At 46.6% G+C, this 252,495-nt stretch overlaps 1 protein-coding gene across 1 annotated transcript; it reads left to right on the top strand.

Moving 5' to 3' along the window:
* The first annotated feature begins 122,370 nt into the window (after positions 1–122,370).
* On the top strand, positions 122,371–246,825 carry DUSP15 (dual specificity phosphatase 15). Its single transcript, XM_078650443.1, has 7 exons — positions 122,371–122,509; positions 136,853–136,886; positions 157,828–157,910; positions 158,030–158,079; positions 164,796–164,870; positions 170,643–170,814; positions 246,183–246,825. Exons 1-7 carry the CDS (start codon positions 122,489–122,491, stop codon positions 246,807–246,809), a joined length of 1,062 nt encoding a protein of 353 aa, XP_078506569.1. The 5' UTR covers positions 122,371–122,488; the 3' UTR covers positions 246,810–246,825.
* Positions 246,826–252,495: the final 5,670 nt, after the last annotated feature.

The following is a 252,495-nucleotide window of genomic DNA, read 5'->3' as shown; positions in this document are numbered from 1 at the left end:
TGCCGCCAATCTCGCGCCAGGAGGCGAGATAAAACACCCATAGAGCCTCCGCGTCGCGGGACGCGCGCGGGCATCGCCGGGCTGAGCCCGGGCAGAGGGCGGGCCGTCTGTGGCCGTCAGTGGACTACAGTGGTCTGGCGGGCCACCCCTCCAACACTGTGACTGCGGTGAGTGACTTAAATACCTTGTAGCCATGGAATCATTTGATAAAACTGTTGGCCAGGACGACTTTCCATTTCCCCCTCCCACGTTTGAGACTTTACTGGAGAATGCCCTTAACTTGGTTGCTAATGAAATTGCCGACACGGACAGAAGAATGTCATTGAGCTGTATTAATATAACCACACAGTCTATATCCCCGGAAGTAAATCCTATAATCCCGCTATCGCCAACAGTTGTAATTTCCAAACCCGCGTCAGTATCTATATTTCCTGAGCCTTTGTCGGCGGATGCGGAACCCATCATAACAATCAGTTCACAGGCTGATGTTACTGTCAAAAGAACCAACCCACGCCTCAGAGCTTATGGAATAAACAAAAATCTTCTGGGGCAGAAACAATTCATATTGATGGTAAAGACGTAGTGGACCTGGATGGCACTCCTACTGTAACCATTGGCAACCAGACGGGGAATTCTAAAACGATATGGACACAGACTACCTTAATTCTTTTTTTTTTTATTAAGACCAACGGTCCCAAACTTTATTTAATTTCACAGATAAGCCAGTAGGTATTCATACAGTGTCATAACAACGGATTAATGCCACAAACAGTACCCAGCAGATAGCACATGTCGACATAGCAGTTATACATGAGTGAAAATAAACAGTTGCTGGTGGAAATGCATTAGTTCATAAGTGACGGTGCCAGGAAATGACTCATGGTGCAGTGCCCGCAGTTCGCAGCACTGCAGAAAGGGACCAACGTGTTCAAAAAGAAAAGTCAACAGTCATTGTGTGAAATGGAGTTCCCTAAGCAATGTAGCAGAGGATAGAGGCAACAGCATACCCTCCGATGTCACAAGGATCGCTGGGTGCCCGCTTCCTAGTCCTGGGCGCATCGAAGCAGCTTTATGTGAGATGCAGACGAGGAAGTGTGGTCGGGCATGATCAAGGGCACAGTATGAACGGCCTCTGTGTCAACCAAAAGAGTTAACTGGGTAATCCAATACAGGGGGGAGGGAGAAACATTTCAATAACTGTTGGACTAGCATTCGTACGTGTGGCAGTGCACCTAGGACCCTAACCGTGTGTGGCGCATCCAATGTGGGTCATGCAAGGGCGGGGACAAGTGAGGAGGCGGCGTCGCCGTGGCTGTAAGGCAAGGGAGGGGGGGGGCGAGCGGCAGGGAGGCGAAAGTGGCAGGGGACGCCTCCGTCGTGTTAGGCCTCAGTCCTCGGGGGGAGGAGGGGGGGATGGGGAGGGGGGGGCGCGGAGCGGGGGGAGGACAGCAGGGGGGGGAGGGGGGGGGAGGGGGGGGGGAAAGGGGGGGGGGAAAGGGGGGGGCAAGGGGGGGGGGAGAGGGGCGGCAGAGTCCATGCCAGGTGCGGACAGCTATCAAGTGGGCCCCCTCTGTGCCGTGTCGAGACGGTACTCTATGCCGGCTTGTGTGCATGCGCGGTGAAATGCAATCAGGGCAGCGTCCCAGTCCTGGGCGATCGGGTATTTTCGGAGGCCAGCGGTTTCCTCCCTGTGGAGTGACACACTCTCCGCACAGGCCCAGTTGGCAAAAGAGCGACGCCAGTCTGCAGGGCGCGGCGGGTCGGCGCTTTTCCAACGTCGTGTGATAAGACGCTTGGCCGTAATGAGGCCTAAATCCCAAAAGCGCGCCCGTAGCTTGGTCTGCTTGGTTCTCCTGTAGAGTCCCAGTAGGCATACTTCCCACGTCTTGGGAAGGGTTTCGCCTGTGGCCGCTGTCAACATGTCCGCGACCGCAGACCAGTACGAGGTAAGATGAGCGCAGCTCCAGAGTGCATGCAGGAAGCCCGAGTCCCGAAGGCCGCATCTGGGACACGCTGTTGAAGTGAGTCCGAAGTAGCGATTCAGTTTGTCCGGAGACAGATATGCACGGTGGATGATGTAGTATTGGATAATCTTGAATCGTGCGTTGCGGGGGATGACTCTGGCGCCCGCTAAAATAGCGTTCCATTGGTTGTCCGTCCAGTCTGTGCCACGGTCGGTCATCCACTTTTCCCTCAGTCTCTGAGAGGAAAATTGCGTGTGACTGTGTAAGGCTTGTGCAAGCCAATGCACAAGGTGGGACCCATCTCCCATCACATGCAGATATTGGATGAGTAGATGAGTGGACGGCTTGCGGCTGAGGTCACCCCACGCCTTTGTCAACTCATGGAGGAGCCTGGCGTGTGTCAGAAATTGACCCACCGGCAGCTCTGTGTCCGCGGTCAAGGCCTCGAAGGGCAACAGCTCCCCGTCGCTGTACAGGCCGCCCAGGTCGTCCAAGTCTGCCGCAGTCCAGCTGCGCAGCTCAGTCGAGGACAGTGTGCCTGCGCCCAGGGGTGTCCCCAGCAGAGGTAGGTTCGGGGCATAGGGCACCGAATGTTTGGTGAGCCGGAGGCTCCGCACGAGGCACCGCTTTGCCACCGCTACATGGACCTGCGTGGGGGGCCGGCCCTGTGTCAGTGGGTGGAAGAGTGTGAGCGCCTGTACGGGAGAGAGGATGGTATCGGCTGTGGCCGTGTCCACTAGGTTCTTACCGCTCAGCCAGTAGGCAACCCACTGTAGCTGCGCTGCCAAGTAATAGAGCTCCTGATTGGGAACCGCCAGGCCTCCAGCGTCTGTGGGTGCATACAGGGTCTTCAGTGCTACCCGGGGTCTCCCCTTATTCCAGATGAGGCGTCTGGTGAGGGTGTCCAGTCCTCTAAATATGCGTGCCGGCACATACACTGGCAGATTGGTATAATAATAGAGAAGCCGAGGGAGCATTATCATCTTGGTTAGTGCCACTCTGGCTGGTACATTCAGCGGGAGGGAGTTCCAGAACGTGACCTGGGCCGTGAGCGAGGAAATGGCTCTCACCAAATTTCCCTCCAGGAGGTCTATAGGGTCTCGGTATATTAAGATCCCTAGGTACTTAAATACCGTCGGGTGCCATCGGAGCGTCTCCCCCATCATGCGCACCTCACACTGTGGCGTCTCGCTATCGAACGCATATGCCCCTGATTTGGCCCAGTTGACGTGGAGCCCCGACATGTCTCCAAACATCCGAAAGATGTCCGAGATCGCCGCTGGTATGCGCGTGAGGTCTCTGACATATAATAACAAATCGTCGGCATACAGAGACACCGAGTGAATGCCATCCGCCAGCGGGATGCCCCAGGTGCCTCCGGAGGTGCGGAGCATCTCCGCCAATGGCTCCATCGCCAAGGCGAATAAGATGGGGGAGAGGGGGCAGCCCTGTCTGGTACCTCTCCCGATGCGAATCCTGTCCGAGAACAACCGTCCAGTCCGGACCCGGACCTCGGGTGCCTGATAGAGAAGTCCCACCATCTGGACGTAAGCATCCCCCAGCTCGTACTTTCCGAGGACTCGGAGGAGATATGGCCACTCCACCGAGTCGAACGCCTTTTCCAAATCAAGTACAATGCATCCCGAGCGTGGCCAGGTTAGGGTCGCATAACGTTGGACCCTGAAGAAACGGCGTAGATTGTAGGACGTGCTCCGTGTGGGTACGAAGCCATTCTGATCAGAGTGTACCAGAGTGGGGACCAGTGGTGCAAGCCGCCGGGCTAAGGCCGCTGCAAGAATTTTATAATCGGTATTGAGGAGCGCCAACGGCCTGTATGAGCCGAGGTCGCTCGCTTCTCTACCTGGTTTCAGCAGGGAGACCACGTTAGCTTTGTTCAGGGACGCCGGGAGTTCAGCGTCTTCCAGCGCCGCCTTGTACACCTTCAGCAGTTCCGGTATTAACACCAGGGAGTAGGCCTTGTAAAACTCCGCCGGGAGCCCGTCGGGGCCCGGCGCCTTGCAATTGGAGAGGGAGAAAATCACCTCACGTAGCTCCTCAGCAGTGAGCGTGGCTCCCAGTTCTGCCTGTTGGGCAGCGGTAGCGGTCGGGAGTCGCAATGTCGCCAGATAGTCTGTGATCTCCACCACCGTGGCTCGCAGTCGTGAGCTGTACAGGGATCTGTAATGCGATGTGAACGCATCATGGATCTGTTTCTGGGTATAGACCTCAACACCCTGGGCAGTGCGGATAGATAGGATCGATGCGGATTGCGTATCCTGCCGTACCAACCATGACAGTAGCCTGCCAGGCTTGTCGCCTGCGTTGTGGGTGCGTGCGGAATGTGCTGCGAAGTTGATATTCTTTAGGCGCTCCAGCAAAGCAGCGTGATCTGCTCTGGCCGAGACGAGTTGGGCATCATCGCCCCCCGTTGTCCCCTGTTCTTTATCCAGTAGTGTCTCCTCCGCCCGAATCAGATCTCTCTCCACTTGCCTACGCAAGCCCGCTTGGACACCGAGGCAGCTACCCCGGGTCACCGCCTTAAAGGCGTCCCACTCGGTTCTCGGGGAGGAAGTCGAGTCAATATTGTCTTCGAAGTACTGTAAGATCTTCCCGGAGATTACCTCTCGGAATGGGGTGTCAAGCAGGAGATCCGGTTGCAGGCGCCACGTTGGTACGGGCGGGCGCGGGCGTTTCCATCCATATACCAGCGTGTGCGGGTTATGGTCCGAGTGCGTCCGGCCTAGGTAGTCAGTGTCAGACACGGAGGGGAGCAGGTCACGGAACATCATGAATCTGTCCAACCTGACATGTAGTGAGTGGGCTCCCGAGTAGTAAGAATACACCCGGGCGGTGGGGTTTCTGACGCGCCAGGCGTCCTGTAAGTTCCACTGTGTCGCCCAGTCAAGGAGGGCCCTGGAGGTCGCCTGTACCGGGGCGGTCGCTGCTGGGAGGGACGAGCGATCAAGGGAGGCGTCTAACACGCAGTTGTAATCCCCGCCCATCATCAAGGGTACGTCCGGCCATGACGCTATCACAGCCGACAGCCGCGTGAACAATGTTCCCTGTTCTACATTAGGTGCGTAGATGGAGGCTATGACGATCTGCTGCCCGTCAAGCCTGCCCTGTATGAAGACGTAGCGTCCCTCAGTGTCAACATTGCTGTGTGTTAGTGCAAACGGGACCCCGGGTCGGACCCAGATCAAGGTCCCTCTCGCAAAAGCTGAGAAGGTTGTGGCAAATATCTGTCCCCTCCACTTACGGCGAAGTGTGGCCACCTCAGTGGCAACTAGGTGTGTCTCCTGTAGCAGTGCAATCTGGAACTGATGCCTTTTAAGGTAGGAATATACCTGGTATCTACGTGAGGGTGTGTGCATGCCCCTGACATTCCAGGTACAACATTTAAACGTAGCCATCACAGTGTTGATTGCGGCCAAGCACCCAACCCCCCCCCAGCCCCCCGCCCGCCCCACCCGCACCCGCACAGCAGCAGCGAACAATGAGCATTGTCACCCCACGCCCCTTCCCACAGACCCAAGGATGCACGCAATAGCAGGTCAGTACCAACACTAGTCTCAAAAGGTAGAACTTGAACATAAACATAATACCAAAAGGGCAACAACAAAACAAGTCGTCGCCCAAAAGCTCTATCGAGCTCAATCAATCCGTAAGTTCAATGGGGGGATGACGAAATACAGCACTTGAATTAAACAAGGTAGTTCGGTACGCCCAAAGAGCTGTAGTGGCCCCCCTCCACGGGCAGTGGGCCAAAAGGGCGCTAGGAGGCAGTTATAGCGTCTGTAGCCAGGACCGGTTCCCAGTGTCACTTGACCCGGACAGTTGGTCCCATGGCGGGATCACATCTTGTATACCCCCGGGGGAGGGGCACTCACCTCTAGGGGTCCTTCCACCCCTCCAAAGTTATGATCCCGGTGGTGCTCCAGTGGGATAGCCCCGGCCCCTCACCCGGTGCCACGGCGGCTCCGCGGCAGTCCGGTGGGCGGGGGGGGGGTGTTCGGTAGCAGAGCACAGACCCCGGAGAAGGTGACATTCATGACTGCCAGGGCCTCCAGTAGTGCCAATGTGGGCCCCTGATCGGGTCATCCGTGGGGGTGTGCTGACTGGTCCATTATGCGAGACATGTCGGTCCAGCCAGGGCTGTGTTGGGGAGGATTGCTTATGATATCAGATCTGACGTTTGGGGCGTGACGTCAGGTAGGCCCTCTGGGTTCGAGTCATCTGGCAGACCGAACATGTAGTCGTCGTTTTCGCTCCCGCGTGAGTGTGGGCTGGTGTTGGAGAGCAGGATAGGTGATTGTGACCCGCTGATCGCAGCAGTTATGCGGACGGCTTCCAGTTGTTCATTCTGAATCTGCTCCGGGGTTGGGACGATTTCCGGTGCCATGGTCGGTGACACGGCCCTCGAGGTGTGTCGTTGCCTCCGCCTGCGAGTGCCACGATTCCGGCGCTGTTCCCTCGGCACGGGCCCAGGGTTCGTGTCTATTCCCGAATCCAGCCATGCCATTGCCGCCTCCGGGGTGTCGAAGAAGTGGGTCTTGTCCAGTGCCACCACTCTGAGGCGTGCCGGAAACAACAGCGAGTATTTGAGAGCCAAGCGTCTAAGTCGTTGCTTCACCGCGAGGAAGGATTGACGTCTTCGTTGAACTTGTATGGTATAATCGGGGAAGAACATCACCTTGGCGTTGTCCACTTGTATATTTGACAGTCTCCGCGTTTCACGAAGGATGGCATCTCGGTCGCGGTAGTTCAACACCCGCATGAGCATCGGCCTCGGGTTGGAGCCTTCCGGGGGTGGGCGGGATGGCACTCTGTGTGCCCGTTCCACTACAAAGTGCGGCGACAGCGTGCCTTCTGGCAGGAGCTCTCTGAGCCAGGTCTCCATGTGTTCCGCCGTCTCTCTCCGTTCCCATCGTTCCGGCAGGCCCACTATGCGCACGTTGTTCCTTCTGGCCCGTCCTTCCGCGTCTTCTGCCCTATCCTCAAGGAACTCCACCCGGTTGAGCAGGTCCTGGACGTGTCTGTCCGTCTGCGCCAGTTTAGGTGTGGTCTCCGCCATCGTGTGCTCCAGGGTCGTGGTGCGGTCGGTCAATTTCTTGTGGTCTGCCCGGAGAAGTGTCAGATCCACGGCCACCCTGTCGATCCTGTTCTCCAGCGACGTACGGGTCAGCTGCATGGATTCCTCCAGGCGTTCCATGGCTGCCAGCATAGTGTCCAGCTTGGATGCAGTTTGGTCCGCCTCTACGGGTTTCACCATTTTCCCTTTGCCAAGTGTCCCTCCTGTGCCAGTCTTTGCCCTGGTCCCCCCTGACATGTGGGAGGTCTTTGCGGCTGGTCAGTCGGGTGGGTATGTTCTCGTAATGCGTGGTGGAGGGACCGGTGCGTGCGAGTCTCCCGGTCAGGTCCTCTGTCGCACTTGTGGCGAATGTCATGCGGCCTCAGGCGGGGGGGGGGGAAAGGCCGCCCCACCGCAGGGCTCCAGGGTTCCGTGTTATGCAGCCGATTGGGGAGGACGAGGTGGTAGTGCAGTAACTGTCATGAGCACTCCCAGGTGTGGCGGTCAGCGCCGTGTCAGACCTGATTGCTGGTCGCCTCCTGACTGCGCCACGTGGCGGCCCGGCGGGCCGGAACAGTAGGCCTCTCCTGGTGAGTCCGTCCACTGGGCCCGGGAAGACGCACCCCGCCGGCCGATGCCAGGCGCCACCTAGCGTCGCCTGGGGGTCTACGTTGTCTGGCACAAGCCCGGTAGGGGTGGGGGGTGCGAGTTGTAAAATCTCCGTGTCTGTACCGGGCCGGGAGAGTCTCCCAGGGCCGGGCCGACTATCAGTGAGGGCCGATTCGAAGTGGCCTCAGTGTGCGTGTGACGCGGTCCAGGCCCCTCGTTGCCAGGTGGGTCCGGTGATGATCCGTGCCGTCTTCTGTGAGGTGGACATGTGCAGAGGCCCGGGAGATAGGGCCGTGCGGTCTCCGGCGGTGGTCTGCCGGGCCCAGGGGTGACGGTGTCTGTGTGGGCCTCGTGGCGGCTCAGCTCGGTGATCCACCGGCGTCTGTCCAGCCGGGGTGGGCGGTTCCGGTGCCAGTAGGTAGGATGGGGCGGTGAGACAGACCGCCACGGGCTGTCTCGGTGTGGGTGTTCGCAGCGCCTGGGGCCCTCGTGTGGTTGGACCGCTGGAGGTGTTCGGTATCGTGCCGCAGGTTCCTTTCCTGGGCCGGGCCTATGTCAGGGCGGCAGGCGGGCCAGGGGGGGTCCTGCGGACTGTGCTGGGCAGCGTATGTTTTAGGCCGGTAGGGCCTTGGGTCGAGTGCGCCAATGTGGGTCTCTAGTCAGTCTCGCGCACTCACCCCCAGGTATTCACGGAGCTCGGCGGGGTATCCCCAGTGTTGGCAGGCGGGGCGGGCTGATCTCGTGGCCCTCCGTGAGCCCAGGCGGCGAACCTCTCGCTGGTGTCCGAGGCCCCTGAAGAGGTTAGTCGTTGTGGAGTTTCCGATTCATTGGACGCGGTCCGGGTCCCTCGCTGGATTGCGCACTGCAGGCCACTCGCTGTGCGGCCTACTCCGCAAGGCCGGATCCCCGGCCTCAGGTAATTGGGGTCGCCGGCCGGAAGTGCGCCGTGGGCGGCCAGCCGTCAGGGTCACTGCCGGTCGGAGGGTCAGGTGCTCCGATTCGCCTGGAATTCACACTGGCGGTGGGCCGGGTACCCGGGTACACTCGGTCCGAGTTTGGGCCCGGTTCCGCCAGAAAATGCAGGATAAATGGCCCGTGGTAGGGGAGCTTCACTTGGAGCTCAGCCCGAGCACGTCCTCTCACATCGCGTGCTTGGCCACTCCCCCCATGGACACAGACTACCTTAATGGGAGAATATAATACCATGTCGAAACAAAGTAGCAATCTCATAGAGACCATAGTTGACACTATTTTTAATCGTCTAGAGAAGCAAATGATCAAACAATATAATAACGTTTTTAAAAGATTGGACAGACTAGAAAACCTGGTAAAAAATGCAGAGGCAAAAAGAAAAGGGTCTGTTACCCTGGATCAGATCAGAGCAGATCGCCTGTTGAAAGAGCTTGGGACAGTTAGTAACACTTTAGTGCAAGGAAAGAATGATATTTGTCTTAAACCAGCCGGGGGTCTTAGTATCCCAGGGCCCATACCACCCATTGTACCACCTACTACTATACCTAGCCGCATTGATGGCGCAAATAATAAGGGATTAGCCAACTTACCATCTAAACCCCGCCCACTGCCCATACCCACAAATCCGCCTCTACCAGCCACTACTAACTCTAGTTTTAATAACCGGAACAGTGGCACTATCCAGCCAACTATGGTAGTAGGGTCCACCTCTGACAACAATAGGGGAGTGGGGCAACCTGGGCAGACTAGGCCATTTAAACATCAAGGGCCCGCCCTGCACCTACCACCTGATGCCTGCCCCTTTGTTCTAGTTTTAGCAGGTGTGCCACCATTGAGGGAGGGTCAGGGGGAATCATGGGTCCAACTGCACAATAAAAGCATTGATTGGCTAGTTAAGCATAAAGGGGTTGGATATGATATCTCTAGAGAGATTTTATCAGCCCGCAGGGTGTCTTGGGTGGGGCCGCTATTCAAAGATATAGAAGGCGACTGTATAGTGCTTAATTTCAAAAATTCTGGCACTGTAAGATTCTTGCTCAACAGAAACAACAACTGCTCCAGTATTTCTACCGTTGTAACTTTATTGCCCCTAAGCTTTTTCTATAGACCACCAACAAGGCAATTCCAACCAGCCCCTTTCCCCCTCAAGATGTATAATAGGTTTGCACCTCTATCGGATTTGGACTTGTTAGACTGACCATCAGTGATCGACTCGGTCATTACGAACATGGATGACCTACCTTTGGCACCCAATCTTGAATCTTCACTGGACATTTTACCATCTTCTCCGCTAACAGTAATTAGTCAACAATTCTCCAACCAAAGAACTATCGTACAGGGCTCTGAACTATCACTTGTGAATTGGAATATAGCGGGTCTTAGTTCAAAACTACGAATCAAAGAGTGGTCAGATTGGGTCTACACAAATTGTGATATACTGATGTTACAGGAGACTTGGTGCATGACCATGTCTACATTAGAGGGTTTTAGTTGCCATAACCTAATGGCATCTGCCTCATCTATGGGTCGCCCAAGTGGGGGTCTCTCCACTTGGGTCAAAATAAAAACAGGTGTACAGACTAGTCTGATCCAGACCCAGGGTAAATGTTTTATGGAGTGTGGAGAAGTGTGGCTCAGTGGTTAGAGGCGGCAGACCCGGAAGCTGAGATCAGCTGTGGACCAGGGTTCGATTCCCCGCCTCGGCGGGTCTCGGGCTCAAAAATTCCACAGACTCGACAATTCTCGCTCCGGTGCCTACTCGACTTACGGGGTCACACTCTGCGACTCTGGGCAATAGCTTGCTTAATCTCCACTATGGCCCTTCGCGGCGGGATGCCTGGCTTTCACCTTGTGAATACCCTGCCGGGGTATCTCTCACAGGGGAATACCAGGACGGGTTCCCTAAGCAAGCGCCTTGAGACCCCTGGGTGAAACGTGCGCTATATAAATCGAAATACATTTACATTTACATGGCTGTAAAATACACCAACAGGTTGAAATTATGTTTAATCAACTTTTATAATAATGATTTTGTGACCCACCCTAATAACAATTTTTTGACTTTATTTAATTTTATTGATGAAATTGTAGTGGGGCAGAAACATGGAACCTTTGACGGAATCTGTATTGGAGGAGATTTCAACGCCATATGTATCGTAATAATCCCCCTTGTAGAAATGGTATGGAACTGAGAGATTATTTAGCATCCAGAGACTTAGTGAATGCCATGGAAATCGCCGGGTCAGGAGAGAATAACATGTTAACACCCACTTACATTGGCCAGGGATGTGCATCTACAATAGACTACATGTTTATTTCTCCCTCACTGAGCGACATAACTTTAAAAGCGGAAGTCATTTGTTCTGCCTACAGTGATCACTACCCAATTAGAGTGCATATAAAAAATTCAGGGAATATAGAGGATGTGATGAGTATCGAAACTGGGGTACAAAATTTAGTGGTATCCACTGACAGACTAAGACTGGTATGGAAAGGGGTTGATAATAAAGACATTTTAGCAAGGGTCATCAATAAACACCCATCAGTAATTGAGAATTGTCTGTCCTATGATAGATCGGCCCAAGTTGTGGTTGCTTCCTTTAGTAATCTCTGTTTGGCTATTAAAAGTGAATCTCTGAAACCTGCCCGGGCTAGAAAAGACTGTGGCCCCCGATGGTTCGACTCTTCATGCTCTAGGGCAAATAGAGAACTGAGGGAGGCCCTAAAAACCAAACCAAGGGACCCGCAACTTGTAAGCAAAATGAGATCTAATTATAAAACCATGCTACGCATTCGATTTGAGGCCTTAGTGATTGACCATTGGGAATCTTTAGCCCGTACCGTAGCACTGAAAGACACTACGGGTTTTTGGAGAGAGGTGAAGTCTTTGAGATCTTTTGGTTCTAATATCAAACCAATTACTTGTAACATAACTGGAGAGTCTTGGGTGGAGCACTTTTCCAAAATATATGCTATATCAAGATCTCCCCCAACTACTGTCTCTCTCGTCATGACTGCTAGACCCTTAAATATTGCACTAACCGAGGTTGAGGATGCCATACTCGAAAGTGCGAGTAACAAAGCTCCCGGACCAGATGGTCTTTCAATAGATCAAATCAAATCCGAAATCAACTTTTGGGCCCCTCTATTGTGTAACCTATTTAATAATCTATCCGACAGTTCAATCCCCGAATCATGGTCAAATAGTGTTATCGTACCTATATTCAAAAAGGGCGATAGGCAGGATCCTGCCTGTTACCGCCCGATATCACTGATTGACAACACACTAAAGGTTCTCGGGAGGGTCATTTTTAATAGGATCAGGAGTTGGGCAGAGGACAATAATGTCTTACACTGCTGCCAACTGGGTTTTAGAAGCCATGTGGGCACTGTTGAACAATGTTTGAACTTGAATTTGATAATGGGCAAGTACAATATTGTAAAAAAATCTCCGTTTTATCTTGGATTCATGGATTTAAGTTCAGCTTTTGATTTCGTTAATCGTTCTAGGCTGTGGTCACTTTTACTTAGTTATGGGTTGGATGATTCTTTGGTGTATTTTCTTTCTTATTTACATAGGGACTTAAACGCATCAATAATGAGGGTGAAGTCTCAAACGATATTTTAATTGGCAGGGGTGTCAGACAGGGCTGCGTACTCGCCCCACTGCTTTTTATTTTATACATTAATGGGTTGAGTAGCAGCCTGAGTAAAGGTAACTAAGGATGTTCCAATGATAAATGGCAAACCTATTACTGCTCTGCTGTATGCGGACGACGCAGTGCTAATAGGGCGTACTCCCAATGCACTGCGTATTTTAATTTCTGGGTTTGTCGATTTTATGTCAGATTTGGGCCTCAATACTAACTTTAAAAAATCATTTATTATGAATTGCGGACCCAAAAAATATAATATCACCTCAATTAAGTCAGGTGAAAACATCCTTAAATGTACAAGCACTTTCCCTTATTTAGGACTGCTATTTGCTAATACAGGTTCATGGCAGCCGCATGTCGGCCACGGAAGAAATAAAATTGGCAAATCTATTAATTCAATTCTATCTCTTCGGCAACCCAAACAGGCGGATGTTATTATTCCTTTGTTAAACATCTACCGTACCCAATGTTAACCTACGGGAACTTACGGAGCTGAAGTGTGGGGCTATACCAACAGTACCCCCATCCAGATAGAGGAAAACAGATTTTGCAGGAAGATTCTGGGGGGCTCTCCCTGTGCCTCCACATTTATTTGCCATAATGAGCTAAAGTTATTGTATGTTGAGGACTTTATCCTATCAAGGCCTGCTCTTTTTTGGCTAAAAATATGGCTAAACCCAGCAGCACATCTAACCCGTAATATAATATCTGACTGCCTACAAAGTGAAAGATCACACCTTGTACCATGGTTGAAAGCCGTCAAGAACAGCCTATTTAGCGTGGGCATGGGCCTTTTGTTTAGTTCCCCAAGCACTATTGTCCATGCACAAAAGAATATAGTTAAACGGGCCTTGTATGCCCTATATGGGGAGGAACGGATAAGATTAGAATATCTTAAAACCTCAGTTATTAAATACACTTCCTATGCCGAACCTGGAAATGAAACTTCAATCTCACCTCAGAGATATCTGTTAATAACATTAGGAAGATGGAACAGGAGTCTCCTGTTCCGATTTCGGGATGGAAGTGTGGTAAACCTATTAAGCTTCCCCTTAGGCTACAATAAAAATGTGGAACAGATGGCTTGTCCTTGTTCCAAGGGAGGTAAACAAGGCTTGATACACTACTTCTTTTTCTGCGGCTTTTATAGAATGTATACTTTGCAATATTTAATGCCTTATTGCCGCAAATATGACCTAAAGAACTTTAAACAGGCAATGAGAACCTTTCAAATGTTACCCTCGGATGAGGTGATATTTACTGTAAGCTGTTTCCTTAAAGCTAGTGTGCGATCAAGGAGAAGCATGGAATAGGCTTGATGAACATTATCATTCTGCTCTTTTAGGACTTTTGGCTCCTTGTATATTATAGTACGCTTTATCTGTACATAGACACTTGGATGTTCGGTCTGATGTAAATAACTTCTTTCGTGATAAATATAAATCATAAGTAAAATATTCATATACTGTGAATTTTTGTAACACTGTAATTTATATGTTTTCTGCTTCACGTAGGGTCGCTCTAACATTACTTGAAAAGGATATTTTTAATGTAAAAAAAATAAGATGAATGTTTTTATCAATTTTATTATGTTTTAACTTGTATGCACTTTTATGGATGAATCAATTCCGAATAAAGATCATTTGACATTTGACACTCCCAGTGTCTTTTCTAGCTGCTTGTGCACATCTCTTTGACATCTCCGCTTTCTTTACCATGGCCCAAACCTCCTTCAAAGGTGCATCGCCGTTCACCCACAATTTTTCTTGGACGTGCGTGCTCGTCGTGTGCATGATGATTTGATCGCGAATTAGCTCGTCATGGAGGGGACCAAATTTGCATGTGAGGGCCAGTTTCTGAAGAGCCGCAACATATTCATCCACTGTCTCACCTCCTCCTTGCTTCCTGTGGAAGAAACTGTGTCTGTCAATGGCCACGCACACCACGGGTCTGTAGTGCGCATCCAGGTCAGAAATAGCGTGGCTGAAGACGTCATCATCATTGTTATCTCGTAGCTCTTTCACAATGGTGTCGAACACTCGAATGCCTTGCTGCCCCAAGTTGTGTAACAGGATTTTCAACCTTCGCTGGCTTGAAAAAGCTGCGCCGCTTTCCTCTTCTAGCGCTTCCAAGTAGTTCTGGAAATACCTTTTCCATCCTTCCCAGGGCATCGCAGGCTCACCTCTGGATGGAAGAAACGGAACCATCTGCGTCAGCGACGTGGATTGCGCCGCCATTTTCCTGACGAGGTTGGTGTTGGTCGGGGCTGGGGTGTCGCGGTTGGGAGGGCTGCCCGGGGCTTGTCGTGAATCTGCGTCCGCCCTCTCACTTCCTCCGGCGATCGCGCTCCCTGACGCTGCAGTCTCACCTCGCAGAGGACGTTGCCCAACTCCACTCTCTGCCTCCAGCCGTCCTTCCTGGCCCAAGTGCTCCGCCAGCTTGCACGGCGTGCAGTGCCATGTGGTAGCGTGTCCCCTCTGGTGGACTTGCTAGGAGCTGCCCACTCCGCTCCTTCTGATTTCGAGTGCTTTTGGGGGGAGGACAGCGTGGCTCTAAATGGATGGCCAGTACAGTTCAGGTAACCACTGTGTTATTGCTGGCCAGTGTATGTGCCCTTTCTGACTTGTGGGCTGCCTCCTCTCCCTATGGCAGGCACTGAATCCTTTTTCTCCTGCTGCAGTGGGCCCTGCAGTGAGCGAGCACCCTTAGTTGTTGTGCATGCGCTGGAACTGCTTGAGGCTCTCCTCTGCCGCGCTCCGGGTCTGTTGGTGGTCCCCTGCTGGGCGGAAACCGCCGTAGCGTGCTGCTCGATGCGTCCGCCGGATGCGTGGGAGGCCGCTACAGTGCGCCACTCCTCGTCGCCATTGTGAAATGTGTATTTTATTGAAGACACCTCGCCGTAGTTTGTGTAAACTTCTTTATTGACCCGGAGCGCCGGGAAACGCCGCTATACTAAACTGCGGTCGGCGCCTAATGACATGGCTGCCTTCCGCTTCCGCTGGCGTACATCCGGCTCCGGTCCGTGCAAGACTAGACCGTCACCACAGGATACACCAACATCAACATACATGCCAATACTAAACCCGATTCAGGCGGGAGACTGCCGATTTTCCAAGCCAAAAATGGCTTTATGTTAGCTGTCTCCCACTTGAAGTTGCATTTTCTACAATAAAATTTAATGGGGAATTTTCATTCTCCTGATTTTTTATTTTAAATCTCCCACTCCCCCCCCTTTTTTTTTTGCTGCTTCTGTCGGCCAACGGCCATCGCAAGCACTACCTTCGTAGTACTGCGCACGTCCGTTGGGCGACGCGGCCCCGCCCGCATAATAGAACGTTCCGCACCGGCGCGGAATGTTCGAAGCAGCAAACAGGTTAAATGTTGGCATGTATGCATCAAGTGTATAGCTTCCTTTATTCTGAACTGCAGTATTATGGAAGGGCAGCACAGGAACAGCACCTTCTTAGTCCAAGCCTCCTGTTCAACTGCAACCCTCCAGAACCCTCAAGCTCTCCATTCTAACATTCAGAACATATCTGATAATTATAACCTTGCAACCGTATAGAAAGATGGGCAATTCTTACAGACCCCTTCATGAAGAATTCAATTGTAGGCAAAGATACCAAAGGTTTGTTGTCCGTTCTTACATTGAACTCGGTGCTCCACACAAATGCCCAGAGATGCTCCATACCCTACACACAAGCAAATCTCTCTCCCTCTATTACAGAATGCACTTCTTCTATCTGTGAAAGGCTTCTTCTCCATCCTCCTTTTGAGTGAACGCCGCACCCAAACCCTTTCCACTGGCATCCACAGTCCGAATGTTACATAAATCTGGATCAAACTCCTGAATGTGAGCCACATTACAAATGTCATTCTTCATGTTTTGGAGTGCCCTCACACAGTTTTCTCCCCACTCAAATTTACTTCACATCTTCAACAACTGTCTTAGGTCATATGACTTTTCTACAAAATTGTTTACACATTTTGAGTAGAACTCCACAAGTCCAAGAAAAGAGCGCAGTTCCTCTTTATTTCCCAGTTCCGGAGCTTCCCTTGGCACTGCAAGTAACTCTTTTTTGGTGCTATACCTTCTCTTCCAATCACATGTCCCAAATATGTGACTTGATTTTGCACAAACAAACATTTTGGGAACAATTGTCAACCCCTTCAATTTTAACCCCTTCATAACTTCCTTCAATCTCTCATCATGTTCCCTTCTGTTTTTGCCCATCATCAAACCATTGTCCTGAAAATAACTCAACATTTTGGCCCATCAGCCTGTGAAAAAATGAGGGTGTTGACACCAGCCCAAATGGCATCCTCACATATTGAAAACATCCATATGGTGTAAGGAAAGCTGTTATTTTACTCCTTTGCTCATGTAGGGGAACCTGATGGTACACCAATGATAACACCACATTTGAAAACCATTTCATGCTTAGCCCTTTGGCCAATAACTCACTAATTTTAGGTAACATGAATTTGTCCACCGGACTTTGTCAATTTACATCTCTTAAGTCGATACACAATCTATTTTACCATTGGATGTCGACTTTCTTTGGGACTCCGACACACTGTATTCTTTCCCTTCTGCCCCTTTTCCTACAAGTACAAGACAGACATGTCCAGCCGGACAGGGGTCTTCCAGAGATTTTACTCAGTATTTATGTATTGAAATCACATAGAGAATACCTTCCAACAATCAACCAAAGTGGACAACAAGCCTGTGTCCAGTACTGACAGAGCGAGTACAAGTGGTGATGTAGACAGCAAAGAAGGGCTTTGTAAGGCAAAACAGCGTTACTCTATAAATAGTACAGTTGTACAGAGTATAACATAAATGCACTAGACATTTCAGTAGTAATCACATTTCAGTTCAAGTGCATAAATAGTCGACGGCGTTTCGGACCCCTATAAAGTATCAGGGACCATCATCAGGACAAATACAATGAAAAGCCTTAGATTAATTAAGCCTCTAAATGCCTAAAAGGGGGGAAGGGGGGGAGAAAAAGAAGATATTCAAAACATACAATGGATAAAATTCAAAACCTTGGTGACATGAGTGAGAGCAGTGAACAACGACGTATTGGTCGAGCAAGTCACGTGGACTATAGTGCTGGTGATGTGCACTAATAGCTACGGTCCAATCGGTGGAGACTTAATATGGACAGTGAAGGTGTTTCAGTGACTAATGACTGTATTGTTTATAATTGTGGTTAAAATGGTTAAAACCGCGTAGGCGTGGGGTGATATCGGCGCAAGTGGTGTCTTGAGGACGTCATGAGTGAAGGAATTAATAAATGGTGAAAATAGATCCAGATGCGGGCGTGAGGAGATAACGGCGCAAGTGGTTCCTTCGAGGTATAAAAAGTGAAGGGAAAGGTAACCGTAGCGTCGGCCGTGTGGGCGTGGGCGGAATACACGAGGAATTACAGGCTTACCGGGTCGCCTCAAGAAGGAGAGGCTGACTCCTTGGCAACAGTTACAACCGCGAGCCCTGCAAGGGTAAAAAGGGTGGTCAGGACCCGGGAGACGCGGTGCTGGAATTTAACGAGCCGCGAAGGCTCTGTGAAGGCGTGCAGCCACTTACCAGAGTCGGGATGCGGGAGCCGCGGATAAAGTATTACCGTCGGCTGGCCAGGATACCTATCAAGAGGGGGGCGCATCAGTACAGAATCAACTAAATTAAAATAACATCATCACGCAGCCGAAGTGCTAGAGGAGGATCCACTTACCGGATCAGTCGGCTCGAATGTTTTCCTGGCGTCCAGAGCGCAGGGTAGCCAGGGTCTAATATACTTGGTTCGGATTGGACCAGGGAAGGGGCATGGAAATAAAAGACGGATCTGCATAGGTGCCATCTTAGGGTAGTGAGAGGACAGGACAGGGCATAGAAATAGAAGACGGACCCATATGGGGGCCATCTTGAGGCAGTGAACGTGAGGAAGTGAAGGCATGCTTGTGAACAGGCACGTTTAAGGGAATTTAGGTGTAGTGGGGAATTTACACATACATACAATTAAACAATAAAAGGACCCAAGCAGCCAGTACAGTTGAATACTTCAGCAAGGCACATAATTGTAATCGTGCAGGCACAGTAAGGAATTTTGAGCAAGGGTGTCAGATAAGGGCAGTCCATTCATCTTGGACGTTGAGCCCCGAGTTCAGACTATCAGTCTTCAGAATCCATTTCAGTTCCTCTCTGTTTAAGAGGCGTGTCAGATCTCCGCCCCTTGGTGAGATTATGATTTGTGAAATCACAGTCCATTGAATGTCGTTCTCGGAGTGTCCTTTCTCCACAAAATGTTCCACCAAAGGAGCGTTGGGTGTTTTACACCTGATGCGGCTACGGTGCTGGGAAATCCTCAATTTGACCTTCTGCTTAGTTTGTCCCACGTATATCAGGTTGCAAGGGCAGAAGATGGCATATACAACATTATGACTGTTACAATTGGTAAAGGTGTTACGAACATTTCTAGCATTGTTGAACACAAATTCTTTCCCATCCATTGAAAACTCACATACAACGCACGTCCCGCAGCGGGCGTGCCCAAGAAGTGGAGGTAATTGCCAGTTGAGGCGACCCGGTAAGCCTGTAATTCCTCGTGTATTCCGCCCACGCCCACACGGCCGACGCTACGGTTACCTTTCCCTTCACTTTTTATACCTCGAAGGAACCACTTGCGCCGTTATCTCCTCACGCCCGCATCTGGATCTATTTTCACCATTTATTAATTCCTTCACTCATGACGTCCTCAAGACACCACTTGCGCCGATATCACCCCACGCCTACGCGGTTTTAACCATTTTAACCACAATTATAAACAATACAGTCATTAGTCACTGAAACACCTTCACTGTCCATATTAAGTCTCCACCGATTGGACCGTAGCTATTAGTGCACATCACCAGCACTATAGTCCACGTGACTTGCTCGACCAATACGTCGTTGTTCACTGCTCTCACTCATGTCACCAAGGTTTTGAATTTTATCCATTGTATGTTTTGAATATCTTCTTTTTCTCCCCCCCTTCCCCCCTTTTAGGCATTTAGAGGCTTAATTAATCTAAGGCTTTTCATTGTATTTGTCCTGATGATGGTCCCTGATACTTTATAGGGGTCCGAAACGCCGTCGACTATTTATGCACTTGAACTGAAATGTGATTACTACTGAAATGTCTAGTGCATTTATGTTATACTCTGTACAACTGTACTATTTATAGAGTAACGCTGTTTTGCCTTACAAAGCCCTTCTTTGCTGTCTACATCACCACTTGTACTCGCTCTGTCAGTACTGGACACAGGCTTGTTGTCCACTTTGGTTGATTGTTGGAAGGTATTCTCTATGTGATTTCAATACATAAATACTGAGTAAAATCTCTGGAAGACCCCTGTCTGGCTGGACATGTCTGTCTTGTAAATATAGATTGACTCTGTCTATATGTTATTCGTTCATTATTTCTTTTGCTTGGGACCATTGTTGTTTTTCAAAAGTATGCTCCCCATGGTCCCGACAGACTAAACTGGGGTCCCTTGTTGCTATAAAATTCATTTTGCGCAATCGGTTGATTGCAAGGGTTTTCTGTTCCCTCCACTTCTCCTAAGTGGTCCCTGCCCTCCGGCACCTACAGTTGGGTACCTTTTCCCCTCCTCTTGTTATGTCTGACCCAGCTCCCCTATACTCCATTGAATACATAAACAAAATTTGTGCAGGCCCTTCCCTGTTTGACACCCCTGATGCACCATCTCCAACCGGTAATAACAGTTTACCAGATGATTTAGAAAAAAACAAGAAAAAACATGCACGCCTAGAACTGATGATGCTCATGCTGACGCAGTATCTCAAATCTAACACTATACCCCTTGGCTTACAGGTGAGAAACATTCCGGGTGTGTTTACTGACAACCCCAAATATATCACAGGGTTTAGTGGGATCGGCACTACCTGTTCACGCCACTGGTTAGTTCTAGGGATTGACACCGCTATTGAGGAATTGAAAAAACTAGACGATATTATTAAGGATTTGGAGAAACAAATCATAGACGATAAAACCATTGTTGATACAAAGTCTCTCTTGGAGAAAATTGATAAAACAGTTGCCGAATTCCATCGGATAGAACAGAACAAAAAATCCAACAAGGTAAAGAAGGACATCAAATTCTTTTCCTTGGAACGCACCTATCCCTATTTGCAAAAAGATTTCTATCTTAACCGCAACTTCAATCCACACCAGCAGAACCCCAGACCTTGGGGTCGTTTCAATAAAAGGAACACAGTGGTTGGATTCACAGACTCATCAGCTGACTCATCTGACAATTCAGATACAGGTGAAGGAACAAGTGGTAATCAACGCAACCCCTCTCATTTTTTATCCAGAGGCAACCCAGAACCCCCAAAGAGAGGCAAAGTGAAACAACAACAGAGATGGCAGAATCCCCCTGGGGAACGCCAGACGAGGCACAAGTTTTACCAATGGTAACTCCAAACTGTGTCCACAACCTGATACCCATCTTTAATATCTCGAATCACGTACTCACTGAATGTGAGTCGTCACTCCTCCAAAGAGGACTTTCCTTTGTCCCCGCAAAATACCCAAATTTTTTGGACCTTCAGTCTGAATTGATGGTCTTTTTTCGAAAGTTAAGACTACGTTCCTATTTCGAACTCAATCCCTCTGAGCCCAGAACCACTGTCACACCTTTTAGACCACCGTCAACCTTCTCTCCGGCAGCCAGCATGATACCGAGAGAGATTGTTACATTTGAAAAGGTTATCTTGAAGGAGATCTCTGAGCTAGAGAAATCCCACCTCTTCATACCCTTCAATATTACTATTGAAGAAAAGAATGCCATCTCAACCCTGAAAAATAACAACCAGCTCATAGTTAAGCCTGCGGATAAGGGTGGCGGGATTGTCCTACAAGACATTGGGAATTATAAAGATGAACTATTGCGTCAGGTTTCCAACACTGATCATTATTGCAGGTTACCCTGCAATCCTACTAAGGAATTACAGACTCTCATCAGACAGGTGACGACTGATGCGATGTCAAAGGGCATTATCAGCCAACATGAATTCAACTTTCTCAACACCTCCAACCCCAGAATACCGGTGATATATACCTTACCGAAGATCCATAAAAGACTGGATAATCCCCCCGGCAGACCTATCGTCTCGGGATGTGGTTCTGTTCTTGAACCACTGGGCCTCTATGTCAACTATTTCCTACGAGACTTTGTACCAACAACCCAGTGTTATATAAGGGACAGTATGCACATGATAAATATCATAGAAAATCATGCCTTTGATCCCAACACCGAGACCCTCTGTACACTAGACGTCGAGTCTTTGTACACCAACATTCCACAAAGGGACTCCTTGTTGGTGATGGAGAGCATTCTCAACACCCGAGCCAGCCCCCACAGAGTACCAACCATATTTATCATCCAACTTTTAGAAATTTGTCTTACTCAAAATTTCTTCATGTACGACTCACAGTACTACCAACAAGTACGTGGAACATCTATGGGAGCTGTCTTTGCTCCCACGCTGGCCATTCTTTACATGGACTGGCTGGAGACTAATACCATCCTATGTCCTACGAATCCATTTTTTTCAGGTCTAAAGAACTGGAAGAGATACATAGACGACATTTTTTTGATATGGGCAGGCACTATCCCTGAACTAGGTGGGCTCCTACACTGGCTTAACCACAACTGCAATGGCCTCACCTTCACCATGGCTCACAGCCAAAGCAGCATCCCCTTCCTTGACTTGAATATTCAATATCATGAGGGCAACCTGTACACCTCCCTCTTCCGCAAACCAACGGAGAGAAACACCCTGCTAAGATATGACAGCTGTCACCCCAGGGCTCTGAGGGACAGTCTGCCATATTCTCAATTCCTGAGACTGAGGAGAAATTGCTATAGAAAGGAAGATTATTTCTGTGAGGCCAATATACTATCTAGTAAACTGAGGTTTAGAGGGTACCCCAAGCGTCTCATCAAGAATTCGATGAAGAGAGCTTGGTACTGCCCTCGGGAAACCCTCCTGGAACCTAAACCCAAAAAGACCACTGAGAAATTGGTGTGTGTAACAACATATTCCCCGGTGTCAAGCCGGGTCAGACAATGTGTTAAAAAGAACTGGCACATTTTGAACTCAGGCTTATTGAATTGGGACACCCCGTTATTTGCCTTTAAGAAAAACAAAAATCTCAAGGACCAATTGGTTAGGGCTGCCTTACCATCCATTAGAAATGTAACCCTGAATGACCACTGGCAATTACCTCCACTTCTTGGGCACGCCCGCTGCGGGACGTGCGTTGTATGTGAGTTTTCAATGGATGGGAAAGAATTTGTGTTCAACAATGCTAGAAATGTTCGTAACACCTTTACCAATTGTAACAGTCATAATGTTGTATATGCCATCTTCTGCCCTTGCAACCTGATATACGTGGGACAAACTAAGCAGAAGGTCAAATTGAGGATTTCCCAGCACCGTAGCCGCATCAGGTGTAAAACACCCAACGCTCCTTTGGTGGAACATTTTGTGGAGAAAGGACACTCCGAGAACGACATTCAATGGACTGTGATTTCACAAATCATAATCTCACCAAGGGGCGGAGATCTGACACGCCTCTTAAACAGAGAGGAACTGAAATGGATTCTGAAGACTGATAGTCTGAACTCGGGGCTCAACGTCCAAGATGAATGGACTGCCCTTATCTGACACCCTTGCTCAAAATTCCTTACTGTGCCTGCACGATTACAATTATGTGCCTTGCTGAAGTATTCAACTGTACTGGCTGCTTGGGTCCTTTTATTGTTTAATTGTATGTATGTGTAAATTCCCCACTACACCTAAATTCCCTTAAACGTGCCTGTTCACAAGCATGCCTTCACTTCCTCACGTTCACTGCCTCAAGATGGCCCCCATATGGGTCCGTCTTCTATTTCTATGCCCTGTCCTGTCCTCTCACTACCCTAAGATGGCACCTATGCAGATCCGTCTTTTATTTCCATGCCCCTTCCCTGGTCCAATCCGAACCAAGTATATTAGACCCTGGCTACCCTGCGCTCTGGACGCCAGGAAAACATTCGAGCCGACTGATCCGGTAAGTGGATCCTCCTCTAGCACTTCGGCTGCGTGATGATGTTATTTTAATTTAGTTGATTCTGTACTGATGCGCCCCCCTCTTGATAGGTATCCTGGCCAGCCGACGGTAATACTTTATCCGCGGCTCCCGCATCCCGACTCTGGTAAGTGGCTGCACGCCTTCACAGAGCCTTCGCGGCTCGTTAAATTCCAGCACCGCGTCTCCCGGGTCCTGACCACCCTTTTTACCCTTGCAGGGCTCGCGGTTGTAACTGTTGCCAAGGAGTCAGCCTCTCCTTCTTGAGGCGACCCGGTAAGCCTGTAATTCCTCGTGTATTCCGCCCACGCCCACACGGCCGACGCTACGGTTACCTTTCCCTTCACTTTTTATACCTCGAAGGAACCACTTGCGCCGTTATCTCCTCACGCCCGCATCTGGATCTATTTTCACCATTTATTAATTCCTTCACTCATGACGTCCTCAAGACACCACTTGCGCCGATATCACCCCACGCCTACGCGGTTTTAACCATTTTAACCACAATTATAAACAATACAGTCATTAGTCACTGAAACACCTTCACTGTCCATATTAAGTCTCCACCGATTGGACCGTAGCTATTAGTGCACATCACCAGCACTATAGTCCACGTGACTTGCTCGACCAATACGTCGTTGTTCACTGCTCTCACTCATGTCACCAAGGTTTTGAATTTTATCCATTGTATGTTTTGAATATCTTCTTTTTCTCCCCCCCCTTCCCCCCTTTTAGGCATTTAGAGGCTTAATTAATCTAAGGCTTTTCATTGTATTTGTCCTGATGATGGTCCCTGATACTTTATAGGGGTCCGAAACGCCGTCGACTATTTATGCACTTGAACTGAAATGTGATTACTACTGAAATGTCTAGTGCATTTATGTTATACTCTGTACAACTGTACTATTTATAGAGTAACGCTGTTTTGCCTTACAAAGCCCTTCTTTGCTGTCTACATCACCACTTGTACTCGCTCTGTCAGTACTGGACACAGGCTTGTTGTCCACTTTGGTTGATTGTTGGAAGGTATTCTCTATGTGATTTCAATACATAAATACTGAGTAAAATCTCTGGAAGACCCCTGTCCGGCTGGACATGTCTGTCTTGTAAATATAGATTGACTCTGTCTATATGTTATTCGTTCATTATTTCTTTTGCTTGGGACCATTGGTGTTTTTCAAAAGTATGCTCCCCATGGTCCCGACAGACTAAACTGGGGTCCCTTGTTGCTATAAAATCCTTTTCCTACAAGAACATGCATAGTTCCTTATAAATCCACAATCAAGCACTTCTGACCTCTTGCCCTGCATTTCTTACTGTTCACAAAATGCTCATGACTTCCACATCTGAAATAACACAAACCCCCTTGACCTGATGGACCTTACTATAATGTTTTGTAGGCGTGACAAACGTCTTTTGATCCTTCTTTTCTATACCTTTTGCACTTTCCACTGTCTTTTTATATGTTTTAATGCTTTTTTTCCACTCACAACACACTCTTCTTTTGTAATACTCAGTTTGTTCACCGTTACTTCACATAATTACTCCAACACAGTTTCACCAGCAAGTATTTCTTCACCTTCATCCAGGTTAGCCTTGCCCACTGGTTCTTGCAGAATTGAGCCCATCACCAACTTTGTTGTGAAAAGATACACCAACATCAATTGTAAAACATCTTTTATTCTCAACTCTGCAGTATGGTAGGACGAAGGTATGATGTTACAATGCATACATTTACAATGCATGCCTTTACAACACAGTTTTTACATCGCAACATACTGTACAACACATACTTTTACATTGCATGCCATTACATCGCATTTTCAGAAACTACCTTTACAATGCATTCCATTACATTGCATTATACCTTTACAACACATACCATTACAATGCATACCATTACATCGCATTTAAGGTAAGTATTGGATGGTATTGGGGTAATAATTACTATTCTAACTCCAGTGAGTGCAACAGTAGGGTAAGTGTTGGATAGTGTAGTGGTAAAATTTACTATTGTAACTTCAGTGAGTGCAACAGTGGGGTAAGTGTCGGATAGTGTAAGGGTGCTATGCGTTGTAATGGGGGTGCGTTGTAATGACTTGTAATGTAATGCATGCGCTGTAGTGACGTGCATTATAATGACTGTGTAATGCACATTTAAAATAATGACTTACATATTCACATTGCTTTCTGCCACAGACCGGGATCTCGTAACACTAAACATACACAAGTCACTATTCTGGAAGAGGTGTGGCGCGCAGGCAGGGCAAATGACACTGGAAACCGGGGGCTCACGGTTCGATTCCCCGGTGCTGGCAGCATATCAGCCCAGCACCATATGACTCTGGGCAATAGCTTGCTTAATCTTCCCCAGGGCCCCCAGCGCCTTGGCACCTTCGGGTAATTGTTTGTGCTTTACAAATAATGGACATTTACATTCTCCACTGCATCAACCTGGATTCAATTCTGTGGCTTTCTGGTTATAGACATAGACCTCTGCAGTGCATTAACTAATAGAGGTTTCATATTGTACGATTTTGCATTTTCCATTGATTAATTTAACTTGCATTTATTTTTTATTTAAGCTTTGCGTTATTTTATATGTAGTTACATGAAATTGAAAGGCTGAATAGGCTTGCAGAATATTTTGTTTTTTATCCACGTCTTTGACCCTGCACTCACACTGGCTTACCCTTCCCCCATTGGGCACAGCATCACAGTTCCCATACTTTTTTGTACATCGACTGCTGCGCTGCACTTGTAGACATCAGAAGACGTTAATTGAGGTGTCATACTTTACAAAATGTTGAACCTGGTAAGAGGGAGATTTAGAAAAAAAATCAGGAGAATTCATGTTCTCCATTGACTTACATTGAAGAGGAGGACATTTTAAGTGGGTGACAGCTAAAATAAAGCAATTTTGGGGCATAAAAAATAGGGAGTCTCCCTCCTTCCCTCCTGGATCAGATCTGTTGGCATTTATGGAGTACTATCACAGATTACTTTAGAAGCCATCTTAGAGTAATTGGATGATCATCCAACAACCTTAAAAGTCATTCTTACATCATCAGACATCATCAAGCCTTTTAAAGTAAACAGAGTTTAGAAACTGTTTCAGATGATCTCAAGATGGCTTGAAAATGAGTAATTACTTCTGAAATTGTGGTTGTTCTCTAGGACTTAAGGATGACTTGAAAATGAGTCTCTGACCCCTTCAAAGGGTTTGTCTGTTCCTGGTGATTTAAGGATGAGTATTTGAATACTTCACAAGATGAACGTTTTCCTGGTGACTGGATAATTTGAAAATGCTGATTTCCTTTGTTTAGAGAAAGGATAACGGTGGAGGATTCCCAACAGAACAGCACCTAGTCAAATATTCTCCCAAAATTGATTTAGACCCACAATGTAGTACATGGGACAATATGTGTGCACACTTCAAAAAACACCCACCGTTACAATGTTGGTTCAAAACATGAACTATGAAATACTTTAAACAAGGTCAAGGTGCACCACTTCAATATTTACAAAAAATGTTAACTTTGATAAGGTCAACAGAAAAAATCACATCAGTTGTTACTTGTGTTCTTTAAGAGTTCTTTTATTCAATTCAGTTGAAAATGAAAAGCACACACAGGAGCTACAGCCGACGCGTTTCGTCCTCTTGGGACTTCTTCAGGGCAAATGAATCATAAGATGATGTTCTTAGGTCTTCTCCCGTGGTTATTGGGTACGTGGGTATATCCGTGACGTTCTATTATACTGTAGGGGGCATCATATTTGACAAAGAGTTCTCAGCGGAGGAATCTGGTCTGTTAGAGCCGTTCTTCCTGCCGGTACCTGACGGAGGAGGACGTCGTATTGCATGCTGATTTAGGAACCAGGGGATGCTTCAGCTCACTTTATTAGGAGTGCCCAAGCAGGAGGTTTAACATATATTTCCCTTACAACAAGCAAGTAACAATAGACAGAACTTCATTCCTTGTTTACTACTCTGGTTCCAGCACTGTATGGACTACCATCCAAATATTGATGTGAATTGCAAGCATAATATTGAAATACCTCTCAATTTATGAGTGTATTGGCTGAACGTGACTACAAATAGATACACACCGCCTATTAACAAGAACGGCTTGACCTTATCAAAGTTAACATTTTTTGTAAATATTGAAGTGCTGCACCTTGACCTTGTTTAAAGTAAATGCTGATTTCCTTTGCCTGTTTATTGTGGGCCGGAAGGAGGTTAGTGCACAGTTTTAAGCACAGGTCATTCAGTCAATAATATATGAGAACATTTTGGGATGAAGTCCAGGAAAAGCGTCCAATTTGACTTGTCCTTAGCACAATTTGTTTTTAAATTTTTTTTAAACCCTACTCTTCTAAATTGGGACATCAAAAGATATAACTCAGTCAGACTCAACTGAGAGTAAGCATATCGAGTCAGATTACTATTCAATCTTTATTTGAGTTCAGGGGAGGGGGGCGGGGGTTGTATTATCATTGCATTGTTCTTCTTCACTTGTCTGTTTCTCTTATTTCAGAAATTGCATGTGATTTGCGATTGATAATTTGCTTCTGGTGATTGTCTCTGGATGTCAGAGTGTTATTCGATATGTGTTTACTATGCAATCAATAAAATCTGTTTACAAAAAAAAAAAAACTTTATTTGAGTTCAGATCCTGTTACCATCTCCTGGTGAACGCTTTCAGTGCTTGTTATTACAACTTTTGAGAGACACATTTAGAAAATGATAACCTCTGACCGCCTGTTGCCACAAGATATATATCCATTGGGTATGTTTTAGCCATGGAATTACGATACTTGACATCCATTCTCAGCTTTACTCCATCTAAATATGGTGACAATAAACAGTGTAATCCTAAAGCTGTGTAGGGCCCCAACATAGTGAAATGTCACAGGGCAGCTCTTGACCTTGCCATCTGAATCACAGGCACCCCAGATGTGGTCCAGTGTTGCAGGGCCTACGTGGCACTGGGTAAGTGGTGACCTTCGGTGCACCGGAGGGCCCTGCACTTCCTGCCCCACTCACTTTGGTTACTCCGGGTGACTGTTAACACCCCCCTTTGAGGACTCGGGAACCCACCTCCTGTTTCTCTTCATCCTGGCTAGCTCGTAGACTTTCCCGACCTGTAACGTCTGCTGCCACAGGTATTGATGGGTTATCTGTTTTTTCTGGATGATTCAAACCCTGTATAACGCACTATGTGTGGTTATGAGACACTGTCCATCTTATAATATGACTTTATTGAGATGGGATCCTTGGTTAGTATCATTGGTCCAAAAGGAGGATGGTTCTGCACTCTATTGTTGGCTGTGAGATTCTACCTGTCCTTTTCTAATGTACAGTTGTCATGTGGGATGACATGTAATGTATCATACTGTGCAACTTCTCTATAAAAACAAACCACAAAAAAATGGTCCTGTGGACCAGTCAGAACGTGGGACCAGGATAAATAGTTTTCAAACCCGGTTTTCCATTTGGCCAAATTGTGTGCTCTTGGGTAATCAAGTTTTGAATGTATTCCTTTGCTTCCTTTTGTGGCAAGACCTGGGCTATTTGGAGTCAAGGTGCTAGTAAGCACATTGTTAAAAAATGTACTGGGTAGGGAGAAATGTGGCACATGGTATTGTGGAAAACTGGCAGAGATCACTGTTAGCATGAGCTGAAGCCGTTTTGTTTGTGGCATCCATTTTAGTTAGCCATGTGTTTGCCATGTGCTTGCCCATCTTCGCTGTTGCCTGCTTCTCTGTTTCGCCTGAGTCATCATCTATAGTTAACTCTTTTAGCACTGAGCCAGAGCATTGCACATGCTCAGAAAGGCCTGTAGCTGCTAGAATGCACCTGTTACAGATTTAACTGTCAGGCTATTTTAAATGATCTCAGCAGTTTTGTAGCTCCTCCCACTCTGTTGACTAAGTGATTTTCATGTATCCTTATAGGTATGAGTAGTTATTTGTGTGTACACTTGTACTGCCTCTTTTTGAACTTCCATGCTTACTTTACAGTAAAAGATGTATATAAGCACCATGGTTTCTGTACTCCGTGTGCAGCCTCATACATTGCCTCAGGGTTATGTATCGATGTAGTTCCACTCATGAGTCCTAATAAACAATTTCTTTGATATTACAGCTTCCGTGCCAATCTCTACTTTGTCAGTCTAAAAGACCAGTGCGCAAAAGGGCGAACCCCTGCACCGGTGGGCCCATGAAAAGGCTCACCCCTACAAATTGACGCCCGTTACGTGGGGCTCATCGGCGACTTGGATGCCCAAAGGAGTGGTCTCGATGGAGGTTTGGAATCTCACTAAGGATGTACACTGCATGAGGAGGCCCTTGTCTTTGCAGGCCGAAGTTCTTTTCCGACTTTACCGATTTTACCCTCCAGGTGGTGCCGGTCTCCGACTGAGATCCCTTTTGGCGTTCGTCTTCCAGTGACCATTTGGTCAATTCTGAACCTGGCAGTTGGGGGTTGGAGACTTTTGTTTGATAAGGTCAATGGATGCAACACTTCTTGATTTGTTTGGCCAAAGATTCTGGTTTGATTTTGGTATATATAAATTGCAATTTATATAGGCAGGCAGTGTGGAGATTTTTCTCTAATTTTTGAATTCTTGAATGATACAATATTTGCGTTAAGTACTACTTTGTTATAATATTATATATACTATAATATTTTTGACATGCCTGTTTCAAGCATGCTCCGAAGGATGTGTTGCTTTCTTGTAGGTACCAATATGGATTTAGAACAAAATTAGCCAGCTCCCCCGAGGGGACACCTAATAGGGATATGTACATTAAACACAGTATTTCTTCCATAATGTATAGTGCACTATGGAAACAAATATACTAGGAAGGATCCTGATTTACGATGGCCAATACATGGGTCATTTGATATTAGAAAAATTCAGTATGTGGAACAGTGTGTATTTAAGCGCAAAAGTAGACAAGATATGTTTGACTGTGTACGAATGTGGGACAAAGAAGCGCATGAGAGAGTAAAGAGAGAACAAGCACTAGCAGAAAAAGAAGAGCGCAGAAATATTTATGCAAAAACGCTAGAGATGAAAAATAAAGAAATTAAGGAAATAAAGGAGAAAGAGGATAGGGAGCGCTGTCTACAGGTAAATGGCCAATACCCTGTCCGGCGCCCCCTTTATCCTCTACTTAATCAACCTCAGGATGATTCAATTCTATTAGATTGATCCCCGCCTCCATATACTTTTCCCTCTGCCCCCAAGGATGATTCTGATGATGATAAATCTTCCCCAGGTCAGAAAGGGACAGAGTTAGACCCTAAATGACACACTTGTTCAATTTTGACTGCTGACCGTGCGGCCTCTCTTAGATCTGCTGCCCGTAAAGCAGCTCGTGGTGATACCTCTGCTCCAGACATTATAGCAAATGTTCAGCAATGGCCGGATTCAGAACAGTTATATTTTACTGAGTCGTTTACTGGAGAAGTAATTACAAATTTTAGGAAACATTCCACAGACTCAGAGCCTGTTGATTTAAAAACTGATCATAAACAATTGAGTGACAGTCTTTTTCTCCCTTCCCAGGTGGCCGATTTAATTAGACGTGTGATTAAACTACAAACTGATGCATTCCGTTTGCGAGAGGGGAAAAAGGCAGCTGCTGCAGCTGAACAAACAGCCGCAGGAGGAAGTTCCAGGGACAGATAAGGATACTGTAGTTCATAGGAAACCAATGCGTGAAGCTGCGCCTTTATATGTCCCCCCTAGGGGTGCGGGAACAAGTGACAATAAAGATTCCACTGATGAGAAGGGATATTTTGTTTATAATTGGGTTTATACTCCTTGGAGTAGAGCGGATGTCATGGCGCTTAAAGCTGCTTTGCCTGACCCGCGGAAAACTCCGACTGGTTTTTATGAAGAAGTTGAAGGAGCTATTAGTTCTTGCACTATGCCTTTGCCTGATATTGACATGTTTTTTGGGCTTATCTTACACCCTGATATGTGGAGATCTATTCATAAAGTAGATTATTGTGCAGCTTTTGGAGACATTTGGGCAGAAATAGAAAGAAAAGATGTAGAAAGGGAACCTGCACAGAAACCACAACAAGAGATATGTTAGCATCCTGTAAGCAAAAGGCGGATGAGTCGGTTTCTGATTTCTTTACACGTTTTGAGGAGACATTCCATGATTTTAGTGGGCAGTCATTGACAGATAACATGGGCAAGCATCTGTTTGTTGACGAATTTTTCGCGAACATGTTGCCAGGAATAGCTAGTCGCCTAAAGGCCAGCGAGAGTTCATGGACTACGTCTTCCCCCTTTTCTCTTTTGCCTATGGGTCAGTACTATGAACGGCAGGAGTGGGAAGAAAAAGGCAAGGAGGATAAAAAGACTAAGGATTTAAAAACAAAAGTTATGTTTGCTCAGGTTTATGGTCCATCTTATAGAGGTGGTGGAAGAGGCGGACGTGCAATGTTTCGTCCTGGTGCACCCTCTTTCCCTCGAGCTACTTTGTCTTCTGATCAATGTGCTTATGGTAAGGAGATTGGACATTGGTGCGTTGAATGCCCACTTTTGCGAGGTCAGCAGTATCAGCGTGGTAGAGGACAAATGAGAAGCTGCCTGGGGACCTCAGGAAATAGGGGAGGTATGGATAATCGCACGAGGTTTGAGGCAGTAGAGCATACTCAAAATTATTCTAATACTTTTGACAGACGAAATCAGATATCTGATTATTTGTCCAATGATTTGAAGGATTCTAATTATGCATACGAATGCCTAGGATGGGGTAAGGAATCAGTTGAAATCCTAGTAGATCAGAAGGGTCCCTATGTTGACGCAAACGTTTTGGGTTCTACTGATCGGTTTTTGGTTGACACAGGAGCTACTCAATTGTCTAACTAATTGTTTCCTAGGGCTCCTGTGAGAGGGACGGGCGTAAAAAGAAGCTAGGCGGTATTATGCGTGGATCTATTTTGGCGTGTTTATTTAAAGTGTGTTCACAAACAGAGTTAGTAAATCATATTGACGTCTTCTAGGGGTAGGTGTCCGGAATGGTGAGGGATTTCCTCTGGCGATGTCGTCTTCTTCTCCAGGTGGTTGTTGGTGATGTTCCCCCGGGTAGCGTGAAGAGAGAAGAAACAGAGGCGGTAAGTATGGCTGTTAAGTGCCTCTATTAAAGGAGTACCATCACCAAGATGTGTTTAAGGAAATCCCCAGGTGCACCAGGATTGGATGTGTGCAAAGATAGGAGCAAAAAGAGGGCTCAAAGAAAATAGGCGCAGAAGGTTTTAAGCATGCCCTTACTTCAGGACATAAACCTACAGGCGGTTCCCAAAAAGCTTAATTACAGGCTTCTTTTTTTACCCAACAAGCAAAGTAAGGCGACAAATTAGGCTTATGGAGCGAGTAACGCTACACGAGGGTTTAAATAAAGGAAATGGCAGCCCGCGGTCGCAGACACTAGTCGAGACTTCTGTACACATTCAAATAATCAGAACTATGGAGACCAGGTGCGCCTGCTCCCCTCCCCAAAACGGAGAAAAGAAAAGGGAGAGAAAACAAAACGCAACACACAAACACAAATCCCCGTGCCCCAGTCTTCATCTGTACCTCCCTCCCTCCAACCCCTTCGCCCGATTCACGCACCGTGAAAGCCGTAACTCTCCAGAGTTACGGCGGCACTTGGGCGTTCTCCGGGGGTGTCCACCAATCCTCAGAACAGGTCTCGGCCTTGCCGTCGGCAGCGTCATCTTTGTCTCCTTCAGTAAGGTCGTTGTCCTCGGGTTGGTCTTTGTTATAGCTGGTCCTCTTTGTGTTTCGCGCATCGTCCTCCGGATTGCTGGCGTCTTCCGGGTTCTCCCCTTTGTGTGTCAGGTCCGACCTCCTAATGGCCCCGGTCGTGTCCCATTGGTTGTTGCTCTTCCCTGGGCGTTCCTGCAGGGAAGAGGATTCCGGCTTAGTTAACCTTCTATGGTCTGGGCCGTGGGACGGCAGTTCTTCAGTAAAACTCCGGCGGGGCTGATTACTGGGGTAAAGACAGGCTCCTCCTCACATCCCCCTTCCCTAACTTTCTTGCTAGCAAGAAAAGGATCGTGCGGATAACGGGATAGGTAATCAGCATTTGTTTGTTCCTTTCCTTTTCGATGCTCTGTCCAGAATCTATATGGTTGGAGCGCTAAAAACCACCTTAGTATCCTGTCATTTTGTCCTTTGTTTTTAGCCAACCATTCAAGCGGGGCATGATCTGTATAGAGAGTGAATTCCCGACCCTCTAAGTAATACCTGAGGGTGTCTACTGCCCATTTGATGGCGAGGGCCTCTTTTTCAATCACGGCGTACCTCTTTTCTCGTGGAAATAATTTCTGGCTAATGTAGAGTATAGGTCTTTCCTGTCCCTGGGAGTCAATCTGGGACAACACTGCCCCCAAGCCTGTGTCAGAGGCTTCCGTTTGTAACACAAAAGGTTTCGTGTAGTTAGGACTAAGTAGGACTGGTCGGGAAGTGAGAGCCTGTTTTAACTTCCTAAAGGCTTCTTCAAGGGTGGGGGAGGGTTGTCTCAATTCTTGTTCGGTCTTGGTCTCTTTCTTCAATAAAACTGTCAAGGGTGAAGCCAACTTCAAAAACTTTGGTATAAATCTTCTGTAATATCCTAACACCCCAAGGAAAGCTCTTAATTCCCTTTTTCTTTTAGGACAGGGAATAGATGTGATATTTGCTATCTTCTCTTCTTGTGGCTTTACATACCCCTCTCCCAGAAGATATCCTAGATATTTTACTGAGCGAGCGGCTAATTTGCTTTTGGCGGGATTTATGGTTAGCCCACTGTTCTTTAGCTCTTGTATAACTCTTGTAAGGTGGGATAGATGTTCCTCCCATGACGAACTATGGATAACTATGTCGTCGATGTATGCTGCTGCGAATTCTGCACAGGGTCTTAACACATGATTCATTAATCTTTGAAAAGTGGCCGGAGCCCCATGCAAACCGAAAGGCAAGACCGTAAATTGATACAACCCACTAGGAGTGGGAAATGCAGTTTTTCCCCGATCTTGGAATTTCAATGGGACCTGCCGATACCCCTTACATAAATCTAAGGTACTGATGTACCGGGCCGTGCCAAGTCGTTCTACCATTTCATCGACTCTCGGGAGGGGATAGGAATTAAATTGGGAACTCTTGTTAACCTCCCGAAAGTCAAAGCAGAATCTGATGGACCCGTCAGGCTTAGGCACTAGAACTATGGGCGAATTCCACTCGCTGTTAGAGGGTTCTATTATGCCCATATGTAACATGTTTTGCACTTCCTGTTCTACAGCTTGCCTGCGTGATTCAGGGATACGGTATGGACGGAGTTTTACCTTCTTGCCTGTGGGAGTGTTGATGACATGTTCTATAATCATTGTCTTCCCAGGTTCGAGGGAAAAGACCTTTGAGAGGAGTTTTAACCTGGACTCTAGCTCCTGTCTTTCTTTGCTCAGCAAATCACCATCAATGCTTTGGTGGTATAGACGGGGAGAATCTGGAATCCCTAAGAAAACAGGAGTGGCTCCCTCCCATTTTTTAAGCAAACTGATATGAAGTTTTTGTGTATGTGTTTTCTTTTTAGGATCCAACTCTAATCGATATGTTACTGGAGTGACCTTTTCTATGACCTGATAGGGTCCCTGCCACTGTCCTAGTAACTTGTGATCCGATGAAGGCATCATTAATAGAGCAAAATCATTTACCTCTAAGCCTCGGTTTTTAGCCTTTTTATCGTATTGAGTCGCTTGTGCAGCTTGGGCTTGTTCCATGTGGGTAGCAACAATACTACGAATCTGTCCCAAATGGGTTTTTAAGTTTAGGACGTATTCTGGGAGGGGTTTCGCTCCCTCGCAGACTTCTTCCCACTCCTCTTTAAGCATGTCCAGCAAAGTGTGTGGCTGGCGTCCGTACAACAATTCAAAGAGGGAGTACTCTGTGCTTTTCAGGGTTTTACATCTAATGGCAAAAAGGGCCAAAGGAAGCATCTCTTCCCATCTACGAGCCTCAAGATTCAGCAGCTTCTTTAAGGTGGTCTTTAGTGTAGCGTTATATCGTTCCACTAACCCATCAGTCTGGGGGGGGTAGGCTGCGGTTCTGATTTGCTTGATGTTTAACATGAGACAAACTTGTTTTAAGAGGCGAGAAACAAATGGAGTCCCTTGGTCAGTGATAATCTCCCTCAGGAACCCCACCCTAGAGAATATGTTGATCATTGCTTTAGCAATTTGCACAGCATTGGGTTGTCGTAAAGGTAAGGCTTTGGGGAAACGTGTGGCGTAATCCACCAATACTAGATCAAACCGACATCCACTACGGGATGGAAGTAAGGGACCTATTATATCCATACCTACCCTCGAAAAAGGTTCTTGAATAAGGGGCAAGGGATGTAAAGGGGCTTTCGGGGGAAAAGCTCTACTATGTTTTTGGCATATTGGACATTCTTTACAATACTGACGTACCTGTCGGTAAATACCGGGCCAGTAGAATTTCTCTAATATGGTCTTTTCTGTTTTTTCCTCTTCAAAATGTCCCCCAATAGGTGACTATGTGCCAGGAATAACACCTTCTCTCTATACTGTTGGGGTACCAATAATTGGTGCGGCATATCCCGCCCCCCTATCCGATACAGTAGTCCCTTCTTAAAAACAAATTGGGAACCTACTTGGTCTGGGTCTTCCTCGTCCTTGGCTCTATTCCAAGCCTCTCTTAAGGTAGGATCTTCTCTTTGGGCAGAATGGAATCCTTGATCGTATTACTAAATGGATGGTTCGGTTTACCGAGTTAAGGCTACTCTGGTCCAGTCTCTTTTTTCTCGTTTTTTCTGTCTTACATTTTCCTTCTGTTTGCCTTCGGGAAACCCTGGTTCTGAATCTTGGGCAAAGTGAGCAGTGCTCATCCACTCTTCCCCCTCAGCCCATGTCTCTTTTACTAATTTCAACATGTGGGGGGGGGGGGGGTAGTCATTCCCTAATACCAGTACTTCAGGGAGTTTGGGAACAAGACCTACTCGTAGGGGATGTGCAGCTATATCGGAGTAATACTGTATCTGAATCTCAGCCGCGGGATACCTCTGAGTGTCCCCATGAACACATTGTATGTCGACCTGACCTATAGGGGGTGGAATGCCTCCGGGTATAGCTTGAGGTTGTATCACGCTCTGTAGGCAACCGGTGTCCAATAAGGCCTGTCTTCTTTCCCCATTGACTAAAACCTCTCTATGATAGGGGCAATTGGTTCCGGAAGGGCTACAATAGTAGGTTCAAGTGAGTCCAACCTCCATAGGCTCTTCTTTCTGGGGGCAAACCCTAGCTATGTGTCCAAAGGCCCCACAGTTATAACACTGAGGTCCTGGTGAGGTGGTGCCCTGATAGGAGCGGGTATGGGGCTGGGTAAAAGGGTGACTGATTCGGGTTTAACGGAGGGTTGTTTGTTCCGTTTGATAGCGGGATTTCCAGGTCGGAAAGGAGTGTTCCCGGGTCGTTTCCAATTGTTATCTTCTCGACCCTTCTGTACTTCTTGTGCCCTATGAAAGGCACTGGCTACTTCAATAGCTCTTTCTAAAGTCAGACCTGTATGCTGGCATACCCATTTCTGTATATGGGAATACAAGGAACTCAGATACTGCTCTAAATAGATTTTTTCCATGATCTCTTCTTTAGTAGCCGTTTGGGGTTTTAACCATCTATCCGTCATATCTCTAACGCGATAAGCCAGAGCCCTGGGGGTTTCCTGTGGCCCCTCCTTGATTTGTCTTAACTTTATACGGTAAGTGTCCTCATCTATCCCCAGTCTTTCTAGTATTTTTTTCTTCACTTTGTCATATGGGGTAAGACCTTGAGGGTTCACAGCCTGGTAGGCTGCCTGTAAATCTCCTGAGAGAAGGGGACCCAAATATTGCCCCCACTTATCTAGGGACCATCCGGCCGCTCTAGCCATCCTCTCGAAATTGGAAAAGAAGAAATCAGGATCCTCTCCCTCGACATATTTTTGTAACACAACTGAGGGTAAACCTGTTTGTCCTCGAGGTTGACTAAGTGTGTCTGCCAGTTTCTCTATCACATTTTCCTGGGGTTGGCTTTGATTTGCTAAAGTCTTATGGAGTTTCTCTCGATCTTCCTCGGCAACAGCTAAGAATTTCCCCATTATCCTGCCCAGGTTTTCTTGTCCTTCCGCCATTTTTTAAAACACAGCCTCCTTTTTTCCTGATCCCACTTCTGACACCAGATGTGAGAGGTACAGGCGGGAAAAGAAGCTAGGAGGTCTTATGCGTGGATCTATTTTGGGGTGTGTTTATTTAAAGTCTGTGCACAAACAGAGTTAGTAAAGCATATTGACGTCTTCATGGGGTAGGTCTCCGGAATGGTGGGGGATTTCCTCTGGCTATGTCCTCTTCTTCTACAGGTGGTTGTTGGTGATGTTCTCCCGGGTAGCGTGAAGAGAGAAGAAACAGAGGTGGTAAGTATGGCTGTTAAGGGCCTCTATTAAAGGAGTACCATCACCAAGATGTGTTTAAGGAAATCCCCAGGTGCACTAGGATTGGATGTGTGCAAAGATAGGAGCAAAAAGAGGGCTCAAAGAAAATAGGCGCAGAAGGTTTTAAGCATGCCCTTACTTCAGGACATAAACCTACAGGCGGTTCCCAAAAAGCTTAATTACGGGCTTCTTTTTTTACCCGACAAGCAAAGTAAGGTGACAAATTAGGCTTATGGAGCGAGTAACGCTACATGAGGGTTTAAATAAAGGAAATGGCAGCCCGCGGTCGCAGACACTAGTCGAGACCTCTGTACACATTCAAATGGTCAGAACTATGGAGACCAGGTGCGCCCGCTCCCCTCCCCAAAACGGAGAAAAGAAAAGGGAGAGAAAACAAAACGCAACAAACCAACACAAATCCCTGTGCCCCAGCCTTTATCCGTAACGTTACCTCCCTCCCTCCAACCCCTTCGCCCAATTCACCCACCGTGAAAGCCGTAACTCTCCAGAGTTATGGCAGCACTTGGGCGTCCTCCGGGGGTGTCCACCAATCCTCATACCAGGTCTCGGCCTCGCTGTTGGCAGCGTCGTCTTCGTCTGCTTCGGTGGGGTCGTTGTCCTCGGGTTGGTCTTCGTTACAGCTGGTCCTCTTCGTGTTTTGCACGTCGTCCTCTGGATTGCTGGGGTCATCCGGGTTCTCCCCGTCGTGTGTCAGGTCCGCCCTCCTAATGGCACCGGTCGTGACCCATTGGTTGTTGCTCTCCCCTGGGCGTTCCTGCAGGGAAGAGGATTCCGGGTTAGTTAACCCTCTATGGTCTGGGCCGTGGGACGGCAGTTCTTCGGTAAAACTCCGGCGGGGGCTGATTACTGGGGTAAAGACATGCTCCTCCTCACAGCTCCCATGTCTGGCTTAACAATAACATCAATAGGATTCGATGGGACACCTTCCCTTAGCCCACTGTCACAGCCAGTTGCATTTCATGTTGATAAATTCACTGCCGCATGTCCATTCTTGCTTTCCTCAAACACACCGGATAATATTGTGGGTCTCGATATGCTCAAACATTTTCGTGCCACAATACGATGTTCCCCAGAAGGTGTGCGGGTTATTTTGAATGACAATTACCCTATTGTTGAAAGATCTTATCTCCTTAAAGAAGATATTGCTTTGGCATCACTAGCTGGTACCTTGTGGGCTACGTCAGATACTGATGTGGGAAAAATGGTTATCCCACCAGTGCATATTCAAGTAAAGGAAGGTGCTTCATTACCACGACTTCCTCAATATAAAATATCTCAAGAAGGTGAAGAGGCACTAAAACATATTGTTCAAGATCTGATTGGAGTAGGGGTTGTGGAAGAAGTCCCTTAAAACATTTGCAATAGTCCTATCCTTCACATTTTGAAAAAAGATACTGATACTAAAATATACAGGTTTATCATTGACTTGCGTGAGGTTAATAAGATTGTAGTGCCCCAATTTCCAGTACATCACAACACTTCTTACTATGGTTCCTCCAACTGCAACTACATTCAGTCTGATCGACTTGAAGAACACTTTCTTCTCGATACCTATTCATCCTGACAGACGTTATTTGTTCGGCTTCACTTTGAATAATCGGTTATTCAGATTTTGTAGTGCTCCACAGGGGTATACAGAGAGTCTTAGCATTTATAACCAGGCATTGAAAAAACAGCTTGATTCTTTCTCTGTGTCAAAAGGGGTGGCTCTCATACAATATGTCGATGACATCTTGTTGGCTGCAGATACTCCTGAACAGTCTGAAGAAGGAACACTGTCATTGCTTTCCTTTCTTGCATCTCACCATCACAAGGTTTCTAGGAAGAAATAGCAATATTGTAGACAGCAGGTTACCTATTTAGGTCACCTCCTGTCTAAGGAGGGACGTGCACTCACACCAGATCGCATTCAACCTATTTTAGACACGCCTGTGCCCAGTACTCAGAGGAGGTTTGTGCGTTGATTGGCCTTATTTCTTTCTGTAGGTAGTGGATTCCTAGCTTTTGACATATTGTTAAACCTTTATTGGCCCTTTTCACTAAAGACACTCCAATGCCTCTCCCATGCACTACTGAATGCCAGAAAGCTTTCCAGCAGTTGTCTCAAGTTTTATGTTCTGCACCAGTATTAGGCACTCCAAACTACACCAAGGCCTTCACACTCCTATGTACATGAGAGGGATGGTTGTGCTCTCTCGGTTTTAGTACAGACACACGCTGATAAGCAACGTCCTTGTGCATATTTTTCAGCTGTCCTTGATCCAGTCGCTCGTGCGTTGCCTGGTTGTTTTTGCTCTGTCACAGCGGCAGCTGTGTCCATACGTCAGAGTGAGGGAATAGTCTTGTCACATAGATTGCTTGTGTTAGTGCCCCATGCAGTTGATGCCCTCTTGAACCAAACCATAACGCAGCACTTAACTAGTGCTCGCTTGTCATGATACGAATTTACACTTTTGGCCCCTCAAATCACCTTGAAAAGATGTTCGACTCTTAATTCGGCTAATCTATTGCCATTCCTAGCTACTCAGTCCCAGTCACAAGAGTGCCATGACTGTACATTGCTTACTGAGGAATAGACAAACGGTCATGTTGACCTGCAAGATACGCCCCTTTCAAGTGTTGATGGGGAATTGTGGGTTGATGGGTCCTGTTTGAAACTACCAGATGGCACGACATCAGCTGCATATTCAATCACAACACTTCAGACGGTAGTTAAGACAGCTCGCATCCCACAGAAGTCAGCTCAGGCAGCTGAGTTTATAGCATTAACAAGGGTGTGTGAACTTAGTAGTGACTTGTCTGTTAACATCTACACCAATAGCCGATACGCCTTTGGAGTGGCTCATGATTTTGGGCTACTCTGGAAGGAAAGAGACTTTCTTACATCTCATGGGACACAAATAGTGCATGGAGAATTAGTGCATAATCTCCTTTCTGCTTTGACATATCCTAAGAAAATAGCGATTGTTAAATGCAGTGCACACAAGAAAGTGACTGATAAAATAGGACAGGACAATGCTTTCGCAGATCACGCAGCCCATGAGACTGCAATACAGCGGAGCACTACATCTATGTACGTGATTAAATCACAGGCTGAACGTTGGCACGATGCCAGGCAAGAAGTGCTGGACATGCAGCGATCTGCCTCTGCAGATGAACTAGAGCAATGGGCTAAGGAGGGAACATTGGATGATGGGGGCTGTTGGAGAAATAAAGACATGACCAAATGGAGATTGCCCACAGCCTATTTACACCCTATGATTCACATGGCACATGGGCCGGCACATGTTGGAGCATCCTCAATAGCGAAGTTGCTTACTCAAGTTTGGGATCATCCAGAAATTGCCGGCAGAGCTAAAAAGATAGTCCAGACTTGTCTGATTTGTCTCCAGTATAATCCTGGAAAGGGAACACGAACCCCAACAGGAGGGTTTGCCACACCAACCGCACCTTTTGAGGTTCTGCAAATGGATTACATCAAGCTTGAACACTGTAATCACTTAAAGTATGTCCTAGTAGTGGTATGTGCCTTCAGTAAGTGGATAGAGCGTACCCTATGAAAGATAATACAGCTCTTATTACAGCAAAGGTGGTTCTGAAGGAGTTTTCTCCCCGATTCGGCGTTTGCCGACTTTTGTGGAGTGACAACAGACCCCATTTCATTGGGCAAGTTGTTAAGTATGTCATGAAAGGGTTGGGAATCAAGCAGAAGTTTCATGCTGCCTTCCACCCGCAATCAGCTGGGCTAGTGGAACAATTCAATTCCACCCTCAAACTTGAGTTGGCAGAAATACAGGCTTCCACATCTCTGAAATGGCCTGATGTGCTACCCCTTGCCCTGCTTTCCATTAGATCGGTGCCACATACACAATCTGGCCTTACACCGTATGAGTGGTATTTGGAAGGCCCATGAATATTTGGGGGATTCCTAACACACGTCCTCTACATGACGTACCTTGTGTCTTGGTGAGTGACTACCTGTCACAGTTGACTGACAGCTTGCTTTCAATTCATCAACAGGTTCGAGAAGCTCTCCCTGACAGGTCGCAAGGAGATGGCTATGATCTACGGTCCAGCGACCAGGTTAGGGTAAAAGTTTTCCAGAGGTCGAATACCCTGGAACCGAGGTGGCGCAGCCCTGAGCAAGTGCTCCTGGCGACCAGAACTGCAGTCCGAGTGACCAATAGGAAAAATTGGATTCACTCCAACGATTGTAAGAAGGTCCCGACTGCCCTGGTGGAGCCCGCTGTACTCACCAACCATCGAGATATCCTGGACACAGAGAAAGCTCAAGCCATATCACCTGAAGAACCTGAGGAAGTCTTCCCGGGCCACACGATCCCATGTGCATTTTGATATCAGCTGCGACCCCGGAGAGAAACTGCATTGCTGTTAAAGACTGGTTGAGCGTCCGTCCTGGGTTAGTGAAAGACCGAGGGGGGGGGATCTTTTTCCTAGTGACACCCGTCCAAACTCTCAGCGAAGAAGCCAACGGCTGCCCAGGACTTTAGAGCTCCATCTACTTTGTTGTTTCAACGTTGAGATAAACATGCCTATTGAAATGACATCGACTGCTGCGAGAATCTGCAACAAGAAGCCTATGTTAATTGCTAGGTTTACTTTCATCTTGATTATTATGGCAGTAATCGCTTGGGTTGTAGAGGAAGTGGCTCCTGTTCGACAAACGCTGAATGCCACTACTCCAGCCCCCATTGAGCACCATTATTTCTCCCTTCCCTATCATGAGCAGCAGCACAGAATGTCCTACCTCAATAATACGTTCATTCAGATGTTGCACCACACCCACAATGCTACGAACATCACCAACTATTGGGTGTGTGGAATGATGCCAGCTTATCAGAAAGATGGAGGAACACCTTTTATTCCTCTCACATTCTCACACAATGGTTCTTGTCAAGCCTGGTTCTCATTGCTGTGGGCTTCTGAGGTTGCTAATATTACTGATGTTGGTGTAGGGAGACTACATTTTTATCTTAATGAAGTGTGCTATCCTGGTGAAGAAGGAGAGCCACGGGCTAAAGGAACTATATGGGAAATGGAGGAGTATCGCCGAGGAAACTCTTCTATGCGCTATGTTTCCCAAACACTCGAACATCCAAGGGTAATGGACCTCCTGTTAGAGCTGTTACTAGAGCCCGAGCAGACTTGTGTGTGAACAGTGTTGGAAGAATTCCTGTGGGGAAGAGCGACTGTACCCTGGTACTGAACATTTCTGGGGTTAACAACAGTAGTTTTATGTCCTCACACAATACTTACTTCATCTGCGGAAATAAAGGATATCACCATCTACCCATTGGATAGTCAGGAACTTGCTATGTTTCCTTTTTGTTGCCACTTGTGTTTTTGGCTCCTGCATCCTATCATAAAGGCTATAATGGGATTGTTCTTCTTTGTTGCTGCCGCTTTGAACAGCAGGAAAATCAGACGCTTGACACGTGTTGTAGAGGCTGTAACCAACCAGACAGCTATGGTACTTGGAAACATCACAGAAGAAATGCAAATTGCGAGGATTGTGGTGCTCCAAAATCTAATGGTCCTTGATGATGTGTTGGCTGATCGAGGTGGTGCATGTCGCATCATCAGGAGCAGTTGTTGTGTTTACATCCCTGATCACGCCCCTTCTGTTTTTGATGCAATCTCTAAATTGCATAAAATTGCAGCTTAAATTCACCCTGATACTGGGACATGGACTTTAGCCAGTTGGCTGTGGACACTATTTGTTACTTGGGGCTGGAAACTGTTGACAGTACTATGTATATTCTTTGCGATCCTACTATTGTGTTGCTTATGCCTACAATGTGGTCCAATGCTTTGCTCCCTTTGTATCACTGTTTGTATACCTACCAAACGCAACGTTAAGAATGTAAACACCCAATATGTATTAGACCAAGAAGTTAATCAAATTATGAAAATTGATATACAAGATGTTTTCTTTGTTCCTTCTAGATCATAAATGTCTTCAGCTGATGCTAAAAGGGTTGTCTGTGGAAACTTGGCAGAGATCACTGTTAGCATGAGCTGAAGCCATTTTGTTTGTGGCATCCATTTTAGTTAACCATGTGTTTGCCATGTGCTTCCCCGTCTTGGCTGTTGTCTGCTTCTCTGTTTCGCCTGAGTCATCATCTATAGTTAACTCTTTTAGCACTGATCCAGAGCACTGCACATGCTCAGAAAGGCCAGTAGCTGCTAGAATACACCTGTTACAGATTTAACTGTCAGGCTATTTTAAATGATCTCAGCAGTTTTGTAGCTCCTCTTACTCTGTTGACTAAGTGATTTTCATGTATCCTTATATGTGTGGGTAGTTATTTGTGTGTACACTTGTTCTGCCTCTTTTTGAACTTCCATGCTTACTCTGCAGTAAAAGGTATATATAAGCACCATGGTTTCTATACTCCGTGTGCTGCCTCATACATTGCCTCAGGGTTATGTATCAATGCAGTTCCACTCATGAGTCCTAATAAACTATTTCTTTGATATTACAGCTTCCATGCCAAACTCTACTTTGTCACTCTCAAGGACCAGTGCGCAAAAGGGCGAACCCCTGCACCGGTGGGCCCCAGAATAGGCTCACCCCCACAGTATATTGATCAAAATACAATATGGTGGTAAACATGTAGCTTTTGCAGCAAGTTGAAGTGTGCTGCAGTATGGGGTTCATTACATTAACAAACTATTTGATCCTGGCCAAGTCATACTCTCCCTGTTCCTCTGCCCACTGGTCTGACAATATGTCAGCGTTTTGAAACAGGCTTAATGGAAGAAATAAACACCTATTCGTGTTTCCAGGACAGCACCCCAGAAGAGTTTTTTTTGCAAACTTGTTTTTATTAGGTTTTTCGTGACATTAATCAACAAGCATGGTAATACATTTTGTCCTTATACTCGTATTCAGCTATTAGTAATCTATTTCCTTGTGAAGATTCTCTCGGATGATCTGAGTCAAATCCCCTGCAATTGTCTCTTCAGGTATTAAACAGCAACAACCTTCCAGGAGGAAAGAGCACAGTGTCACCTGCCAATGGTAGATGGGAGCGCTCAGCATCCCTAAATAATCAGGGATGGGTCTCTCAGCTGGGGAAAACAAAATCACATGACAAATAACATGGTCAAACATACATATAGGTGCATACAGACAGATGGGAGGCAACCAGTGAGCAAAATATATATATTACTTTATTAGGGGCAAAAAATCTTTTTTATACGTAGGGTCCAATTTCAAAGGGATAGGATTCTCTTTTTTTTTTAGATATAACGTGCAAATGTACAATATCTACAAACATTTATACATATCCAGATCTGGCACAATAATCAAAGAGTGTACATACATATCAATTACAATAAGTAGACAAATCTTCCCCCGTTGGCCAAAGAAAACCACAAAAAACATAAAATAACTTTCATCCAAACACAATCTAAACCATCAGGCTCACTAATATTCAAGCTACTAACTCACTAGCGCAATCATGCAGTTAAAAAGAATCACAGAACAAGAGCGACGGGAAACAGAACTGGGGAAAGATAAGAAATATGTAATTCTTTTTACAAATAGGCACAAAGGGGTGTCGGAATCATTATTTTTGAGCTCAGATCAGAGATCAGGTAACTCAGTATGGCGTAGGGAAGGGTTAAAGGATAGCTGGTAAATCCAACATCTCAATATATTTGCACAGATGGTGTACATATATTGGTAGGTTTGATGGGTAAACAAGTTATAAGGCCTTATTCCACCCTAATGTTATTGTGCCTCGATCTGCCCTCTTGAATGGCTATTTTTGCTGTGAGGATTGCATTGTCTTTTGTGAGGGTCTGGACTTGCTCCTCAAGGCGTTGTCTTGGATTGTAGACTACTGATCTGTGACTCCGCTGCTTTCACTTTGTCTGCTATGATCCTGACATTTGCCCGTAGGAGGTTTACGTCTATCGTCACAGTGTCTAGTTTGGATTCCAGTGTGCCCCCCAGGTCTTGTATAGCCATCATTATCTCGTTTAGGGTGGATTCACCCCGGTCTGCACTGAGGGTCCTGTGTCCCCCTGTGTCGCCATTGGTACTGTATATTTGTCCAGCTTATTCGTTTGGGGTGGTGTTCCTTCCTAATAGCGAGTCACCATCCCATGTACTTTTTTTCTATTCTTTTTTTTTTTAAAATATCTTTATTTGGTTTTACAACAATTAAACCCCCCACCGCTTGGCTGTGATGAGGCCTAGATCCCAGAACCTGGCTTGTGTCTTATTTAGCTTATTTCTTTTATACAATCCTAGAATGCAAGCCTCCCACGTGCATGGCAGCCCTGGGCCAGCACTGCGAGTCAGGAGAGATGTCACCTCCCCCCAATATGAGGCTAAGGAGGGGCAATGCCAGACCATGTGCAATATGTCCGCTCCTAGCAGGTCGCATCTGGGACAGGTAGTGGTGTTGATCATGAAGTATCTGTTGATTCTGTCCGGTGATAAGTACGCCTGGTGCAGTATGTAGAATTGAATAGTTCGGAAGCGGGAATTGCGGGGGATATGCATGGGGCAGGCTAGGATCATGGTCCACCCCTTGTCTGTCCAATCCCTCCCTCGGTGGGCCGCCCATTTGTCCCGTATCGGTTGTGTGGATCGTTGTGTGTGCATGAGGAGGGCCTGCGCCAGCCAGTGGATGATGTGGGAACCGTTGCCCATGACATGTAGGTATTGCATGAGGTGGTTTATCGGCGGTTCTTCCCGAACATCTCCCCAGGATTCCGTGTATGCCCTCAGTATAGACGCATGGAGCAGGAACTGCCCCGCCGGCAGACCCGTGCTGTCCGCCAGGCCTTCAAATGGGAGCATGGCCCCATCTGCATAAAGGTCGCCCATGGTCTCCACCCCAGCCGCAGTCCAGCTCTCTAGAATGCGCGGTGTCACCGTTCCGCTCCTCCTGGGGGTGCCCAACAGGGGAAGCGCGGGGGCATAGGGCCTAACTGCCCGGGTCAGTGTCAGACTGCGGAGGAAACATTTGCGGGCCACAGCTACATGTAGAGGCAGTGGGCGGGGTCCTTTAGTTAAGGGATGAAACAATGCGCATATTTGCGTGTGTGTCCATGCGTAGGCAGCGGTGGCCGTGTCTTCTAGGTGCGTGCCGCTCAGCCAGTGTGTCACCCATTGTAGCTGTGCCACCAGATAATACAGCTCCATGTTAGGGACTGCCAGCCCACCTTCAGCAGTTGGGGAGTAGAGTTTCGTCAGAGCCACTCGGGGGCGCCCAGTATTCCAGATCAGGTTGCGGACCATTGATTCCAGGTCTCGGAATATTTTTGCGGGAACATACAGTGGGATGTTGGCGAAATGATAGAGCAACCTAGGCAATGCTATCATTTTGGATAGTGCAATCCTACTGGGTACGTTTAGAGGCAGTGTCTTCCAGAATGCCATCTGGGCTCGTAAAGAGGATATAGCACGCACCAGGTTACCCTCCAGTATGTTCTCCGCATCTCTATATATGTGCATTCCAAGGTATTTGAAGGTGGTAGGATACCAAGTAAGCCTGACACCTCCGAGGCTCACGTCGCATTCCTGCGTGTCCGGGCCGAACGAATACACTCCGAACTTTGCCCAATTGACCTTAAGGCCTGATACGTTTTCAAATGTCTGGAAAATTTCCGACAGTTCGTCCGGCACGACAGTGAGGTCTCGCACGTACAAAAGCAGGTCGTCTGCGTAGAGCGAGACTATATGTACACCGTCAGCCAGCGGGATTCCCCATCCCGCCCCCCTTGCCCGCAACAGCGCCGCCAGGGGCTCAATAGCCAGAGAGAAAAGAAGGGGTGACAAGGGGCAGCCCTGTCGGGTGCCTCTGCGCACCCGCACTGCCTCCGAGAGTAACCTGCCCGTTCGCACTCTGACACTAGGCCGTTGATAGATTAGTCCTACCATTTCCGCGTACGCGTCACCCAGGCCAAATCTGTCCAGCACCGCCCCCAGATAGGGCCACTCCACTGAGTCAATGGCCTTCTCAAGGTCCAGGACCAGACAGCCCGATCTAGGCCAGTGCAACACGGCGGCTTCTTGTATTCGGAAAAGACGGCGAATGTTGCGGGAGGTGCTCCTTGCCGGCACAAAACCATTTTGGTCAACATGGACCAGGGTTGGGACTTCTATGGCTAAGCGTCGGGCTAGTAGAGAGGTGAAAATTTTGTAGTCGGTGTTCAACATAGCCAAAGGCCTGTAGGAGCCCACGTTTGTCTCGTCCCTGCCGGGTTTCAAAAGTGAAACCAGGTTGGCCTCATCAAGCGTAGCTGGGAGTGCCAAGTCTTCTATCGTGGCATTATACATTTTAAGCAGCTCCGGGATTAGCGTGTCCGAACATGCTTTAAAAAATTTGGCAGGTAGGCCATCTGGACCAGGTGATTTGCCATTGGAGAGGGCGAAAATAGCCTCGCGCATCTCCTCCTGTGTGAAAGGCGCCCCCAGTTCTCCCTGTTGTGCGTCCGTAAGGGAGGGCAGTTGGACATTCGCAAGGTAATCTACTATGGTCGCCGATAAAACCCTCAGCTGCGACCTGTATAGGGCTTGGTAGTGTTGTACAAAGGCTTGATGTATTCCACTCTGAGTATACACTGCCTCTCCCACGGCCGTCCGGATGGCGGACACCGGCTCAGTACGGCACTCCTGTTTGACTAGCCAGGCCAGCAGCCTCCCAGGTTTGTCGCTGTATTGGTGTACGCGCGCCGAGTGGGCCGCATAATTGATGTGACGCAGTCGTTCCAGTAACGTCACATGTTCTGCGCGGGCCTCACCTAGCCAGTCGCCTGTCCCTTCCACTGCTTCCCGCTCCCAGCGGAGCAAGTCAGCTTCCACCCGGCGTAGGTCGGTCTCTAGCTTTTTCTGTATGCCTCCCTGAGTGCCCAAGCAGTGTCCCCGTACCACAACCTTGAAGGCGTCCCACTCGATCTGAGGGGAGGACGCTGTGCCCGAGTTGTCTGTGAAATATTGCGTTACGCAGGCCTGTAGGGAGTCTCGGAAGGGGGCATCTAGCAGTAGGGCCGGTTGTAGGGATGGGCGGGTGTGGGCGTTCCCAAGCTATTTGCAGCGTGTGTGGATTGTGATCCGAGTGTGTTCGGCCCAGGTATTGAGAGTCCGTAATGTGCGGCAACAGCTCTGGTGACACCATGTATCTGTCTAGGCGGACATGGAGCGTGTGTGCCCCCGAGTAGTAAGAGTATATTTTGGTGTTAGGATTGTGAGCGCGCCATGCATCTTTTAAATCCCATTGTGCCGCCCACTGTGTAAGCGCCTTTGTGGCTCCCAGAGATGTTGCATCTGATCTAGGTGGGGCCGAGCGATCTAGTCTGGGGTCCAACACTGTATTGTAATCCCCCCCTAGAACCCAGGGGACTCCGTGCCAGGGCGCCAACTTCTCCGAGATGCGTGCCAGGAAGCTCCCCTGTTCCGTATTTGGAGAGTAAACGGACGCCAGTACTATAGGTTGCCCATCAATGCGGCCTCTCACTAACACATACCTCCCCTCTGGGTCTGTTTGAACATCTGTCATTGTGAAGGGAGTACCCGGCTTCACCCACATCAGCGCCCCACGGGCAAACGAGGAGTACTCAGTGGCATACAGCTGCCCCTTCCACCTGCGGTGCAGTGCAACTACTTCCGCCCTGTTCAAGTGCGTTTCTTGCAGGAGTGCAATGTGTATCTGATGTCTCTTCAAGTAGGAGTATATTTGATAACGGCGTGCTGGTGTGTGCATACCTCTAATATTCCAGGTACATATTTTGATCGTGGTCATCGTATCGACGTACGCACCCCCCCATGTCCAGAAACATCAGCCCGAACCAACGAAACAAATGCCAATGCTGAACTTAGTATGGAATAGCAAAAAGAGAGACCTGTTATGAATGAAACATAGCAGTCAAATTGAACATATCATATTATATTATTTTATTTTTTTTCCAACGAGTTTTCAAAAACTTTTTTTTGGTTTGTATTATTCAAACAGAATTTTTTAGTGCATATTTACAATATAAACAAACTATACAAATAGATACAAAGATCGACAATTATATACAAAACACTCCTATTACTCACTCATACTAATACTTTCACACCTCATTTACACTACTTGTTATCTCTAAATAACAAAATCAACAATACCACTGAGGTATGGATCCGTGTCAATATTCCATTTGGCTCGCGCTGGCTTCAATCCCGCAGCAGACGCCCGACCGCACGACTTACCTTTGTGCCACCCGTCTAAACCGAAAATCGAACACGAAAAAAAACGTCATGGGAAACCCGGGCTAACAACGGCCACGCTCAAACCGGGCATTCTAAACGAGTCACAAAGATAGCGAAGACTTATTTACTCCAGACAGTGACCCCATTAGCAGGAGTATCAAGAAATCACCTTGGTCCTGAGGAGAACCCCGCTAATAGGGGGTTCGAAACGCGTCGACCCCATAGGTCCGTTGTCAGTTTAAAATTGAAAGTAGTGATCCAACGAAAATAAAAAAAAGATTTCTTTTGGTTATAATTGACAAATGTACATTGTATTATACTTTGCAATGGAATATTGACACGGATCCATACCTCAGTGGTATTGTTGATTTTGTTATTTAGAGATAACAAGTAGTGTAAATGAGGTGTGAAAGTATTAGTATGAGTGAGTAATAGGAGTGTTTTGTATATAATTGTCGATCTTTGTATCTATTTGTATAGTTTGTTTATATTGTAAATATGCACTAAAAAATTCTGTTTGAATAATACAAACCCAAAAAAAGTTTTTGAAAACTCGTTGGAAAAAAAATAAAATAATATAATATGATATGTTCAATTTGACTGCTATGTTTCATTCATAACAGGTCTCTCTTTTTGCTATTCCATACTAAGTTCAGCATTGGCATTTGTTTCGTTGGTTCAGTTTAGATTTGACTTAGCCTTGCTGCTGTAAGAGTCAAGACCCAGTTTCGTTTTTCCAGAAACATCAGCCCAGCACAAGTTCACTGCACCTCTTCTCCCGACTCTCCCACGACCACCCTCCCCAATACACTCAGCAAAGTTCAGGAAGACATTAAAGAGGGGAAAACCAAATAACAACAAAAACCAACTGCGGGGTAACCCCATTAGAATACCAACAGGGCAGTAGCGAAACGGGCCATCGTCCATACTCTCAAAAAAAAGGGGGACAACTGTTCAAGTCTGGGGGGGATCGTGTGCTAATCACAGTCCTGACGGTTCAAATAGGTAGACGAGGAAGAAGTCCAGGGCCCTTCCCCAGGCCACATGGGATAGTCAACTGGCAGCCAAAGTCAGTGCGCCGGAGTGCGGCGTCGCCAGCCCCACGGGGGGGGCTCCCCTTTGGCCAGCCACAGCAGGGGGTTGGAATGAGATGGGGTATGGGTCCCTCGCCCTGGCATCGGTAGTTCCCCATTCGCCAGGGCCGATGATCAGAGAGGGCGGGGGGAAGGAGCGCGGGTCACCAGACCACTCCACCCACACCATGTCCTGCTGGTATCCGCCCACTCTCCCTCAGGTCAGTGGGAGGAAGTCTCAAGTTAGGAGGGACCGCCGTGGTTTCCCATTTGAATAGTGGTGCAAGGGGAGCGCAATCAGTTCTCACTCTCCAACACTTCAGCGGGAGAAAGTCTGAGGTTGGGAGGGATTGCAAACGTGGAGGAGAGTAGGGGGGAGAAACAGTGGTGTATTCCCACAACCATCTTACCTTCTCAATGTCCACGCATCTGAGAGGAGTACTCACAGTTTGAAGGACGTTCCAGCTACTGTCGGGGCTGTGGGAGTCGTTCCGCCAGAGGACCAGTACTCAACGTGTCTGACGGTCATCCCGTTCACTGCTCCATCCCCGCCATTCCGACAGGGACCGCGATCCGTGTTCAGTTGTCATCAGTGGAGCAAGTCGCCGTCTGCGGTGTGACGTCTGGCAGTTCCACGGACACCTGGGAGTCCGGTATCCCGTAGATGGCCTCATCATCGCTGGGGATCGTCTGCAGGCCGTTAGCTTCCGATACTGGCGAGTTGCTCAATTGGGAGACTCTCCGGAGCGCGTCCTGTTGTTCCCAAAGCATTTGGTCCGCTGGCGGGGAGTGGCGTGATACATCCTCTGTGCGACGGGTCTGCTGGCCTCTGTTTCCGCGGCGTCTTCGCGGCCCTCGCGGACGCGGCCTTGCCTCATTTCCCTGCGCTTGCCTTGGTGTCGTGTCCGTACCACTGTCCAGCCATTCGCCGACCTCCTCCGGGGTATTGAAAAAGTAGGTCTTGTCCCGCGCCACCACTCTCAGTTTTGCAGGGAAGAGGAGGGAGTACTTCAAGCCTGCCTCGCGGAGTCGCCGTTTTGCCTCCAGGAAATTGTGTCTTTGACGTTGCACTTGCATAGTGTAGTCCGGGAAAAACATTATAGTGGCGTTGTCTATGCGGACTTCTCCGAGTCGTCTGGTTTCCCGCAGCACCGTGTCTCTGTCCCTATAGTTCAGAATCCTGAAGAGGAGCGGTCTCGGGTTTGCGCCAGTGGTGTGGGGCCTCGTTGGAACTCTGTGTGCCCTCTCCACCACGAAATGCGGCGAAAGCGCATCGTCTGGTAGCAGTTCCCTGAGCCATTCTTCCACGCGCTGGGCAGGTCGGTTACCTTCCCATTTTTCCGGGACACCCACAAGTCTAATGTTATTGCGTCTCGCTCTCCCTTCCGCATCCTCAGCACGGTCTTCCAGGAAGTCCACTCTATTAAGGAGGTCCTGCACTTGCTTGTCCGTCTGGGTGACTTTGGGTTCAAGGTCTTTCACCGCCCCCTCCAGGGTCTTGGTCCGATCAGTTAGTTTCCTGTGGTCATCTCGCAGGTGGGTGAGATCGAATGCGACACTATCAATTTTGGACTCCAGAGAGGTCCTGGTCAGTTGAAGCGACTGTTCCATGCGCTCCATGGCGGCTAGCACGCTGTCGAGCCTCGTGGTCACTTGGTCGGCGGCCATCTTGCTCTGTGATTTGCCTGTTTTTCCCTTCGGCGGGGCTCCTCCTGTCCCAGTACGTGTCCTCACTCCACCGGACATGTGCAGAGCCGCCGGGCCAGCAGTACAGATCGTGGAGTTGAGGAGTGCCCCCCTGGCTGATGCGCGTAGCAGGCAATGTCCGTGATGTGTTGCGTGGCCTCCGAGTGACAGACTGGCGCCCCACGCTCCTTGTGTATTAGAGTGTTGAATGGGTTAGAGCAGCGACATCCTCCAGTGGTGTGTCGGTCGAGGGCTTTCAGCCAGGACCCCGTCCCCCTGCACCGCAGGGCCACCATGCCACACCCAGCGCATTTAAGGAACCGGGGCCTGGGCGGTGCGCGGATTCCCCGCGTCCGTGACGGGTAGGGCGAGGAAGCAGAGCAAGCCCTACCGCAGGCCGCACGTGTATGTCCCAGCACCAGGCCCGCCCGTCGCCGTTGGTGGCGTGTCTCGCTGGTCGAGCGGCAGTGAGCCCCGTTTTTAGGTCCGTGCGAGAGTTCTATGTAGAGCGCGCCAGTGTGGGCCCTTGACGCCAGAACCAGCTATTATGCCTGTGATGGCCGCACGTCAGTTAGCACGTGTGGCCGGGTAGCATCACCGTTAGCTGGGGGGAGTGTTCGCAGGGTGCAGGCAGCACCAGCAGCCACTCGGTGGTGTCTTCGTGTGGGCTCCGGGGTCCGTCCCAAGCCCTCCGCGGTACCCGCAACAGCAACGCGAATAGGTGCAGAGGGGCCTCACCGGGCGGTTCCGGTCCTCCAGCAATGGTCGGAAGGTGGTCCGTCGGTTAGTCCCACCAACCCGGTATGTTGCCAGCAGGATCTCCGGAGACGCAGCTCCACCAAGCACGATTTTTTGGGGAGGCCGAGCAGACGCGCCTCACGGCCGGGCCATCAGCAGCGCGCCAGCTGCGGGAGCAGGGCCAGTCGTCCGTTCCGCTCCCAGGTCGGGTCTCTTGCGGGTGTCCGGCAGCGTGGTGGTGAGGGCTCCAAGCCGCCAGGGAGCTTCCGGGGTCCGGTGGCGACCGTCAGGGAGGCCGTGCCCGCAGGGTGGGTGTCACCGGTTGGGGCCCGCACACCAGTCCCGGGCCGCGTGCTCTCGCGGCCCCCTTCTCCGGCTGGGGAAGACTCAGGTCTCGCAGGAGGGCCACAGGCGAGGCCGGTGCAGATCGCGCCTGGTCTCCGGCTGCAACTCCGGAGCTGCGTCACCACCGGGCAGCCAAGTAATTGCGCCTCACGCCCGGGCTCCCAGCAGCAAGGCAGTCGCGGGAGCGGGGCCGGGTGTCCGCTCCGTCTCCGGGCCGGGCCCCCGGCAGGCGGCCAGCAGTGTGGTGGAGAGGGCCCCGGGCAGCTAGGGATCCTCCGCTGCTCGGCTGTTGCCGCCGGGGAGGCCTCGCCCGCTAGGGTGAATGTCGCAGGTTGGGGCCTGTGTGCTAGGCCCAGGCCGCGGCCCCTCGTGTTCTCCTCACCGGTCGGGAAGCCGCAATTCCCGCAGGAGGGCTGCAGGAAAGGCCGGCGCGGACTGCGCCGGGTCTCCGACCTCAAAGTCTGTCAGAGTGCCATGTACCGCTCTGGGGAGGTCCGCTTGTAATTTTGGGCTACTGCTGTTAAGTGTGGCGGAGAATCGGCCCAGGAAAGGGGAGCTCGGCACAGAGCTCTACCCTAGTGCGACCTCCGCCATTGCGTGCTTAGCCACCCCCAATAAAACCACTTCATTGGACAAAACTATCTCCGTTTTTAGAACAGCCAACAAAAATTTATCAATACTTGATTTTAGAGAAGTTTGCACAAGAAGAAAAGATATGTACACAATCAGTATTCGGTAACATACATCTGAAACAGCAAGTCCCCCTACCACTCCCCCATTTAGCTATTCTATCCGGAGTGTAAAACATGAAGAAACAAGTCTTGTAAAACTGAGTTTGAAGTTTAGTTGACATAAGGATAGTTTGAGACATACAGTAAGCATAGTCAAATTCATCCGAAGTAATAGCCATTTTCCCCTGCCATTTTTGGGCCATTTTTCTGAGGTCGTCCGGAAATTGTGTTAATAAAAGAGAGTGGATCCCCCCAATAGTGAATTTTTTGGTGACTTTTAATGTTTCAGCCAAGGCTATTTTACCGAACGGGGCACTTCTCCTCATGCGTTGTAATAAAAAGTCTCTGATTTGTAGATATTTTAAAAAGTCCCTCCATTCCAGTTGATACTTTTCTCTCAGTTCCTCAAAGGAATATAACCCTACAGAGGAAAAGAGACACCCAATATGTGTGATTCCAGCTACACTCCACTTGTTGATACAGACATCTTTAAAGATTTCGGGAAGGGCAGGGTTGTTTCGGAGGGGGTGTAAAATGACAAACGTCCTATACCCAGCAGTTTCCTCACAGCTTTCCAAGCCCTAAATCCCCCCAACAAAGTTTTCAGTCTCACTTTTTTATGTTAGCTATCATAGAGATATCGCCAGAGATAGCCGCTGCTTTTGTTGCCCAGAATTAACTGATGGATAGAGGGCCCGCCATCACCTGATGATGTCTCCCTCCCACCAAGCTGCAATAACTCGTGGCTATATAGCAGCACCGAGGCCCAATAATATGCCTTAAGATTTGGGAGGGCAAGGCCTCCTTTTTCTTTGGGGAGAGTCAAGAATTTATAGGCTCGCTGGGGTTGCGTGTAAGCCCAGATGAAGCTTGAGAAGGTACGTTCCATTGCGTTAAACCATTGATCTGAAATTTCTAAATTTATTGCTCTGAACAGATATAATATTTTAGGAAAGAAAACCATTTTCAATGCATTCGCCCGACCGATTAGGGAGAGATGTAAATTATCCATGCGGCAGAGATCTTTTTGCATTGTATCCAGCATGGGTTTCATGTTTAAATCAACCAAGTTTTCAAGTTTTGAAGTGATACAAATACCCAGATAGGTGGCGTTGCCAGTCACGCGAGGGTCGGTCATCTCACATTTTCTGTTCAGGACCACCTGAGTTTTCCCCTAGTTGAGTGCATACCCTGAAACTATCCCGAAATCCTTGGCCTCCGTTTTAATGATAGACATAGCTATATTGGGATCAGAGGTCACTATGACAATGTCATCGGCATAGGCCAGAGTCTTGGTCAAATACCCTTGAGTCAATATGGGAGCTATACCCCTATTGCTCTCCAGTCTGCGAATAAAGGGATCGATGTAGATTGCGAACAGCAATGGCGAGCATGGACACCCCTGTCGAGTGCCTCTTGATATGGTCAGCTCTTTAGAGAGACTACCATTGACCATAACCATGGCCCAGGGGTTGATGTATAATTTTTGCACAGCCTGGATGAACCCCTGTTTAAATCCCACCGGGACATTGCGAGCCACAGGAATGGCCAGGAGACCCTATCAAAAGCCTTCTCGGAATCAAGAAGAATTAAAGCCATAGGGTCTCCTGCCACTTCAGTACTGTCATATAAGCTGATCACTCTTTGGATGTCATTTGTAGTTGCTCTTCCGGGCACAAAACCGTGTTGAAATTTAGAGATGACCTTATAAATAATAGGGGAGATGCGATTTGCTAATAATTTGCTAATAATTTTGAATATATTTTAGAGTCTACATTTATCAGTGTAATGGGGCGATATGAGCCCAACTGGTCTGGAGGCTTGTGTTTTTTGGGGAAGATGACTATTTTTGCCCTCGACAAAGAGTTTGGGGGCTGACCCCCTCTGAAAATGTGCACGAGTAAATCTAATAAGATATCTTTAAGCTGGTCTAAAAAAGCTACATACAATTCTAGGGGAATAGTATCTAATCCGGTTGCTTTCCCTCTAGGTAGATCTTTCACTGTCTTTAATATTTCTTCTATATTCGGGACCTCCTTCAAGGCTGCCTGATCTTCCTCATTAAGCCTGTCGGAATCGCCTTTATCGAGATATCCGCTAATCCTCTCTAAGTCTCTTTCCCCCTCTTCTGTGTATAAGGTGCTATAAAATCGCCAAAATGCCTCTCTAATCCTTTCTGGGTCCGATACCTGACCTTCTGCTGGATCCTGTATTTTCCCGTATGAGATTATGTGATGATTGTAGCCTCATACATATTGCCAGCTGATGACCAACTAGCTCGCTGACCTCATACACCTTTTCACTGTGGGCTGTAGCTTTTTTAACGGCTTTGGCAATAAAGATATTCATGATAGCGGCCTTGGCAATAGCCACCTGATTCTGAATTTTTGTGATTTCTTCTACCATTAAGGAATCTCGGGTTGCCCTTATAAGTTCTTCTTCAGCCCCCTTCAAGGCTTCCTGTAGTTTTCTATGGGACTCTCTAGCCTGTTTATTAGCCCTCAGTGAATATTGCATCGTTTCTGTCATGAACCGGGCTAGAGTCGCGCCCGTTGTCACGCTAGCTGCGTGAGAGATGGACGGGAAACATGGGAAAGACTACATTTCCCATTTTCCTCGGGTACGTCGCGTAGGACGCAGGCGGCGTGTCACGTAATGCGTCGTTCCGACGTATGCGGATGAACAAAAGACGGCAAGCCAGTGGTAACGCTGCCGATAATTCTCTGAAGTAACACGTTGGACGCTGTTACTGTGTCTCCTGATTTTGGACCTCCGGTTTTCGTCTACTGAGCCTTCATGTTGGTCTGCTCCCCAAGAGACTTCTGTTTCGGGTCCGCCGGGGATCCAGGTCCGAAGCGACCCAACCCCTTGCCGGTGCTTCTGGAGATCGGGTATCGTGAGGGACAGCTGCAGACTCTCCTCTGTTGGCAGAGACGCTACTTTCCTGCGTACTCGTGCAGAGGAGGAGCGCGCACCTAGAGGCGCTTGGGTAGTGCGATCTCCCTGTTGGCTGAGACCGGCCGGTCTCTTGCAGGGAGGTTATACACCCGCGAAACGCTGTCCCCTTGTTACCTTCTACTTTTTCGAGACAATTTTTTTTGTTTAACCGTATGCCTAAGAGTGCATTATAACGGAATAACAGTATCCCAACAGGTATGAATAGAAAGACAATTTATATTGCATGCACGAAGCATTACAACGGTCAGAAAAAGGAGACACTTATTCACAGGAGTATAAAGTCAAAAAATGAACTTTAGTTTCTTGATATTCAAATCATATAAAGACAAATTCATGCCACAAGGATTATATACAGCACATAAATGGAAATTTCAAATGACAACCGATTAAAACTTGGTGCTCAATATATACAAGTGATGAGTGGCAACACAAGTGAAAATGGTTAACAGCGATAAACGGCGCAGAGTGAGCAAGGTGACATATATACAGTGACTAGCTCAACAAGTGACCAACAATCAGCGACTTTATGTTTATACAATTCGCAATTTTTGGAGTGACAGCGAAATGCGCCTATAAATTGCGCTGTGGAGTCGACGGCGTTTCGGTCCTTATTAAATGTGGACCATCATCAGGACTGGGTTGTCTCGTTTGGAGTGCTGTAGGCGGGCAGAGCGCGAGCCCTGATCCGTGGATCCGGCACGGGGTAATCTTTACCTCTAGAATCTTAATTTTCTTAAGTGGTCCTTGGGAAAAACACTTCATAAACCACCGAAGGACCAAGGGACCTGAGGGATTGCGGGAGCCGGTCACGTAATGAATACGGGTCGGCAACCAGCCAAGGGTCAGGAAGCCAACAGCCAACAGCTAGCGTGTGTCGCGGCACAGACGCTAGCTGTTGGCTTCCTGACCCTTGGCTGGTTGCCGACCCCTTTTTCCCAAGGACCACTGTGCGCCGTTTATCGCTGTTCACCATTTTCACTTGTGTTGCCACTCATCACTTGTATATATTGAGCACCAAGTTTTAATCGGTTGTCATTTGAAATTTCCATTTATGTGCTGTATATAATCCTTGTGGCATGAATTTGTCTTTATATGATTTGAATATCAAGAAACTAAAGTTCATTTTTTGACTTTATACTCCTGTGAATAAGTGTCTCCTTTTTCTGACCGTTGTAATGCTTCGTGCATGCAATATAAATTGTCTTTCTATTCATACCTGTTGGGATACTGTTATTCCTTTATACTCCTGAACCCCAATCCCGACTGGTTTATGGGTCACACTCCTGTGTTTATTTACAATAAGAGTGCATTAAGCATAACGTACTTGTTTTGGGTGGCTTCTGCTGGGGAGGATATATTGCTCTCAAGACCTTCGTGAATATGATGGAACTACTGCACATCCTGTCCTGAGGTTTTTTTTTCTGTCTACAGTAGTGGAACATAACTAACTGAATTGACAGTATTCTCAGTTCTGGATCAGTTACAACTCTCATTTATTAAGACTTGTTTTGGATCTTCGAGAAGTTAAGAGACGAAGAGCAATCAGACAATTACAGTCTCTTTCTTCTCCCTTTTGTGGGTCACGGAGATATTGTTTCCTATGTTGCAGGTATGAGTTTAGCCTAGGCACATCAGAGAATACAATAGTCAGGAAAGGGAGTGTGCAGAGTGTGATCTTTGTTGTTTGCTTGTGTCGCCCTTGCAGGTCTCCATCCCTCGCAGTCCCCTCCCTTTTTTCCCCCCGCTCAATCGCTCCCAAAAGTCTGTGCTTACTGCAAACCGGACTTGGGTCGATTCAGAGGTGGGCCCCCATAGAGCATCACACAACCCTGAGGAACTGGATTCGGACAGCCGTGACAGTTTCTTCCCGAATACCTGCTTTTAGGGCGTCCCACACAAATTCTAACGAGGTGCTCCCGATGTTGTCTTTTAGGAAGTTGGAAATCCACCCTCTCATGTGATTGCAATACTCTTCTTCAAAAAGCAGGGATTTCTCAAAAGTCCAATTTCTTAGTGATTGATTCATTTGTGTCATTTCTAAGGTGCACTGGGGCAGCTTCTCCATTTGTGATTTGGACCCTAATGAGTTAGACATCAGAAAATAGTCGAGCCTTACATGTATACGATGTGGGTTTGAAAAAAAAGGTGTATCCCGGATCATTAGGATTGGAGACCCGCCACCCGTCAACAAGCCCATGCGTAGAGCACAGATGTTTTATGGCCTTGAAAACTTTAGGTTTCCGACCACAATAATGCAATTTTTTTCTATTTTAAATAAAAAACTACACACTCCCACCCAACAACCCCTCACCCAGCTGCCCTGTCCTCTGGGCTTAAAACTGCCCATGAAAAACTTGCAGAGTGTCTGTCGCCTTAGAAAATGTTCAAAAGAGAAGAGAAAAAATCAAGGTGGGGAGGGGAAGACAAAATCTGCCCCCTCCCAGCCCAACACACCTCTTGTATACCCTTCAAAATCAAACAACTCAAGGCCATGCAAGTCCCTTCACCAAAACGATAACAAAATGTTTGAAAGCCCCCACCCGCCCCTTTCACCTGCCACATATTGATAAAAGTACTAGTCCAGTCACCGGACATGCATCTTCTCAGGCTGGTTGACTGTTGTCCGCGCCACCCCCACCTCGGTCGGTCGGACTTCTCGCATTCCTGCTCTCAATCCAGTCCGCAGCTGCCTCAGGACGATCGAAAAACCCCACTCGCCCATCCCCCTCAATCCTGAGACGGGCAGGTAAAAGCATGGAGTACCCAGATCTCTGAAGACACGCTTGATTGACATGAACGATCGCCTTTGTCGCTGAACCCTTTGGGTAAAGTCCGGGAAGAAGGATATATCGGAGTTCTCATATCGCAGGGGGGCCCCAGCTCTGGAGTTCTGAAGGATTACGCCTCTGTCGCAAAAATTCAGGACCCGTGCCAACATGGGCCGCGGGGGAGCACCCGGCCTGGGACAGCCACCCGGGATCCTGTGAGCACACTCAACTACAAAGAACTTACTGAGGCCTTTGGGTTGTAAATGTTTATGGATGAGGTCCTCCACAAAGAGGTCCGGCGTCTGCTCCTCTGATTTCTCCGGGACCCCAAGACTACGTGTTTTTTTTTACGCAGGTGGCCTTCGTACACATCCAGCTTAAGATCAGTAAAGTTACAGAAGTCTTGAAGCTCCTTGACCGCCCCCTGCAGCTGCGAGACATCGTCCACAAGGCTGGCTGTCGTGAGTTCCAACTGCTTGACTTTTTCGTTTAGTTTGCCCATATCTGCCCTAATGAGGTTGACATCTATGGCCACTGTGTCCAGAGAAGTCTTGACTCCTGTGATGACGGCCATCACATCCTTAAGCAAAATGTCTTACTCCTCCTCGCCTTGTCCACCAGATCCGGAGTCCCTGGGCGCCCGGGCCTGCTGCGCTTCTTTAGGGACCGTATAGCGGTCCAGTTTGTTGGACTGCGTATTTTTGGAACCACGGGGCCCCGTGGTCTTGGTGCGCTCCATCACGACCTGATCCAGCCCGCCCCAGCCGGTAGAGCACAAGGAACGGCGCAACGTCACATGGTTCACTGCAGCAGTCCCCAGAACGGACGAACACAGCCAGCAGACACAGGAGAGGCAAAGGATCAGGCAAAGGATTAGTGTTACTAGTGGGGACGCGCCGCTGCCCTCGACCACCTGATCGTCGGCATGCCCACCTAGCCCTCAGCTGTGCGACTCACTGCGCCTCCAGTGCGCTCCTGCCGGACCTCAGCCCCCGTCGCAACCTCCGGCCCCAGAGATCCCCTAGGCACCTTGGGTCACCGCTCCCCGGTCTCCCCCACAATTGGGGTTACAGCATGCAGCATTTACTGCGCTGGATACAGGTGCCGCCGCCAGCCTGGGCAAGACAGGTCCAAACTCCGGTTACCCCCCGTGGGTTCCAAGCACCTTCATAGGCCTCCAGAAGGAGGGGGGGGCAGCACCAGCCCAAGCCCCACACCGCCCGCCAATCTCCACCCTGACTGAAGGGGCTCCCAGACAAGCGTTGTATCGCAGGCAGCACTGCAGTCCCCACCAGCACCAGGGGACCGATGCCCCCAACCTCACCAGGCCGCACCAGTTTTTTTTCCTTCCCACTGACTACAGGCTGGGCCCACACAGGATGGAGCTAGGGAGGAGAGGGAACCATCCACCGGCCAAAGCACCCTCAAGCTGAATACTGTTTTTTTTTGTTATTTATTGAAAACAATGTCCTCGTAGCACAGAAGCTGGCAGGGATTAGTCCCAGTGGTGTGAAGCTATTGCGGCACTGCCACGGGGGGGGGAGGGAACCCTCGTTAAGAACGTCCCGTAGGGATGGGGGAGCGTTCAACATCAGGCACGAACCCTGCCATAGATGCGGGCCACAACTCCCCCGGAGGGCAATCTTAAAGTTTATGGCAGGCAGCGAGAGACGCTTAAGGCAGGGGACGCACCGCCGCAATCTTCTGCCTCGTGGCTGGCGCCCCCCGTCGCTGCTGTCCACTTGCCTCACCTCCAGTCCGGAGCCCCAACACAGCTCCTCAGTCTTCACCGCAGATGCCGCACTCCGCGAGGTCGCACTCCGCTTAGTCCGCGTCTAGTGCAGGTTGACTGTGCCACCCCGGTGTCACAGCGCCACCGCCGGACTACCGAGGGGCGAGCGGAGCTCCACAGCCGGCAAGGAGCAGCACCGTGGGTCCCAGCTTCCGGCCCCTCCCCAGGCCCGAGGCCTCCGCAGCTGATAACCTCGCCTCTGGGCTCGCCACGATCTTCGGAGCCGGCGGGATGGGCTCTGCTTGGGTCCCGACCGCAGATGCTGTCGAAGGGCACAACGTATCTGTGTCCAAGATAAACGCGGGCTAGGAAGGAGGACAGAGCTCCCTCACAGCACGGCCATCTTCAGCCCGTGCTCAGCCATGCCCAATCCCATGTACTTTTGTTTTGCAACCGCATTTGCGGCCACAAAACACTCGCTGTTTACCACCTACTTCAAATAGGTGGTAAACCACTCGCAAACGGGAAGGGGTCCCTAGGGGACCCCTTCCCCTTTGTGTGTATGAAAGAAAATATTTTTGTAAGAGCAGACAGTGGTCCCAGGGTTCACTGCCTGCCCTTAAAAAAATGAAACTGAAAAGTTTCATTTTTCTTTGATAAATGCATCTCGTTTTCCTTTAAGGAAAACGGGCTGTATTTTTTTTTTTTTAAACGGCTTTATTAAAAAGCAGTCACAGACATTGTGGTCTGCTGACCCCAGCAGGCCACCATCCCTATGAGTGCTAGCCATTCCAAATGGGGTCACAAATTGCGACTGCCTCATGAATATTAATGAGGCATGCAATTTGCGACCCCATTGGGAATTGCAAACAGTGTCTGAGACACTGTTGTACATTCACATTTGAGAGCGCAAATTGCGAGTCGCAATTTAACGCAATTTGCGACTCGCAAATGTGAATTTTTGTACATCTGGCCCCAGGCCCTCCAAGAGCAGATCAATGCTGGGCCCCTCCATTCCCTTCGTTCCTTCTGGGACCCCCACCACCCTAATGTTATTATGCCTCGATCTGCCCTCTTGATCTGCTATTTTTGTTGTGAGGGTTGCATTGTCTTTTGTGAGGGTCTGGACTTGCTCCTCAAGGCGTTTTGTCATGGATTGTAGACTACTGATCTGGGACTTCGCTGCTTTCACATTGTCCACTATGCTACTGACATCTGCCCGTAGGAGGTTTACGTCTATCGTCACAGTGTCTAGTTTGGATTCCAATGTGCACCCCAGGTCTTGTATAGCCATCATTATCACGCTTAGGATGGATTCCCCCCAGTCTGCACAGAGGGTCCTATGTCCGCATCCACCTGGGGGAGTGTGTCCCCCTGTGTCACCATTTGTACAGTATATGTGTCTAGCTTATTCGTTTGCTGTGGCTTGGTCCCACGGTTTCTGACCATTTGCATAGGTTTTAACCCTTCATCGGTTCCTCCAGCGTAATTATCTGCAATTGCTTCTCAAGGTGGGGACCGGTCTCAATCCCTTCCTCCCCTCAGAGACCAGGTCCTCACCACAGCGCCAATTTCTTGGAGCCGGTCAGTCCAAATGGAGCTGTTCAGATGAGAGGGCGGGGGGGAGACATGACCCTCAGTGATCGGCGCAATCCCGGACCTCTGACTTCTCCCCTAAGAGGCCCGAGGACCTCTTCATGCAGTCGACCTCCAAGTTTCAAGTAGACCCTCCACCCGCCGCAGCCATACAGGGATGAGTCTCACCCCTTGGGAGTTAAGACTCCAGCATCTCTGGACAGACAAGTTCTCGGCGAGGGGCCAGACAAGTTCTCGGCGGGAGATCCGGGCCATCTCACCCAGTCCGGCCTGTGAGTCGCCCATGAAGATTGCTGTTCTTCTTTCCACTGCCCCCACCTCCGAGCCGGGAGCGTCTCCACCTCCAGATGCTGTCCTGGGTGCATTGGGGCCAGGACACTCTTTACTGTTACCTCCGGCTTCGAGCGTTTTCCGGGCGCCTAAGCCACTGCTAGGCCACGTGCCTGGTGTCTCATCTTCACCTTCGGCTTTAGCGTCAGTTACCTGCATCAGGGCAGGTTGGGTATGCTTCTCTACAACAGGAGCGGCTGAGGTGAGTAGCGGGGGAAGCAGTGGGAAGGGAACACCAGCCCTCTCCCTCTGCATGGTTTGGCTGAGTTTCGTGACCAGGCCTTCAAAGGCCCGTTGGCCCAGTCAACTCCCACCTCATTTAATCCCGTGCTAGGTTTCCCTCTCCGATGCAGGATTGGCAACGGTCCTCAGTGGCTGGACCCATGGCCCTCGGCTTCAGAGCAGGACCGGCTCTGCTACAACACTTTACTCCCACTCCGAGTCGGCCAGGTCCTCTCCCTTGCATGCGGCCCACAGGGGCTCCGCCGAGACTGCCCTCTCAGATACACCGCTCACAGGCCAGAGGGGAGTCGCTTCATTTCCGCTGTCCCCTTAATTGTTGCAATGTCCTGCTGCACCTCTTTTGGACCAGATGATGGCGGATTTCAGAGATTAAATTTTGAGCTACTGCTGAGCTCCTTTAGTGTGCGGCCTTCTTGACTGGCAGTTGGCCACACCATGGTTGGGCATAATACTTGATCCGAATCATCCTGAGCTGGTATTATACAGACAACGCCTCTTTGACACATACTAGGGCAAAGTATGCAACATGAATGGAAACATAGGGGTCAGCAGATATCCTGAAGTCTTTACTGTTTGTCTTGGGAGGTCGCATAATTTTGAAAGAGAATGCCCAGTCTAGGGTTCACAAGGTACAGCATGTTTGCATCAATTTAAGAAAGGAACTGAATGAAGTTTAAAGCTAGAAAAACGGTGTAAGTTGGGTATCATCAAACCCATTGAAAGTTTGGAGTGGTTGGCTCCAGTTGTTTTAGCACACAAGTCTGACAAGTCTGTACATTTATGTGTCAATTTGCGTAACCTTAATTCCAATGTTTGGATCAAACACCAGCCACTCCCTAACATCACTGAGTTATTATCCACTTTAGAGGGAGCTGTTGTTTTCCCCACTCTCAACATGTCAGCAGCGTACCATCAAATTGAGCTGTGTGAAGAGTCGAGGCACATTACTTCATTTGTAACCTTAAAGGAGCTTTCCGTTATAAATGCATGCCTTTTGGGCAGCTTCCACTTCCTCAGTTTTCCAGAGATTGATGGGTAATTTGTTTAAGGAGGTTCCTGGTGTGTCATGTTTCCAGAATGATGTGTTGATTTATGGGAGGGATGGGTGCGAACATGACGAGAGACTTGAGAGAGTGTTGGAAATTTTCAAAAGGTCAGGTTTGACTTTGAAGAAAGGGAAGGGCAGGTTTCATTGTGATGGTGTCGACTATTTAGGGCACCATGTGTCCAGTAAAGGGATCAAACCAAAAATGAAAATTCTGAAGGCTATTGAGGAGGCACCTGTGCCCAGCAACAAGGATCAGCTCAGATCTTTCCTGGGACTGATTGAATACTATTCCAAATTTGTGATGAATTTTGCTTACAAAACAGCATATTTACAAGAGTTGTTAAAATAAATGTGAGGGACGTGTGGAGTGACGAGTGTGACTTAGTATTAGAATCGAATAAAAGGGACATTGTGCCAGCCAAGCCCCTCAATCGTTCAACACAAGTGATCTATGCATTATCATGACAGATGCTAGCAACCATAGTCTCGGGGCAGTCTTGAACTAAAAGAGGAAGGACGGCAGGTGACCTTGTAAGGAAAAGCATTCCCCGGCATGTTCGCAAAGGTCATTCTAGGTTTTCATCACCACATTTGGTAAAGGAAGTGAGTAATTGAGTATGATGATACAACGCGATCATGTTGATCACGGTATCTTGCAACGTGGGTTTTACAACTTAAGTCGTTTCAACAACTTGCACTGAAGGGCTCTGGACTTAAGTACAGTACAATTTACTATTCCAACACCAGTGTACATACAGTAGGGAAGGTGTTGGATAGTAAATCGTACTATTCCTTAGCTTGCAGCGCCCTCCAGCGCAAGTCATTGAAATTACTTGCATTGTAAAACCTGAGGGAGGTGCAAGCCAGACAGGCTTTTGTGTATTGGGGCAGGGTGGGTTGCATTCAGTGAATGGTTTTCAGACACTTCCTGGGGCACACAAGATGCTCCATGCATTTCCCAGTTCAAACCGGTTGCTGGGGCACACAGCCCCAGCTCTGGCGTGAAACTGGACAAAGGGGAAGGGGTGTAACTACCCCCTCCCCAGGTCCACCCATAGGAGGGACCTTAGAGTTAGTCCAACCCCTAAACTTGCTATAAGTATAGAAGCCCAGTCCCTAGGACTTTAGATTACCCTGGACGAAACTCTGATACATAATTCCTGGACCTTCGACATTCCATATCGACTGGAAGATGGAAGAAATCGCCCTTGTGGTCAAGGAGTGACCACCCTGTCCAAACAGGCACCAACAGCATCTTTGCCAGTCTGCATTTTCGAGGCTCCTGCCAGATCCTGAAGAATCTGTGACACAGGACATGGACATCCAGACATCTCTGACACTGACCTGCGTTCCCAGCAAAGCTGAGACCTGTGGCGGACACGAGAGACGTGGGACCGGAACTCCTGGACATCCTGCATTTCTGCTAGTGTACCTATTTCCCGAGGTATCCCAAAGTTGTGCATTGGGGTATTTGAAGCCCCTGCCTCGAGCACCTTTTGCACCGAAAGCTCAGAGGCCTACACTCCACGAGTGTCCCGTGGGCCCGCTTTGTGTATTTCCACTTGAGGTCCCTTCTCGGTTCCTAGTCCATTGGCTAGCAAGCTCCCATGAAGGGCGATCTTTGATTTCTTGAGCTTTCCTGGTTGCTCTAGACTTGTTCCCACTCCTTTCTAAAGGAGGAGTTCCTCAGACCATGCAGGTTTGCACCAAAGCCCATCTCGACATCCTGCATGGATTGCGTTTGCCAAGGCTTGTTAGATCCAATCCAGATTCTGACACCGTAGTCAACTAGAACCTTTGAGGGACAGCTCGAATCCAGCTCCTGGTCATTGTTGACGCCTCCTGGTCCTCGTGGCTGAAGAGGCAAGCTTCACCTTTTCACCTGAAATCACCCAACATCGGCTGACATCTTCCTATCGCCATCCTGGTCACTGGCTAGTGACCCAGACTCTGTCTCCTCTGCTTTCAGGTTCTTCACATCTCCGATCCACCCTTGGATCCACTTTTCCTCTGGTCGCCTGCAGCATTTCTTCGCAGCTCTCCACTGGAATCGATGACAAAACCCGACACCAAAAGACACCTATGTACCCGGCTTTCCTGGGTGAGGTAACACGAGTACTCCAGTGCTCCCATGGGTCTTGACTCTCGAAGTGTCCTAGTCTAAAAGGGTTCCATTGTAGTTCACCTAGAAGTGCCCTTAATCTTTAAAATTGTAACTTGTTTGTTTCCCATAGAAAGTCAATGGTGATCCGCGGCTGTGTTTAGACACTGCACGCGTCCCCCGTGGGCCTCCTGCATCCTTACCTTTAGTGATTCTAGGTAGCCCCAGCGGTTCTACAGGCCCTAGGTCTGCTTTCTAACTCTCAAATCGTTCTTATACCACTATTTTAGTATATGGTTTGTGAGGCCCCTAGGGCATAACGTATACTGTGCAACTTATCGTATGCTAATTAAGTTCCTTGTATTGTACTTTTACCTCTGACCTCATAAAGAGTACAGAGGGGTTGTGTTTAGAATAAATACATATATATGTGATATATACCTTGTGTGGTGTGCTTTCATTTGATCATTCAAGAGATTATAATTGGTAAAACAACTAGCTTAACTCGCTTCTAAGTCTTAGCCTGAAAGCTGCTCTCCACAGCTACCACTAGGATAGTTTTCTATAATGTTGACTTTATAACCTACCATCAATAAGGGTCGTTTGGACTGGTGCAAGGTGCGCACTAGAATAGTGGACAGCATATACCAGTCCAACTTCTCACAGACGTGATGCAGGTACAGAAGAGAATGTGCAACAACATGGACAGGCTTGGGTTAGAGGGCAGCGGGAGGTAATGAAGGAGTCAAGACAGGCAAATTAGTAGAGGGACCGTGGATGCACATACTTAGGGAGGCGACCAACAGGCGAGAGATCAAGAGAATGAGGCGGGCCAGTGTGAGGGAGAGAGGCCATGTAGTGATGAAAAGAATGAAGAGGGCTGGTGTGAGGGAGAGAGGCCAGGGAGTGATGAAGAGAATGAGGAGGGCCGTAGTGAGGGAGAGAGGCCATGGAGTGGTGAAAAGAATGAGGAGGGCCGGTGTGAGGGAAAGAGTCCAAGGAGTGGTGAAAAGAATGAGGAGGGTCAGTATGAGGGAGTGGAAGCCAGAGAGTGATGAAGAGAATGAGTAGGGTATGAGGGAGAGAGGCCATGGAGTGATGAAGAGAAGAGGAGGGTCGGTATAAGGGAGAGAAGCCAGGGAGTGAGGAAGAGGATGAAGACTGGCGGCGGGATTAACGCAAAAGTTTGCCCCCCACACCTTGTAAAATGTGATGACCCATCCATATCTCACAGATATTCATTAACTTGGTTTGGGGGGCCGGCTGTACACCCCAGATTTTGAGAGAGGTTGAAAGAGCGGGCCGAATACAGTGGGAAGCAGCAGAGCAGCAGGTCATTTTCAAGCAAGAAAATACCCCTTCTTTCAAGCACTTAGGTAGTAAAACAGAACCAAAACTGAGTACAGAGGGCTCCTCGGGTCTCAGTGCACCGGTGCGACTGCGCCTGCTGTACCGCTGATAGATGCGACCCTCGTCTATTGAGCACCTCTGGAATAGTAGAGTTTGTTAGGTTTGTTGTATGTCAATGTCATTCAGCGGGGTCAGCAGGGTGTGTGTATTACTATTGCTGGTTACAATCATCTGATCGCCACGTCACTGTTACTGAAGTGAGTGAGGTGAGCTGGAGGCAGGGTGAGAGGGTGGGGGATTCCACGTCTTGCTCGCTCAAAATCCCCAAAGATCTTTAATCGCTTTTCAGAGTGACGTCAGAGGCTCCAAAATCAGCTCGCCCCAAGTGATTGCAGGACCGAAGCATCAAACGCAAAGGAGACAGACAATAAAAGGATGTATTACCCTGTTCCTCACAGCTCTAAAAATAGCAAACAATGGCTCTGACTAAAAGGTGTGACGTTGATACGCTCAGGACAGTTGCCTCTCCTACATAATGACGAGTGCGGCCGCGAAAGTTAAAGCGACGAGCACTCTTGCGGAGGTGGGGTGGAGGGGACATGCATGAACCCTGACCCAAAACAGATGGCCTCTGCGCGCCGCTGCTGGCTCCGGAGAGCAAAACGCTCTGGGAGTAAACATTTACCAAGAAGCTGGGACAGCCACACGCCTTTGGCCAATTGCGTACTAAAGCCAGATGCAAAGGCCAATAGCCTGTGAGCACCACACACACAAGCTGTGGCGCCGCGGCCAGGGCGACTGACGCTGGAATCTGGGGATCAGGGTTCGATCCCCGGCTCCGGTGGCAGGTTAGCCCAGCACCATGTGACTCTGGGCAATAGCTCGCTTAATCTTCCCGACGGCCCCCAGCGCCTAGAGACCCTTACGGGTGATTGTGCGCTTTACAAATGTGGATTATTATTATTATTATTATTATTATTCCAAGAGGCCGATTCTAGTGCAGGGCATGCACGCTGCGCTAGGCTCGACCTAAAAACATGGGTGGCACATCCTTCTCTGTTCAAGCAGCCAAAATATGGAACTCTTTACCCCCAAACATAAGATCCAAAGAACTACCTTATCTTCAGAAGACTACTCAAGAGTTGTCTATTCCCCACATAACCACAACACTCCAACATAAATATACAGCATATCCCTGTGTATATAAGGGATCACTGAAATAATATCGAGGGACAGAATATCGACCAACAAAAATATCGTTGACAAAATATCGAGAGACAAAATATCGAGTTTCTATCTACAAACAGGTAAGTACAAAAATATCGAGTTAAAAATATCGTTTACAAAAATATAGTTGTAAAAAATATCGACTTTAATAAAAACAATGTTTAATTACATTAATATAAAAAAGTAATTACTAAAATATACTTAACAATACTTAAAATAACTTTTAATAATTAAATAATTAATGAAAGTAAAAAAATAATATTTTTTTAATCATATTTCTTAAAACATATATATATATAGTAACAAAATTTAATTAAATAATAGCCAATATTATTAACGTACAAATACAAAAGAGTAAAAATTACTATTCCCACTCCAGTGGGTGCAACAGTAGGGAAAGCGTTGGATAGCGTAGGGGTTAAAATTACTATTCCCACTGCAAAGAGTGCAACAGTGGATATATGACGTTACAACGCAACTTTTACAACGCACTACCATTACAACGTAAATATTGGTAAGTATATAATAATTGTATTAATTTAAATTATTTAAAATTAATTTAATATAATTTAATTTAATCTAATTTCATTAAATTAATTTAATGTAAATTTAATTTTACTTTATTTTTACACTGTACCCCTGTACCCCAAAAACCCAAAACTGACCCTGAACCCTAAAAAAACCCTTTACCCAAAAACCCAAAACTGACCCTGAACCCTAAAAATACCCCTTTACCCAAAAACTAAAAACTGACCCTGAACCCTAAAAATACCCCTTTACCCAAAAACTAAAAACTGACCCTGAACCCTAAAAATACTCCTTTACCCAAAAACTAAAAACTGACCCTGAACCCTAAAAATACCCCTTTACCCAAAAACTAAAAACTGACCCTGAACACTAAAAATACCCCTTTACCCTAAAACTAAAAACTGACCCTGAACCCTAAAAATACCCCTTTACCCAAAAACTAAAAACTGACCCTGAACCCTAAAAATACCCCTTTACCCAAAAACTAAAAACTGACCCTGAACCCTAAAAATACCCCTTTACCCAAAAACTAAAAACTGACCCTGAACCCTAAAAATACCCCTTTACCCAAAAACCAAAAACTGACCCTGAACCCTAAAAATACCCCTTTAATTTAACATAATTAGCAATTAATCAATTAAATTAAATTAATTACCAATTACATTTTAATTAATTAACAAATATTTTTTAATTAACAATTAATTAAATATTACTACCAATTATTAAATTTACATATTTAATTAATTATAATTAAATTACTTCCCACCCTATTCCCCTATAAACCCACAACCCGCTACAGGAAATAAATTATTTAAATTTACACAATTAGCAATTGATCAATTAAATTAAATTAATTACCAATTAAATTTTAAATAATTAACAAATATTATTTAATTACCAATAAATTAAATATTACTACCAATTAATACATTTACATATTTAATTAATTATAATTAAATTACTTCCCACCCTATTCCCCTATAAACCCACAACCCGCTACAGGAAATAAATTATTTTAATTTACATAATTAGCAATTAATTAATTAAATTAAATTAATTACCAATTACATTTTAATTAATTAACAAATATTTTTTAATTAACAATTAATTAAATATTACTACCAATTATTAAATTTACATATTTAATTAATTATAATTAAATTACTTCCCACCCTATTCCCCTATAAACCCACAACCCGCTACAGGAAATAAATTATTTAAATTTACACAATTAGCAATTGATCAATTACATTAAATTAATTACCAATTAAATTTTAAATAATTAACACATATTATTTAATTACCAATTAATTAAATATTACTACCAATTAATACATTTACATATTTAATTAATTATAATTAAATTACTTCCCACCCTATTCCCCTATAAACCCACAACCCGCTACAGGAAATAAATTATTTTAATTTACATAATTAGCAATTAATCAATTAAATTAAATTAATTACCAATTAAATTTGAAATAATTAACAAATATTATTTAATTACCAATTAATTAATTATTACTACCAATTAATAAATTTACATATTTAATTAATTATAATTAAATTACTTCCCACCCTATTCCCCTATAAACCCACAACCCGCTACAGAACAAAATTACACAATAATTAAAAAAGAAATCATTAATTAAAAATAATTATAACATAAAATGACACTTTTCACACATATTATAACATAAAAAACACTATAAATAATTAAATATTATTTAAAAAACGATATTTTTTACTATCTAGATTATATACTTGGATATTTTCACTTTCTATATTATTTACAGTCGATATTACTTCACTTACCTTAAAAACGATATTTTGGCTGTCTATATTCTGTCCTGTCGATATTTTGTCCAAACGATATTTCAAACTCGATATTCTGTCCAAACGATATTTTGGAGTCGATATTATGTCTGTGCACCGTATATAAGCATTAATTTGGACTATATATGTGTACCTACATATGTGTATTCCTTTGTATGAACGTGTATAATAATTATGTTTACAAATATTTAGATATTCTTTAGCCCTGCTTAGAACTGTACATATTACTTATGGTTATATTATTCTATGTTTAACATGCATATAGGTCATTGCATAAATAAGTACATTTTCTTCACTATTGAATTACAAATAAAAAATATCAAACATTATGAAAGCAAATAAATTAGCTTAAAGTACAGCAAGACTTTAAAGTCTGAGTTTATTAAATACTACATATATTACCTTCCTTATACATATATACCTTCCATGTACGTATGTATAATTATATTTATTACTTTACTTCTAATTAAGCATCTTCGATGCACCACCCTATATCTCACCCTGTACCTCTCTCAATATATCCTCTACCTCCACTCTCTGTCTCATCCCAAACCTCAATGTACTACTATGATCCCCAAAATAACCCTTTCTAGACTCTTCCCTCCTCTACCCTTCTTGCATCATCTTAAACCTATTTTACTATTCATATCTCCCAAACATGCCTTTCTAAACCCTTTCCTCTGACTCTTCCCCTCCACCTCCCCTTTACTCATCCCAAACCTCCTCCTACTGCTATGAGCTCCAAAAAACACTTTCTAGACCCTTCCATCCCTCCACTATTTTTTTCAATCCAATTAACAGACTCACATGTCCACAGCTCAAATTAATGTCATATTTCCCTATACCTCTTCTGCACCAATCCTGTTTGGGTTCCAGAGTAGCGTTCTACCCACCGAAAAGCACTTTAACACCTCATCAGGGGTAGCAAGCACTATATAAAGGCAATCCCTTCCCTCTTCTATCCCTCCACTGTTCTTTTTCAATCCAAATAATAGACTCACATGTCCACCGCTCAAATTAATTTAATTTTTCCCTATACTATTTCACCACTAATTCTCTTTGGGTTCTGAAGTATCGCGTTACTTGCGAAAAGCACTTCGACGCCTCCCCAGGGGTAGTAAGTGCTATATAAATGCTATTGCAATTACAATAAGAATATATAAAAAAGGATTTAGCATCTTCTGCTGACATAACAGCGGGAAGCTGTAAAGAACAATGTGCAGATAAACTGGGCCTTGAGACATGACTTTGAAAAGTAGGTTTTTGTAGTGTCGCAAACATTAGTAGTTGCAGATACACGTTCTGAATGATGTAGATCTTTTAACTGCACACAGTATGCATAGAGGAGACCGCATAGAGGGTGAGTCAGAGACCTCAGCAGATGGATGGAAGACAGACGGTGCACCAGGGTTCCCAGCAGAGGGAGACAGGGCAGAGGATGTGAGTCAACAGCCTATAATACAGGTAAAGGTTAATGATCTCAGCATCTGGACGCGGAACAGAGGCAATGTCACGGGTTTCGGAAGATGAGAGACGCTGCGGACACCTGAGCGTTCCTCAGTTCCAGAGAAAAATCGGTGCATCATGGCCTTACACATCTAGCGTGACAGGATTTTCAAGGAGAGCAAAGGGGTTTATACGTGGATGTGGCCTAACGGCTGGGGAGGTCGACCTCAAATCTGGGGAACCGGGTTGGAGCCTCGGCAACAACGCTCAACATCCTGCGATTCTGGGCAAATCACTGAGGGGCAGATGTATCAACATTCAGATTTGCGAATCTCAAATAGCGATTTTTTAGAAATCGCTATTTGAGATTTGCAAATTGGTATGTATGTAGAAAATCACATTTTTTTCGCGATTTCTTAAAATTCCTTGATTGCGATTAGCAAATTGCGAATTGCAATTAAGGAATAATTTCCCATTATTTCTATGGGCCAGGAGGCCCATAGGAATGAATGTGAAGTTATTCTCAATTTGCGATTCGCAATTTGAGAATCGCAAATTGAGAATAATTTCAAGGGTGCAAGGGTGTCATAAGGACACCCTGATACACCCCTGAAATTCACTTGTGTGCACATATGGCACACATATCTGACCTAAGGGCATGTATGTGCGCCACATGGCACCTTCACAAATGCAAAAAAGTGTTTTTGTGAAAGAAATCGCAAATTACCACCAACTTCAAGTTGGTGGTAATTTGCGATTTCTTAATGAGAAATCGCACAACTTGGGTGCTTCATACATTGCATTTAAGGAATTGCAAAATTTGTGATTCCTTAAATGCAATCGCAAAATAAGGAATCGCAAATTTGCGATTCCTTATTTTGCACTCAAATTTGCTACATACGTACCATTTAGCGAAAATGGTAATTCTGCGAATTTCGGCGTTTGCGAACCCCTTTGAGCTTCATACATATGGCCCTTAATCTCCGTGTGCCTAACAAAATTTGAAAAAATTAATGTGTCCTGAAATGCAATTGGAGCTCACTTAAAGTGATCTGATACCTTCGGGTCAAGTTTGCGCTACATTAAATCCCACTCCCCCCAAAAAAATGCAAGACAAGCCAGACCTTGTTGGCACAATCCTTGGACTAGGCCACCGGTGCGTGTGTGACAGAGCATGCGAGGGGGGGTAGGCGCCGGGCGGGGGTCACTGACTCACTGAGCAGCAGTTTGACAGTGGTCTTTGTAAGGTGGAAGTGGGTACCGTTATCAGCTGTAACAGCGAGTCTCTGGAGAGAAGATTGAGATGTTTCTGAACCATTTCGTTGCACAAAAAGAAGTCTTTTCTTAAATTAATCTCATTACATAGACATGACTGCTTTCTTTCACTCTCACTGAAGCGCTGCAAAGTGTAAGACACTGCAATGTCATCATAACAAAGAATGTATCCGTTTTAAGCAATGACATAGTCCAAGAAGAATACAATTATTATTCATTTTGCAGTATTATTTAACGCGAACTAGATCCGAGGGTATCAGAGCGCTTTACATGAGCACCAGTTGCATTACAGATGGACAAATACATTTTTAGGCACAGGGAGATTAAGGGGCTCATTAGGATGTCAGGCGGATTGCCCTTGCCAGGCTGGCGGTAGCCACCGCCAGCCTGGCGGGGCAATCCGCCCGACATCCACACTCGTTTCCCCCCCGCCATATTAGTATGGCGAGGGGGACCTCGGCGGGCGGAAAGACCGTCCGCTGCTTTTCCGCCCCGATCGCCTTGCGGCCGGGGCGGAAAAGGAATAATATGGTGGCGGTGTCTATCAGACACCGCCAGCCATATTATGATGGTTGTATTTAGGTGCCTTTCCGCAGCGGCGATGCCGCCTCGGAAAGGCATGCGGTGTTCACTCTGGGGCCCCCTGCGGGCCTCCAGAGTGAAGGAGAGGTGGGGGGTGCACAGGGGGGTACCCCCCTTCATTTGCATTTACAAAGCGGCAGGCACCACGCGGTGCCTGACGCTTTGTAAATGCAAATGCTGAAATGCATTTTTAGCATTGTGGCGGGCGGTGCAGAGAGCACCGCCCACCACAATGCTAAAAATACAGGATGTGCCCTTCACTGTGGCGGGCACATCCTAATACCCCCCAGGGGACCCCCGCCGTTATGGCGGGTGGTCCCGAAAACCGACAGGATGGCGGGCGGACAAAGTCCGCCCGTCATCCTAATGACCCCCTAAGTGTTTTGCCCAGAATCACAGTATGTTCGAGCCTCCCACCAGACTCGAACCTGGTTCCCGAGCATCATGGTTGGTCGCTCTAGCTGTTAAGCCACATCCTTTCCCCAATTCTCTTGAGGAGTGTGGACACATGGGTAAAGCCTCCCTGCTCAGGCCCAGCAGCCATGCCTGACCCTTTGGCAGTTCTCCAGTACCCACCAGAACTCGATCTCATGGTGAGAACTTGGCCACCATGGTGCCCCGCCACACCCTCACCACAGTCCGGACTGGGCCTTGGACTCTCAAGCAGAGCTCCCAGCTGGATTGGGGTCGCTCTTTGGGATACCGGCAGTCAGGCATTGATGCTGCTGGTGGTCCACTCCAGACTGGTGAGTCTTTCTCAGTCTATAAGGTAATCGATAGCCAATCAGCTCCTGCCTGGGTGAGCGAGGTGAGCGTGAGAGTGCACAGCACAAATACATTTAATGTCAGACTAATGGATGCCAACCACATGGCAACATGGTTCATCATTCTGTGTAGCCTCATTAGTGTCTTGCATTTGGTGCTTTCCTTCATCCTTAGCGTGTGGGGATTAATCACACTGACATGATTGGAATCCCTAAAGTTCTGTTCCAGGCTCTGAGATCCCATCTACTAGGGGTCATTTCCTAAAAGACTGAGGGCCCCATGTAGGTAAATGGCATTTACCGATTCGTAAATACCGAATTTTACCGATTCGGTATTTTACAGAATCGATAGGTAAATTTACCGATTCGGTAAATTTACCGATTTTGTAAAATAAATGCCCCTACATCTCAATCACCAAATACCGGTCGGTAACGTCAGCCGTTACCGACCGGTATTTGGTGACCTACATCTGGCCCTGAATGTTGGGGCAATATATTTATGACTGTTTTCTGCATTGAAGCAACATTGGAAACATTTAAGTTGAAGCGGATTTCATGAAACACATCACAAATGACAGTTTTTTAAAAAGAACCTTTGTGCTTTGTAAAATTATCTATTGATTCTGTAAGGAAGCGTAGTTGGTACACGATGCGGGCACATGTCAGCAATACATGGGCACACATGGGCATATTTATGGCTCGCACATGATCATCTTTTTTCCAAAGGTCTTCGAAAATGCGGTATAAACGCACTTTTGACCCCATTTTTTGTGGGGTAAGCCCTCTCATCCCTTTTGAGAAAGGCTGGCCATGCTTCTTTATTTTAACACTGGCATTACACCTGGCTTTGGGCAGTATTCATGCAGGCGTCTCCAGTAATAGCAAAAGTGGCGGAAGATGTTGGCGCCTACTAAGAAAAACGTTTGCCATTACATTAAAAACTTGACAGAGGTATTTATAACGAGAATTGGCTGTCTTTACCCGTTTCTCCAGCACCACCTTCACATCCAGAGAATACACTTCTATCATTGCTCACTGAACCCAGATACCTAGGCATAGGTGACCACCTCACATCACTCCAGGTCATTACGGAAACTGTTTCCAGTGCTGGATTTTCATGTGATAGCCTATTGAATTCTGGGGGTTGTAATCTTCTTTGGTTTCCATTGAACTAATTAGACAAACACACCTGAAACCACCAAAACAGCCCCGGAATTCCATTTATGCACATTGCAGAGCTGGGAATTTTTAAGTGAGCAAAATCCAAAATATTTTCACTTTCAGTTAAAAAGTAGAACTCTCCTTCCTACACCGGGTGTGTTGGCATGTATGACTGAGAACAATAGAGTAGCCAGAAAATTAAAATACCCCTGCCCCCACTTGCAACTAAAGCTTTGATGGCACGAAGCAAACAAAGCAAGTTGGCTCTACCCTCTTCCTACAAGAGCTCCCTTGTCTCTTCCATCCAAGCATCTATCCATTCATCCTTTCACCTTTCCATCCACCCGCTGATATCCACTATTTCACCTTTACATTCTGTCATCCATTCTTTCTTTCATCCATCGTCTAATCTTTCCCTATTCCATCCCTCCACTCTGTCATGCATCCATCCATCCACTCTTTCACTCTACAATCCATCCTTCCATCCATCCACTCTGCCATCCAATCGTACATCCACTCTGCCATCCATCCACCCAACAATCCACTCCAATTCACATTGTCATCCATTCTTTCTTTCATCTATTATTCAATCTCGCCATATTCCATCCATCCACTCTGCCATCCATTTATCCATCCATCCTGCTTGTCATCCTTTCATCCATCCATCCCGCTTGCCATCCATTCACTCTGCCATGCACTCATCCACTCTGCCGTCCCTGCATTCACTTTTCCATCCATCCTTCCTCAATCCATTATCCATCCACTCTGCCATCCATCCCTCCCTCCACTCTGTCATCTAATCCATCATCCATCTATCATCCATCCATCCACTCTGCCATTTGTTCACTGTTCCATCCTCTCTGCCATCCATTCACTCATCCTTTCATCCACTCAACCGTCAACCCACCCGTTTACTCTGCCATCCTTTCACCTGTCCATCCTCCCTTTCATCCCTTCACTCTGCCATCCTTTCACCTGTCCATCCACCTATCCATTCACTCACTCACTCATCCATCTATCTTTTTACTCTGCCATACTTTCACCTGTCCATTCACCTATCCATTCGCTCACCCATCCATCCCTTTAATCTTCCTCCCTTTCACCTGTCTATCAATCTATCCGCTCACTCATCCTTTTACCCATATTCATTTACCCACTCATCCACCTATCCTTCCTTTCACCCTTCCTTCCATTCACTATTCCTTCTATTTCTTTTCTATTTACCAATCTTACCCTTTTCCTTGCTTCTGCTTGCTCTTCTGTTGACACGGACTATAAACGTTTGTCTGCCGAGTTGCAGATGGAAGAGACTAAAGATACCTCAACCCCGCTGTGGCAGCTAAGGGCGGGGGTTCAGGACGCCCTTGGCAGAGAACCGAGAAACCACAAAGCACTATTTAGCCATTTCCAAGCTGTGTGAGAATCCACCAGCCAATATCTTCTGTATGCAACAGACCCTTGAATGTAATAGTCCTTCTTCTCTTTTTAGTCTTCCATTGCATTGTGGGTCTTTTTGTTTGTTTGTTTTGGCCCCTGAGATCTAGGCTATCCGGTGGAATGTGGGAAGAGGCTCGGCAGTGACTATTCCTGCCGAAACAGTCTTTAACCTGCATTCTTAACCAATGAGTTAGTGCTCCGGCCATTCCAGAAGTTTCTATGTATGGAAAGGGATTGGCCAAAGGGTGTCGCGCGTGGGTGCCAGCCGCAGTAATTACACACGCACTGAAGGGTGGTTACATGTTCTTCCCTTTGCCTTACATAAAGAGGTCCTTTATGCAAAGTTGCATATCCAATTTGGATGAGAACAGAAAATTGCTATGTAGCAGGGCATGTTTTAATATAACGTTTGCTTTATTGTGGCATAAGTATCTAAAACAAAGTATACCCTGGCTCAAGCAGGGATCTGGTGAAGTGCTTTCTGCATAGAAGGCACACAGAATTCTCATGTCTTGTCCACTGCTGCGTGTGTTTCATCGTGTTGTGAAAATGTGTCTGTCTTTGGACTACATGTCCTCAACAAAGTCACACACTTATGATGGAAAGATGCAACTCGCCTCTGTCTTTTAACCGCATCTTTTATACAGTCAGGGCAACCAGAATGATGAACGCCTACTAGCTGGATGTAAAAGTCTAGGCACAGGTAAGCTTGCCATCAGAATGAAGGTTTCGATAATAGTGTAGGCAGTGCTGTATTACCAAATAGGCAAAGTAGGCACAGGCTTATGGCACCCACCCCTTTTAGGGGCCCCGTGATAAGGGATCAAAATAATATAGCCTTATAGCCCGCCATAGAGGGCAATACCGGCTATTAAAGGCCCTCTCCAGCGTTAAAGGCCCCAAGCCGAAGGCGAGGGCCTTTAACAAGGGAGAGGGACTTTAATAGCCGGTATAGCCCTGCTACGAAGGGCTATAAGGCTATTAGAACATTCTGCCACTAGAGGGCAGAATGTTCTAACAAAAAAGAACAAAGCCTTATGGGAGCGTGAGGGGTTTGGAATCCCCTCTGGGTCCTTGAAGCCTTTGTTCACAGCCAGAGCTGTGAACAAAGAAACATTGGAATGTTGGAGCTCCAGGCTTATACCAGCCATTATAAGCCCGGAGCACTCCATTGTTTTCAATGGAGCTCCCAACATTCCAATGTTCTAATATAGCCTTATACCCGCCGTAGAGGTCTATACCGGCTATTAAAGGCCCTCTCCAGTGTTAAAGGCCCGAGCGGAAGGCAAAGGCCTTTAACAAGGGAGAGGGACTTTAATAGCCGTTATAGCCCAGCTACGAAGGGCTATAAGGCTATTAGAACATTCTGTCACTTGAGGGCAGAATGTTCTAACAAAAAAAACACAAAGCCTTATGGAAGCGTGAGGGATTGGAATACCCTCAGGCTCCCTGAAGCCTTTGTTCACAGCCAGAGCTGTGAACAAAGAAACATTGGAATGTTGGAGCTCCAGGCTTATACCAGCCATTATAAGCCCGGAGCACTCCATTGTTTTCAATGGAGCTCCCAACAGTCCAATGTTCTAATATTGATTTGATCTTGAAAGAAAATTATAATCGAGTTTTCTTAAATATTGTTTCCAAAGGATCTGGGGGAAAAAATCAACTCAAAGAAACGAAAACTTTACATTAAAGACTCTGTAGAGAAAGTACTGTATTAATGTAATGTACCCATTAACAACTTAAAGTACATAAACCAAAAAATCAGAGTCACATAACAGTTTGTCTCTTAAAAGCTCATCTTCTGGCAGTTGTCAGTTTGTAAAAAAATCTGGTGCATTGGGTATTCGGAGATAATTTGCGGGGGGGACCCTGAAATTTCCACTGGGCCCTTCATAAGGTTTAATCCGGCACTGAGTGTAGGGATGTGATGACAATATCACTGCAGGTCATGAGGACACAGCATTGGATTGGGAAGGCGGGCAGGCGGGCATTGGCCGATGGGCAGGTGCCTAAGGGTCACCTGTGGGCCAGTTTTTGTTAGCTCTACCAGCCGGCCCACAGAGCCTTACTGTCTCTTCCCCGCCCGGCCACTGTTATGTGCAGTCAGCATCATGGGCAGGCAGGCTCGAAGGGGGTAGCTTGCAGCAACATCGCTCTGTCAGTATTCTGCCACTGCAGACTTTAACTTGGACCCCCTTGGGGCCAGGGCAGACGCTCAGAAGCAGTGTCTAACTTCCCTGCCATGCTGTTAAACTGAGGCACCTGGCGGGGAGCAGGTTATGCAGCCATTGGGCCATTATCACCTCAGCTCCCCTGCAGCAGCAGCAGGTCTGTTCTTTACTTCACTCCTCGCCTGCCAGGCCATCGCCCTGAGGCTATACTGGGCTGGGAAGGGGGAAGAGTAAGTGAAATGGCCCCGCTGGGGGCTCTTGTTGGCACATCAGCACCCGAATCTTTCAGGCCTTGGTAGAGGGAGATGTATGTTGCATAGGCCTCGCTGTGAGGCATCTTTCACAGAGAGAAAACTTGAGAATGTGTAATGTTAGGGTCAGAGCTGCTGAATTTGGAAATAGGTTCAAGGCCCAGCCTCAGCTCAACATCCTGTGATTCTGGGCAAATGACTTAATTACCCAAGGCCTAAAATACAAATTTATTTGATCTTCTGCAATGTGACTGGTGCTCATGTAATCGCTGCCATTGGGCCGAGTTCACACTAAAACTACAATAAAAATGAATCTTCTGTTTGCTCATGTTTCAAGAGTCTGCAAAGTCTGGAATAATAATAAAAGAGGATTCTTTATACAACAATAAAAATGTCCCTATTCCTTCTTGAAATGGCTTTTCTGCCTTTTTTTTGTTTTAACTATTTGTCATGGATCATTAAAGCAGCTTTAGATCACATTTTAAACTCCGTTCACCTTATGTTTATTGTTTAAAGTACATATTGATCAGAGGAGAAAATACCAGCATTAGGTGATTTTATTCATTTTCCTACAACCATGACATTAAAATACCAGTAATGCTGGTTAAAAAATAGGCAGGTGGCAAACAGAGCCACATCAGGAGTTGGGCCATTTTATTTCACGTAACTCGCCCAGCCATAGTGCTTCTAGCTTTCACCAATGTTTCTGGCTCAATGAGCTTAAAAATATGTAATTTATCAAACATTTCTCTGAAATTGAGCCCAATGAGACTAGCCAAATGCTGTTTAATAAATGGGTGAAATCCGGGAATGACCGCCACTTTTTTAAGGGTTGCCCGGGCCAAATTGTGATCCCAATCTGACCCTGCCAGGACACCATCTTTTCAGTGAATGGATTTTTATTTACAAACCTTTGCAACCAAGAACTTTTGCTCCAGTTTCTTCAACTGAAACAAACAATAGAGCTAATTTGTGCATCACCCTTCTGGACAGCTCCACAGACACCACAGTCTCCACAGTCTCCACAGCTCCACAGAGACCACAGTCTCCACAGCTCCACAGAGACCACAGCTCCACAGTCAACTGCCCACTGAGTCGAGTTTCTGATTGTTTCATTTATTGTCCGTCTGTTGCTAAGTTTTCACACCATCAATATTTGGACGTACTAGCGGGTAGGGCACCCCACATGCCAAGAGGCACATGGGAGTCTCCAGCCCACAATATAATCTTTGCAGAAAATACTGACTGTGGAAAATCTGCCTGTAAGAACCAAATGGCCTCAAGGTATCCACCCTGTGAGATCTGACAGCAGCTGTGGCTGTATCTAGTGGGGGCATTTGGCCAGCAGCGATTACTATCCAGTGCAGGAGGTAAAGTTTGAACCAAAGCTTTCTGGTTGTAGTGCTCCTTGCTTTGCCTGTCCAGTGAAGGTTAAGTGGTGGGAGTTCAGTCTTGGATAAACTGGTCTAGTTTAAGCTCCTGTTGGGGAGTTTGAGCAGGTTTTATCCCATCCTGTGCGTGGATGCTGGTAGGTGAATGTGCCTGACTGGAGGTTTCAGATACACTAAGTTATGTCAAGCAGCAGTAGTGGGACAGGGCTTGGATTTGCAGTAGGGTAGAAACAGACTCTATCTTGACCTGTGCATTATTCTAACATCATGATCTGTAATAAGTGGCAATAAAAAATTGAGATGAGAAAACATTGAAAGAGACCAGTTTATTAGCACGCAACTATTTTCAGGATGGGTGCTGCGCAGTGGCCAGGGTGGCTGACTACGGATCGCGGGGCTCGCGGTTCGATCCCTGGCGGCAGCTCAGCTCAGCACCATGTGACTCTGGACGATAGCTCACTTAATCTCCCCAATGGCTCCAGTGCCTTGAGACCCTTTAGGGGTGATAAATGTGCACATTACAAAATACTGAATTTATTTTCATAGCGATAATCCCTACGGCAGACAGTACCTTGCTCAGTTCTATCCCGGGATTGCCTGGTGCTGTCAGAGGTAAGTCTGCTGGGGTGCAACATTGTGGTCATGGGCAGCTGAAGGGGGTAGTAAGCAGGTCAGTGCAGCTTGTAACTAGTCACGACATGCTGGTTTTAGGTGTCTCCTGCTGCAGTCTCGTATAATGGATGATTGCTGAGAGATCTGTCGCCCAGTTCAGCTATGGCACTGGCATATGGCGGCATAAATATCATCGGACAATAATATAATGACATATATATTGTTTACAAAAATATTGCCCCATTGGAGTTAATAGTAGAAAATCCACACACCGGGGAGCGGTGATCTTCTATATAATATTTAAGCCATCATTATTTTTGTTAATATTTTATATTGATATTCTTCCATACAGCCCCAGTTGGATCTGTAACGCTGTATGGATGCAGCAGGGTGAGATCAGATTGGATTGGAAGGAAGGCACGTGGGCAGAAGCAAACTCATAGAGGGAAGAGAGAGGAAGCGGCTCGTGGGCTTTTTGAGACAAAACATGTTTTTACTTTTAGACAATTTTTTAAAAAATACATTGGGTTCGCAGCTCCCCCAACAATAACATTTTACAAAAGCAATACTGAAACAAACCTTGGTAAAAGACTGGCAGTCAATGCCAGAACGATTGGCTTTGACACTGTTTTTTCTCTCCTGCTCTCTGGTGTACTTTCTTCGCCTCCTATCTTGCATGGCTCGGGGTATACCATCAAGACAAGTAATATAATGACCCTTAAATGTATCCTGAGGCTGATTAGGTGTGTGTGTCTTGCCCTTCTTATGGTAGGTTGGTTAACTTCAAAGCCAGGTCTTCAGATCGGATTCGATCATGGGTCTTTCGTTTGTAAATTTCCTGCTTTTTTTGTCTAAAGAGCTTTGGTCTAGAGCAGCCATACATTTTATTTATAAAGCACAATAATGACAAATAACAAAAGTCTTAAACCCTTGGGCGCGGCCACGATTCTGTGCCTGTGCAACACTTCTAAAGAGTGTGACGGCCCCATGCCGTTATCAGCACACGCCCACCGTGTTGCATGACGGACGGGGTCCGTCATCAGCATGGAAGGGGTTAAAGTACAACTATCATCAATTCGATGCTAAAATAAATTCTGTTATTGCAACTGTTCAGCATAACATTTCAGAGTTAAACTATAGATTTATATATACACGTCGCAATGGGATTTCTTAACTTAATTTTCTTCAGAAGGGCATACATATTTGTGCATCAACGCAGCATAACTTGTCTTCAGCATGATCAATACATTTTGTTTATTGGTCAAGATTCAACAATTCTTGAATGAATAACATTTTCCTCAGCTGTATGGTATGCGATAGTGTGCAACACATTTTCTGAGTCTAGCCTATCAGGAGGGATACTTCGTAGGTTTGCAATCTAGGTGCACTGTACCTCCAAAGGTCGCCGTTCTTAAGCCCAGCTGTGATCACCTAGTTCGTAAGTGGTTAAACCATAAGTGCACGAGCCCACCATTGGCACTGCCCTATGCCGGCTTGCCGAAGACCAAGTCTGCCTACAGTGGCGGCTGGCATCTACAGGGTAGTGGGGTGGGCGGACACGTGTGCGCAAATTTAAATTGTAAAGACTTACCGAACGACGGCCTCGGCTCCGGAGCTCTTCTTTCGCCGACACCTACAGGAACTGGATACTGCAACTCCCTTAACCAATCCTGGCGCTGCACCCATGCTGTGAGAGCAGAGCTCTGATTGGAGGGAGCGGCCTCACTTGGCGCTCCACAGGGCCCTGGAGGCCTGCACTTACTCTAACCCAGCTGTGCTAGAGGTTTTAAATTGTGCATGTCTGGCTGCCGTCGCAAGACGGCTGGCCAATGGGACATGCGCACTTTGAAAAGTACATAGCCAGCCCACCCTCCACCCTGCTGCTGTCACTCAGCAGGGCCCCACCCTGTCCTGACGCTCTGTTGGGGGCAGGGGACAGGGGATGAAAAATACAATGGTAATAAAGTGCCATTTTATTTTTCATCTTGGGAGCTTGGGAGGGGGGGGGGGGATTTAAGTGGGGCGATATTTCCCCGCTCCAGTGGAGGAGCCGTCCCTGTTTGCCTGTTGTGATTCCATCTTATGCCTCTTTCTTTCATCGCCATACAATGTGAGTTCCTTTATCTCATACTTACAGGCTCTTTTTCATCACCGCTTTCTCCCTTTCTCCCTTTTCCCCTGCTTTTCTCTTTCTGCCTTTCTTTTTTTTACCTCTCCTGAACTGGATCAAAGTCTGATGACAAAAAACATAAACCTCCTCCCTTCATACTCACCAAAACAGCTGGATAATAAGGGTCACACCCTACATCTGGACGAGCCAGGCATACCAGTACTGGTGCAGAAGTTCAGAAACCCATATTCCAGCAACTGGATCCATCAGAAACAAGTATATTTGCACAAGAAAAATGTCAGCCATGATCTGGCCTAGAGACAGCTTTAGCATCTTACCAGCCTCATGTTTTCCGGAAAGATCGTAATAAAATACCTCATCACATTTGCATTCATCCAGGGGTTTACACCAGCCCTCTTCAGCCCTCTGCCTTTTAAAGTCAAGTGTCTCATTTACAGCACAGGGCAATGGGCCAGACCACTTCATCCTTTGGCTGCCCGGCCCTGTGAGTGGCGCCATTTTGCCTAATTACAGGTACACTCACTGCCTGCTGAAAGGAATGCATTTCAGTGCCAGGGCTGGGGTGCCTGGGCCGATGGCCAACCCCTTTAATCTTACACTTTTCCAGTTTTATATTTGCATATGATTGCTAACAAGTAAAAAAATAAATACATCTCACGCTTGCCAAGGCAAGACCTACTGGCCTTGGCAAGGCCTTGGCAATGTTTGTTCCAGTCTGCCCATGTACCAGACAGCAGAGACTACGAAAGAACGTGGTGTAGGAGGGCACACCTCATGCATACGGGGGGGGGGGGTGTAACATGCTTTAGATATTACTCATCTAGGGATACTTCAAAAAGGGCGGCAACGGGTCCTGGTGTAATGTAGATGAACAATATGAGAGAACATGAGCGCAGAAAATGCCAAAGTGTGACTAAGTAAAACAGAAACAAATCGTAACAATAGCGGGCACCCCTACGGAGCCACAAAGGTGGTTTGGCTGCATTGCTTTTTAAGCCTCTTTAATCCCTTTTTGGAATCACGACAGAAAACCCAGGGCTGTTTGCTCCTCTGGTGAGTGTATGTGAGAATCCTGGAAACTTTAAAACTAGTTGTACTAGAGCCTAGGGGCTTTTAACCCCTTCGCTGCGGCGGCGATTCCGCCGCAGCGTTAGGGGGTGGGGCGGCTGCGCGGCGCTCCCATGCTCGTGACGGAACCGCTCCGTCATGAGCCTCGGGTGCGCTGTGCTTATGACGGAGCGGTTCCGTCACGGCCCCACCCGCTCAATGGAGCGTCCAGCGCAGGCGCGGAATCCGCGCAGGCACTCTGAGCGGGCCGTGACGGAACCGCTCCGTCATCAGCACAGCGCGTCCGTGGCTGGTGACGGAGCGGTTCCGTCACCAGCATGGGAGGGGTTAATAGAAACAGTGGTAGGATCACTGTCAGCCATACAATGGAGAGTGCCTCGCAGAGAAATAAGGGGGGTTTATTTACAAGCCCCTTGTGCCGCATCACTTTTTTGTGATGCACCAGCGGCGCAGTGTGCTGGTCCATATTTACAAGGCCACGCAAAGCCGCCCTGCGTGACTTTTCATGGCTTTGTAAATACGGCCCCTTTTCACACATCACTTTGCGCGAAAGAGGTGTGCCATGGGTGCTGCTGCGAGTGTTCCCACTCAACAGCAATGCATTCTGCTCCGTTCCCAAAATTTAAACCTGGGAATGCATAAGAATCTTACGCAGGGGAGGCGTGAGGAGGCGCAATATTTATATTTGTCCTAATTATTTCCTCTTTGTATGTGTGCTGCATTCTGAAGCACACACAGAAAGTGGAAAACACCATCAGTGGTGCAAGGGCGCCTGCATTGGCGCATGGCAGACAATTGTGCGCCAGCGCAGGGGAAAGCACAGGGATGTGTCATAGTGTTGTAAATATGACGCATCCCTGTGCTTTCAAAATGATGCAGCTCGGCGCAGCAAAATGGCTTGAGGCGCTGCACTGCCTCATTTTGCGGTTAATGAGGCGCTACATTTCCAGGAAGGTTAGTGCCAACGCAAGGTCTGCTGCGTTTTGAAATAACCAATCACAGACATGGCTTATAAGTGACTAACTCACCAGCGCCGCCCCTTCCGCCGTTACCTGCATCCCAGAGGCATATGTTAAAATCTCCTGGTTTCTAGATACACCAGCCCTACTCCAGGACAAGAGCTTTCCATATTACCCAATAAACCACAATAATTATATTTTTCGGTTTGTTTTGCAGGGATGTTTTTTTTAATAATCTTTATTTCTGTTCGAACCACAGATCATAATCGTCTCCTTCATGAATGCTGGGCTAAAGCCACAAACTGCTTCCTGAACCGGTTTTAAAACAGCAAATGTCAAACTTGGCTCATAGACAATGAAGCTGGCTTAACCCAAGTGTACCATGCTCCTCTGCTCCCTCATCACGCAGTGTAATGTTCTCCTTTTGGCCTCCACTATGTATTGTAATGTTCATATTAAATTTTCTTACTGGTAATTCAAGTTTTCTGATTTTTCCTGCCTTGCCCCTGTCTTTAAATTTGAGTAAGCTCCCTTTACCTGCAGACACCTTTTAAAGTAATATCCTTAAATTCAGGGCCGGCACTAGGCATGGGCAGTGTGGGCAGCTGCCCAGGGCCTCGCACTTAGCCCACCAGTATGGGGCCACGCACTGGTGTTGTGTCCTGTCGGTTCCCTGGCGATCCATTTCAAAGAAATGTGTCACCTTTCTTTGAAATGGAGGGGCCCCCCTCCCCGGGCCTCTCAGGGATGGTATCTGGATACATAAGGGAGGGAGACGCTCCCTTCAATTGAAAGGAGACCCATTCACAGACACTGTGGGAGGCCCATTGTCCATCATTTTGGCGCCCCCATAGTTTTAACTTTTAGCCCACAAGCAATTCTCACACCTATCGGACTGAAGGTGTGAGAAATGCTTGTGGGCTCAAAGTTAAAACTGTGGGGGCGACAAAATGCTGGACAATAGGCCTCCCACAGTGTCTGTGAATGGTCTCCTTGCAAGGGGCCACTTATCTACATTAGAGGGGCCTCGCACATTCCCTTTCAGCCCAGGGCCTCACAAATCCTAGAACCGGCCCTGCTTAAATTAGAGCCTGATACCCCGTTTAAGGACATGGTACCCACCAATCAACCTGGTACGAGCCAAGCCTAGGTCCAATGCTGCAAATAGGAGGGATGGAGCGAGCAAGGGCCAGGACGAGGAAGGGGAAATCGAGTAATGGATTACAAATAAGTAAGGGTCCCTGTCCCTACATGTTAGGACATACCCAAGCAAGACAAAAGCTTCAGTCAAAAGAAAATAAAAAAAGGTGATAACACCCATTTGTACTTTAATGGAAAATATTTCAATTTCTCTTCTAGAGATGGTAGATAAATCCTCAGTAATAAATGATAAGAATTTTGGAAATCAACATCCAGCCTGTAACGTGAAACTAGAGTAGAAGGCACAGACCATATAGTCTCTTGACAAATGTGTGATGAAGACACTTTGTACTTCAGCGGGCGAGGCGGCCATGTCTGGTAGAACATCTTTTTTTATGTCCGGGCAGTTCATTGCCCGAGAGGTCATAGGCACAGGACATGGTCGATCCATCGAGTTACTGAAGGTAGAAGAGGAGCAAAGTAATCCCTTACCGGCCCAAGAGCATATGTTAACTTTTTCATACAGGCTACATACGTTGCCAGGTTAGTTCCTAGATCCTTGGGGTTGAGAAGGCTATCTAGTGGGATTAGAGGTAAGATTGCTTAGGTTCCTAATGACCCGGATGCTGGGTACTGGGTCTGAGGTGGAAACCTGGGCCTTCCAAGCGGTGTTGGCAGTCTGGGGAGTTTGGTGATGTAGATGTGCTTTGAAACTTTAGCAAGGCACCATATAAGACGCTTATTACAATCATAGTTAGCCACAGTCCAGCCATGTTTATGACATGTAGAGAAATAATCTTTTATTTACATAAAATTATAGATGAAAGGTGTGTCCAGTGCCTTGAGACCCTCGCGGGTGAGTAGTTGCGCTTTACCAACCCCTGATTGATAGATTAATTGATTGATTGGGAGCCTAAGTTCTGAACTCTAGCCGTGGAAAGGCAATTGCAGAAAATAGTCTTGCGGCCTCTCTCCTCAATTCAAAGACCACTTCTGATCCTTGGCTCAGGGAGACATCAGCTGTGCATTTGTTAGGGTTACTCCCTCATGGTACCTCTGAAATACAGAAGTTTGTAATTGAGACCCAAGTGGGTCACAAGTGAATCACACAATGCAAGCCATGAGTTGTTGACCAGTAGTCGAAAGGGCTACTCCGAGGAAGGACATTAACCCAGCCTGGCAGAGTCACTAGTTAGGTGAGAATCACTCTTTCCTGCTGGGCCATGGTCCTAATCATTCCTTGCAGATTGTACTCAGCAGGGTGAAACTGGGCACATTCATCTCGTAGATAAGCTGGATGAATGGTGATGTCCCTCAGTGTTCATCGTTGTCACATGCTCTGTTCAAACTCTGTGCATTATTCACTTTCTTATGGGTTTTGGATGCCCATCTTATCTTTGATCGATTACACTCAGGTCTGTATCATTCTTGACTGATCCTACTCCAGTTGGAGAGCACCGGCATTGAACAAAATTCAATTTTGGATGTCTTCCACCTTCATGCTGGATAGCTCAGAGACAGATCCTAAGACACACAGTCATTAGCTGCTCTTAAACGTCTATAAATCTTTGACATGGACTTACAGTCGGTCCAGAAAGTTAGATGTACAACTGGACGCCCATGCGGCTCTGGTCTCCAAGGTAAACTCAGTTGTAAAGACTCCTCAAAAACCACCTCTTTGGTTTGTAATTATGCATCCTCTGGTTCTTGCAATGCTTCCTGTAATTCCAGGCCCGGGGCACCCTTACTTGGCAACAGCCGCGCTCTATCGGTTATGTTATGAGTACTTGTAACGCACACAACTCACCCGGGAGACAGGTGGGTGTCATCATCATCAAAAACTGCTTCTTAAAACTCAGGAGACTCTATGCTATTCTTGCCATGCTTTCCATTAAATAGCCTTTCTTTTGTGGCGCGTGCAGGTACACCCTGTCGTATATACTACTGTAATGCCCTTCATTGTGTCCTCCAACAGCCTCTGCTCCAGTGTATGCAAAGGGCTCACCATGCTGCTTATAGAGCTACGGATGCTTTGTGTAGCCAATGGCCCCCAAATCAGCTACACAGGTTAATACCCTGGAGTTCTGTAACTGAACAAGCTAGCTTTGAGATCTCCTGTCTGGCTGTTAAATGTTTACACTAGTTATCCCTACCTGTCCTAGCACCCAAAGAGGTCCTATTCACCAACCTACAATCTAAGGATGAAAGATAAAGGACCTCTGAAGGGTCCGCAGTCTCATCATCTGGGGTGGTCATTTATTTTTGGTTCAAGCTCCAACTATCTGGAGGTTCTAACTATTGCATATGAGACTTCCCTGATCTGACTACTTTTAAGGAAACGTTGAAGCTAGACCACTTGGATAATCAATTTATGGCCAACACTGGGAGCCCATGATGGTGGGTTGCAGCTCGCGATGCGATGAGAGGGGTGAGAGCAGTCACAGTTCTATGTCTTCAAAGAGGGTGGGGTTTCAGATTGGCATATGATGGTGCCAGGGTTTCAGCCAATCCCTCGAACTATAATAATTTGAGCTGTATGAAACATGCAAATGACCCCAAAACTGCTGTTCTCATGAAACACTGCTTCCAAAATCTGGCCTTAGTGAGGTACTGTGCACTTAAAAAAGTCAGCCAATCCCTGACAGGCACAATCCTTCCTATGCTTCTGACAGCAAAACAGAAGGCAGAGGGACTTGTAAGGTAGACACATTACCACGAACAGGGCAATCCAGTGCCCTCACCCCAGGAGTATGGGTATTAAATGGAAAAAATAGCCACACCTCTCATATGTAGTCATTTGACTTTGGATCAGGTGCAGACAGTAACCTAATCCCAGTAATTACTACTTTAAAATTGGAATTCTATGTAGTGAAAAATTAGCATTAGACAGGCACTGGCTGACTAAAGATCCTCTGAAAAAGTCAAAGCTGAGGAAGGCAGTGTTTTGGAATGTAATCTATATGTGCCTGGAATGAGAGGCTGTCAGAGAGCTGAATCACCAGTTTGACTAGTGGGTCATGTGTCAGGCCAGTATATGACTTCCAAAGACGCGATTCCACCCCTAACCCAGAAGGGTCGACCAATCCGACATGCGCACTGTAGACCAGTGCTGACAATCTGCATTTGCAGAATTCAGCCCCCACCCTCGCGCTGTAGACAGTGCGAGCTGGTGCAGTGGCAAATAAATAAAATGGCGCTGAAATGCCATTTTATTTATTTGTGTTTGCGCACTACACTCGAAGCAGGAGGGGCAAGACTCCTCCGCTCCTGAGGATGACCACCCCTGAAAATAAGCCCCAAAATGAGTGCCTGTGCCCACTAACCACTGGACAAAAAGTAACCACAGCATCCTCATAGCCTTCCTGGAGAGGGCTGGACACGCTCACCCTGTGCTTTCTTAGGCTGGTGTTGAAAAATAATATCCAGGACTGCATTTAGTTCCCAGTTCCACCCAACCCCAAAGTGTTCCTCGCCGCAACCTGTTAACCACATTACCCTTTACAAAAGTGTTTTGCTTTTAAGGCTTTTTGTTGATTAAAGTGTTAATAAATTATTCATTCACTCCTACTCTCTACTTCTCTGTTGTTATCCGCTCACCACCCTTCCTGGACAATAGCTGTTCTTTGTACTCATGTTACCATATTACTCCAACGCACCACGCACTCGAATGTTTGGATTGTGCTGAAAAACATTCAAATGATCAAACATGCACAGGTGACATACTAGGAAACACCCTCTCTCTGTTTTCTTTTCTTCACAGGAGTGCAAGGAGAGGAGAGGCAACTGTTTCTTAACCACTTAAGCGCTGATGACGAGCTCAGCTCATCATCAGTTGCGCCGCTCGCACGCTGATGACGAGCTGAGCTCGTCATGTAACGCGGCTTTTTTAAAAAAGCAGCGCAGCGCGAAAAAAGCCGCCGCACGCATGCGGTTAAAAGGATTCTGGTCTAGCAGGATATAAACCAGAAGAATTTTAGGCCCTGATTTAGGTTCTTGCTAAAATATAAATGTTGCCAGCGCCAGTGGTGCTGGAACAATTTTCAGAGTGGAGGGTGCTGCCATTAATGTTACATCACTGAAGTCACAGGGATTGTGAAAAATCCAAGTGCCACACAAACTTGTTTATAAAATGACCATGTCCATATAGCAGGAGAGTGGTGAGTGTGTAGTATGTAGCCAGGGGTGCATTTTGGAGCACACTTTCACACACATTCTAGTAAAGCATGGTGTGATAGCACACTGTCGTTTACAGACAACGTTTTCCATGGAAATGGTTACAAAATAAGCATTGACATTCAGTTTCACTGATAACACTATATGGCACACAAACCATAATTTGTGGAAGTCGGATTTTAGCATATATTTATCATTGCACAACACCAAGTAAAGTATTTTGATTTATTTTGATCCTATTAAATTCTTTGTTTCCATCACACTTCAGAATTACAAAACAATGTGCTTCATGTGTGCTTTCCCTAACTTCTGAAATATCTTGAAATATGTGTATGGTTCATATACAGGTGTTTAAATGTAAAAAAATTGACATCCTACAGCCTTTCCTGTCACGCTTCAAATACCCCAGCAAGATTGTCAGATAATTCACTTTACAGAAATATTCTAACTTTGCAGAAACAGAGAGAAAAGTACAACCCAATCTCCATGTTAACCTCTCCAATGCGCCGTCCGACGTCACGGTGGGCTTGTGCGTCGGACAGCCGGGGGCCGTCCGATCTGCGCATGTGTCAAATTCCGCAGCACTGCAGCGGAATTTGCGCTGCGGCGAAGCGGTTAAAAGAAGAAGCAGCAATTTATCAGAAGACACAGCATGACAGTTGACCTCTGTCTTTGAACACACAGCAAATGTGACAAGATAAAAACTACATTTGAAAGGCATATGTATTGCTCATTCACTTTCGGAACTCCAGCATGGTTATTTTGGGGGTGCTTCAGCACCCTCCACACTTCCAGTGCCTATTGCCAGTGGGTGCAATAATTGCACCATTGGCAGGATGTTCGCTGGTGGAATTACCAACAGTGGTATCACCACTTCCATATTACCACATAGACCCTGATTAGAAGTTGACCCTTAATTTCAAGTGATAATTATTGATACCAGCGGTATCTGTAATGCTGGGGCCTGGCATTACAGGGCATTAAGGGTTATTCCCTTCTAGGCCCATATGGAATGAGGAAAATATATGGAACTCAGTATTATTGTAAGCCCAATTTCCACCTCGTTTTACCGCATTCTGGAACGTTTTCCAGCCACAAATCCACCCACTACAAGCCATAAATACCACAAAATGTGTGATTCATATTATTGCTGAAAACAGGGGGTTTCTGTCGGAATAGGATAGGAATTCTGTCCATCTCGTAATGATGGCTACATGATAGCATACGTGTCAGATTTTTAAACAACTATTGGTAAAGCCAATAAATCTCGCCTATGAGAGCTATTGGCTGGTTTTGTTGCTATGGTGTACAGTAGCGCAGCTGCTTTACAGTGTGGCTAAAACTACATATTAAAAAGTGATGTGGACCAACTAATTGTTACAAGGGGAATGTCTACCACGGACAATTTAACAACGATAGCAGGCCAAAACCCACAACAAGAAGGAAAGATGCCAAATTATGCAAAATAATTGGTCAACCTATGTATAGAAGAAACCAGCAAAGAGCAGGAGATTAAGGAAGCTGAATCTTCTACATACAGCTTGACACATAAAATTAAGAAAAAACTGTGGAAAGCAATAAATAAGGTCAAACGTAGTTTAGTAATGGCTACCGTGGAGAACAGAATAACGATAGTAGGCCATAAACATCAACAAGAAGGAAGAATTACAAATGATGCAAAAATGTCGGTGGGTCTAATCATAGAAGAAACCATCAAAGATCAGGAGGTCAAGGAAGTGCAATCTCCAATGTTCCTTTTGTTAAAGAAACATAAGAAAAAATTGCGTAAAGCAAGAAATAAGGCCAATTGTAGTTTAGTAATTTCAATACAAGGTCAAGAAATACAGCCTAATGTAATGGGCGATGATGACACAAAACAAAATAAAGACATAATGGAAAATCAAGATAAAGAACTATATGGGGAACAGAATTATATAACCAATGGAAAAAGTAAGAAGTATTTTGCCTTATTCAACAAAGTTAATAGGGAAAAAAATCCAAATGAACAAACAAAAGATTCACAAATTCAAAATGGTATACACAGTGTAACAAACATAAGTGGAGGAAACTCTAACGAGTTAGAGATAGAAGGGATAGATAGGGGGTCGCCTGGAAATCATGGAGTAATGGAGAAGACTATAAATGATAAAAAAGCAGTACTACTGGAAAAGACGGAAACATTAAAAATCCTTCCTACAAATGTAAAAGTTAAGGAGGTGTGGAATGAGAAATTAGAAAGACATTCCCTACCAACACTACAAAGAACAATACAGGTACGGGTGGAAGAAACGGAAAAACTAAAGATCCCTACCACAAATGTAAAAGTTAAGGAGACATGAAATAATGAGGAAGAAAGGCATAATCCACCAACAATACAAAGAACAATACAGGTTCAACAACACTTAAACCAAAGTGTATGGGAAAATATGAAAATATCAAAGACCCTACCTATAACTGTAAAAGCTAAAGAATAATGGAATGAGGGTGTGGAAGGACATGTCACCTCAACAACACAAAGACCGATGCAGGCACACCAAAACACAAACTAAAGTGTGCAAGAAAGTCCCCAATACCCTCAAAGATAAACAAATATGGCCCAAAATGACATAATGGGAAACACCAAGGAGTTTCGGCAGCCTATAAATTCTGATCAAGTTCCCACTATATGGGTGGGAAGCGACAAAACAGTAATGTGTGATAAACTACAACTGATCTTTACACCTGAATATGGCTCTAGAGGCAGCCATGATATACTAAATAGAGGAAATATCTTCCACCTCTTTAAATCTATCCAATCATTAGGAAACGTTTCCAGTGAAAACACTGAATCTATTGAATTCCTTTCAAATTCAGACAGTAGCCAAGAAATGACATTGGTAACTATGGATTCCGCTCTTGTAACTGAACTAATAATAAACACAAAGGAAACTTTTCCCAGCTGGGGAATAAAAATTTGTAGGCCACAGCCAATAGTCTATCCAAGACCATTTGTCATATCAGTATCCTCAAATCACCAGCAACAAAATAAAACAAGCCATTGAGTCTTTTCAGTATTAAAAAAATCCCATTGGAAAAACCGATATATCAGTCGATTTGACAAATCAATTAAAATAGAAAAGCCAATCAGATTAAATGAAATATGGATTCGTTCTGCTCTTCACGGTGCAAATACGCTATGACAGAATAAAACAAGAAAGTCAACAGGAAAAACAAATAAAGCTAGTGAAACATTAAAACTATGTTCATGGAATACAAATGGGCTACGTAAAAAAATAAACAATGCTCACTTAAACTTAATGACAAACAACTATCAGGTTATTCTGCTACAGGAAACTTGGTCCATTAACCCTGTAATGCTCGAGGGATATAAAGGCTATTTTGAGCCAGCAATTAAACAGAACAAATGCAGACACCCCAGTGGGGGCCTGGCCACATTTATCGCCATAGAATTGAGAGTGAACCATGAACAGGTTTTTATGAATAATCCAAACCTACTAATAGTAAAGCTACGGTATAATCAATCAAAAATGGATGTATGACATTACAACGCATGCTTTTACTACGCATGCCTTTACAACGCAGTTTTTACAACGCATGCTGTTACAACGCATAGCGCTTAGGGGTGCTGGACAGTGAATGGTTTAATTTACTATTCCAACTCCAGTCCCCGTGGATAGTAGGGAAGGTGTTGGATAGTAAATTAAATCTATTCCCTATCCTAGAGCGCCCCCCAGCACAATGTGTTGTAATGACATGCGTTGTAATAGTTGCGTCGTAAAGGCACTGCGTGGTAAAAGTTGCGTTGTAAAGGATGTTTCCCATCCAAAATATTATTAATAATAAATGTATACATACACCCTACAGCAAGCTCAAGAAGTAATATGTGTAATACCCTCATTACCTATTTATCACAGCAAATGATGGAGGACCCATTTACAGAATATATTATCTCAGTGGATTTTAATTTAAACTTGCTTGTGCCCTATTTAAGAGATGACATAATCCAACAGAAGGACTATCTTTAGTCAATCCCACGTCGAACACCATCTGTTGCAGTGAATCCCATCCAAAGTCAATTACGTATACGTTTTGTTAAAGATATAGAAGCAATGGGATTAAGAATGTTAAATGGGAGGCTACCCCAAGACTCACCACCAGCATGGACATTTCAATCACAAAATCATAAATCAAGAATCGATTACACGATACTATCTTTGAATATCTTTAGGAATGTGACTTCTTTTTCCATTGGAAAAGTGTCAGTGAGTGACCATAGTCAGCAAATACTCTTAACAAATCAAAATGTTAATAAGCATACTGCATATGTAACCATACCTTGCCAGATGGGAACAGTAAATTCCAGGAAACTAATCTGGAAAGAACACTCTAAAGAAGATACTAACAAATTGGCCTATAAATTGGTAAGCAAATGTTTTGAAGATAACATTTTATCTGTGATTAAACAATGGGTGGATTTTATACAAAAACTAGCAAAACCTATGAGTTAAAACCTTACCATAAGAAAAATCAAAAGACACAACTAGGAAGAAGGAATAAAACTAATTTATCGTTAACAACGAGGACTATGAGTAGAACACGTAACCGTCTTAGGAGACAGATAAAAAAGCACCCTAAAGATATGGACTTATGTTCTAACTTAAAAAGTATTAACCACAACCTGCAGAAGTTATCGTGGAATTAAAGGAATCAAGTAAAAAATGACCTCTGGACAAAAGTGCTCTTTTGCAGCAATCAATCGAACTCTAAGGAATTCTGGAAATTGATAAAGGATTTAGCACTACCTAATAAAACAGCTGTAACATCTACTTTAAGTGAGAATGATTGGATCACATACCTGTCAACATATCTAAATTCTGGTTGGGAAAGAAATCAGCTGGATGGTAGAGGGAATATGACTGATACACCAAGGAATGACTTGAATCAAGAAATCAACATAACAAACAAACAATTATGTGAATTAAAACGGAAACAAAAAAATGGCGCATTCGGCCCAAACGGTGTACCATTTGCACTCTTTAAGGAAGATCCCGGTCTATGATCAGGATACCTTACGAAAGTATTTAAGGAAATTGTTAGGACATCTGCAATACCAGAAACCTGGAAGGGCTCATTGATAGCTCCAATATATGAAAAAGGAGATTGGGCCCAGCCGGAAAATACCAACTAATCACGCTTCAAGATACTGATGCTACACTATTTGCAGGTGTACTATTATCAAATCTATGGGCATGGGTAAAGGATAAACAGATAATCCCCCCAAATCAAACAGAATTTATACAAGGCTTAAGCACTACAACAAATATGCTTGTGCTATCAGTGTTAATGGATGAATATATCACAAAGAAGCAACCCCTGAATTTGTGTTTTGTGGATTTTAAGTTGGCTTTTGACTGTGTTCATAGAAATCTCTTGTGGCAAAAGCTGATTGAACAAGGTATACCACTCTACCTTTTAACATCAATTCAACTCCTCTTCTCCGACACTTGGGTCAGAGTCCGGATGAGAGATGGATCGTCTGTAATGAAAGAAATTCCAACCACTTCATGCCTAAAGCAAGGGTGTGTATTGGCCACACTACTTTTTAATTTGTTCTTATCAGATCTAACACAAGCATTGGACGAGGTGAACGCCTATCCACCTAAATTAAATAATACTCCGATATCAAACCTGCTATATGCAGATGATGTTATCTCACTTAGCCAAACAAAGGTTGGGCTGCAACACCTGATAAACCGGATATCAAGATACTCTAAAGAAAACGGAATGGTTATCAATGAAACAAAGACAAAATCATGGAGGTTAACAAAAATGTAAGGTCAAAACACAAGTATAAATGGATCCTGGACAACTCGCAACTAGAGCAAGTAAGAACATATAGATACTTGGGAGTATTATTTGATGACAAAGGAACATTTCAACCACATAAGATCGATATGCGAAGGAAAGCAAATATATTGTTATCTGCTTTTAGAACCTTGCAGAAATCCTTAGGAGGGCTGAGTTACCGACCATTTCTGAAAGTAATATCAGCAAAACTCTTGCCAACCCAAACGTATGGTAGTGAAGCATTGTGTGGAAAAAACTCGGTAATTAATAATGCTGTTATAAAAAAATGTAAAACCCTCTTTTACCCTCTTTTACTTGCCACATAATGCATCGCCTGCACAGAAACAAATGGAATTTGGGTTAACTAACCAACTACTCATGCGAAAAGGCCAAATTATACAAGTGTGGAAAAGAATAAAAATGGATACTGTAAACCAAATGTCCAAATTACTGTAGCAGGAAATAAACACAAACTGGAAAGCCCAGGCCAGGAAATATCTTCATGCTTCAATAGATGAATATTCAGCAAAATCGATCTGGGAAATGACAATAACTATAAATTCATTTAAAAAAGCCAGCAATAAAACAACAAAACACTTATGACTACTTTTGGACAAATCAATCAATCAATTAATCAGAGTACTTGTAGAGTGCGCTACTTACCCGTGAGGGTCTCAAGGCGCTGAGGGGAGGGGGTGCTACTACTGCTCGAAGAGCCAGGTCTTGAAGAGTCTTGTGAAGGCGAGTGGGTCTGCCGTATGTGGGTAGGGAGAGTGTTCCAGGTCTTGGCAGCGAGGTAGGAGAAGGATCTCCCACTGGAGGTCGTTCGTTGGATGCGGGGGACAGCGGCGAGGGCGAGGCTGGTGGAGCGGAGCTGGCGGGTGGGGATCTGGAAGCTGAGTCTGCTGTTAAGTTAGGCTGGTCCAGCGTTGTGGAGTGCTTTGAGTGCATGGGTGAGGAGCTTAAAGGTGATCCTCTTGTCGACGGGGAGCCTGTGTATGTCTCACAGGTGGGGGGTGATGTGGCTGCGGCGGGGGACGTTGATGATCAGTCGGGCGGAGGCGTTTTGGATGCGTTGTAGTCGTCGTAGGTGTTTGGCTGGGATTCCTGCATAGAGTGCGTTGCTGTAGTCCAGTCTGCTGCTGATGAGGGACTGTGTCATGTGTCACCGTTCTTCTTGTTTCGGTCGGGATCCACTTGTAGATCCTGCGGAGCATGCGGAGGGTGTTGTAGCAGGAGGAGGAGATGGCGCTGACCTGCTTAGCCATAGAGAGGGAGGAGTCGAGGATGAATCCTAGGTTGCGTGCATGGTCGGTGGGTGTTGGTGCTGCACCCAGTGTGCTCGGCCACCAGGATTTGTCCCAGGCTGAGGGGGTGGGTCCGAGGATGAGTACCTCTGTCTTGTCCGAGTTCAGCTTCAGACGGCTGCTCCTCATCCAGTCGGCGACCGCCTTCATTCGCTCGTGGAGGTTGGTTTTGGCGGTGTGAGGGTCATTGGTGAGGGAGAGGATGAGCTGGGTGTCGTCGGCGTAGGAGATGATGTGCAGGTCATGCTGGCGGGCCACTTGTGTGAGGGGGGCCATGTAGATGTTGAACAGCGTTAGGCTGAGGGATGAGCCCTGGGGGACGCCGCAGATGATGTTGGTGGCTTCGGATCGGAAGGGTGGGAGGCGGGCACTCTGGTTTCTGCCGGTGAGGAAGGACGTGGCCCAGTCAAGTGCCTTCTCTTGGATTCCGGCTTCTAGGAGGTGTGTCTTTAGAGTGTGATGGCAGATCGTGTCGAAGGCGGCCGACAGGTCCAGGAGGATGAGGGCTGATGTTTCGCCGTTGTCTAGTTGGCGCCTGATGTCATCTGAGGGCTGTCTCCGTGCTGTGGTTTTGTCTGAATCCGGACTGGGACGGGTCCAAGATGTTGTTGTGTTCCAGGTGGCAGACCAGTTGCCTGTTGACGATTTTCTCGATGACCTTTGCTGGGAACGGGAGCAGGGAGATGGGCCTGAAGTTATTGAGGTTGGGGTCCACCTTGGGTTTCTTGAGGAGGCCGTTAATTTCGGCGTGCTTCCAGCTTTCCGGGAATGTCGCTGTTTTGAAGGAGATGTTGATGACCTTCCGAAGTTGGGGTGCGATGGCTGCGTCTGCTTTGTTGAATACGTGGTGTGGGCATGGGTATGACAGAGATCCTGAGTGGATGGAGTTCATGACCTTGCGTGTCTCTTCGTCGTTGGACGAGGAGGTCAGGCGGATGGCGCTGGTGGTGTTCGCAGGGGAGGTGGAGTCTGGCGTAGTCGGGGCTGTTGTGATGTTGAACCTGTTGTGGATGTCAGCGATCTTGCGGTGGAAAAAAGATGGCTAGTGAGTCGCACAGTTCTTGTGAGGGCGGGATGTCGTTGGCATTGGCGCTGGGGTTGGAGAGTTCCTTTATGTTGCTGAAGAGCTCTTTGCTGTCGTGTGCGTTGTTGTTCTAGCGGTCTTTGAAGGAGGATCTCTTGCTAATCCGATGAGGTGATGATGTCTGCGGGTGGCATCCTTGTGGGCTGCGTGGTTGTCCGGTGTGTATTCATGAGCCATATTTTCTCCAGGTTCCGACATGCACGTTTGGAGGTCGGAGCTCGTTGGTGAACCAGGTGGCTCTCTTGCCGGTGTGGTTGTTGGAGGGTTTCTTGAGCATGGCGAGGGTGTTGGCGCAGTCGTCGATCCACAGTCTGAGGTTGCAGGCTGTGGCGTCTGGGTTGGTGGGGCCAGTGGGTGGGTTCTGGGCGAGGGTGGTGATCAGCCGGTCTTCGGTGACTTTGCTCCAGCAGCGGCGAGGCAGCTGTTGGGTGCGGTGGTGCGTGGGTGGTTTCTTGAAGGTGAAATGAATGCAGCGGTGGTCGGTCCAGTGGTGTTCGGTGGTGTGGTCGAAGGTGACGTGGGTGCCTGTGGAGAAGACGCAGTCCAGCGTGTGGCCGTCGGAGTGGGTGGGTACGGTGACGAGTTGTTTGAGGCCGAGGTTGGCGAGGTTGTCGATCAGAGTGGCGGAGTAGGCGTCGGTGTTGTTCTCGAGGTGGAAGTTCAGGTCCCCGAGGAGTATGTAGTCCGTGGAAGTGAGTGCGTGGGTGCTGGCGAGGTCAACGATGGAGTTGCTGAACAGAGCCCGGGGTCTGGGGGGTCTGTAGATGAATGTTCCTCTGAGGGTGGTGTCGGGGTCGATGTGGAACCAGAAGTGCATGTGTTCGGCGGTGTGGAGGGTGTCGTCTGTGTGGGTGGCGACCTAACGGTGGACTTGTGGATGATGGCCATTCCTCCTTCGGTTCCGTTGGCGCGATCCCTGCGGGTGATCTTGTAGCCGTCCGGGATGGCTATGGCGATGTTGGGCGTCGAGGAGTCGTTCCACCAGGTTTCGGTCAGGAAGGCCATGTCTGGGGTGGAGGTGTCGAGCAGATCCCAGAGCTCGACGACATGTTTGCGCGCGGAGTGGGTGTTGAGGAGTATGCAGCGGAGGTGGTTAGGTCCATTCCTTGGAGGTTTGGTGGTTCTGTCGCAGGTGAAGCTGCAGGAGTGGCAGGAGAAGGGTCTGTTTCGGGGTGGCCTGGAAGCAGGTGTGGTTTCAGCCGGCGTTGAGTGCGTGGAGGCTGCTGGCGTCGTAGTGGAGTTTGGTGTGGTATTCGCGGGGTCCAGGGGTTCTGGCGCTGGGCGCGGTCCAGGAGCGGACGGGCGCAGACGGATTTGCCTTAGGCGCCATTTGATGGGGAGCTGGGAAGGAGGAGCAGCTGGGAGGTGGGAGGCAGGGGACGGCGAATGGGCACAGGGCGGGGCGGGGCCGCAGGGGCAGCAGCGGCGGGAAATTGAGCAGTGGGCAAGGGGGAGCAAGGGAAAAAACAGTGCCCAGGAGGGCAGAACAGAAGGATGCTGGCACAAGCGCTGGAGGAGCTGCAGCGGGGGGGGTGGAGCGAGCGACCTACCTGTCAAGGTCAAGGGTCGCTCTTTTGCAAAAAGAAAACATGCATGGCCTCTAATGAATGGTTATACCAAGGTGAAAGTTCAACCATATCTTGAAATACCATGGTCCCTGAAGCACAAACACATATTTATAAAAGCTTGTTTTGGAGTATTTCCAGGCTTATGTCGCATAACGCCATTGCTAAGAACAGAGGAACAGACGGCCTGCCGCTTATCTAAACTTGGAGAAGAGAACATTATTTACCTGCTTTGTGTATGTCCGAAACTGAAACGTGAAAGGATATCTATACTTAGGAGACATTTTAATGCTCAAGGAATATGGAGTTGTAGACAAGCATTGATAGGATGTCTTCATACGGATGATATAATTTTAACCTCAGCTTTTGTAAAGTTTTTTATGCTATTGAGAATAAAGTTAGACTACCAAAGTCAAATAGAATGTAATGTAGGATGAATATAATATGTAAATATTATTACGAAAGCAATATAATTAAGTCCAACATATTTTACAATATGGAAGAGTATTACATCTAATTATGTTTTAATTACCTTTTTTCTCCCTTTGTAAAACTGGATTTTATCATAGGAACTATTGGTTACATATTGTAATATTTTAATTAATTAAACAATAAAGTACGTTAGCGCTGGATGCATCATAGTGCTTTTTTTATTGTTGTTATTTTTCCATGCTGCATAGCAATGACGCTGATATACAGCATGGCTAACAATTGTTGCCAAAGGTGACAAATATCATGCTGTACAGCATGAGCAAAAGGCAATGGCATGGCAATAGTCTCAAAACGACACTTGTGGCTTTTGCCAATGCTTGTTATGTCTTGGCACAACACCCCTGCGATTCGGGGGAAAATCAGTTAATCCCCCCCCCAAGCATGGCATGGCAGGATCACTGAAATAATATCGAGGGACAGAATATCGACCATCAAAAATATCGTTGACAAAATATCGACAGTCAAAATATCGAGTTTCTATCTACAAACAGGTAAGTACAAAAATATCGAGTTAAAAATATCGTTTACAAAAATATAGTTGTAAAAAATATCGTATTTGCTAAAAACAGTGTTAAATTAAATTAATATTAATAATTAATTACTAAAATATACTTAAAATTACTTAAATTAACTTATAATAATTAAATAATTAATAAAAGTTAAATAAAAAAAAATTATTTCATATTTATTAAAACATATATATATATATAGTAACAAAATATAATAAAATAATACCCAAAAACTGAAAACTGACCCTGAACCCTAAAAATACCCCTTTACCCAAAAACCCAAAACTGACCCTGAACCCTAAAAATACCCCTTTACCCAAAAACTGAAAACTGACCCTAAACCCTAAAAATACCCCTTTACCCAAAAACTGAAAACTGACCCTGAACCCTAAAAATACCCCTTTACCCAAAAACTGAAAACTGACCCTGAACCCTAAAAATACCCCTTTACCCAAAAACCCAAAACTGACCCTGAACCCTAAAAATACCCCTTTACCCAAAAACCCAAAACTGACCCTGAACCCTAAAAATAAAAACGATTTTTTTTACTATCTATATTATATAGTTACATATTTTCACTTTCTATATTATTTACAGTCGATATTACTTCACTTACCTTAAAAACGATATTTTGGCTGTCTATATTCTGTCCTGTCGATATTTTGTCCAAACGATATTTTTGACTCGATATTCTGTCCAAACGATATTTTGGAGTCGATATTATGTCTGTGCACCGGCATGGCATGGCAATTGTGTCCATGTCCATATCTTAGTGAAAATACAATTGGAAATGGATAACATCTGCTCTCATAATAAAAGCGGAAATTATCTGCTCTCACAAACATCTATTCGAAAGAGAAAAGGACTTCTTAACCCCTTCGGGGCTGATGACGAGCTGGGCTCGTCATGGCGTAGCCTCCTCGCACGCTCATGACGAGCCCAGCTCGTCATGAGCCCCACCCTCGGGGGAAGCGCCAGCGCTCCCTCCGAGTCTGCCTGATTTTTTTTGTTTTTGCGGGGATGGCAGGGGAAGACCTTCCCCTGCCTCCCCCCGCCCTCCCCGCCCACGTCATCAATGACGTCAGCGCGCGAGGCGCGCTGACGTCACCGGAGGCTTCCTTTGTTTACAGACGCGCAGGGAAGCCATTTGCTTCCTGCGCGTCGTTGCACAAAGAGGTTAGTTTTGCGGCTGGGGCGGGGGGGATTGTGATGCAACTTGCATCGAGGGAAAGGAAAGGCTTTTCCTTTCCCTCGGTGGCATTTTAGAGGTTTCCTGCTGCACGATCGTGCGATCGTGCAGCAGGAATGTTAGGGATTTTTTTTTTTTGGGGGTTTTGTGATCAGTTTCTTAGTTCGGGGAGCGGCCCCTTGGGGAAGGGTCGCTCCCCTTGTTGGGGGAACATTATCTATGAAGTCTTTTCTTGGCTGCAATGTTTTGGAAAGGCCGTTTTTTGTACAAAAATGCTGATGGGGGTCATTTATAAAGTAAAATGATAGTGCATTGTAATGAAGGATGCAAGTGCCTCTGTCCTTCATTACTTATACTGATGTGTGTTTCTGAAGTGGCTAAAAAACACACCTGTGCTGCCTAGGCAAAGCTCACTAGTGTTTTTGGCCTGATGAATGTTTTTTTTTGTGTGCTGCTTTTCAAACACATGCTTTGTCTCCAGTGACCATGTGTGTGTTACTATGCCATGTGCGAAGGGGTCCCTTGAGTGAGCTGTCCATCATAGTGGGAAGCTCACAAATGTTTTTGGGCTGTTGATTGTTACCTGAATTTGTGCTGCAACTCTAGCGCCATCTTTGTCTCCATTGACCATGTGTGCGTTACTATGCAACTGCACAAATGTGCGCAGGGGTCCCTTGAGTGAGCTGTCCATCATAGTGGGAAGCTCACAAATGTTTTTGTGTTGATGATTGTTTTCCTGAGTTTGTGCCGCAACTCGAGCGCCATCTCCAGTGTCCATGTGTGCGTTACTATGCAATTGCACAGATGTGCGCAGGGGTCCCTTGTGTGAGCTGTCCATCATAGTGCTTGGTGTATGCACGAAACATGTCGACGATAGGAGTTGATAGGTACATCTGGACACATTACGTTTAGGGCAGCCTATCTTTCCACCCCGTTTATTACCACCTAGAGGCAAGAATAAAGTTTATTGTAAACCTACTGGGCAGGTATTTCACACATCACATAGTCCACTCCTCAAATACACATGCACCACACATAGTCTAATAAAGTGCTCCTACGTAACTTTCGCAAGTCGCAGCACGCCCCAGCCCGTAGAGGACTGGGATGGCCCCAATGATGAAGCATGTCACCGTGGGGCAACCCTGGTGAGTGAGGGGACACCTAAAAGAGGAGCATTTCTCCCCTTTTTTGTACACAATACCATATTTTCACAATCGACCCCAATCGACCCCAGTGTGTGTTGGTTGTTATCTGAATAAACTAGCAAGGCTCTTAGGTATCTGGAAACAGAGACCATTTGTTCATCATAGTGGGAAGTTCACAAATGTTTTTGGGCTGATGATTGCTTTCCTGAGTTTGTGCTGCAACTCGAGCCCCATCTTTGTCTCCAGTGTCCATGTGTGCGTTACTATGCAATTGCACAGATGTGCGCAGGGGTCCCTTGTGTGAGCTGTGAATCATAGTGGGAAGGTCACAAATGTTTTTGGGCTGATGAATGTTTTCCTGAATTTGTGCTGCAACTCGAGCGCTTGCTTTGTCTCCAGTGTCCGTGTGTGTTACTATGCCATCGCACCAATGTGTGCACAGGTCCCTTGAGTGAGCTGTCCATCATAGTGGGTAAATTTAGGAAAGATGGTGCACTCCGCTAGTTGGTGGGCGTTGCCAATAGGGGATCTTCTGTGTGAGTTCACATGCCTCTTATGTGTATAAATGGTCAGAGACTGTTGAGAGCAGCAGATGGGGAGAAAGAAGCTCCTGGTCATAGGAACTGTTTTAGGATTGCGCTTGTGAAAATCAAGGATGCAAGTGCCTCTGTCCAGCATCGCAGTTAACCACAGTAATTCTGTTGTCCCCCTCCCCATGAGAATCCCTGATGATGTCAGCGCGCACAGCACGCGCCAACATCTTCAGGGATTCCCAGGCGGTCGGGAAGCCATTTGCTTCCTGCGCCTGGAGGTGTTAGGTTGGTTTTGAGATATTTGGGGGGGTTTGCAAAGAGGCTTCAGGGGAGAGGTAAGTGATTTTCCTCTCTTCTGATGTCTCTTTGCAGGGCATTTCTGGCTCACGGTCGCGCACAGCATTGCGATTGTGCGGTGGAAATGCCCTCACTAGCACCAGGGATTTTATTTTAGATTGTAGGAAGTGACCCATTGTGCAAGGGTCGCTTTCAGGTGGGTCGGATTTTAAATTTAGATTTTCTGGCCCCCCCCCCCGGTGGGCAAATCAACCCGTACTTTTGTCCGTTTTGCCCTTTTTGATGGCCCATCTGTGTGGATGTGATTTTGGGGGTACATTTGTGTATTGTTTATTCATTTGTTATGTTGTTTGTGAAATGTAGTATTAAATTATTTTTTTTCTTCTTTGTTTTTGATCCAGGCTTTTGCTGTTTGTATTGGTGTAGGTTGTGGTTCGGTTAATGCTGGTTTTGCAGCTTGTGTAGTTGCATGTGCTTGGTAAGTAAATGTTTTTTGTACTATTTTTCCTAGATAAAGTTATTGCTGTTTGTGTGGCTTTGTGTTTCTTGATTGTTAACTTTTTTTTTTGTATTGCTGCTTGATGTGTACTTTGTCTAATCTATACTTGTTTTTTTTTCTTTCCAGTGGGATTTCCTTTCTTTTTGCTGTGTTTCAGCAGAGTAGGTGCTGGTGAGTCTTCTTATATTTGGTTAGATTTGAATTGTTTTTGAGTGTATTGATTTTTGTGTGAAGACTCTACCTTGTTTACTTCTTCCTTTGCACAGTGTAGGTTGTTGTTCACTTGTGTGTGTAGTCTTCTTGATTTGTAAGGATAATGGCTGCTCGCAGGATTACTGCTAAGCAGGTTGTTAGTTTGCTTTTTGAGTCTTCCTCTGACCATGGTCCAGACACTGACTCCGATTCGGAGCTTGAGTTAGGTGCAGAAGATTCAGGCAGTGAGTTTTCTCTTCGCATGGTATCATCGGATGATGATTCTTCTTCTAGTGCTGATGAAGTGCCTGTGGTAGAGAGGGACATTGATGTGCCGGTAGAGAGGGAAGAGCCATGTGAGCGGCAGCCTAGGTCCTCAAGGTTTCCCTTTTTTTCTCGTCAGGAACAGGCAAGTGTGGGAAAGGCTGCGCCCAAAAGGTTTCACATTGCTGTGGTGCGCCAAAGGTTATCTGGTGCTGCTAGTCTTCCTGTTGTTGAGCAGCATGAGGCATCTGGTGCTGCTAGTCTTTCTGTTGTTGTTGAGCAGCAAGTGGCATCTGGGGATGCGAGTTCTTCTGTTGATGTTGAGATGCAAGAGGCAGCTGGGGATGTGAGTTCTTCTGTTGGTGAAGAGATGCAAAATGTATCTGGGGATGCTAGTATTCCTGTTGGTGTAGTGAGGCAAGAGGCATCTGGGGATGCTAGTGTTCCCGTTGATGTAGTGCAGCAAGAGGCATCTGGCCTGCAGGCTAGGGTGGCTTCTTCTCCTCATGTTAGTGATGACGTCTGGGTTGCCCCTGGCATGGTGCAGCCGGAATTGCCAGACTTCACTGGTGTTCCAGGGTGTAGAGTGGATACTGACAATTTTTTGCCAATTCAATATTTTCAATTGTTTTTTGATGATGAGTTTTTGCAGGAGATTGTGGAGCAAACTAATTTGTATGCAGAGCAGTATTTGAGGGACCACAGTGCCAGCCTTAAGCCCCATTCCAGAGCTACCCATTGGTCTCCCACATATGTTGAAGAGATGAAGAAGTTTTTGGGATTAACTTTTTTGATGGGCTTGCTAAGGAAGCCATCAATGTCTTCTTATTGGTCCACTAGTCCCTTGATGGCAACATCTATATTTCCAGCACTTATGACTCGTGATCGATATATGCTTCTTCTTCGCATGATGCATTTTGTTGATAATGATTTAGCGTTGCCACGCGATCACCCTGATTGTGACCGTCTTTTTAAGATTCGGCCTGTCCTTGATCACTTTGTTGATCGTTTTCCTGAGATGTTTGCACCTGGAAGAGAAATAGCTGTGGACGAGTCTTTGGTGTTGTTCAAGGGCCGCTTGGTTTTTAGGCAATACATTCCTAGTAAGAGGGCACGCTATGGCATCAAACTGTATATGCTGTGTGACAGTGAGACTGGATATGTTTATAATTTCAGGGTGTACACCGGTAAGGATTCCAGCATTAACACTTCTGCTTGTCCGTCCACTTTTGGAGTGACTGAGAAAATTGTGTGGGAACTAGGTAGACGATTATTTAACAAAGGCCACCATTTATATGTAGATAACTTCTACACTAGTGTGCGTTTGTTCAAGGAGTTGGCCAAAGTGGGCACTGTTGCATGTGGCACGATGCGCAGTAACCGGAAAGGTTTTCCAATAGAACTTGTTTGCAAAAGGCTTGTGCGGGGACAGTCTACTGCATTGCGATGTGGGAAGCTTCTAGCTGTGAAGTTTTCAGACAGGAGAGATGTTTACATGCTGACTACTATCCATGACGAAAGCACTGAAGCTCTGCCAGTTCGGGGTGAGACTGCTGAAGTGCGTAAACCTGTGTGCATTTTAGACTATAATAGGCACATGGGTGGTGTTGACAGAGTAGATCAGAGGTTGGAACCTTATGCTGCTCTTCGAAAGGCTTACGTTTGGTACAAGAAGTTGGCTATCCATCTTTTCCACTTGGCATCCTTTAATGCTTTTGTTGTTTTCCAGAAATCTTGTCCTGAGTCAAAGATGCCTTTTGTTAAGTTTCAGGAGACTATAATAGGCAGCCTTGTACTAGTGGAACAGGCAAGTGTGCCAAGATTTGGAGTGGTGGAGGAAGTGGCTAGACTGAAAGATCGCCACTTTCCAGAATACATTCCTCCCACAACTGCAAAAGACAAACCCACTAAAAGATGTAGAGTCTGTTGGCGAAGAGAAGTGCGGAGGGAGTCTCGTATGCACTGTCCTGACTGTCCTTCAAATCCTGGATTGTGTGTGCCAGCTTGTTTTAAATCGTACCACACACAAAAGAAGTTTTGGGAGTTTCATTGAGCTTGTAAGTGTACTGTCTGGTTTGTTTTCTGTAATATTTTTTTGTTTGCTTTTAGGTTTGCATTAGTGCAAAGCATTTAGGTTTTGAATTTGTGTTAGCAGATTTGTAGGTTTCTACATTTGATTTGTGGTATTTCTTTAAAAAATTCTAATTTCGATGGTGGTGTGTGCAGGATTGTGCTTGGATTGTTGGTGTGCGTGGACAGGCGCTTGGCTGGTGGTGTGCGTGGTCTGGTGCTTGGCTGGAATAGTGCATGGATTGGAGTTGTGCTGGGGGGGTTAGTGGATTTTTGCTTGGCTGGCGGAGTGTATGGTTAGGTGCTTGGCTGGCGGTGTGAGTGGAGTGGTGCTTGGCTGGCGGTGTGTGTGGAGTGGTGCTTGGCTGGCGGCGTGTGTGGAGTGGTGCTTGGATGGTGTTGTGTTTGTGGAGTGGCGCTTGGCTGGTGGTGTGCGTGGAGTGATGCTTGGCTGGTGGTGTGTGTGGAGTGGTAGTTGGCTGTCGGTGTGCGCTGAGTGGTGTTTGGCTGGCAGTGTGCATGGTCTGGTGCTTGGATGGTGGTGTGGGTGGACTGGCGCTCGGCAGGCGGTGTGTGAGTAGTTACTTTCTGTTGGTCACTACACACACTGCTAGTTGAGTGACACTCCACACAGTCCATCATTTTGTGTAGTTGCAGTGTCAGAAATGTGGGCGTGTGAAAGTGATGGGCCCTTGAATGGCGCTGTTTGCTGGTGTGAGTGTTGAAATGTGATGGGTCCGCGGCTGGCGGTGTGAATGTTTTGTATGTGTCACGCGTACGAAAGGTGTATGAATGGCCTGTAAAGAGGTTGGTGCCTTGACGTGGCTTTACAGCTCACGAGCTGCGAGTCAGTGGTTCAGTTTATCATACTTATTACAATTATACGCAGTGTATTTCATTTATGATGAAATTACTTGCGTATCCAATTGTATGTACTGAATCATCACTCACCCTCGTGCCAAATCCAACCAGTATGTGTGTGTGCTTGCGGATTAGATGGGTGTGCAGTAATAATTGTTTTTTTTCTAATTTCTGCAGTAGGGTGTACCTTGCCCCTTATTGTGATTGTTGTTATGTGTTGCTTTTCCATTCGGATGGTGTCAATGGTCTGGTTTGTATCAGGTATGAAAGGTGCGTGAATGGCCTGTAAAACGGTTGGTGCCTTGTCGTGGCTTTACAGCTCACGAGTTGCGAGTCACTGGTTCAGTTTTTATGCATTTATTTATTGACAGAGCATTTCATTTTTTTGAAATATCTTGTTAATAAAATTTTATGTACTGAACCATCACTCGCCCTCGTGCCAAATCCAACCTGTATGTGTGTGTCTTTGAGGAATAGATAGCCGTGCTTGAATGTTTGACTTTTGAGTAACTCTGTTAAGGTGTGGTATCCTTTTACTTGGGAGAACAAGGGGAGCGCAGGGTGGTAGGACTTTTTTGCCGGCACGGCGATCCCACGCCAAAATGTTTGGAAAAGTGCTATTTTTACCTATTTTTAAGGTTTGCAAGGAGTTCTGGGTAGGAAAACATTGGTGGACCCACACATGCCATACCTCCCTGGACTCTCCCGGGTGTCTAGTTTTCAGAACTGTTTGGGTTTGCTACTTTCCAAAGAATACCACCCACCCCGGGCCAAAAACTCAGGTGCCTCCCCCCCAAAAAATCAAAGTTATATTGCTTCAGGGTATTTTATATTCACCACTGTTAGATTTGGACCTTTTCCTGTTGCAGCCACTATGGCTACCCACGCAAGTGAGGTACCATTTTTATCGGGAGACCTTGGGGAACGCTGGGTGGGAGGTAATTTGTGTGTGCCCAGTGATGCCACGCTTTCCCACACTAAAACGTGTGAAAAAACTGATTTTTTACCATGCAAAAATTGAGGTTTGCAAGGGATTCTGGGTAAAGGAACGTTGGCGGATCCACGCAAGCCATACCTCCTTGGAAGCGCCCGGGTGTCTAATTTTCAGAAATGTGTGGGTTTGGTAGGTTTCCATAGATGGCTGTCTCGCACGGGGCCAGAAACCCAGGTAACCCCTAAGTCCACCAGCTTTTGCAAGAGGGGTTACCTGGGTTTTTGGCCCCGTGCGAGACAGCCATCTAGGGAAACCTACCAATCCCACACATTTCTGAAAAGTAGACAACCGGGGGCTTCCAAGGAGGTATGGCTTGCGTGGATCCTCCAACGTTCCTTTACCCAGAATCCCTTGCAAACCTCATTTTTTGCATGGTAAAAAATCAGTTTTTTCACACGTTTTAGTGTGGGAAAGCGTGGCATCACTGGGCACACACAAATTACCTCCCACCCAGCGTTCCCCAAGGTCTCCCGATAAAAATGGTACCTCACTTGCGTGGGTAGGCATAGCGGCTGCTTTAGGAAAAGGCCCAATTCATACTGTGGAGACAAAAACTTTACCTTTAGCCAAATAATCTTATTTTTTGAGGGGGTCACCTGAGCTTTTGGCCCGGGGCTTGGCAGGCATCTTTGGAAACTACCAAACCCAAACAGTTCTGAGAACTAGACACCCGGGGGAGTCCAGGGTGGTATGGCATGCGTGGGTCCCCCAATGTTTTCCTACCCAGAAACCCCTGCAAACCTGAAATTTTGGTCAAAAAACCCACTTTTCCATACTTTTTTGGGTGGGATCTCGCTGCCGGAACAAATGTCCTACCACCCAGTGTTTCCCTTGTTCTCCCGAGTAAAATGATACCTCACTTGTGTGGGTGGGCCAAAGGCATGTGACTTAGGCTGGGGTGCTTAATTTGTAAAACGTAAATATGAGTAAAAACTACTTTTTTCAAAATTCATTTTTGGCGTATTCTGCTTTGGGGCACCCACACAAGTGAGGTATCCTTTTACTCGGGAGAACAAGGGGAACGCAGGGTGGTATGACTTTTTTGCCGACCCGGCGATCCCACGCCAAAAAGTTTGGAAAAGTGCAATTTTTACCTAATTTTAAGGTTTGCAGAGAGTTCTGGGTAGGAAAACATTGGGGGACCCATGCATGCCATACCTCCCTGGAGTCCCCCGGGTGTCTAGTTTTCAGAACTGTTTGGGTTTGCTACTTTGCAAAGAATACCACCGAGCCCCGGGCCACAAACTCAGATGCCCCCCCCCAAAATCAAGGTAGTTTTGCAATAAGGTAATGTAAATTCACCACCGTACAATTTGAACCGTTTCCTGTTGCAGCCACTATGTTTACCCACGCAAGTGAGGTACCGTTTTTTTCGGGAGACCTGGGGGCACGCTGGGTGGGTGGAAATTTGTTGATCCACGCACATTCCAGAACTTTCCACCACAGAAATGTGAGGAAAATGTGTTTTTTTGGTCAAATTTTTATGTTTGCAAGGGATTCTGGGTAACAAAACCTGGGGGTAGGCAGGCGAGTCACCCCATCCTGAATTCCCCTGGGTGTCTAGTTTTCAAAAATGTATAGGTTTGCTAGGTTTCCCTAGGTGCTGGCAGAGCTACGGCGCAAAAACAAAAGGTAGTCTTTTTGTCCGAATCGTGCTAAATTTCACTGGGAAATTGAGGTGCGACCATGCTGCGTTTTGCGCTGTTTCATGTCGCAGCCACTATGCCTACCCACGCAAGTGAGGTACCGTTTTTTTCGGGAGACCTGGGGGCACGCTGGGTGGGTGGAAATTTGTTGATCCACGCAGATTCCAGAACTTTCCACCACAGAAATGTGAGGAAAATGTGTTTTTTTGGTCAAATTTTTATGTTTGCAAGGGATTCTGGGTAACAAAACCTGGGGGTGGGCAGGCGAGTCACCCTATCCTGAATTCCCCTGGGTGTCTAGTTTTCAAAAATGTATAGGTTTGCTAGGTTTCCCTAGGTGCTGGCAGAGCTACGGCGCAAAAACAAAAGGTAGTCTTTTTGTCCGAATCGTGCTAAATTTCACTGGGAAATTGAGGTGCGACCATGCTGCGTTTTGCGCTGTTTCATGTCGCAGCCACTATGCCTACCCACACAAGTGAGGTACCGTTTTTTTTGGGAGACCTGGGGGCACGCTGGGTGGGTGGAAATTTGTTGATCCACGCAGATTCCAGAACTTTCCACCACAGAAATGTGAGGAAAATGTGTTTTTTTGGTCAAATTTTTATGTTTGCAAGGGATTCTGGGTAACAAAACCTGGGGGTAGGCAGGCGAGTCACCCCATCCTGAATTCCCCTGGGTGTCTAGTTTTCAAAAATGTATAGGTTTGCTAGGTTTCCCTAGGTGCTGGCAGAGCTACGGCGCAAAAACAAAAGGTAGTCTTTTTGTCCGAATCGTGCTAAATTTCACTGGGAAATTGAGGTGCGACCATGCTGCGTTTTGCGCTGTTTCATGTCGCAGCCACTATGCCTACCCACGTAAGTGAGGTACCGTTTTTTTCGGGAGACCTGGGGGCACGCTGGGTGGGTGGAAATTTGTTGATCCACGCAGATTCCAGAACTTTCCACCACAGAAATGTGAGGAAAATGTGTTTTTTTGGTCAAATTTTTATGTTTGCAAGGGATTCTGGGTAACAAAACCTGGGGGTAGGCAGGCCAGTCACCCCATCCTGAATTCCCCTGGGTGTCTAGTTTTCAAAAATGTATAGGTTTGCTAGGTTTCCCTTGGTGCTGGCAGAGCTACGGCGCAAAAACAAAAGGTAGTCTTTTTGTCCGAATCGTGCTAAATTTCACTGGGAAATTGAGGTGCGACCATGCTGCGTTTTGCGCTGTTTCATGTCGCAGCCACTATGCCTACCCACGCAAGTGAGGTACCGTTTTTTTCGGGAGACCTGGGGGCACGCTGGGTGGGTGGAAATTTGTTGATCCACGCAGATTCCAGAACTTTCCACCACAGAAATGTGAGGAAAATGTGTTTTTTTGGTCAAATTTTTATGTTTGCAAGGGATTCTGGGTAACAAAACCTGGGGGTAGGCAGGCGAGTCACCCCATCCTGAATTCCCCTGGGTGTCTAGTTTTCAAAAATGTATAGGTTTGCTAGGTTTCCCTAGGTGCTGGCAGAGCTACGGCGCAAAAACAAAAGGTAGTCTTTTTGTCCGAATCGTGCTAAATTTCACTGGGAAATTGAGGTGCGACCATGCTGCGTTTTGCGCTGTTTCATGTCGCAGCCACTATGCCTACCCACGCAAGTGAGGTACCGTTTTTTTCGGGAGACCTGGGGGCACGCTGGGTGGGTGGAAATTTGTTGATCCACGCAGATTCCAGAACTTTCCACCACAGAAATGTGAGGAAAATGTGTTTTTTTGGTCAAATTTTTATGTTTGCAAGGGATTCTGGGTAACAAAACCTGGGGGTAGGCAGGCGAGTCACCCCATCCTGAATTCCCCTGGGTGTCTAGTTTTCAAAAATGTATAGGTTTGCTAGGTTTCCCTAGGTGCTGGCAGAGCTACGGCGCACAAACAAAAGGTAGTCTTTTTGTCCGAATCGTGCTAAATTTCACTGGGAAATTGAGGTGCGACCATGCTGCGTTTTGCGCTGTTTCATGTCGCAGCCACTATGCCTACCCACGCAAGTGAGGTACCGTTTTTTTCGGGAGACCTGGGGGCACGCTGGGTGGGTGGAAATTTGTTGATCCACGCAGATTCCAGAACTTTCCACCACAGAAATGTGAGGAAAATGTGTTTTTTTGGTCAAATTTTTATGTTTGCAAGGGATTCTGGGTAACAAAACCTGGGGGTGGGCAGGCGAGTCACCCCATCCTGAATTCCCCTGGGTGTCTAGTTTTCAAAAATGTATAGGTTTGCTAGGTTTCCCTAGGTGCTGGCAGAGCTACGGCGCAAAAACAAAAGGTAGTCTTTTTGTCCGAATCGTGCTAAATTTCACTGGGAAATTGAGGTGCGACCATGCTGCGTTTTGCGCTGTTTCATGTCGCAGCCACTATGCCTACCCACGCAAGTGAGGTACCGTTTTTTTCGGGAGACCTGGGGGCACGCTGGGTGGGTGGAAATTTGTTGATCCACGCAGATTCCAGAACTTTCCACCACAGAAATGTGAGGAAAATGTGTTTTTTTGGTCAAATTTTTATGTTTGCAAGGGATTCTGGGTAACAAAACCTGGGGGTAGGCAGGCGAGTCACCCCATCCTGAATTCCCCTGGGTGTCTAGTTTTCAAAAATGTATAGGTTTGCTAGGTTTCCCTAGGTGCTGGCAGAGCTACGGCGCAAAAACAAAAGGTAGTCTTTTTGTCCGAATCGTGCTAAATTTCACTGGGAAATTGAGGTGCGACCATGCTGCGTTTTGCGCTGTTTCATGTCGCAGCCACTATGCCTACCCACGCAAGTGAGGTACCGTTTTTTTCGGGAGACCTGGGGGCATGCTGGGTGGGTGGAAATTTGTTGATCCACGCAGATTCCAGAACTTTCCACCACAGAAATGTGAGGAAAATGTGTTTTTTTGGTCAAATTTTTATGTTTGCAAGGGATTCTGGGTAACAAAACCTGGGGGTAGGCAGGCGAGTCACCCCATCCTGAATTCCCCTGGGTGTCTACTTTTCAAAAATGTATAGGTTTGCTAGGTTTCCCTAGGTGCTGGCAGAGCTACGGCGCACAAACAAAAGGTAGTCTTTTTGTCCGAATCGTGCTAAATTTCACTGGGAAATTGAGGTGCGACCATGCTGCGTTTTGCGCTGTTTCATGTCGCAGCCACTATGCCTACCCACGCAAGTGAGGTACCGTTTTTTTCGGGAGACCTGGGGGCACGCTGGGTGGGTGGAAATTTGTTGATCCACGCAGATTCCAGAACTTTCCACCACAGAAATGTGAGGAAAATGTGTTTTTTTGGTCAAATTTTTATGTTTGCAAGGGATTCTGGGTAACAAAACCTGGGGGTGGGCAGGCGAGTCACCCCATCCTGAATTCCCCTGGGTATCTAGTTTTCAAAAATGTATAGGTTTGCTAGGTTTCCCTAGGTGCTGGCAGAGCTACGGCGCAAAAACAAAAGGTAGTCTTTTTGTCCGAATCGTGCTAAATTTCACTGGGAAATTGAGGTGCGACCATGCTGCGTTTTGCGCTGTTTCATGTCGCAGCCACTATGCCTACCCACGCAAGTGAGGTACTGTTTTTTTCGGGAGACCTGGGGGCACGCTGGGTGGGTGGAAATTTGTTGATCCACGCAGATTCCAGAACTTTCCACCACAGAAATGTGAGGAAAATGTGTTTTTTTGGTCAAATTTTTATGTTTGCAAGGGATTCTGGGTAACAAAACCTGGGGGTAGGCAGGCGAGTCACCCCATCCTGAATTCCCCTGGGTGTCTAGTTTTCAAAAATGTATAGGTTTGCTAGGTTTCCCTAGGTGCTGGCAGAGCTACGGCGCAAAAACAAAAGGTAGTCTTTTTGTCCGAATCGTGCTAAATTTCACTGGGAAATTGAGGTGCGACCATGCTGCGTTTTGCGCTGTTTCATGTCGCAGCCACTATGCCTACCCACGCAAGTGAGGTACCGTTTTTTTCGGGAGACCTGGGGGCACGCTGGGTGGGTGGAAATTTGTTGATCCACGCAGATTCCAGAACTTTCCACCACAGAAATGTGAGGAAAATGTGTTTTTTTGGTCAAATTTTTATGTTTTCAAGGGATTCTGGGTAACAAAACCTGGGGGTAGGCAGGCGAGTCACCCCATCCTGAATTGCCCTGGGTGTCTAGTTTTCAAAAATGTATAGGTTTGCTAGGTTTCCCTAGGTGCTGGCAGAGCTACGGCGCAAAAACAAAAGGTAGTCTTTTTGTCCGAATCGTGCTAAATTTCACTGGGAAATTGAGGTGCGACCATGCTGCGTTTTGCGCTGTTTCATGTCGCAGCCACTATGCCTACCCACGCAAGTGAGGTACCATTTTTTTCGGGAGACCTGGGGGCATGCTGGGTGGGTGGAAATTTGTTGATCCACGCAGATTCCAGAACTTTCCACCACAGAAATGTGAGGAAAATGTGTTTATTTTGTGAAAAACTTAGCTTTGCAAGGGATTCTGGGTAACAAAACCTGGTGGTAGGCAGTCGAGTCACCCCATCCTGAATTCCCCTGGGTGTCTACTTTTCAAAAATGTATAGGTTTTCAAGGTTTCCCTAGGTGCCGGCAGAGCTAGGGTGCAAAAACTACAGGTAGGCACTTTGCCAAAAAAGGGTCAATTTGTAACTGCTAAATTTAGGTGTGACCACGTTGCATTTTCCGCCGTTTCCTGTCGCAGGCACAAGGCCGACCCACACAAGTGAGGTACCGTTTTTATCGGGACACTTGGGGTAATTCAGATTTGTAAATCAACTGTTATTACCAATTGAGCTTTCATGCATTTCTCCCTTTGAATGAAAGACATTGAGTAAAAAAAAAATCTTTATGAAAAATGACCAATAATTCTCATGCTAGTATGAGTATTCCCAACTTTGAAAATGTGCAATTATATACTGTTTCTGAAGTCTATAATTTGTACCCAATTCAGAAATACATAGGTGTCTTTCATACAGATTATTCCATGTATACATTTTCCAAGACAAAGTGCACTATACCCAGTAAATGAAAAAATACCATTGCAAGTTGCTGCTCAGTTTTTGGATCTGGGTTCGTCGGGTTCTTGGTGAAACTACAAGTCCTATATATCCCCACAACCAGGAAGGTCTAACGGATGTAACGGTATATTGCTTTCCAAGAGCTGTCAAAATTAGAAAAAGTTATAGGTGAAAACGTTGAGACAAAAGGCTGTTTTTTTCAACAAAATTTCAAATATTCCAATATCTAACTGTTAGTTTCTATAACGAAACCTTCATGGATTTAGACAAATGACCCCTTTCTGGATTCAGAATTTTGTCTACTTTTCGAAAATGTAAAGCTTTCCAGGATCCATTATTGCTTTTAAACTCATTTCTACCATTAACTGGAAGGAGGTTGAAAGCTCTAAAAATAGCAAAAATAGGCTATGTCCCAGAAAAATGCCAAAACTGAGTGAAAAATTTCGGTTCTCTGACAAAAGTCTGTCATTCCCTGAAAGCTGAGAAAATGGAGATTTCAGCCCCACAAACCTTTTTGTGATACCATTTTCAGGAAAACACCCAGAGGCTTTCATTTGCAGCCCGTTTTTCCCATTTTTCTGAAAAAAACAAAAAAATCACTATATTTTGCTAAATTTCTGGGCCCCCTCCAAGGGAATCCACAAACCCAGGGCGCCTTTAGAATCCACATGATGTTGGAAGAAAAGGACGCAAATTTGGCGTGGATACCTTATGTGGTCAAAAAGTTACAAGGGCCTAAGCGCGCACTACTCCAAAACGCCAAAAAAAGCCTCAGCACAGGAGGGGAAAAGGCCTAGCAGCGAAGGGGTTAAAGGTGTGTGTGACATAGTAAAACATAAGTATAAATGGAAAGAGGTTCAACAAGGATGAAAGGGAAGAAGAACAGATAAAAGTAGTACCTCAATCACAGTGTGATCAGTGGAAGGACAGCAACCAAGCTGGAACAATCAGTACTTGGTCTATGCTCCAGCTGAAAGAAGAGGAAGTGAAGCCAGCACGAGCTGGCCAATCAGAAGGCAGCAAATAAGAGTGACAATAAAGCCAACAAATGTTAAGCAATTGGCAGGCTGCAAGCCCCTTCTTGTATACAAAATCTCTTGTAGGAAAAAGCGCACGTGCTGTCGTAGGCCAGATCTAAAAAGGAAAGTAGGAGATTTTGAAAAACAAATTGGGGGATTGATTCTCCCCATTGGCTTCTACTGAAGCACAAACTATTTCTGGAGGGAGGCAGTCAAAATGAAGCAATTTTTTACTTCCAAAAAGGGGGATTCTCCTACATGAATCACATCTATTGGCATGTATGTAATGTCAGTAAGTCTCCCAGCGGGCATCCTGCCAGCGGCAGATCTTTTCCTTTTTATGATATGATAATCAAACTAATTTAGAGTGGCTCCCACTTTTAAATCAGGCCCATGGGTCCCGAATATGAGTTGGTCTGGTAACTGGCCTAGGAGCTGTGTCTGTAAGAAGATTGCTGGCAGCAGTGCTTAATCTGAGCTGGTGCTTTCTGGTGCTGGTCACTGCCATATTATTGCCAACACTGGCAGTTATGACAGCCTGCCACATGGTGGCCCTGTTTGTCTAATTTTGCAATGTACAATATTTCAATATGTTTCATAATTCAATATACATTAAAATAACTAATACCTGCCCCCCCTCCCCCAAAAGCTATAAAACTAGCTTGAGCAGCAGGTATTAGTTATTTTTTATGTATATTAAAAGTCTGAGTTGTCACACTTTTAGGAGTGTGATGGTTAGTTGTGTTGGTACTATCACTGGCAGCGCTGGTGGGGCAAAGGGTGGTGAGAGCTGCAGTGGCCTTCTGACAAGGTCCTTGCCACTTATGTTTTTTTTTTACACAAATTAAGCAGTGACTGGCAGCCCTTCCCGTCATACATGCTTGTCGGACTGTAACTTTGTAAATAACTGGGGGGTTTCTGCAAGCTTTATTTGCCAGCAAAAACCTTTTATAGACATAGGTAAGAATTACAGGAAGTTGTGTGGCATTACCTGGCTAACTCCAGATACTACCACTGCATCCCTTGGTAATATCGGAGATGGTGTATTTATAATACACAGAAGAAACCAGGGGGCAAATGTACGTTTCCTGGTGGATCCCTGCAAATCAGCAGGGATGCGCCAGGAAACTTGCGACAAGCATCTCAATCCTTGCGCCACCACGGATGCGCAGCGCATCATGGCGCAAGGAAATGCAGATACGTATTGCATCTGCTGCCGTAACATTGGCGCAGTGCTGGAGTTGTGTCGCGGGCGCGACGCAACTCCAGCACTGTGCCAACCCAGCCTATCTGGAACATGGTGCGTCACACCTTGTAAATGTAAATGTGGGATACTTGTAAAGCGCACTGTTACTCTACCCGAGTGTCCTGGCGCTGTAGACCGCTGGGGAACCCGTCCTGGTGTTCCCTGTGAGATGGTCCCTTTCTGGGTATCTCCAGTGTGAAACCAGGCATCCCCGGCGGCCGTTGTAGAGATGAGGCAAGCTTAATGCCCAGAGTTACCGAGTGTGTTTCCTGGTTAGAGTAGGCACTGAGGCGAGAATTATCGAGTCCGTTGACCCTGGTTCAAGCAGGCGCAAGGTTTTGACGCATCGGTGTCGGAAAAGTGAATGAGTGAAATCTTGTAGATTTCACTCAGCCACTTTTCCGAGGCATTCCTGCGCCAGAACACCCCCCTGCGCCAGAACGCCCCTATGAAACCTGACGCAGGTTTCATGTGGCGCAGGGCTTTTACAACGTGACGCATCTCCCTAGATGCGTCACGTTGTAAATACCCCGCAGCATGGCGCTGGCTTTATGCTGCCGCTGCGTCACAGAAGTGATGCAACGTCGGCGCAAAAGTGGCGTGCAGGGCTTGTAAATCTGTAGCACTAAACAAAGGGCCGGAGTGATTTTACCAGTGGAACTAGTGAGGGGGCCCTTGCATTGAACCAGGTGCTGTTTGCAGGGCCCTGCTTCTGTGGGTCATGCGTCCGTGAACAGCTGGGCCAGGGTCGCGGAAGGACACACACCCGAGGCGGCCCCCCAGACCGGCCCGGGTGGTTCTGACAGGGCCGCGGGGGCCCAGGCCTTGACATTGCTCGCTTGGAGAGGCAGGGGGAGGAATGCGCACTTTGTTCTGGCCCTGAAAGTCCCAGGTAAGTGATTACGCTTCGGGCGCGCGTGGAGTGGCCCCAGAGCCGCGCGTCGGGACACACCTGGGCGAAGCTGCCAAACCTCTCCATGGATTATGAGCACATAGCTACGGATGGGTGGAGCTCGCTTCTTTTCCTTTTCGCAAATGAAAGTTAATGACCTGCGAAGAAGGGCTCGGAAAGCCCAGGCGGGGCCACTGTGCGCGCGTGGGGCAGGAGCCCCGGGGCAGAAAGGGAGGGCTCGGAGGGGGCCTCGGAACAGACCACCTCGGCTGCGTTCCAAGACTCCCGTCCCCTCCTCTGGACACCAGAACCGGCAACTGATGACCCAGCACTGTATCCCAGGAGCGACCCCTCCATCAGAGTACCCGACGCTGGCCAACCAGCACTGGATGCACCATCAGGGCCCACTCCACCTGGGTGCCAGGCACTGGCGACCCTCCTATAGATAACAGGTCCAGCCCCTCCGACAGGCACCAGACCCGAGCGCTGCCAGCCTCCGCTGGATACCAAGGCCCGCCTCCATCTGGTTGCTAGGGCCGGGTTCATCAGACACCAGCACCCGCCCCTCCACGTGCTGCTAGGACTAGCCACAGACGATGCACCGCTTGACCTTGGACCAGGCACTAGCGGTACCTACCCCTGGAAACCAGGACGCACCTGCCCCCCCTTGGGACGCGGACCAGGTGCCGGGGAGCTGCCACTTACCCCTCTGAGTGAGGGACCAGCAAACCTGGTGGGGAAGGTAACACTGCCGTGAGCTGAGCGGCGCAGGATACGAAACCAGTACCCCCTCCTCGTCATCATCATCATCTTCCTCCCCCCCCCCTCCTCTGGGGCTCTGACCATGGGCAACGGCATGAACAAGGTAAGCTGGCACGACCCCTGACTCCCGCCAGGAGGCCATGATGGGTACAGGTGGGTGAGCCACTAACGGCTTAACTTGAGCCAGGTCCCAGCTAGATGCTTGGCTCTAGCTCAGCTCGAGGTCCTCTTGGAACCTCGAGCCCAAATCGAGATGAGTTTTCGCGGGAGGCCACGTGTCCTGGGGCCTAAAGCTGCCAAATGTGCAGCACCAGGTTCGCATTCCAGCCTCTGCTCAGCATCCTGTGTACCTGGTATACCTCCTGTGCCAGAAATAAGTGTCATATAGTTTGTGTCTGTTGTGAGGTGCGGATATGTCCTTGGGTTGCATTGCATAATGTGACACTAGAAAATCTGGGATCCATCTGGCTTTCCAGTTTTGACAAAATGTGTGATCATGAGAAAATGTTTTTATTAACCAAGCCCAATTTTTTTGTTCGTTATCATATATGACAGCACCTTCAAATTTGTGATTTGCGTGTGTGTGCTGTACAAAAACCTCTCTTGTGTTTGATTTAATAACCTATAATGTTACTCCATCCATAATAAGAATCTAGGGGCACATATAGGGTACACATAAGAGCTGACTTGCCTCCTATTTCACTAATAGCATAGTAATAAATACTTCTTAATCCAGAAATATCATCTGATAATGGGACACACTTGATTGTGTTATAGACCTACACCAGTTTGAAGAAGCCAGGTCTGGTGGCTCAATGGACTGATGCATCCACTGCAGGAGCCTGTGTTTGACCTCATAGTCACAGGTTAAAATCCCGGCGGGTCCACTCAGCCTTTCATCCATCTGAGGACGATAAAATAAGTACCATTGAGTTGGGTAGCAATAAACATCTGTTATTCAGCGCCAAGATTCCCTGTTAGGGGTGAAAGTGTGTGTTTACAAAAACACATGTTATGTGTTTCTCTAGGATGAAGTTTGTTGTGGGAATTACATGGCAAATATTTTTACGCCCCGTTCGGCCATGGGCTCTTAGAGCCAAAGCCAACCCTTAGCTCGGATCTCCATGTTCAGGGTAAGACAGGCCAACAGGGCAATCTGGCAGTGCTAGATGGGTTGGTCTGACCGATGAGTGCCTGGGACGTTTTTTGGATGCGAGTGGGCCCGTTTTATAGTTGGACGGGGCCAGTTTTTACTATTGATTTCTCTGTATTCCTACAAACATAGCCTTCAGCAGGCACAAATGCATGCAGTCCCCCCACACCTTGCAAAACACCTATACAGCATGTCTTTACAAGTTCAAAATTGCCGCAACGTGCAAATATGGGCCTCTTTTTTGCAATCTGATTAGCGAATGCAGGCCACTATTATTTTGGTGCCAGGGCCTATTTTCTGCCCCAGTCCAACCCTGTCTATGTTAATTTGTTTTGTCAGGTTATCCCATTGCTTAGTGTGCAAGAATTCAATAAAACAATTTTTGAAATGAACTGTACAGTATTCAATATATTACCAAAGTCATTATTCAATTTGTATACTCAAATTCAATATTTTTTGTTAAAAACATATGATTTCTTTCATATATGACTGCCATAGATACATAAAACATATAACCATGACTTAGTGAGCAAAGTGACTTGAAGTGCAACAGTGTATTATACGGAACAAAAAAAAACGAATCAACAAAATGTACATTTATTGACAATAAAGAGTAATAATGTATTAATTACTGTAAAGTTCAGAATTTTTCTGTTGGATTGTTAGGTCAAGCCTTGATCATACTAAGCAATTGAATCACCCGACAGAACACAGGGGCACATGCATCAAGGGATTTTGCGATCGCAAACAGTGCGATTCACAAAAATCGTCAGTTTGCGATCGCAAAATGGTCTTTTGCGATGCATGAAAGTTTTTAGGATGCGTAATTTTGGTAATCGCAATTTTGGGCGATTTCCCAAATTGCGATTGCATTTAAGGAATCGCAATTTGTGATTCCTTAAATGCAATGCTAGAAGCACTTTGAAATAGCGATTTCGCTATTTGGGGCCACAAATTACCGAGAAATTAAAACTGATCGGAAATTTGCAAAAACTTTATAAAATAATGCACTTAAGTGCATTTTTCAAAGTTTCATGTTAACACACACATGCCCTTGGGCCATGTGTGTCCGCAACATGGGTGCACATTACAATTTCAGGGGTGCAACAGGGTGCCCTTTTGGCACGCGTGCACCCTTGAAATTGCGCATGCAATTCCCATTCATTCCTATGGGCCTCTAGGCCCATAGGAATGAATGGGGAGCCATTCCTGAATTGCGACTCGCAATTTGCGACTCGCATTTAAGGAATGTTTAGGAATTGCTATTTTTTTATCGATTCCTACATGCACATGCTTTTGCGATTCCTTAATTGCAATTCCTTAATAATCGCAATTAAGAATTCGCAACAGCCTACCTTGATGCATGTGCCCCACAGTGTAGCTTATATTAGAACACAGGGTGACCCCATTAACTTTAATGGCGTGTTAATTTGTTGGCTCCCCCACCTCCAGTGATGGGACATAATGGCATAACGAAACTTGAGGGGGCCCTCCTGTAAGATAAGTGATTAATCAGGAGCTCCTGGGCCGGAGCAGTGTGCTGAGGGGGTCCCCTGGAGCTTGCCCCCCCCGCACCGTGGGGGCTGCGGGGGCCTGTGTTACACCCCTGATGGGACACTGTGCAGCCCAGGATTCTTTCTCAACCTCCCCATTAATAGCTAGCTTCAGGGGCACATCGGGGGCCCCTCCAGACTCTCTCTAGTGGCTTAGAATGTTAACTGCATGTGAGGTTCAGGGCTCCAGGTTTGAAAATTGAACGTGTAGGCTGAGGTGGGAGGCAGATGACTAAGGCCGCTGGTGCTTTGGACCGGGTGGCCTGCATTTTCACATTGCTGTGGGTTTTGGGTTCTTCTCATCGCCCTGTATGTTCGTACTGGTTGTGCCCTCAGAAAGGTTCTTTTGAGTGGGCAATCTCACAGATGAGTGTGGGAATTGCTTTCATTGGCATGCTGCGCTGTGTGGGATTGTTCACTAGCGCCAATGTATGTATGAGGTGTTGGTCTTTCATAGATATGTGCAGGGGTTACACTTTCACAACCATGAGTGTGTCGCAGTGCTTAACTTGAGCCAGTTGCTTATAGTGCTCGGCACCAGCACTTCATTGTCAACACCAGCACTTATGACAGTCTGCCACACGATGGAGCTATTTATCTAATTTAGAGATGAACATAACAACAGTTGTTTACTGATTCAATATAAATTGAAAATTACTTATACATGTCGCCCAAGCTATTCTCATACCTTTGGGGGCCTTTAATATTATGAATTTTCACCCTTGTAGGAGTGTGATGGGTAGATGTTGTGTTGTTACTGTTATCAGCAGTGCTGGCAGGGGCAATGGGTGCTGCAAGCTAAGATGGCCTCCTGACGAGAGCCCTGGCACCTACGTTTTTTTACAAATTAGGTACTTCATGTGGGATTGTGGCCCAGAAGAGGAATGTGTGTACGGTGTTGAACAATCTCCAAAATTAGAGAGTCTCCCAGGGACCAGAAAGGACTGGGTAATAAGAACTATATCAAAAATTTTCCTTTCTGTGTATTAATCTTTCAGTTGGTGACCATGCGGCCTACACACTTCAATTATTGTCACGTTATAATTACCATTTTATGATTACCAATAGTACGCCACACATGAATGTCATTCTTTGTAACTCTCAAAGTTTTATTTTTTATATTTTTTATAAAAAGTTTTTATAAAGAGAAAAACATATTACATCGGTACACCTTATGGATACACCTATATTTATAAAAAGTGTGCTCTGTTACAATTTTAACCACTTTCTAACAAATCCAAATTACGGTATCTAATGCAGAGTCACACCACAGTTAAGAATCCTGGTGTAATCAAATTAAATACATTATACAAACAAGTTATACACAGTAAAAAGTCCCATTGTCGACGCGTTTCGGTGCGTAGAAATACATTTGTGGCACCTTCCTCAGGACAGACGTAATATTAAAAGCAATGATTTAAACTTCTTTCTACAAAAAAACACAAATAAATATAATCAATACTTTGTACCTATAGAGAGTTTTTTAGACTAAATGTGGGCTATTTTTAGTAATGTTCACTATTGGTATATTCAATGCCCTTACTTGAAGTTTCGGGTTTATGGTCCTTGTTTTAATCTTTCAGGACTTCTTCGCTTTTCATTTAGCGTTCGCATAAGCTCGCTCTCACCATATAGATTATCTTTCAATGGCCTTTCTATGGAGGGAAAGCATGGAATTATACACCATACTAAAACTGAGTATTTGGCTGATTCGTTCCAATCTCATACGCTACTTACTCATAGGGTTTTTGGATGACCCCTTAGAGAGAACGTCTTAATAAAGCAGAAGCCTTTTTCAAAGTAAGGTCCGTTTATATTCTGCAATTTGCCGCGCCTATAAACAGTGCACAGTTACTTTAGGGTTTTTTTTAAACTTCATTTACAGTTATTCGTACTGCATAGGGTTGATGACACCTATACATACCCGTAGTTTTTGTTAATATAGCCGACACCCAGGCTTTTCTTGCTCACACCACCTCGCAGAGTCTATTATCACCTGTGCTCAAATGACATAGGCTTATGTTTTAGTAAGTCCAATGTCTTAGTTTCTTGCTGTTATACCCTAACATGGGCTGTGGCATACATACCTAGTTGGGGTGAAAGTTTCTTTAAAACGCCCAGGATGCAGCTGTTAGTATTCTTTGGCCATTACTGGTATTGGCTGATTGGTAGAGATTTTCACTTCACTCTTTTTCGACCTAGATAGTAAACACAGCATTTTTTAGTGGAAGTCACTTGTATGTTGACACTCTCTCACTGACTGGTCGCTACTTTAGGGGCTTTAAACAAGTCTAGGGCTCCTTTCCGTGGTGCATATTAGACTCGGGGTTCAATGCTGTATTGGTGCCATTTGCCCACAACCGATTACTGTTGTGGTAGTTATGCACTAGTCTGAAATCCCGGGGCAGAGGTTCACGCTCCCTGTCTAAACCCAACCACCGCCTGACTCCCGGGGACAGAGTGCTCACCTTTACGGGCGTTCGGCAATTCGGCATTCGGCGGACCTTCGGCTGGCGGCTTCCTCCTTCCGGCTGCTTCTAATAGCAAGGGTCAGAGGTGCTGTCCTTATATACCTTGTTACTACATTTAATTGGTCCTGATTATTCAATTATGACGAAGGACCGACGCCATGATTGTAGTTTTTCGCGAGTGTGGACAACGCTGGAAACTACCGGTCTCTCGATTATTTTATCAAGTGCATTTTGTGATTAATTAACGCTGCCCAAAGTAAGGCATACATTTTCCTTTAGTTGTATCAAACACAAGGTTATTGTTACATTCGGAATGTGGCTCGCGCTTACTAATCATTATACTCGCGGCTCCCGTATCTCCGCGCCATTTTGGTAGTTTTTTGATTATTGTGAACTACTGGGATACGTGTTCGCGCCCCGAGGTCGCCTGAAAAATGTATTACTGGTATTCACATCTTTATTATTAGAGGAGCCAGCTGCGCACTGGGTATTTATACCTATTTTTTTGAAGATCGTCACGGGCCCCTGCTTTTTTGTTAAGGCCCTTTCTCTAGAGTAAGCGTCGTCCTCTAGGGACTCCATAGGTACCGGTTCGAATCCGGCACTCACTATATTTCCCCAAACACTATTTAGATATTTAAGACAGATTCAACATGATGCCACGTTGTATGGGAAACGTTACTATCTTTCCAGGGCGAAGTAATAATAACACCAACTATTTCATAATCAATTTCTGATGTTTTACCACAAGCTTAATCCTAAACCTAGAGTTTAAGGAGACAGATCTACTTCGGTTGCCCAGTTCCTTTTAAACAAATACAGTGATTAATCATGTTCCAACAAGTGGTTAATGCAGGAATGTTACAGCATGTTAAACACATTCTACAAATATTGCACAGATTCCATAGGATAGGGATATATTCACATATGTCATGTTATCTAAGTTCATTTAAACAAATGCAGTGATTAATCATGTTCTAACAGGTGGTTAATGCAGGAATATTACAGCATGCCAAACACATTCTACAAATATTGCACAGATTCCATAGGATAGGGATATATCCACATATGTCATGTTATCTAATCATTCTGTCCCACTCCTCCCGGCAATTTAACCCGTGGTAGTATGACTTAAATTTAGACATATAGAATTGTTCCCTTTGTTTTCGTTTTTTATTAAGATCACCCCCTCTTGCAGAGATCTTGATCTTTTCCAAAATGAACCACTTAATTTCATCAATGTTGTGTTTTTTCTGGCTAAAAGGTATCCCATCTTTTTGACATCTGGGATGGTAACTTTCATGGTGGAGGAGCGTGTTTCGGTCAGTTGGCTTTACAAACAAGTCCACATTTAAGACTCCTTCTCTTTCATGGATTTTAATGTCAAGGAAGTCTACTGCCACTTGGCTTTTGTTTGAAGTAAACTTGAGGTTAGGATCCCCACAATTTATCCATTCTAAAAAATTATCTAAATCCTTTTCCTCGCCCTCCCAAATAAACCATCCCAGATGTCAAAAAGATGGGATACCTTTTAGCCAGTTCCTAAGAATAAGGCGGAATTGCAGTGACAGAGCGAGCTATGAAAAACATGCCGCAAATTTAAAAATCAAGCTCGCCCAAAGAGGCTATCCTAAACGCTTAATAAAACAAGCATATAAGCGAGCGAAGTACTATAACCGCGACAGTCTTTTTGAGGTATCACACAAACAAAAACATAGCAGTGAAGAAAAAATTATCATGGTGAGTGATTTTAATGGTTTCAGCAACAAAGTAAAGAATCTTATAAACAAAAACTGGACCATACTAAATAAAGCTGGAATAACACCTATGACAAAACCAGTTTATGCCTATAGGAGAAATAAGACCATAAGAAACCACCTAGTACATACTTTTAAAGAGCCAAAAAGAGGAGGACAAAGAGACGTTGTGACAAATAATCCCATTAGGGGCAATTTGCCCTGTGGTTCCTGCACACATTGTAAGAATATTATCAAGACTGATAAATTGGAGGTGCAGGGAATAACCCACTGGATGAATGAACACGTCAATTGTCGCACTACAAATGTAGTGTATCTATTGTTGTGTCCATGCAACAAATGCTATATTGGCGAAACAGGGCGCGAAATGCGCCTACGTCTTACAGAACATCGCTCTGCAATCAGAAATCAAAAAAAGAACGCCCCACTGGTAGAGCACTGGATAGCGGAAAAACACAACATTGATGAAATTAAGTGGTTCATTTTGGAAAAGATCAAGATCTCTGCAAGAGGGGGTGATCTTAATAAAAAACGAAAACAAAGGGAACAATTCTATATGTCTAAATTTAAGTCATACTACCACGGGTTAAATTGCCGGGAGGAGTGGGACAGAATGATTAGATAACATGACATATGTGGATATATCCCTATCCTATGGAATCTGTGCAATATTTGTAGAATGTGTTTGGCATGCTGTAATATTCCTGCATTAACCACCTGTTAGAACATGATTAATCACTGCATTTGTTTAAATGAACTTAGATAACATGACATATGTGAATATATCCCTATCCTATGGAATCTGTGCAATATTTGTAGAATGTGTTTAACATGCTGTAACATTCCTGCATTAACCACTTGTTGGAACATGATTAATCACTGTATTTGTTTAAAAGGAACTGGGCAACCGAAGTAGATCTGTCTCCTTAAACTCTAGGTTTAGGATTAAGCTTGTGGTAAAACATCAGAAATTGATTATGAAATAGTTGGTGTTATTATTACTTCGCCCTGGAAAGATAGTAACGTTTCCCATACAACGTGGCATCATGTTGAATCTGTCTTAAATATCTAAATAGTGTTTGGGGAAATATAGTGAGTGCCGGATTCGAACCGGTACCTATGGAGTCCCTAGAGGACGACGCTTACTCTAGAGAAAGGGCCTTAACAAAAAAGCAGGGGCCCGTGACGATCTTCAAAAAAATAGGTATAAATACCCAGTGCGCAGCTGGCTCCTCTAATAATAAAGAAGTGAATACCAGTAATACATTTTTCAGGCGACCTCGGGCGCGAACACGTATCCCAGTAGTTCACAATAATCAAAAAACTACCAAAATGGCGCGGAGATACGGGAGCCGCGAGTATAATGATTAGTAAGCGCGAGCCACATTCCGAATGTAACAATAACCTTGTGTTTGATACAACTAAAGGAAAATGTATGCCTTACTTTGGGCAGCGTTAATTAATCACAAAATGCACTTGATAAAATAATCGAGAGACCGGTAGTTTCCAGCGTTGTCCACACTCGCGAAAAACTACAATCATGGCGTCGATCCTTCGTCATAATTGAATAATCAGGACCAATTAAATGTAGTAACAAGGTATATAAGGACAGCACCTCTGACCCTTGCTATTAGAAGCAGCCGGAAGGAGGAAGCCGCCAGCCGAAGGTCCGCCGAATGCCGAATTGCCGAACGCCCGTAAAGGTGAGCACTCTGTCCCCGGGAGTCAGGCGGTGGTTGGGTTTAGACAGGGAGCGTGAACCTCTGCCCCGGGATTTCAGACTAGTGCATAACTACCACAACAGTAATCGGTTGTGGGCAAATGGCACCAATACAGCATTGAACCCCGAGTCTAATATGCACCACGGAAAGGAGCCCTAGACTTGTTTAAAGCCCCTAAAGTAGCGACCAGTCAGTGAGAGAGTGTCAACATACAAGTGACTTCCACTAAAAAATGCTGTGTTTACTATCTAGGTCGAAAAAGAGTGAAGTGAAAATCTCTACCAATCAGCCAATACCAGTAATGGCCAAAGAATACTAACAGCTGCATCCTGGGCGTTTTAAAGAAACTTTCACCCCAACTAGGTATGTATGCCACAGCCCATGTTAGGGTATAACAGCAAGAAACTAAGACATTGGACTTACTAAAACATAAGCCTATGTCATTTGAGCACAGGTGATAATAGACTCTGCGAGGTGGTGTGAGCAAGAAAAGCCTGGGTGTCGGCTATATTAACAAAAACTACGGGTATGTATAGGTGTCATCAACCCTATGCAGTACGAATAACTGTAAATGAAGTTTAAAAAAAACCCTAAAGTAACTGTGCACTGTTTATAGGCGCGGCAAATTGCAGAATATAAACGGACCTTACTTTGAAAAAGGCTTCTGCTTTATTAAGACGTTCTCTCTAAGGGGTCATCCAAAAACCCTATGAGTAAGTAGCGTATGAGATTGGAACGAATCAGCCAAATACTCAGTTTTAGTATGGTGTATAATTCCATGCTTTCCCTCCATAGAAAGGCCATTGAAAGATAATCTATATGGTGAGAGCGAGCTTATGCGAACGCTAAATGAAAAGCGAAGAAGTCCTGAAAGATTAAAACAAGGACCATAAACCCGAAACTTCAAGTAAGGGCATTGAATATACCAATAGTGAACATTACTAAAAATAGCCCACATTTAGTCTAAAAAACTCTCTATAGGTACAAAGTATTGATTATATTTATTTGTGTTTTTTTGTAGAAAGAAGTTTAAATCATTGCTTTTAATATTACGTCTGTCCTGAGGAAGGTGCCACAAATGTATTTCTACGCACCGAAACGCGTCGACAATGGGACTTTTTACTGTGTATAACTTGTTTGTATAATGTATTTAATTTGATTACACCAGGATTCTTAACTGTGGTGTGACTCTGCATTAGATACCGTAATTTGGATTTGTTAGAAAGTGGTTAAAATTGTAACAGAGCACACTTTTTATAAATATAGGTGTATCCATAAGGTGTACCGATGTAATATGTTTTTCTCTTTATAAAAACTTTTTATAAAAAATATAAAAAATAAAACTTTGAGAGTTACAAAGAATGACATTCATGTGTGGCGTACTATTGGTAATCATAAAATGGTAATTATAACGTGACAATAATTGAAGTGTGTAGGCCGCATGGTCACCAACTGAAAGATTAATACACAGAAAGGAAAATTTTTGATATAGTTGTACGGTGTTGAATACTCACAGGTTTGGTTCTGGGAGTCTCACTATTACAGGCTCACACCTATGTGGTAAAAAGCGTTTGCACTTTCAGAGAGTTTTGTGTTAGTGGCGGACTCTTGTTTGGAGGGATTGCACCACATGGAGTTGTGTTTCGAGAGATGCTGTTTTGCACTTTTATTGAGGTATGTATGATGGGGTGGCCACTCTAGTGCGGGTGGTGGATTTCCAGATATAAGGAGATTTTCACTCTAGCAGTCGTTTGTGGAGTTGGACTCACAAGTATGTGTGAGTGCTCTTGTGATGGCTTCTACATGTAGGAGGGCTGCATGAAGTTATCACGCTGAGAGGTGTGTCTGGGTGCTGTTGCACCTCAGAGGGCATGTGTGTGGGTGGCGGGGCAGGGTACTTCGACAGAAGAGGTATTGTAAGGACCGCTCTCTCAGAAGAGGTAACAAGCATTTGCAATGCAATATGTCTGCGAGATTTTGAGCTATGGGCATTGTAAATGACAATCTCTTTTATTGTTGGTTTAAAAAAATGTGGAATATTAAAAGGCATTGCCATTTACAATACCAATAGGTCAAAGTTTGGCAAATGCGAGACCTATTGCAATACAGAGAGCGCGGTGACCCTGTAGTGGGCGCCACACTCTGCATGAAAGTTTAAAGTGCAAAAAAAAGGCTAAAACAGAGCGCGTGTCCCTGAAGCGGGTGCCGACCCAGCATTTAAGTATTAAAAAAAAAAAAAACTGAAACCGAGTGCGGTGTACCTGAAGCAAGCGCGGCACTCAGCATTTAATAAAAAAAAACCTGAAACCAAGCACGGTCCCTAAAGCCGGTGCCGATCAGCATTTAAGTAAAAAAGAAAATTTGAAACCGAGCACGGTGTCCCTGAAGCGGGCGCCACGCTCAGCATTTCATTTTTAAAAAACCTGAACCCGACCGAGGTGTCCCTGAAGCAGGCACCACACTCATCTTAAAAGTTTAAAAATGAAAAAAGCTTAAAAGTTTAAAAATGAAGACGTGGCCGCCATTGTCCTGTGAGTGCTGTGTGGAGAGGTAGGGTGGGGCAGCCACTTTAAAAGTGCAAGGGTGCATAGTGCTCCATACAAGAAGCAGCCGCCCTTGTCCCGCAAGTGCCATGTGGGCCTGCTGCATATAGAAGAAGCAGCCACCACTGTCCCCATTATTCATTAAGCAAAATAGAGCTTACTGACTTAAAAAGCAGACCGTGTAACAAGACAAGTAAAAGATCCAGTCGTTATGGGAGGTTACAAATGCAGACAAGGCAGTACCAAGGAGGGACTAACAAGCCTATTCACAAATGAAAAGCAATGATTTAGCAAGGACAGTAGCAGTAGCCAAATAAAAGGATGGGCGGGGAAATGGGTAGAGCTTGTATGCCTAACCCTAATACAGCATGACTAGGTTTTCCTGTTTTCAGTTTCTATTCTTGGTAAATTCTGGTGGGGTTTTTTCAGTGTTTTCAATACCTTAAAAAACAGTTGTTATCAGTAGTTACACATTTTCGCGCCACTAAAACACAACAGAAAAAGTGTTTTTCCGGTGTTTATGGAACGTTTTGCTTTTATTATTGCTTGCTTTCTGCACTTATAGAACATGATATATAGACAATGTACGTATAGTGTATATGAGGGCCAAATAGAGTTTTGCAAATTAAACTTATTGTAATACACCATACAATACTTTTTCAGTGAGTCTTTGGTCATGTGCGCTCGCCCTTTCCTTCCCATGTAAACTTCTGTGAAAAGACCCTCTCAACATTGGCACTTGAGACGGGCAACTCCAAAACAGCCAGTAGACAATTTGTCAACTCTGGCCACTGACATAGCTTTCCCTGCCAATACTGGTTGCTGTGCCAAAGTCACTAAAGGTGTTGCCCAGCCTACTCATAAGGAGAGGTTTCACATCTACACCAATTATGCTGAACACTTGGCAGAAAAGGCTTTTTTCAAGCTCTAGTTTTTTTTTAAATATGTCCACTACAGACGTTATGTTTTCCTGTAAAAATCTAATAATGCAGTAGAGTGCACTTTTTTCACATTATTATGTTTATGCGACCAAAGATCCTCACATTTCTTGCCTTTGGCACCATCACTCAGCAAACATTCTGTAAACGGTTGCCACATGGATAATATAGCATTCATAGCCCCTTGGAGTGAGAACCATCAGCTAAGGGACACAGTTGAGATGGCTCTTTCTTTGATGTCACACAAAGCACAAAATTATAAATCTTAGCATTTTAGTTCCTGTGCATAAGGAAACAGTGCACCAGATGGGCTGAAAAAGTCAATAGCATCCCTCATTAACTCTGAAGATTGCAAAGATGCTTTCAGCATATCATCTAACAAGTGGCAAGGATCTCCTACAGGGAATCACATCAGTTCAGGTATCAATTTTGACAGGTCATCACACAACTTTTTCATATATGTAGCTGAATCGCTCCAAATACAAACAATATCACTCCAATCTTTGTTGAACTTGGAAAGAACATTTTTGCAGAGCATTCCAAGTGACACTGCGTTCCATGTTTTCCAAAAGTCTGTTGTCCCGTTTTCATCCATATCCTTGATGCTTGGTGATTGCACTCTTTATACATATACTTGTCATTATACCTTGCATTAAATGTTTAAATCCTGAGGTGTTGGCAATTCACCTACTGTCAATACTGACCCACTAGAAACTGTGGGCTGATGTATTAAGGGTTATTTCCCATTCTCGGTGGGTAAATGTGATTACACATATCAGGAAAGCTTCTTATGAAACAAGCCATTTTACCTAACAGTGAAAGAATCAAACGCAGCCAAAATATCAAATATGATTTGATATTTCCTGATTCTCTACAGTTTATAAAATAATTAAACGAGACCTAAAACATGCTTCTAACCCCTGCATCTTTAGACCAAAGACCACAAAACTGAAAAAAGCAAAAGGAAGGAGAAACAATATTTTAGTGGCATCCCTAAATAACAAAACTTAAGAAGAATAATGTTAGCCCAGGCTTTGTTACTGCTAGCTTGTATAACAACGTTACATTGTATTGGCCCCATCAGGAAGAAAATAAATGACTCTTTCACTCTCTTTTTCCTTTCTTTGAATGGCATTTAGTTTGTGGTTGTGCAGGTGTTTTTTCAGTGTTTATATGTTTTCACTGGTGAGGGCTATTTCTCTTTCAGTGGGGTTTTATCAGTTATTATAGGTTTAAACCTAAAACCCCACAGCCTAAGCATGACTCACAACAGTGCATGTGCTGCCCTTGCTTGACCTAAAAAGGTGAGATGCACACTTAGAAAAAAGGTCTGGGAGCAGTTTGCAGCCTCAGAGAGAAGGTGGGAGGTTTGTTGAGAGTGAGGTACTGATCGCTCACAGAGGAGATGAGGATGTTTATGGGGGTCCGGTGGTCCTCACAGAGGAAATGTGTCTGACTGTGGGGTTGGGGGTGCCATACCTACCAACGTTAAAAAATATTTTCATCGGTGAGGAGAGGGCGGGACTTCGAGGGGATGGGGCCAGGTGCCAAGAGTTGACTAAGAGGCACTCTGCCCCTCACCAAGACCCCCATCCCCTCCAAAACAAACCAAAAACAAAGGGTAATTGAGGCTGTTGCCGATGTCCTGGGGTGTTTTCACACCTTTTATGGACATCGGTTGCTTACAGCCTCTGAAAACCATCTGAAAATACATTGTTTGCAGTGGTTTTAACCCTGGGCAAAGCACTACGCTCAGGTCAGGTTTCTCATTGTGAGTGGTCGCGCATGCTCGCGACCGATCGCGATGAGAAACTACCAGTCCGCGTTGAGAAAGCTGCAGCTCGAGTAAAAATCTACTCGAGCGGCAGAAAAGTACAGCTTGCACTGTGCAAGATGCCGTTTTCAATGATTGCACATTGCCAACATGCTACTATGCAGTTCGCGTGGTGCTACACGTAGCTCGCGTAGTGCGAAGTGCACTTCACGTAGCGCTACTTCGCGAACTACGCCCACCTTTGTTTTTCCTGCCACCGTGTGATTTCAGCTCCTCACCGGGTGACCGCCGAAATCGTGTGACACACAATGGTACCGTGTGAGTTGGTAAGTCTGGAGTCGATCCTTCACAGAGGAGATTGGAAGGTTTATGGGGGCCGGGGGGTGGCTTCTAAGAGGAGGTTTGTCTGACTGTGGGTGCAGGGGCCAATTCTTCACAGAGGAGATGGGGAGGTCTGTGTTGGGTGGTAGGGTCTGTGGATGATCCCCCACAGAGGCAGTGTGTCTGACTACTTTGTTTTGCTTCCTTGATTTCAGATTCTCCCCAGTCTCTACCTTGGAAGTCTTGTAGGTGAGTTGCATAAAGTTCTACTAGGTGAGTACAGAGGAACTATGACCGGAGAGTACTGGGCTATAATGATAAAAGAGTACTGAGAAGCTCTCATAGGAGAGTTCTGAGGAGGCTGGGTAGGACAGTACCTATGAGCTCTGATGGTAAAGAAACGAGGAGCTGTGATAGGAAAGTACCGAGGAGCATTGGTAGGAGTGTACAGAGAGCTCTGGTAGGGGAGTAACGAGGAGCTGTGATAGTAGAGAAAGGATGAGCACTGATAGGAAAGTACCGAGGAGCATTGGTAGGAGTGTACAGAGAGCTCTGGTAGGGGAAAACAAGGAGCTCTGATAGGAGAGTAAAGAGGAGGACTGGTAGGACAGTACCTACGAGCTCTGTTAACAGAGAAACGAGGAGCTGTGATAGGAAAGTACTGAGGAGCACTGATAGGGGAGTAAGGAGAAGCTCTTATAGTTGAGAAACAAGAGCAATGATAGGAGAGTACCGAGGACGACTGGTAGGAGTGTACAGAGAGCTCTGATAGGGTAGTAACGAGGAGCTCTGATAGTAGAGTAATGAGGAGCTGTGATAGGAGAGTACCGAGGAGCACTAGTAGGAGAGTAAAGAGGAGCACTGGTAGGAGGATACAGAGCGCTCTGGCAAGGGAGTAACGAGGAACTGTGATAGTAGAAAAAGGAGGAGCACTGGTAGAGGAGTACCAAGGAGCACTGGTAGGAGGGTACCGAAGAGCACTGGTAGGGGAGTAACGAGGAGCTCTGATTATAGAGAAACAAGGAGCACTGGTAGGGAAGTAACGAGGAGCACTGGTAGGAGGGTACCGAAGAGCACTGGCAGGGGAGTAACAATGAGCTGTGATAGTAGAGAAAGGATGAGCACTGATAAGAGAGTACTGAGGAGCATGGGTAGGAGGGTACTGAGGAGCAGTGGTAGGAGGGTACTGAGTAGCACTGGTAGGAGGGTACAGAGAGCTCTGGTAGGGGAGTAACGAGGAGCTCTGATTATAGAGAAACGAGGAGCACTGATAGGAGAGTACCAAGGAGCACTGGTAGGAGAGTACCAAGAAGCACTGGTAGGAGGGTACCGAGGAGCACAGGTAAGAGGGTACAGAGAGCTCTGGCAGGGGAGTAACGAGGAGCTGTGATAGTAGAGAAAGGATGAGCACTGATAGGAGAGTACTGAGGGGCATTGGTAGGAGGGCTCTGAGGAGCACTGGTAGGAGGGTACCGAGGAGCACTGGTAGGAGGGTACAGAAAGCACTGGTAGGAGGGTACTGAGGAGCACTGGTAGGAGAGTACCGAGGAGCACTGGTAGGAGGGTACAGAAAGCACTGATAGGAGGGTACCGAGGAGCACTGGTAGGAGGGTACCGAGGAGCACTGGTAGGAGGGTACAGAAAGCACTGGTAGAGGCGTAACGAGGAGCTGTGATAGTAGAGAAAGGAGGAGAACTGATAGGAGAGTACAGAGGAGCATTGGTAGGAGGGTACATAGAGCTCTGGTAGGGGAGTAATGAGGAGATCTGATGGGAGAGTGCTGGGGAGCACTGGTAGGAGGGTACAGAGAGCTCTGTTAGGGGAGTAATAGGAGAGTACCGAGGAGCACTGGTAGGAGGGTATCGAGGAGCTCTGATAGTAGAGAAACAAGGAGCACTGGTAGGAGGGTACAGAGGAGCACTGGTAGGAGAGTACAAAGGAGCACTGGTATTAGGGTACAGAGAGCTCTGGTAGGGGAGTAACGAGGAGCTGTGATAGTAGAAATATTAGGAGCACTGATAGGAGGGTACAGATGAGCACTGGTAGGAGGGTACAGAGAGCTCTGTTAGGGGAATAATAGGAGAGTACTGAGGAGCACTGGTAGGAGGGTATCGAGGAGCTCTGATAGTAGAAAAACGAGGAGCACTGGTAGGAGGGTACAGAGGAGCACTGGTAGGAGAGTACAGAGGAGCACTGGTATTAGGGTACAGAGAGCTCTGTTAGGGGAATAATAGGAGAGTACTGAGGAGCACTGGTAGGAGGGTATCGAGGAGCTCTGATAGTAGAAAAATGAGGAGCACTGGTAAGAGGGTACAGAGGAGCACTGCTAGGAGGGTACAGAGGAGCACTGGTAGGAGGGTACAGAGAGCTCTGGCAGGGGAGTAACGAGGAGCTGTGATAGTGGAGAACCTCAATATTGATCTGTGGTTAAATCATCTCAAAGCCCTCAAATGCTCGCCCCACATCATAGACTCTACCAGATCCTTAGGTATTACATTAGACAAACACCTAAATATGCAGAATCACATTAGTGCAGCCACCAAAGGACCAAACTACCAACTGCTGAAACTTAAACCCTACCTACCTCACGAAGATCTAAAACAAGCGGTCCAAACCCTAGTATTACCCAGACTGGATTATGGTAGTGCCACACTATGTGGCCTACCTAGATACAAACTGACTCCACTAAGAGCCTCCCTCAACACAGCAGCAAGACTTGTCCTCAGAACAAAAAGAAATGAGCACATCGCACCAGCCCTAAAGACCTTAAACTGGCTACCGTACAAAGCAAGAATCCAACTGAAAATTGCTTGCATGACGCACAAAGCGTTACTCTTCAAAACCCCCAGTTACATGGCCCAATAGCTAAAAAAATCAGGGGGGACCAGATCCTCACGAAGCGCGCTCACCTTGCCTCTGAAACCCCAATGAACCCACAAAAAGAAAACTGGGGCTAGAGCATTCTCGGCTATCGCACCCAAGATATAGAACTCTTTACCACCGGACCTTCGCCTAGTTTCCTCTACCTCCGCCTTCAAAAGAGAAGCCAAATCTTATGGACTGACTAAGTTCTTACCCTAAGTCAATATATCGGTGACATTGAAAAGGTATAGATACCAAACTCTTATGTAGATTGTCCTTCCTAGTACTGGCTTTATTCCAGTCCAACCACATTATCCTATTTTTAACTTATGATATGTTCGGCTCTCATGCACATGTTTGCATGTTGATCAGACCAATTTCTAATCGTATTCTCTTCATGTGAAGCGCTCTGATACCCTCTAGGGTCACGTTCGCGCTACACACAACTTTCTAAATAAATAATAAAATAAAGGAGGAGCACTGATAGGAGAGTACAGAGGAGCAGTGGCAGGAGGGTACAGAGCATCTGGCAGGGGAGTAACGAGGAGCTCTGAGAGTAGAGAAATGAGGAGCAATCATAGGAGCGTACTGAGGAGCACTGGTAGGAGGGGACAGGAAGCTCTGGTAGGAGGGTACAGAGGAGCACTGGTAGGAGGGTACAGAGAGCTCTGGCAGGGGATGAACGAGGAGCTGTGATAGTAGAGAAAGGGGGAGCACTGGTAGGAGAGTACAGAGGAGCACAGGTAGGAGGGTACAGAGAGCTCTTGTAGGGAAGTAACAAGGAGCTCTGATAGCAGAGAAACTAGGAGCACTGATAGGAGAGTATCGAGGAGCACTGGTAGGAGGGTACCGAGGAGCCCTGGCAGGAGGGTACGAGGAGCTCTGGTAGGGGAGCAATGAGGATCTGTGATAGTTGAGAAATGAGGAGCACTGATATGAGAGTACAGAGGAGCACTGGTAGGAATGTACAGAGAGCTCTGATAGAGAAACAAGGAGCACTGATAAGAGAGTAACAAGGAGCACTGGTAGGAGGGTACAGAGAGCTCTGGTAGGGGAGTAACAAGGAGCTTTGATAGTAGAGAAACTAGGAGCACTGATAGGAGAGTACCGAGGAGCACTGGTTGGAGGGTACCGAGGAGCTCTGATAGTAGAGGAACAACAAGCACTGGTAGGAGGGTACAGAGTAGCTGTGGTAGGAGGGTATAGAGAGCTCTGGTAGGGGAGCAACAAGGAGCTCTGATAGTTGAGAAATGAGGAGCACTGATAGGAGAGTACAGAGGAGCACTGGGAGGAGGGTACAGAGGAGCACTAGTAGGAGGGTACAGAGAGCTCTGTTAGGGTAGTAACGAGGAGCTGTGATAGTAGAGAAAGGAGGAGCACTGATAGGAGAGTACTGAGGAGCACTGGTAGGAGTGTACAGAGAGCTCTGGCAGGGGAGTAACAAGGAGCTCTGGCAGGGGAGTAATGAGGGGCTGTGATAGTGAGAAAGGAGGAGCACTGATAGCAGAGTACCTCGAAGCACTGATAGGAGCGTACCGAGGAGCACTGGTAGGAGGGTACAGAGAGCTCTGGCAGGGGAGTAACGAGGAGCTGTGATAGTAGAGAAATGAGGATAACTGATAGGAGAGTACTGAGGAGCACTGGTAGGAGGGTACAGGAAGCTCTGGTAGGAGGGTACAGAGACCTCTGATAGAGAAACAAGGAGCACTGATAGGATAGTACAGAGGAGCACTAGTAGGAGGGTACCCGAGGAGCACTGGCACGCAGGAGGGTACAGAGACCTCTGGTAGGGGAGTAACACAGAGATCTGATAGTAGAGAAACTAGGACCACTGATAGGAGAGTGTTGAGTAGGAGGCTACGTAGGAAAGTAGGGATGGGCTCTGTTAGAAGGCTAATGGACAGCTCTTACAGAAGAAGCTAGAGGAACTCTGATAGGAGAGTAACAGGAGCTCTGACAGATGAGTATTGAGGAGTTCTAATAGAGAACTGAGGAGGTCTGTTAGGAGAGAAATGAGAACTGCTATCAGAGATTATTGAAAATCTCTGGTGGGACAATAGTCCGAGACTAGATAGGACCACTGATACTGAAGAGTACTGAGGAACTCTGATAGGAGAGTAACAGGAACTCTGACAGGAGAGTATTGAGGAGATCCGACAGGAGAGCAACAAGTTCTGATAGAAAAGTACTGATGAGCACCGATAGGGGACTACTGAAGTGTTCTGATGGGAGAGTGGCTGTGATAGTAGAGAAGAGAGGAGCACTGACAGAAGAATAACACAGAGCTCTGCTAAAAGAAAACGAATGTTTTCTGGTAGAGGTTTACTGAGTAGCTATGTCAGTAGAGTAACAGGAGCTCTACTAGGAGAGTACTGACGCGTTCAGCTAGGAGAGTTCTGAGGTGCTCTGATAGAAGAGTAGTGGAAATTCTGATAGGAGAACCCCTAAGTGTTCGGTTGGAGAGTACTGAGAATCTATGACAGGAGAGTAACAGGAGTTTGTACTTAAGAATACTGAAGTATTCTAGTAGAGAGTGCTGAGCTGAGGAGCTCCGACAGGAAAGTAGTGGAATCTCTGATAGGAGGATACTGAAGTGTTCTGGTACAGAGGGCTGAAGAGCTCTGATTGGAGAGTAGTGGAATCTCTGATAGAAGGATATTGTAGAATTCTGGTTGGTGAGTACTGAGAAGCTATGACAGGAGAGTAACAGGAGCTTGGACATTAGAATACGGAAGTGTTCTGGAAGAGAGTACTGAGGAGCTCCAATAGGAGAGTAGTAGAATCTCTGATGGAAGGATATTGAAGTATTCTGGTTGGAGAGTACTGAGAAGCTATGACAGGAGAGTAACAGGAGCTTGGACATTAGAATACGGAAGTGTTCTGGAAGAGAGTACTGAGGAGCTCCAATAGGAGAGTAGTAGAATCTCTGATAGAAGGATATTGTAGAATTCTGGTTGGAGAGTACTGTGAAGCAATGACGGGAGAGTAACAGGATCTCAGACATTGGAATACGGTAGTGTTCTGGAAGAGAGTACAGAGGAGCTCCGATAGGAGAGTAGTAGAATCTCTGATAGAAGGATACTGAAGTGTTCTGGTAGAGAGTACTGAGAAGCTATGATGGGAGAGTAACAGGATCTCGGACATTAGAATACGGAAGTGTTCTGGAAGAGAGTACCGAGGAGCTCCGATGGGCGAGTAGTAGAATCTCTGATGGAAGGATATTGAGGTATTCTGGTTGGTGAGTACTGAGAAACCATGACAGGAGAGTAACAGGAGCTTGGACAGTAGAATACGGAAGTGTTCTGGAAGAGAGTACCGAGGAGCTCCGATAGGAGAGTAGTAGAATCTCTGATAGAAGGATATTGAAGTATTCTGGTTGGAGAGTACTGTGAAGCAATGATGGGAGAGTAACAGGATCTCGGACATTAGAATACGGAAGTGTTCTGGAAAAGAGTACCGAAGAGCTCCGATAGGAGAGTAGTAGAATCTCTGATAGAAGGATACTGAAGTGTTCTGGTAGAGAGTACTGAGAAGCTATGACGGGAGAGTAACAGGATCTCGGACATTAGAATACGGAAGTGTTCTGGAAGAGAGTACCGAGGAGCTCCGATAGGAGAGTAGTAGAATCTCTGATAGAAGGATACTGAAGTGTTCTGGTAGAGAGTACTGAGAAGCTATGACGGGAGAGTAACAGGATCTCGGACATTAGAATACGGAAGTGTTCTGGAAGAGAGTACCGAGGAGCTCCGATGGGAGAGTAGTAGAATCTCTGATAGAAGGATATTGAAGTATTCTGGTTGGAGAGTACTGAGAAGCCATGACAGGAGAGTAACAGGAGCTTAGACATTAGAATACTGAGCTGTTCTGGTAGAGAGTGCCGAGGAGCTCTGATAGGAGAGTAGTATAATCCCTGATAGAAGGATATTGAAGTATTCTGATTGGTGAGTACTGAGAAGACATGACAGGAGAGTAACAGGAGCTTGGACATTAGAATACTGAGCTGTTCTGGTAGAGAGTGCCGAGGAGCTCCGATAGGAGAGAGATGGAATCTCTGATAGGAGGATACTGAAGTGTTCTGGTCGGAGAGTGTGGCTGATAGGAGATAGTTGAAGATCACTGACTGGAGAGTTTATTGGTCCTCAAATAGGAGAGTAGTGTAAGGCACCAGTCCCTGGGCTTGGAGGAACTTATAGGTGATCTCTTTGAGTCCTAATAAAAAGTACTCATAGTTGCGGCTGATGTTGTGAAGTGTGCCTCTCAGAAGTCCCTCCAACCCTAATGCTGGTCATTGTCGCTTGCCAGAGAACATTGTTAAGCTTGTCAGGTAATCCTGCAGAGATCCTGCCTCCAGATACACCCTCTGACTGGTTACTTGGTTATGTTTAGAAATGTAGCAATGGAGCAATGTGCAATTTGAGGTTTTATATTCCTTTATTACGAGTGATCACCAAGACACAGCTGATGTTCTAAATCAATCTATTGTGAGGATGTTTTAAGCTGTACATAAGTTATTACAGTACATCTGTATCGGAGGAAGGTAAATAATAATGTTATTATCATAACATCATTAAACATTCAAATGTATATTCATGCAGAAACAGGCACACCCTTATCAGGAATACAATATTAGGTGATTGGATTTAAAATAGAGTCACAGAATAAAACAAACAGGGACAGAAGGAATGGTTGGTACTTATTAAAACAAAGTTGCGAAGAGTCGTCTTAGTATGTTTCAGCTATCTGGGCCTATATAGCGCCTTCCTCAGGACCTTAATTAATTAGAAGAATTTTTAAAACACAGAACATAATATAAAATTAGGCGAGCTGAGCTATACAGTGTAAATTGACAAATATTCTGTTGGGATGAACAACCTTGTAATACGCAGTGTGGTGGTACGAAGGTTAGCTTGTTCTTGCACATGAATGAATGTCTTCAACAAAACCGTGCATAGAAGGTGGGACATTCAGTGGCCAAATGCAGGATGGCAGGTCCTCTACGCAGGATCATTTTTGGAAGCCCCTTAAATTACAACTGTGTAACAACTCTACCACAATCTTGCATGTACTCCAAACATTATATATTCAGTCCTGGCCTTACTTCTTACAACTCTTTTTCACCATGGTTAAATGTAAGTAAAGAAAGACAATTTCCCAGAATGCACTGCTTTATTAAATGGAAAGATGGAATACCCGGGATTCTACGCACATGGACAGGAGTGACCACTAGGCTTGGGTGGTAAACTCTGCTCCGTTCGCGGAGTCTACGGAACCTCCGTGGAGAGGAGTTTTTGTCCCCACTCGCGCTCACCAACGGTAAGTTGGCGGGCGTGAAAAAATCCAATGCTAGACCACCTCCCAGCAAGATTTCTCAACGTGGACGGTCGTGGATGATCGGGACTGCTCATGTTGAGAAACCATCGCTTCATGTTGAGGAAGCTGCCGCTCGAGTAGAAAATATACCCGAGCAGCAGGAAGAAGCAGCGCCCTCTTGCACTGTGCATGGTTCCATTTGTGCTGATTTTCCACTGTGGGACAATCACCCAGCGCTAAAAATCAGCCCGAATGGAGCGACCTAACACACTCTGCCACTTGCGGAACTCTGCGTAGCATGGTGGAGATTTTTGGTCACTTCGCAGAGTTCCGCTATGCGGAACTCTGCGGACTTCGCCAAGGCCTAGCATCAGCAGTGCCAAGGAAAAGCATGTTCTGCTCACACCCCAGAAAAATCCTCGGTTGACAAACTAATTGTTTGTGTTTTTACTGTGGGTTGTTTAAAGATGAATCTGGAAAACGCTTTGTATCAGTAGCACTGTCCAAAATTTGACATGTAAAAGGTCGTTTTGACGAGAGGTGCTGTTCACCCCAAATGCCTTTTCGGAAAATGATAGCAATGCGGTGTTCTTTAAAATTAAAGTAGGCCCCTAACACTGACTACAATCATGATGGAATTTAAATTTCTCCGTGTCTGTTTTTTTTGGGGAGGTTTCTCCCCATATTTTACAAACAGAGCAATGTAGTTCATTTAAACACATTGTTCTAATAACATAGACAATTTCTATCAGGTCAGTAACAGGACCTGCTGGCTTCTGCATGCACAGTAATCGGTACTGCTGTCTTCTGCATGCCCAGTAACAGGTACTGCTTGCTTCTGCATACACAGTAACAGGTACAGCGGTCTTCTGTATGCACAATAACAGGAACTGCTGTCTTTTGTATGCACAGTAACAGGTACTACGTCTTCTGTATGCACAGTAACAGGTACTTCTGTCTTCTGTATACACAGTAACAGATACTTCTGGCTTCTGCATGCACAGTAACCAGTACGGCTGTCTTCTGCATGCACAGTAACAGGTACTGCTGTCTCCTGTATGCACAGTAACAGGTACTGCTGTCTTCTGTATGCACAGTAACAGATACTTCTGGCTTCTGCATGCACAGTAACCGGTACTGCTGTCTTCTGCATGAACAGTAACCGGTACTGTTGTATTCTGAATGTACAGTAACAGGACCTGCTGTATTCTGCATGCACTGTAACAGGACCTTCTACATTCTGCATTTACAGTAACAGATACTTCTCGCTTCTGCATACACAGTAACTGGTACTGATGTCTTCTGCATGCACAGTAACAGATACTGCTGTCTTCTGTATGTACAGTAACATATACTTCAGTTTTCTGGGTGTACAGTAAGAGCTACTGCTGGCTTCTGCATGCACAGTAACAGGTACTGCTGGCTTCTGGGTTTGCAGTAATAAGTACTGCTGTCTTCTGCATGTACAGTAACAGATACTTCTGGCTTCTGCATGCACAGTAACCAGTACAGCTGTCTTCTGGATCCACAGTAACAGATACTGCTGTCTTCTGTATGTACAGTAACATACTTCTTTTTTCTGCATGTACAGTAAGAGCTACTGCTGGCTTCTGCATGCACAGTAACAGGTACTGCTGGCTTCTGGGTTTGCAGTAATAAGTACTGCTGTCTTCTGCATGTACAGTAACAGATACTTCTGGCTTCTGCATGCACAGTAACCAGTACAGCTGTCTTCTGCATCCACAGTAACAGATACTGCTGTCTTCTGTATGTACAGTAACATACTTCTTTTTTCTGCATGTACAGTAAGAGCTACTGCTGTCTTCTGCATGCCCAGTAACCGGTTCCGCTGGCTTCTGCATGCACAGTAAAAGATACTGCTGTCTTCTGCATTCACAGTAACAGATACGTCTGGCTTCTGCATGCACAGTAACCAGTACATCTGTCTTCTGCATCCACAGTAACAGATACTGCTGTCTTCTGTATGTACAGTAACATACTTCTTTTTTCTGCATGTACAGTAAGAGCTACTGCTGTCTTCTGCATGCACAGTAACCAGTTCTGCTGGCTTCTGCATGCATAGTAACAGATACTGCTGTCTTCTGCATTCACAGTAACAGGTACTACTGGCTTCTGCATGCACAGTAACCAGTACTGCTGTCTTTGCATGAGCAGTAACAGGTACTGCTGGATTCTGTGTTTACAGTAACAGGCACTGCTGTATTCAGTAACAGTATTTATTGCTAACTTGGACAAGTCCAGTAACAGGTTAGGCCTAGCTTTACATCCCCAACATCAGATATTTACTTGTATTCTGATTTCATGTTCTCCCTCTCATGTACACTCTGACATTGTCTCACATACATACACTATCAATAACTGTCCCCTACTGTTTCTCACTCCTATTCACCCCACCATCCCCTATCCTGCACTCACCATTTTATATGGCACTGTCTCTCACCATTTTATATTATGCCCCTGCTCACACTCACTGCCAATAACACAAGGTCTCCCAGAGGCATGCATGTTTCTGTGTACACACTGCCACAGCCTCACCCTCCGGACACGGAGAGCCGCGCTGCCCCACAAGGTGTCATACCGACTCTCATACATTAGCTCTCTCACAAACTCATTGTCTCACACGCCTTAGTATTACCATCCACCTAAGCATGGAGGCCACCTTAATCCTTGACGTATGCCTGTATACCCATCAGTGGCGTAGCGAGGGTGCCATGGGTCCCAGTCCAAGCAAGTAAAAGGGCCAGAGTAACTGATGGTGGAGAAGTAAAATACAGCAAAAAGGACCTCTGGGCCCGGTGCCACTACAACTGCTGCAGCATTCATAGCGACGCCCCTGATAAACATTGTGGAACATCAACTCCCGGCTACGCTCAACGAGACGATTAAGGGAATAGTACACGCTGGAGTGCACTCGCTCCAGGAAGACCGATTCTGTTGGGCATTCCATATTTAATTTATAGGGACCGAACTCAGTCGGATTGTATGCCCAAGACTAGGTTGTAACTACTGAGGGTCTTTAGACTCATTTTAAGTGGGCTACACTTTTTGGACCAGCAGGGTCGGAAGTAGAACCGGCAGAGAGGTGTAGGATATCAAGAGATGAACAAGCCGGACAGCCCTGAAGAAGTCCTGGGGTATCCCCCTATCAACGAAACGTGTTGGCTGGGCCAACAGTGTCTTTCAAAGCTTCAAACAACTTATCGAAATAGTTGTAGTTGACTCCTGCTAATATATTAACTGAGTGTGGGCTGCTCTCCGGCCTTACTACTTTCAAGTGTTCTCTGTACCCGGCCCTTCCACCTGCTGTGCACTCATCTGTGCCATACCTTACTGGTGTGCACAGGGCACACACACACACCTGGCAGAAGCATTAGATCCAACAGAAAGTTTTTAGCTATTCTGCATGCCTTTAAGGAACTTTGTGCACCCTTCCTTTCCAAAGAAAGGCTGTTTTTGCACTTTGTATGTTTTGCACCAGGGAAGAGGATGTGGCCTAATGGGCTAGGGCGGTCGATCTCAAATCTGGGGAACCGGGTTTGAGTATCTGCAATGACGCCCAACTTCTGGGCAAATCACTTAACCTTCTCGTGCCTACCAAAAATGAATGTGTCCTTGTGTAAGGTAACTGTTGCTCATGTAAAGCGCTCTGATACCTGATACCTTTGGGTCATGTTCGAGCTATATAAAACAGAGCGTGAAAAAAGGCTTTCTATGTCATTGAACAGTGAATGAATAATGCATAAATCTATTACACATGCCTTCTGACTCTCCTTGCATTCCAATCAGATGGATAGCACATGTGCCCAGCCATACCAGTGGCCTCTAATGCCCTTACTAATAAGGAGCATATGTGCCCAGTCCACCAGAATCCTGCCATGTGTATGCCATATAACCAGCTAACAGGAAGTGCCTTGTGCAAGACATGCCCTGTGCCCAGTTTATCATCGCTCTGTCTTCATTATCTCATGTGTCTATCCAATCAGATTTCTTCCCTTGCCATGGGTACTCCATATGCCCAGCCTACCACAGGTCTCTCATGGGATTTCAAGTGCCAGGTTCTTTTGAGCACTGACGTGAATATCTTATGCCCATTTCACTGGAGCCCTGCCGCCAGCATCTTCCAAGGGCATCCCATGTGTTCAGTCCATTAGAGCCCAGAAGCATGTCAGAGATGATTCAGCTTGCACCTCTATTACTAGCAAACAGGTTGAACAGGTCACAATGAAAACAATTATTCCAAGTATTGCTGTAATTACCCGTCACACTTGCAATAACAGTTTTGCAACAATAGCCTTCGCTGCATGCCCTGCTCTACCTGGCTTTTAATAATATGAGAAATCCCTGCCCACTCCCTGAGAAGGCCAACACCCGCTTCCCCAGGTAGATTCTTAAAACTGGTTTTTAATGAACGCTAAGACTGGTAGCTCAGCCTCAGCACCAGCATGCTGAAAAATCAAAGTCAGTGCCAGCTAGACACGGGATGTAGCTTGCACTATCAGAGGCAGTGGCCTTGGGAGGTTTGCAACCCCCTTCCCCGTATGGCATACTGGGGTGTTTGTTATGCCAAAAACAATTGATGGACAGAATGCTGATCAATGTCAAACATTCACCCCAGTACAGAGAGTTGGGCCTTAATCCATCGTTTTTTCGCTCACCATGCCATTCCAGTTTGAACCCAGCCATATACAAATCAGTCTTGACCCTGTTCCCCATTGGAACAGTCCACTCCGAACTGCCAGGCCAGGTCCTCCCTGGACTGAAAACAAGCATCCTAGGACCGGTTTCCGGGCATCACCTCTCATCAGCCAGACGGAACCAACGTCTGGGCATACCCGTTTCACTCGGGGAGACAAATTCAAAAAGAACAATTGATGGACAGAATGCTGATGAATGTCAAACATTCACCCCAGTACAGAGATCTGGGCCTAAATCCATCAATTTTTGCTCCCCATGCCATTCCAGTTTAGACCGATCCCTGGCCCATCCTTACCCCCTAAAGGATCGGCCCGGGAACGCCAGTGTGGGTCTCACCTAAACTAGGATAATTGGATACTTACCCTCAGCAATACTACACCCTCCTTGGGACTCGATCCACTTGCTGCCAATAAGAGAATCTAGGAATGGATAAACTCCTCCCTAGATCTAATCCTCCCCAAGAATACAGTTATACAAAGACATAAGTTGTCCCCTTGGTACTCCCCCCCCATCTTAGAGCTCTTAAAGGAAACTGCAGGATGGCCAAAAGGGAACAGAGAAGGGATTACGGGGATATAAAAAAAATAGACCAGGTCACAGGCTTTGCTTATTATAAAGAAATTAGATCTGCCTAGCCTTGCTTTTATGAAACTAGAATTGATTAAGCTGCCAATTTCCCTTCGGAGATGTTTAAAATTAGCAAAGCACTGCTGCAACCTTCCTTCAATGGACCACCCTCTCAATCTTCTAACGATAGGTGCAATCTCTGGCATCCTTCTTCAGTGCCAAAATATCAGACATTTACCTCTCCTTTCAAGAGGTGGAGGAAATCCCAAACTCCACCTCCCCTACTAATAGTAAGAAGATTAGCTCTCCATCGTGGCTGAATTTTCCCCTTTTACTTTGGAAAACTTTGATCCACTTTTTAGTAAAATTAAATTTGGATCCCCACTTGATACCCCCGCACCCGAATTCTTGTCCTTTGAGCAGAAATCATTTTCCACATCCTATCAGAGTTGGGCAACCTTTCTGTGGAGAAGGGATTGGTCCCTCAGCCATGAAAATACGCCATGGTTAAAGTCATCCTCAAAAAGCCTATTCTTGACTCTGCATGCCAGGGAATTTTCGTCTAATTTCCCTGCTTCCAGGCATTAGTAAAGTAGCAGAAAAATATGTTAATCGGCATCTGTCTGATTTTATCTAGGGTAACTCCTCCCTTCACCATACTCAAACTGGTTTTCAGCCCAAAGACAGTATTGAAATTGCCGTTTTGGCAGTAACGGAGAATTCCAAAATGAGACTAGATCAAGGAGGTACAACCATTATTATACTCCTTGACCTTAGCGTGACCTTTGACATCGTTGACCATACTACACTCTTGGATAAGATTCACAACCTTTGGTGTTGTAGGAAAAGCCCTGAGCTGGCTTAGCTATTTCCTGAAGGATAGATCCTCCCAGATTTTTGATAAGTCTTGCTAATCAGAGATCCTTCTGGTGACTTGTGGAATTCCGCAAGGGTCATCGCTTAGTCCCACATTGCTTAACGTATATTTGCAACCTCTGGCGGAGACAGTAAATCCCTTCCGGGTTTCCATAGTTTTGTACGCGTATGACTCCCAGCTGATCTTCTCGCTCACCCATGACTCAGACCCAGCAGTTTCCACTCTGGGGCCATGTCTGGAGTGAGTAGCCAGCTGGATGAAAACATCCTGTCTCAAGTTAAACAGAGCCAATACCGAGCTTTTGACCGTTGGGAACAATCCCCTTTTTGCAACAGGACTTGGGCTGGCCGGCATGTCTCAGACTCCTCCCGTCACCAAATAGGCAAAAAATAGTCTGGGGGTGTGGCTGGATAAATCCATTTCCATGGAAACACAGGGTACCAAACTATCAGCCAGGTGCTTCGAAATCTTGCATATGCTACTCAAGATTCTGTCCCTGCTCCCTCAGTCTTCGAGGAGGCTTGTCAGGAACTGATTCTCTCCTACCTAGCTTACACCAACTCGCTCTACCTAGGGGCCCCAAAGGCAGTTACGCGAAAATGACAAGTTGTACAGAATGCAGCTGCCCGCATGTTGTAAGGGATCCCAATGTTTGAGTCAGCCTGACAAGGTTTGGTGGACCTCCATTGGCTGCCAGTGGGCCAAAGAATTGAATTTAAAGCCCTGTGCACTGCACATAGAGCCTTACACGTGCGTTGGTCTCACATCCTATGCCAGTTTGCATCCCCAATACTACTAAAAGGCTACTAATATCAATCAATAAGGGGATTGTAAGCGCACTACTCACCTGTGAAGGTCTCAAGGCGCTGGGGGCGGGGGTCAGCAGTGCTGTTCAGCCAAAGAGCCAGGTCTAGAGAGTCTTTCTGAAGGTGTTCAGGGAGGGGGCACATCTGATGTCTGTCGGGAGCACGTTCCAGGTCTTGGCCGCAATGTAAGAGAAGGATCTTCCACCTGCTTTAGCTCTGTGGATGCGCAGGGTTTTGGCAAGGAAGAGGTCAGCAGATCGGAGGTTTCTTTGGGGTACGTAGAGGGTGACTCTGTCGTTGAGGTATTTGGATCCGGTGTTGTGTAGGCATTTGTAGGCATGGGTGAGGATCTTGAAAGTGACTTTCTTCTCCATGGGGAGCTAGTGGAGCTTCCGTAGTGTTGGCTGATGTGCTCATGTCGAGGACGAGTCAGGCGGCGGTGTTCTGTATCATCTGGTGTTTGCTGAGTAGGGACTTGTTTATGTCGGCGTATAGGGTGTTCCCGTAGTCCAGCCTGCTGGTGATGAGTGCATGGGTGACTGTCTTCCTTGCCTCGGGGTTGGGGGGATCCATTTGAATGTCTTATGGAGGATGCAGAGCCTGTTGAAGCAGCTGGGGGCTACAGCGTTGACCTGTCGGTTCATGGAGAGGGATGAGTCGAGTACGATGCCGAGGTTTCTGGCGTGGTCCGTGGGGGTTGGTGGGCTGCCGAGGGCGGTGGGCCTCCAGGTGTCGTCCCATGCTGAAGGGGTGGTTCAGAGGATGAGGACTTCTGTTTTCTCAGGGTTGAGCTTTAGGCAGCTGTTGGTGATCCAGGCCGCGACATCCTGCATTCCACCTACTTCCACCTGGGCACCGTTCCCACCATCAGAAGAGCCAGAAGCGGAGAATGGTCTTTTTATTTTATTGTGGCCCAACTCCGGAATTCCTTCCCTTTAGCCATTCAGTCCATGGACAATGAATTAATTTTTATTTCTTTGTCATTCAAAATACTTTATTCAGTTCATAACAAAAACCACAAAAGTATACATGGGTCCAAAAAAGGGAAAGGACATTCAAATGCAATATGGCTAACTAACAACAACAGCACATCGACTAAGGAAAAAAATATGACACAAGCAATTTGATTTAAATAACAATTACATCAATGAGTTTAAAAACGTACACATTTCATCTCAATTAAAAATTCAAAAATTAACACTCTAAAAAGAATAATATCTCATTGCTATATTTAAAAAAGTAGCAACATTAAAAATTTCCCACGTATTGGTCAACAGTTGGAGATATAATAAGGCAGGTTTCACTTGTTTGAACCCTTTATCCTTCAAAAGGGGTACAATAGGGGGAGGAGCCTAGCTCGCGACCGAGATGGCCGCGCTTTAGCTCGGCTCCGTTCGCCCGCCTGTGTTTTCACATTTATCCTGCTGTAATCCTGCCCCGGGAAGCCCTGTTTGCTGTGTGGTAGTGCTACGACGCCTTGCAGGCACTTACCTCTTGTTCCGGTTATCCTGGCTGCTGTGGATCCGGTGCAGTGCCCCCGATTGTATTGGGGTGTCGGAGGCGGACTGGCCTGGATCTTCTTGCCGGCTCCCGGGCCGGACGGAGCCTGCGGATCTACCCTCCGGGGCGCGGAGGAGGTGGTCGGAAGGCCGTTTTTCGTGTGGGCCGGAGGTCCTTCCTGGCCGATTCCCGTGGGGAGGAGGCCTATGGTGGAGGCGCTGCCTTCCGTGGTCGGAGCTCCTCGTATGTCCGGCTTGCTCTCCCTTTGTTCTCCGGTCCGGCCATTTTGATTTTGCCGCCCGGACTCGGAGAACGGGTCCGGCGGCATTGGGTGGCCGGCGAGTCCCTCTCTTCTGGTGGCCCCCCTTCCTGCCCGGGGTGCTCTGTTGCCGGTCGGCGGGACTTTGTTTGCCTTGCTGCCGCCCCGGCGGAGATTTACAGCCGCGCTGCCTTGTCGGACTTTCAAAATGGCGACCGACCCCGGGTGTCTTGACCGGGCCTGGGCGAGCGCTGGAGGCCCGCCGCATGGCCCGGGTGCCGGATACTGTAAAGGTTTTCCTACACTTAAGGAGGTACTGGGCACCCTGCTCTCCTGGCGGCTCTGTGTGACCGCGCCTGTCCTAGCTTCGGAGATGGTTCCTCACGGCGGGCCTCCGGGGCCCCCACGGCCAGATGTGATTGTGCCGCCGCGGGGTGCGGCTGGAATTATCCTGGCGGAATTGGCCCCGGCTCCGACCGCGTCTGCTGATGTACGGAACTTGATGGCGCCTCCTCCTCCTGCGCTACCTTCTTTTTCTCAGGCCCGGGAGCTGGATTTTGTTTGGCCTGGCCTTCATGACACTCCCGATTCCTTTCGGTCGCTGCTGCCCGGCGATGTCTCCTGTGCTGGCCCAGATGGGTCGGTTTTTCTGGACATATCCTTGGACTTGTGCCTGCATCGTTTGCTACACTTCGTGACTTTCCTGGATCTGCCGTGTTCCACTTTACGTGCCTTTTCCGGACTGCCGTTGGATCTTCCTGCTGTCTGTCTCCTGTTCTTCGTAGCCTGGTCCTCGCTGGATCGGACCGTTTCCACTTTGGACAAACGAGGACAGGGCTGATGTATACTGGCATCTGTGTGCGGTAGTCTTGCACTGGTATGGATGGTCAACCTGTCCCGGTATGGTTCTGTGTGACTGACTGGTGCCCCTGGACTTTAACCCGATGTTCTTTGGCTTCCCGGGGACTTGGCTCCTCGACTCAGGCGGGTGGCTGGGTGCGTTTACTCCTGTCTCCCGGCCCTCCCCCGTGTATGTCTGTGTGTGTTTCCCATCCCTCGTTTCCTTCTCTTCCCTTCCCATTTTTGTCTTTTGTTTCCGACTTACTTTGCTCCGCTATATTTCGGGTTCTAATTAGGGCGACAGGCACGCTGCGGGGGGGTAGGCCGTAGCCTTCTGCAGGGGTGCAGGGTGGGCTTTAGGGGTGGGTTGGGGGGGTCTGTCCGTATTGGGGGGTCTTTTTCCTCCCTTATTTCCTCTTTTTCTGTTCTATGGCTCTTGTGTGTTCACTTTTTTCGGGACTCCGTCTCCTCCTGTATCCCCCTGGGGAGTTTCTGTGACTTTCGTATTCCGGTGTGTATCTGATTGTGGCTCGCTGGTTAATTCGGTATCGATTTTTGCTACGTCGCTTGCCGGACTCTATTATCCTGCTTTCACTCCTGGGGGTGCGTGGTTTGGTGGGAGTCCCTTCTTTCGTTCCCTTTTTCCCTCTCCCCTTTTTCCTCCTTTATGGGGGTCCTTTTATTTTTGTTGGGGGCATATCGTATTGTCTTTTATTATGTGGGCCTTTTTGATCATGTCTCCTCAATTTGGGTGGGGGCGGCGACGGGTAGGTGCGGTTTGATTGATGCCATTGTCGTTTCTTTATATTCCGATTCTGTTTATACTCTTTGATAGCTATGTTTGTATGGCCTCTTTTGTCATTCTGTGATCATAAGATGGCGGCTTGCCGCGGCCCCTTCCTGGTTGTTTTTTTGCACGGCCCATGGTTCTTCTGTTTCCCCACCCCGCATTAGAAAATTAACCTTTTATTGTCCTGTTCTTGCTGATTGCTCGATGCCTTTTGTTGTTTCTCCTGTGCTCCTGGTGACATATCCTGTAGAGAATTTGTTTTTCGTTTATTACGTTATCTACCATGTGGTGGCCAGCCCTCGTGGGTTGTAGGCCCGTATTTGTGAGCTTTCTTTGTACAATAAAGGTTTTAAAAAAAAAAAAAAAAAAAAAGGGGTACAATACATTTTTTCCGTATATCCTTAAAAAAACCACAAAAGAACATGAAGTGAGCGGTGTTCATTATAGAGAAACCATCGCAAGTGCATAATTTCAGATCTGTGGCCTTAGTCCAACAGGGGCGCCCTGAAATGAGTAAATGAATTTTGTTTAATCTAAACTTGGTTAATAAATATCTGTGGTTTGCATTGTTAACAATCTTCAGATATAATTCTGGGTCATTATCTGATGTTACAATTAAATGATGGGCTCTCACAGTTGGCTTGCTCAATTCAAAGCCCTCTCTGTCCATCTCTCTGTGCCGTTTAACGGCTGACTTGACCCAATTTATATCTCCTTTGACCAGTTTAGATGGTTCCTCAAATATTTCTGGCCGCCCCAGTAAGACTGCAACCTTTCTAACATTACTTAACCGCGGAATAGACTGCCAATATTCTAGTTTAAGACAATCCGCCAGGATCTCATGATTCACAACCACTTATGGATTCAGCCAGACCATAATCCACTTTAAAAGGGGCGCAATGGCAATCCGATCTTCTAAATATCCCACCCCACATTCTTGGTGAACTATACAACCTGGAGTCGATTGTGGTACAGATAAGATAGACTTTAAGAATTTATCCTCTGCGACCTGTAACAGCTTAACGTTCTTGAAACCCCATAGATCTGCGCCATACATAGCTATGGACACACATTTTGCGTCATAGACCTTTAACACTGCTTGTAACGGCTTTACCCCCAGTTTGCTGGAAAAACCCAAAACAGCAGAGGTGGACCGTACAAACGCATTTCTTTTCTCGGACAGTTGAGGAAGCCAGGTGGAGCTTTCATCGAAAACAACCCCAAGGTATGGGAATTTGGTTACCCTAGTTAACCTGTTCCCATTACAATGGAGTGACATATGCTTCCTATGCCCGCCCTTTGTACCCACAGCCATGACGTGGGATTTGGTATAGTTAACGCTAAGATCCAAAGAGGACATAAACTCATAAAAGGTATTTAACAAACTTTGTAGACCTACTGGTGTACGCGCTATAACTGCGGCATCATCCGCATATAATAACGCGGGAAAACAGAACTTACCCGCCTTGGGGATATCCTTACAGGCTGCACCCAAAACACTAGCTAGCTCATTAATATATAGTGTAAATAATAAAGGAGCTAAAATGCAGCCTTGTCTGACCCCGTTGGTTATACCTATCTTCCCCGTGCAATTCCCCTTACGGTCATATCTTACAGTGGCTGTGAGGTCCCTATGAAGATCAGCTAAAAAGTATACTATGTTTTCGTCAAGGCCCATCTTTAAAAGCAGATCCCATAGCTTGGACCTGTTTACCCGGTCAAAGGCCGAGGACAGGTCAATAAACGCTATGTGAATTAATTTTTCAAAAATGTCTTAAGACCTTGCTTTTTAAGACTTGAACCTTCACGTGGCACCTCTAGTCTTTGAGTAACAGTTCCTTCTCAACTAGTGTTGGGTTGCTCACATTTTCAATGTACATGTTAATGTAAGTAAATTCCTTGTTGAATTAAATGATTGACTCACTAAAAGTAATATCCTACTAACATGCTTGGCTTCTTTGAAGATGCAATCCTGTCTTAATATGTAAAACTAAGTGGCATCAAATGACTTATTGCAAGACTCTTAATCCAAACAGAATTGTCTAACTATGTAAATTGCATACCTTGCATTGCATTGTAGTACAGATCCAAGCCAGACTTTTAGCATATCCCCATTTAGATAAATGTAGTTATCTTAAAAATCTTGAATGGGTCCGGCGCTCCAGGACCGACTTTGGAGAACACTGCCTTAGACTGACTGTCCCATGAATTTCGGGTTGTCGTTCTTAGTAACGCAGATCATCCACCATCTTTAGGGTGAATATTCTGCCATACTTTTTTATCCTATCCAGGACTGCTAGAAAAAAGCCAGGGTATCTTGAAAAGAAAACAATTAAAATGACCCCAAAATCCCGGGAGGAAATTTCCAGAACGTGTGGTGCCATTTTTTTATGCTTTTGAAACACACTCCCAAATCCGTGAGTTTATTTTCGAAAAACAGAAAAGTTTGCAGAGGAGCTACATGAAGCATGGTGGCCGCTCAGCAAATGTAAAGTGCCTTCAGAGGAGCCGTCATGGAGGCTGTGTCTATGAAGGCACAGAGTTCTCGGCCAGGCAGCTGAGATCACTAAATGTTGTGGGCTTTAGGCATGCCTTCTCTGTCGTGGCAGAACGGAGTACAGACCAACAGACCCTAACTGACCTCTTCTGTTTCCTATCCACAGATTCGAAGGACTGGACACAGCTCAGGCGGAATGGAATCACACACATCATCTCTGTCCTGGGGAAGCCCCAGCCTCTGCTCCAGGTATGCACCGTTCGTTGTATCCATGGAATGACTAGGACTGAATCTCATCTCAAAGATGTACTATCAGCACCATTTTACTACATAACCTTATCATATGTCACTTTTTCTTTCATTTCCAGGAGTTTACATACCTCTGTATTCCTCTGCCAGACTCACCTGAGATCAGCATGTGAGTACAGTTGTGAGTCATGGGTCAGCAAATTATTGTGGAAAAGAATGTGAATTAGAACATTGGAATGTTGGTAGCTCTATTGAAGACAATGGAGTGCTCTGGCCTTCTAATGGCTGGTAGAAGCCCGGAGCTCCAACATTCCTATGTTGTCGTTCATAGCTGTTGCTGTGAACAAAACTCTCACAGACTTGAGGAGATTTGGGCTCCGGGAGGGATCTTTAGGTCAAGCCTTGTGCAGTGCATTCGCTGCTTGCTCGGCTCGACTTTTAGTAAGGGGTTTTTCAAAGTGCTACCATTGCAGGCCACCAGCTTGCTGTTACGCACACAAGCAAGCGCAACGTGCACTACTGCCCTGCCATCTGGCTTTCTACAGCGCGTGAATCCCCTCCCCTACCCTCTCCCACTCCCTCCACGTCAGCTTCAGCACGCGCTTGTTCTCCTTTGAACCCTATCTTTCCCTTTCTCAATCTCACACTCTCACTGCCTTTTACAACTGCGGCCACACCACTGTGCCCGCCCCCACTCCCCCTCCCACTCCCTCCTCGTCAGCTTCAGCACACGCTTGTTGTAGTATCGCCTCAGTTTTCAGCCTGCAGGTGAAGTGAACATTTGCTGTCCCTGTGTAATTAGTATTGTTACTCTGTCAGCACGATTTTGATTTGTTATATGCCTAGCATGGAAGGTGTTCTGTCGTTTTAATCTCCCCATTGGGATGATCTCCCCCTTCGCATAAGCCCCGTAGGGGGAGACTAAACTGACGGGGGAGAGCATCTAGTTAGCTTGTAGCTGCATTTATAAATTCCCCTCTGAGTAGGGGGAGACCAAACCAAGGCAAAAGGGCTTCTTTCGTGAGGCATGTTTGTCAAGACAGGCTGCCGTGGGGGTTGGGCATGCAGCCAAGAATTGGCCAGGCCAGGGAGCCGCAGTGGGAGCTGGGCTCAGGCAGCTGCTACTTTGGCTCTTGGTTTCAATTTCTTCATTTTTGCTTCCCTTGATATAGGCCTTCTCCCCCACATGCATGGTATTCCTCTCCTGACACTAGAGGGTATCCACTTTCTAGTTATGTTCCTTTTTGTCTGCACTACAAGTGATTCGTAATTTTGCAGCCAGACTGTAAATAAAAGCTACGTAAAACTGTCCTGCTAAACCAATGCTTAGGTCGCCATATTTCTTCCAAAAGAAGCGCACTGCATTTTCACGGCTTTCCATATTATGCAATGATTTCAGAACCACAGGAAAAATGACATTTGTCTTTCAGGCACTCCTTTTCCCTTTGTTATAAAGTTTTTCTGGTGTTCTCATTTGGCCATGCACCTTCAGTGGTTTTACACTATCTAATCAAAGATTTCACCTCATGAGTACCAGATTAACAGCCAAATAGAGTAATAAGCAACTGGCAGGGATGTATGACATTACAACGCATGCTTTTACATCTCATGCCTTTACAACGCAAGTATTACAACGCAGTCCATTACAACGCATAGTGCTTTGGGGTGCTGGATAGTGAATAGTTTAATTTACTATTCCAACTCCAGTCCCCGTGGACACTAGCGAAGGTTATTGGATAGTAAATTAACCTATTCCCTATCCTAGAGCGCCCCCAGAGCAATGCGTTGTAATGGTTGCGTTGTAAAGGCTCTGCGATGTAAAAGTTGCGTTGTAAAGGTTGTTTACCACTGGCAGATGACCAGTCCTGCTTTGCGAAGGGTAATACTAGAGCACAAGACCCCACATTTTCAGTTACATTTGAGAAAGAAACTGGCCTATTTGAATCTGTGTTTGTGCTCACTATAAAAAAATGTACCATGATACCCCAAGAACAGTCTTGGTGCGTTATTCATTTTGCCAATTGTTTGAACTTGCGTGTTGAGCAATGTCCATTGTAATAGGAGTCTATTTTTCGTTGTGACCAGGAACATTAAAACAAAAAAACGCATACCTTTGGATTCACTCTAAAAAGAAAAAAAAAGGCCTTGCTCTTTCAATTTGTCTTTGTTATGGTCTTCGTTTCTCAAGATTGCTTGTTTACATTAAACAACAAATTGCGTTGTGGTTGGCCCTAACCTTAATCGACCTCTTCACCACCACACCGCCTTCACAGTCTAAGCCATGGAATATATTGAACTGACCCATGTTACATGTGTAAATACACATTTAAGTGAAAATTCGGTATTGTGCACAGTACCAGATGCTAACCTTCCACAGCTATTGCAAGCACAAAAATCTTGCTTACATCAATTTTCCAATCATCTCGTTCGCCCAGTACATATTTTTCACCTTCTTTGTAATAGTACAAGCCAGCCTAGTTTGAGCACGCAAAGCGCTCCTACCCCAGGGAGGGGCACAAGACCGAAGATGCGATTATGCACCAGGGTTATATTTATAAGTTGTACTGATGTAGTAGGAAAATGCCAGTTTGTATCATGCTAGGCCCTGCATTTGGCCACACAGTCGCGTTCTTGTTTGAGAGGTAAGTGTCAGTTTTATCACTTTTAAAAGTCCTACTTTTCAGAGCTCTTAAGTTGCAGCACTCCATAAAAGTGCTTGGTGTACAGAAGAGTGGCAAAAAGTTAAAAACAAGCATTGGCATAGCCAATAGGTCTCGCCTTTGGGACCTTATAAGTGTTTATCCATGCAACAGTTAATGTTGTTGCACCAAGGATTTTGTGCTGCAAACCTAAATACTTATAAGGTCCCAAAAGCGATACCTTTTGGCTATGCCAATGCTTGTTTTATTTGTTAGAACATTCTGCCCTCTAGTGGCAGAATATTCTCTGAACCTTATAGCCCGCCGTAGCTGGCTCGGGCCTTTAACGTTGGAGCGGGCCTTTAATGGCATAACAATATATATCTTATAGCTATGTAGAAGGCAATAACTGACATAGATAATATATCACAGGTGTATAAATTATACATGGAACGTACAGTGATATGGTTCATAGATAGAGGAAGAGGTGGGGATGATAACAAGAAGAATATGCAGATTATGAGCTATATAGCTGGGGAACTGACAAATAACTATAGCTATTATGAACGTACATATGCTTTTTATAGTAAATTGTATTTGACAACTTGTGTGTTGTATATATTGTGCCTTCTGCTTCTGGGCGCACTATTGAGGCCTTCTCCCTGTGTCCTTGAGCAGTCAATGTTTTCTAGGCAGTATCGGTGGTTGGTATCTTGATCTATAATCAGTGCCCTATGGCTTCAGGAGCTGTGCTACTGAATATCGACACCAACAACATCGAGATAGAATAACATCGAGAAACAAAATATCGAAAAGTAAGTGCATATAAGGAAATAAAGATTTACTAATCCTAACTCCATATCTACGTACCTTGAAGATATATATACAGAGTATGTACATTCATGTGGAGTCAGGAACAGAGAGTCAAAACTTACCTGTTGACAGTTTTTAAATATTTTGTCCTTGATGTTCTGTGCCACTGACGTTGTGAGTTCGATATTCAGGGTGTGTATCGATCTCAGGTACTATGACATTTCAACTAGATTACCAAGTTACTCCCACTGTACACTTAACTATGCAAGTAGCCAAATCCCACTTCAGCTTGTGATGAAGGGTGAAATATAGATTCTGTTTGGCATAAGTAAATAACTTGATATACATATTTTTCTGTTAAAAAAGAGATTATTCAGTGTGCTAGCCCCTTGGTGGATGAGAATCTTTAAAATAAAAGTCTAGTTAAAAAAAAAACAGAATCGTAAAGTAGGCAGGGGAAACCCTCTATGTCAAAGATTAAGATTTTAGGATGCCCAAGGGCTAGTTCCCAAGGTAAAAAAGTTTCAGTGTCCAAAATTGGGGCGCCTGGATATACTTTTTTGGTGTCCAGATCACTGAGCCCAGCTCAGATGAGATCAGGCATAGAGACAACTGGTGTCGAAGTTAATGTAGGTGTACTAGTGGTGCTGAGGTTAGTCTAGACTCCACAGTTAGGCCACCAGGAGCATCAGAGTGTGAGGGGGCCTCTCTCAGAACTGACTGTCACAGTCAGGATGTTCAGTGAGCAGGGACATCTGCGGGATTTGTTACCATGAATCAGTGGTAAATTTGTAAAAAACATAAGTGCCAGGTCTCTTGTTAGGAGGTAGCTTGTACAAGCCCATTTCTCGTGTTGGTACCGCTTAAAACATAACACACTACTAACCATGAAAGTGGTGAGGAAGTGTGGGGTAACAGCCAAAGCTGCTGACTTCGGAGCTGGGGACCCAGGTTCGAGTCTCAACGTCGGCTCAACATCTTGTGATTCTGTGCAAATCCCTTAATCTCCCAGTGCCTACCATCAATAAATGGGTCCTTAACTGGTGCTCAAAAAGCGCTGGTGCTGAGCACCGGAAACCACTTCTCAAATTAAGCACTGTCCTGAATGCATGCATCAGATTACCAGTTGGAAGTGGGATTGAAGCATAGGATCTAACCACAGTTTCACAATGTGAAACTTCAAGATCTGCTAAGGCTCCAGCGAGGTGTAAAGTGGTCCCAGAATCAAATAAACCAACAGCAGTTGACAGGAGAATAGCTCAAGACCTAGGGTATGGAGAAATAAACCTACGTGTAAGCTCTGGAGGGCTCTGCAACTACACTGAAGTACAAATAATGACACCCAAGAATATTGTATCCACTACATCAAACTTACCACTGCTTTTATCAGGCAAATTTAGGTAACAGTATGTTGAGTTTAGAAGTAAATATATATGTACGTTCACAATGTAATAGTAAACTTTGTAGTGGATATGATTTTTTTATAAGTTGAAATTTTCGACCGAGATATAGTGATGTACAACTGTCTTGGAGGCTTGCAGGTACCAGCTCCCACATATTCAGACAAGGTTTGAAGCTGGTCAGGGACAAAGCTGGCCGCATCCATAATCCTGGAATGTCCATTGCAGGTCCTTAATGAGCCACTGTTATCCATTTAGTTATGGCCAGTTAGACTGCAGGGACCTCAGGGCTCCTAGGTGGCTCACTTCGTGAAGATGACCTCCCCGCAGTCTTCAGTTCACTCCTCCTTTCTCTTGTCCGTGGACAGGTGCCTGGTCTTCTCCACACTGGGCAGTACAGCTTCTATTTCCTCCAGGGCAGATCACATCCAGGCCCGAACTGGCCATAGCGGGCACCGGGCAATCCCCCGGCGCGCCGCACGGGTGGGGGCCGGTTTTGGGCCCCTAGGGGCCTTTTTTGTTACAGGGCCGTTGTACCAAAATCGGCTGAAAACCGGCCCCGGCAAAGAGTTCGGTGGCACCTCCAACACCTCTCCCCCCCAGAAGGGGGGGGGGGGGGGGAGGCGGCCGAGCACTTGTCCGGCCCTGATCACATCAGCACGGTTTCCCAGATCCTGGGCCGGGTTCTGGCTTTGAGGGGAAACAGAAACACACAGAGCCCTGTTCATGGTATGCTCGATGGGCTGGCACACAGAGCTCCCTCTAGAAAGACAGGTGAAATATCGATTTAGGGGCGTCAGTATTCAGTTCCGGATTACCAAATAGGCAAAGGTTCAAATCCTTTTTTCTCCCTGCTCCTAAACTGTGCTATTCTCTTCCCCTCTCTGTGTTTGTTACACTCTCTTTGAACATCTTCCAATGCTCTCTAAAATCATATCTTCTTCATAATGTGTTCTATGACAGTTTCAATCAAACCTCAGCGTAGCTAGTTTGACTGTTCTTGTGCACCCATGTGCCATTCATCTTTATTTACCATCATAGCTGTTGAAGCCATTACTCTCAGCACTGCATTCAGTCATAAGTGCTATACAAATAAAACAAACATTTATTGCACACTATATATTTGCATGCCTCACTATATGACATGTTTCACAAGTGCTGGTCTATCTTTTGTCTGTGAATCGGGCTTCGAATTCTGAATTTATTAATTTTATGTCATTAAAAAGCCTGACTCCCCCATTACGAAAGGATGGAACAAAGGAAAGCATCTGAGGCAAAAAAAAGTCAGGATGAATTATCAAACAGGCCATTTTGTAGTCCCACAATAGTCATACCTTATTGTGCAAAATAGATTACCATTCTATGCTTCCATTTTCTTTTCATGTGAATGGCACATTAGTTGGAGATTCAGTTTGTATCTTGAATGTGAAACATTTAAACATTTTCATTTTTGTGCTTTTGCATACATAATTATGGTAGCAAATTGATTTTATCTACATAAGCAACACGCCTCGTCCTTGTGCCGGGTTATTAATTTAAATTAAGTTATACTTCCAGTTTGGCCAGTTGTGAGATTGCAACATATTGAGTTTCACGTTAAAAAATAGGTAACAGACGGTGTGTGATGATTTACACATCAGGTAGGTTTCCGCGTATTATCAGAGTTTATCACTAATATAAATGATTTTTATAGTAATCTCTATTGCTAATGGTGTTTCAAGGCCTGACAAGTAATATTGATAAAGAATGGTGATCGCAAAATATGTTGCAACAAACACGTTGTCAGAATATCGATAATGGAAATATGATATGAATATCGTGGTTTATGTATCATTTACCAACATATTATTCCATTGTGTGTTGATGTTCTATTAATAACTCCAATGTGGTGCTATCTTTGTAAACAATATTTAAGACAAAACATTTTTGACAGATTATGCTCATGCCATGATATACTGGTACCATACTGCTAAAATGCAGCCAGAGGAAGAGTAAATGGAGAAATAACTAATTTCTTATCTTTTTCTTTTCAGACAAAAACATTTTAAAGAATGTGTGACCTTTATACACTTCTGTCGCATGAAGGGTGGGAATTGCCTCGTCCACTGGTAAGATATTTTTAATTTGTATTTGTTAGATTTCCATTGAGTTGTTGTCAAACCTCGAAGGCTTTTTTGGGTTAAGAAATAGTCGAGTGAGTGACAGGGAGGAGAATGGAGACATGAAGGTGCATATTGATAATGGTCACAAGCTCGATGATCATGGCGTGAGTATTAGGCAGATGATCATGATGGAGATGGGTCATGGTGATGGGACAGAGTTCGATGTTCAGGTGCACATTGACAAGTTGAGGTGTGAAGGAGCCGGGTTCCATGTGCTGTGGAACCTCAGGTCTATGGGACTTTTTATCAACATGAAAGCGTAGGGGAGGAAAGAAATAGCAGATCAAACATTTCAATGTCAATTTACTATGGCTCTTAAGAATCACAGACTCCCAATTGAGTTAATGGGGTTTATTACAAATCCAAAAATAACTGGACATACAGGCACCTCAAAGTGAGGGTGTAAAAAGACATCGGAACTAATACAAACCCAAACCTACAGATGAAAATAAGGCGGTGTAACATGCACAAGATAATTAGTTCCAAAATCAGGAATAAGAACATTTTTGAGCAGACATCTAAATTCACCTTCATCAGAAGTTCGTGGGTATAAAGCATTAGTCTGTCCCTACACTAACACTAACGTGACATCCCTACATAGCATTTCCCAAGGCAAGATCAGTTAAGGTGTCAGCTTGTGAAGTCTTCCTAAGAAGTCTCTTCACATCAGTTGGGTCAAGTAGCATGAAGCTACAGAGCTCGTTCTAAGAGGCTCTCTCCCTCAAGGCAAGGCAGAAGATCCCGTACACTTTCCCTAGTTTCGATATTTCAATACTACAGGTAGGATCCCATGATCCTTTTCAAAATCACGAAATGCAGTCAGGCCACCTCCTCATAGGTAACTTTCCATTAGGCAGCGATGCTCCCAAGCCTTGGCAAGATGACCTTGATTCCCAGGCTTGCTTCGATGAGAAAGTATCAGCGCTCAATGTTTCCTCTTCTCCCTAAGCCAGACTCCTAAAACAAAGACTTTATTCTAACAAACAAGGATGATTGTTCCACCTGCAACAGAAACGTGAGAAAGAACTAATCCAACATGCACATGAAATTCAACTATTAATAATGCGAGAGCTTCCTGGGAAAATGCTTTTCAGGCCTACAGAAATTGGCCAACATAAGAAATAGTACAAACGCATTACAAAATTAAATATAAATGAACACACTTTGCTGAGCACTTCCATATCATCATGTTACATAAGCAAATCAAATACATGAATAATTGTCAGCAGCATACACAAATTCTGCACGTCAATGTTTTCATCTAAACACGTATGAATTTCAACATTAATATCTTCACGTTTATATGAAAATATCCCTAATACACAACAATTCACGTTATTACAGTTCACGTTCTACTGTCCCAGGTTAATATGACAAAGGAATATATGTGGGTGCAGACTACTCGTGATTATGATTTACCCCTATAAATGAAAGAGCTAAAATTGCGCTACCTCAGGTGCACATTGACAACTGCAACGTGGTTGAGAAGGATCTTACAACCTATGATGCTGATGAACGCAAGATGCATATGCGATATCAAGATGGTATCATGGTGAATGAAGATGATGGTATGGTGACTGATCATGTAACTGAGGGGAGTAAATGAAACTGTTGTTTGCTGGCAATGAGTATTGCGACAGTGAGGGTTGATGGTTAAAGTTGCGGCAGATTTTGAGGTTGGTAATCAGGTGGACGGAGATGATAAGGTGCATGTTGCAATGCTAAAGTGGAAGGTGATCGAAACATCATTGTTGATGACGAAATGGATGAATAAAGGTTGGTGGATAATCGTGTGGAAGATGCTGGTGATGACAATGAAGAATGTGACAGTTTGACTGTTAGGTGAACAATAATGGTAAATGCCATGGAGATAATGTTAGAATGTTTATGAAAGTTGACAGGTGTTGACAAACTTGAGTTAATAGTGAGATAATGGGGGAAAGGATGTTGAGGTAAGGAACGGTGATGAAGAAGAATGTTTATGATATTGAAACTAGGTGTGTTCAACTCTCAAAATACTTTTTGGTTGTGGTGTGCCCTATACTAACAGCCAGCATTATTAGATTACAATGCTGATAGACAAGGGATGCTTTGAGATATATTTCCAATGACAGTGTGGTGGGGGAGATAATGGGTGGTGAATGGTGGCAAAGGAGTTGGTGTAGATAGTAATGGTGGCATTTGGTAGCACTGCTTATGTATCTCGAGTAAGCATTGTGGTACCTTTGTGTCAGGTGAGTGAAAGAACTGTATTTGAGGATCAAATTATCAATACACTGTGATGCAATTACAAATTCTTTACTGGGTTTTGCAGATAGAAATGTCTGCAATGAAAGCTCTACAGTTATTGTTTAGCTGACTAGGCCACAAAAACATTTTTGAAAGGATAAATCAGATGACTGTATTTGAAGACAGGCCAAAAACTTCCCCCAGAAAAGTTCACGCCTCCAATTTAGATACTAGAAAGTTTCATGCAAATTGGTGGGGTGGAACTTATAAGTGGCTGCAACTATGGAGAAAGGATTTTCTGGGCTCCAGGTAAAATTACATTCTTGCTCTCCTCCGATATCTTGCTGCAACCTGGTACCCCTAGTAGTGATGCTCTACTGTGGCCACCTACAACCTCCTCATTGCAACACCATCCCTGGGTGCATTGCATTGTCACATGACAACCTCCTCAAACCCCCTACGTTTAGACTCAAAATGAGGGGTGGACAATCTTTTGCAGTCTTGGACTCAAATACCTGGAATGCTCTCCCTAGACAATTTAGACTTATGAAATCAGAAACCATTAAAAAAAAACCTCTAAAAACATGGATTTTCGGGATCTCTAATTCACTGTTTCTCACTCATCCTCGGATCTTCTACCATGTTGATCCTTGCGTAGCAGGCATTTCCAATTACCGCTCAGCACCAGGATGCTCCTTGGGAGTGACAGCGCGTCATATAAGTACCTCATTCATTTATTTATTCAATGGCATTAAAATTACTATTTGGAAGTTTTGCTAGACAACAAACTAAAAACGACTGGATATACTAACACCAAATTAAGCATGCAAACCTAGGTCACAGTTTTCTCTATTCTTTTTTTTATCCGCTGTAATTATGAATGGCGGTTTTTAAACTAGCCTAAAAATAATTGAATATTTTTAGGGAGCTGTGATAGGTGTTATTGCAAATCAGGTTTCAAATGTGAATTCAGAAATCATAGAAACTTAGGAGATCAAAAACATACAGATTATTGACTTGCTCAAGAAATCCAGCCCATCAGTTGAATCAGTCACTGTGTTAATACAAAAGACTACCACTATCACAGGGGCTGGGTGGCCACAAAGCACAACCAGGACAGACCAGAGCTTAGAGTATAGGGGTAAACAATGCCCTTTGTTTTGGGCAAAAATGGCTGAAAATCAATCCACAACTCACTAGTAGGGAAAGTCAAATCACAAATAGAAATGCACATTTTTATATAAACCCTGCTGCCCTGGGAAACCCGATAACATGCCCAATGAGATTTTTCACTGCAAAACATCAGCTTTCTTTAAGAATACACCTAAAAACTTATAAGCACAAAACTTCTAACATCTTCAAGTCATTAAATAAATCATCATAATAATGAAAAATAAAAATATTTAAAAAATCAAACCGCTGCTTAACGATGCTACCTAAACATTTATTCCGTCTAGCATCATTCAAAAGAGAGCATCGGCCAAGGCTCAAACCTTTATGCAGAACATTTGCTTTATAACAATGATTCACTGTCAAAAATTTACAAAAGTATGCTAAATTCAGATCTGAAACAACAATATTCTGTAATCATACTAATTCACTAGAAAGTGCCTACACAGTACCTTGTTTCATACTGAAAGTGTCCCCTTTTACTTGGAGGATTTAGATGAAATTGAGAAGGATTCCTTACAAGCTCTTGCCACATTGCCTATTAGCAAAAATATTTTTGAGGCCAGTGGAGTGGTCAAGGTACTTTTATGTTTCAATCTTTTACAACATTCATGTCCTCTGAAAAATCCAGATAAACAAATGATGTTCCTTTACCAAGGGATTTTTAAAGGACTTTTTTTCCTTAAAATTAAATCATTAATATCAAATTTGCCAAACTTTACAAAAATCAGTTTTGCATTGATACATTCTTCTCTCTTTCCAGTATCCATATTTCTATGATTTGCTCTGCGCAACAGATATTTTTTAATTGTATTTTCTATCAACGTACCACAGCTAGATTGGCATTCTAAAACTTGAGGGATTCCCCTCACCCTCCATCTTTCTCTAGTGTCCAGCTACTAGAAGCAAATGTGACCTTTTGAGTCTCCTTTTTCACTTCTTTACATTGCCCATAACTTATTCAGTCCACTTTCATAATGCAAGCCTGCATCTATTAGATCTAATTAATGGAGTTAAAATCCATGTGTATTTTCCTATATCCTCTACTTGTATTTGGATTTTTAACTTACGATCTCTTGATAGAGTTTACTCAGTAGCCTCAGGGACTGGGCTCAGTGGGCTCCTGGTTTCAGATTTTCAAAGGATTGGCCGTCTCATTATTCTTTTTGAGTTTAAGAGATTTCCCTTCATCAATCTGCAATTCGAGAGGGATTCTAATGAGGAGTCTGAAATCACTTTATTAAAAAAAAATAGGATGTTTTGAATCAAATAATGCTCTCTGGTCTCGTTCGGACCCCAGATGATGTCATCTTTCGTGGGTCCAGATTCTAAAACCTTTTTTTAATGCTCCTCTTGACGCGATACACAGCTGTATACAGAAGGAAGATCACTTTGGTCAATTGACTTGGTAGTATTTAGCTTGATTTTTAAGAGTTGTTTCTCCGCCATGACCAGCATGTTTTAGCGATACAGTGAATATAAGCGAGATTAAGATATCTGTGTTACTGATTAATGTTCGTCTACCCATTGTTCACTCGACATAGGCTATTCAATATAAGGAAAAAATACATTTAGTTTAAGGATTTTAATCTTACCATAGGTACAATGCTAGACAGAAACAATATACCAACTCTCAGTGACACAACACATAGAGTGACTTCATTGAGGCTTCTTAAAGACAAGGCTTAATCAATATAGAGATTGTGCCCCCAGTAGGTGGAGTGTTCCACTAGTTTTATCCTTGACCCATTCCTCTCTTTGGCTGACTTGAGCCGTGAGGAAAGGAAGAGCACAGGAAAGTCTAAAATAACCTCTTTAATAGATCTCAATGAAGGTAACGTCATCTCTTGTCTTTCTGTTTCACGCTGTTTTATTTAGAACATTCTGTCCTCAGTAGGTGGAGTGTTCAACTAGTTTTATAGCCCTTCTGCTTCAGACTATACTGGTCATTAAAGGCCCTTTCCCTCTTTATAGGCCCTTGCCTGCGGCTTGAGCTTCTAACTTTGACGGGGGCCTTTAGCAATTGGTGTGGCCTTCAGCAGTAGGCTATAATGGTATAAGATCATTATGTCACACTAAACACAGGTGAGAGAAGGACTGCAAGTGAAAAGAAGCCTTATTCTGAGTGCCTCAGTAACCCTGAGGTGGCAGGTAACAAGAGAAAGTACTTGTTAACCAACATGCAACTGGTGGTATAAGACAGGGCAGCAAGAACCAAAACAGTATTGGGTGGTTATGGGCTATTTTGGGTGTGAAAAGTGGAGGTTGGTGAAGTTCATAGTGACAAAGGAAATTTCACAGCTTTCCTTCTTTCCTCAGCCTCGCTGGTATTTCACGAAGCCCCACCATTGTGGCAGCATACATCATGACGGTGACGGGGCTGGGCTCGCAGCAGGTGCTGGATGCAGTCAAGGTGCTGAGGCCAGGCATCAACCCAAATGAGGGCTTCAGGAGACAGCTGGAAGACTATGGCCATCGGGCTGCAAAAGAGGTAAACACACTCCACTATGTGCCTGGTAACGAGTTTGGCGGACGGGTTACTCCATCACAAACGTGACGGATATCCTGTCCGCCATATTACGAGTTCCATTATATCCAATGGAACATAATGGAACTCGTAATAGGGCGGACGGGATATCTATCATGTTTGTAATGGAGGAACCTGTCCATCAAACTCGTAATCAGGCCCTAAGTGTAGACCCAGCAGTAGGCACATCGCTGTCTGGTGGTCTGAAGCTTGGCACCATCACATGGCATGATGTTGGCATTCCTCTCACATGTTGTATGTATAACTTCTCTCTTCCCCACTCCTTAATTCTCTTTCTCATTGTAACACCATGTTCTTTTCCTTCCTGTTTCTCAAGACCTGTGATTATTTTTACCAGTGACTATGGGGGGCAATAGGTACTTCAGTACTGCTGGTTCTTTCCTTGCCCACGGCTCAGGGGTCATAAAAGCAGATGCACAAACAGAAAATAAGGTGGGCTCTTTAGTTTTCACTCCTTACCAATCTCCCTCCCATTAGCAGGAAACAGGAAGCTATTGATTATCTAAAGGACAGACAAGAGGCCAACCATGAAATGTCACTAAAGTTCAAAGTTTGCGTAATACCACTTCTGTTACCCTGGAAATTTGGTGAATTGACGCCTGCGACTATGAAACAAACTATGCCAATCCATTCTTCTGTATGAAAGCAGAGTTTGAGTACCACATTCAAACATCACCAACAAAAGCATTCCTTTGAACCAGTACTGTCTAAAACATCCATATAATGGCTTAGCGAGAGCTCAAAATCTAATCTGGAAATGTCTTCTAGGTTAAAACTGAATATATGTTGAGGGATGACAGGAGAACAGAGAAGTGGTAGTTTGGCTGAAAGATGCCTGGGCCACTCTCATAAAAGTAACCTTCTTTAAACCATATCGCCTTAGTGCAAAGCTGGACTATTGCAATGCATTAATGACCAGAGCGACAAAGAGGAATTTAAGCAAACTTCAGATTATATATCACTCTGCATTAAGAGCAGCTTTTAACAACGCCTTTGAGGGCATATCATTCCTTTCCAGAAGATCCACACATTGGCTGCCAGTACAGGATAGTGTACAGTTAAAAGTAGTAAGTTTGACGCATAAGCAATTTATAGCCGTGCCCCAGATTACTTTAAACTTCGTACTTATGAGCTTTGCATATCATTATGAATCGGTGCCAAACAAAAGCTGGTGGAACCCAAGAACAAGGTCAGCCCACTGGGCCTTCACGACTTTGGCAAGTTAGATACATAATGGGGTAATAGCTTCCTCCATTTTGTTTTTGGAAGAACGTGAAATTAGCACCGGGTTTTGTGCATATCATTTACCATCAACTAAACAGTGAACATCTGCCTTATTCCAACCAAAGGACAATAACATATGTAGTTCTACTTTCTTTTTATTAGATCATTATTGTAATTTTTTTTGTATGAGGAATTATTTCCTTCTTTTTATAAAGTACAAATATTCATAAAATTAGTGTACATACAATTACTTATATTACACATACATGTGGCCTAATTACATTCATAATATAAAATGCATGAAGTGCAATACAGTTATACATGATAGTAAACAGAATCAAAATTCCATTCAACGCGTTTCGGCTAAGCCTTCCTCAGGAATTTCTGTATATTTCTCATGAGTGATAACTGTATCTGGGTTCCAAATGGACGAACCCGTTCATGGATAAATACGACGGGCGCAATGCGACTTTATTGAACGGCATACATTTCTCAGATCAAAATCATTAGTGGGAAGTGAGATTATTGAGATCTAAAAGATATTTTAAACTCAGTCTCTACCGGATGATAGGCGCTATACAGAGATAGATATTTCAGTCTTCTTCTATTTGCTTCGCTGCCTGTGATGTCTGTTTTATAATCGCAGACGTGGAACGTCGTTCTCAATCTGCACTTCAATTTAGCGCCAATTCTGGTCGCCTATCAAACATACATGTTTCTTCAAGATCAGAAGGTCCCGGCACAAAACTCCCCAAAGTGTAACTGCTTCTAAATGCCTCCATTCAGGAAAACCTTAAAGACACAATTAGTTTGAGAGAACGTCTTACTGTCTATCCAAATTATATGAAGCGCCAGGAGCCAAAGGGGTTTTGAGCACTTCACAAAATGCATGATCATTAAGGACACTTATCACTTTATCACCAATGTTGCATTCATTTCAATCATCTCTTTTGGGTCAACACTTTATTCTAGATCACTTTCCAGTCGGAATTTTTAGTCTTCCCCAAAGCACCTAAACTATCTTGGTTCGCTTTAAAACAGGACAAAACCTCAACAGGACAACGACTGCTGGTACTGCTGACCTTTCTGAATCTTGGGCACTCAATGACAATATGGTTCTGTTAAAAAGGTGAGGCAGGAGGATTGTTCTTGTGTGGTTTAGATCTGGCTTTTCTAGCTGACTTGATCTTCTGTCAGTCCCTGCCTCTAGGTCTAGCCCTTTACCTGCCCCTTTTTCAGCCCCTCATGGGCTGCACATTTTAATGGGACCATTTACCCACTGCCAGCTCTACTGGCACAATTGCCATCCTCCACAATGCTGACTATACTCAGCTATATTGCAACTTGTCCTTGGTTCACTATAGAACACAGTAGAGTGGGAAACATGCAAATGGCTTCACCAACAGATTTGAAATAACATTGAATAAAGTGGCTTTCTTAAAAAAATTACTTTCTTAAAGAACAGACAGATTAGCAGTCACAGTTTCACCCAGGAAAGGTTCAGAACTCTGCAAAGTTCCAATTATTGACAGCAGCACCCACTACTTTTGGGGCAGAGGGGGGAGCCCAGTGCCCCCACATACCCCGCCGGTTCCCTGCATGCAGCAATCCTGGGTGCATTGGGAGCCTCCATTGCTCCTGTCTGGAGGGAGCAAATGCTTTTGCATGCTCCCGATGGCCAGGAGCAATCTGAGTTTCCCTGCCTGCAAGAGCGTGGGCAGGGAAACAAATGTCTGCTCCCACCCAGTGGGAGCATTTTCACAGCTCCCGCTGGGTGGGAGCAGACACGTTTTCCCTCCCCGCACTCTTGAGGGAAGATAAACAGTATCCTGGGGCAAGGGTCACCAGAGCCTTAGGTGACACGAGGATGAGGGCTGTGGACCCCCTCCCCTTTCTTTTACATGTCAGGCCCCACGGTAGGGGGTCCCCGGGGCTGAAATCAGCTTGGGGAGCAGGGCCTCAAGCACGCTCCCTCCGCGAATAATTATATAAATTGACCTCTGGGACTTGGCCCACCCCAGGAGGTCCTTTATAAGTAAGAAAATATGATTTTGCTGCAATTCCATGGGCGTACTCTGGGATCAAGGAAAAAAATCCAGAATTAAATTTTAAAAAAATTGATTGGCTGGGGGTTGCTGCTGCAACATTTTCTTTCATGACTTTCATGAGATAGTTTACCCCTGTATTACCTTAATTACTGCAGGAGCGTGATGGCCCAATAGGAAAGAAACCCCTGGCCAAGAAGAACGCTCTATTTTTTAGGTCGAGCCTTGGCAGCACAAGTGCTGCTCTGCGAGGCATGCTGTATTAGAGTATGCACTTGAAGCTCCGCCCACTCTGCACATATTTTTCATTGGCTTGTGTCTTTGTCCTTAGTAAATGCTGGCTTCTGATTTGGTAATCGGCTTGTTAGTCCCTCCTTAGTTCCGCCTTGTCTTCATTTGTAACCTCCCATTAGAACTGGCCCTTTTACTTCTGTTGTTACACCATCTGTGTTATTTAGTCTGGAAGCACTATTTCTTTAGTGCGTTTTGTCTTACGGCAGGCACAACCTGCTTTGCAGCAACATTCTGCGCGCCATGTGTGCTTTCACTTTTCAAGCAGCCGGGACAAGGGCAGCCAATTCTTTGGAATGCCATATGTCTCGCATTTAGGAGAGTTTGAGCTATTGGCATTTAAAATGACAATACTTTAAACTCTCACAAATGTGACACCTATTGCTTTAAAAAAAAAATTGTGGGTTGTTTGCGGGTTGCTCTTAATAGAGGCCACGCCCCTTGCTCGTTTAAAGAAAGGGGTGTGGTCTCTATTAAGTGCAAGCGCAGCATGGGGCACCTGGAAACAAACAATATTTGCAATTCAATAGTCTTGCATTTGCTATTGACATTTACAGTGCCAATAGCTCAAAATCTCGTAAATGTGAGACCTATTGCATTGCAAATGCTTGTTTAAGTTGAGCTTGTTGGACTATGCTGAGAGTCACTCAGATGCAACCGTCCACATATGCAAATATTTTTTAAACTTACCTTCACAAAAACTACTGAAAAGATTTACACCAAATCACAAAAAGTACACTTTCTGGACCAAGATATAGCTTCTAGCCAAATTTAGTGTAATTCTTCTGCCCGTGTGGCGGTAGGCCTTTTCAAAACTCCCAAAGTCAATTGCATGGGGATTTTGCATTTTAGGACTACCCTTTTTCTCGGACCTCATTTAACAGATCGCCCATGGAGACACTAAGCAAGAAAGAGCAATTTTTTGGAAAGTTTTGTGACAATTCGTCAAACAGCACCAAAGTTATGAGCAAACCAAAAAGGTATTTCCTATGGAAACGTAGACCCAACAATAACTACTAAATGGCAACCAATCAAGATGAACTGATAACATTTGCATCCAGGGTGTTAACTGGGCGGGATAACAATTACAGCACTTTGGAGAGTAAGGCACCAGGTGGTTACTGTTCCATACACCATTCAACATTTTATCTGTGGAGATTGCTTGTATTGCGGTTTTAGCCTTGTGGGAAAGTTTATGCTCAAAAGACCAGGACTAGGCTGGTTATGGTGCCAATTGAAGGCTGTATGGCGCCTTAGTTTCTTATTTAATGTTACAACAAAGGCAGTAAACCAGTGAAAAGCATTTATTAAAGCAAATAGGCTTTTGTGAATGGATGGTTAGTACACTGTGTTAAAGACTGTTGAGAGGCATTTTATTACATGGAACATCACATCATACTTTGGTAGGCAGATGCTTTTGTATTGTTATCCCCTCTAACAACCCTGAGGTAGAAGATTTGCACTGTGATAAACCTTGTAAAGCCTGCTTCTAATTGTTTTACTTTGCTTTGCCAACTCCAGTTCTGTATATATTGTAATTTTATGACTGTATGCCTGATAGTTGACTTTTAGGAAATCTAATGGTATATGAAGTATGCCTGATGGTTTCCCTTTGGGAAAGCTAAGGCTCAAAACAGTGGGTCTGAGTTGGTTCTGACGACAAGCTAATGATGAAGGCCATAGGCCCTCATTGGTTCTCTGAGAAAAGTTATGTCTGATGCAAAAGAGCTGAGCTACTTCTTGTGAAAAGATAAGACATAGACAGTTGCCCTGGCCCATTTGTGATACACCAATGGAATGGCATTGCCCATAGTGTACCACTGATTATCATTCTAATATGGCCAACAAGTTGCTTCTAAACGTTGCAACCATGTTAGACCTTTTTAACAACAATATGCTACGTGTTATATCATTGCAACGAGGCCACCCCTTGCTATGTTAAATGGCATTTTTTAAAGCAGGTATATCATTTGGAAGAAAGTTTTTTCTACTTTTATTCTTCTAATTTAACTTGCATATATATATGCTTGCCCTGCTTTTATGTTTTATTGAGAAGGGATAAGTGGATGAATTCAAGGATGAGTTAGTGGGTGGATGAGAGAATGCATGAGTACAAGGATGAGTGTCAGAGTGCACCTATGATGATGCACTGAGTGCCTAAAATCACCAGTTACTGAAGAGGCACTATCTGTTAGAAGCCAGACCTATTGACATTGCCAGCGCTTGTTTGTACTTTGTTGCTGTGAATGATTAAATAAAAAATGTGTCATGTTGGAATTCTTTTAATACCTAGGGGTATTTTTACTAAACTTTTGTGCCATGTTTGCATTACAAAAGTGATGCAAATCGACGCAAAACCTTTTTTTTCCAATTTACTTTCCAGCGTAAAACTTGCACTGGAAATCCACTTAAAAGTAACGCAAAACAGCGCATAGAACTGCTTTGCGTTTCTTAGCACCATGAGAGCATTCCATGGGGGGGGGGGTGCATGGCTGTTCCCACGCAGCCACCTATAGTGATTGATGCAAAACCCTATAAGTAGATGGGTTTTGTGTAAAAAAAAAAATGCCCATTTCAAACAGTGGCTATCAAAGAGAAATGCTTTTTTCTCCTTTCTTTTCCAACCTTGCATGTGTGCTGCACTGTACAGCATGCCTAGAAAAGTGGGAAAAGTTTTAAAGTTAGTCTCAGCATAGTTTTTTGTACTGAAAGGGTACTCTTCCAGTACAAAACCTGTGCTAGACTCATGCAGACATTCTTGTACTATGATGTAAAGGTGTGCGCATGGTGCACAACTACCCGATTGGGAACGGGCACTAGGAAGAGGGGAGAAAATGCCATATCTCTGTAGATATGGAGCTCTCCTGTTCTATATCATGCAGCTCAGTGCAGCATTTTGGCTTCTGCGCAGTGCTGCCTGAAAATTCGGTAAATAGACCGCCTAGAGCAGGGGTCTTCAAACTGGGGGGCGGGCCCCCCCTCAGGGAGGCCTTAACTGACCCCAGGGAGAGTGCAAGGCTTCGGTTTAAAAAAAAGCATCATCCTGATAGCAGTGCTTTGTTTTCAACAGAAAACAAATGAGCAGCAGGGATGTATGGCGTTACAACGCAGGCTATTACAACGCCTGCCTTTACAACGCGGTTTTTACATCGCAATCCATTACAACGCATAGCGCTTTGGGGTGCTGGATAGTGAATAGTTTAATTTACTATTCCAACTCCAGTCCCCGTGGACACTAGGGAAGGTGTTGGATAGTAAATTAAACTTATTCCCTATCCTAGAGCGCCCCCCAGCGCAATGCGTTGTAATGGTTTGCGTTGTAATGACCGCGTTGTAATGGTAGTGCGTTGTAATAATTTCGTTGTAACGGTTGTTCACCGAGCAGCAGTAAGCCACTCTGTAATGGGCCATTACTAACATCTTTTATCATTTATATCTGGCTGGGAGTATGTGTCTAAAAGGAAAGAACTCCATATATCCTTAATACCTCCCCCCCCATTTCCAATAATCACACTGTGAATACTGTCCCACGATAGTAAGGCCTAACTAATCAGAATAGTATGTTTGTCAATCATGTATTTGATTGCATTTTTAAAAGGTTTAACATAACTGTAATGTTTATATAAGCCTAGACATTTTTAAACATTGCAAATTTAATAGAATAAATGTGAAACATTTTTTTTGGGGGGGCTCTAATTATTTTGTTTTGTACAAGGGGGGCGCAGCTTTAAAAAATGTGAAGACCACTGGCATTGAGTCTGTAACATTGACTCTAAAGTTCTGTAATATCTGCATGAAGGAACTAAGGGTAGGTACTTTACTATTTTACTTCTTGAAAGAGATGACCGTGCCAGAGTTAGTAACAGACAAAGCTAAATATGAAAGGATTTGCGGTTCTATGGAATTCCTGAGTTCTTAATATTCTGCTATTAATTATTAATTTAAATATTGTGAGGGATAAGGAAGCCAACTCATTGATAAGATATTGGAATTGTAGAACATTTTCAATATTGGCAACAGTTTTTTAGAAACTGTACACAGTGCTGTTTACCTAATACAGTGTAACTTTGTATCACCATCGAACAAATCTTTTAAGAATTCTCTTTTTCAAAAATAATTTTTGTACTGAGTGATATAAATTTTAGCATGCAATTACTGGTAATGTATTTAACATGTTTCTGCTTGCGTTTATCTAGTACCACATAACATGCTAGCATGTGATTACTAACGTACCAAGGGTCCAATTATGAGTCTGTTGGTGGAGGTGCGGCAGCCGCTGCCCCACCAAGCCTATTAGGAGTTTCCTCTCCGCCGGCGGTGTCATGGAGGTTCCAACTCCATGAACACCGTGGTAGAGAGGAAACAAAGGAGGCCCTGCAGGGCCCCCTCCTCCTCCTCCGCATGGGGATGTATGCAGGGGGGCCCAACATGTGCCCCCCTATATGCATGCACCCCAGTTCCTGCAAGGCATGGGTCACGGCATGGACTTAAGTGTTCATGCCGTGCAGAAACTGTTTTTGGCATTCTCATTGCAGTGCTTATTTTAAGGACACCGTTGTGTGAACGTCAAAACAAAAGCCCGTCAGACAGGAGGAAACTCTTAATCTGACAAGAGGCCCTACCACAGCTTTGGTGGTGTGGCAGCTGTTGCCACACCGCTAAAGTCGTAATCAGGCCCTTAGTTACTAATATGTCTCTACTAGCATGTAACCAATATAAGCATGAGTGATAGTACATGAAACTGGTATGAGTACAAGAGTCTTATCATGTAATTACTGGCATGTAACTATTTGAATGACTAGTACTAGTAGGAATTTAATAACACACAACTTCTACCATGTGGTCATTGTGTCAAACATCACTACCGACTCATTTCTACAGCCATTCATGCACCAGAAATAGGTGTGCTTGTGCAGACCTGCAATCTCACATGGTGCCCCCATGTGTCACACATATTTGCACTTTTCACATGATCACCCAGTGAATAACCAATATTACAGTGACCACAGGGTGAGCTGGAAACCACTTCATATAGCTGGTTTCCAGATTGTATGTGCTGTACACTGTGGAGTCCATTAAAGGTTTTACAACCTCCTTAAGGACATTAAAAATTGATTTATAAGCCTTTGTAATTCGTGAAAGGGTAGGAGTGACTGCTGAGGCAGTGGGGAGCCCAAAGTACAGCCCCATCTCCAAAATCCTCCTGTCATGGCTGCTCAGGCAGTGAAGGGCTCAATGACCTGCACACACACCAGGCTGTCCCCTCACAGGCACCTCATTTTTTCGCACATAATGACATTGGTAGGTCTGGGCTACAGACAACAACTTTACCTGCTGGCAAGACCTATTGTTTACTATACAACACATATACTTAGAGTGGGATTTTGGTCATCGCCTTGCTCATGATTGCCTGGCTATGTTGTCTATTTCACTTCCCTGCTTCTGATTCGATGGTTTTCCTCTTTATTCTTGTGTTTGTCCCACCAAAGAGCATTTAAGTTTCACAACATTTTAGATTGATTCATGTATCCTTCCATGCTGCCCTCAACTCTGTACGTGTCAGGGACTGTCTTGTCTTCCTTCCATTCTCCTACCCCTACCCCTGTCTTTTGATCCTATACCTCTCTTTTTTGTCTCCATCTCATGCAACTAGATGTCAGCAGTTGGCGCTTTGATATTTTAGGGGCTAGATTTTTCTAAAAAGTTCACAAGTTCATAACTCCGATTCTACTGATTGGGTTTTTGTCATTTTGGTGTCAAATAATGTATTATATTCATATGCTGCACAAATACTTTACACAATGCCTCTAAGGTAAGCCTGTTTGCTTTTGTGCCAAGCTACCAGGGGTTAAGCCCAGGTTTATTTAGTGACTTTTGTGGTTCACCGTTATCCAGCGTCCTGTTGCCTCCCCAATTGTGGGTGACATCTTCATTTTTTTGTGTACAGCCACTGCAGCTATCTTTGAACAGAGTTTATTAAAATAAACAAAAATGCATTCACGGATAACAGCCACGGATGTGTACACATCCGCGGCATCTACCTATAAAGGTATTTGGTAAAACATTACTAAAAAATTCTAAATACATTCAAACGTTGCAGTCGTGGATGCATGCCGTGGCCATCTTTTATTGAATTTTGCTATGTTTTACACCCTCTTCCAAGATGGCTGCTGTAGAAGCTAGCTTACAAAGTAAGAGAGTTACCCCAGTTAGGCCAGAAGGGACTGGGTAGGAAAGTTATATACAATAAATTACCCCTCTGTGCTTCAATTTATTAAAGTAGTGTCAATCAAATAGTATCCACTGAACCAAAACCTTTACTCAAAATAACTATATAACAAAAATTCATATATTGAAATCCATTTATTACATTAAATTCATATTAAAACATGTAACACATTACATACATTTTTTTTGTTAAAATCTAAGGAAGATGGATTCCCCTCGTCAAGGAATTTTTATATTATAATTAAGAATCACATCAATATTCATATCTCAATATCCAGTTTCACATATATGTTCTGTATATCAAACAGTATGACTTTTAAAATAGTTTTATACAATTGTGCATGAATGTAAACAAAGATTCAAATTAAATAAAACAAGTGTCGACTCAGCGTTTCAACAACTATATCCCCTCCTTCTTCAGGACTTGTAAATCACATATTGCTTTGTTGCATTAAAAACCCAATTAATATGTAACAGTTTAAAACAAAACAAATAGGAGAGAATGAAAATACATTATTCATCATTCCTAAGATGGGTTGGTTCAGTGTGCACTACCTTGTTTCTTTATACATGATTGTGTTTAAACATTATTTTTTTATGGCTAGTATTACTGTGAATGCCGCCCAAGGTGTTGTCCATAACACTGAGCGGTTTATATAAATATTGAATACATAGTAAAACCTACTATCTCACCAATTAATGCCTTTGTAGTTCAGGTTACCTTCTGCGTGCGTACCCTCCAAATTATGGTGTACGTGCTCTAATTTAAGGATATTTTCTTCAAATTATATCCATCCATTAGGTAAAAGCTCCTACAAATATGAAACCTATATTATTTGTCATATTTAAAAAATTCATATAATGGTTTCTGTCCTCCATTTTGGATGGATTATCAATTTTTTTTCTGGATTACTTACTTTGGAAATGTAAACTTTGTTAAAAATTTCACAGGGTTCCACTGATAGCCGTTTATTTTGTAGGTTATCTACCTAAAAATATATACAATGTTATTTTAATGTTTTCAAGGGTATTATATAAAAAGGGAACTTATGTAGCATAAACCTATTCTTTTTATCTCATAAGTAGCAACTAACCCTGATTGAATGTGATTAACTTTCAATTCAATAAGTATATTCTTTAAAATATTTCAAGTATCCTTCGTCCCGAGATACATCTGGTGATGTCCTTTAACTAGTTTTGATCCCCAGTTTCTATTGGAGGAAAACATACATACTGTTTTGAATACCACAGCCCTATGTTTTAAAACCCTACTGTTCCTCCTGTAAGATAATTTTTCAATCAAACTCCTTAGTACTGTCAAATTTTGGGATCTCCACTAGACAGTGAATTTATGGGATCCTCTAGTTATAGCTATTGATTATAATAAAGCCAAACATTATCGACCCCGCTATTTTTTAATTTGCGGTCTTCCTGTATTATAACTCAAGGCAGGTTAATTTTGTAGCTCCTTTCCCACAACAAATGTTAACTTATGGTCAGTTAGCTTCTACTATTGTTCGTGTTTTAGGTGTATCTCATAGAGTTTTCTGTTTTACATATCTCCTGTCTATGATCAATCTCTTGAAAACATGGTAAAGTCATTGTTTTTAATCGTTTTTAATGCCGTTTTTAATAAGTAGTTCTTAACATCTCATTGAAAAATTCTTGACCCCATCGAAAAAAGGCTATACTTGTCTGGTAAACAGCGCTTACCCCATGGAATCTGTTAGTATCCCATCAGAGTCATCTTAACGTACATTCTAATATGCGTTAAGACCCAAAGGTAACCTCTATTTAAATCTATTAAGAGAAATCTACCCCGCTCTTACCTCTGTTTGCCGGTATCGCGTGTGTCTCTGGCTTCATTATATTTCCGGGTTTGAAATCCCAACATTTTATACTCTTGCGGATTAGTTTGACGTACATAGTACGTAGGTGTCAGCCTTGTTGTTATCAGGCAATCTCAAACTGTTCACAATTCGCCGAGGAATCACACCCGATGGTGCACATGTTAAAATCATATTCTATGTCACTTTTTTACTCAAAACCTCCAAATTAAAAATAATGAGAGAATTGGATTTGAGTTCCCTACATAATAAACTCTTCCGATTTTGTTAGACATACGTAGTGCGTAAAGGTTGGCCATATTGTTGTCAGGCATGCTATATACATTACAATCAATACATTCGAAATTAAAGAAAATGTATTTATCTTCCATGATCGATCAGTCCACGATGTCCTTTGAATATGATCATTGATAATTATTTTAAGACATCGCTCTACATTTGTTATTTATAGCCCGGCCTGGGCATGCGTTGCGGCCATGTTGAGGTGAGGCACTCCGTAATCTATTATATTAAATCTCTTCGTTTCAATTTAACACAAAGACTTTTTCTTTTATGTCCCCTTGTTGTTGAAACGTATATGGCAGGGTCTATATTGCATGCTATATTTTTTAACTCCAACACCATACCGTGTGATTATACTTAGAAATATTGATATGTTCTCCTTATTATTCTATACAAATCATTCATTTTATTATTAAGTATACCATTCAGTGTTCTATTCTATTCCCAATTCATAGAGGGTTCAATGCACATTAACCTATCAGTCTTTCCCATTCTTCTCTATTGTTTTTAAAGCAACAAAGAAATATGTGATTTACAAGTCCTGGAGAAGGCGGAGATAAAATCACCTATTCGCTGCGTCAACACTTGTTTTATTTAATTTGAATCTTAATTATCATTCATGCACAATTGTATAAAACTATTTTAAAAGTCATACTGTTTGATATACAGAACATATATGTGAAACTGGATATTGAGATATGAATATTGATGTGATTCTGAATTATATGATAAAAAATCCATCATTAGATTTTAACAAAAAATGTTTTTATATAATGTGTTACATGTTTTAATATGCTGTAGACGCTAGAGCTTTTGCAGCGTCTATCTAGGCAAAAAAAAGCAAGGCCGAGCCCTTGGTTTCACTGCCAAGACCTATCAGCTTTGCACAGTGCTTGTTTTCAAGTTCAGCCGGTCTGCTTAGGCCCTATTGTAATGAAAAGGCCTGCAGGAAGGCAAGTCATAGGAGGGCGAGCCACTGAAAGCTGGGGCCTGGCTCGAGCAAGATTCCTGGCTCTGGCTCGGCTCGAGGACTTTTTGGATTCTGGATCCCAAGATGATCCGAGCTTTCATGTGTGTTCTGCCAGCCACCCACACTGTAACGTCATACTCTGAGAATGAAAACAAAAGCATTACCCTTTGCTGCAAAATAGGATAGAGAAAGAGATACCTATCTTGCGGCTGAATTGCACAAATAAACTAGAAAACCTGGGGTCAAGCCCGGCTTTCCCAGTACTTGCCATTAGAAGACAACCAGTTTCAGCACTAACAGTTGTAAGAGACTTCTACACTCGGGCAAGAACTATATAAACATGTGCTCGCAAAATCAAAACTTTTTACTTGTCACAATATTGAATTTGGTAGTGTGGTGCTGTTCGGTAGAAACTGCTCGAAAGCTTGAGCAAATTGTACGCTCAAAGGGCAAATTGAGATCTACACTTCCTATATTTCCGCAAATATGAGGAAAGGGGTATAGTGCCAATATCGGCAACACTCCCCATCCCTCCCACAGCAATAATATGGAGAAATAATCAGACAAGACACATTCTTACTGGATAAAATTGCTGCAGGTTTATTTGCATAACAAATATGCCAACATAGTGGGTTATCTTACGGGCGATCCCAGGGCAGGCAGTCCCTCGCCGCCTGCCCGTCTGATGAGCCATATTACACCGTGGCCCTAGTCAACCAGTGTTTGTTAGTTTTGGGGGAGGGTATAGCCCCTCCCACCAGTGGACCGCCAGTCCACCCCCTTACTCACGCCCCCCAGCTAAGGAGGGTGGAGAGTTGCAGGCAACCCCTGGTTGCTCAGGTCCACAACTGCCCGTAGGACTAACGGGGCGCCGTCGCTCCTCCAGGGTCCAACGCAAGGACCTTCCTGGGTATATTTGGCTTTCGCACCCTTACTGATCTCCTGCAGAGGTACCCTACTTTACCTTACAGCCTCTGGATTGCCCTGTAACTCCGCCACAGCACTGGATGTGGCCACCGTCACCCCAGGACCCCCACCACAATAGGCCTAGTTACCTACACCCTGCTGATTCCAAGGCCTCCCCCAGATCAAACAAATAAGTCCATTCCCACTTTGGACAGGTGTATCCCATCTTGATCAAAACACCCTGTGGACTTGGCGTGCAGTAACCCATGCCGGATAAAATCAAAACTCCTTTGCTCCGTACATTTACGCATGGCGCTGTTAAGCCTCCTCCGCCAGGTCTCCATGGCTTCCCCCTGAACTCGCCCCCTGCCACACCTGCCGGGCCTTGTTGCCTGACAACTCCAAGCAAACCTCCACTATGCGCTGCACTTGAAACTTAGTAAGGGGGCGTATCTTCTGCATGCACCAGCAGGTAACCTTCTGTTGCCTGACATAATTAATCATGCCTTCAATACCCGTTCACTGCGTGCAACTCATGCCTTACATCTGGAGTTGTCTAAACCCTTGTTTACCCATGAACTCACAGCGCTCCTGGCACTGTACCCTTCTGCTCATGTATGCCAAAGAGCACCCCAAGTACAGCTACCTGCCTTCGCTTGAGAAATGGGCATGCCAACTTTCTTAAGACATTGTACCCTTCAGTGCTTTAATACTTTGCTTTCTTCCAACTAAGGGACAGCACAACCCTGTTAGCTGTCAGCTACCTCAACCGGCCTAACTCAATGGCTATGGCAAGGAATATTATACACTAAAGCAACCTGTAACCTACCCCTGGGTCAAGTGAGCAACTGCCTTTCCAAGGTGGACCAGACCTTTGCACAACCCAATTTGAATGCTGAAACCTGGCGCAAACCAGTATGGTGTCAACTCAGGTTTGAGGCAATGTTCGTATAGTGCCCACTATAGCAGTCACTGCCCCTATTAGTGGTGACTAACAGCCCCACAGGCTTACCTGTAGTCCTGACCCAGGTAAACCTACATGCTGACCAACTGAGGCCCTAGGTGCGTAAACCGGAAATAGCCCTAGTCCCCTTTGTTATCTCTAGACATGCTAGCCCTCCACTGCAAGTAACCTCGTAACTAGGAAAAGCACAGCCCAGCAGAAATCAGGCATTAAATCCCCAGCTATACTTTTGAGGTAAGTAAACCAGCCCCAGACTCTGCTTCTTCTTGCTCCAGGTGTAGGTGTGTTTGCACTGTCAAGGATAGACTAGATGTATGTTCCAGTGCAGCCTAGTATGGGGCCTGATACATCCTTAAAGAAATGCCTACTCTCTTGAAGGAGCCATTGGCTCTCCATGTGTTTGTTCCCTGTCCTTACCACATTGTGAAGAAAGCTTGCCACCTGAGGTTGACCCGGGCTAATCCAAAATTAATAAAAAGTTGCCCCCAATAACATAAATCTGCCCCGTGCTAAAGGGTCATGTGTGCAAGACCTGTCTCCTTGAGTGCGGGGCTAGCTGACTACCTCCCTGCTAGCATAAACTTCCGGATGCCTTACAATTAAATACAATTGTTTGCCCCGGGCCTGTCGAAAGAGATTGACATTCCAATATTACTAATGTGCCAGATCCAAACCCATTGGCTCTACCAGTGTTTTTTTCCCGTCCCTGCCGCATAGTCAGGAAAGCTAGCCCTGTGTTGCATAGTCTATGAAAACAGAACAGGAGTGTGTTTAGGCACCCTTACCCCGGGGGGTATCCTGGCACTGATTAACAGGTGTTTATTGCTACCCAAATCGGTGGTATTCCGTTCTCTTCCAGGAGATCCTCATCAATAGTCATAAGCACTAGAATATTCCCGCCCATGCGCGGGACCCCGGAAACACAATCATATATGTGCCCCACATATATATATCTCTCTCTATATATCTCTCTCTCTCTCTCTCTATATATATATATATATATATATATGTATATATATATATATATATATATATATATATATATATATATATATATATATATATATATATATATATATATATATATATGCAAACAAACCCCTCCATTGCCGAAAGGAAAGAGGCCACACGGGGAAATTTCCACTGGAAGCCCTTTATTTTAACAGTTGTCCCGCACGATGCATTTCGGCTGATTTAGCCTTCCTCAGGTGCCGCTGTTCTACCAGGTTGCTGACCCACCTGTGTTTAGGATAGTCCTGCATCCTTCTGGTTGGTGGGAGCGCACAGTGCTCCAGGTCATGTGCTCGCCCCTCACGGTGCAATGCATCTTACACTACATCTCCCAGGATTCCTCTTGCCTGGGTGGAGGTTGCGCGGAGCTGGATTCGGAGACAGACCTCCCTTCTCTGATGGTGCGTTGCAGGAAAAACACAGGTGACTGAGTGAAAGTGTCCTGGTTGCCGTATGTACTCACAAAGTGCTTTCTCGGGTCCCCTTACGCTCGAGCCTCATGAAGTTAGTGTCCACCGGGCTGCAGGCTTACATTTCAGTGAATGAAACCCCTCGTGTAGTCACAAGCTGCATTTAGCAGCAGCCCACGTATATCCTACTTGCTGAGGTGGGCTGGAGAATGTCCGATATCTCGGGTGAAGAAAGAGCGTTAAAAACGCATGAGCCAGCAGATCTCCAGCCAACTTGCAGAGCGGGGCCTCTTAACACGCTTCTGGCTAGCGTGAAAATATGCAAACAAACCCCTCCATTGCCGAAAGGAAAGAGGCCACACGTGGACATTTCCACTGGAAGCCCTTCATTTTAACAGCTGTCTCGCACGATTCATTTCGGCTGATTTAGCCTTCCTCAGGTGCCGCTGTTCTACCAGGTTGCTGCCCCACCTGTGTTTAAGATAGTCCTGCATCCCTCTGGTTGGTGGGAGCGCACAGTGCTCCAGGTCATGTGCTCGCCCCTCACGGTGCAATGCATCTTACACTACATCTCCCAGGATTCCTCTTGCCTGGGTGGAGGTTGCGCGGAGCTGGATTCGGAGACAGACCTTGATGGTGCGTTGCAGGAAAAACACAGGTGACTGAGTGAAAGTGTCCTGGTTGCCGTATGTACTCACAAAGTGCTTCCTCGGGTCCCCTTACGCTCGAGCCTCATGAAGTTAGTGTCATAAGCACTAGAATATTCCCGCACATGCGCGGGACCCCGGAAACATAATCATATATGTGCCCCACATATATATATCTCCATACATATATATATATACAAAATAAGCAAATGCAGCCTCATACACATCAGAGCTGAACAATGCTGTAAGGAATTCCCAACATAACATGACATTATGCATTAGAAATAGGGAAAAAAAAACAATAAAACATGTTTTGAAACTGTTTTAATGCTCAGCAGTAAGTAGAAAACTCTCATAAAGGACTGAAAGCATAGAAAGTTCCCAGGCTGCATTGCAAACACACAGTCTAGAAAGAATGAAAAGCTAACTCATAGCACCATAGAGATAAACTGACACCATGCCTTTAAGGCACTCAGGACCCCCAGCTTCCCATCATGCCTCAGGGTGACAGTTAGGTCAGTTGTTCATTCCGGCTCCTTCAGGAAGGATCCTGGTGACACAGCTCCACTTCTTTCTGATTTTAGTCAGAAATAATCTTTATATTTCACAACTTTTTTACCTTACTTCGACGTCTTCCACCTTCTGAAGTAAGGAACTATCCTTTTTTGGCAGTTTTAGGCATTTTTTACATCTCAAAATGCCATCTCTTTTTGACTCCTGTCCTTCTTGTGGTAAAAAGAAGGCCAAGACAGACTCACATGAGGTCTGTATCCTTTGTTTACTTGAGGACCATGACCCTAAGACCTGTCCTCACTGCCAAACCCTGTCCAGGAGAACTTTGAAGGACAGAGAAAGGATTCGCCTCTATGGCCTGGCAGAATAATCCTCAAGAGGAAGGTCTCCGGTGAGGAAGGGTTCCAAGAGGTCTAGAACACCATCCACTATCTAGAAGCAAGACCTCACGGGCCTTATATTGAGGAGGACATAGAAAGGAAGTAGGAATGCCAGGTTCCAGCAGGTACATTTTTTCATAATACATAGAGCCTACCTCACCCCAGGGAAGATCTGGAAATATTTCCACGCACAAGATGCGGCGTGCCCTAGATGTTTGGCGCCTGATGTGGAATTCGACCATATGATGTGGGACTGTCCAAAGTTGGGGCAATACTGGTCTGAGGTGGGGACGCTCCTTAATGAAGTTACTGACAGGAAAGTGGAGTATGACATGGCGACGTGCCTATTGCTCTGGTTCCCTCACACGAGGAACACGAAAATTACTAGCAAGTTTATTGATTAGGCCTCATCCTGGCCCAGAGGGAAATAACGTGGCACTGGAAGTCGAGGGAAGGTCCGTTCAGCAGGAGGTGGACGACTGAACTCTATAAGTGGGCCCGAAGTGAGAGTACTGTACGACTTAGGCAGGCCACCCGCACAGCAAATGAAAAGACTTTGGAGATGGCAAGGGCATGGGAGGCGTTAGTGCAGGCGCTAAGGGACTCTCAACTAGAAGATGGAGAATAAGGAGGGGGAGCACGGAATTGAGTACCATGGGATGCAGCGGAAGATGAATGTTGATCTGTTAGATTTCTTATGACTGTTGAACTATATGCTTGAACTCTGCCCACACCAACAGCATCGGGGGAGGGAGGGTTATTTCTGGGGTTAGTTGGGGGGTTCTAAGGAAGACATGTGGAATGATTGATTATATACGGTGTTATTAATCGACCCTTAGGCTGTGTATCTAATATCATAGGTTTTCGGACTGCTCCTGATGCTTGCTTTTGGGACTGACCTACCACCGATGGATACTAGTTAGCTCTAGTAATATTCGGAAGTGCCTGAAGAGGGGGGTTTTGTATGTTGGGGGGTGGTTGGATAGGAGAAAAAGAAAAGCGGATTTAAGAACTCCTTGTTGAACAGTAAGGATTGTTTTTCTCCTTGCCTCCAGGCTTCTAGCACTTTCCTGAATAATGCCGCCCGACCTCCGGGGTGTGGGCTAAATGGCCGTGTGATGCGTTATTTTGTACATGTGCACGGCACACAGGAAGCTGGAATGATGAACGGAATGGTTGTGCATTAAACAAATCTGCAATAAAAAACACATTTAAAAAATATAAGCAAGACCTCACGTCCCTCAACATCGGCGTCGTGCTCGGCGCTGAAAAAAGATCCACCGGTTGGTCATTTATCCAAGAAAAGACCTTCGACAGCAGGCTCGCCGCCGAGAAGACATCGTCACTCGGGTACGTCGTCGACGTCGAAGATTCGTGACCCTCCGCCGTCAACCCAGCGATGATCGGCGTCGAGGAACAGAAGCCCTCCGCCATCGTCAACCCTGCAACGATCGGCGTCGAGGAGTATCAGCTCTCCGCCATCGTCAACCCGGCGACGATCGGCGTCGATGAGTAAAAGCCCTCTGCCATCGTCAACCGGGCGACGATCGGCGTCGAGGAGTAGAGGCTATCTGCCGTCGTCGACACGACGTTCGGCGTCGAGAGCAGGTTCCCCTCCGTCGTCGCAAATCCATCAGCGATCGATGTCGAGAGTCCTCCGCCGTCGTCAACCCGGCAACGATCGGCTTCGAGGATGAGATCTCCGTCGTCGTCTCGACGGCGTTCGGTGTTTTGAGGATAGACACCCCTCCGCCGTCGTCTCGAAGACCTTCGACGTCGAGAATAGACACTGCTCCACCGCCGTCTCGGCGACGATCGGCGTCGAGAAAGAGAAGTCCTCCGCCAACGTCTTTACACTGATGTTCGACGTCGAGGCATGAACATCCTTCATCTGGTTCCCGAGTCGACGTTCGACGTTGAGCAGACGGGAGGTCCAGGCGGCGTCAGGTCCGACGTCGAGAAGTCAGGATCCATTGAGACCAGTCATTTCAGAGAGGAGATCGACGTCTAGGAGGCGATCCGGTTCGACGTCGAGGGGCTCACGCCCGACGTCGAGACCTACCTCAGTGAGATCTAAGGGAGGATCTGTGGTTCTGGTGACGGAGTCAGCCTCACGCCACTCTTCTTCTCACTTCTCCAGGCAGCCTTCTTCAAGACCAGCCTCTCCAGAAGCTAGAGGTCCTGCCCATGAGTCTCCGTCACATCAGAGGGAGGCTTCCTCTGCTGTACGTTTGTCTCCAAGGTGGCTCTTCCTTTGCATCACTGGAAGGAGTCTGGAGCGACAAGGCGAATGAAGGAATATGCCAGTCCTATCCACAGGTTGTGAGAAGTTGGTCTGATATATGATGCTCACTAGTTCTGGTGATCACCTTGTATCAGTCCAAACAACCCTTATGGTGATTGGTTGTAAGTCAACCTTATAGACCAGCTATCCTAATGGTAGCATGGACAAAGCAGTCTTAGGCTAAACTCTTTTGGCATGTGAAGCCAGCTGTTTTACCACATATAACCCCTTGAATACCAGATGAAAGGACACCACACAGGTTGTTCTGAAAATAAACAATATATTTATTAATAACAAACACCTCTGAACTCTTTATGAGATCAGAGGGCTAAGCACATGACAAGACTCTTAAGAAAAATACAGTAAGTCGCACAAATTACAATGGTGCCCTAGGGGCACGACAAACCATATACTAAGTAAATGGTATAAGGAAATCGATAGAGGAAATGAAGATGCCCAGAGGCTGTAGGATCGCTGGGACTACACTACCCTAACCTTAGGTAAGTAGCAGGAGGCCCACGGGACGCGTGTGCAGAGTGTGAACTCACACGCGAGATGCGGAACAAAGTCAATGGGCAGAACAAATTACGAAAAGGTAAGTAACAGACAGTTCCGACTAGTTAAGACTAAAACGACTGGATATCTGGACACTAGGAGAGTCAATCTACCCTTGAGCACCGAAATGCTCTTGTTACCTCACCCACGGGCTGCGGGTGCATAGGTGTGAAAGTGTGTCGGGTTTCCGCGTCGAAGTCAATGGAGCCTTGAAGAAAGATGCTGCAGGCGACCAGGAGGAAGATGTCCGGTGCGATCCAAGGGTGGATCGGAGAAGAAGAGGACCTGAAAGCAGAGGGGACAGTGTTCAGCCCTCCCTACCTCAAGACACAAAATTCTGTCTGGGGTGGTGCTAGCACCTCCTGTAGGAGAGTAGGGTCTGCAATCCTATGATCACCCAGATTTTTTGCTTTTTGCTGCACTGGTTTACGACTTTCCCTGGCTGTGGGCCTGCTAATCAGACCCACAGCCTAGCTGTTCTCTCTATCCAAATTGTACCCAGGTACTGAATTGGCACTGGGCCCTCTCCAAGTCCCTGTACCCAGGGCTGAGGTGCACCCAGAAGTCTCCCAGGGGCTGAAGCATGTATTATGCCACCCCTGGATTGACTAACTAAAACTGACACAACTGGCTGCACGACAGCTGGGGCAAGGTGGTGTACTCACCCTTTGCTTTAGATATAGTATACCTATATCTAACCCTAAAATGGACACACAGATCTCCTATCAGTCACTCCTATGGCAGGCCTTAACAATCCTGAAGGCAGAGTGCTTGGAATCGTGTGAGATGGTGCTCTGGCATGAGCTGAGCCTGTCTGCGGCTTTCGGGATCTATCCCTTAGCCGTTTCCATGATATCGCATACCATATACGCTTAAGTGCATTATAATCCTCGCGGTTATGTGCCAACTCTGGTATCGCTTTATCAAAACATGTCGAGTAAGGTGTCATACGACTTGGAATACTAACCCCTCGCCAATTCTGGCGACGGGGTTAGCATTCCACCCTTCTAGAGGGACACGACATGCCTGTAACCTATAACCCGGTTAAACGTCAGACAGAGCCTTAGCATCCACAAAATGGATGCTGCCACCGAGACACAAGTCTGCCCTCCTGCTGCTGGGAGTCCTCCCAGAGCAGGAGATAAGGACAAAGGGTTTCCTGCCAGGGGCGGTGCCAGCACCGTCCCAGACAGGGTTTTGTGTATTGTAGGTAGGCAGGGCTTTAGAGGAAGGTGACTGCAAGTAGCACCCCGGTGCTCACTATGCATAGGCCGGCTTGAACCAGTTCCAGGGTCATTCCAGACCCTGTGCTGGGGAAAAGCCCGCCAAGGAAGTGGGTGTAACCACCCCCCTCCTAGTCCCACCCATAGGGCAGGACTTAGTCGCGTGCCAGCCCCTTTTTACAGGATAAAGGTAGAGACTGGCCCCCTTCCAAATCAGATCATCTTTGAATCCTGAAACTACTTTCTGCGAAAGGAACTCAAGACTTCTTCCTAAGATTTCTCCCTTGTGACTAAGGAGTAGTCACCCTGCACCCGCAGGCACCATCTACAGAACACTGCGGTCTGCTGCACGTCCTTCCTCCGGAATCCGACTGCCCAGCTCGACGAGACCCGGCTTCCCTGGCACCTCTGACCTCTACCCACCTCTACAGCACAGCTGAGAACCGTGGGTGCGACGAGACCTCGAGGGACCGGCCATCGCCAAGACTGCACGACTTCTGCACAGCAAGCCCGCCGAGTATTCCACTGGTGAGTGCTTTGGGGTCCGAGAAGCCCCGACTCTGAGCAGCTCCAGCTCCGAAGTGCAGCCCCCCAGCATCTCCACGATCTGCGTGGGGCCCTTCTGCTTTCCGCTGCTCACCGCGTTGTTTGGCTACTAGCCCGTTGGCTTGTGGCCTCCCTGACGACGCCCGACGACATTTCTGCTGCTAGTCTGGTTGCTCCAGACTGGCCCTTGCTCCCTCCCAGAAGAGGAGCACCCTGGACCCTCCTGGTCCACTCAAGACGCCATTTTGAGTCCACCGCGTGGGCTTGAATTAGCCAAGGCTTGTTGCCCAATCCTGGGTAACTTCGACGCCAACGACTTCATCCTTCGTGGGACAGCTCGCACCTCCATCCTGGTCGCCGACAACGCCTCCTGGTCCGAGAGACTGCAGAGCCCAGCAGCGCCCACTCACCTGACTGCGGTGACTTCGCCCGGTGCCATCCTGGTGCCCACTTAATCACTGGCTAGTGATTCAAGAACTTGGTCCCCTCTGCTTTCAGGTTTTCTTCTTCCTTGATCCAGGCTTGGATCCATCGAACTTTCCTTCACTGGTCGCCTGCCAGCAACTTCTTCCTTCCAGGCTCCCGGTCCGGCAACGAGATCCCCGACGTCTTTTCAGGCCTATGCAGCTGCAGCCCCTGGGCTAGGTAACTTCGGCACTCCGGTGTCCCAGCATAGCCTCACTATCCAAGGGTCAGGATCCACTGTCGTTTTCTTCCTACCAGGTCGGGTTCGCCCGTGAACACTAACTTTGCCTTTACTAGCCTCCATAGACTTTGTCCCGCATCCCGCGTGAGAGTGCACACTCTGCACCCGAGTCCCCTGGGCCTCCTAGTAGTAATCTAACGATTCCCTAGTCCAGTCCTAGCGATTCCAAAGCCTATTAGAACTGTTACTTACCTGCTAGTAATTCGCATTCCACTTTTAGTGTATATGGTTTTTCGTGCCCCTCGGGCATTTGTGTAACGTGCTAACTTAAAAGTATTTTCGTAAGAGTTTTGTTGTGTGCTTAGCACCCTGTCCTCATAAAGAGTACAGGGTTGTTGTGATTCTAATAAATACATTGTTTATTTTCATAACACTTGTGTGGTGTCCTTTCACTGGGTGTTCAAGGGGTAATGTGATGGTAAAACAGCTGGCTTAACACGCCCTCTAGAGTCTTAGCCTTAGACTGCTCGTATCCATGCTACTAGGATAGCTGGTCTATAAGGTTGACTTACAACCAATCATCAATAAGGGTTGTTTGGACTGATATATAGTGATCACTAGAATAGTGAGCACTGCACATCAGGCCAACTTCTCACATTGGTGAGCAGCGGTTGGGATTTGAGCTTGCTGTTGTTTTACCACACATGCCCTAAGAATATCTTGTGAAAGATCACATAAGTACTAAAGGTACATATAACTTAGCTTAGAATACTCTGAGTTCTACTGAACCAGCTGTTGTAGCTCCTAGGGCCTAGCACACCCTAAACTACAACTCTAGCAAGGGATCAGTAGGCAAACATATAGTGTAGGTAAGTGCACCACTTACACCTCACTAGAAAAGCATGTCGACTCAGGGGGACTCTACTGAGACTCCCCTGGTCAGTGTTGACCCTCCACAGGTCACGTCGAGATATGCAGCTCTCAATTTTCAGGAGATGAGACAAATCTGTGTCTCCAGGAAACTGAAGCAGGGGTCTAACCCCACCCTTCCCTTTCTGATAGGTCTCTTAGAGACATATGATGCCAGAAAGCTCTCTCAGTTACATGGGAGCATGCCAGCCTTAGAGGGAACCTCTGGGGATCCAGACCTCCCCAACACTGATTCAGCAGTTGAGGAGGAGGATCAGGAGGTACTCTCTGGGGATGAGGCAGACAAGAATCTTGAGGTAGTCAGAAGGCTAACCAAGACCAACTTAGACTTACTTGGGCTAGGATCTGGGGGCCCCCCAGTACTAACCCGAAGTGGGCCTAACCTTGGAGTTAGGAGAGATAGATCTCTTTCTAGGGACTCCAATAGATCTCTGCACTCTAATGCCTCTTCTCAGGGGAGAAGGAATCCTCCACAGAGGAGATTTACTTCCCCTCAGAGAAGGGAGCATGAGGCTAGGATGAGACAAGCTGAACTGAGGATTAAAAGGGAAGAAATTGCCCTGGCCAAAGAGAAGCTTGCCCTGGCAAGAGAGCAGCAGATGAGTGGGCTAGCTCCCACTGGTGGCAGCAATCTCCCAAGAGATAGAGAGAAGGGTTTAGATACTAAACACCTGACTAAAATAGTGCCCCCCTTTAAGCAAGGGGATGACATCCAGAAATGGATGGCTGCTCTGGAGAGGGCCTGCACTGTGCAGAACATTCCCCAGAGTCAGTGGGCAGCTATACTGTGGCTCTCCTTTGATGGTAAAGGTAGAGATAAGCTCCTCACTACAAGAGTGGAGGATGCTAACAATTACCAGGTCCTGAAGAATACACTGGTTGATGGGTTTGGTTTAACCACTGAGCAGTACAGGTTGCTGTTCAGAGACACCCAGAAAACTCAGTCTCAGGACTGGTCTGATTTTGTGGATTGTGCCACTAAGGCTTTGGAGGGCTGGTTGCTGGGTAGCAAGGTTACAGATTACACAGGATTGTATAATCTAATGATGAGAGAACAAATTTTGAACAATTGTCAGAACCAGTTGCTGCACCAGCACCTTGTTGATTCAGATCTGACCTCTCCCCAAGAATTGGGAAAGAAGGCAGACAAATGGGTCAGGACAAGGATCAAGCAGAACCAGAACCAGAACCAGGGTGGTCAGAAGAAAGCAGACCAGAAGGGTAATGTTAAGAATGAGCAAAATGACCAGAAGTCTTCACCAGGTCCCCAACAAACCAAAGAGGGTGGGGGTCAGGCTTCCCAGAAGAAGAAGACTCAAGAAGGCCAGTCCAAAAGGTGGTGCCAGTACTGCAAAAGTAAATCTCACTGGTTTAGTGAGTGCACCAAAAGAGGAGGAGGACAAACTCCTGCCACTACAGCTCCTAAAGCAACTGCACCCCCTAGTACAGTCAGTAGTGGTAGTGTCACTCCCAAGGCATTAGTTGGGTTAACCTTGGGTACTGAGGGGTCTGACAACTTAGTTGGCACACTCACTCAGGCTGTCCTTGTCTGTACAGGGGATATGGATATGTCCCCTGAAATAAGTCCCAATACTTTGGGCAAATACAGGCAGACACCTTTGATTAATGGCAAAATGGCTCAGGCCTATAGGGACACTTGTGCCAGTGTCACCATGGTGACACCTAACTTTGTGGACCCTGGACAGATCATGCCAGGTACTGATTTCCTGGTGACCAATGCCAGCAATGTCACTACTAGTCATAGTGTGGCAATTGTGGCTTTCTCCTGGGGTGGAGTGAAGGGACAAAAGAAAGTTGTAGTCAGTTCAGACCTCCCAGTTGATTGTTTGTTGGGCAATGATTTGGAGTCATCACAATGGTCAGAAGTGGAGCAGAGGACTCACATGGAGATGTTAGGCTTGCCAGCACATGTGCTTGCTGTGACTAGGTCACAGGCCAGAAGATGCCCCACTGAACAGGTGCTGGATCCTGAAATTATGGACCAGACACCTCCCAAGAAGAAGAGCAGTAAGGGTAAGGCTTTGCCTTCCCCCTTGCCCCAGGTTGAGGATCAAGTCTCTGAGGAGGCTGATCTAGCAGAGCTGAGGGAAACTGAGCCTAAAGAGCTTGAACTTGATCAAGTTGAGTTTCTGGGCTCAGGGGGACCCTCCAGAGCAGACCTGGGGAAGGAACAGTTGAGCTGCCCTTCCCTTGAACCCCTCAGACAGCAGGCTGCTGCTGAGGCTGCAGGGAATGCCACAGGTGCCCACAGGGTATACTGGGAAGATGGACTCCTGTACTCTGAGTCAAGAGACCCCAAGCCTGGTGCAACCAGGAGGCTGGTCATCCCCTTGTCTCTGAGAGGTTTCCTTCTCACCTTGGCCCATGAGATTCCCCTTGCAGGTCATTTAGGTCAGACAAAGACTTGGGACAGGCTTGTCTCACACTTTCACTGGCCCCATATGAATGAGAATACCAAGGAGTTTTGTCGCTCATGTGTCACTTGCCAAGCCAGTGGCAAGTCAGGTGGCACAACAAAGGCCCCCCTCATACCACTACCTGTGGTGGGGGTTCCCTTTGAAAGAGTGGGGATTGACATTGTTGGTCCAATGGAACCCCAGACAGCATCAGGACACAAGTTTATACTGGTGGTGGTGGACCATGCCACCAGGTATCCTGAGGCTATTCCCCTTAGGACCACTACAGCCCCTGTAGTGGCAAGAGCCCTAGTTGGAGTGTTCTCCAGAGTGGGTTTCCCTAAGGAGGTCGTTTCTGACAGAGGTACAAACTTCATGTCAGGATATCTGACTGCCATGTGGAAAGAGTGTGGTGTGAACTACAAGTTCACCACACCCTATCATCCACAATGCAATGGGCTTGTTGAGAGATTCAACAGGACCCTGAAAGGGATGATTCATGGACTACCTGAACCTCTTAGGAGAAGATGGGATGTCCTGATCCCCTGCCTCCTGTTTGCTTACAGAGAGGTCCCACAGAAGGGGGTTGGCTACAGCCCTTTTGAGCTTCTGTATGGGCATCCTGTAAGAGGACCCCTGTGTTTGGTAAAGGAAGGATGGGAGAGACCTCTCAAAAAGCCTGCAACCAACATAGTGGACTATGTACTTGGTCTCCGCTCCAGGATGGCTGAGTATATGGAGAAGGCATCTAAAAACCTTGAGGCCAGCCAGGAACTTCAAAAAGCTTGGCATGACCAAAAGGCTGTACTGACTGTGTACCAGCCAGGACAGAAGGTGTGGGTGCTGGAGCCAGTGGCCCCAGCAGCTCTGAAAGACAAATGGTCTGGGCCCCACACCATCATTGAGCAAAAGGGAGAGGTTACCTACTTGGTGGACCTTGGAACTCCCAGGAGCCCTCTCAGAGTGCTCCATGTTAACAGGCTCAAAGCATATGTTGACAGGAAGGACATGAGCTTGCTCATGGCCACAGATGAGGGACAGGAGGAAGAGAGTGACCCTCTCCCAGACCTGCTCACTCAGAATCCTGATGATGGGTCAGTTGATGGTGTTGTCTTTTGTGGCAGCCTCACTGAACATCAGCAACAGGATTGCAGGCAAGTTCTGCAATCCTTTCGACATATGTTCTCTCTGACCCCCAGCCAAACTGATTGGTGTACCCATGATGTTGACACTGGAGACAGTCTGCCTGTCAAGAGTAAAATCTACAGACAGCCTGATCATGTTAGAGACTGCATAAAAACTGAAGTGCAGAAAATGTTGGAACTGGGAGTCATTGAGCCCTCAGATAGCCCTTGGGCTAGCCCAGTAGTTCTAGTGCCAAAGCCTCACACCCAGGGTGGTAAGAGAGAGATGAGGTTTTGCGTAGACTACAGAGGCCTCAATGCAGTCACTAAGACTGATGCCCACCCAATCCCAAGAGCAGATGAGCTTATAGATAGATTGGCTTCTGCCAACTTCTTAAGCACATTTGATTTGACAGCTGGGTATTGGCAAATCAGGTTAGCTGAGGAAGCCAAACCTAAGACAGCATTTTCTACCCCTGGAGGGCATTATCAATTTGTGGTAATGCCCTTTGGACTGAAAAATGCACCTGCCACCTTCCAAAGGTTGGTGAATCAAGTCCTCACTGGGCTGGATGACTTCTGTGCAGCTTATCTTGACGATATTGCTGTCTTTAGCTCCACCTGGGAGGATCACCTGGTCCACCTGAGGAAAGTGTTAGAGGCCCTGCAAAAGGCAGGCCTCACTATCAAGGCCACAAAGTGCCAGATAGGGCAGACACAGGTTGTATACCTGGGCCACCTTGTAGGTGGAGGCCAGGTTCAGCCACTGGAGAGTAAGATACAGGCCATCAAGGACTGGACTCCTCCAATCACCCAGACTCAGGTTCGAGCTTTCTTGGGCCTGACTGGGTACTATAGGAAGTTTGTCAGAAATTATGGGTCCATAGTGACCCCCCTTAATGACCTGACAAGCAAGAAGATGCCAAAGAAAGTTCAGTGGACAGCAAGCTGTCAGAAAGCATTCAATGACCTAAAGCAGGCCATGTGCACAGCACCTATCCTCAAGAGTCCAGATTACTCCAAGCCATTCATTGTCCAAACAGATGCTTCTGAGTTGGGTGTGGGAGCTGTTCTGTCTCAACTGAATTTTGATGGTAATGATCAGCCTATTGCTTTCATTAGTAGAAGGTTGACACCCAGAGAGAAAAATTGGTCAGCTATTGAGAGGGAGGCCTTTGCTGTGGTCTGGGCCCTGAAGAAGCTGAGGGCCTACTTGTTTGGCACTCACTTCACCATTCAGACAGACCATAAGCCCCTCTTGTGGCTAAATCAGATGAAGGGTGAAAACCCCAAACTGCTTAGGTGGTCCATTTCCCTACAGGGGATGGATTTTACAGTGGAGCATAGACCTGGGACTGATCACAGCAATGCTGATGGGCTCTCCAGGTATTTCCACTTAGAGCAAGAAGACTCACCTGGTCAAGGTTAGTTTATTGTCCCAAAGTTTGGGGGGGGGGTCATGTAGGAGAGTAGGGTCTGCAATCCTATGATCACCCAGATTTTTTGCTTTTTGCTGCACTGGTTTACGACTTTCCCTGGCTGTGGGCCTGCTAATCAGACCCACAGCCTAGCTGTTCTCTCTATCCAAATTGTACCCAGGTACTGAATTGGCACTGGGCCCTCTCCAAGTCCCTGTACCCAGGGCTGAGGTGCACCCAGAAGTCTCCCAGGGGCTGAAGCATGTATTATGCCACCCCTGGATTGACTAACTAAAACTGACACAACTGGCTGCACGACAGCTGGGGCAAGGTGGTGTACTCACCCTTTGCTTTAGATATAGTATACCTATATCTAACCCTAAAATGGACACACAGATCTCCTATCAGTCACTCCTATGGCAGGCCTTAACAATCCTGAAGGCAGAGTGCTTGGAATCGTGTGAGATGGTGCTCTGGCATGAGCTGAGCCTGTCTGCGGCTTTCGGGATCTATCCCTTAGCCGTTTCCATGATATCGCATACCATATACGCTTAAGTGCATTATAATCCTCGCGGTTATGTGCCAACTCTGGTATCGCTTTATCAAAACATGTCGAGTAAGGTGTCATACGACTTGGAATACTAACCCCTCGCCAATTCTGGCGACGGGGTTAGCATTCCACCCTTCTAGAGGGACACGACATGCCTGTAACCTATAACCCGGTTAAACGTCAGACAGAGCCTTAGCATCCACAAAATGGATGCTGCCACCGAGACACAAGTCTGCCCTCCTGCTGCTGGGAGTCCTCCCAGAGCAGGAGATAAGGACAAAGGGTTTCCTGCCAGGGGCGGTGCCAGCACCGTCCCAGACAGGGTTTTGTGTATTGTAGGTAGGCAGGGCTTTAGAGGAAGGTGACTGCAAGTAGCACCCCGGTGCTCACTATGCATAGGCCGGCTTGAACCAGTTCCAGGGTCATTCCAGACCCTGTGCTGGGGAAAAGCCCGCCAAGGAAGTGGGTGTAACCACCCCCCTCCTAGTCCCACCCATAGGGCAGGACTTAGTCGCGTGCCAGCCCCTTTTTACAGGATAAAGGTAGAGACTGGCCCCCTTCCAAATCAGATCATCTTTGAATCCTGAAACTACTTTCTGCGAAAGGAACTCAAGACTTCTTCCTAAGATTTCTCCCTTGTGACTAAGGAGTAGTCACCCTGCACCCGCAGGCACCATCTACAGAACACTGCGGTCTGCTGCACGTCCTTCCTCCGGAATCCGACTGCCCAGCTCGACGAGACCCGGCTTCCCTGGCACCTCTGACCTCTACCCACCTCTACAGCACAGCTGAGAACCGTGGGTGCGACGAGACCTCGAGGGACCGGCCATCGCCAAGACTGCACGACTTCTGCACAGCAAGCCCGCCGAGTATTCCACTGGTGAGTGCTTTGGGGTCCGAGAAGCCCCGACTCTGAGCAGCTCCAGCTCCGAAGTGCAGCCCCCCAGCATCTCCACGATCTGCGTGGGGCCCTTCTGCTTTCCGCTGCTCACCGCGTTGTTTGGCTACTAGCCCGTTGGCTTGTGGCCTCCCTGACGACGCCCGACGACATTTCTGCTGCTAGTCTGGTTGCTCCAGACTGGCCCTTGCTCCCTCCCAGAAGAGGAGCACCCTGGACCCTCCTGGTCCACTCAAGACGCCATTTTGAGTCCACCGCGTGGGCTTGAATTAGCCAAGGCTTGTTGCCCAATCCTGGGTAACTTCGACGCCAACGACTTCATCCTTCGTGGGACAGCTCGCACCTCCATCCTGGTCGCCGACAACGCCTCCTGGTCCGAGAGACTGCAGAGCCCAGCAGCGCCCACTCACCTGACTGCGGTGACTTCGCCCGGTGCCATCCTGGTGCCCACTTAATCACTGGCTAGTGATTCAAGAACTTGGTCCCCTCTGCTTTCAGGTTTTCTTCTTCCTTGATCCAGGCTTGGATCCATCGAACTTTCCTTCACTGGTCGCCTGCCAGCAACTTCTTCCTTCCAGGCTCCCGGTCCGGCAACGAGATCCCCGACGTCTTTTCAGGCCTATGCAGCTGCAGCCCCTGGGCTAGGTAACTTCGGCACTCCGGTGTCCCAGCATAGCCTCACTATCCAAGGGTCAGGATCCACTGTCGTTTTCTTCCTACCAGGTCGGGTTCGCCCGTGAACACTAACTTTGCCTTTACTAGCCTCCATAGACTTTGTCCCGCATCCCGCGTGAGAGTGCACACTCTGCACCCGAGTCCCCTGGGCCTCCTAGTAGTAATCTAACGATTCCCTAGTCCAGTCCTAGCGATTCCAAAGCCTATTAGAACTGTTACTTACCTGCTAGTAATTCGCATTCCACTTTTAGTGTATATGGTTTTTCGTGCCCCTCGGGCATTTGTGTAACGTGCTAACTTAAAAGTATTTTCGTAAGAGTTTTGTTGTGTGCTTAGCACCCTGTCCTCATAAAGAGTACAGGGTTGTTGTGATTCTAATAAATACATTGTTTATTTTCATAACACTTGTGTGGTGTCCTTTCACTGGGTGTTCAAGGGGTAATGTGATGGTAAAACAGCTGGCTTAACACGCCCTCTAGAGTCTTAGCCTTAGACTGCTCGTATCCATGCTACTAGGATAGCTGGTCTATAAGGTTGACTTACAACCAATCATCAATAAGGGTTGTTTGGACTGATATATAGTGATCACTAGAATAGTGAGCACTGCACATCAGGCCAACTTCTCACACCTCCCAAGGCAGGAAACCCTTTGTCCAGGCCTCCCTCGCTGGAAGGTCTCCCAGCAGCAGGAGGTCAGACTTGTGTCTGTGGTGGCAGCATCCATTTTGTGATGCTGAGGCTCTGTTTAACTTTAACCGGGGTTCACAGTTACATACATGTCGTGTCCCTCTAAAAGGGTGGAATGCTACCCCCGTCGCCAGAACTGGCGAGGGGGTAGTATTCCAATTCGTTTGACACCTTACTCGACATGTTTTGATAATGCTATACCAAAGTTAGCAATAACCGCGAGGATTATAATGCACTTAAGTGTATATGGTATAGCGTTATCTTGGAACAGCTATAAGGACTTGGTTCCGCAAGCTGCAGACAGGCTCAGCTCATGCTAGAGCACCATCTCACATAATTCCAAGCACTCTGCCTTCAGGATTGATAAGGCCTGCCATAGGAGTGACTGATAGGAGTATATGTGTCCATTTTGGGGTTGGATATAGGTATCCTATATCTATAGCAAAGGGTGATTACATCACCTTGCCCCAGCTGTCTTACCAGCCAGTTGTGTCTGTTTAGATGGCCAGCCAGGGGTGGCATAATACATGCTGCAGCCCCTGGTAGGCCTTGGGTACACCTATGCCCTGGGTACCTAAGGTACACTGTACAGGGGCTGATAAGGTGACCCAATACCAATTGGTAAATGCACCTAAAGTACATGTGTGTCAATTTAGAGAGAGAACAGCTAGGCTGTGGGTCTGATTAGCAGGCCCACAGCCAGGGAAAGTCGTAAACCAGTGAAGCAAAAAGCAAAAAACTGGGGTGACCATAGGATTGCAGACCCTACTCTCCTACACAGGTCACCTCTACAAAGACTGGTGCAAGAAGTGGACAGAGCGAGCTACCCTAGACGGAGAGAGCGCACGGAAAGGTCCCATGAGAGAAGGCATGACAGGTCACGTTCCCCCAGACGTGAGGAACGCGCGGACGGATCACGGGGACGGAGACACAGTGCCCATCGCAGAAGTAGGAGAACACCAACTACTTCTTCTACTTCCTCTACCCGCTCGTCTAAGAGGGATTATTCCCCTAAGTTGTCGTACAGCCCTATCTCGAGGGTCTCTCCGATAGAGGACATTAACACCTACCATGAGGTTCTTCAGAGAGGGGCCCAGAAACTTAACATCGAGATGTCTGTCCCTCAAGTTGCAACGACAGTGATTTTCGAGACTGTGCATCAGAAAGTAGCGTCTCGCCCATTACTTCCCCTGGTTCCAGGGATTCTTGACCCTGTAATGGACACCTTTCTGTCACCAGCTACCATCAAGGCAGTGCCTGCTCGCAGATTCGGTGATCGTTGCTGCAGCACGAAAAACGCATGCTGTCACTGCTTCTTCATCGGTTTCTCCTGATAAAGAAAGCAGGTCCCAGGACTCTTGGGGGCGCAAGGTTTGCAATTTGGCGGCTTCAACCCTGAAGGTCTTCAGCGCGGCTGCGTTGTTAGGCCAATACGACAGGCCTTTTGAGACTCTTTGGAACGATTCAAAGAAAAGCTGCCAAAGGAAGACCAAAAAGACTTCGATGAGATAGTTACCGAGGGATCACTGGTGGCAAACCAAAAGATCAGCAAGGCAGCGGACGGCGCTACACTATCGGCGCATTCTTACGCGCACGGGATCTGCGCCAGAAGATCATCGTGGTTGAGGCTGACAGGTCTCAAACCTGATGCGCAGCAGAGAATCTTGAACCTCCCATTCTCTGGTTCCTCTCTCTATGGCACACACGCAGATGAGGAGATGAACAGAATGAAGGTCGAACTGTACACTCTCAAGGCCGTCGGCCTGGAGAAGAAGAAAGAGTTTAAGCATCGGTACAGGCCCAACCAGCGCAAGGGATCTCAACAGAGGGTTCAAACCCCTCAGTGGTCCCAAAACAAGAGCCAGGGCAAGTCCCAATTTCAGGGCCGTAAGTCTAACAGAGGTAGAGGTGGTCACCAGCAACAATCCTCTACCACGGCTAGAACAGGAGGAAAGTCATGAGCAGTGGCTTCCTCTAGCGCCGTTGCCCACTCCAGTGGGAGGAAATGCTTCACAACATCTGACAGAGTGGTGCAGCATCACAAACGATCGTTGGGTGCTAAATATACTGTGCAATGGATACGCACTACATTTCTGTGTGCTTCCAAAGGACATTCCTCCGAAAAGATCTCATCCGCACCAACTAAAGTTACTCCGGCAGGAGGTGAAGGCTCTTCTTCAAAAACAAGCTAATGAAGAAGTTCCTCCCTCTCAAAGAGGAAAGGGAGTCTACTCCAGGTACTTTCTTGTGCCCAAAAAAGATCAGGAGCACAAGTTCGGACCTATCCTGGACCTTCGACTTCTGAACAAAGTCATCGTGAAGGAGAAGTTTCGCATGTTGGCCCTTCATCAAATATGTCCACATCTGCAAATAGGAGATTGGATGTGTTCGGTGGATCTCCAAGATGCGTACTTCCATATACCGATTGCCCTATGTCATCGCAAGTATCTGCGGTTTGTGGTCGGACACAAACACTATCAGTACAAAGTCCTACCCTTCGGGCTAAAGTCGGCTCCTCGAGTCTTTACCAAGTGCATGGCAGTGGTGGCAGCCTGGCTGCACAGAAGAGGTCTGTTCGTCTACCCATACTTGGATGACTGGCTTCTAAAAGGACCATCCCCTCGGCAAGTAAGGAGTGACTTTCAAGTTTGTCTGCAGCAGTTACACGACCTGGGCCTTCATGTCAACATGGAGAAGTCCGTGCAGCAGCCCACCCAGACGATCCATTACCTGGGATCCGTTCTGGATACAAACACGGGAAGAGCGTTTCCTTCGGAGGAGAGACTTTCTTCAATGCAACAGAAGGGCAGAATTCTGCTCCAGACGGCGGATCCAACAGTCCATCAGGTGGCGTCCCTCCTGGGATCCATGGCTTCCTGCATTTTTCTCATCCCCAACACCCGGCTGAGAATGCGCCCGTTGCAGCAAGCCCTAGAAGACCAGTGGGATCAAGCGACGGGTCGCTGGAAAGATCGGATTGTGCTCTCCCAAGCAGCGAGATCCTCCATGAAGTGGTAGACTCAGCCTCGGAATCTAATGGTGGGAGTTCCTTTTCACCAGCCACTTTCAGTGCAATCGTTGGTGACAGACCCATCTCTGCAAGGATGGGGGGCGCACATGGGGTGCCTTCAGATGCAGGGGCGGTGGTCCGCAAAGGAACAATCCTACCACATCAACATGTTAGAACTGCGAGCAGTCCAGCTTGCTCTGAAAGCTTTTCTACCTGCGATCGAGTCCAACTCGGTCCTGATCCAGACAGACAACATGACCACCATGTTTTATCTAAACAATCAGGGTGGTACGCGGTCACGCCCTCTCTCCCTGGAGTCTCAGGCGATCTGGCACTGGCTGCTAGCCCGGAACCTCTCAGTGGTGGCAGTACACCTCCCAGGAGAGCAGAATATCAAAGCAGACGCACTCAGCTGGCACTTCGAAGATCAGCCAGACTGGGTGCTGCACGACGCGGTGGTGGCAGACCTTTTCCTTCAATGGGGTCGTCCATCAATAGATTTGTTTGCAGACGACGAAAACAAAAAACGCCACGCCTTCGCGTCCAGATTCCACCGCCTAGGGACAAGGGGGAATGCACTTTTGATGGATTGGTCAGGGACATTTGCCTACGCCTCTCCTCCCCTGCCTCTGATCCCGAAGGTGGTGTCCAAGCTCATCAGGTCCAACATGAAGATGATTCTGATAGCTCCAGACTGGTCGTGGCAGTGGTGGTACCCAGACCTTCTTCAGCTATCGGTGCTTCCACAAAGGAGACTGCCGTGCAGACCGGACCTGCTGACCAAGATGGGCGGGAGGATTCTTCATCCCAACCTTCCCTCCCTGAACTTGGCAGCATGGCTCCTGAGGTCCTGCAATACGGACACTTAAAACTTCCACAAGATTGTATGTACATTTTAAAAGAGGCTAAAAGACCCTCCACAAGAGCGTCATATGCGTTCAAGTGGAAAAGGTTCTTCCTTAGGTGTGTAGAACGTCACTTTGATCCTACGAAGGGACAGGATGATGTCATTCTTCCTTACCTTCTGTATCTAGCTAAATCAGGGTTAAAGTATGCTTCTATCAGGGTTCACTTGTCAGCCATTGCGGCATACAAAAAGTCACCCAGCCAGCCCTCTTTTTTCCAGATGCAGGTAGTTAAGGACTTCTTACAGGGGTTAAAGAAAGTTTATCCCCCTGTTCGAAACCCTTCTCCTCCTTGGGAGTTGAACCTTTGTGACGGGGGTGATGCGGACGACGACATAAGAGACAATGACCTTTTGCCTTTCTCCAAACAGCACCCGGAACACTGGAAGGTAGACGAGGTTGTCACACCAGTACTCGAGTACAACCACCCTGAGGAACACTGTTACTTTAATTGGGCGGATCCCGGGGCAAGCCCCACCCACCAACACAAGGTAAAAGCCTGCGAGACCCACGCACAGGTGTGTTCATCACCCGGAGGCGGAGGAGGTGTGTGGAGAAGCGAGGAGAGCGATGGCGTGGAGTGGAGGACTGGAGATCGGAAAGGCGAGGAGTGGAAAGGCGAGGAGTGGAAAGGCGAGGAGTGGAGGAGAGGAGAAGAGGACATCGGAGGCGAGCCAGGAGACACGGCAGGAGGAGGAAGATCGGAGGCAGAGAGCGGGGACGGCAGAGGCGTCAGGACCATCAAGGAGAAAGAGGAGCGGACCGAAGGAGAGACTGGAGGGAGAGCAGACGACTGCAGCGACAAGCCAGGAGGCCAACGAGAAGGCGCTTCGCCCAGCCACACTTCAAGGGAAGTGTGGCTCTCGCAGGTACGGTCACGCTTTGCGGGCTGGGCGGGTCGTAAGTGGGCTAAACCTCCTTGAGGCGTTCACACGGCTATCCAGTGCACTACCCCCTCCCCATCACGGCATGCCATTCACTGTCGCTTAGAGGGTTGTTGCTGCGCACATGTGTCCCTCACTCCCTTTCCCTGAATCACCGTACAAACTGTCGACACCCATACTAAGACTTGTCCCGTTTTCCTCCTTCACTTCCCCGTCTGGATATCAAGCTGGAAGAAGACGAGCCTACCGTCCGGACTGCAGGTCCCAGAAGACACCGGGACAGAAGAGGAACCGGAGCGGAATCGGACAGTGACCTCCCCCTTCCGTATTACCGAAGAGTAATACAGCGAAGAAAAGTGTTCAAATCAATAAAACCCTTGTTACCCTCAGTTCCTGTTTCAGTGAGTCTGTTCCCATCCCCACAACCTTGTACTAGCCAAGCTTATGGGCCCCCCTTTTGAGCCTATTCACAAAGCCTCTTTGCAGCATCTGTCTTGGAAGGCCGCTTTTCTAGTAGCGATAACATCAGCGCGCAGAGTAAGTGAAATCCAAGCGCTATGTGCTACACTGTTTTCCACCATAACAGAGTGGTATTAAGGGCTCACCCTTCTTTTCTGCCTAAGGTGGTGTCTGATTTCATATTAATCAATCCATTTCCCTTCCATCCTTTTTTCCAAACCCTTCGACCCCTGCGGAGAAGTCGCTGCATTCCTTGGACCTCAGGAGGGTGCTTAAATTCTATCTGGAGGATACCAAAGGCATAAGAAAAACGGACCAGTTATTCTTGAATTATGTCGCCATGCGGACAGGCTTCCCAGACTCTAAGAGATCCATCTCCCGATGGATCGTGTCCTGCATAAAATTGGCTTATCAGCTAGCTAAAAGACCCTTGCTGTTGTCGCCTAAAGCGCACTCCACTAGGGAAAAAGCGGCCACAGTGGCTTTCTTGCATGATGTTTCAATGTCAGAAATTTGTAAGGCTGCGACCTGGAAATCGGTTCATACCTTTACAAGGCATTACTGTTTAGAATCCGATTCCAGGGCTGAATCTTAAGTGGGCCAAGCCTCCTTGAGAAATCTGTTTGGATAGCAGTCTATCTGTGCCGGCTTAGTTTTTTATAAGCTTTGTCGGTTGATTTGCTGGTTATGCTACTTTGCCCGCAGGGAGATGAGGTAAGGCTCGCTATTCTATTCTAGTGCTTATGACTATTGATGAGGATCCCCTGGAAGAGAAGGATTAGTTACTTACCTGTAATCCTAGTTCTCTTCCAGGGGTATCCTCATCAAAGTCATAAGCAACCCTCCCGCCTTCCCGGGCAAAGGACTTTTTTATGTTTTAAGCATGTTATCAACTCTTTGTGTCATGGCTTTTTTCAGTCACCGCAAAGAACAACTGACCTAACTGTCATCCCTTAGGCATGATGGGAAGCTGGGGGTCATGAGTGCCTTAAAGGCACGGTGTCAGTTTATCTCTATGGTGCTATGAGTTAGCTATTCAGTCTTTCTAGACTGTGTGTTTGCAATGCAGCCTGGGAGCTTTCTATGCTTTCAGTCCTTTATGAGAGTTTTCTGCTTACTGCTGAGCATTAAAACAGTTTCAAAACATGTTTTATTGTGGTTTTTCCCTATTTCTAATGCATAATTTCATGTTATGTTGGGAATTCCTTACAGCATTGTTTATTATGTTCAGCTCTGATGTGTATGAGGCTGCATTTGCTTATTTTCATATATATATATGTTTTTTTTATTTTTTTTATTAAAGACTTTTATTGCTCAAAGTACAAGAACACAGCCATAGGCCTACAACCCAGAATTGGGCTGGCCGCAAAATACGTCTTTCATACATCTCATCCAGAAATACAATAACTTTATTCAAGAGAAGTATTCAAATATTAGCAGATAACAATCCAGAACCTGAGTCTTGTAACGATTCTTATGCATATAGTAAGCAGTCTCATTTCATAAACATCCTAACAGTAATTAACCATATAACAACCCCCCACCCAACACCCCAGGTCTCAGATCTGATATCAGCAAGTGTCTTAGTCAAGTGTGCATCCCGAGAGGTACATAGAACAAGTCATAGAGCGTGTCTTGATAGAATACCGTAAAAACCGCTAAGCCATGAGTCATCTGCAGGTCTCCATCAGCAATCCGTGCAGGGGCGAACCACTGCCATGCCGCACCCATTCAACAGAGTCCAGCATCCATACAAGAAACAAACTAGGGACTCCCATCCGCCGCTAACCTCGACAGCATGTATACTGTGTATGGACCCCATATGTCCCGAGGCCGTGAGGCTTCCGGCAATTCCTCATAGTAGCAGGTCAGTTGGTCACGACAGTACGCCATGTCTTGCAACCATAGCTTGACATCAGGTGCCCGCTTCCCTCCCCACGTCACAGCCACTCTGCGCTTGGCGACCTGCAGTGCTAGCACTATCAGACGTCGAGCTCCAACAGGCACTCCCGAAGCGATTCCCAACAAACACAATCGAGGTTCAGTAGGTACATCTATGGACGCCATCTCAGACAATGCCTGCGTCACCGCTGTCCAAAACTCGTATACCTTATCACATCCCCACGCCAAGTGTATAAAGTCAGCATCTTCTGCACCACATCTCACGCATCTGGATTGGTCTCGCAGGCCGTATCTCATCAATTGTGCAGGCGTATAATACCACTGCTGTAGATATTTATAGTGAATGAGACGGAAATTCCCATTGGCCACAAATCCGCCCGTCCCAGAGCAACATTCAGCCCACTCCTCATCAGTCAGCGGATCTGGCAAGCATGCGTCCCACCTTGCTTTCGCCAATGCACCACCCCCTCCCTCATCCTCCTGTGAGGCTCGATATAAGCGCGAGATCAGTTTCACTCGGTCCGTTGAGGAGTATAGTAACTGTAAGGCACTTAACACTGGAGGTTCATCCGGAAAAGAGGGATATAAGTCACGCAGCGCAGCATGAAGCCTAACGTAAAGGAATGTGGCCATAGTAGGATTAGTCGTGCGATCCAATAGATTCTGCAATGGAAGGAACGTAGCGGTAGGGAACACATGTCCCATGTTGTGTATACCAGCTCCTTGTAAAAGCTGAAGTGCTCCCACTTCACTTGAGACCGAGATCTCGTCATGATAAAGTAGAGGCATAGCCGGAGCATATAACGGTAGTCTAGCAGACCATTTACCTAAATCTTGCCATGCGCGGTGCGTACTGCGTACCGTATCCACCTCCCCCTTCTCAAACACAGAATACTGATTCACTATCATTGCCTTCAATGGTCGTGGAGTGACCGCACTAGCCTCGAGCGCGACATGTGGTGTATATGGCGGCGCCGACAACCAGTAGGTAGCGAAGTGGGCTTGCGCGCAAAGATAGTAGTTTCATATCCGGTACCGCAAAGCCCCCCAGTACGTATGGCTTCGTTAACACATCCCACCTCACCCATGATTTCTTACCGGCCCAGGCTGGCATGATAAGTAACGATTGCAGTTGTGCAAAAAAATGTGACGTCAGGGTGATGGGTACATTAACAAAATAGTACAGAAACTTAGGGAGTACCACCATTTTGATGAGAGATATCCTATCCGCAAACGATAGCGGCAGCCTAATCCACCTCTGTACCTGATCTTCCAATTTCGAGACTGCCACTCCGTAAATGGCCCGCAGGATCTCAGTACAATCCCTGTGCACCCAGATCCCCAGATATCGCACCGGTTCCAGTGCCCATTCTAGCGGAAATTCTAGTGGGAAAGGTATGATGGCGTCCGTAAGGGGTAGCAAAATGGATTTATTCCAATTGATGGATAGACCAGAAAAAAGCCCAAACCTAATGAATTCCCTCAGTACTCTTTCCAGATGCTGAGCCGGATCTCTGATGTACAGCACCATATCATCCGCGTACATGGACACTGCAAATGACCTAAGCGGAAACCTTAACGCTGCGTCAGCATATCTTTGCCGCAAAATGCAGGCCAGAGGCTCCAGCATAAGAGCAAAGAGCAGGGGCGAAAGAGGGCACCCCTGTCTAGTCCCCCTTTGAATACAGAATGCTGCCGACACATGTCCATTAATCCTCACCCGTGCCATCGGCCGTGTGTACAACAGAGTGATCAGGGACGTGAAAAAATACGGCACGCCCATACGATGCAGTACTGCTATCATGTATCTCCAAGCCACAGAATCGAATGCTTTGGCTGCATCCAAGAGCACCGCCACTGCAGAAAGCTACGGTTTGAGAAGGTGCAGAACCGCGAACACGGCCCTTAGATTGTGAGCAGTGGAGCGGAGGGGAACAAAACCAGATTGGCCGGGCAAGACCATCACCGGTAGAATAAGTCTCAATCGCGTCGCCAGCACTTTAGCAATGATCTTAACGTCTGTGTTTATCAGAGACAGGGGTCTATATGACTCGCACAGATTCAGGGGCTTGCCCGGCTTCGGCAGTGCCACCAATAGCGCGTCCCTCATTGTAGCCGGTAGCTGTCCCTGTTCCAATGAGTCCTCCAGGACAGCCGCTAAGCGCGGCAACAACAGATCCGCGTATTCTTTATAAAATTCTGACGGCAAGCTGTCCGTGCCGGCCGCCTTGCCATTAGGCAGAGCGGAAATCGCGTCCCGGAACTCCCCTTCCGTGATATGATGCATTAAGAATTCTTGCTGCCCCTTGGACAGCCAAACCAAAGCAATATCGTCCAAGTATTGTGCTAGCTCTGCCTCATCAGCCGTGTCCCTGAAACTATACATCTGGTCATAGTACTGCGCAAAACAATCCAGGATACCTGCAGCGTTAGTGACGGTGTCACCCTCATGAACTATTTCTTGAACCCCGCAGTGCTTAGCCCACGGTTCTCTAATTCTATCAGCCAGCCCTCGCCCCGCACGTCCCCCCTCACTGTACTACCGCGCTTTAGTGCGTTTGGACAAGAAGCTAATCTCCTGATCAGCAAGCTCGTTATATGCAGTTACTTTCTCACGTATCTCTGCCAACCTAGCATCATTAGGTAACTGTTCCTGCCGCCGTTCCAATGTCAATAGTTCCTCCTCCAGTTTGCTCATAGAGTTCCTCAACGATTTAAGAACCCCAGATTGCATACCTATACACGTACCACGAATCGTAACCTTAAATGCCTCCCATACTATTCCCATGCTCTCCACGGATCCCACATTTTTATCAAAAAATTCTTCAATACTGGTTCTCAAGTCTTCTCGTAGTACTTGATCCCTCAGCATACCCGGGTTTAGGCGCCATGAAAATGGAGCCGGAGTGTGCGATGGCCAGCCCACCTCTAGAAGCACTGGAGCATGATCTGAAAGGTTCCTGGGTAGATGGTTGCTGCGCCTGACCCACCCACTAACATCACGTGTCACCAGCCAATAATCCAGTCTCGACCATGTGTCATGTGCAGATGTGTAGCAAGTGCCCTCTCTCGCGCCCGGATGTCCCAGTCGCCACACATCCACCAGTCCAAGTCCACACATACCATCACGCACCGCATCAGCTGCTTTTTTATGCTCAGATGGCCGTGCATCCTTTTTATCCAGCATCTTATCCAACGTCACATTCCAATCCCCTCCACACACAACCGCCGACGGCGATAAGCAATACACCTTGTTCCACAGATTGGTATAGAAGTCAGGATCGTCCACATTCGGACCATAGACATTCACCAACGTTATCAATGTGCCATATAGCTTCCCCTGTAGTATAATGTACCTGCCTTCTTTATCAACATCTTCATGCATCAATACAAACTGCACATTTTTCTTGATTAAAATCATGACCCCTCGAGCATAGGATGAATAGTCCGTTGCCACCCGAACGCCCGCCCACTGCTTAGCCACGGCATCAATTGCCTTCCCCCGAAGGTGTGTCTCTTGAAGAAAGACCACTTGAGCCCCATGTTTAGTAAGGAAGGACAGCATTTGTCTAGATTTCTGCGGTCTATTCAGACCTCGCACATTCCACTTTATCCAACAGAGCTTCCCACTCTCAGCCATAAGGTCCACCCATCCTAGAGTCCAATAGCATGCAAATGGAGCAATCCCCCCAATGCCAATCGCCAATCCCGTAGTCGCCCATCAAACAATCAATCATAGTCGTCATACTGAGAGTAACGCATAGCATCAGCCCATACTGCGAAATCACAGCCCACCCCCTCGCACACACACTCAAATAACAATGTACCCATCTGAAACCTTCGAACTCCCCCATCCTCCCCCCACCCACTTCAGCACCCCTAACCTGCCAAAGCCTTACCCAACCCCCCAGCCTCCCAACCAATATCCCTACATCGAACAGATCGTGGGGAACTCCCATAAGCTGGGGCGTAGAGGTGCCCAACTCCCACTAACAGGTGTAGTAGAAGAGTATCGGATTAGTTAGTCAAACATCCACCCCAGTCGTCCCAGCATCCCGGCCCACATTTCAAAGTGCAAGGATACAGCATTAAATCCGGCAACATTACCAGGAGCCACTCGTATCCACCCACCAGTAATCATAATATCATAATGTCAGAGTGCGACCTCTCCCATATCCAACCCCCCGATCATGTGAGCAAGAGTAACACACGTCCATTTCTAGTTCAGGGGGCAAGCACCGCATAGCGAAACAAGCAAATAAGTAATAGGTTACACAAACGTCATATCTCACTAATTAGTGTTTAAAAGTCAACCTCAGTTCGTTCTTCCAGTCCGGTCACTGCCTGTAAACAGCGACTATGTAGGACACTATCTTCAGACACAAGAGCAGGAGATCAATGTTCATCAACGCCCCAACAGAACAGATGAAGATCAATGTCCGTGCCAACAAGAGACACCTGCTCACTCAGCCTCATCAAGTACTTCATCCTCCCTGTTCTGCGCCGCATTAGCGTCACGTTTTCTTTTCTTCTGCTTCTTCGCATAATCCATAGCTGCCTTAGACGAGGTAAAGATTTTATTATCGGACGGCGGTCCTATCCGGAGACGGGCTGTATATAGCATTGCATATGGAACGTCCTCAGCCCTAAGGAGTTGCTTCACAGCATTGAATTATTTTCTTGCCGTTTGCACCGCCACTGTAAAATCAGGGTAGAACTCCAGTTTACTGCCTTGCCAGTCAATGGTGCCCTTTTCTCGTGCTAGTCGAAGGATCACGTCTCTGTCCTTATAATTCAATATGCGGGCAATAACAGGTCGCGGTGGTGCCCCAGATACCGGTCTCTTAGCCAGAGAGCGATGCGCCCGTTCCACTATGAACACTCGAGACAGTTGTTCTGTCCCAAAAATGTCGGTGATCAGCCGCTCCATGAAGTCTTCCATGCGGCCAACATTCGTGGATTCGGGCAGGCCCGTGACGCGGATGTTGTTGCGTCTGGACCTCCCTTCCAACTCCTCGTTCTTGGCCTGGATAACCGCTAAGACGCGCTCCATGTTAAACACTTTTGTAGTCACGGTGGTCAAGCCGTCCTCCGTAGCCGATATCCTCTGCTCCACCTCGCCCATCCGCTCATTTTGTCTATCAAACTGGGTGGCCATGTGGTCCAATCTGTGATTCACCGCCTCCATGGTACCTTCAATGGATTGCAATGTCTTCTGCATAGCCACAAGCACCCCCTCCAAATTCGGTGTACCGCCCGTTGCACCAGCAGATTCAGTGTCCGGCGGAGCCTGCATGGTGGACATGGTGGCCTTTTTCGATTCAAACGTCAACTTAGGCTGATTTCTTTCAGTCCTACCCATGTCGCAGCCCACTCAGCAGCACCCACTTCAGTGTTAGTACAGTATTAGAAGTAACGCTAGCTTCCAAGGAAGAGGGCGCGCTCAGAATCACCTCGGTCGCTCCTCTCGCTGAATACCGCAGATAGTGTAGGCCCAGCCCACGTACCTATGGCGCCAAGCGTATTTCTCAGGGCAGCTGCGTTTGTGAACTCGGGCCCCACCAAACCGCACAGCGTGCGCACTTTGCACTAGTCGCGCTAATCATAGATGAGGTCCAGCGCAGTTACAGCTCAGTCCATTCATGGTCGCACCTGTTTAGGAGATAGCGTCACAAGCACCACAGCCCCACAGCTCTCAGTAACTAGTGCAGCAGGCAATGTTCGAATTTTGTCCCGCAATGAACGCTCTCCAATGGGCAGCCTCAGTTCAGGGATTATCGGGGCACCCCGCAATCCAGCGCTTCCCTCGCCGGCTCACCCGAACCCGCCCCGCCCCCACCAGCCACAGTTCGCGCGGCGCGGCCTAGTGCGGCCCAGCGCCACCTCCGCAGCCCCAGGCTGTCCCAGGCCGCCACCCCACTCACCACAACCGGCAGAGGCCGGGCCCGGCCCAGCAACCTCGCGATCTCCACCGACGGCCGGCCGCTCCCCCTCAGCAGTCCAAGACGCTGTGGCAATGTCAAATCGGCATCCAGACACCGCAGCCGCAGGTACTGGAGATCTTCACCGCCGCAATCCCCAGGATCGGCCTCCGTTTCAAAGCGCCACAATGGCGGGGCGCCAGCCGGCAGTACAATCGTCGCGCTCAGCACCAGGGACGATCCGGCCAGCCAGAAAACCAGTGCCGATCGGGCGCCTCGTAATCCTCCGCAGTTGGCCACAACGCTTGACACTTCACTGGGGCAGATTAATAAGGATAAATGAAGGATGTCGATCCGATCTGGCGGAGCCTCACATACGTTCGGCCATCTTGCCTGGCGCCCTCTAGCGCCACTCTCATATATATATATATATGTATATATATATGGAGATATATATATGTGGGGCACATATATGATTATGTTTCCGGGGTCCCGCGCATGTGCGGCAATATTCTAGTGCTTATGACTTTGATGCGGATACCCCTGGAAGAGAACTAGGATTACAGGTAAGTAACTAATCCTTATCGCCTTCAGGAGAGAGGCTGAGGGACCCCAAACTAACGCATGGGATGGGCCTTAGAAAATGAATGCTCCCATGCGATTCCCCTATGCCCCACCTTTTTTAAAAGGGGGAACATTCGGTGGGTTACGCTCCCATGTCCTGCCACCACTCGTCTCCAATGCTAAAATGCTAACTTGGAGGACCGGGGAAGTCTGTAGCTGCCCTGTTCTTGTTAAAATAACAGATGACCCTTCCTTCCACCTAACCTGATCACAAGTCATCACCCCACTTGTGGCGATTACTACATTCTTGCCAGGCCCTTCCGGCCACCGCTGATTCAAGTGACACCAGGTTTCCACTAGTGCGACACACTTGGAGATAGGTTACCCTGACATAACAAGTCATAAAACAGGAGAAACAACTATGTTCCCCGATGCGACTCAGGTGTCATAATACGTCTTTGAACATGAGCCGGGGGACAGCCGGTCCCGTAAGAGGCATTGGTCTGGCATGTTCTCCTCTGAATTCTCCGATATAGGGGCTCCAGATAGAATCAGGTGTGCATTACGTGTCTTTTAACATGGACCCAATGACTGACCCCGCTATGGTCCGCCCTGCCCAAGGACTGGTGCAATTAGGAGCATGGAGCCTAGCAATGGGCGTCTTTATGAAAGAAAACAATAACTGTCCACGCACAAACCATGGACAGACTCCAGCTGACTCTGCGGTGAGGAGTTGGGGGAACACCAGATGGGCAAAATGCAAGAGACTAGGATGCAGTCAAGCATCAATAACAGGGATAGTGACATGTGTTTTCCACATTGGAACCCAGCAGCAGCTCCCAATATTACTGCAAATCCTATCTGACACCCACCAACTCTTATTTTGAGGTCCTGTGCTGGTCTAAGGGATACTTTTTAGGATGTTGCGAGGAACCAACACAATATAACTCTGCAAATTAACTAATATCTTCTCACACATTGCCCACGTTAAAATGCAATTAAGGCAAACGGTAATTAAAACCATCTGCTAGGGAAATACAAAGCTATCAGGCGGCCCCTTTGGAGGCTGTGGCCCTGGGCCAGGTCCCACTTCGCCCATGCCTGTGTCTCCGACCCGACGCTCCCTCTGCTTGCCGTGGCGCTGGCACAAATACCCCATCCGACGAGGGCACCACCCGGATGGGAACACTATTTGGGTCATTACACACAATTTGGAAAAGCATACATGCACAAATTATCCTTGAAGCACCCTGCGCAGGTCTCCACCAGCAAACATGAAGCTCAAATTGCTCCCCCCGCAGGGCCGAGGGGAGCTAACCATGTTTTTGCCACCCAAATCGGTGGTATTCCGAGCCCCTTGGATGGAGAGAAAATTACCCTTCACTGCGTAGCAGTTAGTCCCACTGGACACCAGTGCATAGAAGGCACCAGCGAGGCTTGGACAGACGACTTGTGGAGGATCAGACTGGTGTAAGCACCCCAAGTCTTATAAAACACTACTCAATGTCAGCCCGTGGAGAATAAGTGATTTGCCCGCAAAGATGGGGTGTTGTACCGACGCAGAGACTCTAACCAAATCAAAATGTCAACTCAGTTCTTGCGATTAACAGACTAGAAGGGATCGAGCCAAATGGCGGCAATGACAGGGTCAGAGCCAAACTACCATATTAAAAAGTATGACACCTCTCTGAAATGGTCCTCTGAGACCCAGTAAGGCACCTGATGGACCAGTACCCGAGTGGAACCTACTAGACGGCCATGTAATAGTAACCCTAAATGCAGCACCACTCGCCACACTCACTGATCATGCATGCAAACGAAAAGGAGAAATACGGCGGCTAAAGGCGGATTAGTGGCGATCAATATAAGTAATAGTGCTGAAATTAAGAGCCGCGCAGTTCACATTAAATGGACGACTTACAAATGGCTGCCAATGAGAAGAGCCCATCATGCTTTACCAAAGGAGATGAGAAGTCCATGGAATACCGCTAAACTTAATAAAATTTGCATCCTAAACATGTGCAAATAAGAGTGGCCGCGTTGAACTTCTAGTACAAGCACTCTTTGCATATGGGGGCAACGAATAGGGACTCCTCAACTCGCGCCCTCCCCATCTGCTACCCCACATGGAGGACAATGCTCAAGCACAGCTCCTCCCTCATAACCCAAAAAGTGCTGTAGCAGACAACATCGCGCTCGGGAGTGCTGCTACCCCACATAACCCGCATAATTCTGTAAAAAAGTTCCAAACCTTGACCTCCCTCTAATTGGTCGCTTCTCTGCAAACTGAAGGAAAAAGGGGGACGCCGACCCACGACTTCTCTCGCAAAACATATTGAAGCTCACGCGCCACCAGCGTGCCCAAAATGCCATCTGAGGGTTGCCCATCACTGGGATCCCAGGAGAGTCCCGCAGTGGGTCATCCGCAGTCGACAAAGAAAGGCTGCTCTGACTGCCACCTAGGCACCGTGTGTGATCTCATGTGCAAGGCACCGTCAGCTCCATTTAGTTTCCAGCTAGGCCATTAACATTGCCTCTTTCAAAATCTATTCCGCGACCCGCTGTGGCACCTTTAATGACGGTGATGACTGGGGGGTCTAATCTTTGCCCATCTCTCAAAACATTCCAACCATGGTGCTGAAAACCGCTAGCAGAAATAACCCTGTAGAGAAACCCGTTGTCAATAACTGCCGCTTCGGAACTTGTAGCGGCATTGAAACTCACGCCGCCCGTGCCCTCTCGGTCAGGGAGCCCACTTGGACAGACAGGCAGCAGCCTGCAGTACCGGTCGGGGCGTATGCGACCAGGCAAGGGAAATCTGTGCTACTACTGGCAGTGAGACCGAAGAGGAGGGCTCACTTGACCGAGAAACCCCAGGCCTACCCCCACACTGAGCACCGCATGGTCGGGCCCTGCCTAGCGCTTCCCAGGCTCCATCATAATTGGAGGCGGCCCGGCGAGGCTCTACAATGGCACCGCGCTACCTCGTATTGCCTGGACGAACAACAATACCCTTTGTTAGCTCACCGATAAAACCCTTCCTACCCATGCCTGCACTGCGAGACCAGCCTGAGACCGCATCGTGCCGAATACACCCGATGGGGCTGCGCTCACCTTCAAACCCCATCCCTTGCTCACACCGGACACCAGGCGGGAGGCCAGACAACTTGCCCCAAAGTTGGGGGGCCGCAGCCCGCAAGCACAAAACTCACCACACCCAAAAGGGTGAAACGGGCTGACATGCCTGCCAGCGTGTTTGGTGGGATCCCAGCAGAACCAAAACGGCGTCAAGGCAGCGCACACACCATGGCAAGCGCTCACCTGCTGAGCACCCGCTGTCCCATGCCAGGGCGCTTGAATTTGTGGAGCCGCAACGGGACACCGCCACGGGCAGCCAAGGCCTGAACGCCCACTCTCTCCATGCCGCGGCAATGCTAACCTGGGAACTGAGGCTGCCCTTCCCCAAGGGGATATCGCCAGGAGGTAGAAGCAGGGAGGCACAGCAGCCACCTCCAACACCGACCCCGCGTGCTACTTGATTGACCCCTGCTGCTGAAACAGTACCCCTGACCCACCAGGAGTCCGGAGTAAAACACCACTCCCGTCCCTCTACTCGCTGAGCTATTCCGGTGTGAGCCCCTTTCCCGGGACTCCCATTACCATCGAATCACGTGGGGGGGTGGGTCGTCCAAAATCATCCGATCCGGCACTCACGCAAAACCAGACACCTGTGGTACTGGCAGACCATGTGGGCAAACAACACAGCGTAGAGGCTCTGGGCAAAGGGGCAAATACACACCCAAACTACTCGGACTGTGTTAGATTGCCGCCCGTCCCTGTAGTGTCCTAACAGACACTGTCTAGTTGTTATAGATGTAATGATACACCTAACACCCACCCACCACTGATGTCACGGGACCACGTGACACAGCTAATAAAAGAGCCGAGCGCACGTGCTCGTGGCTCACTAACCCACTATGCCTATGGTGTCTGTGTCGCAATTACTATGAGCATGTGGGCCTAGGGCCCACGACTATTACAATGGCGACGAGGGAGTGTTTCGAACTCCACGCGACGCGGCCACTGCTAAAAAGGGGGAGAGAATCCTGCCCGAGCGAAGGACACCCCCATAGGAAGCAGCGCCGGCCGCCGAGTGCCCACGGGGCGTGCACCGTGCCCCGGGCCTAGCCTTTGATAAGGAGGTGATCGGGAGCTGACCCCGCACCTCTCTGGCCCCACCGGGAGCTGTCCTGCTGAGCGAGGCACTCGAGGATAAAGCGGACCGTGCGGTGCCCACCCGCCACGGCCGCAGCGGAAGAAAAGGCCCGTAGGCCAGAGGTGAGCACGGGGACTGCGTATGGCCCCGGGGGGTCGCCATGCCAGAAGCGAACCCCCTCATCGTTTGCCCATAAGCGGAGCTCACCCGCATGGCCAGAGCGCGAAATGGTGCCCGACAATAAACATTAAATAAAGCAGTGCCAGCGGAGCCCACCCGCGGCCTGCCTGAATCCGTCCCCTGCCCCCGCCCCGCGCAGCGTGTGAAAAGGAGCTGCCGCAGGCGGGGAGAGGTAAAGCGAGTCCAGCGAAAGCCCCTTGGGACTGCCTGCAAGCGGAGCCTACCCGCTATTGAAGAACAGAGGCCCGTAATAAAGCACGACTCGCGGAGCCCACCCGCGGCCTGCTTCCAGTGTCCCCCGCCGCGCAGAGTGAGTGAAGTGCGGCGGCGGGGTGAAGAGATTGCACGGGAGAGTTGCGGGACACGAAAACAGAAGCGGATCCTACCCGCTGTGATCGCGGACTTGGCCCTGACCTGCGAAAGCGCTAGCTGCCGATCAGAGCAGCCCGTGAACACTTTGCCTGCTGCGGAGGGTAGGGAGCGGGCCCACCCCACGAGACTGTCACGAGCTGCCGGGCGCCTATACCAGAGAGCGTCAGGCAGGCAGGGAGGACGCAGAAAATGTGGAAAAATCGCCGCCGCCAGCGAACAGCAAGGTGCCCCATCTCCGGTGTCCCAGGCATCAGAATGACTGCAAGTGGCCTGCCATGTGCAAAGACGCACCCACCCCGAGCAGCGTGTGCCTGAAGTGACTGCTGAGGCCCGGGGGAGGAGAGAAAAGTGCACAGTATGGCCATAGTACAAAGTTACCCCGCAGCATAAAGCGACAATGTGCCCCACCTCCTGGATTCCCTGCAAAGATTGCAAACGCCGCCAACACTGGAGGAGGACTGCAGATCCAGTGGTGCACGCTGCATACTGCCCCAACGTGAAGAAGGAAAAGAAATGGGACTTACCTGTGGCCAGCAATGACTCCAGCCCCCTCCTGTCCTGCACACTCCTGGACAACAGCAGGTCCTGCAAGCCTGGGACTCCAAGCACAAAGGAAGGAAGCACAAACAGGAAAGAAAGCCACTGCTGAAGAAAAGCAGCCTACACTGCCATCTAGTGGACACTGGGGAGAATTGCACCACAAGAAGCACTAAGAAGCAAACAAGCACAAGACAACGCAAGGGAAAGCCTACAAGGGAGAACAACCCTGCAGCGACGCGGCCAAAGACTGAGACCCATCACCACTGCAGAAGTGACGCCTGTGGCCACAGGTGCTCACCGCAATCGCAGAAGCAGACAACCTCACGCTGGACGTCGAGGGAGAGTCGGAAACGTCTACCGCAAGCAGCAAGATCCAAAGACAACCGACTGGAAGAGCGCCAGTGTACCCCAGACGCGGACAGTACCAGACAGCGCCTGAAAGTAAGGAAGCCACACCCAAAGCACCAGAAGACGTGCAAGGCAAGTACCCAAGTGTGAAGAAGAAAAGTGCAACACGCAAGTGGAAAAGCGACAACGCCAAAGAATCAAATGAACCGCAAGGAACAAAGCTACACTGAAGATGTATCACGATGGTACCAAGTGAAGCAAGAACGTGCCACTACACTGCACACTGACGTGCACCGGAAGAGTAACGCAAAGTTACCCCGCAGCCAAAAGGAGGCGAAACAACCAAGCAAGGTCAACGCCCCAAGAAGCTAAAGAACCTCACCGGAAGCGAGCACGAGAAGTGCATCCACTGGAGAAGGTCCATGGAGCGGTGAAGTTAACCCTCCGAAAAAGCAGAGCACACGAAGAGCGCAGGAGAAACTGCGCCAACGCAAAAGCACTGCAGCAGAACCAATAGCGATCCCAACGGTCGCGGATAGCAAGAAGACTCACGAAGAGCAAGCTGTCCACCCCATTTGGTAGCAAAGAAGATCGCCCAGGAAAAAGGATGATCCGACAAGCCAGAGGGGCGCCCAAACAAAAGCCGATCACCCAAAATGATCGCCAGAAATGAAAGAAGAAATTCTGCCAAGTCAGGATGAATATGTCCTGCCAGAAGACGTCCGCAAACCGAGAGATCAGAAGACCCGGAGAGATGGACGCAACACCAAGAGTAACTGGAAGTAATAGGAGACAAGAGAGAAGATCGTAATGACCGGTCCAGTTACCGAAGAGGGGAGAGAAGACAAGTGTCCTAAAGACAGGACAAGACCAGAAGGAAACAGGCGGAGTGCACGCTGCTTGAAGAAGCCTGGTCAGCAAGACAAAGGAAGAAAGGTGACCGCACTGTGTCGTGAAAAGGAGAAGAGTGGCACGATGCCATGAAGAAGAGAACTGAAGTAAGAAGTCATGTGGCACGACGCCATCATCAACAACTTCTGGAAAAGGTGAAGAGAGGTGTAACAAGTCCACACACCTACAAGAAGAAGAAGAGGTGACACACTACAACATCGTGTACAGTGACCCGCACGTCCTGGAGAACACTGATGGCACCAAGAACAGAACAGGCACCTATTCACAAGACCCCGACGACCCGTGGACGGTAGGAGAGCACAGGCCGGACAATTGGCAACACCCACCTTTGGGATTGAGCGGAAGTCTGGAAGCTGAGGGAGCTCAGATGTCCTGAACAAGGAGAACTGACCAATCCACACCAGCCCGTGGAGCTCCAAGGGGCAAAGGCCTCAGGGACACCGGTGGCAGAGGGTCCCAACACGAGAGATGAGTCCATCGCCGTCTAACCTGCACGTCCCGGGAAGATGAGGAACTTGTGCGCAAAGGCAAGAGTCAACAACTACCCTTCAGGTGGAGCTACGGACTTTGTGAGGTAGTACCCCATCGACTCCTCCATTCACACGCAGACTGTGGAGTTGGAGCAACGCTGTGGAATAATACCCGGCCCAGTGGAAACCTGGAAAAAGGGCCTCCGGTGATATCTCGTGGCAGGAGAACACCCGCGAGAGGGGCGTCCTAGTGAGAAGAATGTCTTCGAACACTCCACCCTTTGAAAAGTAAAGCCAAGCTGCCTACAGTGAAGAAACCGACGGACCAGCTGAAGACAACCTCATCCAAGTCTAACATCTGGTCATCCTGTTTGACGTCATCCTCAAAAGCAAGATCTCAGTGGACTGACCAACACACTTCTACGGCGCAAGTAAAGAAGAGCACGCCCGCCGAGAACCAAGACGTCAAGCCAAGAAGAAATAAAGTCCCAGCAGCAATTTCCATCACCGTCATCAAGCAAGCAGCTGAAGAGACTCACTGTAAATTTGTAATTACTGTATATTTATGTACTTCCTCCCACAGGCTCGGACTTTTGCTTTTTCCCTAATTTTTATTAAAGTTTGGGAGGAATGTAGTGTACTAGCAGACACTGTCTAGTTGTTATAGATGTAATGATACACCTAACACCCACCCACCACTGATGTCACAGGACCACGTGACACAGCTAATAAAAGAGCCGAGCGCACGTGCTCGTGGCTCACTAACCCACTATACCTCTCGTGTCTGTGTCGCACTTCTTACAGCATGTGGGCCTAGGGCCCCACAGTATTACAGTCCCCCCCGACAAAAACCCCAGAAGGGGCAGTTCAAGCGTGGTGGCTTCCAACACCAACACAACCTCCGAGCTACAAGGTTCTCATCCCCGCAAGCGAAGGAGGCCCGTCCACTCCAGAATTCGCTCCCCCGGGGATAAGGGGCACGACTCACCGCACACAGAAGCTGAGCAGGGATGTTACCAGCACAACGCCAGACCAGAGGGCCCCCGTGGAACCTCGGCGGTAAAAGTGACCTCAAATGAGGGGAGGGGGGGTGTGAGTAGGAAGTTGAGAGTGTAGGCCTTTCCTGTGGACCCATCTCGGTGAGGGCAGGAATCTGGCCTCTGACTCCGGAAAACAAAACACCATGCCCCACGCAGCAACAGGCCCACCGGAAAGTGAGCAGCGGGGGCGTGGGGGTTAGTCTCGCGACGCTAGCGCTCCCCCCTACAACAGTCCTGTGTGGGCTGCGGCCCAGAGATGACATGCAGCTACCGTCCCTGCATAGCAAAAGCTAAAGGGGAAGGTCCCAATAAAATCGGCTTACGACGGCCAGAATCCCGAGGCCGAGCACACGCTGGCCCCCCTCCTCACCCTGGACACACCCAGGGATACACAGTGCCGGGACCAGGCAAGCGCCCAACGGCGTAGCAGAGATCTAGCCAGGGATGAGGGATGACGGCCTGTGCCCCCCAGGAGCTGATCTACCCCCTCAACAATGGCGGACCGCAGCCTCGGCAAAGGTCGGGCTAAGCAGCCCTGCCTAGTGAAATTTAAAGGGGGGTATAACGCACTCACCAAGTACAGCTCCTGGAGGTCTGGCACCTAAACGGCATCAAGGCAGCATGGAAAAGAGGCCGAACAGTGGGCAGGAGAGGTATAAGTACCTCTCCCCTGCCCCTCCTGCCCGGAAGTGACGCAGGCATGCGGGACCCTCGAGGGTCCCCAACACTGGGAGGCTGACTTGTGTGCCATCCTGTAGCACTAAGGGGGGCGGCCCTCTTAGGAGGGCCCCCTTCGTGGGCCCGGGTAGCCCTGCATTCTTCTAGAAGAGATCCGATTTCAGTGTTAAAAGCTATCCGAGCTAGGGTGACCAACTGGCATGGGTGCAAATTCAGGACAGTAAGTTTAAAAATTCAGGACAAAGGGTCAAAATTCAGGACAAAAATTCAGGACAGGAGGTCAAAATTCAGGACAAAAGGTAAGTTTTACAGACACATCAGATAAGGTTGCGCAAAAGTATATAAGTAAGTAAATAGACAACTATTAAAGTACAAGTGAAAATAAGTTTATATTAGGTTGAGACAATTGTGCACTTCATGGTTTGTAAGTATGCGCGCAGTTTTAAGCAAATGTGCAGGTCTTTTTGTGGTAACAATACCGCCCCCACCTTTCCAGCTCCCAGAGAAAACGCCTGATGCCCGGTCCAGCCAGTCTGGCCTTGATACCACCCTCCAATTGTGCCCCTCATCTTCACATAGACCCTCTCTCGTGTGTATTTAATTTCTTCTATAGTGCTACTCATCCCAAGTATGTGGGGCAGAGTGTTGAAATGCTTTACAACACACACATATTATATAGAAACAATCACTCATATAAATGTGAAAGTCAATGTATAAGAAATGTTGCTTACGATAATGGGGCTTACAATGTGTAATCATACTTTCATCCATTATTCAGTCTTTTATCCATCATTCAGTCTTTCACCATTCATTCTGTCCTTCCATCTGTGTGCCCATCCATGTCCATATTCATCAATTTACAAACCTATCCATCACGTATCCTTCCATCCATCATTTCACTCATCCATCCCTCAATCCACCCTTTTACTCATCCATCATCCATCCACCCTTTTACCCTATCCATCCGCACACTCATTCATCCATCCACTCATACATCCAGCCATTTACCTATCCACCCATCCTTTCACTTACTCATTCATCCAGCCAGTCACTCATCCTTCCACCAATTCAGTCATCCATTTACCCATCCCCCTTTCTCTTTCAATTCCCTTTTCAATTAGCCATCCATCCTTCCATCCACCCACCCATTCATCCACTCATGAATCCATCCATTGAACCTACATTCATCCATCCTTTCACTCATCCATCCATCCTTTCTCTCATCCATCAACCCTTTCACCCCTTCACTCATCTACCCATCCTTTTGTCCATCTACACGCCCTTTCACTCACTCATCCTGCCTTACACGCCTTTCCACTCATCCGTCCATCCATTCACCCTTTCACTTATCAATTCATCATTCCAGCCTTTCACTTATCAATTTATCAATCCATCCATCATTTCACACATCCATCCACTTGCCCATCATCCACCCTTCACTCATCCATCCATCCATCCATCCATCCATCCATCCATCCATCAGTTCACTCATCTATCCAGCCATCCATCCACCCATCCCTTCACTTACTTACTCACCTTTTCACATTAATTATGTTCCCCATCAAGAACTCCACCCTCGCTGTAGTTCCTAAAGCAAGGGGTGGGGTGGGGTGGGGCAGGGTTCACTATGCCCCTGCACATAGGCAATCTGAACAAGCATTGAAAATGCAATAGGTCTCGCAATAACGCGAGTCTGAACTATTAGCATTGTAAATGATTATGCCCTTTATTTATGCGTTCTGGTTTTTGGAACATAAATAAAAGGCTTTGCCATTTACAAGGCCTATAGCTTAAATTTGCGTTAAAACGAGACCTATTGCATTGCAATGGTGGTGGTGCTGCTGAGTTTTCTCTGAATCTGCACCCACAATCTGCACCCACAATCTGCACCCACAATGTGTGAGTGGCGTTGCATGTGTGAGTAGCGTTGCGTGTGTGAGTGGCGTTGCCTGTGTGAGTGGCGTTGCCTGTGTGAGTGGCGTTGCGTGTGCGAGTGGCGTTGCGTGTGTGAGTGGCGTTGCGTGTGTGAGTGGCGTTGCGTGTGCGAGTGGCGTTGCGTGTGCGAGTGGCGTTGCGCGTGCGAGTGGCGTTGCGCGTGTCAGTCGCGTTGCGCGTGTCAGTGGCGTTGCGCGTGTCAGTGGCGTTGCGCGTGTGAGTGGCGTTGCGCATGTGAGTGGCGTTGCGCGTGTGAGTGGCGTTGCGCATGTGAGTGGCGTTGCACGTGTGAGTGGCGTTGCGTGTGTGAGTGGCATTGCGCGTGTGAGTGGAGTTGCGCGTGTGAGTGGAGTTGCACGTGTGAGTGGCGTTGCGTGTGAGTGGCGTTGCGCGTGTCAGTGGCGTTGCGTGTGTGAGTGGCGTTGCGCGTGTGAGTGGCGTTGCGTGTGTGAGTGGCGTTGCGTGTGTGAGTGGCGTTGCGTGTGTGAGTGGCGTTGCGCGTGTGAGTGGCGTTGCGCGTGTGAGTGGCGTTGCGCGTGTGAGTGGTGTTGCGCGTGTGAGTGGCGTTGCGCGTGTGAGTGGCGTTGCGCGTGTGAGTGGAGTTGCGCGTGTGAGTGGAGTTGCACGTGTGAGTGGCGTTGCGTGTGAGTGGCGTTGCGCGTGTCAGTGACGTTGCGCGTGTGAGTGGCGTTGCGCGTGTGAGTGGCGTTGCGCGTGTGAGTGGCGTTGCACGTGTGAGTGGCGTTGCGCGTGTGAGTGGCGTTGCGTGTGTGAGTGGCGTTGCGTGTGTGAGTGGCATTGCGCTTGTGAGTGGCGTTGCGCGTGTGAGTGGCGTTGCGCGTGTGAGTGGCGTTGCGCATGTGAGTGGCGTTGCGCGTGTGAGTGGCGTTGCGCGTGTGAGTGGCGTTGCGCGTGTGAGTGGCGTTGCGTGGGTGAGTGGCGTTGCGTGAGTGAGTGGCGTTGCGTGAGTGGCGTTGCGTGGGTGAGTGGCGTTGCGTGTGTGAGTGGCGTTGCGTGGGTGAGTGGCGTTGCGTGGGTGAGTGGTGTTGCGTGGGGGAGTGGCGTTGCATGTGTGAGTGGCGTTGCGTGGATGAGTGGCGTTGCGTGGATGAGTGGCGTTGCGTGGATGAGTGGGGTTGCGTGGGTGAGTGGTGTTGCGTGGGTGAGTGGTGTTGCATGGGTGAGTGGCGTTGCGTGGATGAGTGGCGTTGCGTGGATGAGTGGGGTTGCTTAGATGAGTGGGGTTGCTTAGATGAGTGGTGTTGCGTGGATGAGTGGGGTTGCGTGGATGAGTGGGGTTGCGTGTGTGAGTGGTGTATCTTGGGTGAGTGGCGTTGCATGGGTGAGTGTGGTGTTGCATGGATGATAGTGGGCTTGCGTGGGTGTGAGTGGCGTTGCGTGTCTGTAAGTGTTGCTGTGTGGGTGAAAGTGGCACAGAGCCTTTGATGTGGCCTGGCGCAGGAGAAATGCTGCTGCTGCTAATTAAATACAAGAGCGGCCGGGAAGCGGCCAGGAAACACAAGTACGGCCGGCCACATAATTAGGGGAGGAGAAGCTGCACAGCACACGCTGGGAGAAGCCCTTTGATGTGCTGTGCGGCCGCGATGCGCGCTCTGTGCTGGGGGAGGGCCATTAGCCTGAACTCGCGGCAAGATCAAACGAAGGGTGGGAGGGACATTGAGGAACAGGAACAGATGGCCATGAAAGTGTATGGGCCAAAAGCGCGTGCCTGTACGTGCACTCGAAGAAAACGCCACGAAAAAAAGCGGTGGTTTGACAATCAGTTCGAGCACTTGAATTCTCGGCCATTTCCCATTCCTTCGGAATGGTAAAGGACGAGACCTAAAAAGTGGAAGGCATGAGTCATGCATGATGCATAGTGCCTGGATGTGGGGCGACTGTGACATGGTGTTGTTTCCAGAGCTTTAAGTGGAATGTAAAAACTAGGGAGGTCTCTCCAAAAGGGTGTTTCATGTAATAAAATGCATGGCTTAAAGCACATATGCTAAAAATCTGTGCTTAATATAATGTGGCAGCAGACTGGTATTTTGGTTGCTTCTGTCATTGCATCCATATATTTAATTTAACAAGTATTGTTACACTTAGAACAAGTAACATTACACCTGGAACAAGCCAGAGCTATTGGCTTTGTCAATGGTTGTTAGTCGCATCAAATAAAAAAGCAGCAACCATGGCTGCTATACCATAACTATAATCCCGTCCTCTGAACTTCTTTCACCGCCTTCCTTTGGTTAACTGGATTCTCACCTAGCAGCAGCATGGGCGTTTTTGCACTTCCATGTGACAGAATGCACTGCCCTGGACCAAGGCTGGAGGAGGCCACCACATGCTGTGCCAGCCCAGACTGACCCATTGTCATTCTGTATGTGGCAATCAGCCTGAAATCAGAATGACAATGGGCGAGGTGGGGCTGCTCTTGTGCTCAGAGGAGTTCGAGGGGTCCCCATCTGGGTGGGAGCAGAGGCCTTTTGCAGGGGAACAGCTCTGCTCCCTGCAATACCTAAAATTACGGACAAAAGGTGTCAGTAAAAAGGATCCTCACGGACAACGGACGTGAGGTCCAATTTACGGACTGTCCGTGAAATTTACGGATGATTGGTCACCCTAATTCGAGCCTGTTTAAAAAAATAAAAGAAAAAAAAGAAGAAAAATAAACCTAAAGTAGTTCATATGTTTGGGCACAGCGCCACCTATTGAAAATTCTTGGCATTACAGCATGATGTATGAGTTTCTCATAAGCAATCAATCCTTTGAGGGTTTTTGACCACTACAGCAACAGGTAAGATTTTTAGTTCGAGACTAGGCAGCGCATGCGCTGTCTGCAGTACATGCTGTATTCAGTCTATGGGCTTTCAACATGCCCAGCGCTTTTGGTTGGTTGTTTGGCCTGCTTTCGAAATTCCTTTGCTCTGGTGGGTGAATAGTGTTCATCTGTCCCACCTTTGAGTGCTTGGTTCCCTCCCAGCGGAATTCGCTAATTGTTTCTTTTTGTTGGCCATCTCTGGCCATCTGTTGCCTCCTCGCTCGCGCCCACTCCCTCCTGTCATTGCTGCCTATTGACTATGCCAATACTTGTTGGTCTTTCTCTCCAGCTGCCTTTGCTCCAGAACTATAGTTATTGTCCTCTTTCTGCTTAGGTCTTGTAGAATACTTCTAGGTAGTTTATGACCCTTTCTGTGAAGAATTTTACATAACCTCTTCTGTAAATAATAATAACATCTTAAGTCTGTCCTACAAACAAACTTTCGCTATGTTATAGGCTTTGTGTAATAAAAATAAATAAATAAATACATTGGTAGACCTGTCAGCCTTAGTGTGGTTGTCCCATAAATGTTTTGGCCACCCCACTCCTGTTTTGCTAAATTTGCTTTTTATTGGCGTTAGAACTCTGTGCACTTTACCGCTGCTAACCAGAGATAAAGTGCTCACTCCCCTAAACATGGGAAAATCGGCTTACACCCAAATGGCACATTTAATGTATTATACCGTGTTTTAAGTGGGATAAAAAAAACTGGTGGGATATCTCAAAGGGGCGTGGTTGTTCTAATTAAGGGTGTGGCTTAAAACCATATAAGCTAAATATCTGCGCTTAGCATAGTATGTCATCCGACTGGTATTTTGATGCTTCTGTCTTTCAATCCGGGTATATAATACAACAAGTAATATTACACCTACAACAAGCCAAGACTATTCGCTTTGTCAATTCGTGTCAGTTGCATGAGACAAATAAGCAACAACTATGGCTTCGTTTGTATGTAATATTCAAAAAATGCTTCAGCTCTTAAATAATGAGACTGTGAAAATACTATAATGTGTCTCTTTGAAGTTACAGTGAAGGGTTGTACTGCTGCAGAGCTAAGATTCTTTTTTCACTCTGATGGTGAGGGCAAAACTGGAGAGCCCGATATGGACCTGTCTCAGCTCCTTCTTTTTAGAACTGCCGGTGCTGAGCCGTCCCACTTAAAGCCTTGGTATTATAAGTCCCTAATAATGTGGTATACCATATATACAAGGCCAGTAAATTGAATGCTACTAGTGAGCCTTCAGCACTTATTGTGCCATCCACTTAAGTAGCCCCTTAAAACATGTCTCAGGCCTGCCTTTGCAGCCTGTGTGCAGTTTTAAACTACCAATTCGACCTGGCAAAATAAACCCCTTGCCAGGCTTGAAGTAGGTCCTAAACAGCACATCGAGTTTAAAAGGTTGGCCATGTACTTTTAAAATGTATGAATCCTAGCAGTGAAAAACTCCCAAATGTGTTTTTCACAACAGTGAGGCCTTCCTCTCCAATAGAATAACATGGGATCACCTTATTACATTTAATAAGTGTTAACTTTTGTTTGAGAGCAGGTAGAAATTTTATATTTGGTGTCCAGGGAATTGCAATTTAAAATCCTCTTTAATGATAAAGTCAGACCTTAAGTCACAATTCTTTAAATGCCACTTTAAGGAAGTGTACAGTTTCTTTTCCTAACCATGTAGTGCCTGCAGCCTGTATCCTGGGTCACATGTCTAGGTATGAGCTTCAGTTTGCTTTTGTGTATTCCTTCCAGACAGCCACACATTAGGGAAATTGGGTGTTGGCAGGATTGGTCATCTTAGCAGGCTGGAGGGCGGAGTTTAGCACAGCCCCATTTACACTTCAAAGCAGCTGCATTAGCATGCGGACAAATAACTTTACCATAGCCTTTTGTGAAGACAGACACAGTGGAGTCTGGTCAAGGAGATAGGAAATTCCAGGACCATCTGTGAGGGGAAAATTCCAGAGTATAAAAATCGGAATCTCAAGCCCATACTGCAGTTAACTTCTGGACCTGTGGAGGTCTCTTAGGGACTGCCCTGCTACCTGTGGCCTTCTGTTTAGTTCAGAGAACTGTCCTGCTCCAACACGAGGACTGCTCTGCTGTCTGAAACCTGCCTTGTGCCTTCAGAAGACTAGACTGGCCTGCTCCTTAAGACATGCTTTTCTGTTTAAACCCAGGACTACCAGAGGGACTTCAAGGGCTAGTTGATTGTCCTCCGGATTAAAGCCCCAGGGACAGAAAAGGCTCCAATCACCAAAATTCGCACCTTGATCCTGTCCTGCCCCTCCAAGTGGTGCGCCTCCAGCCCTGTACCCTTGGAAGTGGTGCTAAAAGTGCCCAGGTAGCCCAAATCTAAAACTTAGGAAAATGTTCTGCCAAAAAGTGCTGTGAGAACCCAGAGGAGACCAGGATTTACTAACTCGCCGATCCACCCAAGGTGCATTGCCGGTAGGCCTGACTTTGTAGAAGCTCCCTCTAAATTCTTCTCCACAGCAGAAAATCCTGTTCAGCAGATCCTCTTTAAAACGGCTTCCTGCTCGTGGAGTACTCATCTGCTACAGCCTGCAGCCTCGTCCTGCTGGAGATTTTTGACTTCCAAACAAGCGATAAGTCTAAGTGTAGAAATCCTCACTGCAACTTTGACCAGCAGCTCCCTGGCGATGACGCCTCCTCCTCAGACATTACTGGCTGCCTTGCCCTGCTGAACTTTACTTTCTCAGAACATTTGTCTCAAAATGTATTCTAAGTGTGAAGGTAATTGGAGACCTGGCCCAATCCACCGCGTGTTTCCAAACCGCGCTCTATCGCTGTCAGCTATAACTTTCGACTTTGCCCTGGAGTTGCATGTCTATATGTTTGTGCTTTTATCTTTTAGGTCCTAGATTTTACTAAAAAAATCATAATTCCGGTACTACTGATTGGATTTTTTATCGTTATGGTGTCAAAAAACTTATTAAATTTTACTCTATTTTTCTAAATTGGGGTGAGATTTTTCTTGTGTTTGTTTTGTTTTCACCTAAAAACGGTCCAAGTGCTGCATACATCTTTTCCACATTGCTTCTAAATTAAGCCTGATTGCTTTTGTGCCAAGCTAACAGATGGTTAGGCACAGGTTAATTTAGTGACATTTGTGGTTCACCCTCATAGGTATTGTGGCTGTTGCTTGGGAAGATCTCAAACAACAACACTATATATATATATATATATCTGGAGAAGGTTTGTGTCAGCTCTCTTCATCCACCGGTCTTTTTCACTGTAATTAGCATTTTGGGTCTGCATGCCACAATACGGTAAGCCCATTTCAGCTATTGTCTCTCCTGCACTTTGAGTGGTGGCATTTTGCCAAATAACATGCACATATCTGCTTTAAACCGATGTTAGTGCCAGGTCTGGGTGGCCAAGACTTTACTTTGCCACTTTTCCTTTTCAATTCTGTATGTTTAAACTATGTACTGAAGTTACAGTGTTTTAAAGCCAATAGTACATTTTTTTGCACCAATAAGAATCACATTTTCCTGTGCTGTGCTGAGATGTGCATTACAACTAAAAAGGGTTCTATGCCTGTTATAAGTATACCCTCCTGTCAGGATACACCCTGGGCAAAAGAAGAGGAAACTCCTCATAGTCAGTTCCCAAAATCATCTCTTCAACTAGCTGAGGAATCCCACCGACTTGTATCGTCTACTTTCCTCCCATCCAGTCAATTTCAACAACAGCCACAGGATAAGCCTGCTGTCTCCATGGACACAGGTTATCACTACAGTTTCCCCAGGTTGCCACTGGTGAGGTTTCATTTTTTCACGACTGATCACAGAATGACGACAGCCTGAGTAGATCAGAACTTTCGTAGGGGCTTGATTGACCTGTATACACATGTGGTATCGATCTAGACCAGCCTATAAATTCCGACCCCCGCAATATCCAACTTCCATAGGCTCAGGTATTGATGCCTTCTGAGGGCAGTTCCGGGCAATATGGCCCCACTCCTCACATTGATAACATTATGGTGCTTGGCCTACTTTCCTATTAAGCGGATGGGATTGTGGACTAACCTATGGTGGTGGTCTAGGAGTAGAAGTTGATGACCAAGACCTCCTCCAACATAAAGAAACAGGGGTCACATCCGTGGTTGAGATACCCTAACATCAAGCGGCCGTGACTGAGACACCCTAAAATCGGGAGCCCTTTGGTAGGCACATGCAAAGTCTATAGCACTACTCACAGTGGCATTCAGATGCTGATTAATCCATGCTGGAGTGGGGTTCAGGAGAGCATTTAGATATTGTTCTAAAAATATTTTATCGAGGACTTCTTCCATTGTTGAGGAAGTTGTCTGCAATCGACGATTACTCAAATCATGGAATTTTGACCAATAGTACTCGCTATCATTGCCCAGATATTCCACTATTAGCCTGTTTATCTCATGATATGGTGTTATACTAGCAGGATTCGCTGCTTGATAGGCCGTTTGCAACTCCCCTGATAGAAGGAGTTCAATATACTGTCTCCAGTGCTCTGGGGGTCAGGTTGCCATACTGGCCACTCTCTCAAAGTTCGTAAAAAAGAAATGGATCTTCACCAGGCTGGTATTTTTGTAAAACGGAGCTAGGGACATTTGGGTGTACCTTAGTACCAGCAATGGTTGTGAGAAGTTGGCCTGATATATGATGCTCACTAGTTCTAGTGATCACCTTGTATCAGTCCAAACAACCCTTATGGTGATTGGTTGTAAGTCAACCTTATAGACCAGCTATCCTAATGGTAGCATGGACAAAGCAGTCTTAGGCTAAACTCTTTTGGCATGTGAAGCCAGCTGTTTTACCACATATAACCCCTTGAATACCAGATGAAAGGACACCACACAGGCTGTTATGAAAATAAACAATATATTTATTAATAACAAACACCTCTGAACTCTTTATGAGATCAGAGGGCTAAGCACATGACAATCGCTTAGAAAAAATACGATAAGTTGCACAAAATTACAATGGTGCCCTAGGGGCACAGAAAACCATATATTAAGTAAATGGTATAAGGAAATCGATAGAAGGAATGGAGCTGTCCAGAGGCTGTAGGATCGCTGGGAATACACTACCCTAACTTTAGGTAAGTAATAGGAGGCCCACGGAACGCGGGTGCAGAGTGTGAACTCACACGCAGGATGCATAACAACGTCTATGGACAGTACAGTTCGAGAAAAAGGTGAGTACGGACAATCCTGACTAGTTAGGACTGCTCTTGTTACCTCACCCACGGGATGCGGGTGCATAGGTGCGAAGTCGTGTCGGGTTTCTGCGTTGAAGTCTATGGAGCCTGGAAGAAAAGATGCTGCAGGCGACCAGGAGGAAGATGTCCGGTGCGATCCACGGGTGGATCGAGGAAGAAGAGGACCAGAAAGCAGAGTGGACAGTGTTCAAAGTCACTAGCCAGTGACCGGTGTGGAACTAGGAGGGAACCAGATGCTGTTGTCGCGATCAGGTGAAGAGTGGACGCTTGTCTCTGCAGCCACGTGGACTAGGAGGTGTCTTCGGCGACCAGGATGGAGGCACGAGCTGTCCCACGCAGGCTCTCGCTGTCGGCGGTGTCCGATCCAGATTTGGAATCAACAGGCCTTGGCAAAGGCAACTCACGCGGTGAGTGGAAACGGCGTCTGGAGTGGACCAGGAGGGTCCAGGGTGCTCCTCTTTTGGAAGGGAGCAAGGGCCAGTCTGGAGCAACCAGACCAGCAGTGTAGATTTCTGGGATCGTCGTCTAGGAGGTCACTAGCCAGCCGGCAAGTGACCAGACAACGTGTCGAGCAGCAATCAAGCAAAAGGGCCCCACGCAGATCTCGTGGATGCTGGAGGGCTGGTCTTTGGTGCAGGAGCTGAGCTGCTCGGGGCTGGGGCTTCTCAATCCCCAAAGCACTTTCTCGAGGATGCCTCAGAAGTCGTGCTGGAAGCGAAGTGCAGTCTCTTCAAGATGGCCGGTCCCACGTGTCTCGTCGCACCCACGGGTCTCAGCAGTGCTGCAGATGTGGGTAGAGGTCGGAGAGGTCTGGGAGTCCGGGTCTCGTCGGGCTCTGAAGTCTGGATCCGGCAGGAAGGACGACAAAGTGGACCGCTAGGACGCTTGATGGTGCCTGCAGTTGCAGGGTCTGACGTTAAGATCTCAGATCCTTGGTCTCACGGGAACATGCTTTGGCCTCCTCTGGATGCTCCGTAAGTTCCTTCCTTTGCTCTCAGAAGATCATAGGAAGACTACGGAGCAGGCCTTAATTGGTTCAAGACTGGACTATTCCAACGTCCTATATCTTGGCCTGCCGGAGTATCTCCTGCAACGGCTGCAGGTGGTCCAGAACTCGACCGCGCAGGCCATTTTTGGACTTCACAGGCGAGCCAGAGTCTCCGGCCTTTTGCAGTCGCTCCACTGGCTGCCTATCCGGAAGCGGATAGTTTTTAAGGCCTTGACCTTGGCCCACAAGGCTCTCCACGCCTCGGGAGCAAAATATCTCCAAAGGAGGCTTGCCTTTTACCATCCGGCCCGATCTCTGAGATCTGAATCATTGTTCCTTGCTGTGGTCCCTCGAGTAAAAAAGGCCCGCATTGGAGGTCGCTCTTTTAGGCTGCTGGCACCACAGCTTTGGAATACTTTGCCTTTGGCATTACGCAGCACCTCTAATTTGCTGACTTTTAGGAAGGGCCCTAAAACTTGGCTTTTTGCCCTTTAGTGCGCTCTTCTTCCTTTTTGCTGGGTCCGCTTTTATTTTACTGTGTTGTGTTTGTCTGTTACAGGCTGTCAATAAAAGCGCCAGGACACTCTAAGGAGTAGCTGCGCGCTATAAAAGACTAGATTAACATAACATAACATAACAGGGTGGACACTCCTTGCCCACAAGGGAGATTCTTCAGTCTTCTGTGGAGCAGAACTTCGAAGTCCAGAGTTTCTTCTTGTAAAGTTGTCAGGATAAATCTAATTTGGAATGGGACCAGCTCCTACCTTTATCCTGCTAAAGGGGGCTGTACTATGACTAGGTCCCTCCTATGGGTGGGACCAGGAAGGGGGGTGGTTACACCCCCTATCCTTTGTCCGGTTTCGCGCCAGAGCTGTGGCTGGTGTGCCCCAGCAACTGGTTTGAACCGGTGTATGCACAGGGACACCTTGTGTGCCCCAGGCATGTCTCATTCCTTTCAGGCCTCCCTACCTCAATACACAAAATCCTGTCTGGGGTGGGGCTAGCACCTCCCAAGGCAGGAAACCCTTTGTCCAGGCCTCCCTCGCTGGAAGGACTCCCAGCAGCAGGAGGTCAGACTTGTGTCTGTGGTGGCAGCATCCATTTTGTGATGCTGAGGCTCGGGTTAACTTTAACCAGGGTTCACAGTTACATACATGTCGTGCCCCTCTAAAAGGGTGGAATGCTACCCCCGTCGCCAGAACTGGCGAGGGGGTAGTATTCCAATTCGTATGGCACCTTACTCAACATGTTTTGATAATGCTATACCAAAGTTATCAATAACCGCGAGGATTATAATGCACTTAAGAGTATATGGTATAGCGTTATCATGGAACAGCTATAAGGACTTGGTTCCGCACGCTGCAGACAGGCTCAGCTCATGCTAGAGCACAATCTCACATAATTCCAAGCACTCTGCCTTTAGGATTGATAAGGCCTGCCATAGGAGTGGCTGATAGGAATATATGTGTCCATTTTGGGGTTAGATATAGGTATACTATATCTACAGCAAAGGGTGATTACACCACCTTGCCCCAGCTGTCTTAGCAGCCAGTTGTGTCAGTTTGGATGGCCAGTCAGGGGTGGCATAATACATGCTGCAGCCCCTGGTAGGCCCTGGGTACACCTATGCCCTGGGTACCTAAGGTACACTGTACAGGGGCTGATAAGGTGACCCAGTATCCTTGTCAGGGAAGTAGATTTGGAGGAGGCAGGGGAGAAGGTCAGACAACATCAAACCAAATACAAACAATGGTACGACCAAAAGCATGGTGTGAAGGTCCGAAAGTGGGAGGTGGGAGACATGGCGCAAGCTAGAACGAACACCAAGTTGGGGACCACTCTCAGCAAGTTTCACTCTCCTAGCAAGATTGTTAAAGTGCTTAAAAATGTGGTCCAGTTTGGAAATGGTCAATGGTGGAGTTTTGATAACATTGTAAATGTACAACCATAATGTATTTGCTGACTACTCCTGCTGTACCCTGCTGGTTTTTTCCAGCCGACCGTTAGCCACCTTCACATTTTGTCTTTAGAGTTATTTGGTCCTCATTATAAGGAAGGGAGATGTGTTACAATTAACCTTGTTGGTACATTCTGTCCACCCCTACCCCTCTGCCATTGGTGGGTTCTTCCACCCTGAAGCTCCCCGTGGAATGTTGGTGTGCTCTCCAGTGAGGAGAGTGGATGGTCATTAAACAAGTATCTTTTCCTACCTCCTGAGTCCTGTCATTCCTCAGGAATTCCAACACTAAGGTACATGGAGTCCATTTTACAGAGAGAGCAATTAGTCTGGGGTCCTGAATAGCAGGGCCCCAGGCCAACTAGGTCGAAAACCAGCTAAACACTAGGCACAAAGTTGGGGTAACCATAGTCAGATATCCACCTTCCTACATAACCCCCCCCCCAACGAAAGGAGATAAGGCTATCCTTGTCCAGGTAAGCCTATATTGCCTAAGTGGCCATATAAGGAAGTACCAGCACTGGCATGGTTACCCCCTATCTCATGGTTAACTAAGCAATCCCTCACCCTAAGGGTATCTGAGGGTCTCCACCATAGGGAATCTCTACCTGTGGTGTGTTTTGGCAAAGTAAAAGGCTGGTGCTGAGATGGAGTACTGAAGTGAGGCTCCACTAATGTTGGGCTCAGCTTCCTCCAATCATCATCCACCACATAGGCCTTTCTTTCTACGACTGAGTTGTGTTGAGCTCTCAGGGTCAACCTCTGGCTACCTAAAGCTAGAGGCTGGGTCCCTCTGTTTAGCTTACTGGAGGGACAGGTCAGGTCTGGGGCCCTTAGGTCCCAAGTTTGGCTGTGCCCAACAGAGTCCATCTGGGGGAGGTCCCTAACTAAGTTTAAGGGGGATCCCTCAGGAGTTTCTAACTTTTTCACCTCGCTAGGGCTGCTAGCTTTGGTTTCCCTAATCTGCTGATGGGGTTGTTGTATTGGACAGGGGGCCCTTTGGGGCTCACTGGCCTCCTTGACCTCTGTAGCCCTGGGCTGACTGAGGCAGGGTAGAGAGGGGCAGGTTATCTGCTCCAGGTTGGGTCCCACCTTGGAATGGTCCACTCATATCAGGAGCTCTGTCAGGCTAGGCCTGACTACCTCTGGGGCAGTTTCTTCACAAGGGGTAAGATCAGTTCCCTGAGGAGGCTGATCCTTTCCTAAAGTCTGGTGGGAGGGAGATTTCTCTTCCTCCTCAATGCTCTCTGTTTGTGTGGAGTGATCCATAGTTTCAGGCTTCACAACACAGGAATCAGTTTGAGTTTGGGCTGTGGCCATCACAGCCCTGCTAACCTTTTCAGGGAAGGAATCCGTTTGAGATTGGGCTGAGACTGGCACAGCCCTCCTAACCTGTTCAGGAAGATTTACCATTTTAGAATGGGTTTCTTGTTCCACCTCAGCCCAGGCTGAGATTTCGAAATCATTCCCCAGTAGGCAATCTACAGGCACGTTTGATGACACTGCCACTCTCTTGGGGCCAGTGACACCTCCCCAGCTGAGATTTACCACTGCCATGGGATGATTTTTCTGCACTCCATCAATGTTTGTCACCTGGTACGTGGCACCAGGTGTAAGTTGCCTTGAGGGGACTAGATTCTCAGTCACCATGGTGATGCTAGCCCCTGTGTCTCTATAGGCCTCAACTTTCAGACCATTGATGAGGGGCTCCTGTCTGTATTTGTCCAAAGTGTTGGGACAATCAGTGAAGTTGGCAAACCCCATGCCATTTTCACAGACAAGAGTATCTCATTTAGGGGACCTGGTTAGGCCAGAGTCCCCAGGAACTCCCAAAGTAAAACCACCCAAATTCTTGGGGGTACTCCCACCACCTGGGGGATTACTACTAGTAGTAACAGGAGGCTTGGGAGTGTTACTTGGGGGTATGTTCTCCTTATTGTGGTTCTTTGGGCAACTGCTGTCAGTTTTCCAATTGCCTACCTGTTTGCAGGCATGGCAATAAGGTTTCTTCTGGGTAGAGGAAATGTCTTGGGACCCACCCCCATTCTTGGAGTTTTGGGGCCCTGGGGAAGCCTTCTCTGTGGATTTATCCCCACCTTTCTCTTGAGGCTTGGTAGTCTCTTTCTTTTGGTCACCACCCTGATTCTTAGGCCTAATCCTGGTTCTGACCCATTTGTCTGCCCTCTTACCCAATTCTTGTGGAGAGGTCAGATCATAGTCTACCAGGTGCTGGTGCAAAAGCTGGTTTTGACAGTTATTTAAGATTTGCTCTCACATTATGAGATTGTACAATCCTGTGTAATTAGTAACTTTACTTCCCAGTAACCAGCCTTCCAAAGCCTTAGTGGCACAATCAACAAAGTCAGTCCAATCCTGAGCCTGAGTGTTCTGGGTGTCCCTGAACATCAACCTGTACTGTTCAGTTGTTAAGCCAAACCCATCAATCAGAGCAGTTTTCAGGACTTGGTAATCATTAGCATCCTCATCCCTAACAGTGAGGAGCTTATCTCTACCTTTACCTTCAAAGGAGAGCCACAATATTGCTGCCCACTGACTCCGGGGTACCTGCTGTACTTTGCAGGCTCTCTCCAGAGCAGTTATCCACTTGTGGATATCATATCCTGTCTTAAAGGAGGGCACTATTTTATTCAGGTGTCTATTATCAAAACTCCTGTCTTTATCCTTAGGGATATTGCTGCCACCAGTGGGTGCTAACCCACTCAACTGTTGCTCTCTAGCAAAGGCAAGTTTCTCCTTGGCAAGGGCAAGTTCTTCCCTTTGAATCCTCAGATTAACTTCCTTCATCTTTGCCTCATGCTCTCTCCTCTGAGGGGAAGTCATCCTAATCTGAGCAGATGCATGAGAGGCATGGGAGTGCACAGATCTGTTGGAGTCCCTAGAAGGAGATCTATCTCTCCTGACCCCAAAGTTAGGCCTGCTAGTGGATGGCACTGGGGCTCTCCCAGTTCCCTCCCCATGTAGGTCTAAGTTGGCCCTGGTAAGTCTACTGACTAAAGGTTGGCCATTTACTGCCTCATTCTCAGATAAGTTTCCTTCTTCCCTATCATCTACATTCTCTGTTTCAGGGAGGTTAGAGTCTGGATCACCCGGATCACCTTCTAAGGGGGGCATGCTCCCATCTGGATTAGAGGGGCCTGCGTTAGCAGCCCTTCTGGCATCATATGTCTCTAAGAGACCTAACAGAAAAGGAGTGGTAGGGTTAGAACCCTGTTTCAGTTTCATGGAGGTACACAATAGTCTCATCTCCTGGAAGCTGAGTGCTGCATACCTGGAAAGGACCTGTGGAGGGTCACTAACCACAAGGGGAGTCACTGAGGCCTCTCCTGTGGTAGACATGCTTTCTAGTGAGGTGTAAGTGGTGCACTTACCTACACTATGGGTTTTCCTACTGATCCCTTGCTAAGAGTTGTGGTCAGGGTGTGCTAGGCCCTTTCTACTACAACAGCTGGTTCAGTAGAACTCAGAGTATTTCTAAGCTTGTCATATGTACCTATGGTACCTTATGTGATCTTTCAAATGATATTTCAAGATTATATTTGGTAAAAACAACAGCAAGCTCAAATCCCAACAGCTGCACACCAATGTGAGAAGTTGGCCTGATATATGATGCTCACTAGTTCTAGTGATCACCTTGTATCAGTCCAAACAACCCTTATGGTGATTGGTTGTAAGTCAACCTTATAGACCAGCTATCCTAATGGTAGCATGGACAAAGCAGTCTTAGGCTAAACTCTTTTGGCATGTGAAGCCAGCTGTTTTACCTCATATAACCCCTTGAATACCAGATGAAAGGACACCACACAGGTTGTTATGAAAATAAACAATATATTTATTAATAACAAACACCTCTGAACTCTTTATGAGATCAGAGGGCTAAGCACATGACAATCTCTTAGGAAAAATACGATAATTTGCACAAAATTACAATGGTGCCCTAGGGGCACGGAAAACCATATACTAAGTAAATGGTATAAGGAAATCGATAGAAGGAATGGAGCTGTCCAGAGGCTGTAGGATCGCTGGGAATACACTACCCTAACTTTAGGTAAGTAATAGGAGGCCCACGGAACGCGGGTGCAGAGTGTGAACTCACACGCAGGATGCATAACAACGTCTATGGACAGTACAGTTCGAGAAAAAGGTGAGTACGGACAATCCTGACTAGTTAGGACTGCTCTTGTTACCTCACCCACGGGCTGCGGGTGCATAGGTGCGAAGTCGTGTCGGGTTTCTGCGTTGAAGTCTATGGAGCCTGGAAGAAAAGATGCTGCAGGCGACCAGGAGGAAGATGTCCGGTGCGATCCACGGGTGGATCGAGGAAGAAGAGGACCAGAAAGCAGAGGGGACAGTGTTCAAAGTCACTAGCCAGTGACCGGTGTGGAACTAGGAGGGAACCAGATGCTGTTGTCGCGATCAGGTGAAGAGTGGACGCTTGTCTCTGCAGCCACGTGGACCAGGAGGTGTCTTCGACGACCAGGATGGAGGCACGAGCTGTCCCACGCAGGCTCTCGCTGTCGGCGGTGTCCGATCCGGATTTGGAATCAACAGGCCTTGGCAAAGGCAACTCACGCGGTGAGTGGAAACGGCGTCTGGAGTAGACCAGGAGGGTCCAGGGTGCTCCTCTTTTGGAAGGGAGCAAGGGCCAGTCTGGAGCAACCAGACCAGCAGTGTAGATTTCTGGGATCGTCTTCTAGGAGGTCACTAGCCAGCCGGCAAGTGACCAGACAACGCGTCGAGCAGCAATCAAGCAAAAGGGCCCCACGCAGATCTCGTGGATGCTGGAGGGCTGGTCTTTGGTGCAGGAGCTGCTCAGGGCTGGGGCTTCTCAATCCCCAAAGCACTTTCTCGAGGATGCCTCAGAAGTCGTGCTGGAAGCGAAGTGCAGTCTCTTCAAGATGGCCGGTCCCACGTGTCTCGTCGCACCCACGGGTCTCAGCTGTGCTGCAGATGTGGGTAGAGGTCGGCGAGGTCTGGGAGTCCGGGTCTCGTCGGGCTCTGAAGTCTGGATCCGGCAGGAAGGACGACAAAGTGGACCGCTAGGACGCTTGATGGTGCCTGCAGTTGCAGGGTGGACACTCCTTGCCCACAAGGGAGATTCTTCAGTCTTCTGTGGAGCAGAACGTCGAAGTCCAGAGTTTCTTCTTGTAAAGTTGTCAGGATAAATCTAATTTGGAATGGGACTAGCTCCTACCTTTATCCTGCTAAAGGGGGCTGTACTATGACTAGGTCCCTCCTATGGGTGGGACCAGGAAGGGGGGTGGTTACACCCCCTATCCTTTGTCCGGTTTCGCGCCAGAGCTGGGGCTGGTGTGCCCCAGCAACTGGTTTGAACCGGTGTATGCACAGGGACACCTTGTGTGCCCCAGGCATGTCTCATTCCTTTCAGGCCTCCCTACCTTAATACACAAAATCCTGTCTGGGGTGGGGCTAGCACCTCCCAAGGCAGGAAACCCTTTGTCCAGGCCTCCCTCGCTGGAAGGACTCCCAGCAGCAGGAGGTCAGACTTGTGTCTGTGGTGGCAGCATCCATTTTGTGATGCTGAGGCTCGGGTTAACTTTAACCGGGGTTCACAGTTACATACATGTCGTGTCCCACTAAAAGGGTGGAATGCTACCCCCGTCGCCAGAACTGGCGAGGGGGTAGTATTCCAATTCGTATGACACCTTACTCGACATGTTTGGATAATGCTATACCAAAGTTAGCAATAACCGCGAGGATTATAATGCACTTAAGAGTATATGGTATAGCGTTATCATGGAACAGCTATAAGGATTTGGTTCCGCACGCTGCAGACAGGCTCAGCTCATGCTAGAGCACAATCTCACATAATTCCAAGCACTCTGCCTTCAGGATTGATAAGGCCTGCCATAGGAGTGGCTGATAGGAATATATGTGTCCATTTTGGGGTTAGATATAGGTATACTATATCTACAGCAAAGGGTATTTACACCACCTTGCCCCAGCTGTCTTAGCAGCCAGTTGTGTCAGTTTGGATGGCCAGTCAGGGGTGGCATAATACATGCTGCAGCCCCTGGTAGGCCCTGGGTACACCTATGCCCTGGGTACCTAAGGTACACTGTACAGGGGCTGATAAGGTGACCCAGTATCCAATTAGGTATGTACCTAGGGTACATGGAGTCCATTTTACAGAGAGAGCAATTAGTCTGGGGTCCTGAATAGCAGGGCCCCAGGCCAACTAGGTCGAAAACCAGCTAAACACTAGGCAAAAAGCTGGGGGTAACCATAGTCAGATATCCACCTTCCTACAATGGTATCTGTCAACGTTTGTATCGCAGTATCCTATCCGCCTGATTATTAGCCATCACGCCTGCCTGGGCTTGAAGGGCTTCTTGTAAACTTTCCCCATTCCTTCTATGCAGCAGTAGCCTGTCCCTCTACAACTAGTTGTAGGTGGCGCTGGCCCTCAGCTAGTTGCTTAATCACATCGGGCAATGTCACCGGGTGGGCCACCTTCTTGTCCTTAAAGGGATACTTATCCCACTTCTGACACCACTGTTACAGGACAAGAGATATAAGGCTAGGTGTAGGATGCTGTTATTTGCCACAAGTCTATGATAACGAAAATAGGTAAGTATAAACACAGTCCATTCCACACAGTCTCTTGTCTTATAGGCCTTCCTCCTTAGGACTTTCTCCGGTCTTCTCCCTCACTGGTGAAACAGCACCCTCGGGAAAATTGAAGCCCAAGACTATTTTTCATTTATTTATTTGCAGAGTTTTATATAGTAGCATCTAATTATCTCTTACTCCATGAGCCCATTACTGTTAGACAATTCAGTGTACATCTCAAAGTACATCACAGTATCTCAAGAAACAAAAGGAAAGATCCCTCAACGTCTTGCCATCCACTCCAAATATAAGGACACACAAATAAAAGTTCCCCAATGGATTTCTCTCAAGATGTCCATGTCGAGTAACACAAAAGGGTCCTACAGCCCCACCAAGAAAGCGTGTGCAGCAAGCCAGTAACTAAGGGTGAGTACGCTTGTTCTCACTACTTGGCTGAAGCTGTGACCCCTTGATGGAGTCACAGCCACCTCGTCTGACTCGCCCTCCCTCTGGTGCGCTTGAACAATGCTGGTGGGGAACCGTCCGGCCACACTTGCAACACCATTGCTTCTCCAGGTCCGGTCTCACCACTTTCCGCTGCTTTCATCTGCACTTCTGAGACCTCCAACTCTTCCCTACTCCTCTGGCCATCAGTCTCTTGCCTCGACACTGCCGGTCTTCCTTCAACGTTGCACATGCCTGTCACTCCAGCCTATCAGAAGTCTGGTGCACTGGAAGGAGCAGATCCCGCACAAATAGAATGCTAGTCAGTGCGTCCATAGTGCGTCTAGAGTCCCCGCCATCAGCCAGCATGCGAGGAACGCCACACCATTACTCCAGCTTGCCAAGCCAGATCTATTGGGTTTGCCAGTGCTTGTTTTTATATAGTGCTTTAAGCCACATTACTTTCAATTCTAAGCACTGTAACATGTGTTTTTATTATCAATTATGTGTGCTTGGAATTTTAGATTCAATGAGATTCTAACTTGTGACCTACAGATTATATACACCATGTCTCAGTAGCAGAGCATTAAATCAGTGATCCACCCTACATTATGTGTTAGACCTGACAGTCCAAGTCCCCCATCTGCCACTGTCCTCAGCAAATTTTATATTGTAAAGGCACAAGAAAACTGCAAAATGTTTTTCAAATTTTGAGTGGGAGATATGCCGTAAAAATGTGTGGGCAAAACCTGAAAATATGGTGAAACTGTAATGCAAATATTCATAAAATGTAACTGCTGTCATTCAATGCACTCAGTAGTCCAAATCACAGACATTTTGTTAATCTCAGGATTACTAATTTGCACGGGTGCAGATGTAGGAATTATTATAATTTACCAAGGTTTCTACCAATATATGGACATGCTGTAGCATGATATGAGCTGACAAAAATGTGTGTGGGCAGCTCTTGAAAGGGACAGCTTGATAGTGGATAGAGATCTGTAGGGCTGGGGTGATTACAAAATAAACCTGCTGCTGACTACAACTGACTGCTCTCTTTATGTGGTCATACAGCTACCTTTATAACACTTTCCAAGATTACTTCCTGAAATACTGTGTGTGTTAAAGGTTTCCAGTCCAAAATATGAAAGCGCTCATGTCCTGCTATGTACTTTTAACCCAAGGGTATTGGCATATCTGAGTCATATCTCAGTCATACTTTCATTCCCTTAAGAAGTTTCCTGTCACAGCCTTGTTTGTCTTTCCTTTACAGGTTGCCAGGCACCTCAGGGAGCGATATGGAGACAATCCTTTTGATGATAAAAAGGACATTATGGCTCTGTTGCTGCCAAAAGAGACGCAGAGCACAGAAGGGACAGGCACAGCCCTGCACGAAAAAGTCCATGAGCCCAGGCACAATGAAGCTGCAGGAAGCAAGCTGCATGGACATGAAGTCACAGCAGAAAGGGAAAGTGACTTCCAGGAGCCAGAGTTGAGAACTCAGGGTGCAGCAGGTACAAGAACTGACCAGCAGGAACCTGAAGATGCAGAAGGAAGAGCTAACAATATGCAGGAATCACGACAGGCAACTGGAGATACAACAAGCACCAATCTGCAGGAACTGCTGCATCGAAGAGAAGATTCAATGAGAACAAGTGTGAAGGGCACGAGACAGCTGACAGGAACAGGAGATGCCCTGCAGGATCCGGTTTGTAGATGTGAGGAGGGTGCAGGACGTTACCCGCAGACACCTGTGCGAAGAGCAGTGGACATGGAAGGACAGGTGCATAGAAGCAGGCAAACATCGCAGGAGCCCATGCAGGGAGGTCATAGAAATAGTCACTCCACTGTGTTACGGATGAAGCAGGGCTGCTTCTGCATCCCCAGCTGCTTAAAATGATGCTGACATTGGCGCTATTTGTATGGCGTGAAGCATGATGGGAAAAAGGCTCCATGTTGTTGCCCAGAGGAGTGCACACCCAAGACATTATCAAGCACCGAGATTGAAGGTTTTACCATAGAGAGTGGAATCCATAAACACGCGCACATGGTTTTACCATAGAGAGGGCTGTCGGTGGACAGATCTGCAGAGTTTAACCATTGAGAGTGATAGCTGCACCGTGGACGTATGTGTTTTATCATGGAGGAAGGATTTATCTTCTGGTGACAGACTAATGATCTTTGATGGGAACAACAAATGGCTTACACCTGTTGGCCGTCTGTACAGCACTGTGGTCTCCATGTCTTTTTTAGGTCGCGCCTGGGCAGTGCATGAGCTGCTCTGCGAGCCATGCTGTATTGGAGTGTGGACTTGAAGCCCCACCCACTCACCACCCATATTTGCTATTGGCTTGTGTCAATGTTCTTCAAAAATGCTGGCTTCGGTTGTTACAAGGTATGTCTTATTTAGTCTGTAAGCCATATTTTCTTTAATGTGTTTCTCCTACTGCAGGCACGACATGCTTTCCTGCAACATTCGCCATGCGTGCTTTCACGGGAGATTTTACAAAAAAAAGCATTTGTTTATCAGCTTGACAAACAAATGCTTTTTTTTGTAAAAGCGCCCCATACCACACTTTCATTTTAATAGTGGCTGCAGACCTTTCTTTAGGTCATCTAAAGAAAGGAGCGTGGCTTATATTAACGTGAAAGTGCAGCATGGGGCACCTGTAAACTACAAGCATTTGCAATGCAATAGGTCTCGCATTCTAGAACTTTGACCTATTGGTATTGTAAATGACAATGCCTTTAATTTTTTTTTGTTTTGTAAACACATAAATAAAAGCATTGTCATTTACAATGCCATCAAACTCTCGCAATTGCGAGACCCATTGCATTGCAAATGCTTGTTCCTTTAAGCAGGGGTGACTGTGGCAGTCCAGCTGCAGCAGAATGTAAGCATGGGCTGTAAAGAACCCCAGGCAGCAGCCACCACAGAGGGTCATGAACAAAATCAGACCATCATAGCCTTCCCAAGATAACTGCAGAACTCAGGCTCCGAACAGTGAAAGCCACAGTGGCAATGAGTTGATGACCCACAGAAGCAGATTGGGAAAATGGATCAAAAGGGCTTTGCTTAATGGCTCACTGCCCATGTTTGGAAAGGAGTTTTAAACATGGTGCAACCACGACATGTTTGTATGAAATGGGAGAACTTGTGATGTGTAAATCTATATTAAATCTTGTGGTGTGCCTCTGCCTTGCCGTGCTCATTCTGATTAGAAGAAGGGGTGCTACACAGCAGGCTAAGGGTGCATTTTCACTTCAAACGTCAGCCAAAAAATCAGGGACATTCACCATAATGTTTTACTTCTGGCAGCTCGGATAGCTTTGTGATACAAATGGCCAGAAGTGGAGGTTTCATCAACTGAACTCAAGAAATCAAAGCAAGCCTCTGACTCTGGGTGGGCCTCCTTTGAACATCTGCACAAAGTTAACACAGGACAAAACTGGGGAAGAGACACTGGACGGTCTTTTATAACCTGAGGGATGTATAGATATATGCTGTTTGTGGCTTAATAAACTTTTATAACCTTTATTGTACTATTACATTGCAGGTAATACTATGCGACCCCTCAGTAACTATCAGCAGATGCAGTTCTGCAGCTAAAGACTGGTATGTAAACTGAGAGACAAAATAAAATAGAAACTCGTGTCTAATGACCTAAATAATCAAACAACCACTAAGTGGAAATACAAAATAATATTATTCGAATTTGGTTGTAAATAATAGAACCCCCCCCCCCCCCCACACACACACACAAACACACGCATACACAAAGCAGTGAAAATTAATAACAATTTCCTAGACTAGCTCAAGATCATGGAACAAAGTTTTAATATTAAGTTAGTTAAAAAGGGACGACGTTGTTGGAGGTAGGGAACAAGTTACACAAGGGGACCTCCCACAACCAAACAGAAAAAGAAAATCATGGTGGAGGCAGGATAAAACTCGTTTTCAAAAATGGGTGGATGAGATGGTGTTGAAGGCCCCCCAAATCAAACCAAGGGGAACTGAGAAAGAAAGGACGAGGGAGGGAGAAGGTATGTCGGATGGAAAAAGGATATGAGAAGAGGAAAGCTACAGTTCAAGTGATAAACCTAGAAAACAGCAACAAACAATTGAGGCATCACACAGTGTCAAGACGTGCAAAGAGAAAGGGGTTGAAGGAAAAAGGATGTATGTAAACCTTGTATTTGGTAAAAACTTCTGTGAAGCTAGAGAACAAACCAGTGTCAATCTTGCTTTTACATCTCATCTTTCCTATTGAAAAAAAATGGCGATAATGACTAGGGAAATGGTATTACCATCCCGGGCCTTTACAGTCAAATTTACTGTAGGTTTCGAAATCACCCAAACAAACTTCAAAGACGGGAAGTGCCACTCCTTCCCGTGTGGGTCTGTGATGTTGATGTATCTGAATATTGGTGTCAACCAACCTCGAGCCTCTAGTCTACACTGAACAAGAGATCTGGGAGCAGCACTGCCCTTATCATGGATATCTGCAATGTAGAAATGCTACCATTGTTGATGAAATCTTTTGACTTCCTCTTGGAGCCAATGTGAATGCAGAGCTAATCAGTCCAAGAGGAAGAGAGGTCCAAGGCATAATTTGTCTGTCAGTCCATCACAAAGGTCAGCAGTTAGAGGGCTTGGTGTATGCTATCAAGAGTTGAGATTGAAGAACCTGAAACAAAGTATGTGGTACTGTTACACATTTTGTGGATTGTGGACTATCAAGCCGAGGTCAAGGTGTAGTCAACTGAGCTTTTGTTTTCTAAGGGGATTGGATCATCACACTAACTTAATGCACCTTTTTGCTTAAATGACCAACTTTATATCTTGCAGGGTACACAGAAATGTCCTACAGTTACTGTCATTACTTTTGAGACACTGCATATGCATTTTCCTTTTAAATTATGATTGTGAACAGAGCAGAGTTTTTACCCTGGAGAAAGGTCTCCATGGGCAGACAAGAAGGGCATTAAGAGACAGAGCAGCACCAGTGTACGGGTTACCATATACAGCAGTGTCCTTACTTAGGGCTGAAAGGTTTTACCATAGGCAGAGAGTTGTACACAGGGTGCTGGAACAATATTTCAGAGTGGAGTTGCTGGTACGATATGTCACTGAAGTCATAGGGATTGTGAAAAATGCAAGTGGTACACAAAGGTCAAATTTAAGAAATGAGCCTCGCCCATTCAGCAGGAGAATGGTGTGGGTGTGCTATGTAGCCAGTGGTGCATTTTGGAGCACAATGTGGCAAATATATTATTAATGCATGGAGTGGTGGCACATCATCAATTACAAGCAACACATTTTCCATTAAAATGGCCACAAAATTCACACTGACATGCAGTTTTACTGATAAAACTATAAAGCGCACAAAACGATAATTTTTTTTTTGTCCACATTACGCAACAGGTTAAAGTTTGGAGATTATCAGGGTCCTTTCTCTTACTCAGACCTTTCTTTGTTTGTTCATGGATCTGGGCCACGATCTTCCGGTATTTCAGAGAAAAGGAACCCTTTACTTCCATACACTTTTGTGAAGAAGAACTCTTTTTCCGATCGAGGGTAAGCTAGCCATTTTGGCTACTTTCAAGAGCCTTCATCTGTTGTTGTTGCATTAGCGTAATCATTGGACTTAGCGAAGTACATGGGTGAGCCCAAACAGATGTATACTAAAACATTTACAGAGCCCGCATTAAAACTTAAATCAAGTCAAACCTTATGAAACTCTTCCCATATTTCCCAAAATTTAAATTTCTTGTAAGATAATTTCTTTTTTCTGTCCAATTTATGAACTTTAAGGACTGACGCTAGCCAATCATTGTGAGTTGGTGGTATTGGACTTATCCAGTTTATGCATACCTCCCTCCTTGCCAGGAGGATCAACATAAAGATTAGATTTTCCTGGGGTTTAGTTAATGTTCTCAAAGCATTTATGCCTGTAACCCCAAAAATAACTAGGTCCATACTTACAGTTAGTTGTTTTCCCATTACCCCTTCTAAGGTGGTTCCCACATCCTTCCAGAAACCATCAAGACTGGGACACTGCCTGAACATGTGTAGGTCATCAGCCTTCTGTAATCCACATTTTGGGCAGCTCTTTATTGTGGACCCATTCAGTTTAGATAGTCTTTTAGGAGTCCAGTAGGCTCTATGGATGGTGAGTAAATGATTTCTTTTAAGAGCAGCAGAAGTTACAATCGACCAGCATTTGCTCATAGATACTTGCCATGTATTATTCGTATCCAGCGTCGGCAGGTCTTTCACCCAGATACTCTCCGGAATCTGGAAGTCCACCTCCCCAGCTGAAATTAGGACCCAGTACCAGAAGGATACTTCTTTCGGGAACGGCTTCTTTACCAACATCTTTACTTCAAGGGAGATGTTACCTTTTCTGGTCTCTTTGTTTGACTTAGTCCAGCTCAGCAGTAGGTAATATTTAAATTTCAATAATGTGGAGTTCGTATGTTTTGATAGTATTTCCCAATCTAGAAGCTTGTTCTGAAGTAAGAGTAGTCCCCATTCTAGTAGTCCTGCCGTTTTTAAAGGTATCGCTAAGCTGTCTTTCAGACAGTCTGGTGTAGTCTGGGAGTCCCAGATCCGGGCCTTATCGCTATAAAGGGGAATGTCTAAAGTGGATCTAATACAATACCATAACCTAGCGGCTGACTTCAAGGTCTTCAGTTTAATTTTTTTTTTCTTTTTCGGGTGACCGAATTTGTACAAAAAGTGGCTAGTGTTATTTGTAAGTTTCTGGAGAAATATAGGGTAGGTTTCGTAAGGGCCCAGCAGTGCCCTACTGGATTTGAATTGGAAGGCCCTACAGTATTCTAAGAGTTCAGGACTAGCCAGCCCTCCCTGCTCCTTTTTCCTCCTTATTTTATGCCAGGCGATTCTTGTTTTTTTTGATGACCAAATAAAACTGGATAAATCTCCCTGAATCTTTTTTAAGGTTTCTCTTTTAAACTCCAACGGGATAGAGCTAAAGATGAAAGTGAATTTCGGCAAGATTGCCATTTTTATGATATTAGATTTGCCCAAGAAAGTTAATGGAAGCCCACTCCATACTTTCAACAACTTTTTTACCTCAATTTCTATTCTGTGAATGTTAGTTTGGGTTATTTTATCCAGGTCTTTTACGAGGTCAATACCCAAATATCTTATTTTTTCTTTACAAAATGGGGATATAAATTCCTCATTCCAGCTCATGATTTCGGTTTTAGTTTGATGTATCTGGTAACCAGATAGTTTCAAAAAACCAATCAGTCTCCTCTGTTGCTTTAAGAGCCTCTTTTAAATCTGATGTAAAGATCATGAGGTCGTCCGCATAGAGAGCTACTTTTTTATGCCACCCTTGATATTGGAAGGGAGAGATTGTAGGGAGGTTCCTAAGACATTCTGCCACCGGCTCAATATTAAAATTAAAGAGCAGGGGAGAGAGGGGACATCCCTGGCGAGTTCCTCTTCCTATCTGAATGTTATCTGTTAAGATGCCATTGATTAATATTTTGGCTTTAGGAGAGTTATAGATGTTTTCTACCATTTTTAGAATGTTTTCCCCTAGATTAAATTT

The sequence above is a fragment of the Lissotriton helveticus genome, chromosome 7 (genome assembly GCF_964261635.1).
Source record: "Lissotriton helveticus chromosome 7, aLisHel1.1, whole genome shotgun sequence".
Taxonomy (NCBI): Eukaryota; Metazoa; Chordata; class Amphibia; order Caudata; family Salamandridae; genus Lissotriton; species Lissotriton helveticus.
The sequence above is the reverse complement of the archived record's forward strand: the minus strand, read 5'-3'. Positions and strand labels throughout refer to the sequence as shown.

Bases quoted from the DNA above. Each gene is read 5' to 3' on its own strand.
- DUSP15 (XM_078650443.1), top strand. From the start codon at position 122,489: ATGGGCAACGGCATGAACAAG. The intron at 158,080-164,795 runs GTGAGTACAGTT...TTTTCTTTTCAG, and splicing joins GACTCACCTGAGATCAGCAT to ACAAAAACATTTTAAAGAAT. The intron at 164,871-170,642 runs GTAAGATATTTT...TTCTTTCCTCAG, and splicing joins GGGAATTGCCTCGTCCACTG to CCTCGCTGGTATTTCACGAA.